Here is a 288,358-nt window from a genome sequence, read left to right as displayed (position 1 = left end):
AGGGGGGATATATGAAATTGTATGTCTTCTGAGAGATTTCCAATGTGCTGGAGGGGTTTAGAGGTAAGTCTAAATCTCAAATCTTCCAGTGGGCACCTGGAGCCTTCACTATTTTCAACACAATGAGAATTGGCCAATATATGAGAGTAGTGTAACTGGACCAATTGCAACAGAAACAGTATCAATTAATATTAGGAGCATCTCCTAATTCATATCTCATGGTAAATCTAAAATGTCTAGCAATAATTCCAATCATTTGGAAATGGTTTGAAGAGCAAACACACAAACACACACATACACACACACACGCACAGAACTAGACACTGGTGTCAAGCAGCTGACCCCAAAGCAGGCCTTCTTAAAGAAGACCCTGGGGCTGGGATGTGGCTCAAGATGTTGTGTCCGCCGAAAAACTAAAAATTAAATAAAATTCTCTCTCTCTCTCTCTCTCTCTCTCTCTCAAAAAAAAAAAGAAGAAGAAGAAGACCCTGAAGCCTGATGCTGTGGTGCATGCCTATAATCCCAGGGGAGGCTGAGGCAGGAGGATTATGAATAAAGCCAGCCTCAGCAATTTAGCAAGGCCCTAAGTAACTCAGCAAGACCCTGTCTCTAATAAAATACAAAAAAAAAAGGGGGGGGGGCTGGGGATGTGGCTCAGTGGTTAAGTGCCTCTGGGTTCAATCCCCAGTACCAAATAAAAAAAGAAAGACACTGAGATTCTAATAACCACACTTCCTTGAAATCAACATTAAAATTTGATTCTTATGAAAATTCAGACCCAGTACAGAGATGCACTCCTGTAATCCCAGGTAGTCTGGAGGCTGAGGCAGGAGGATCACAAGTTCAAGGTCAACCTGGGCAAGTAAACAAGACCTTGTTTCAAGATAAAAAAATACACAAAAAGCTGGGGATTTCGCTCAGAGGTAGAGCGCCCCTGGGTTCAATCCCTAGTACCAAAAGAAAAAGGAAATTCAGAATCAGTGTTACATAGAGAGGAATAACCCATTTCTGGACATGAGCGGGATCATATGTCTGAATTCCCCAGTGGTGGCTTTGTACTCTCAGTGTCTGGTGCCTTATGAAATTGAGCAGCACCCAGTTCACTGCTGTGCCCCAGACCGACTTGCAGGTGGCTTATCCCCCTTTTCACAGGGTGGGCTCCAATCGATCCTGCCCTTTCCTTCTGAACACCTCTCAGGCACGGCTCGGGAAAGCCTTTTCTCGTTCCAAGGGCCTGACTTGGGAATTGAATTCTCTCTCCCTCTTTCTCTCTTCATCTAGGCTGAAGGACAGACACAAGGGAGCCTCTGCAGGAGGATAGATTGGGCAAGGAAGGATGACTCAGCACCCCCCACCCCCACGTCCCCTCCCCCAGCTTCCTGCCCCCAGCTCCACCATCAGTTTAGGCTCCATCAGCAGATAGAGAAAGAAAAGGCCTGGGAAGAGACCCGAGAGTCACACTGGAAAGGGGAAGAATGACAGAGACCCTCAGATCGGAAATGAAAGATGTGTGATAAGGTTGGGCTCAAGAAGAAAATGCACTGAATGTTTTTATGGTTTATTCCTGAAGGTAAGGGGGCGGTGGGGGGGGGAAGTGAGCCTCTGTTCATAAACCACAATTAACCATGGAGCTACAGGGGGCCTGATTTTATAAATGGGGCACAGGAAGCACTAAGTGGCCCCTACAAGTCCCAGAGCACATTGGAGGAGTTCATTATCACACTCTGTTACAACCGAAAAGGAGGGTTTTTTTCCTCTCCCCAGAGTGGCTACCTCATCCTCAAATGCTGCTCTCTTAAAAGTCCAGCCTCAGCCCCACGGCCTCCATTTAGCCTCCCTGACTCCTCAAAGCCTGTGATTTTCCCAATTCTGAAACCTTGCAGTTAACTATTCCTCAGCTTTTATCATTTGCAATTTGTATTATCATTTGCTGCCTCCACAGTATGCCCAATAACTTCAACTTCAGGAACGTCAGAAAGGTACCCCTTGGGGACACATGCATACACTCTGGGCAGGATGAGGAGTGGTGAAGAGTGGGTGAAGACACGGCCTTTGGTTGGAAGAGCAAGCTTGGGAACATGCTATGTGCTGCTCTTCTAACTCACCTTTCACAGAGTGGCTGTGTAATACAAAAGGTCCATAAAATCCAGAAATGAATGATATTATCTGATTCCTTCTAAACACTGAAGATGCTCTTACTTCCATTATGCATATCTGCCTGGGCCCAGACTTTATGGACAAGCTGGCTACGCTGATTATTTGCAAAGAGGAAGAAGGCACTGATGCCAGTCTCTCAAATGAGTATGTAAAATAAGGCATTTCATCCCAGAATTTCTGGCCCTCTACTATAATTATGCTTTTCTAAATTTCTAAGTTGAATTTGTACCTTATTATTTTAATAAATACTATGATATATATAGATAGATTTAAATATAGAGAGATATATGCCATCTGTGGTTTTCTCTACCATAAAAAAATAGTTTGAGCTGAGGCAGGAGGATCACAAGTTCAAGGCCAGACTCAGCAACTTAGCAAGACCCTCAGCAACTTAGCTAAAGCCTGCCTCAAAGTAAAAAAAAAAAAAAAAAATTTAATTTAAAGGGCTGAAGATATAGCTCAGTGGTTAAAGCACCTCTGGACTCAGTCTCTAGTATCAAAAAAAAATAGTTTGAAACACATACAAATAAAGACTACAAATTATTTGGTAATTTTTGTCTGTTTTATTTAAAGAAAATTAAAAATTGATGGCTTTACCCAAACTCTTATCGAGAAACAGATATTATTTTATAGTCTCTTAAGGAAACTTGTGTTTTTGTCCATTCACAAATTAATAGTTAGTTTAAGTAAACGCAAGTCCATTCTCATCAAAAGAAGATGCTACATTAATTCTTCTAACTTTAACTACAAACCATTCCGATAGCCATTCAGCATCAACTGAATTTTCATGCTATAAGAAAAGGCTCATTGCAAAGCACTCATCTTTTAAATTCATAAAATGCATTCTCATGAGAAGACATATCCAAAAAGTGTCTCTTCACTCTTCAGCTAATGCTGCATAGATTAACAGAAGACTAAATACCATAGTTCACCCATCTAGTGAGTCTGTACAATTAATTGGTTTTAATAAATCTCATACCTTCAACCACATGTAACACACACCTCCTCCCTCCTTCCCTTCCTCCCTCCCTCTGAGGGTTCAAATGCACACAAACAACATGAAAATTTAGCTTCCTGTCAGGGTCAGGATGCAGCATTTTTGCCTTACACACAATAAACAGATTCCTTTCCTTTTTCACTTTCCAATGATGGTTGGTGTGTGCTAGGCAGATACAAACAATAGAACTCAGGACTTCCGAAATTTTAGCACTGGTGCATACATTAAATGGAACAAAGAGGTGTCCACGTGACATTTCTCTGAGGCAAAACACATCTCCCCAGGAAAATAAATAAATAAATAAAAGATGTGGCGGCATTATACGTTTCCCTAGTAACTCTAGTCTCTTCTTGACCTTCCTTCCTGCGGGTACCATATCCTTTGTTACCAAGATAACTTGTTTACAGAAGTCTCCTATCAGTTACTGAACACAAGTGACACATGCTTTACCTGGGGTGTGTTACAAAAGAAATACCAGAATGGAGCAAAAAGCTAGAGAAGACTCTCCTTTCAGAAGCTTGAGGTCTATTATGAAGGGAATCTGAACTGAGAAAATTTGCCCTTTGGATACAAGAATTTCCCCAGAGTTAATAATATTGCTGTGAAAATTACAGATATTTTAAATTTCTTTCCTCCTCCTCCTCCTCCTCCTCCTCCTCCTCCTTCTTCTTCTTTTTCTTCTCTCTCTCTCTTTTCTTTTATGTTCAGTGATCTCCCTTCATATTATAAATGACTGAGACTCGAAAAGGGAGAAAATTTTAGATGCAGTCACACATTACCCTATTAGGCACCATTGGCACACGGTATAGAGCCTCCTGTCCTGTTTGCTCTGGGCACACTGCACTTTGCAATCCCCAAACACCCCCATGCTCACTCCAATTCTGTCCCTTGCTCAGGTGACTCCCACACACCTGGACTAGTCCCTCTCTCCATCCTTTGCCTGGCCAATCACGATTTGTATTTCAAGTCTCAAATAGGCTTTGCTTATTCCAGGAAGCCTCCCCTAGTGGCCCAGTCCTTTTGGAGGGTGGATGCTTTTCCTCTGTGTTCCCACAGCCCACTGTACTTCCCTTTATCAGACCATTTATCACCTCACATTGTAACTGGCTGCTTCCTTCTCTAGCTTCCTCCCACCACTGGGGTTCCTTGGGGACAGGGACTGCATCCCTGTCTCTTATCACTATGCACAGTATCTAACAGTGCCCAGTAGACTTGCTCAGTGCATCTTTGTGGAACGAGAGCAACTTGCTGAGTGTCTGAACATTTTCAGAATCACAGAGAACAGTGAGGACTTACTCCTACACAAACTTACTTCTACACAAAAAGCTGGATGGCAGTAGCCCTGTTTCCTCACGGCCACCACGTTCCCATCCACTGTGCTGTCTCACTGTGCTCTGCTCTGTCCTGTCTCAAATTTCATCCCCCAGTCCTCATGGGGTTAAATGCTGCTTGTCATTCACATCTCAGCCTCAGGGTTGCCTGCCCAGAGAGGCTCCCCCTTCATTCATTCAGTCTACCTGAACTACCTAAGCACTTGATGTCGTATCACCTGTGACATGTCTCTGCAAGGCTTGCATTACTATCTGATCTTTTAAAAGTTGTTTTAAAATAAATTTTTAAGATGTATTTTGTTACCCTGCTATCATTAGAAGCTCATTGAGTGTGGAGACCTTGTTTGTTTTATTCACAGCTATGTTCCCACAGCTTAAAGCCTCACTGGCACGTAGTAGATGCTGAATGAATGGATACATGAATGATTAAAAGATCTAAATCAAGGGCTGGGGATATAGCTCAGTTGGTAGAGTGCTTGTGTAACATGCATAAGGCCCTGGGTTCAATCCCAAGCATCACACACATACACACACACACACACACACACACAAAGGAATCTAAGTCAAAAGTCATCAGGGCAGCAGAGTAGGCGGTGCATGCCTATAATCCCAGTGGCTCAGGAGCCTGAGGCAGGAGAATTGTGAACTCAAATTGCCAGCTTCAGCAATTTAGCGAGGTCCTAAGCAACTTAGTAAGACCGGTCTCAAACTAAAATATAAAAAGGACTGGGGATATGGCAAGTGCTCCTGAGTTCAATCCCTAGTCCAAAAACGTTATCAGGGTAGGCTGGGAGTGTATCTCAGTAGTAGAGTTCTTGCCTATCCTATGTGATTTGTAAAAAAAGAAATAAAATAAAGTCATCATGAAAATATTCAGAAAAATACTTCAGAATCAGCTAAGAAAATCACTGAAGTGACATAACACTTATTGATAGTAAGGTTACTCACTTTATGTTCTTTTCCACAGTCTTAGTCACTCTGGAGTATACCAGGCCATGACACTCTGAAGGGAGGGAATAAACTATAGGTGACCTTGGATACCAATGCACATAATGGTTAAGGAGCTGACCTGGAAAAAGGGGAGATCTCCTTGGGGAAAGAATATCTACCTGTCCCTAAGCACAGGAAGACCCAAAAGCCTGCCTAATTCAGCAGGAAGAAATCTTATCTCCTGAAAAGGATCAATGTCTAGGTTGTAAGAGCACCCAGAGGGTATTTTTTTTTAAGTTATAGTTGGACACAATACCTTTATTTTATTTATTTATATGTGGTGCTCGAACTCAGGGCCTTGCACCTGCTAGGTGAGCATTCTACCACTGAGCCCCAGCCCCAGGCCCACCCAGAGGGTTTTGAGTTCACCAGAATAGCTTAAATCAGTGAGTTCAGAAATTTGCGCCCCAAGGATTTTCCTGGATCTTATAAGACATAAACCCAGCCTCTAGATAAATATGCCTCCCCTTGGGGAGCGATTAGAGATCCTAGGGACATCTGCAGCTTCTAAAACCTGGAACAGCACACAGCAGACCCACTGGCACAAAGTATCTGCTAAGTCCCATCCCAATAATTAGCCAACCATACAAAACACATAACTTGTAGACCTTAAAGGGCATCCTGCCTCTATTCCAAAAGTATTCAGTACTCTTTTTTTAACTTTATTTTATTTATTTATTTATTTTATGTGGTGCTGAAGATTGAACCCAGTGCCTCACACTTGCTAGGCAAGCGCTCTACCGCTGAGCCACAACCCCAGCCCTACTCAGTACTCTTGAGAGCTACAAGACACAGAAAAAGTCACCATCAAACTGAGTTTCAGAACCAGTAGTGGCAGTTAATCATCCCAGACTACGATGAGTAATACTGCTTGGGCTGCTCTTGGTTTGAATCTAGCCTTCTAGATGATCTGGTACAACTACCTTAACCTTTTGGATCTACTATTTTTTTAAATAAAATAACGGTATAATACTGTCTTAAGATTATCAAGACTAATGAAATTTGCTAAGGTATCTAAGGCCTTTAGCAAAGATAAAGTGTTCTATAAATGGTGGCTATTATAATTACTGTCATCATTAATAAAAGTGGCTGTTATAAAGATATAAAGGTTGTGGACCACAGAATTGAGGCTCAGAATGTTTAGTTATATGAATCCTTCTGCAAAAGAGCTACTGAAGAGGGCAGGGACTGTAGCTCAGTGGCAGAGTCCTTGCCTAGCATGTGTGAAGCACGGGGTTCCATCCTTAGCACCAAATAAAAATAAATAACAAAATAATTTTTTTAAAAAAGCTAATAAGGAATAATTTAAAGTCCAAAGTTTAGATGCTAACTACATGCTAACTCTTTTCCAGATCCCTCTTTAACGAAATGGCTTTGAAATTTGGGGCATATAAACTAATATGGCATGTTATTAACAAGATGTTATTGCTTCTTTAAAAGGAATTATATTGTATATCCGCAGGATGAGACTCACCACTCTTGGGCTATAATTAGTTCATTCCATTAAATAGCAGTTGCACAATTTCCTAGTAATTTACTGGAATCCTAAATTATAAGGCTTTGCTTTTTGAAAATAGTTTTTGCCTGCATCAGTTTCTCCTCTCAGTCTTACCAAAATCTGCCTCTCATAAGCGGGAATGAAAACCTGTTGCTTTTTGTATATCAGAGAACAGATTCTGAAAGTGCCCACCTAAGTGCAGCCTAAATTTCACCCACAAGAGAAAGTTTACAAGGCAATCAAAACGGAATAAGGCAAATGAGCTCACAAGGAATCAACCCTACCAAGTCTACCATTTCATACTTCCCCCAAATGCAATCCTTAGAAATGCCCTTAGTTTTTGTGTGGTATGCCATGACGTTAAATGGATTCTAAACAAACTGATTAGGGATGGTGTACACTCTTGAGCAAGAAAATTTAAATCAATGATAGGCACCGCCCAACAGTCATTAAAGGGATAATTTTTTTTTTTAATACTGGAGATTGCCAAGGCCTTCCCACACTAGCAAATGTTCTACCACTGAGCAACAACCCCATTTGCTTCCTCGCTTCTTTTTTTAAGTTGTAGATGGACACAATACCTTTATTTCATTTAATTATTTTTATGTGGTGCTGAGGATCAAACCCAGTGCCTCACATGTGCTAGGCAAGTGCTCTACCACTGAGCCACAACCCCCCCACATCACTTTTTATTTTTATAGAATCTTTATATATATAAACAACATATATATAAATAACATACATGTGTATATATATATATATATATATATATATATATATATATATATATATTGTTGGGGGACACAGTACCTTTATTTTATTTTTATGTGGTGCCGAGGATCAAAGCCAGTGCCTCACACGCGCCAGGCAAGCACTCTACCACTGAGCCACAGCAACAGCCCTGCCACATCACTTTTTAATGAGAAGAAAAAAGGGAGACAAGGATTGTTTCACTCTTGAGGCAGTTGCAAGAAAACAGACTTTAAAATATCTTAAATGTAGATGCATTATGAAAATAAAATACAGCAGTCTTTGGTAAAGGGGAATTGAACCCAGGGGTGCTTTACACTGAGCTGTATCACCAGCCCTTTTTATTATTTTGACACAGGGTTTCACTAAGTTACCCAGGGTGGCCTTGAACTTGAAATCCTCCTATCTCAGCTTCCGAGTCTCTGGGATTACAGGTGTGTGCCACCATCCTGACACCAAGCAGTCATTTAAAAAAGAAACAGTATCTTAAGTGAAAATGAAATATATTTGCATTCACTTAGAAAATTTAAAGTAAATCAATACCACATAAAATACAGGTACTAGAAATTGAGCGGTTGCTGACTAAAAACTAGATAATTTACACTATTCTTTCATATGGTGTTAAACAAGCATGACCTGAAAATTAAGTGAGGTGAAGAGCACACTGTTTGTCCTAGTGAATCAGCACCCCAAAAATATACCTGATGAATGTTCATGATGTTCCAAAACAAGAAAGATAACAGAGGGTATTAACTCTTTGGCAATAAGGCCTCCTTGCACTGGAGGCTCCAGTACCTACCTGGAAGATACCACCAAGATGCTAAAGAGAGGTTTGTTCTCATTATTTCCCCATCAACTCTGCTACACGTGTACGAGTTTCATTTACATTTTCTTATATAATTACATCTTGCTTGGTTCCTCACTACAATTTATAGCAAACTTTACAAAGCTTTTGAGCTATATCATCTTATTAAACTTTTATGAAAAATCAATAGAGTTCCATCATCTCGCAGAGTTCTTCCTCACACAGTTGTCAGTGGGACTGGAGAAATCTATTTGTCCCCAAATCTGAAGGAGAGAGATTTGAACTGCAAGAAGTTTTCATTTTCCAAGCTAGGGTCCAATACATCAGACATTCTCTTTATTTTTTCTAAAACCTGGCATTTGGAGAATTACAATCTGGTGAAGTTAAGCTTGAAAGGAAAACAAAAAAGCAAGTTTTTCATTATTTGTCTTTCTTTGGTGTCTTCTCTGACTGTGCCCCAAAAGGACACGTCAGTCTAGACCATAGAGAACTTGAGAAACTGAAAAGACCAAAACGCTGAGCCATTACAGAAAGAGACAGGTCTGCAGAGCTGTAGCAGACAGAAGAAACTGTCCTGGTGTGCCAGGGACATGTGGCACTCAGACACACACCTCCCTAACCCTAACCCTCCACGCCCAACACAGGGCTTTGTTAATGGTTCATGTTTTCAAAGAAATAGCCGGCTCCCTTACCACTTTGCCAACCAACACAGAAGTCCCCTTTCCTCCTCTGCTTCCTCTCCAAAAGGCACCTGATTTAGGATCCAACAAATTTTTAAAAGAAAAATTCAAGCCAATTCAAGAACTAAGAAAGGAACTAGTATCAGAATCCAGGCTTTACATCCAGGTCCTTTTTAAACTCCATTAGTATCAGTTTCCTGCAGAGTAAGGCCCAGTTCCTCTATGATAGTACAAGTCCCCTAAGTTGAATGTGTCCCCTAATGTTTATAATCCCAAAATAAGTTAATGGTATTTGGAGGTGGGGCCTTGGAGAAGTGTGATAGGATGTGGTCATGAGAGTTAAGTCTCCATGATAGCATTAGTGACCTTGTAAGAGGAAAAGAGACCCGAACTTGCAAACTTGCTCTGTCTCCTTCCACCATGTTATGATGCAGCAAGAAGACCCTTGAGGGATGTTGGCTCCATGCTCTTAGACTTCCAAGACTCCATCTGTGACTACATAAATTTCTATAATTCATAAATTACCTGGTCTTGGGTATTCAATTACAGAACAGAAAACAAATTAAAACAAAGAAGCAAACACTCATCTCAGTCAGAGGCCTATGGCTGCCCTTTTCTTAGAGTTCTTGCTATTAACATAGGAATTTCAGGATTATTTTCAGGCCACACACCGATCATACAGGATAGGGAGTAACTGAAGTAATTGACACCAATGGAGTCCTAGAAGGACTTTAGTGGAGGGGAATGCTGTCAGAATGTCTTTAGGGTAGTTCATAATGGTGTCAGGGTTTAGTATGGGGGCACATGGCCATGGCCATGTCAGATCATGTTTTTCTATTTTACATGCCTGGCAAACTTTGGAAGTCACAATCTCCTTGTAAAAATGCCTCCCTCTTGATTTCTGGGATCTGGCAATCTGGTTTTTATTCTGACTGAACATGATAACATTGGGCCTTTTGTTTTTTGGGATTGGCTTATTTCACTTAACATGATAGTCTCCAGTTCCATCCATTTACCAGCAAATGCAATAATTTCATTTCTCTTTTTGGCTAAGTAATATTCTATTGTGTATATATACCACATTTTCTTTATCCATTCATCTGTTGAAACGCACCTAGGCTGGTTCCATAGTTTAACTGTTGTTAATTGAGCTGCTATAAACATTAATGTGGCAGCATCACTATAGTATGCTGATTTTAAAACCAAAGGCTAAATAGACTCTCTGATATGCAGATGCTAACTCACAGAGGAGGGGAGTGGGTAGGGAAGAATAGAAGTACTTTGGATTAGACAAAGGGGAATGAAGGGAAAGGAGGAGAAATGGGAACAGGAAAGATAGTAGAATGAGTGTATGAATACACGACCAATATAATTCCACATCATGTACAACCAGAAGAATGGGAAGTTGTACTCCATGTAATATAATATGTCAAAATACATTCTACTGGTATGTATAACAATAACAACAAAACGTTTAAAAAAGAAAGCATGATACAAAATGATGAGATCCTGAAACTCACCACCATTTTACTTTTGTCAATAGTCTTTCCCTTACCTTAGACCTTAAGAACTGCAGTGATTTTCCTAAGGAATAAGCAGAATGCCTAAAAAGTCCAGCAGAGAATCAACTCAAACACTCTATGGCTGGGTGAAGCAAAGCGTCTAAAGAGTTCAGAGCATTAAGACAGCATAGCATATCCTAAGTAATGGCCCAGTTTCTGCCCCCTCAAAATGTAGAGCTGGTGAACATACATTGGAGGCAGATAACCTGGGGTCCAAGTCCCCTGCCAATTACTAATGTGAGGACTTGAGTACGTGATCTGTAAAGGGTGACACTCCTGAGTGCAAAACTCAAAAGCATCCTAAGAAAACTGAACAAAAACTTAACATAGAACCCAGGATGGAGTAAGAGCTCAATTAAAACAAGCTTCTACTAAAATTATTAATACATGACCTAACAAGTTTCCCTTCTAGTTACCATGATCCTCTTACCCCATATACCCCTGTTTGTCCATGACTTATTTCCATTTTTTCTCCACACCACACTGTACCATGCAACAATTCTACTCAATTGTCCAGACAAACAGAAGTTAAGATGCATTTTCAAAACAATCTTAAATTCTTTCTCTAAATAATTCTGAAGTCTGCATAGTTCCCAAGACTCATCCTAGGAATTCTCATGTTTCACAGTTCCTTTGGGAAAGTTTATACACTTCTATGGTACCTTAATCCTTATTGGTCACCTACCATGTTCCGTTTCCTGATAGAATGCCAATTCGCATTCAACTATCAATCTCGCTCTCATGCACTTTACAATCAGATTAGTCAAACTTCTTTGAGTTGTTCAATAAATGGTGATCTCCTGACCCACAGACTGATTTGGCATGTGATCTAACGGTGGCCATTGTTCTGGAAAAGCCTTTTGTGCCAACCTCTTTTATGAGAGATATTTTGGGCTGGGGATTTAGCTCAGTGGTAGAGGATTTGCCTAGCATGTGCAAGATTTGGGGTTCAATCTCCAGTACCAAAAAGACAACAACAACAAAAAGTTTAAAAGAGACATTTCAAATATGTTCTCTCTCCTTTGAGGAGTTGTTGAACGTACCATAAACCTGGGGCTGACAGAACCATCAACCACCAGCCACAGGAAAAAGTACTGCAGGCAAAGCCCGGTGTATGTCAGAATAAGGATAGGTCCCTGACCACCTCTGGATCTTTTCATTTTTCTGAGCTAATACCTCTCTTCTGTGTTTTGAGTCATTCTAGTGAATTTCTACAATCACCTACCATTCAAAGCATTCTGACTTCAATTACCACCTATAACTGATGAGCTCAAATTTCCAGCAAGAACTTGCCAAGCTCCAGACCATATATCAGACACTGATTTACTACCAATATTTAAAGATTAATTGATCTCACTATGTTCCTCAAAAACCTGCTCCCCACCCTATACCCTCTATCTCTGCTGAATCAATACCAACCTCCACCTCAGCACCCTGGCCAGAATCCTGGGAGCTATCCTTGACCCCTTCCCTGCTTACAGTAGACCCTCTCTCTGCCCCTCTCTATGCTGAGTGAACCAACAGATCCTGTTGCTATACCTTCTAAATTCCCAGGATTTGCACCTTTGTCATCCCCATCGCTATTGCCTTGGCTCAAACCCTCATTTATCCCCTGGATTAGTGTAAAAAGGCAGTCCATTTCTCTGCCCCAGTTTCTCACTGTCCAACCCAGAGTGCTAACAATAACAAATACTGAGCATTTGTTGAGCATATGTGATGGGTACCATGAAAGCATCTCACATGTATTAATTCCCTGGATTCTCACAATAACCCTTTGAGTCACAGTTGTTCCCAGGATACAGAGGCATTTAGGTGACAAGCAGAAATAGAATTTGAACTCTCATAATAAAGTTCTTAACTATCAAATTGCCCCCCCCCCATCTAATCACATCATGTGATCACCTAAGACCCTTCAGGGAATCTACCATTTTGCCTAAAGAATTCACAATCCAAACCCTACCTAGCTGACTGACCCCACACCCGCCTCTCTCCCAGGCAGCCTGTGTGGTAATTCCTTAAATCACACTCCTTTATGACCGAGGACTCATGAACCATCAGAGGAGGAAAAATTTATCTGGAGGCTCAGGGTTTCAGAGGTCTCAGCCCATAATGGCCAACACCATTGCTCTGGGCCCAGGATGAGGCAGAACATCATGGCGGAAGAGTGTGATGGAGGAAAGCAGCTCAAGACGTAATGACCAGAAAGCAGAGAGACAGAGACAGAGAGAAAGAGAGAGAGAGAGAGAGAGAGAGAGACAGACTTCTTTCAGCAAGGACAAAATATATACCCCAAAGGCATGCCCCAGTGAGCCACCTACTCCAACCACATTCTGAGCAAGGTTACCACTCAGTTAATCCCTATCAAGAGATTAATGCAGCAATTAGGTTAAAATTTTCATACTCAGTCATTTCACTTCTAAGCCTTCCTGCATTGTCTCACACATGAGGTTTTTGGGGGACACTTCACATCTAAACCTTAACCCTTACACAGCTCTTCCTTGCCCCAGAAATTCGTATTCCATATTGTACACCTTCAGAAGACAAACTCTTATCCATGTTGTAAAATTCAGCCAAATTTCATCGCCTCCCCAACTCTTCCAGGGAGGAAAAGTCAGACCTTACTTGCTGTCTTCCTTTCACACTGTGTGAATGGTTACTGCCTTCCCTGTCATATGTTAAGTTCCCTAAATTAAGTCACTCCACTGTATCATTAGTGAATTGTACACAGTAGGTCTAAGTCAATACTATGGACAGAATGAACATGTTCTACCCTCTCTGTCCAGAGGACAATTACCTCATATTAGATGCAAGCTTCAAACTGAGAATTAATCTATAAATACTAAAAAATATTTTACAGCCTCTGACATTTAATATTTGAATTAAACGATTTTAAAAAAATTACTAAAAATCTGTTGAAACTGTAACCACTGAACCAAGTACATCTTATGATAATCTTTATGACAAGCCATTGAAAAAAAGATCAAATATAATAATAAAGGAAATAGTATCCTCCTGCCTCCCATGCAAAAGTTATTAGAAGTCAAGGTTTTCTCAAGAAGAAAATCAACAAATGCCTTGGCAGTGAGTCGGGAAAGTCAAATTCAGTTAGAATGATATTATCATAGAGAGGAATTGGTCCAGTGGGCCAGTTTTCTGAAACTGTTCTGCTCATCTTGATGTACCCTCTAAAGGGAATACGATTTTTCTCTGACTTTAACCTTGATTACCTCTGGGAAAAGCCTTAAATGGGATGCTTTTCTGATGATAGATAAAACATGTGTGCTGATGCGTCACACAACATGAGCGCGATTCCCCGAGGACTCGAGTGTTTAGTCATTCTGTGGCCAACAGAGTATCATGCCCTATTTTTATGAAGCTGTGTTTATAAATACGGCTGATTGTGGAGTACTTGCTGAGACTGAATTTTTACTGCCTTTTAATCAATTAGCCATATAACACAGAACCATGACAATTCATAAAGAATTTTTTAAGAAAAAAAAGGAAAAATACAGGAGAGAGGGAAAGGTTAGCAATATTGATCAGTCTGCTTAATGTAAATAGTTTCAAGCTATTGATACTGGGGAAAACTTGGTAGAAATGTCTGAAAAAGATTGCCTAAAAGATTTGAAGGGGAAGGGGGAGAAAGTAACCAAATCATACAATGCCACAACTGGAAGACCCCTTACAGATCTTCAGACTTCGATAACCAAATATATTCCCACAACCCAGAAATAAACAATGACAAGGTACAATGATATTCCAGCTATCAGAAGGGCTTCAGCCCTCATCAGATAAATAAGTGCTGTGATTTTAATTCTTTGCAGAACCACTGTCTTTGGTCCTTTTTTTTTTTCTGTTATATTGGGATATACTATACTCCCTTGACTTTTTATTACATGTTTATTGTGATCACACCATATATCAGGTATGTTACAGGGAGACCTAGTGTCAGATTAATACAATCTTCCCAACTTTAATCTTGTGCTCTTTTATAAATCAGAGTGCAATGTGCTGAAAGAGTTCTCCATCAATTACTACAAAGCAAGAATGTTTCTCTTAGTGTGATAATTAAAGCAGAAACTGAAAATAAATATTGAGAATCATAAAATTAAATCAAAAACAGAATTAAAGGTATTAATAAGTAGTGATGTTCCATCTTCATTTTTTTGTCTATTTTTTTTAAATTTGTGGCATGCATTTTTTTGTTGTTATAGATGGACACAATACCTCTATTTTATTTATTTTTATATGGTGCTGAGGATTGAACCCAGTGCCTCACACATGCAAGGCAAACATTCTACCACGGAGGTACAACCCCAGCCCTTGTCTGCTTTTTAATAACCATCTGCATTTATCTTTTATACTTTGTACTTTCACTCCCAAAATATTTGTGTGGCACTTGATTTCCAAGACATCCAGCTCACAGGACTCAATGCACAGAAGAAATCTGGAAAGCCCGGTGGCAATTCAGCTTCTTGTTTGTTTAAAATATGTACTTTATAAAAAGCCAATGGAATTTAAAAGAAAACATAGCACTCATCAAAATGATTTTATGTAATTTAGAAGTGTTTGAAAGGATGTCTACTTCTTAGGAAGCTTAGGAAAAAAAGGAAAACAAGATACAGTTCTGTTGAGATAGAAGAGGAGAAACTTCCGGTGCCTAACTTCTCACTGCGTAGAACTTGGACTATATCTAAACTTGAACCATGTCTAGAACTTGAACTATACCTAAACTTGAATTTTTAAAAAAGTAGACCCCCACCAGTTAATGAATGCAAGAGAAGACAATGTCAGGAAGTTTCTGCTTGCCCCTGAAACCTCTCCACCCAGCAATCTGAACCTATCATTCCATAAGTGGATTCTTTTAGCTCAGATTTTCATCTTCTAAATAAACCTTGGGAAGGCTGGCGATTAAGCAAAGTGTCTCTTACATTTGAGCACGAACTAGTTTATCACAATGTTTCAAGGTATTGATAAGAGTCAGAGAGAAATGAAAAATCTGGATATCTACAAAATAGAAAAAAATGTAAAATAAACAAGTAGGGTGCCAGCTCACCTTCAGCTAATTTTCTCTTTGGCTGAAGCCACAGTGGTTTCTAAATTTTGAGCAATTTAGCACAGAGAAAGTGCTAGAACTTCTTCCAATAACAAGCTAGGTTTGAAGTGCTGTGGATATACCCGTGTTTGTGTACCCCAAAGCCTGGAAAGCACTCTTGGCATCTATCCCCTCTACTTCAGAGACTCCCTGACCAAGTTTGTTTTGCAAAGGTCACTTAATTAGTACCCTGGGTAATGGTTATAAGTTAACATTATCTTCTCCTAGATAATGACAGCATTTTGCATGTGCTAAGTAAAACAGGAATTAACAAAATTCCAATGGCTTACTGAGATGATAAATATGAGCCATTTTAAGGAAGAGATCTCCTGGGGTGTGCGGAAAAACCTGCCGCTGAAGGCAAGTTGGCCCGGATGTGGAACTCTGTACAGGCATAAACAGGAAATGGAGCAGTTTGTGTTAGGGCTGACAGACAGGCTTGGAATGGCTCCTCTAAAGTGGGCATAGTGCTTGACCCTTGGCAAAAGCTGAAGCTCTTGTTTTGTGACATTTTATTTTCACATTTGTATGGTCCATATTTTCAAAATCCCATCCAATTGCTCTGAGACATCTATGAAAAATACCATGCATACGGACAGCCTACAAAACTACTCCCTGATCCAAATTATAGAGCTGCCTGGGATGTTTTCGCTGATTCTATGCTGCCTTCTTGACCCGGCATTTAGCAAAATAATTATCAGTAAAACGTTGTAAACTCTTAAAAGCTCCCTAAGGATGGCTGTCATATTTCTTGTATGTGAGTGTCATCATGAACACAAAATATATTGTCCTAGGCTAACTTTCTTTATTCTTTCTTTCTTTCTTTTTTTTTTTAAGCAGGGATTGAACCCAGGGGTACTTAACCACTGAGCCACATCCCCAACTCCTTTTTATATTTTATTTAGAAATAGAGTCTCACTGAATTGCTTAGGGCCTCATTAAGTTGCTGAGGCTGGCCTCAAAATTGTGATCCTCCTGCCTCAGCCTCCTGAGTCACTGGGATGACAGGAATATACCACCATGCCTCGCTTTGGCTGACTTTCTATATTTTTTTTTTTTAACTTAAACATAGGAGTTAAAATTTTGAATCTCATGTGATAATACAAGGAAGGTCTATAACCTCATAAAAATATAGGAAATCAGGACCTGCTTCTTCCCAAATGTATTGAAACAATTCCATTTACCAAAACACTTGTGGAGTTGAAAGTCTCCCCATGCAATGGAGATAAGCCCAATTTTACTGTGCTCACAAAGAGCCCCACACCAATCTTTCTTTGAGACCATTACTCTCACTAGTAAAATTCAGTTCTGTGTCATGGCATAAGACATTGTTCAGTATTCATCCTGAGCTTAACCTAAAACTAAGGTTCTTTCTGGAGGAAATAAGGTCAACAAATCATATTCCCTTAAGCATTTGACTTTAATCATTTATGAGACCACTTATTTAATAAAAAAAATAAATTAAAAAAAACTTCATTAAAAGTTTGAAGCAAGGTAATTTAAAAATAACAGAACAAATGATGTGCAATTATTTTTAAATTCCTCCATTTTCCCTAATATGATATACAATTGTGTTTAAATTATCTGTTTTATCTATTTATATAGAAAATTATTATTTAAATTAATTACTGAGCTTGCACTTGTGAGGGTCTTTTTCTATTCTTATACTTTGAATTTTAGGGCAAACTAATAAATGATATGTTTTAGTATTTACACATCTGTTTAGGTGTGTTCTGATAAGAGAAGTTGGTAATGATTAACATACTGAACACACAGATAGTTTTTCTAGATTTTTTTTTTCTTCAGCAAGAAATAAGCTGGACACCCTTCATATTAGCATGGTTATTAATGGCAACAACAAACCCTTAACAATGCAGGCAATGCATCTGGAATTTGTAAGGAGATGCCATAAAGAGGCCAAAGGAAGAAGACAGAAAAATGTAGGTTTATCAGTCGTGTATATTAATCCATAATAAGACAGGACCAGATATCACAACGTCTAGGAGGAAGAAAACAAAACCATTACCACGTAAACATCCCCAGTGAGGAGCCAACAAGACTCGGAGGCCCTGTCTGCAGAGGCAGATAGCAGTCGTCCATCTATCCATCCACGACACACCCCCACTGGAGAAGAGGCTCTGCTTTGTGTTTACTGGGTCTGGAGCCAAGGCTGCAATTGACGATCAATAAAACAGGATGGGGGGCAAGTCACTTAACATAGCTGAACCTCCATGACTGGCTGACATTCTTCAATTTCCTAACTTGCTATTCAACTTTGCTTTCCACTGGGTGCGGAGAACATGGACACCCATGCAACAGGAGTTTATAAAAGGCTGGACAGAGCTGCGGACAGAGCTAAGCACCTCAGTAGTGACACAATATAAACTTCACTCCATGAAATCCTGGAAGTTGATGTAAACAGCTTTTAATAGCAGCGAACATTTGTTCGCTTTGTTTAGACCATCTGGATGTTCCATTGTGTTCAGTTCAACACTGACTGCCGCCGGGTGACAGTTGATATATGTTAAGTACAAGCAAAGTGCCTCGGTCCGCTCTGGGGACCTTAAAGAGAACTTTTCAGTGTTTTGTGGAATATTCTGTCAGATCGCAGCCGAGTCGCCTGCATCCTTAATGGCTGCGTGCCAAAGTCCTCCGGCTTTTTTATCAAAGGAGAGTTTTGCTTTTACTGTTTGAAAGGTTAGGAAAACTATGCCAAAGTTCTTCTAGGCAGCCTGGAGAGCAACGGGCTCACAGGACTGATTTTCAATATGGAGGAAAGAATAAAGGGTTCTTGGGATCCTAAGAGGTTGCAGGCTTTGCTTGTTTAATATGCATCATGTCTGACAAACAAGACATTAAAGACCGCAGAAGAAAGCCTCACCATAAATGTTAAGGAGGCTGGTTTTCTGAAAAGGAGAGATTATTCCTTAAAAGTACCTTCCCCTCCACCTGCCCAGACCACCATGGGAAGGGCAACTGTGCAGACGCGTGTCTACTCTCTGATGCAAAGCAGCCGCCCCGTGCTTATCCCCAGGTCACACTGAGCAGAATTATTTGAGTGAGAAATGCCACTACAAAAAGACAGAACTAAGCAAATCGGCATTACTGTGTATAAAGGTTATGCGAGCACAGTCGGTACCCTGCAGGGCAAGACTGAGGGCTTAGAAATCTGCCCTGACTCCCTCAGCAGCCAGTTGGGCTTTATTGGAACATCTGTGAGCTAGCTGCTAACCGTGCACTCTGGAGCTCTTCACATCGGGGTGAGGTGGCCACGGAACTGGGGGGGTGCTGGAGATGAAAATATAGCTCAGGTGGTTTGCTTTTGATTTTTATTCTGTCAGTTTAAAACCGACTCAAGAAACGGAATTTCACGTTACTGCAGAAGAGAGAGCAACCAGATAATGTATGTCTATTGGAACGACTCAGTCTCATGTTTGTGTTAATGTTGGAGACATAACGATACCTCTGTTGTTTGGAGTCCTGCCAAATCTCAGTGAATCATAGAAATAAAGGCATACCTTTTATGCATAAGTGAAATCTGTGATTTATATAACCCCAGACACAGTTTACGTAACACCCAGATGTGACAAGTACCACAATTGTTGCACTATCCTTGTTTATCTTGGGTGGCATGAAACAGGTAAGAAAGAGCCTGCAGGAAACGAGGAAACCAGGGGGACCAGATAGACTTATCTGTGAAGGGGGGCTGTTAGGATACCATCAGAGGTTTCTTTAAGGGTTAAACAAGATAGTTCATCCAAAGGCGTCTAGTTCAACATAATATTTCAACAAGTGTTGAAATCTCTTAATTTGATTGTAGAAAGTTGTTACATCAGCAAATAAGAACTCACAACAATTCATTTTAAAATATATCTGCATTACTATGGCTGGAGTATTAGTTCAGTGATTGGTACTATGCTTGCCCAGCATGTGTGAGGCACCCAGTTAGAGTCCCAGTAGTGCAAAAAATAATAGTAAATTGCTAAATAGTGGGAGCAGTGGCCCAAGCCTGTAATCCCAGCTGCACCAGGGGCTGAGGCAGGAGTATTCCAAGTTTGAGGTTAGCCTGGGCAACTTAGCAAGATCCTAACTCAATATAAAAAAAGAAAAAGGGCTGGAGACATAGCTCAGTGGTGAAATGCCCTGGATTCAGTCCCCAGAATTGGGAAAATAAAATAGTTAATTCTTTTTTTGAGAGAGAGAGATCTCTATATTCTATTGAACAAATTATACCAAAAATTCTAAGTGCCATTTGTGGATTAATTAAGATAAATAAGCAATATAAACTTTCCAATAGTTTCTCAAAATTACCTTTATCTCATTTTTTTATAACAAATTCACCAAAGAAACCTTGTTCAACAGTTTAAAAACAAAGAGCACAAATAAGATTATTGGCAAAATATTCTTTATTACACCTGGTAAATAAAATTTGCATGTGTAATTTCATGCAATTGAAGGCACCACTCTGAGGATAATTTTTAAAGTCCCTAGAATGGTTCTTGGCACAATATAGAATCAGAATTAATATTCACTTAATGCATAAAAAGAACAATTAAAAGTTCCCAGATACATAATTCTACAATACAAAAATCTCAAGTTTTAGTAAACATCAAACACAAATACCACAGCAAATGACATTCTGAGTTTTTAATGTAACAATAAACAACAACAAAAACTAACTAAACTATTCTGACCATGTGGCTCTTTTTTTCCTCAGAACTTAATTGATTTTCAAAGGATGGTAAAGAAAATACGAACCAAACAGTCATTATGTTTTTTCAATCCCTCGTCTTAATTTCTTATTACATCTCACACAATAAATTACAGATCTCATGTATGATTTCTACTCATTATCTCATTTTAAATGGCCTATTTTTCTCTGAATTAAAAAGCATCTTAAAGCATATGGCTTTAAAGAATAACTATTGTTGGATTATTAGAATCAGATTTGTTTTTCCTATTTACGTCTCTCAAACTCAGCCATATACAAAATAATACACGTTGTATGAAGGGGTTGAACAACTGGCTTCCGTGGCAGGTTTTATCTTCCACAGAAAGTGACAACATGTCCCCTTCTACAAGGTCTTCTGACACTCTGACGGTGATGCTCCTCCCTTCAGATGGTTGGTCTATGTCCCCTTCCCTTGAACCCAGGTCTTTATGACTCCCTCAGGCAACACAGAAAAGGTGCTGTGTGACTTCTGAGGCTAGAGTTGTCAAATGCCATATACTTCTGCCTTACCTCCTTGGGACACTCCCTTGAGAACACTATCATCCAACTGGGAAGTGAACCAAGTCGCCTATGGGGAGACCCCCTGTGGACAGTTCCTGGCCCACAGCCCCAGCTGAGTTCCTAGATGACATTCTGCACCAACTGTCCAACCATCCAAATGTGCCACCTTGAAAGCAGGTCCTCCAGCCCCCTGTCCAGCTGCCCCATCTGATGCACCTAGGTGGAGCAGAGATGAGCCTGCTCAAACCAAAGGTTCCTGAGTGAAATTTTATGTTAGGCCACTGCTTGCAGAAGTGGATAGCAGATATATTTCTAAGATTAGAATGCTAAGATTTTACAAAGCAAGGGTATGTTTATAATTTGTAATATTCTATTTAAGTGGTTGGTAGAGCGCCAATTACTATGTGTGGGACTTAGAAATAGCGAATTGATTTTAGTATTAAAAATTACATTGAGCCAGGTGCAGTGGCACATGCCTGTAATCCCAGCGGCTCAGGAGGCTGAGAGAGGAGGGAGGATCCTGAGTTCAAAGCCAGCCTCGGCCAAAGCAAGGCACTAAGCAACTCAGTGAGACCCTGTCTCTACATAAAATACAAAATAAGCTGGCGATGTGGCTCAGTGGTCAAGTGCCCCTGAGTTCAATTCCCAGTATTGAAAAAAAAATACACTGAAGCTCTTATCTAAATTTTATATTTCACCTACAAAATACAAATAACAATTTAGGTCTCATACATTCTAATTTAGTCTAATACATTCTAGAAGGTATACATAATAGATGCCATGAAACAAAAATGTAACTTCAAATAATTAGAACATGTAATTATTACTAAGTCTGTTTAGTAAACTGAGCCAGAGGTTCGTTAAAAAAAAATCATTTACCTGAGAAATAATTTCAGTTATTGATCAAACAAGAAACCATAAGTGGAAAAATACTTTTTAAACCATAAATCATCCTAAGAGAAGTTGAGATCTTAAAACACACACACACATATACACAAACTTATCATTTCAAAGTCTGTTAGTTCCAGTTAGATATACATGATCAGAACATTGTAAATAATACATTTATAAATTCATTAATCCTTTTTAAAATTCCAGACTAATGAAAAATAGTGCATTTTTAAACAGCTACTTTGGCAGCAGGGGATTGGATTAGATGACCTCTTAAAGTTCTTTTCAGGGACTATGAATCTGAGAAATACAAGCTGCCCTGCTATCTACAGACACCAGATCACAGAGGATTTAAAAATCTAATTTCAATTATTCAAATTCTGTGTTTTATCCAAAAATGAAAAGTTCACTTGGATGCCTATATTATTAATGAAGGAATAATTCAATCACATTTCATAATAAATAGCATCAACATAAAGATCTTTCATTTTTCAGAAACTTGAATATTATTTTTCTCTGATTTCACAAATTACCATTATTTTTAATTTTTTAAATGCAACCATCTTCTAAGAGCTACAAGAAAAAGTGAGATTATAAATCAACAAAAGGTAGTCTCCATGTTTCTAAATAATTATATTTCATGCAGGTCCCCCAAATAAGTAGTTAAACACTTTTTAAAAATCATGTTGAGGGTATCTTACTGAGGGGATTTTTAAAGTGTTAAATGGAACAATATTAATATTCATGACCTCATCTGCATAAGCATGGGAAGACCCTTATTTGATTTCTCAATTTTCTGTATAAATATGTGTTTAAATATTTGCTACCTTGGAACAAAACCAGCACCTCATTAGGCACTCAAGAAACAAAAGCAAAATATGAAGAACGCATTTTGATCAAATAGAGTGGTAGGAGCAAGCCAATGATTCAAAAGCATCTGTACCATAAAACGTAATGTCACCTAGTTTTTTAAGAAGTGAAGATGCTAATTCTGCTGATGAAGATATTGTTTTCCCCTCTTGTGCCCTATTCATTATGCAAGGCTGCAGAATATGAAGTGTAGACGTGTGATCCGGGCGATCTAATGATCCCCCACACCTGCTCATCTGGTACAATTTTAATTAACACTCCAAGGAGGTTTGTCAAGAGTAATCAAAAACATTGTCGCTTATAAAGCTGTGGCAAGAAATCAATAGTTTTCATCAGAAAAGGTAAAGTCTAGCATAACTGAACCATTTAATTGCTTCATTCCAATAAACAAAAACTGCACATTTTAATGACTTGATTCAGGAGATCAATATCTAACCACATATTGCATTAAACAGCAACATGTGGTGGGATATTCGGAGTCATTTCCATTCCGAAAGCAGCAATCCTCTTTTTTATTTCATCCCCAGTGGCAATAGGTTGCTGCGCCTATGCGGTGCTATGATTTATATCAAATGAGTGACCTCTAGGGCCGTAAGACTAGAACGGGTGACTAGTTCTCAATGGTAAGCTACTGGCACTTGACAAAGAACCCGAAGCAGAATGAATTTACTTCTCTTTTCCTCAATCATCAACAGGCTCTGCCCTGACCCCCGTTCTGACTCCTATAACAAGATCTCCTGTCGCTGCCTGAAAAATTTACTGTCGTGCCTACTTCTCATTGAGCTCAAGTAAGTACTTCTGTCACCTTCAGTGAACTGAGTCTGGAGGAGATTTAACTAAACACCAGTCCCGGGTTAAAAACTAAATAAGCGTGTTTCCTATAAAGCAGGCGGCGTTCAAAGGCATCTGTTTCCAAATGGTATGATTTTCTGAAAAGTTAAATCTTTCTTTGTGCTACATTTAATTCAAAGCAACATTTGGGTCCCCAGACTCATTTATTCATGATGTGCCATGAACATGAAGCTCTGGTTAATACTGCAGACTTTAGGAACTGTTTATTATTGGAGGCCATTAGAAGACTGGTGTCCGTAGGGCACTTAAGTCATTTTGAAGGTTATCTGAAAATAGAAATTCTTACTAAACATTGAGAAATATCTTATGTGATATGCATAAACCAAATTCCCTCATGTTCGGCTGCAATAAATACACAGATATGCAGGAGGAAATAAAGACATCAGATTAAACAAGGTAAGCAGTCTCAGGTGTTCAGGGCCTCTCTCTTCAGAGGGATATTTAAAATATATTGTCATAAGGGCTTTTCAACAATTACTTTTAAAAAATCCAGATATTAAGTATCGATATATAGTATACCAGTCACTACAACATTCACATAAAGCACACGCCCACATTAATGCAAGATACATGACTTTGAACCATCAACTTAAAATTATTAAACAACCAAAACAAACATTTGCAACCCTCATGTCAACAGCCAGGCAATTAAAAAACTGACGTTTGACGGTTTATTCCATCTCACTAAAGCCTTTACGCAAAATTTCCACTCCCTCTTTAATTTTCAATTCTTCTACCCTCCCTGCTTCACAGCTCCTGGCTATTGGCTTTTACAATCTGTCCCTAGGGAGTGAGGAGTTATTACCCCTGTCGATGGAAGAGAAAGGGATGTTATTCCCTTGTCACCCTCTTCGGCTCCAGCAGATTCCAAGTGCTGATGTATAGCCTTCATTGGAGAAAGGCGGCCGAGGCGCTGTTAGTCCTCAGGCCTGTCAGATCCATCTACCTGTGCCACTGGCATTACTTACTGGAGTCAGAGTGACACTCGGTGTCCCCAGAGTCGACAGAAAAACTCCAGGAGCAAATGCTGCACAGGGCATTCTGGCACCGTGGAGTAAATACCACAACAAACGTCTGCTGAGACAGAAAGGACTCCTGGGCCGCCCTCCCTTTGCACAGGGGCCACAAAGCAAATGCAAATGTGCACCTTAGACATCTGCGGAAATGCACCGAGTTTGTTTTCTAAGGCACTGAAAATGACATAAACATGGTGGTGACTGCAGGAAACGCTGAGAAAAGTTCATTTACAACATTTGGGGGTGCTGTAACATGCGTTCACACTTTTTCAAATCTGTTGATCCCTCTTGATACAGTGATCTCATTACATGATGACAGTTAAGAAATTGGAAATCTCTACCTTATTCTTAATTTGTAGGCCTCTGCTTTTGCATTCTGTCTGTCTCATACACACACACGTTCAAAATATGAATAAATGCTTCCATTAATTATCCAAAAATCACAATATTTTACATGGCTAGAATATTAATATTAATTTCTAGAACTCAGCCATGAGTCTTCCCCCTGCCCCACTAAGAAATGTCTGGTCAGCTCCAGGCCATGGGACTTTTATGACAAAATACATAAAACCTTCTATTCATTTTGTCTTTGGTTTGCACTTTTTATCTGTCCTTCTCCCTGTCTTTACCCAAGATGGGTATAAATGGCCTGGCCCAACCTGCCTAGTGAGTGAAGAGGACCAAGTCCTAACGAGGTCACTATGAGTGTCACCAGGGTCTGGTACAGTGAGCTCCAAGAGTCTTGGATTTCATGCCTCTATCAAAAAAAAAAAAAAACATTCTGAGCCTGCAACTTTATTTATCTAAATTATATACAACTAGGGGTCCCAAAGATTTATCCAAATGCTCAGCATCAAATATGCCTCAGACTTTTACAATGTTAGCAAGATAATAGGGTTCATATTGTACAAGTTATGTAACACCCCCGAGGGCGGAGGGGGGAAATCTAGGATAGAAACACACAATGAAACACATTAAGACTTCGATAGAGAAATGCATGATTATTCTAATTATTTGCACTAATTTCTTTAAGTAAAGGCTATCAATAGTCACATCTCTGTTCAGGCTGGGTCATGGGAATTGTCAAATGAATTATGAAGTAGTTTCCAGTTTTCAGAGCTTTTTAGACATCAGGATTGTCAATAAGGGATTGTGGACCTTCACTTCTATGTTAGGGATGATATAAAACATGCTTTAAAAAATAGATAATAGGGGATGGGATAAAAACAGATGGAAATTCTAACGTTTTCCTTTTCTACGCCCGCAGTGCACACCCTCTCTGTTTTGGAAACCTCTAGACACTAGGGCTTGTAAAAGGCTCCAAAGGGCAGCCAGATATGTACGGAGTCGCTTCCTCTCCCTACATAAAATGCAAACTGCAAACTGTCTGCAATTAAGAGCCAACAACCAGGCGGGCCCTTCCGGTCCTCTAATTCCTGGGATGCACAACACCTTCACGGGAAGACTTTGCCTTTCTCAGGAAGAAAGCCTAAGATGATCCCTTATCAACCCGAGTCTCCAATGACTAGAGAGATCCACTCATAGAGGTTACATTTTGTATTTGCCAAAATTCTTCCAAGTGTCTCGGATCGGCACCAACATTCTTTCTCTAGACTCGACCTGCCTTTGCCGTTCCTGATGGTAATGTCCTAGTACAAGTCGGTAATCTATCTCCCAGAGTAGGCCCGGTGAAAAAAGGGGAGCAGAAGTCTAATACCAAAGGACAAAGGGGCTGTTTTTGCTTGAAGTCCTCAGTTGAAGCAAATTTTAAATTGTGGGTAAAGCACTTTCCCCAAAGAGCTACCATTCATCATATGTGGCTGTCCCCCCACCCCCTGGCCATACCCTCCTTCACGCTTCTTCACATTCTTTTAGATGAAAAGAATCACAAGGAGGCCACATGATGGATGATCGTGATGCCCGGGTACCTAGACTACTCCTAAGCGTTAGAATTTTCTTTTCTCTAAATTTTTCCTCTGGATTTTACTTTGCCTCCACTTAGGCCAAAAGGGCACCACTGTTCCTTCATTGATTGCTATTGCAGTGACCATCGTGGGCATCACAAGCAGAGGGTAGACCCCACCCCATCCCTCATCCTTCCTTATCGCCCTGTTCCCCCAACCCCTCCCAGCCATCAGGTAGGGCCCTATGTCTAGAGGGACAAAAAGTCTCTGTTGATTAATGCAGAAAGTCTTAGAAGTCACATCAGCTGTGTTCTTATGCACATTATCTCAGTTTGACTCTTCCATGGATGTTACCAAAGCTGTTGTAACTCTGGACTCCACACGGGCTGAGCAATCTGTTTGCATATCCATTGTGTTCCCCGAATGTTAGCATTTATAAAAATGTCCTGAGCCTCTTCTTATTGTCAACACAAAAGGGCTCAGAATCAAATATGCCTCCGGCTTTCTATTATTAATTCTATATACCTAGAAATTATATAATAAATTCTTTATACCTAGAATTTTGAGATTCTCCCGCGGAGGCCTGATCATTCCTAGCCCCATGGACGACAGCTGCCCTAAACGTGGACTGTCCAAAGCAGCAGTGAACACAGACATTTTAAATCCTCAACTTTTCTCTTTTAAAAAAGTAAATAAATAAGTGAGATGATATCCTCTTTTCCCTCCATTGTGATCTGTATCTCTCAGCTTTCTGCATTTTTGTTTCTCACCATGTCACAGATTTGGCAAATAATAACAATAATCCCCCATAGTGTACAGACCATGTCTGACCCAAACTGCCTGGCCCAGGAGAACCAAAGGCCCCGGAACTTTTCAAGGTGTCAGGCTAATTCCAGTCACATTTCCAGGAGGTCATCCAGTTCCTACTGATGACAGGAAGATGTGCAAGTGACACATCATCCCCAGGATGGTGCCTCTCGTTCTGGGGCAGCACAGTCTAGTAGAAATGTAATGCCAGCCACCAATGTTAAATTACATGTTTTTTTAAATTTATAATAAAAAGATTAAAGCAGATGAAATTTTATTAACATTTTATTTAATCTAAAATACTGACATGTGAAATTATCAATGAGATATTTTATTCATACAAAGTCTTCAAAATGGAGGATTTATTTATTTTCTACTCACACTGCATCTCAATGTGGAATATGTATTTTCTTTTAATTTTTTATTGTGGGTTGTTCAAAACATTACAAATTTCTTGACATATCATATTCCACACTTTGATTCAAGTGGGTTATGAACTCCCACCTTCACCCCATACACAGATTGCAGAATCACATCAGTTACACATCCATTGATTTACAAATTGCCATACTAGTGTCTGTTGTGCTCCGCTGCCTTTCCCATCCTCCCCCCTCCCCCCTCCCCACCTCTCCCCTCCCCTCCCCTCCCCTCCTCTCTCTCTACCTCCTCCACTGTATAACCCTGAGGGTCTCCTTCCATTTCCATGCAATTTCCCTTCGCTCTCCCTTTCCCTCCCACCTCTCATCCCTGTTAAATGTTAATCTTCTTCTCCTGCTCTTCGTCCCTACTCTGTTCTTAGTTACTCTCCTTATATCAAAGAAGACATTTGGCATTTGTTTTTTAGGGATTGGCTAGCTTCACTTAGCATAATCTGCTCTAATGCCATCCATTTCCCTGTAAATTCTATGATTTTGTCATTTTTTAATGCAGAGTAATACTCCATTGTGTATAAATGCCACATTTTTTTTATCCATTCGTCTATTGAAGGGCATCTAGGTTGGTTCCACAGTCTTGCTATTGTGAACTGTGCTGCTATGAACATCGATGTAGCAGTGTCCCTGTAGCATGCTCTTTTTAGGTCTTTAGGGAATAGACCAAGAAGGGGAATAGCTGGGTCAAATGGTGGCTCCATTCCCAGCTTTCCAAGAAATCTCCATACTGCTTTCCAAATTGGCTGCACCAATCTGCAGTCCCACCAGCAATGTACAAGTGTACCCTTTTCCCCACATCCTCGCCAGCACTTGTTGTTGTTTGACTTCCTAATGGCTGCCAATCTTACTGGAGTGAGATGGTATCTTAGGGTGGTTTTGATTTGCATTTCTCTGACAGCTAGAGATGTTGAGCATTTTTTCATGTACTTGTTGATTGACTGTATGTCCTCCTCTGAGAAGTGTCTGTTCAGGTCCTTGGCCCATTTGTTGATTGGGTTGTTTGTTCTCTTATTGTCTAATTTTTTGAGGTCTTTGTATACTCTGGATATTAGGGCTCTATCTGAAGTGTGAGGAGTAAAGCTTTGTTCCCAGGGTGTAGGCTCCCTATTTACCTCTCTTATTGTTTCTTTTGCTGAGAAAAAAACTTTTTAGTTTGAGTAAGTCCCATTTGTTGATTCTAGTTATTAACTTTTGTGCTATGGGTGTCCTATTGAGGAATTTGGAGCCCGACCCCACAATATGTAGATCGGAGACAACTTTTTCTTCTATCAGACGGCGCGTCTCTGATTTGATATCAAGCTCCTTGATCCATTTTGAATTCACTTTTGTGCATGGCGAGAGAAAGGGATTCAGTTTCATTTTGTTGCATATGGATTTCCAGTTTTCCCAGCACCATTTGTTGAAGATGCTATCCTTCCTCCATTGCATGCTTTTAGCCCCTTTATCAAATATAAGATAGTTGTAGTTTTGTGGATTGGTTTCTGTGTCCTCTATTCTGTACCATTGGTCCACCCGCCTGTTTTGGTACCAGTACCATGCTGTTTTTGTTACTATTGCTCTGTAGTATAGTTTGAAGTCTGGTATCCCTATACCGCCTGATTCACACTTCCTGCTTAGCATTGTTTTTGCTATTCTGGGTCTTTTGTTTTTCCATATGAATTTCATGATTGCTTTCTCTATTTCTACAAGAAATGCCGTTGGGATTTTGATTGCCATTGCATTAAACCTATAGAGAACTTTTGGTAATATCGCCATTTTGATGATGTTAGTTCTGCCTATCCAAGAACAGGGTATATTTTTCCATCTTCTGAGATCTTCTTCTATTTCTCTCTTTAGGGTTCTGTAGTTTTCATTGTATAAGACTTTCACCTCTTTTGTTAGGTTGATTCCCAAGTATTTTATTTTTTTTGAAGATATTTTGAATGGAGTGGTTGTCCTCATTTCCATTTCAGAGGATTTGTCGCTGATATACAGGAATGCCTTTGATTTATGCGTGTTGATTTTATATCCTGCCACTTTGCTGAATTCATTTATTAGCTCTAAGAGTTTCTTTGTAGAGCCTTTTGGGTCTGCTAGGTATAGAATCATATCATCTGCAAATAGTGATAATTTAAGTTCTTCTTTTCCTATTTTTATGCCTTTAATTTCTTTCGTCTGTCTAATTGCTCTGGCCAGTGTTTCGAGATCTATCTTGAACAGAAGTGGAGAGAGAGGGCATCCCTGTCTTGTTCCAGATTTTAGAGGGAATGCCTTCAGTTTTTCTCCATTCAGAATGATGCTAGCCTGAGGCTTAGCATAGATCGCTTTTACAATATTGAGGTATGTTCCTGTTATCCCTAGTTTTTCTAGAGTTTTGAACATAAAGGGATGCTGTACTTTGTCGAATGCTTTTTCCGCATCTATCAAGATGATCATATGGTTCTTATTTTTAAGTCTATTGATGTGGTGAATAACATTTATTGATTTCCGTATATTGAACCAGCCTTGCATCCCAGGGATGAATCCTACTTGATCATGGTGTACAATTTTTTTGATATGTTTTTGTATCCGATTCGCCAGAATTTTATTGAGGATTTTTGCATCTAGGTTCATTAGAGATATTGGTCTGTAGTTTTCTTTCTTTGAAGTGTCTTTGTCTGGTTTAGGTATCAGGGTGATGTTGGCCTCATAGAATGAATTTGGAAGTTCTCCCTCCTTTTCTATTTCCTGAAGTAGCTTGAAAAGTATTGGTATTAGTTCTTCTTTAAAGGTTTTGTAAAATTCTGCTGTATACCCATCCGGACCTGGGCTTTTCTTAGTTGGTAGTCTTTTTATGGTTTCTTCTATTTCCTCAATTGATATTGGTCTGTTTAGGTTTTCTATATCCTCCTGACTCAATCTGGGCAGATCATATGACTTAAGAAATTTATCTATGCCTTCACTATCTTCTAATTTATTGGAGTATAAGGATTCAAAATAGTTTTTGATTATCTTCTGTATTTCTGAAGTGTCTGTTGTGATATTGCCTTTTTCATCCCGTATGCTAGTAATTTGAGTTCTCTCTCTTCTTCTCTTCGCTAGCATCGCTAAGGGTCTGTCGATTTTGTTTATTTTTTCAAAGAACCAACTTTTAGTTTTGTCAATTTTTTCAATTGTTTCTTTTGTTTCGATTTCATTAATTTCAGCTCTGATTTTAATTATTTCTTGCCTTCTACTTCTTTTGCTGTTGTTTTGCTCTTCTTTTTCAAGGATTTTGAGATGAAGTATGAGATCATTTATTTGTTGGTTTTTTCTTTTTTTAAGGAATGAACTCCAAGCAATGAATTTTCCTCTTAGAACTGCTTTCAATGTGTCCCATAGATTCCGATATGTTGTGTCTGTGTTTTCATTTATCTCTAAGAATTTTTTAATTTCCTTCTTGATGTCTTCTATAACCCATTGATCATTCAGTAACCTATTGTTCATTCTCCAAGTGATGTATGCTTTTTCCTTCCTTCTTTTATCGTTGATTTTCAGTTTCATTCCATTATGATCAGATAAGATGCATGGTATTATCTCTACTCCTTTATATTGTCTAAGAGTTGCCCTGTGACACAATATATGATCTATTTTTGAGAAGGATCCATGTGCTGCTGAGAAAAAAGTGTAACTGCTTGATGTTGGGTGGTATACTCTATATATGTCAATTAGGTCTAGGTTATTAATAGTGTTATTGAGTTCTATAGTTTCCTTATTCAACTTTTGTTTGGAAGATCTGTCCAGTGGCGAGAGAGGTGTGTTGAAGTCTCCCATGATTATGGTGTGGTGGTCTATTAGACTCTTGAACTTGAGAAGAGTTTGTTTGATGAACATAGCTGCACCATTGTTTGGGGCATAAATATTTATGATTGTTATGTCTTGTTGGTGTATGGTTCCCTTAAGCAGTATGTACTGTCCCTCTTTATCTCTTTTGATTAACTTTGGCTTGAAATCTATTTTATTTGATATGAGTATGGACACGCCTGCTTGTTTCCGAAGTCCATATGAGTGATATGATTTTTCCCAACCTTTCACCTTCAGCCTACGTATATCTTTTCCTATCAAATGCGTCTCCTGTAGGCAGCATATTGTTGGGTCTTGTTTTGTGATCCATTCTACTAGCCTGTGTCTCTTAATTGGTGAGTTTAAGCCATTAACATTTAGGGTTATTATTGAGATATGGGTTGTTCTTCCAGCCATATTTGTTTATTTCTGTTACTAAACATGTTTTCCTCTTTGATTATTCCCCCCCCCTTTACTGTCCTACCTCCCACTGTTGGTTTTCATTGTTATTTTCCATTTCCTCTTCCTGTAATGCTTTGGCGAGGATGTTTTGAAGAGATGGTTTTCTAGCTGCGAATTCTTTAAACTTTTGTTTATCGTGGAAGGTTTTAATTTCATCTTCCATCCTGAAGCTTAATTTCGCTGGATACACAATTCTTGGTTCGAACCCATTTTCTTTCAGTGTTCGAAATATGTTATTCCAGGATCTTCTAGCTTTCAGAGTCTGTGTTGAAAGATCAGCTGTTATCCTGATTGGCTTACCCCTAAATGTAATCTGCTTCCTTTCTCTTGTAGCTTTTAAAATTCTCTCCTTATTCTGTATGTTGGGCATCTTCATTATAATGTGTCTAGGTGTGGATCTCTTATGATTTTGCACATTCGGCGTCCTGTAGGCTTCTAGGATTTGGGATTCTGTCTCATTCTTCAAGTCTGGGAAGTTTTCTCATATTATTTCATTGAATAGACTGCTCATTCCTTTGGTTTGGAGCTCTGTACCTTCCTGTATCCCAATGACTCTTAAGTTTGGTCTCTTAATGTTATCCCATATTTCTTGGATGTTCTGCTCATGGTTTCTTAACAGTCTTGCTGAGCTGTCTATGTTCTTTTCCAGTTGAAATACTTTGTCTTCATTGTCTGATGTTCTATCTTCTAAGTGTTCTACTCTGCTGGTAGTATTCTCCATTGAGTTTTTAAGTTGGTTTATTGCTTCCTGCATTTCTAGGATTTCTGATTGCTTGTTTTTTATAACCTCTGTCTCCCTGTATAGTTGATCCTTTGCTTCCTGGATTTGTTTGCGTAATTCATTGTCAAAGTGATCTTTCATTGTCTGATTTTGCTGTCTAATGTCTTCCTTGATACTCCAGATCATCTGAAGCATGTATATCCTGAATTCTTTATCTGACATTCCATCTGCTGCAGCTGTTACCTCTTCTAAAGTTGCGTTGACCTGCATTGCTTGTGGTCCTTTCTTTCCTTGTCTTTTCATACTGCTTGCGTATCTTTCCTGCAGGTGCGGGCGGCGGCTCTGCTCTCTCCTTATTCCAATTGGGGTGTCGTGGCTACCACGCCGGCAGGTCACTGGGCCTGTTCTGGGAGCTGGCGGCGGCTCTGTTCTGCCCCTACTCCAATTGGGGTGACGAGTGTACCACGCCGGCAGGCCACCGGGCCTGATCCGCCGGTCGGTTGCAGGTTTGCCTACCCTGCAGGCGCGGGCAGCAGCTCTACTCTGCCCCTACTCCAAATGGGGTGACGTGTCTGTCGTACCGGCAGGCCACTGGGCCTGTCCCGCTGGTCGGTCGCAGATCTGCCCACCTTTCGGGCACGGGTGGCGGCTCTGCTCTGCCCCTACTCCAATTGGGGTGTCGTGACTATCCCGCCTGCAGGACGCTGGGCCTGTTCCTGGCACGGGAGGCGACTCTGCTCTGTCACTACTCCAATTAGGGTGGTGTGTGTACCACGCCGGCAGGCTCCTGGGCCTGATCCGCCGGTCTGTTGTAGGTCTGCCTACCTTGGAGGCGCGGGCGGCGGATCTGCCCTGCCCCTCCTACCACACCTGCGGACCCCTGGGCCTGATCTGCAGGTTGATCACTGGTCTGCTCACCCTGCGGGCACAGGTGGCGGTTCCGCTCTGCCCCCACTCCAATTGGGGTCACGTGACCACCACACCGGCAGGGCCTGATCCGGGCGTGGGAGAAGGATCTGCTCTGCCCCTACTCCAGTTGGGGTGATGTGTGTACCACACTGGCAGGCCACTGGGCCTGACCCGCCAGGCTGTCACAGGTCTGTTTACCTTGCAAGCGCGAAGGGCGGCTCTGCCCTGCCCCTCCTACCACGCCCATGTACCACTGGGTCGCGGGTCTGCCCACCTTGCGGGTGCGGGTGGCGGCTCCGCTCCGCCCCCTCTCCAATTGGGGTCACGCGGTCACCACGCTGGCGAGCCGCTGGGCCTGCTCCGGGCGCTGGCGGCAGCCCGGCTCCTCCCCTCTGGCTCAAGGACAAATTGAGGAGACTCGGGTGACTGTGCCTCACCCCCCCCTACCAGGAGACCAACTGCTTATGTCACCGCTGGTATTGATGAAGTTCTCTCCTCCACCGCTTTCTGCTGACATCAGATCTCTGCCATGTTGGTATCCTATGCGAATGGCAGCATTTCGTTCCCCTTGCCGGGCAACCAAAGCAACGGGTGAGTCCTGACCGGCCCTCAGCAGGACCCGGACCGAGACGCAGTTTCCGCGGGCTCCTAGCCCCGGTCCAGGGAAGTTCCGGGAGCCGGAACTCGGCCGCTCTGTGCTCGGTGTAAGCTCCTATAAGTGTAAGCTCCAAGAAGCTGTCCCCGCGGGCTCAGTTCCGGGAGCCGGAATTCGGCTGCTTAGTGCTTGGTGTATGCTCTGATAGTAGCAGGGTCCAAGAAGCAGCCTCCGCAGGCTCCGCAGCCCTGGGCCAGGGCGGTTCCGGGACGGTTCCGGGAGCCGGAACTCGGCCGCCCCGCGCTCGGTGTTCGCTCCGATAAGATCAGATTCTAAGAAGCACCCAGGCGCTGAACCCTAGCAATCTGTCTGCAAGCCGCAGGCGAATTGCAGCCTGAAATTACCTGTTCTATGGCTGAATGAGCTGCGGTCAGTCGAAAACAGGGAAGGTGACGTCAGTTTACCAACATGGTGGCTGCTGGCCTCCTCTGTGGTCTGACCGGTGTGGAGAACCAAGATGGACCGCTTCCTTCCCCCGTCTCGAACCCAGAATTCAGCCCTGAGTACGGTGCTTGCGCGGCTGGCAGAAACTGCAGCGCTGTAACCCTGCGTCTCTATCCCAGCGCGCGCTGCAGACTCTAGCCGCGGGGCGATTTGCTGAATAAGCAGTGTTACCCTCCTTGCGACAAACCTCTCGCGTTTGAGTCCCCGTAGCCAATCCTCGTGCGATGGAAATCCTTCCTCCAGGTTCCGGAGCACCCCACTATTGCTGGAAATTCCTAACAAGATATCCTTTAGCCGTCCTGACTTGTCATACTCCCACACAGTGAAGCAGCACACGGGGGCAATGCATTCCCCTCGCCGCCATCTTCCTCTGTCCCCTCAGTCGCTCCCCGTACGGGCCACCAAATGCCGCAGTCTGGCTGGGCACAATCAGGAGCCACTTGTCAAAAGAAACTAACTTTATTTTTAGAACCACACACGCCAAACAAAACAGCCTCTCAGGAAAAACCCTCAGAGCCTCAACTGCCACCACCGGCTTTCCACAAGCCTCTCTCTCCTGGAATATGTATTTTCATGAGATATAGTGGATATGCACTTAGGGTTCATAAAACTTAATGAAGAAAATGTAGATTCAGACCCATCTCAGTGGCGCACTCTTCCAGTGGCTCAAGAGGCTGAGGTAGGAGGACTGAGAGCTGAAAGCCAGCCTCAGCTACGGCAAGGCGCTAAGCAACTCAGTGAGACCCTGTCTCTAAATAAAATACAAAATGGGGCTGGGGATGTGGCTCAGTGGTTAAGCACCCCTGAGTTCAATCCCCAGTACAGGAAGGAAGGAAGGAAGGAAGAAAGGAAGGAAGGAAGGAAATATAGATTCACCTGAGCATGATGGGTGCCGGCCTGTAATCCCAGAGACTCTGGAGGTTGAGGCAGGAGGATCGTGAGTTCATCACCAGCCTCAGCAACTTAGAAAAGCACTTAGCAACTCAGTGAGACCCTGTCTCTAAATAAAATATACAAAAGGGCTGGGAAGGTGGCTCAGTGCTTGAGCACCCCTGGTTCAATCCTCAGTACAAAAAAAGAAAATGTAGATTCACATACTCAAGTTGTTCCAAACCAGACTTAAAAGTTTCCCCCCAACAGACTCAAGTTTTATCATTAACTTTACAGTTAAATTAGTTAAAATTTAAAATTCCGTCCCCCAGTCACAACAGCGACATTTGCAATGCCAGATGGCCCCCTGGGACTTGTGAGTTCCAAACTGACAGGACAGACCGAGAGGAACACAGGTGCTGGGTCGGAGGCCAGTGGGCAGCTTCAGTCCCCTTTTGGTCCCCTTGGGGTGTCTTCAGCCTGGCAGCCAGTCCAGCCTTGCTCATGTCCTTGGCTAAGAGAAAATCTGAGCTATTAGAGCTACCAAGGGAGATGAGCTCCACTGCACCGTACCATGTTCCCCCCTGAGACACGCCTGGGTCAGGGGTGGACTGGGAAGCAGAACTGTAATGAGTGTCATGGACTAGGATTTATTATAGGCCTCGGACATTACACAGTGGAGGGAGGGAGGGAGGGGTTGAAAGATCAGAGACACCTCACTAGCCAGCATCCCGAAGCCCTGGGGTGGGGGCCAGTCAGGGCCCTGTAGACTGCCAGGCGCTTGCAGCTGCAGGCTCAAACACAGAGTCTATGGAAGGAAGTCTGTTGCACCTGCTGCACCTGGTGACAGGCATGGGTGGCTCTTGTCACCAGGGACAGTAGTTAGATGCGGAGGAGAGGAGAGCAAACACAAGCTGGAACCCGCTGCCATTTCTGTGTCTGTCCCTCAATGACATCTAACTCTGCCAACCTACAAGAGTAAAAGATGTGGATTCCCTTCTGCCCGCTAAAGCCTCCCCACCCGCACCCCAACACACACACCCTATTTTCTCTTTCAGCCAGTTCTACCCAGAGCCATCTAGGGGACAGCTGGGAGTCACCATTGCCCTTAGCCAAGTTAGTGCAGTAGAAAACCACCACACAGGAGCTTTGCCCATTCTCAGGACGGAGGAAAGTGTTTTGTCTAAGAAAATAGTTTGCTCCTATCTCAGGGACAACATGAAACACATAACTACTCTTATTTCTGTCTTTGCAAGCGACTGCTCAGAAACTCAAAACCCAACTTGCAGAACCCCGTCCAGAGCAGTACAGGTGCCAAGAGGTGCGTTTGCCTGCTTCTCCCAGCTTTATTTTATTTTTCTAGGCAGCCCCCTTCTCTCGCTTATTTGTTTTACCCTGTTTTTGTTTTAGAGGTTATATTTAGCAATTTCTTATGATTTTTGATCAAGAGATTATATAAATACAAATATGGATGGATATTATAGACAGGGCAGATGAATAGATGGGTCTGGCCACAGCCAACCTCTCCAACCTTGTCTTATTGAACTCTTCTTTCCCTGCCCCACACCACGTTCCTCCTACGCTTCTCCTCCCTGTGATGGTTTGGATAGTTCCACATGTTGGAAGCTTGGTCCCCAGGGTGGCAGTGCTGGGAGAATGGAATGAACTGCCGCAGTGGGGGGGAGGGGGTGACGAACAACTTGTGTACGTTGATACAGCAGGAGTGGGAGCCCTTTATTGTAGGACAGGAGCAGTATTTATCCATTCCACACAGCTTATCTAATTAACATAAAATAAATATAGCAGTCAACCAATAAGGAATCTCCACACTTAATGGCTCGCTGGCGTTACTTCACAAACCACTCCCTCTGGCAAAATGCCAGGCGCCATCCAGACTTGTTTACAGACTCTAACAATGAACCTTTAAGAAGTGGAGCCTCCTGGGAAGATGCTCAGGGATCAAGATGGTCTCATAGGACCCCTGGCTCTTTTGTCAAGGTGCATATAACAGAACAAGCCTGTTTGACTTCTTGTCTGGCAATGTTATCACTCCCTTTTGCACACACTCCCAACCACTGTCCTGCTATCCACAATGGGGTGCTCACAAGAGCAGATGCCATGCTCTTGAATCTCCAAAACTGTGAGCTAAATAAACCTCTTTTCTTTATATAAAGTCACCCAGCCTTGGGTATTTTGTTATAGTAAAAGAGAATTAACACACTCCTCATGACAGCATGCTGATTCCTGAAGATGTTTTAGGACTGCTCAATCTACAAGTAGACACCTCAACTCACAGTCACTATGATACCATGCTATTCCTTCACCACTTGTATCACAATCAGCCATAACCTGTTCTATCTATTTCTCTCTCTCTCCCCCCACCTCGAAAAGATGTAAGCTCCATGAGGGCAGTGACCTCACATGTCTCTTGTACAGCTGAATTTTCAGAGCTACAACAGTGCCTGGCCCTAAATCGACCCTCAATACATATTGAGGGTAATGAGTGAATTAATGAGTGGACATCTCATCAATCAATCAATAGAAAGATACCTACTTTTTATTTTAAATTAATCTACAATTTGAATTTCTATCTCAAATTACTTATTACTAATAATTTTTTTAAAGGAAATAATATCGGAAGGAAGGGTTTGATAGGAGAGGGGAACGTGTTCAGTCTACTGTTCAAAATAGTTTAGTCAAAAGTTAAGGACATTGTTTCCCTCCCCTCTCACCAAATAAACAGTAGTCAGGGGTCTGCATGAACACTTATCACTATTCCTTATTTCTCCCAAGTATGCAGAGCACTGTGGTAGTTTGTGTTTATTTTGGAGCTATTTTTTCTGTCCTTGTGCTATTGGCCAATCCCAGTTCCATCCAATTTTTTTTTTTTAACAGAGAAGACAGAAGAAGGTTCTAAGGAACTTGAAAATGTTCTCACAAATATTTTTTTGCCTTTGACATCAATCCTGGTGTTTTCTCTTTATTGGGATGAGAGAAGTCGGGGCCTCCTGCCAATATAGCAATCAACCCTGGAAATTCTAATGGCCCAGAGCCTTGGTGCCTATTTTCAGTTGCTCCTAACTTCCGCATTAGCTGCTGCCCTGAACCACATGGATAGCACGCTGTGAATGATGAGACTACTCATGGTAGACCTATTAATTGCCAAGTGCAGTGGCTCAGGCCTCTAATCCTAGTGACTCAGGGGGCTGAGACAGGAGAATGGGAAGTTCAAGGCCAGCCTGGACAATTTAGCAGGACTCTGTCTCAAAATAAAAAATAAAAAAGGCTAGGGATGGGGATGAGTAGCTCAGTGAGAGAGTACCCATGGGCTCAATTCCAGTACCACATACCAAAAAAAAAAAAAAAAAAATCTATAAGTTAAAAAATTCACTACAAAAATGTGTCTACTCTTCTGTGAAATGTTGGATTGTGTCAGCAGCTCATTTTTCTATGGTGCTACTTAACTTTTTCTTGATGTTTTATAGGAATTACTTATATTATGTAAAACTAAATGAATTGCCAATATTTAATCTTTTTTTTTTTTTTTGCTGGGGGGGGGCACCTATAAGAATGCTAGTTTGGACTGGGTACGGTGATACATGGTGATACACACCTGTAATGCCAGCAACTCTAAGGCAGGGTTATCACAAGTTCAAGGCCAATTTCAGCAACTTGGCAAGACCCTGCCTCAAAATAAAAAACAAAAAGGGCTGGGGATGTGGTTCGGTAGTAGAGGGCCCCTGGGTTCAATTTCCAGTACCAGGGGCTGGGGTCGTGACTCAGCAGTAGAGCACTTGCCTAGCACATGTGAGGCTCTGGGTTCGATACTCAGCACCACATAAAAATTTTTTTAAAAAATGTATAAAACCTAAATAAATAAAATTTCCTTCAAAAAAAATTCCAGAAGAAGAAGCCAGTTTTATACAATTCAACCTAATATATTCTGGAAATTTTTTAAAATAAATATTTTCTTCTTAGTGTATGGTTTTTAAAAAGTATCTACAAAATGATCAACACTGTGATTCCTCCTATATGAGGTACCCAGAGTAGACAAATTCATGGAGATGACAATGGAATGATGGTTGCTAGGGCTTGGAGGGAGAGAGAATTAGGAAACTACTGTTTCATGAGTTTAAGAAGATAAGAAAGCTCCAGAGATTGGTAGTGGTGATTGTTGCACAACCATGTAAATTTACTTAATGCAACTGAATTTATGCCCCAAAATGGATGGAATGGCAAATCTTACGTGTAAGTTACCACTGAGTGGGTACACAGAGTCATAACTAGCCAGCGGTATTGGACAGTATAATAAATTTACACCTTGTAGTGGGCTGAATAACAGCTTGTAAAAACATCCAGGCGAGGTGGCGCATGCCTGTAATCCCAGCAGCTCAAGAGGCTGAGGCAGGAGGATTGCAAGTTCAAAGTCAGCCTCACAACTTATCAAGGCCCTAAGCAACTCAGTGAGACCCTGTCTCTAAATAAAAAATATAAACAAGGGTCGGGGATGTGGCTCTGCAGTTGAGGGACCCTGGGTTCAACCCCCGTTCAAAAAAAAAAAAAAAAGCTTCAAACTCCTCAGTCAGGTTAATGCACTCACAAGGATTTTATCTTAATTTGCAATTATGCACTCATTAAGTGGTCACTTAAGCCTATCTCTCTCATTAGACTTTAAAGTCCAAGAGACTGGGGGTTGTTTTTCATCACTCTTGAATCCATGGTGCCTGACCCTTGTAAATATTTAATATGATAATTGTTGAATGAATGTGCAAAAACGGCTAGACTAATTTGTGACATACACAAAATTCACTCAGAGGAGCCCTGGAGAGGGCCATCAAATGCCGCAGTCTGGCTGGGCACAAATCACGAGCCACTGAAGCAGGAACAAGTATAATTCTGCAGAGCGACCTCCCCGAAGGCCATGTTCCTTGACACAACATCGACTGAGTTGAGGGGTGGAGGCTGAGCTCCCTAAGTCACCCCACCGAGTGCAGATCAGGGGGACTCAGATGTGGGTTGGGGAGAAGCCTGCGCCACAGGTCTCTCCCCCTGCCAGACCAATGGCTACCTGGGACAGTCAAAGCTCCATGCAGACCCTGGAGTCCAGGAGCCCAGTCCAGGGTGCAGTACACTCACGGCCCCTGCTCATGGAGCTGCTTTGATCAAAGCAAGTCATATGGTCAAGTTCAAAGTCAAAGACACAGAGCAGTAGACTATGCCTGCAGTGAGAGGGGAGGAAGAGGGAATGTTTGTAGCACGATAATTTCAGCTATCACAGATGGTCATGCTCCAGAGCAATTGCATCTAAAGGAAAATGAGAAGCCAGGGCCACCACCAGCTTGGGCAGACATACTGCAATTATGAAGTCACCGTGAATAGAGAAAACAAACAATGGTATCAAGTATAAGCCCCCAAATTCAAAGGCACAAATAAGAGCCACCACTGCAAATTGATTTACAATCGAGATACTTCTCACTTCGGCGGCTCTGTAGCGACTCTGTAGTGTGCTCCGGGGTGAGTAACAGCTGGGATTTATTTAGCCGTGCTAATGCGTGCCAAGGAAGCCTTCCACCAATGACTTCGATAGTGTAAGAAGTGAATGTGCAAGGAGGAAAAAATGGGAAAAAAAAGGAGAGATAGAAGAAATGAAATGCAGTTAGAGCAAGAGAATCATGGGTAATATTTTTATCATTATAGTTTGGAATTTTCTTTATTGTGGTTTTTATAGTCTCTCAATTCAAATAGAAAGGATTGTTTTAAAGTTTCACATGATCGCACAGTAAATATCCAATCAGTTCTCCTGCCCACAACCAACGTGGTTATTTGAAAATGTAAATGAGATCATGACACACCCTACTGAAAACTCTTCAAAGGCTCCCTGTTGCTCTCAAGTTAAAAATTCAGCCCCCTTTCAATGGTTTCTGTCTCGACTGGCCCCAGCTGAACTCTTCCACCTCATTTCTCATCCATTCCCCTTTCCATCCTCTGAGCTCCAGACATGTTAGGCATTTTTGTGTTTAATTCAATGTCAAGGTCTCATCTCTAGGATTTTGCACATGCTGTTCCCTATTCCTGAGACACTGTTCCCCACCTTTCTTTGTCTGGCTAATTTCTACTCCTTTCCATGGGAAAACCATCACTTCTCAGACAAGGCTTCGGTGACCTATGCTTCCACTATCCTAATAGTTGCCACATTTTAACCTGTTTTCCTACCCCAAAACAAGACCACAGGGCTGACCCACTCCCCACTATACCCTCAGTCTCCTGGTACATAGGAGGCACCCCCAAAATATTCCCTAACCAAATAAGTACATGAAATTCATGGCCAAATGGCATCTAAAATTACCAACTAACGACTACTTCCTGTTTGTCTCTATAAAAATAAGATTTGGATTCATTTTTATTAAATCAATTTTAAAATTCAGAATATTTTTAAAAATCACGGTTTCTGCCATTTTTGCCAAAATTCTCTCTTTCCCCTCTCAAAAGCTGCAAGCTCTGATACCAGAGAATTTTCACTGTGAGAGAAATACTGTTGAGTCTTTCTCTGAAAACAGTATGGACTCAGAGTACCCCGGGCACTGATAGGAGGTACCCTGCTTCCAATTTGTTCTCATTCTTCAAACTCCAGCTCAAATATCACCACTTCTAGAAGTCTTCTCAGATGCCACCAACACCTCAGCCCAACACCTCTCGTGTGCCCTCATTGATAGCTGCTCACCTTCATCCTAATACTGACCTAATCTTGCAAGTAAGCATTTGTCAAGCTTAGGGGAACTTGGCATAAGTGACAGGTGATGTATATGTGACCTTGGTCAGAATCCTTTTTATGACCAATTGATGACTAGCCTTTTTTTTTATTATTTCCAAGCAATATGCTACCTTCAAATCAATACAAGCATTAAATAATGTTCCCATACTATTACCTGCCTGACTGGGGTGCTGTAAACACACAATTCCACAGGCATTAAATATGAGATTTTTTTTTTTGTACCAGTGATTAAATCCAAGAGTGCTTAACCACTGAGCCATATCCCCAGCCCTTTTTATTTTTTATTCTGAGACAGAGTCTTACTAAGCTGCTTAGGGCCTCACCAAGTTGCTGAGGCTGGCTTTGAACTTGCAAACCTCCTGCCTCAGCCTCCTAAGCCACTGGGTTTATAGCAGTGTGCCTTGGCACCCAGCGAAAAGCTTTTTAAGATAAACATAATAATAATGTTCCAGGAGTTCTACACACACTCATTATCTCATTTCCTCTCCCCTACAACAATCATCATCTTCCTGTGAGGTGGAACCTTTGCTATCATTCCCATTTTGCACACAAGGAAACTGAGGCAGAGAGAAGTTAAGTAACATCTTTGAGGTCGCACAGCTACGACGTGGCAGAGTTGGGTTGACACCAGCACAGTCCAGCTTGGAAGTCTGGGCTCCAAACGGCCCTGCTGATGCTGTGACTGACACAGCGCTTCTGCTTCTCTCGGCTCTCAATTTTAATAATAAATTCACTTGTTTTTTCAAGAAGGTGAGGGAAAGGTACAGTACCATTTTATAATCAATGGAAAATAAAACAAAATTCTGTTTGGAAGGTGATATAGACTGAGTTGTATCCCCCTGAAATTCATCTTTTGAAACCATGAACTTGAATGTGACTACATTGAGAGATGGGGCTTTCAGGAGATAATTAAGTTTAAATGAAGTCATAAGGGTGGGATCCTAATCTGGTAGGATCCGTGTCCTTATAAGAAAAGGAAGAGGCTCTCTGCTCCTCCCCGTTCGATAGGCAGCCGCCCCTCCCCGTCTCGCGCAGTGATGGTGAAGGTCGGAATGAAAGGATTTGGCCATATTGGGCTCCCGGTCACCAGGGCTGCTTTCACCTCTGCCAAAGTGGACATTGTCGCTATCAATGAACCCTTCATTGACCTCAACTACACGGTCTATATGTTCCAGTATGATTCTACCCATGGTAAATTCCATGTCACAGTGAAGGCTGAGAACGGGAAGCTTGTCATCAATGGAAAGTCCATCTCCATCTTCCAGGAGCGAGATCCCGCCAACATCAGATGGGGTGATGCTGGTGCTGAGTATGTTGTGGAGCCCACTGGTGTCTTCACTGCCATGGAGAAATCCGGGGCTCATTTGAAGGGTGGTGCCAAAAGGGTCATCGTCTCTGCCCCTTCTGCCCATGCCCCCATGTTTGTGATGGGCATGCACCATGAGAAGTATGACAACTCCCTCAAGATTGTCAGCAACGCCTCCTGTCCCACCAACTGCTCAGCCCCCTGGCCAAGGTCATCCATGACAACTTTGGCATTCTGGAAGGACTCATGATCACAGTCCACGCCATCACTGCTACTCAGAAGACTGCGAGTGGCCCCTCTGGGAAACTGTGTCGTGATGGCCGTGGGGCTGCCCAGAATATCATCCCTGCATCCACCGGTGCTGCCAAGGCTGTGGGCAAGATCATCCCTGAACTGAATGGGAAGCTCACTGGTATGGCTTTCCGTGTGTCCACTCCCAACGTTTCAGTTGTGGATCTGACCTGTCACCTGGAGAGAGCTGCCAAATACGATGACGTCCAGAAGGTGGTGAAGCAGGCATCAGAGGGCCCCCTCAAGGGCATCCTGGGCTACACGGAGGACCAGGTGGTCTCCTGCGACTTTAATAGTGATACCCACTCTTCCACTTTTGATGCTGGGGCCGGCATTGCCCTCAACAACCACTTTGTTAAGCTCCTTTCCTGGTATGACAATGAATTTGGCTACAGCAACAGGGTGGTGGACCTTATGGTCCACATGGCCTCCAAGGACTAAGAGCCCCTGCACTACCTGCCCCAGCAAGAACACAGGAAGAGAGAGGTGCTCAGCTGCTGGGGAGTCCCTGCCCCTAACTCAGTCCCTCAACACACTGAGAATCTCCCCTCCTCCCCATTTCCATCCCAGATCCCCTGAAGAAGGGGAGGGGCTTAGGGAGCCCTACTGTCACATACCATCAATAAAGTTCACTGCACCCCCCCAAAAAAGGAAGAAACAACAGAGAACTCTCTCGGTCCATGTGTGCACAAAGAAAAGGGGACATGTGAGGACACAGTAAGAACCCAGGAAGAAAACCCTCCCCGGACATTAACCCTGAGAGTCCTGACTTCCAGCCTTCAGAACCATGAGAAAATAAATGACTGTCATTAAAGCCACTCAGTCTGCTCTATCTTGCATGTCAGCCCATGCAGACCAGTACAAAAGGCAGTCACAGCTGGGTGTGGTGGCACTTGCCTGTGATCCCAGAGGCTCAGGAGGCTGAGGCAGGAGGGACCCAAGTTCAAAACCAGCCTCAGCAACTTAGCAAGACTCTGTCTCAAAATAAAAAATAAAAGGGCTTGGCATGTGGCTCGAGAGTGAAGATCTCCTGGGTTCAATCCCCAGTACCAAATTTTAAAAAAGGCAATCAAAACAAATTTCATAGTTCCAAAGACAAGCTGAAGATTAGGAAATAAGTAGTAAAGGAAAAGATGTATCAGAAACTAATTTTGGGCCGGGATGTCACTCAGTGGCCCTAGCACACACACACAAGGCCCTGTGTTGGATCCCTAGTACCACCAAAAGAAAAAAGAAAAATTAAAAATACTAGTTTGATCGAATATTACAACTCATCAGGGGGTATTCCATTTTGGAATATATGAATTTCTTGTCATCAACAAGAAATGTTTGCTGCTATCTACCATCTCTTCCCCCAAGAAGTCTGTGGTCGACTTAGACATATACTGACCAGCATGTGAGTGTGGAAATGTGCCTAAGACTGCAAGACACTATGCGCCCAAAGAGGGGTGCAAGTGCTCATTTCAACAACAGTTGGGGTGGGGGGCAGGTAATTAGGAGTCTAGGTGGTTCAGAGAGGAAGAACAGTTTGCAAATAAGCAGTCACGTGGAACAGACCCTTAGAACAAGGCGAGGTGCCACGAAGCCTAAGAGGTGAAATACAACTGGCAAATTCAACAGCCAGTAAGTGAGAGGTCTGCAGAACAGGGGAGGACACGGAATGCATGCGTAGGGGGAAGTGCAAAGGCTGCTGAGTGATTCGGGAAAACTAAAAGCCCAGGTTCTTATATAGAATTCATCCTACACAGAGCCGGACTGATGGGGGAAATGCATGCAAAGATGTGCTTGGGAAGATTATTCTGTGCCGCAGTCTGGCTGGGCACAAAATCACGAGCCACCACACACCTTGTAGATTCAAACAGCAATTCTTTATTCCCGAACTCACACTGGCACTCTACAAACACGTTCTGGGGGAATCCACGTTCTCCGCCCAATTCACGTTCTGGGCGAAATCCCAAATACTCTCTGAATCCCGGGAGAACTCAACGGGAACTCAAGGAGCAGGCACGCCTGAGGCAGCAGGATACGCCCTATTCCCAGCAGGGTACACCTTAAACCTGGAACCGCCCTAAACCCGATTGTCCTAAACCGGAACGCCCTAAACCCTATCCGCCCTAAACCCGGATCCGCCCTGGTCCTTGAGCAAGGTCACCTTACATGCAATGTCACTGCAAATGACCTGGGTCATGCCATGCGTCATTCTTACTTAGCAATGGCCCTCAGCAATTCTGGAATGTGAGTGTAGACTAGCAAGGGGAGAATCTGGAGAGGGGATGACTCACCCAGAAGCAGGACAGTAATCCAACCTTGCAAGCTAAGAACTAGACTAGTCTGGTGGCCATGAAGACCACCACTGAGAAGGCGAAAGTGACACTCCAACAAATCCCTGCTTCTAAGTGGCACTCGAACAAATCCCCGCTTCTCTGAGGAACACTGGCATGTGGCTACCCCTTCCTCCCTGCCTCCACTGTAACCAAGGGACCACTCCTCATCTATCAGAGAGCTGCACCGTTGGCTCCCTGTCTGTCTCCAGAACTGAAACCCCACCAGTTACTACCATGAGTGGTATCCTGCAGCCAACTGGTACCGGCTCCCAAGAGGCAATAGGGAGAGTCTCAAGAATTTTGCAAGTTGGTTGTTAAAGCCAGCCATTATTAAAAATTAAATTAAATGTACTTACAATCAGATACATTATTACAGGTATTATTATAGGTAGAGTAATAATACACAAAACTTGCCAGTCTTTAATTATTCTTATCTACTTTTATCTATGATCTTGAGGTTGTTCAGGTTTGTTGTATCCATAAGGTGATGGCATCTTCTAGGAATTCAGCAACATCTGAATTGAGTTGGTAACTTGGAATCCAAGCAGCATTTACACCAGGGAAATTGGTGAACACCACAGACCAGGGCTGGATTTATTGCCTTCAATGTCTATGTTTAGGAAGTTGAAGGAGAAAAAGTTAATAAAGCAGGGCTAAAGCTGAAAGGTTGGAGTTTGATAAATACAATAAGAATGAGAATAAGAATGACAATGATTCACACAAAGAAGTAATAACAATAAATTTAGTAGAAAAAAAATTAGTGGATTGGGATACAAGTCCTGTCATCAAACCACAGGCTGGCTATGGACAGAGGAGTTTGGCAAAAACAATGAAAATATTCAGAATCAACTGGCTTTATGAAATTTATAATAAATAATATTGATATTTTATTATTATTTTAAATCATGCACTATATATCCTTCTCATTGGTAAAATTTATAATTAACTTATATACTCATATTTTTGAATATCCCTCCATCCCCCAAAACCTGTTGCTAAATATTTACCACCACATCCCTGCCTATTCTCCATGTGGATACACTGGCTTATTCTTTATTAATTGTGAAAATTTTGATACTCTTGAAGATGATTTTAGTGTCTCAAAACTACCATTTACTATGCTTTCTATTTTTTCCTAATACTTAATTCCAATTAAGTTTTCAAATTCAAAATCAACTTTTTCCCGTAAGTTTTAAGAACTGTTCGATATATCTTATTATTTTATATATGATTATAAATATTAACAAACACGTTTAAAATATGGATTACAGCAACTCAAGAGGTTGACGCAAGAGCATCCAGATCCAAAGTTCAAGGCCAGTCTACTTCAACCCCCATTACCCCCAAAAAATAAAATAAAATATGGATTAAAATTTGGTTTCAGCCAGGCTCAGTGGCACACACCTGTAATCCCAGTGGCTCGGGAGGCTGAGACAAGAGGATCTCAAGTTTAAAGCCAGCCTCAGCAACTTAGCAAGACCTCAGCAACTAAGCAATTTGGCAAGATCTTGTCTTTAAGTAAAATATAAAAAGGGCTGGGGATGTGGCTCGGTGGTACCAAAAAAAAAAAATTAGTTTCCATCACAAACTTTGGACATTCTTCCTTAAAATTTTTAAATTCCAGTCATAAAATTTAACATATCCTTTTTATTTATTTATTTATTTTAAAGAGAGAGAGAGAATCTTTTAATATTTATTTTTTAGTTTTCAGTGGATACAACATCTTTATTTTTTTATTTTTTATGTGGTGCTGAGGATCGAACCCAGCACCCCGCACATGCCAGGTGAGCGCGCTACCGCTTGAGCCACATCCCCAGCCCAACATGTCCTTTTTATATAAAGTATCTCAACTGCCTGGTATCAAACAAACCCCAGGTGCCTCAATAACACATAAATTTGATAAACATAACTTACACACATTGCAATAGGTTGAGAGAGCTCTATCTACACGCACAGCTCCCACATTGGCGGCTGCAGGGGGTCCAGACTTCCTGTGTCCTTATGGCACAATGTTAGGCTTTGCCTATGATTAACTAATTTTTTTTAAACATTTGAGTTAGTCTGGGTCGTCTAGAAAGTAGACACCAAGGTGGATTAGAGGTCCAGAGATTTAACTGGGAGAAATACCAGTAAGGGAAGATAGAGATGGAGCTGGAGAAGGTTGAGAAAAAAGTGGAGGGAAGGAAAGAAGGAAGGAAGAATGAATAGGAGGGGGAGAGAGGGGAGGGAAAGGAAACTGCAGCAAAAGTTTTGCAAGGTCGTCTGAGAGTCCTTAGGCCAAAGCTGATCCCCAGAGGCGTCCCTCCATGTCCAGAACAGGCCTGCTCAGTATCCTCCACCCACCTCTTGGGAACAGCTCATGAGAATGTGGCTTTGACCACAGGCACTGATGGACCTCAGGGTGTAGTCACTGGGATCATCAGCCGGTGATCATGTGCACTCTGCAGAAGGAGACCTAGGAGGCACATTCTCAAGGCCACCCCCACCCCTGAGCTTTGCCTTCCACTGTTATTTTTAATTATTGTTACACACAGTACCTAAGTACTCCTGATCCATTCCCACCTGAGCTGGAACTGTTCTTCTGCAGGGTAGTTGCTGTGAACAGTTTGGCACATACCCCTCCAGACCTTTTTCTATGCCCGTTGTATTTATTTTTAGATGTAGAGAGAGATAATTTATAAAAGAGGATTTTCATTTGCTTTTTATAAATAATACATATTGTTCTGTCACTTATGCTTTTTTTTTTTCCTTTTTCTTTCTTAAAATTGTTTTCAAACCCATTTCACAGCCTTAGACATCCCCTTTGGAACTTTTTAACCATATTTCTTTTGTAGTTACATGATTACGAGGCGTTTTTAAGTAAAAAATTTTTTAACTTTAATTAGGAATCATTAAAGATTATTTAAATATGTAAAGACATGTAATATATAATAAATTTGTATTTTTCCATTAGTAAGTGATATGCATAATTGACGTTAAAGTATTTTTTTTAATGGGCTGGGGGCGTAGCTCAGTGGTAGAGTGCTTGTCTAGCACATCCACAAGGCCGTGAGCTTGATCCCTAGCGTGGCAAAAACAGATGGAAACAAAAATGATTTGATGTCTAACATTTTATAGTTGATTTAGGAACAAAATGTACTAAATGTAATTAATACGTCTAATATAGATTAACGCTACCTTCAGAACTAGATGTTTGGAATTCTTTGCTTTTTGGTACTGGGGATTGAACCTAGGGGCACTTAACCATTGAGTCACATCCTCAGTCTTTTTGTATTTTTGATTTTGGGACAGGGTCTCGCTAAATTGCTGAGGCTGACTTTGAACTCTCAATCCTCCTGCCTCAGCCTCCCAAACTACTGGGATTACAGGTGTGTGTCACTGCACCCAGCTGTTTGGAATTCCTTTGCATGGAAATAGTTATCTTTATAAATTGTTTTATTTGTAAATAAGATGAAAGAGAAGGCTTCATGGGACAATTTGCAGGCTGTCTCGCATGCCCCTGTGGACAGTCTAATTCTCTGTAAATGAAGAGCTAAATTGGACATGATCACCATTCTAGTTCCCCTTCTCAAAGATCACCGGTTTTTGAGAAACTAGAGGCATCTTGATGTGGCTTTTAGAAATCAAATCAGATTAATGCAATTTACAGACGTGATGAAGAGCGTCTGGATGGAAACTGCAGTATCACCATGATTTTTGTGTTCTTCTTTACTTTCCCCTGCTCCAAACAGGGCTCCTTCAGCTTCCCTCCTTGAGTGCATTGTCCACTGTGGGCTGAACTAAGCAGTGTGTGACCGCAGGAATGATGGGGCGAATCCCTGCCGTGCGGCTCTGGGGCACCATGTCAGCAGTGAACTCCCCTGGTCGCCCCCAATCACTGGACACTCTTACAGAATTGACATCTGGAAGCTGCTGTTCTCTCTGTACCCTTTCCTTATCAACATTGTAAAAACGATATGTAAATCAGGAGTTCTTACCATCTCAAATGTTGTAACTACAAAGAACTTAGAACTTCCCAGAAAATGCACCCCCATGCCTGGGCAGCGCCTCGGCTTCCCACTGTCTGCTGCGAAGCACTCAACAGTGCAGGTGTGCCGTGATTGACACACTCAAGTCTGTGGGGTCCTTTCCAACACTAACATGGTGCTATGATGCTGAGTGGAGCCTGAAACACAAGTAGTTAAGTTGGAAGTCGGCAGACTCCAGTGCCACATCCCAATACTGATTGCATTTATCACACAATTTTCTTCTTTTAAGTAAAGACCTGGGATACTGTAAAAGGCTCTATTCCCTTAAACAAACTATTCAATGTCACCGTTGTGTCCTTCCAGATAACTATGACAGAAATAATAATCCCTTCAATAGAGGATTTGCAGACAACCTTGCAGGGGTCTGCAAGACAACAGGTTGGTGATGACTTATCTCAAAAATGGATGGACAACAAACACTTCAGGCAAATCCTCCATAAATATTGTTTCTCTCTGCAGAGCTTTCAAGAGGTATTAATGGCAGTGAGTTTCAGATTATATTTCCCGATAAGAACCTGGGAAGCCACTATTCCAGGGAGCCAGTTAAAAGCAAAACCTAATCAGACGAGATCAGGACCCCAAATGTCCATGTGTGCTAAACAGGTAAAACGGTATCAGCCACAGGGAGGGAAAACCTCTCATCATCTGTATTGTAAAAAGGGCCATTACACCTGGGCTTGGGCTACACCAACCTTCCTTCCATATCCCTTGGAAGAAAGATTTCTACTTAACATTTATGGGTTTTTCCTTTTCCATATGTGTTAGTTATTTCAAAAGAGAAAAACAAAAGAGCAATTTGTCTCTGAAGAAATGAAACACTCATTCAGGTAAGCCCACAACCAACCACTACACAAATGTCAGTGAACTGCATGATCAATTCTGTGATTAGCAGAGGAGAGCTCTGCACCCACATTGATTGTAAAATGCAAATCTGAATGCAGCTAATCTTCACATAAATATAATAGGCCTCACATTGATTTTTTTTACCCTCATGATCATATGAAAAATTAACCATCTAAAGTGATAGTAAAGAAGTAATACAACATTAGTTGATGGTATTCTGTGATAAGTAAAAGATTCATATTGTAGTGTCTAGAGCAACTCTCAGGACACACACACACACACACACACACAGGAGACAGAGCTAAAAACTCAAAAAAGATAAGATGGAAGATTTTAAAATATCTGAATTACTCGAAAGAAGACCAAAATTGAGGAAGAAAGTAACAAATAAGCTAGAATAAATACAAAATAAAGATGGTAGACTTGTGCCCAACCATATAAACACTCCAATTAAAGTGATGATAGAAATGTGGGAGAATGGTATTAGTCCACTATTTAACATCTTTTAAAAAATAGATTTTTTTGGTACCGGGAAAAATTATTGTTAATATATTTTAACACCCATTTGGTTCATGTGTGGTACTCAGTTTCACGTGTGCTACGTGGACACAGAAGGAAAAAATCACTAGGTAATTCTCAACCAAGATTCTGTCAGCAAAGATCCCTCAATAGAGAGCAACCTGGTGTATGTAATCATGCTGAGGCTGCTGCCATCAGTAGAAATGCTTGTTTATTTAACTGAAGCCTGCTACCTTCATCAGAGGACTAGGGTCACAGAATGGTGTGGACTGGACATATCAAAAAGTTTTCCGATCCCCAAAACTAACAGCTCTTGAAAGTTTGAAACAACACTGGGCGCCTCAAATAAATAAAATTTTAAAAAGAAAGATTGAGACATTAGTCACACACAGAGAGCTCAATGAATTTGACATTAGTAAGAAAGCTGATATGATGTATGGATATCTATAGCTAGAGATTTAAACAAACAAATAGTTTCTGGATCTCATGATCAGAACAATATATCAACATTTTTATAGCAAAGCAGGCTGAATTCCTATGAGTAAATCATTCCCACACGGCAGGAGTCTTACATCCTTAATAACAAAAGAGTTTAATTAGAAAGCCCATGAGTTACGATCAGCTCTCCCAGCCTCCACCACCAGGTACCCCAGCTGCATACACAAGTGATGCTCATGTCTCCCTCTCCTTTCCAAGGCACAGGAGTGTCAGGACTGACCGAAGGCTGAGTTCCTCATCGATGAGCACTCCTCAAAGACAGAGCCCTCTGTTACTGTTAACAGGTAACCTAACCCTGATGTGTAAGAGATCCTTTATTAATCAGGAATATTAAAACAGATCCTTCTGAAGGAAATAGATCGATTGTGACATTGGATCATGTGAGCCACTCTGCCATCAACTGGTACCACACTTGGTGAAGAAACAGGATCTGAGAATTCGATTCCAGCACCAGGACACCACCTGGTTTCACACCATCTCAACCAACTCTCAGAGCCAAACCAGCACTGTCTCTCTTGGATTCTTGCCATGACCTCCTGACAGGTTTCTCTGTTATCACCCAGAATCTTACACCACATTCTTAGCACAGTGCTGGAAGAGGCTTTGCAATTGTTGGGGCGCACCATGACACCTCTCTGCACTTTGCTCAGTCTCTCAGAAGCCTGTAGGTTCCCAGGTGGGATTTCCCCCTTCCCCACACCTGTGCTGACCTCACACACTGCGCTCCAGCCTCACCAACCTCCTTGTGCGTTTGTGAACACGAGACACAATGCAGATGGCTCTGCCCTTGTGACTTCAAGTTTCTATTTAAATGTCCCATTTAACAGACTATTTTACCTTTTTTTTTTTTTCCCATACTGGGGATCAAACCCAGAGCCCTCCTCATGCTAGGCAAGTGCTCTACCCTTGAGTGACATCACCAGCCCTTAACTACCTTTTCAAAATTGCAAAGCAGGCCTTCACCCAAGAACCCTCAGACACTCTTCCTTGGATCTACAGTTTACCCATGTGGCAGTTAGCTTTTATTCCAGTACTGGGGGTTGAACCCAGGGACTGCTCTACTACTGAGCTCCATTCTGCCCTTTTTATTTATTCATTTATTTTATTTTGAGCACTCTCTTGCTAAGATGCCCAGGCTAGCCTTGAACTTGTGATCCTGAGTTCCCAGGATTACAGGCATATACTATGGCACCCAGCTAGTTACCATCTTCTGATGGACAAGAATATCTACTATGTTACATAATTTTACTTAAACATCACTTATTTTATTTATTTATTTATTTGTTGGGTTCCTAGTGTCTTCTCACCAGATTGTTAAGACCCACAAGAACAAAGACTTTCATTTATTTTATTTCCAGTGTCTAAAATATGATCGTATTCAATAAGTATGTCGTGAATAAATGAAAAGTGGGTGTTTTCAAAAGGGGTCACGGAAAAACAACCCTAAGTGCTGTGATAACAAGTCTGGGGCCAGGCCCAGCGGTGCATGTTTGATGGACAGCAAGATGCTTAGATGGTAGGTGCTTTTCCACTACCAGTGATACTTTTGCTTGCTAGTGTTAGAGGTGAAAATCATATTCATTCTGTACATGGAGTTATTCTGTCAGGTCATTAAAAAATTCTACTTTTGAGCTGGTGTGGTGGTTGGTGCACACCTGTAATCCCAGCTACTCAGGAGGCTAAAGCAGGAGGTTGGCAAGTGTGAGGCTAGCCTCAGCAACTTAGTGAGACCCTGTCTTAAAACACAAAATAATAACTGGGGATGTGGCTCAGGGGCAAAGCACCCCTGGGTTCAATCCCCAGTATCAAAAATGAAAGAGTCTGGATTTGATCTGAAAGGTAAAGGTGAGTCATGAAAAGATCAGTTAAAAACCCTCCCAATGGTATCAAATGATCCCACCTCATGGCTCCCATGTCCTGTATGGTACCTCCCACTATGTACCAGGATTGGTCTATGAGACCAATAAAGTGGTGGTATATCACTTCCAAGATCAGGAAGATGTTCTGCAGTTTCTATCTTGGTCAATCTCTCTCCCTCCTCCCTCACCGCCTGCCACCTGCCTCACTCACTTTAGGGAAAGCCAGCTGTCATATCACCAGCCAGCCTCGTGGAAAGATCCAGTGGCAAGGAAATGAAACCTCTCGACATTGGCCATGTGAATGAGCTTCAGAACAGATCCTAGAGGCTGAGTCAAGAGAGTTCAGAGACTGTGACCCCACCAATGCCGACTCCCATCTCAGGAGGGGGCCACCCAGCTACATCACTCCACTCAACAGAGCCGAAGCCCAACTCCTGACCCCCAGAAACTCTGGATCTTAACTAGCACTTGTTCTAAGCTGCTGAATTTCAGGACAGTTTTTTACACGGAAATAAATAACTAAAGAAAGCAATCCGAGATAGGAGGTAGGATGACCAATTCACTGTGTTCCAGTTTAAAAAGCAAAGAGATCTTCACCAGGACAGAGTCGGTGGTGACGAGGAAGACGGAGACACTTCAAGGGCTCTCCAGGAGCAGGAGCACCAGGGCAGATACCTCATTGGATGGGGAGTGGAATGAGGCATAGGAATCTGGAAGCTGCTCAGATTTCAGAAACAGCTGTTGGAATAGTCAATGAAGCTGCTGATCAGGGGATGGGACCCCACACGGATTCCTGGTCTCCAACTCCAACCAAGCTCAAGTTGTTCTCTTGGCATTCCTCAGCTACTGCCACACAGCCACTGCTCCACCTAAGGGCCCACAGGCAGCTCGAGGGCCGCCCTCTGTGTCCAGCTCTAACAGAGGTCATCCCTCTCCTTTATGCCCCAAGCATAGTCACACTTCTATAGTACTTTCCTGTGTTCTTCAATTTCTTTCCTTCCTTCCTTCCTTCCTTCCTTCCTTCCTTCCTTCCTTCCTTCCTTTCTTTCTTTCTTTCGTACTAGGGATTTAACCCAGGGATACTTTACCACTGAGCCACATCCATAGCCCTTTTTATTTTATTTTTTTTAGACAGAGTCTCAGATAAGCTGAATAAGACCTCTCTAAGTTGCTGAGTCTGGCCTGGAATTTGTGATCCTGTCTCAGCCTTCCAAGTCACTGGAATTACATGCCTTCCAATCACTGGAATTACCTCCTCACCTGACAGTGTTTTGTGATTTATTGGGGGAAAAAAAAAATATATATATATATATATATATAAACACAAAATAGTAAGGACTGGCAAAGCACCCCTGGGTTCAATTCCCAGTACCAAAAAAAAAAAGAGTCTGGATTTGATCTGAAAGGCAAAGGCAAGTCATGAAAAGATTAGTACTAACAAAAAAAAAAAACTTTAATATGTAATCTTTGTTTTCCTATGTGCATGTGCGTATATACATGTCTATATGCACATGCATATATGATACACACACAGACAAGACATAAAATAAATACATTACAATACTAAGAGGTTATAAGTATTTGAAGTTTTCCATAATAAAATGTTAAGAACTATTTTAACAGGGGTGGTGACATTATAAATGCTTATAATTTTCTTTATAATTTCTGATCATCTAAAATATCTAGAATGACATGGTATAAAATGGCATTTTAAAAGATACTTAATATGAAAAGAAATATAGTAGGTACAGCTAAAGGGAGAGAAGTAGAAATAATTAGCTTGGTTGGTTGGTTCATGGTGGACTGGGGATTGCACACAGGGTCTCGTGCATACTAGATAAGTGCTCTATCACTGAGCTACATCCCAGTCCCAATAATTAGCTATTTGCTTCCTCCTTACCTATATTTTCCTAAATTTTCTACGGTGATCACGTATTATTTTAAAACTGGAAGATGGAAACTATTGAAAAGTGAAACTAATATATAGACATTCGAGGACATTGGTATGTTCTCTGCAGTGGACCCTAGGGCACCTTTTCTCTTGAAAGATGACTGTGGACATCTCTAGTGTATTGTTCTCTCTGTATTTGAATGCTTCTTCCTACATACTAAGCAGTTCAACACTCAGGTTTAAACTTTAAAATCTCTTAGTTAGGTTGGGGACGCTCCTGCTAAGAGTATCTTCTGGGTCACTGGAAGCTCCCATATATGGGGAATGGAACCGGTCTTCCCAGGGCCAGACAAGGTCTCCCACAAAAAGATGAAAGGACAATCCAACCTACTGATTCCTCCAAAACCTGGTTACTGGTATGGGATCCCTAGACATTCTGGGTTTCTTTCCAGCTCCAGCAGCAACACCCCAGCGAGTCAGCAGAAGATCTATAAGGAGTCGATAGGTCACCATGTCCTGACGCCAACTCCTTCCTATTTTTCAAAGGGTCTCAGGAGCTCCTACAATTGGTAACTTATATCTGCACCTTAGAACATGAAATTGCTGTTCCTCCTTCCTGCCTTCTCAGGTTCTGCTCCCCAGGATTAGCCCACGATCCGTCACCCCATCAAGGCCACTGATGCAGTCAGTGACTCTGAGCCACTCACCTGCCAGAGGACTCCATAGGAGGTCCTTCCTCACATCCTTCACTCTCTTGTTCAGGACAGATTCTAACACCATGTGGTCACCTCCTGAAACCACTTCTTCCACTCCAGTTAGGGACTCTTCAGATCCCCTAAGATGACAGGCTTTCCCTGATGATTCATATAGAAGAGAAGAAAAACAAAAACTGTCTTCCTCCCCTCACACACTCAGCACAGATCTCAAATCCTGTAGGGTTTTCCCCACATGTTAAGCAATTCTGCAGTGGACACCAACTGGGAGTTCTACAGTTCAGCTCTCTGACATGGTCAACCTACAGTTAGAGCCAGATCCCCCAAGACTGCCCCCACTTCAGATGCTATTGTGGCTTGGATCCTAAATGTCCCCCAAAGGCTATGCATTGAAGACTTGGTCACCAGCTGATGGCACTACTCGGAGGCAGAAGAACTTTTAGGATGTGTGTCCTAAGGGAAGGAAGTGAGGTCATTAGGGATATGTCCTTAAAGGGGCTATTGGGACCCTGACCCCCACCCTCTCTCTCTCTCTTTCCAGCCACAAGGATATAAGCAGCTTTGCTCCACCAAGCTCTCCCCACCAAGTTTGGCCTCTCTACAGGCCTAAAGCAACAGGGCCAAGCAACCATGGACTAAAACCTCTGAAATAAATATTTCCTCCTATACAGATGCCAATTACATGTAGTAGGTCATCACCTATACTTTGACCAATCAGCTATAAATAGGGGGTTTCATGAGCCTCTCCAAGGATTGGATTAATTTACGAAGCCAGATCCCATCACTCAGAAGGATGCTTAACTTATATTTACCCATGTGTTAAAAAGGATATTACAAAGAATATTACAGATGGACAGCCAGATGAAGTGATTCACAGGGCAAAGCACATGGGAAGGGGGCAGAGTTCCATGCCCTCTCCCTGGGGGCCACCTTCCAGGAACCTCTACATGTTCAGCATCCCAGAAGCTTCTTGTTCTGCCGCAGTCTGGCTGGGCACAAAATCACGAGCCACTCAAGCAGGAACAAACTTTATTTTTGAAACTGCCGCCAATGCCCCGTACGCTCCCGGGAAGATTGCCAACCGACCCATGCAGCGTTCTCCCGGACCCCCACAGGAAGTCCCTCCTCCGGAATTCCCTCCTACCGCACTTCCCCAACCAATGGGAATTCTCCAGGAGTCCCGTAGCAGGCCGAGGTGGACAGCAGGAATCTGATATCCATAAGAATGCAGATCTTAACATAATCATATCATCTCAATAGCTTGCTGGCGTCACCTTTCAACCAAAAATGCCATGCATCATATTACTTGGCTGTGGCTCTTAGCATTGTTCTTTGGGGATTTTTATTAGACATGATCGATTATATGATTGGCCATTGGTAATCACCTCAACCTTTAGTCCTTCTCCCCTCCTAGGAGGTCAGAGGTTAGTTCCCCTGGCACCAGCCTCTCACCCTAAGGCTACCCAGGCCACCCACGTTCCCCAGCCACCAATTACCATATTACCATCCAAAAGCACTTTGGAGATTCCAAGAGTTTTAAGAGCTCTGTGCCAGGAATCTGGGGCAGGGACCAGACATACCTTTATTTTCCTGCCATAATACCACAACTTCCAAGCATGAAGCCCAGCCAGCCTACCTCTGTAGATGTCTCAGGCTGGAAGCAAACAGATTCCCCATGACCATGACCCTTTGAGAATTTGGATGAACATGAATCCTGCATGGATTCCACGAGAAACTGTCTGTGGGGCTGCCTGTCCACCCAGGCTTCTAGGAGTTCTGTGGCTAAGGCCGAGGGTTCTCGCATCCTGGTTAACCAGGTTAGCATGCCACAGAGGGAATTTCTGCACTAGAACTTCCCTGCCAACTTTTCTGCATCTATTTCCTCAGAATCACCAACCACACAACACTCCTGGAGGACCCTCCATGGCAGATGTCCTGACCCATTCAGGGTTCTTGTCCCCTTGTCTTGTCTTGAGCCTGTCCCCTCTGCAAATGTTTTATAACAAACAGAGCTATTATCAACAACGATGTGAAAGAAAAAAAGGGAATTCTTCTAGTTCCTAAACATGTTTTCTTTGTATGGGACAAACGTGGGACAGAGCCAACCCTCCACCCCCCACCCAAGCAACACTAAGAGCAAAGACCATGGTGGGCTCTTCACACCTGCCTGAAGCAAATTATTGTTAATACCAAGTTATAAACCCTTAAAAAAAAAAGAAAGAAAGAAACCTTAATGGAAAAGCTAATAGCTCATTAACTATGCAGAGTGCCACCCCATAAGACACATTCCAGAAGAGGGAGGGCAACTGCATTCATGTGGCCTTTCAGCAACCCAAAGGCTCATGACAAGGATGGTCAATAGCAAACTGTTCGACCCTGGCAGGACAAGCCACTCGCAGTTGTGTGACTTGTCCTGCTCCCTGCATTAGTTCTGGCAAAACTCAGCTTATTTACAGGACATGACTTCCACCCTGAGAGAATGCAGCGCACCTATGGGACACAGGAGGGGAGTGGGCTGCGGCCATGCGCTGGCGATGAGGGACCGTTAGCCTCAGACAGTGGGCACAAAGGCCAGGCCTGTTATCACAAATAAGCTGTTTGCTCACAGTTTGGCCCTATTTCTGCAGACTGTGTACCTAAATGAAAGTACTTATCCACTGGGGCAGAGTTCAAAGCTCAAATGATAAGTGTAGTCCGCTGCTAAAAAGAGGCAAGCTTGGGAAAATACAGGGAAAGAGCAGTTAGATTAACCCCGGGGGCAGGGGGTGGGGAGTCTCAATCCTATAGAAATTATATGGCATTCTTTTATGCCTTCAAAAAAAGGGATTTGTTTTCCAGTACTAGAGACAGAACGCAGGGGCACTTTACCCCTGAGCTACATCCCTAGGCCTTTTATTCATTTATTTTATTTTGAGACAGGCAGGGTCTCCCTAAGTTGCTGAGGATGGCTTTGAACTTGCAATCTTCTTGTCTCAGCCTTCCGAGTGGATTGGATTATAAATGTAATCTCGGTGGCCATCAATTAATTTTAATTCCAAAAGTTCAAAGCCACTCTTTCAGGGAACTAATTAACGGCTAATATTGTCCCCAGAGTGTTCCCCCAGGTTTGTAAGGACAGAGGCGCTCACCAACTACTGCGTGTTCTCTCACTGGTCATTACAGGTGGTGCTGGACTAAGTCCCTTGGGGACAGGTCTGGGAATTCCTGGGTTTAGTATCTTAACAGCACTAGTGGCCCTTCCTCAGACCCTTCCAGAGTTTTAGATATTGCATCCCTGGGGATTTGGCCCACCGAAGTCCCCTTACATTGTGCTCTATAGAAAGGTTGATCCTAAGGTCAAGGGTGTGTTTTACTATAGGTAGGTTCTAGTATTATTCTCATAAGCAATTCTAGAAAAAAGTTCTTGGGGTTTTGGGGTTTTTTTTTTTTTGGAACCCTATATAGTGTGGAATTCCTCATATTCTACCTCATTTTTCTTTTTCTTTTCTTTTCTTTTTTTTTTTTTTTTGGTACTGGGGATTGAACTCAAGGGTACTTGACAACTGAGCCACATCCCCAGCCCGATTTTATATTTTATTTAGAGAAAGGGTCTCATGGAGTTGTTTAGCACCTTGCTTTTGCTGAGGCTGGCTTTGAACTCACGATCCTTCTGCCTCAACCTCCTAAACCTCTGGGATTACAGGCATATGCCACCGTGCCAGGTCCCACCTCATCTTATGGCACAGAATAAGATGAGGTGAGAATATGACGAACAGGTCCTCATTATCACTGGTCCATACACATGATTTTTCTTCAATTTTTTTTATTTAAATTCCCTTTGACCTTCCTACCCACCCTCCTCTCCACCCACCCACAAGCAGCGATCCTAAAGTTTCTGATGTTTGTATTGTTGGTTTGGATATTGCTGTTTTGTATCCATATATTTTTTGCTTTTGCTCAAAATGCTCCTACCAGCTATTTCTTTGGTGCATGTTACAATCCAGTCCTTGTCCATTCGCATTTTTATTGTTCATACATTTTAGCAATATCAGTGGTAGAATCTTTGTGTTCTCTCTTTTTTTTTCTTTTCTTTTTTTCCAGTACTGGGGATTGAACCCAGAACCTAGCAGTGATATACCATTATGCAACATCCCCAGCCCTTAAAAATTTTAAGCCTTTAAATTTTTTTATTTTGAAACAGGGTCTCACCGAGTTGGTAAGGCTAGCCTTGAACTTGCAATCCTCCTGCCTCAGTCTCCCAAAGTCCTGGAGTTACAGGGTTGCACAACTTCACCTGGCTGGTTTATTTGACATTTTTATCATGAGTTTTTTAAGGTTTTTTGTTTGTTTGTTTAGTCTTTGGTAGTCTTTTTGCTTATCTCCCTGCACCCCCAGCAGGTGACCACTGCTAACAGCATGGGGAGGGTCTATACCTTTGCAAGATCATTCGATCCATTGATCCATTAAATAGGTGGACACACATATCCATGAGTGTGAGAAAAAGAAAGATGTAGTTTAATGAATCAGGATTCCTAATCTGATTGTGACAATTTTCTTTTCTTATTTAAGAATATATCATGGCTGGGGATGTGGCTCCAGCGGTAGCGCGCTCGCCTGGCATGCATGCGGCCCGGGTTCGATCCTCAGCACCACATACAAACAAAGATGTTGTGTCCGCCGAGAAATAAAAATAAAATTAAAAAAAAAAGAACATATCATGATCATCTTTTCAAGGCAGTAGATCCAAATCTAATGCTTTTTTTTTTCTGAGGTAGGATCTCCCTGTGTTACCCAGGGTAACCCTGAATTTATGGGCTCATTTGATCTTTCTGCCTCAGTCTCCCAGTAATTGAGGCTACAGGTACACACCAGCACACCCAGCCTTAATGCTCATTCTTCATAGCTGTGTACTATTTAATGAAATAGCTGCTTAACAATTCATCCAATCATTCCCCCCTGATGGGCACTTAGGTTGTGCTTGGTTTTGTTCTGTTTTCCTCACAACAAAGCAGCAGTAAAAAGTTCTGTGCATGAATCCATAAACTCTGGTGCTTTCATTTCTGTAGGATAGATTCCCAGGACTGTTCTTAAATTTTTTTACTTTCATAAATGACATTAGGTTATATGCCACGTTGCATTTCTTTTTTTTTTCCATACACTGTGATTTGGCTATCTATCAATGTTGTCGTTTGCAGACCTCCTCTGTTGGTTCTGACAGCTATGCAGTATCCACAGTGAGCCCCAATTCACTTCACCCATCACAGCGCTAGCACAATGGCCAGGTGTCCTCAACATCTCAAAGTCGCTGCACTTAAAAATAAAGCACCATCAAGTAGAAAATAAATAATTCCAGCTTCTTAAAACTCTCAACAAATTTGATTTTGGAAAATTATTAAGATCAACTATGGAGCTGGGCATGGTGGCACATACCTGTAATCCCACGGACTTGGGAAGCTGAGGCAGGAAGATCATGCGTTCCAGGCCAGCCTTGGACATCTAACAAGACCCTGACTCAAAATAAAAGAAAAATGGTTGGGGATGTAGCAGTTGAATGCCTCTGCATTTAATCCCCAGTGCCACCCAAAAAAACCCCAAAAAGACCAACCTCAAGAAAAAGTGGAGATGGCAGGATTTGATTATGGGGAGCTTGCATCTGTTAGAAATCTACTGTGCCAAGCACTTTATGAAAATCTTATTGATTCTCAACACAAACCTCAGGGGTAATATTTACCCTCTGACCAGATGAGGAAACAGGGACAGACAGGTTTCATGCATTCTTCAAACTAGTGATAGAGACAGGATCAAAGTCAGTCTGCCTGGTTCCAAAGACAGCCCTTCCTGCCACTCCTTATGAACTTCAAACCACATTAATATCTTACTTTTTAGAAAAAGTATCATAAGTAGCATTGAAAACCGGTAGAGAAAGGCATATGAGTATCACAGGATTTTCAATCTACAGTTTCATTCAAGGATTTTGAGAACAGTAAAAATTGATATTCTACCCAACAAAAATTAAGAGTCTTAAATTAATGTTCCCAGAAGCTTTAAAAGACTAACAAACTCATAGAGCTTTTGTGGGAGATGGGAGGGCAAAAGAAGTGAGACTCAGAAGAATTCATGGTTCTGATTCCTCTAGATAGAGCTGGAGGTCAAGCCAGGCATGGTGACCCACACTCATGATTCCCATGAGCAGGGAGGCTGAGGCAGGAGTATTGAAAGTTCAAGGCCAGCCTTGAGACTCTCAGTAACTTCATAAGACCCTGTTTTGAATTAAAAAAATAAAATAAAATAAAAAGAAGGTCTTGGGACATAGCTCAGTGGTAGAGCACCCCGGGTTCAATCTCTGGTACTGAAGAAAAAAAAAATCCCAGTCTGCCTTCATTCTGTGTTCAGCACTCAAACTCTCTCATCAAAACAGAAGTAAAAAGAGAAGACTCCAAGAAGCCTTTGAAAAAAGCCTTAGCAGCAAGCAGGTGCCTGGACTTTTTATGAAGATTAACCACTAGGTGGGGGTGGAGAGGGGGTAAAAAGGGAGAGGACCGGGCTGCCATGTCGGGGAGCAGGGCCCAGTGAGCCTAGAAGGAGCCGGGAACCAGGCTTGCAGGGAACAGGGCACCAGACTAAGAAGCATCATCTTTTCTTTAAGAGCCATCATGAAGTTTTGTCATTTTTCAATTCAGGTTAAATGCACATAGCATTCAATCACTGTAGTGAACAACTCAGTGGCATTTAGTACCTTCACGATGCTGCGCAGATCCCATCTCTCTAGTTCTAAAATACTTCCATCATCCCAACATAAAACCCCACCCTGGTTAAGCAGCTCCTCCATTACCCTACTCCCCAACCCCTGGTCATCACCAATCTGCATTCTGTCTCCGTGGATTTGCTTCATCTGGGTATTTCACATAATGGAATCATACAATCTGTCCTTTTTGTGTCTGGCTTCTTTCACCTGCATGATGGTTTCCAAATTCACACAGCGTCAATCAGTGCTTTAGTCCTTTCTATGACTGAATACTATTCCATTGTATGACTGCACCATTTTTATACCCATTCGCCCACCTTTTCCATTACTACAAAGACTGCTGGTGTACCATTTATGTATATCATGAGTTTTCAAACTGAGTTGTGCTTGAGAAAGACCAGAATGGATTAGAAGAGTTAAAAAGGACAAATCAGTGGCCACTATTAAGCAATGAGGGTCAATGAAGAGGCAACTGTTTGAGGGAGACCTTAGAGGTAGACGGCAGCACGTGCTATGCGATAATTGTGACGGTGGTGCACAGGCAGCAGGTGGAGAAGAAGAGAGCAAGAGGACACTAGGATTTCTACCTTTGCTAGTCGGGTAAGGACAGAGTCGTGAAGGGAGGAGGGGTGAGCTGAGCCTAGATCCGTTAGATCAAGATGCCACTGGCCACCCAGTTGGATATGCAGTAGGCAGTCAGCAATGCCACTTGAGCTGGCACAGCCAAGAAGGAAAGGGGGGTGCAGAGTGGACGGCAGGGAGAATCCCTGGGGAAAACCTCAAAGGAGACCACAGGATCTGGGCCATTACCTGTGCTGCCTGTTCTTCCTGGGATGCTGTTCCCTTCCTCTGAGCTCAGAGGACACCGGAGGGGAGCAGAGAGGTTTTTTTTAAAAGATCCTTCTTACATTCCATAGGCCACAGTGTCAACATAACCGCACTGTCCTGAGAGCACAGGGAGGGAAGGGGCAGGTTTTAATATGAAATCAAAACTCACTACCAGGGCTGAGGGCACAGCTCAGTGGTAGACCGATTGCCTAGCATCGTGTAAGGCCCTGGGTTGGATTCCCAGCATTGCAAAAACTTTTTTTTTTTTTTTTTGTGGGGCTGGGGATAGAACCCAGGACCTTATGCACGGGAGGCAAGCACTCTACCAACTGAGCTATATCCCCAGCCCCACTGCAAAAAACATTTTTTAAATTTCAAAATCAATAACAAATTTCTTGTCCATAAGACAAACATAATTTTAAGTCTTTCAAAGTCCCTCATTTTCTAGCTCAGAAGACTTGAGGCAGGGGCTGGGGATGTGGCTCAAGCGGTAGTGCACTCGCCTGGCATGTATGCAGCCCAGGTTCGATCCTCAGCACCACATACAAACAAAGATGTTGTGTCCACCGAAAACTAAAAAATAAAAAAAATTAAAAGACTTGAGGCAGAGAATGGTTACTCAGTTACTAAATGGCTAATTTAAAATTAGAAATAATAGGCTTGAGCCAAACACAGTGGGGCCTGCCTATAATCCCAGCAGCTCCGGAGGCTGAGGCAGGAGGATAGAGAGTGCAAAAGCTAGCCTTGGCAATTTAGCAAGGACCTAAGCAACTCTGGGAGACCCTGTCTCTAAATAAAATACAAAAAATGGGCTGGGGATGTGGCTTAGTGGTGGAGCGCCTCTAGGTTCAATCCTCAATACCAATAAATAAATAAATATTTTTAAAAACCTAGACTTTTTCATTATATGTGCCACTTCTCAATCCCTTATTTACTTAACAAAGCAAATCATTTTATATATCTTGTATATTTAATAATACTTATTTTAATGCAATAAAGGACAAAGGAAACATACCATTTTTACCAAGAGAAAAGAAAACTAGATTTGTTCTAAGTTCAATTCCTAGACAAATAAATTTAATTAGTTCATTCAAATAGCATACATTATCTACATCCCCTAATTAAATATCTAAGCTCTGTAGGAGACAGATAAATTTCAAAAAATAATGGTTGTCCTCAACGAGCCTTGGAAAAGAAATAACATAAGTAATTACAAGACAGTACGCCATGCACACGATAGGAATTTAAGCAAAACAGGATCTGGATACAGAGAGAAATCATGTGGGCTGGGGGCTCTGGGGCTTTGTACAGCAAGAGTCATGCTGAGCCCAGCTGTTGAGAGTGGAAAGGACTCAACAGATGGGTGTGAAGCAGATGCAGGTTTCACTGTTTGGACATAAAGCATCGGGTTTAGAGAATCTCCAGCTGAACATTTTGTGAATTCACCCCGTGAAGAAGGAAAAGGCTAGGATGACAAACTGAGACCAAAGTAAAAAGGAACTAAAATGGCAAGTTAAGAAATGTGGATTTAGTGCACATGCATTAAACCTTGCTAGATGTTTATATGCCACTATCGTCAAGAAGGTGGTTTCTCGTACTTAGCAGACACTTAGAAAGCTTTCTCCTTTTTTTTTTTTTTGGTGGTAAGGGGATTGAACCCAGGTGGGCTCCTTCTCCCTCCCCACCTCTCTGTCTCTCTCTGAGTCACATCCCCAGCCCTTTTTATTTATTTTGATACAGCATCTTGCTAAATTGCCAAGTCTGGCCTTGAATTTGCCAACCTCCTGCCTCAGCCTCCCAAGTCTCTGAGATCACAGGTGTGTGCCATCTCACCCAGCAGCACTTAGAAATCCTAATCCCTGGATTACCACTTATTTAGAAAAGTAAGTTAGCTATTAAGGCTCTCTCATCCTCATTTAAGTAGTATAGTCCTCATCACGTCTGTGTAACTGGAAAAATGGCAGACTTACACGCACCCACTTTTAAGTATGCCCAAATCACTCACTGTGAGAATTGAGACCTGATTGTGGAAAAGTTCATCAACCTGAAATTGCCTGTGCGTAAAGCCGCAAAGTATAGCTGGGCACAAGAAAAGTGAGGGCTGAAATACCCCCAGGTTCTGTGCAGACTGCTGTGTGATCGGACGGGAGCTGGGTCAGAGCAAATGCTCATGTGTCCAACTCACCTGGGCCTGAGCGGTGGGACGTACTCAGGGGGAGCGCCTTTTCCTGCATCACTCAAAGGTGCCCTGTTTTCAGCAGAGCCCCTGCCTGCCCCTCTCCTGGTTTAAACTGGGACACCATCCTGTGTGCTGCAAGTTTCCGACATGTGCCTCTCTGCATTAGCAAAGGCCTTGTGTTAAACCGTTTTTGTGTCACCGAGACCAAAATACCTGACAACAACTTAGAGGAAGAAGTTGTTTGGGGCTCATGGTTTGAGAGGACTCAGTCTGCATTGCTCTGGGCCCAGGGTGAGGCTGAGCATCATAGCAGAAGGCAGAGCAGGGGGAACTGCTTACTTCCTGGCAGGCAGGAAGCAGAGAGAAGAAAGGGCATCAGGGAAGACCCACCCTTCCAGGGCGCATCCCCGTGACCCCCCTCCTCAGCCACACCCCACCTGCCTACAGTTACCATCCAGTTAGTCCATCCAAACTAGGATGGACTGATTAGATTACAGCTCTCCAATCACTTCGCTTCCCACAGTCATGCACTAACAGGAGCTTTGGGGACACCTCATATCCAAACCATTGCAGGCCTTTTTCACCCACTGAAGGTATTCAACCACATTTTTTAAAAATATTTTTTAGTTGCCAATGGATTTTTCACTTTATTTGATTATTCATATGTGGTGCTGAGAATCGAACCCAGGGCCTCACACATGCTAGGCAAGCGCTCTACCACTGAGCCACAACCCCAGTCCTCAACATTTTTTTAAAATATTCTTTTAGTTGCAGTTGGTACAATACCTTTATTTATCTATTTATTTGCTTATATGTGGTGCTGAGGATCAAACCCAGTACCTCACACGTGCAAGGCAAGTGCTCTACCACTGAGCCCCAGCCCCAGCAACCCCAACAATATTTTTGATTGATGGAACCAGAGGCTAGACCACAGTTAATGAGAGGGTCATTTTCATCATCTTGTACTTTTCGTTGAAGGTACCAAGAAACCCTCAACGAAAATAACACGGAACACCTGGAAGCCTCGCTTCATTTGTCCAGGGACGATTTCTCCCCCACCAGGACACCACACCAAGCCATGATTCTTTGCATAATGAAAACATCAACACCTTTTATATGTTCAGTTTAAACAATTTATTTGTTATTATAAACTGCTTTTAATTTTTTTATTACTTAGTGAATAATAAATTTGCATCACCAACAATGAGATAAGTATTCTCAAGAAACAGCCAAGAGGAAGACTCAGTATTCAAGCACTTACACATTTTTTTAATGAGCCAATAAAAATGTAAGATGTTTATTATGATTCATGTTTACAATCAGAAAGCTTGATAATGTACCACAGGCCACTGGCTCTCATTCTTCTAGATCCTAACAGCAAGCAGCAGAGTAGAAATCAGAGGAGGGCTTGTTCCTTAGCCGTTCTGCCGATCTCAGCGTATGAACATTGCCAGTGCAATGCCATTCTGTTTTAAGGCTAGAGGTAAAAAGAGGGGCACTGAGCCCCAGTACGGGCAGAAGAAGAAAAAAGGAGGCACAGGTTGCGATGTTGTATCAGAAGCACGTAGGAACTGACCAGCCTTCACTTTGTTTCACAAGATCAACCTTATTATCTGACTAGTAAAATGACTCTGCATTCTAAATAAATTAAATCTGTGACATATTCCACTATGGGTATAAACAATGACATGGTTTGCTAAATTATTATTGATCTCTGTGGGCAGAAGAGCCCTATCAGGAGGAGGCAGGCCCTGAGCCTTACCACTCAGAACCTCAGGCAGCAGTACTTCTGTTTTCTCCACTCTCAACTCCTAGACCTGGTTAGCTAAGTCGGACCCCACTCACGGTATTTCCAGTCAAGTGGGACAATGAAGCCTGTTCTTTTTTCTGAATCATTTCCTCTGAGTTTATCCCCCTTTGCTCCATTCCATGAACTCGATTCTGTGAAACTGCTTCACCTCCTGAGTTGGACAAGACCAGGAAACATGCCTCAGCAATACCAAAGTTCCAATTTCCAAAAGTAAGCGATAGTGTAAGGGAATCCTCCGCTGAGCTTCCAAAAATAGAAGTCACAGGTCATAAGAAAAATGCTTTCACAGGTGTCCATAGTAATCAATTTACTCCCCAACTCTGTTAAAGACGAACTTCATGGCCAAAGAAAACACTCACAAATTGTTTGAAAGGCCGCATGCATTTAAAAAGTCAACAAATACGATCATCTTCAAAATCACAACATTACAAATTTAACATCTGACTGCTACCTGAAAATTATTTGGTCAGAGGTAGAGTGTCATGAATCAAAAACATTGTCAGGTTTATTTGCAAAATGAGAGGAGACTGCATTAGATGGTGTCTTAGACTGCTCAGGTGGCTATAGGAAATGTCATAGACCAAGGGACCGAAACAGACAGATGTGTAAGATGGAAGTCATGACCCTCTTCCTAGTATGCAAATGGCAGCTTTCCTGCTGCATTCTCACATAGCAGGGAGAGACATTCTCTCTCACATAAAGGACTCTACTGTCATGAAGGCTCCACCTCATGACCTAATTACCTTCCAAAGGCCACCCCCAAATACCATAACCCTGAGATGAGGTCTTCCACATAAGAATTATGGGGACACACATTCCGTCTACAGCAGAGAGAAAAGCTTTACATTTTGCCACGGGCAAGTCTAGGATCAGAAGTTTGGGACTTCTAAGATCCTGATGGACTCAGATTACTAAAAACTACTACCTGTAGGCTTGTTCGTCTTGGACTAAAAATATCCTCCATGCCAAGTAACTGGAAAAGAAATAAATCTTCTCAATATTACCTATAATGATGCTTCCCTTATAAATACTATATCAAACTTAGTGGCTTTGCCAAGAAATAGGGAAAAATGGGACATTCCAGAACCTTTGAGCCATAAAAAACCTCAATACAACACATATTTGGTATGACCCCATGGTCAGTCACACACAAAGTAAAGTTATTTTGTTCTTAAAAGGTACAGAGTAAACCTGACAAAAAAAGAATGCTAAATGACACAGGAATGTAAATACACTTCTTCAAAAGGAAAGCAATAGAGATCAAGCTAGGAAATGGTCCATCTATACTTAAAACAGTACTTATTTGTTATTGTTCATTTCTTTTTTTCTTTTTTATTGGTCCATTGTAAGTATATATAATAGTGGAATTTGTGATGGCATATTTGAACAGGTACATAATATAACAATATAATTCAGTCAATTTCATTCCCCAGTAACTCCCCTTTAATAAACTACAGTATTCGATATATTAATAAAAACACAATGAAAAACTTAGATTTCCTGGCTAGGCACAGTAGCATATGCATGTAATTTCTAGCTATTCAGAAGGCTCAGGCAGGAGGAACCAGCCTGGGCAATTTAGCAAGATCCTGTCTCAAAATAAAATAAAAAAGGTCTGGAGCTTGGGGATGCACCTTAGTGATAGAGCACCCCTGGATTCAATCCCCAGTATCATCAAAAAAAAAAAAACACCTTAGATGTCCAGCTCCTGGTTATTAACTAATAAGTGCTCTAGTTTGGACTTCGTCATAGTAAAAAAGAAAAAGGGGAGGGGCTAGAGGTGTAGCTCCATGGTAAAGCACCTGTTTAGCATATGCAAGGTCCTGGGTTGGATCCCCAGCACCACAAAAAGAAAAGAAAGCTAAAGAATATAATTCTTTCCATAAGGACTTTTCTCTGCTGCAGCCTACAGTGCCACCATTTCTCAGGCTGCTTAAACCACCAGCCCCTTGAGCTTCATGACACCACTGAGTCCTACCACTTTTGTCTCCCAAATTCCATCTGACATAAGAGGGTATTGACTATTAGACACTCCATTTTCTTATACACTTCCAATAAAGGAAAAGGGTCATCAAATCTAAGCCTTATCCAAATCTCAGAGATGAAAATATAAAACATGCCAGTCGAGATGGCACATGCTTGTGTTGCCAGCTATTCAGGAAGCTGATGCTGGAAGACGGCAAGTTCAAGGCCAGCCTGGGCAACTCAGCAAGACCCTGTCTCAAAGTAAAAAGGACTAGGGATGTAGCTCAGAAGTACAGCACTTGCTTAGTATGTGTCAGGCCCTGGATTCAATCCCCAGTGCCACAAAAAACAAAGAGAAAAAAATGATACATACACAGATAGATAGATAGATATAGGTATAGATAGATAGATATGGATATGGATATATGCAATATACATATGGATATATACATATATGTGAAGCACATCTATATTTCAATGTAATACAGTATATCTTAATCTTAAATCCTTCCACTCCCAGTGTCACCACCCCGTCAGACTCTCTTCATATGTCACGTAAGGCTCAGGAATCACTGTCTAACTAGTGTCCTTTACACTTGACCTCTCTATCTATTCTCTTCTCCACTATCAAAATGACAATTTCACAACTGATGATTTTCACAACACATTTCTGATCATACAATACGAATTTGATCATTGTTGGCTTCAAAGTCTTCATTGGCTTCCTGAGGCCTTAGAATAAAGGTCTAATTGCTTAGGGGGGCGTGCCAGCCCCTAAATGCACTGACTGCTGTCATCTGCTCAGTCTCATCGCTCAGCACCTTCTCAGTCAATTGCTCAGCCACAGCTGACCCTTCTCAATTCTCCATTTAGAATGCTCTGGCCCACTGCTCAACCATTCTTGCCCTGCTTCCTCTAGGAGCTCACCTCGCTTTCCTTTACCTGGCTCTCTCCCCCCTATCCACCAGTCCAGCTTGTATGTAAAGCCAGCCCTGCCCACCCACTCTCCCCTAGGAACAGGCATAATCCCTACTATGTGCTCCCATAGCACTCTGCACTTTGTCTGCAGGAAGTAGAGAGCACTTTGCCTGCAGAGCACTTTGCAAACCTGAAATGCTTTACTTCATTATTAGCTTAACTGTTGCCTTTCCAACTGGAAGTTCTATACCAACAGGGATTAATTGTAATCAGAACTAGTTCCATTTTCTAACATAGTATTTGGCACATATACATGAAGGTACACCATAATCGTCACTGATTAAAAAGAAAGAAAGAAAGAAAAATCTTGGATGATAGCTAATGCAATTGTCCCAATGTCTGACAGAAATTAGTACTTTAAGGTGAGTGGTTCTCAAAGTGTGGTCCCTGGAATATAATTTGCTGATAGACCAAGGCCTAAATCATATGCTCCACACCCTGATTTGGGGGACTGGCATCAGAATTCACCTGAATCACATGAGTTAAGAATGGGGGGCTGGGGCTGGGGCTCAGTGTCAGAGCACTTACCTAGCATGTGTGAGGCACTTGGGTTTGAGTCTCAGCACCCTGTATAATTAAACAAAATAAAATCCATTGACAACTACTACATATATATATATATATATATATATATATATATATATATATATATATTTTTTTTTTTTCTTTTTTAATGGGAGAGGGTCAGGGTACAGTGGCATACACCTGTTATGCCACTAACTGGGGAAGCTGAGAGAGGCAGACCACAAGTTCAAGGCCAACTTAGTAAGTTAGCAAGACCCTCAGCAATTTAGGGAGACCCTGTCTCAAAATTAAAATTAAAAAATAAAAAATAAATAGGAAACTGGGGATGTGGTCCAGTGATAAAGCATAAAAGTGCCTCTGGGTTCAATTCCCAGTATCAAAAAAAAAAATAAAAAGGAAAGAGGGGAGTGCCCCAGAAAGAATTTGGAGTACAATTAGCAAATATACAGAAAAAACAAAGGATAATCACTTACTACGTAAGCACATTGTTTTCTTACCCAGACAGAAAATAAATTCTGGGTTTGGCACACCAGAGACAACACTACCTGGATGATACACAACTGAATGTGGCGTGCTTCTTTAATGAGATTGATGGACCAAGTGAAGTTTCCATACTGAACACAAATACCTTAGATCACAAATACACTGGCAAGCAGAACTTCATAACAGATGTTCATACATTTTGGAGCAAAAGCTAAAATCCCTACTAAACATGGAAGATGTCTAGCTACACAAGCATCAAAAGAACGGAGTAGCCAGGCACAGTGGTACGCACACCTATACCAGCACCACACCCCTATACCAGCGGCTCAGGAGGCTGAGAAGGAGAATGGAGAGTTCAAAGCCAGCCTCAGCAACTTGGTGAGGTCCTAAGCAACTTAGCAAGACCCTGTCTCTAAATAAAATATAAAAAGGGGCTGGGGATGTGGCTCAGCAGTTAAGCACCCCTGAGTTCCATTCCTGATACCAAAAAAAAAAAAAAAAAGAATTGAGTAACAAAGAAGGCAGGCTCTGAAGGCTGGCTATCTGGATTTAAATACCAGATCCAGTTCCACATACTGCTATGGAGGACTCTCAAATTATAGTGAGAAGTGAGAAAATCAAGCTGAGTATTGAATAAGAAGCACAATGTGCTACCTTGCTGTTAAAGAGGGAAAAGAAAGAATCTACATCTGCATTTATGCATTTATAAGTGTACAAAGAAACTCTGGAAACAGTAACAATGGTTATAGTACATATGTTTCAGGAGGCAGTGAATAGCTGCCAAGGTCACAGAGATTTTCTTTTTTCATTATTATTTTGATTTTGAACCTCATGAATGCATCACTTGTTCAAAACGAGAAATTACTTTTTAAAGGAATGAGAGGTAAATAGACACTTCCCAGATATTGCTGATTATTTCAAGAATCCGTGTTTCACCTATAAAATGAGAACAATTGTACCTCCCTCCAAGGGCTGAGATAAAAATTAAGTAAGCAGTCGCATGATGCTGGGCACCCAGGAAGCGCTTAATAAAGGTCAGGTTCTATGCTGCTGATTTTGATGAGTGAGAATAATATAAGAGACAGGCTGCTGCAAATTAAGAGAACTGACAAAGAGTGTCCTTGATGGAACTTCAGACACACTCCTCGAGCCCTCTATTCTGCAGGCCTCATCCTGGGCCCTGTCTCCAGCCAGCCTTGTTCAGTTTCAGCAAAAAACCTGCTAAGTCAGTCTATTGGGAATCCTCCCACCCTGGCTCTAGGTATCTGATCACATTGGCCAGCCTTTGACAAGAACCCTGTTAGGTCTGTTTAGCAAGAATTCCTGCTCCCCACCCCCTGTGCCTTGGTAACTTTCCACCCTCTGTCCTCCTCCCCCACCTCGGAGCCTGGCTATCAGTGCCCAGCTGTCTTTCTTATTCAGTGGAGCCTGATCTCCCTCCCCTCTTGTGACAGTCGTAACACCTATCACAACAGTCCTGAATACAGCTTGCCCATTTTGTAACACGTGTCAGAATAACATTTTTTGCTTTAGCAGGATGAGCATTTAAATAAACCCCATAATTAAGCTTTCTATGGTTTTTATGCACATAAGTGTTATCTGGCCATTTGTAACAGGTGTTCTCCAGGTAAACATCCCCCAGGGCGCCAGCATTTCATGGCAGAGTCCCCAGCTGGCCCGCCTGGCTCACAATTTGAAATTCGTAATGAATTTTCCCACAGACATTATCGCCTAAGACACAGTCTCAGGAGTTGCTACCAATTGCACTATGGTCTGTTAGGATACACTGTGGATTAATAGGCTTTATGTACTCGGATAAGCTGTGAAACACTGTGGATTAAACAGGCTTTATGAGTTCACTTTAGAACCTGGAGACTTTTTTTCTAATGTGGTTCCTATGAGAAAATCAGTTCCAAGGCACAGGAAGCCCAAAAGCTAGGAAAACACAAGCCTGCATCTCCCCCTCCTCATCCCCTCACCTCCACCCACCCTCCCCAAAGCAGCCAGCATTAGAAAGGAAGCCCAGGGCCACAGAGGAACCCTGTTCTCCATCACTGTACCATGCTCCTCAGTGTTGGGGGGAACCGCAACCCCCTACCACCAACTGGCCACCCACCAGAGAGCCCAGGCGGTCATTGTCCCTGCTATTCACTTCTCACACAGTACTGCAAATCCAGTACTGCTCCTCGCCCTCATCAGATACTGGAGACCTCAGCCCCTCCATATCCCTGTGCACAGGTTCCCCCCAGGCCTCACACAGTCCCACCCACTGTGATCCCCTCTGCAAAGGAAACGTGTTTCTCAACCCACCTTGCCCTGTCCCACCTCTAGTGCTTCCCACACGTTCTTATTCCCTTCTCCCAGGACTCTGTCCAATCTGGGCTTTCAGGAATCCCATTGATCCAAAGCCCAGCTCAGATCCTGCACTCGCCTCCTTCAGCCCTGGATCAGGAAACCAATTTCCTGTCTCACTTTCTTTCCTTCTGGAGTTCCTGGAGAGCCAGGGCAAGCACCCCAGCACACACACACCACACACACACACACACACACACACACCAGACATCTATCACACATACACCACAAACACAACGCAACACTTGCACATACATACACCCCCCCCCACACACACACACACACAGCTCATTATGAATGAAATAGGGATCCGTGGTCTTGTGTCTCCCTGAGTCAAAAAGGAAGCAGAGGGATGTTACAGGACAATGTCTGTAACCCATTAAAAAAAAAGGGGAAGGCTGGGGGTGTAGTTCAGTGGTAGAGCACCTGCCTCACATGCACTAGGCCCTGGGCTCCATCCCCAGCACTGAAGAAAAAAAAAGTGAAACAATGTCCATACCTAAGCAAAAGTTAAATACCATAGAAAAATAAATCAAGATGTAAACAGGACACTATTAAGTCAGAATCACAACACTTCTAGAACCATCAGCATTTAAATATAGAAAAGACAGCCGGGTGTGGTGGCACATACCTGTAATCCCAGTGGCTGCAGAGGCTGAAGCAGGAGGATCTCAAGTTCAAAGCCAGTCTCAGCAACTTAGTGAGACCATAAGCAACTCAGTGAGATCCTGTCTCTAAATAAAATGCAAAAAAGGGCTAGATGTATCTCAGTGGTTAAGCCTCCCCAGGGTTCAATGCCTAATACTAAAAACTGCTCCAACTTTTAACATAAATAAAGGACAACAACTTTCTTTTCTTTTCTGTGATCCTCCTATCTCAGGCTCCCAAGCCACTGGATTACAGAAGTGTGCCACCACGCCTGGTTTCTTCTGAGATGGGTCTTGCTATATTGCCCAGGCTGGCCTCCAATTCAAGGGCTCAAGTGATCCTCCTGCTTCAGCCTCCCAAAGTAGCTGGGCTACATTGCTTGCCACCATGCCCACCTCCAGACAACAATTATTTTGCACTAAGTGGCATGCCCATGAAAAGTGTTTCCAAAGAATCACTTCATTTCATTCCCATAACAGCCCAATCATTATCTCCATTTTGCACACGAGGAAACTGAGGCTCAAAGCAGTAGCTTGCACAGGGTCTTGGAACAAGCAGGGCAAGAGTTAGGATTTGAACTCCAGTAGCACCTTTTCCAGATTCAACCTCAATTACTAAGTATAATTTCTAATATATCTGTAGGTTGAGGAGGGCATAGGTGGCAGCTCACGGGAGATAACACTCCCACCAACGTGCATTTCTAAGACCCCCTGAGCACCACTCTTGCCTGACTCTGAGTTGCGTTACATAACACAGCAAACTCAGGAGCTAGGTATGAACAGAAACCCATACAAGTCAAATAACTTGGTCAAAGTGACTCAGCTCCAGGGAGGAAGGCTGTTTTCAAAGGTAGGCTGTTCATGCTCATGAATCCCTGCTGCAAGGCTCCCCCCTGCCCTCCAAGCTCCCGGGCAGTGTGGGATTAGAGACCTCACCCCTCTCCAGCTCTGAGACTGGTCTGAACACACTCCAAACAGCCAGCCAACTGTTAAAAAAAAAAAAAAAAAAGACACTGCCTTACCCAGGAAGTGGGGATAAGATCACCTACTCACTCACTGCCTGACCCAGGAGGTGGGATAAAAGTGGCAAAAAGCTAAATTAAATTAAATGAAAAAAATAGTTCCCGACATACAATAGCATTCACTGACAGCTATTAGAGACGACCTTTTCCCTTTTAATCTATTCCATTTTCTTATCAAACTGGATCACCCTTGTTCCTTTTTAAAATAACAGCGTTCTTCTGATACACGTGAGTCAGTAAAATGCAAAAAGAATAGAATGAGATGAAGTTGGGGGAATTTACTTTTTTCCCCACTGGGCATCCTCCTCCCCAAACACTTTTTTAAAGGAATTATTTAGTGCTCAAAATGCCACCACAATGCTTTATAAATAAAAAGCATACCAAACAAATAACGGAGCCCTGGCCCTGGGGAGTTCCCATCTAGGCTCCGTTCACATGTGCAAAGTGCTTCAGAGCCTAATTAACATCTCGGGTTTGTTTTCTCAAAATCCAGCCCATTGTTTCCCCAGTGAGCACGATCCGAAGCCTTAGCCCACAACGCGCTACTGCCTGCATCTTCCTGCCAATAAAACCGCTTAAACCACCAGAGGTTTAAGCAATTAATATTAGATGAAACCCCACCGCGGCGCGGATCCGCGGCCCCCGCAGCCCTGCGCGCCCCGGGCTGCGGAGTTGGAGGAGGAAGGAGCCGCAGCGCGGGCCCAGGCACCCCGGGTGGAGGCGGGTTGTCTCCCCCTGCGGGGCGAGCTCTGGCAAAAGGAAACCGAAAATGAGCCAGGTTTATCTGGCACTCTCTTGCCTGCAAGAATCGCGTCTATACTGTAAAAATCCATTAAGGATCCAGCTGGGTCTTTTGCACTGCCATTGTTAGTGCGACTTCACACACTCAAAGACTGTCCTGATAACGGGACCAGTTAGAAAAGTAACGCTCTCCCCAAGGGAAGTCAGGAAGTCAGGATATTCCCGGTTCTGGGTCCTAGAAACCCACTGACAGCCAATGAATGCCCCTTCTCTCGGTTTGGAGGTGCATCTCCAAGCTCGTTCCCAGCACCCGGAGTCTAGCCTCCAGCCCTGGGCAGATTTTAACACTACACGCCCATCTCTGGGGGAGGCCAGGCAGGGAAGACGGGTGGAGGAGTCAAAATTAGAACCCATGTCCTTTTTGCCTTTCGGGTAAGAATTCTTGCATTGCAGACGCACTTTGTGCCTGATTTTACTCGAAGATCTTTACAGAAGCCAGCTACAAACTCCACATCAGACCTCCCGGAGCCCCCTGTCTTACCCCAGCGGGAGCCAATGAGAAGTTGCTGCCCTTCCTTTGCTGGGCCTAGCACAGCTGAGGACTGGCCTTGCCCCGCACAGTCCTGAGGACTGGATTGCAAGACACACCCAGCACCACTCCCGGGAATTATCCTGTTCCGGATTTTCATCGCACCTTGCACTCTGGTGTGAAAGGAGAAGCGCTCTTTTCTAAGGCCACAAGAGCTATTTCTCACTGTGTGAGTACCTACTGGGATTCCCACTAAATAAAACTGCTTGATGATGACCTAATTTGTTCATTCAAGAAGATATATTTCCCCTACCCATATATTATTGTTGTTATGGTTTCCGTTGTTGAATTATACATAAAAGGGCCAAGCGGCACCAAGCCTATTTTAGAAAAGAAGCCATTTTCAGTACATGAATCTTAATGAGATCCTTATTTGAAAATTTGTGCCTGAGGAGATGCGTTATTTTACTTGCTTCTGTATGTCTTCAACTCTGTGTTATCCTAAAAGTATTGTTTTTGTTTTAATATTGTGTGGCACACACATATCATTCCAGTGACTCTGGCAGCTGAGGCAGGAAGATCCCAAGTTTGAGGCCAGTCTGGTGGACTTAGCAAGACCCTGTCTCAAAATAAAAATTTGTAAAGGGCTGGGCATGTAGCTCAATGGTAGAGCACTTGCCTAGCGTGTGAGGTCCTGATCAATCTTCAGTAGTAATATAAGACCCTGGGCAAGCTACTGCTTTGAGCCTCACTTTCCTCGCGTGCAAAATGGAGATAATGATTGGCTGTTATGGGAATGAAGATAGTATTTATTTTACAAATAAAATTTGTAAAATGTATTTTCTTGTTACATGTTCATGGTTATTCACCACTTGAGACCTGTTGGTTGTCTTTTTTGACCTTAGATTACTTTTTGGTGACCCCCACCCAAAAAAATAGTGTAATTAAAAGAAGTTCTCCAAAATGACATAGCATGTCGTGCCATTTACCCTTCAAAACACCATGGTTTTTATTCTCTTTTGTTCTTGACTTCCTAGTCCACTTTTCCTTTATAATAATAGTCTTTTCAAACATAAGTGAATTTACAAGCAAGTACTTCTCAAGGTGTGGTCCTTAGAACAACAGACTTGCAAGATCTAATGCATTTAGGAAACAGGAACATTCTCTCCTCCGGGGTTACAAACCTCACTGAAAGTTCCCATCAAGAAACCTGCTGAATTGACTTGGTCCAGAGTTTCCTACGTTTATGTGCACATGGATTCTTTTCCAAATAAGAGTTATTAATATGCTATGGAGCTTATATTTCTAAGATTACACTTTTGGAAATTGCTTTTTAAAATCATCTAATATGTGGAATAAAAATATTTTTAGGTCAAAGAAAACTATTAAGATGCAGCCTTGTAAGCCAATTTTTTTTAGAGAATTAAGAAGATCTTACTTGCTGTTTATGAATTTCACAAATCTATTTCTGTGGTTTTTGGGTTTTGGTTTTGGTGAGGATGTATGTGTGTTGGTGTGGTTTCTGTTTGTTTACTTTTGTTTTAATCTTTCAGGTTGTTGATTCCAAGAAACAAATCAGATGTGTGGGCACCATGTTAGAATCCTGAAATAAGAAATGGTGAAGAATAGCCCTTTTTCCCTTGTGGAAAAACTATAACCTAAAGTATGGTACATTCCACTTTTGTTGAGTCAGCCTCTCCATGAGCCCCCAACACACCTGGAGTTTTAAAAAATAGTCCCCTAGTTATAGACTCCGGCAGTGTTCTTGGAAGTGAATTCGGTGCTCAGGAGAGTGGGCCATCCAGTCTAAACCTATTCTATTGCGCTAGTCCCAGTCTTTCCCCCAAAAGACAACCCTGTAGCAGGCAGACTCCTAACTGGTCAAAGATCTGCATGGTTGACAAGTCTTCTGTGTACTTTTTTCCCCTTGTGACAGAGCTAACAGAAGGGGGGGGAGGCACAAACATCACCCTTGTGAAGGAAACAGACAAACTAGCAGACTAAGGGCTGTTCAAACTGTGACCCATCTGGACGCATTTTTATCCAATGAGACCTTTTATAAAAGGAGCTCCAGGTGTGTCAAGCACCTGGACTAATAGGAAGAGGGGAGTAGCCAAATGAAAGAGGTGGCACTTAGTCCTACCCAAGAGACCTTGCAGAGGGTGAGACAGGATTTACTTTAAAACACCTGACAGATTGCCTTCCAATGTCCCTGCCTACCCATAACACCCCGTAGCGCACTTTCCCCCCTACCCCACAGAGTCAGGCTCAGAAGGCCACATGGATACAACTAAAGGATGACATTTGTTTCATATTGCTCTCAACACTTAGTGGAGGGAAAAGAAAACAGATTTCTGTAAATCTGTAAATGCAAACTGATTGATTGACTGTCCAATGGTCCTTCTAAAGTTACTTATTATGAGAGAATCAGGACTCAAAATGCAAATACTTTGTTCCTGTTTTACCCCAGAAAATTAGTTTACATTTCAAGGGAGCCTCACATTTGGAACTGGACTGTGAAAAATGAACGAAAACAGGCTAGAACTAGTTCACAAATTCTATTCTACCCACAAAATTTGCTTCCCTTCTGTTGATCTTTGTCAAATGTCACCCGGCCCTTTTTATCCATCATCTTCTCCCACACAGAGCAGCCTGAAACTGTGAAGGGGTGTGTGTGTGTGTGTGTGTGTGTGTGTGTATTTTTCTCTCAATTATCTAACAATTGAGAATTTGCAGAAATTTTTAAAAGGAAAGGAAATGAAGACAAAATATATCTCATGAAAGTCCATAGAGTGATTGTTTTTTAGAGATCTGATGCTTGCTTGTTTAAGATTTAAGCAGAGGCTTAATTTCATCACTAAAAATTACTATATCACAACATATACCATTAAATGAGGGAGTCTATCCCAACAAATTTCATTGCCATCAGCCATATTAATACCCATAATCTGCTCCTTCAAAAGTTGATGATTAAACTGGTTATATATATTTTTAAAAAGGTATAATTATCCACTGTGCATTTAGTTAAGAATACATAGCATTCATCTACCTCCTAGGTCCTCACTCACAGAAAATGAAAGTGATACTTAACTGTCAAAATAAAACCCCTCAGAAGCCTTATGTGCAAAACAACTTCCTCTTTCTTTTGATATATTCAATCCCCTAAGGATCAGAAGAAATGAAAGAGATCTTTCAGGTTGTTGGTTCCAAGAAACGAAAATATTTTCCTGTTCAAAATAAGTAATTTCTTTATGGCAGTCTAGAAACAAGTCAAACAATGATACTGTGCAGTCAAATAAAGTACTAATCCCAGGACAGGACATACTATAAAATCTTCAATTTTATAGTATGTGAGAACCTTTGATTCAACAATAACACACTCTGTCCTTGGCTCTCAAGGTGCTCAACTCCCTAACAAATGCAATATCAAATGTCTCTCAATTTTTTTGACTTTAAAAGTCCAGGATTCTTCATTCAATCTCACTCTACTCCTACATGAAGACTTTGGACAGTTTGATGCGACAGTACATCCACAATCTATCCAAACTGAAGCCAGATTACTGAAGGGATCTCAGGTCTTCAATTTTACTGGTAAAAGTTCTCTGAGGTCAGGAAAATGGGGCTGCTGCAGGTTGGTGTTTATGCTGCCACCTGTTGGCCTTACAGGGAAATACATCACAGGTTGTAATCATATTTTATTTGTGTTAGCATCCCTAATACTTCTGATGTTGGGGGAGTGAAGCTCACAGACATTTTGGGGAGTATTACGAAAGCCTGGGCTCTCTCCCTAGAAAAAAATAAAAACACTTATACAGAAGATTTTTGCAGACAAATTTGAGCAACCTGAAGCTCATCCGCACGACTATTTTCTAAACTACAAAAATCAGATCATACTCATTTTTTATGTTGTGGCAAAAATTCTGTAAAATGGGAGAAAGTGAGCATTCCTGAAGGATGATTAGACTGTGAGGTTATTCAGAAGAAAATTTTAACCTCAAATGATTTTTTTTAGTTCAAAATTGGTAGTTAACTGCAAGAAAAAAAAAAAAAAAACTTTAAACTTTCTCTGTAGCCAGAAACGTTTGGATTTCATTTCAAAGTTAATCAATGGGAAAGGCTCTCTGGGAATTCTGGGTGGTATTTCCAACAGAAACATTATGCTTTTGACACCTCAGTTGTTGATATCTTAAATCCTCCCATCTTTGAGTTTTGGATCAGGTGACAGGGCCCGGTGCACATGGTCTGTTTATTTGTTTAGCTTCTAGAAATGTCTTCAGTGTTAATGTGAATATTTTTGAAGCACAGATTACACGGAGCTGTCAGCTGCCTTTAAGATGTTTTGAACATAAGCCAGTACTCTCTGAATCTGGAGGCCTCCCTACCCCACCCCCAAAATGAAGCCTTTTCTACCTATAGAAGAGAGACTGGCTGAGTCCTTGGAGCATCTGAAATACAGCTCACACTAATGTGCCCAGTCTGCCTCTCTAATGGAGTGATTGGCAGACACCTAAAGAAGTATCGATTGGTCCAGTTCATCCAATGCGCTGGTCCTTTCGCCTGTCAATGTGACCAAGGTATTAGCCCAACAGCACTTGCAGCCCTATTCGCTTCCCTTTCATAAAATTAGCCCTCCATCTGGAGCTCCCCCTGATAGGGGCTGCAGGCGTGGGGAGTCAGCAACATACAGTTTTAGAACCCAGCCCCTGAGTCTGCCTGGGGGAGCAGGGTCTCCCATCTTGCTTTCTATCCTCATTAAGTTTGAATTTTATCTTTGCCAGTACTCTCATAATTCTCAGACGGTGTGTTATTCCATCAACACACAATATTTTCTCTTGAAAAATAAATCATCGTCGTTTTATGGGAGAAAAAGATTCCCCAGCGCACTGCCAGCGTCACCACCAGCTCACAACAATTTGCCAGATTCCTGCCTGATGAAGCAGCGAGCCCTAATAGTGTGGCTGCCGCCTGGCTCTGGAAGGTTTCAGGAGGTTTGACATTTTATTAATGTAATAAAATGTAGCTTTTACAGTTATCTACACTACGTAATTACAAATGCATATTATTGATATTATCAGTGCGATGCTTCAGTTTACTTTTCCATTAAATAGAAACTCTGCATTTTATACATTCATTATACAAAGAATTAATGATGGTTTACACAAGTCTGTCCACAAGCAGACAGTGTAGAAGCAATTACACTCGTTGTAGTCCTGTCTTTAGTAACGCGCTTTGTTTCAAAAGATGATTTTAAATGCACTTGTTCATCAACATAAATGGGCGCTAAGCTATCCAAAGAATGAAATGAACACATTCATACAAAACCCAGCTTTCTAAGAGAACAATGGATGTTAAACATAGCATCAGTTCTGATCCCTCTTACTTCTCGATTCTTACAAAATTTCACATAAACAATATTTACATTTTGATTTTATTCTTTGCAGCACAGAAATTGTTTATGGCTCCAAACTCAACTTATCCAAAACAAAACCACCCCGGGTCTTCATCCCAGGCCTCCATCTCGGGGGAGGACACCATCAAGCCCCCAAAACAAAAAAACCCAGGATCATTGTTCAACTGCCCCTGTCTAATCCATTATGGAGCTTTGTTGATTTTTGCCTCTCAATTGTCTCTCGAATCTGTCCACCTATCCCCAAGTCCACTACCACACTCTGGTTTGAGCTACACCATTTCTTACCTGGGCCCCTGCAGTGGTCCCAAAACCCATTTCCCAGGTCCACCTCATATCTGTTTTCCATGTCATAGCAAGAGAAGTGACATGGAACTCAACTCGTGCCTCTCTCCCCCCACTGAAGACACATCCATTACTCTGTCGATCTTGAAGTCATCAGCAAACTCTTTCCCACAGCCCTCGAGTCCTCCTGCCTGGTTTGGCCTCCTCTAGCACTGAGCTTTCCCTAGGATCACATGATCTTCTTCAAGTCCCTCAGCACTGGCTCTCCCTCTGTCATAGGGGCTTGCAGGCATGCGTTGGGCTCCCATTTGCTAGTTACCTCACTCTTCTTTCAGATCCAACCAAATCTTGTTTTCTCTAGGAAGTTTTCCCTTACTAGTCCAATTCTCCTACTGTGAGCTTTCTTAGAACCCCGTACCTCCGGTTCACATTGCAATCTTATGGTCACTTCTGTTGGTATCTGACTCTCTCCCTGATTTATCTGTAAGCTGCATGGAGGCACTGTTTGCTTTCACTCCCTGAGGTCTGCTCCAGTGTCTTGCAGAGTAACTAGTGTGTAGCAAATGCTAAATTAATGAGCTGGTTGGTGGTTGGCTGGTTGGTTGGTGGAATGAATAAATGAGTAAATCACACAATAATGCTTCCAGCCAGGCTTTATGAGTCATGGACTCTGATGCCAGACTTCCTGGTTTTGAATTCCAGTTCTGCCACTTACTGACTGACCTTTGGCACGTTCTATGAGTTCTCTGTCTCAGAGAACTTATACATTTCTTCAACTGTAAAATAGAGTTAATAATTATATGTGCCTTATAGCATTGTAATGAGGTTTAAATGAGTTGACACATACAAGTCACAATGAACACTGCCTGGAACATATATATCACTATCATAATCATCATCATCTCATCATTGGTGATTAAAAGTATCCTCAATGAAATTAAAGGCCTCAAATAACTAATTAGAACAAATTGATTTCTTTTAGAAAATTATGTACAATTTTTTTAAAAAGAGGTTAAAGGCCTCTAAAATCATTATGATGTTAAAGCCCTTGAGTTCTGATCCTGAACCTCATGACACATTGAATTTATGCGCAACTGGAGACTCATCCCTTAATCATGCTATGGTCTATGTCCTTGCTCACCATTAAACAAACAAACGGTTTCCTTTTCATTGGAATCATTTGCCTTCCCTTAGTAGAATGTTCAACCATCTTGCTGTTTCTTTCTTTTTTTTTTTTTTTTTTTGGTACTGGGGATTGAACTCAGGGGCACTCAACCACTGAGCCACATCCCCAGCCCTATTTTGTATTTTATTTAGAGACAGAGTCTCGGGCTGGGGATGTGGCTCAAGCGGTAGTGCGCTCGCCTGGCATGCGTGCTGCCCGGGTTCAATCCTCAGCACCACATACAAACGAAGATGTTGTGTCCGCTGAAAACTAAAAAATAAACATTAAAAAATTCTCTCTTTTTAAAAAAAGAGAGAGAGAGACAGAGTCTCACTGAGTTGCCTAGCACCTCACCATTGCTGAGGCTGGCTTTGAACTTGTGATCCTCCTACCTCAGCCTCCTGAGCTGCTGGGATTACAGTCGTGCACCACCACACCTGGCTAACCATCTTGCTGTTTCTGTACTTCAAGATCCTGATGAGACTAACAATGTCCATGTGATACCTGGAAAGTTCATCCCAGCCCAGCAAACACGGCAGAGGCTGTGGCTGGGCGCATCCCCACACAGTCTCTCACCACCTGCTGATGGTGGGATGTACTGGCGCACTCTCCCTGGAGGCTAGTACCCAGGACAGGTGGTCCCCTATAAGCAGAACACCCTGCCCAGCTCTCCTGATCCCTATTCACACCCCAGGTTGCTCACCTCCATCCTGGGTTTCAAATCTGGCACATTCTCAAAGATCACTGCAATGCTTCCATGAAGCCCTCCCAAATAATAGTATCTTTCCTTCACCAAGCTTAGTCCATCTTTTCGCGGGACATGCTTTCCTTCTTAACTAGATAGTAAATTACTTAAGAGTGAGGATCTTACGGCAGTATATGGCTTTAGGAAATCTTCTTGTTCTACCCAATTAAATCTTTTCAAGAATGACCAAATGCATAAACAAATAAAGAAGAGCCCAAGGGAGAACTAATCTCCCTCTTTATTTTGTAGTAATTGTGATAGATGTCACAGTTAAGGTGTCTATGATTTTTAAAACAGTTATTTCCAGCTCAATTACCAACCGCAGTACAGATAACCTCTAAAATTCCTTGACCCTCAGGTTCTAGTCCAGATTTCTTGAAGCAAATAGTTGGAGTAACTAAAATTGGAACAAGAATTTTTGGTTAATGGAAGATGTAAAAAAAAAAAAAAAAGCAACTGCCGTTCACAAGAATGGAAAGACTTCATGAAATCTGAAGGAAAGAAGAGGTTGACATCCTTGTATAGGAAGAAAGAAGAGGGGAAGAGGAGCAGGCCACCAGTACACCTGTGGTGACTTTGCTGTGTCAGCTGCCATGCTAGGGCACCTTCTAGTGGGTTCTGATTTAATTCACACACAAGCAGACACCTTGGTTTCATGCCCACTTTACAGACTAAAACCCTGGCTCTAAGAAGATTCACATCTTTTTTTTTTTTTTTTGAATTTTAATATTTATTTATTTTAGTTCTCGGCGGACACAACATCTTTGTTTGTATGTGGTGCTGAGGATCGAACCCGGGCCGCACGCATGCCAGGCGAGCGCGCTACCGCTTGAGCCACATCCCCAGCCCCAGATTCACATCTTTTGATGAAAGTTCTACAGCTATTAGCTGTCAAGCTTGACACTGGAGCTCCAGGCTAACCTACAGAATGCCACCATGAGAATTCCACCCCTCACCTGTTTTATTAGGTAGGCTTTACAATGGCATGACCTGCAAATCCCTGCCCTGTGGCATAATTATTTTCACTTTTCTACAGATAATTCCCTCTTCCAGAATATCCTAAAATTCATCTCACCTCTAATGTTATTACCCTGCCCTACCCTTAAGACACAGTCACCTCTTTTCCTAGCCTTGTTTTCTTCCTGCCCAAGGGCACATTTCCCAGGGTGTGCTGTTCCCAGCCCTCCAGGGGGCTGCCGTATTGTCTCTGACCCCTCCCACAGTGTCCAGGGCCCTTCCTGGTGTCTGACATTTGACCAGGAAAACTGTGACCAAAACACACATGGCAACTTGGTCTGGACCGCTGATAACTGTACTGTCATTTAACAACCTTCTGTACTCAGGGGTATAAGCCTGCATCAATGATGACAAATGACACCAACCTAATGACCACAGTAATTCACTGTCCTGTTTAAAGAAATTATTTAGCAAAGTCAAGGTTAAAACCATGTAATGGAACAAATTAAGGGGTGCCATTACAGGACCTCCATCACACCTTCAGCATACACCAACTACTTAGAAACATAGCTGTATTTAATATTCATCTACATTTATTTTAAAATTTTCCCTGTTTTGTAACAGCTGTAGAATCTCAGGGGGAAATAAAAACACTCAGCAGAGACTGTTTGAGACCTTAAAGAAACTTTTTTTTTTAGAACCTTTAACCAACATGATTTTTGCTTTTTTAATGACCTTTTTACATTTTTGAATATGGACATTTTAAGATTAGGACAACAGGACTGCCCTTTTCATGACTGAGAACAGGACTCCATTAGGATCTGGCCAAAGTTTTAGCCCTATGCTGACATGCCACCCACATTAGCCAGTGGGGAAAGGCATGGGAGACTTTTTTCCGTAAGGAGCCATCTTAAAGGCTCCCAGGGACAGCTGGCCCCTGAATAAGACTGCTGGGGAAGGCAAGGGCAGCCCCCTGTGACCCGAGGGGAGAATTTGCATCCGGAGTTTTGAAGGGACAGTTGTTATGAGATGCCCAGGGAGCCCTATTTTTCCTGACCTCTTTGGAATCATTCTGCATATGAAATGAAGACACAGGGATTGAATTTTTTAAGAGCTCCACAGCCTCACAGGATAACACAGGATGTTTGCCATGCCACCTCCTGGGGGGGACTGGTTACCTACTCAGCCAGCGATCGCTGCTTTCACCTGATTAATCTGTAACCAAAGGAAGTGAAAGAAATAATTTCACAATCTGCACCATCTTGGCCATTTTCAGATTCCTTCAAGTGGAGAGCAATCCCCAGCCAGTCCCTCTCCACACTGACATATTTATTCTTCCTCTTCAGATTCAAACCATTGCAAAAGCAAAATGCTTGTCCTCAGTATTTACATGCTTTACATACCCTCAAAATATGTGGCTTATTAATGACCGATTCTCCAGCCTCTTCAATAAGCTTTTTTTTATTAGCATGACATCCTTTAACTTCTAAAGTGTCAAAGCATCTTGCACTGTGCACGTCTCCTTTATGATATTTAATATAAAGATAGAACAGTATTTATATCCCTCACAATAAGAGAATGGATTGTTTTAAGGTTATACAGCCTAGATGTGATAAAGAAAGAAGGAACCTTACAAAATGATAAATATTTTCATTAAAAACTTTAAAACTAAAAGTTCAAAGATATGTTCTCCTCTCTTATTTCTTGTCAAAACATGACTTAAGACCCAAAACTAATCTACTTTCAATTTTATTCCATATTTCAGTGCTGTCATAGTACTCAGCAGAGAGTATTGGAATACGATCATTTTTTATTTTGTTGATGTTACCGACAGCTTTATTTCACAAAGCAATCTTATACTATGTCTACCAGTGGCAGGGCATAGAGGTCAAATAGTCTATCCTTACAGGTAGAGAGCTTATTAAACGGCACGTCTATTAAACCCGATGGACAACATAAAGAAACATTTCAGCAAAATACTTTTAACATAGTTCAATGAAGATATGGCTCAAAAGGGTAGTAAATAATTTAAACGGAGACCAAGAGGGAATTTGTTACATCTTTTACTAGCATCTTCAAAATTATATTTCAAACAAAGTGGTTAGAATAGAGAGAAACACAAAAGCTACAGAGAACAGCCCAAGTTTTACAATCCTTATGTTGTGGATATTTTCTCTGGCAAATCTAAAGGGTCGTGGTACTTCAGCTCAAATCCAAACATGAATACATCACAGTTTTATCATCAATTCATTTAAAATCATCTAGCCATAAATACTGTGTAATTGTGATCAGAGATAACAGCTTTTTAAAAAATTATCTTCCTGGCTGCCCTTTATATGGTTGTTTTGGAAGAGAGTTAATTGTTAAATCTCATTTATGAATCAAGACAAAACTAAACTTATAAGAAAATAACACCAGAAAAATTAAATACACTGACATGGGAGATACTTGTTCACTTATTACATAATATATAGTGTGAAAATCTAAATGTGGGGTGGGGGTGTAATTCACTGGTAGTACACTTGCCTAGCGTGCTTGAGGCCCTGGGTTCAATCCCCAGTACTGGAGAAGAAAAAAAAATTCTAAACATGACTTACAAAAGATTAGGGAAAAAAATGTGATCACATATAGTTGAGATTTTCTTTTCATTTCAGGTATCCCTGGTAACTCTTTTGATTATCCAAAAAATCAAATCCTATCATCCTTTTAATCACAGTTTTTTTTCCTATATAGGTTTAACCATTTTGACAAAAACAAAATAATGCAATCCATGAAAGAAAACTGGGTTTCTCATCCTTATAGGATAACAGAATATGCAAGCTGTGGTTTTGGACCAAAATGGCAAACTAAATCTGTAACTTTTATTAAGTTCATCACAAATACTCTCTCTTAATCATGGAATTGGGGGTCTGGTCTCTTACCAAGAATATAAACTACCTGATGGAGGGTTTTCAGTAGATTCACCTGGTGGGATAATTAATAAGACACAGAAACATAAAACATGAGTTGTTAAAGTTTACAATTACCTTCCCTCGCGGCATCCCTCCAAAAGCACTGTCCTTGCTTCAGCACACAGTAAATCATCTACCTAAATATATTTGCACCCAATCATTTTTTAAAGTCACAATCTTTGTAGTGTCAACTTGTCAAGGGTCAAAGGGAAGAACAGGCAAGATTCCCAAATCAATCTGCTTGTAGAAACTGTCTCATTTCATTTCAAATTACCTGCTGTGGTTGGAGCGGGGTATGGACAAACTGCCTTCCTCCATAAACCATGACAGCACAGGTCGAACTTACGTGATCATTCATAAGGGGCAAGTCCTGCCGGCGCTGTCATTAACTACTTTTAAACGGCTGTGCAGGGTTAAGTGATCTTGCAGGGCAACCGCAGATATAAATACTGTTTGGACAGTTTAATGTCAAGAGACAACTCCTCTGGGATTAAAACTGTGTAACCCAATAGGATGGTTGTCGATACAAGGATTAAGGTACTTTGGTATTGTTACTTGAAGTCATGCTTTTACAGATGTTTTGAGCAAGTGACCCCATAGGAAGCTGAGTGTCATCCGTCTACATCATGCAACTCCCAGATGGTATTCTGAGGACATTAAAAATAACTGCGGTCATTCAAGTTCCACCCTTGTAGACAGTGTTCTTCTAGTGTTTACATTTGTCCTTGTGAGGCTGACCAGAAAATGAGCGCAGATGTGAGTCTTGGGCTTCCAGAACTTCATGAGAATATCAACGACCTAATGCTGTCCATAGATTCACAGCAGTTGGGTACAATAACTGTACACAGTAGAGTCACGATAGAAGAAATAAGACTGAAAAAATTATTACATCAACTTTCTAGTGCTCATTCCTGAAGGTAAACACTGTAGCAATAACAACTGATATTTATTGTTTAGTAACTGTTAGACACTGTATTAAGTGCATTGTATGGAACGTTATTTAACTCTCACAACCTAAAGAGGAATCTATCTTTAGTCCTTGTTTATAGGTGAGAAAATTATGGATCAGAGCAGTAATAACGTGTCTCAGATCACACAGCTGGTGGTAATGAAGAATAGGAACAAATCTTGTGACTCTAGAACAAGCACTTTCAACCATGATGCCATGTCACATCCATTACAATTATTCCTCCTATGAGAAATCCTACTTGCTTGACTTATAAAGTATTTGTGATGTAGACTGGCTTTGTTTTCTTTAACATAACATCAGCTGTGTGCAAAAGCCTTCTGAATCGTTAAAAGCAAAGAGTTGCTTAGTTACTTAGAGAGCTAAAGTGAATCATATCAAGCTGGTACACAAACACTGCTATGGGAACATGAAGATTTTCCAGAAGGTATGTGGGCACGGGGAGTTTTAAGGAAGTCCATCAAAATCCTCAGTGGCCATATGTTTTCTTTCCTAAAAGCAATCATCCTGAGAAAATAGAGTGATCATTCTTATTTTCTACCCCCTTTCACAATGAATGAACCTTATTTCTTTCTCTTTTTTTAATTTTTTTTTAAATTTTATTTATCTATCTTCACGTGGTACTGAGGATCAAACCCAGTACCTCACATGTGCGAGGCAAGCGCTCTGCCACTGAGCCGCAACCCGAGCTCCCAACCTTATTTCAAAAGGCACAGAGGCGCACACCTGTAATCCTGAAGCTGAGGCAGGAGGATCAAAAGTTCAAGGCCAGCATGGGCAATTTAGCAAGACTGTGTATCAAAACAAAAAGGACTGCAGATTTTTCTCAGTGAGAAAGCACCTCTGTGTTCATTCCCTAGTACCAAAAAGAAAAGGCACACTCCCTTCCACCCTGACCACCCCCTCCCAGCACCCTGCCCCAAGGGTGAGAACCTCCTCCTCTCCACACTACCTAACAGGCTACCAAATGCTCTGCCCAATGCATCCCACTGAAGAGATACATTTTGACCAAAAGCTTTCTCTGTGTTAAGAACTCATATGTCAAATGTAATATATTTATGATGGTTTTAATCAATTTCTAAAGGTACCTCAAAATGAAAGAAAATGTTAACCTTTAGGACCTTCTAGTGATGAGATATTTGAGAATATTGTTTTAATTTATATACGCAGTATTGTAGCAGAGAATTAAATGGTAATTGATAATACTTTTAAGCATAAAGATATATTTTGCTATGTTAAAATCTGTAAAGAAAAGAGAACAGAAATATAATTCCAAGGAGAAAAAGGAACAAGGCTGTCGAAGAGTTTGTGTATTTTGCTGAATACAAAAACCACCATCAAATTCATGTTCCTTTGGAAACATTCAAATTAAAATTTCTCAGCCTCACCACTGGACTGTTTGGGCTGAATAGTTCCCTGTAATTTGCCAGCTAATGCACTACAAGATTTTTTTGTGGGGGACAGGTACTGGGAATTGACCCTGGGGTGCTCTACCACTGAGCTGCAGCTTTAGCCCTTATTTTCACTTTTTTAAACAGGGACTTGCTATGTTGCCCAGGCTGGCCTTGAACTTGTGATCCTCCTGCCTCATCCTCCTGAGTCCTGGGATTATTGGCATGCACCACCAGGCCCAGTTGTATCATAGGGTACTGAGCAGCACCCCTGATCTCCACACAACTGTAACCACTAAAAATGTCTCCAGACATTGCACAACATGGAGAAGGAAGAAATTACCCTTATCTGAGGAACCTCAAACAAGGGATATAATAAATTTATTGCATATATGTATATATGCAATAAATTTATTATATATATATTTCCCCCCCCCCAGGGCTGAGCATCAAAACCCCACACAAGCTAGGCAAGCACATTTCCAAAATTTGATATTTAAATTTATTTAAAATATCATATGTCCACTAAAAAGTATGCAAAAGGCTCATAATTTTTAAAAATTATTTTTAGAAGTATATAGGGGTAAAAACATCCCAAGACCACAGATTGTAAGAGGAACAATTGGTAACCAGGTGGTACATGCAGAAGGAAGCTCTGCTGAGGCTGGATCACTCAATCTCCACTGCTAAAATGATTCAGGCCCCCGAACTTGAAGGAAGTAGCAGAAGCATCATACAGGCAGTGTTGCTGTGATATGTGAACATAGAGACTTGGAATAATTTCCAGCTTAACAGAAGCAGAGGCCAGAGGTGCAGCTCAGGGTTAGAGCATATGCTCAGCATTCACAAGGCCTAAGTTCCAACCCCAGCACCAAAGAAAGATGCAGATATAACTACTAATATGTGTTATTCCTCAATAATTTTAAAGCCATGTGCTTTGGGGAACGAGGATAATTTGAGGAGGCTGAATTAAGGAGAACCTAAGAATTCTCTGGAAGGGTTAAGCATGTTGGGTCACAGATCACATCTTATTTCTTTTGAATCTGTTGTAGTCACGGGGAGCATATTTATCCATGCTTAAAAGTGAGTTTGCAAGCTGGGCACAAGTCTGTAATCCCAGTGGCTCAGGAGGCTGAGGCAGGAGTATCACAAATTCAAGGCCAGCCTTAGCAACTTAGTGAGGCCCTAAGCAACTTGGTAAGGCCCTGTCTCAAGATAAAAAAATAAAATAAAATAAAGAACTAAGGATATTCTCAATCCTCCCCAACCATTAAAAAAAAAAAATTCAGGAGTATACAGAGAAGGAGAGCCCCAAGGACCTTCATAGACAAGCTATTCAGACCTGATGTCCTACCACCAGCCACATACCAGATGCCAGGTTTGAGGACAAACCAAATCTCCTTATCAGATTGTGGCAGGAAAACCACAGCCTCTAAAAATCGATGGCAATCACCCTGTTATAATTATTATGCTGTTACTGAGATGCATCAATTAAACAATGTTGAATATCTTCCAATAAAGACTCTCAAGTGTCAACTAAAATATCAAAGTGTTAAAGTCACTCTTCTTTTATTGGGTGTTTTTAATGACTCAACCAAGCAAAAAAAAAAAAAAGTTCATAATAGTAAAATTAGGAAGTGCAGATAGACAAGACTGACAAAACAAAATTACCTATGATCTCATCACCCAGGGATAACAAAAATAGGACCCTCCTGTACATCTTCTTTTGAAACTTGGCCTGTTAGAATTGAAAACTCAGATTGGGGGTATGACTTAGCAGGAGAATGTTTGCCTCGCATGCTCAAAGCTACAGGTTGCATCCCCAACACCACAAATTAAAAAAGAAAAAAAAAATTTAAGGAAAAAAAGTCAACTAATTAAACAACATTGGCAACTCATATGATGTTTTGTGTTCCTAGTGCTCTACAATAATAACACCTTTAAGATAGGTGGTGTCGTCCAAACTTACCAAGCTTTGAGTCACTAGGGCACGCACCATCATCTCAGTTTTATAAGGAAAGCAGCGGGGCCCAAGAAGTTAGTGACCGAATCTCTAGGTCCAGTGCTCTTTCCTCTGTATAGCCTCCAAAATAAAAGCAGACAGTCATTTACACATGCCAAATACACATTGTTGGCTATGCTGCCAATGTGAAGGCAGCTTCATATATTTGATCCTAATCAGGAAGGATCAGCTAGCCATGTGCACATGTGATATTTGAATCTTTAAAAGAAAGTCAAGATTCTCCAACTGTGGATGTTCCAAGCAATCTTTCTGAAAAGTGCTACTTGGGCTCCAACACATTGAAGCTTAGTTCCCTGCACTAATGAATAGGCCTTCTGAACATGCCCTATCTGGCTGGGGGATTGGAAACACACAAAGAAAGGCTTAAAGACAAGAAGCAGCATACTAATGAGTGAATGAGTAGAGTGGAATACAATGAGAGCCAAATACTCAAATGGCCAACAAACTGAACAAAGGGACCGTCACGGTGGAGACGTGAGGCATTCATGCAGCTAGCTAGCACATATTCTGTGGGCGCCTATGTGCTAGGCAGTGTCCTAGGCTCTGGGGACACAGCCATGGTTCAGATGAGGCAGCCTAATGTGCAGAAGCATCAAATGCTACCAGGTTCACAGGACCATAAATCCTATTGCACCACCATCACCACCACCCCCAACAGCCAACCAAGAAAACTATGTCATCCCTGAGCCTTGGTTTCCTCAGTTATAATAGGAGGGAAATATGTAGTCCATTGGATGAAACTGGGTAAGATATTTAAAGCACATGATAAATAAGGGGAGCCAATGAATGTTCCTGATGGAAGCCAATCTTAACTGAGGTTCTACTATGTTCCAAAGACTCTGCAGCCACATCGTATGCATTGTCTCATTTAATCCTCATCATTCAGCATTTTGCCACTGTTGTATGGAAGACAGATCTAACACATGGTAACTCATCCAAATGCATACCACCGTCAAGAGCAAGGGTCAATACTCAAATCCAGGTAGCCTGTCTGCAGAGCTGGTACTCACAAATTGGGCATCTCCCTTCCCTTCCCCATCATCCTCAACTGTACCCCCAACTTTCCATCCCAAAATTTTCTTTGAAACCAGTTTTTAGTCTATGTTCTAAAGGAAAGGAAGGACTAAGAAGAAGAGAGGATTCTGGAAGTCATCTGGGACCTCTACCAACCTCCTTCATGATTCCTCACTCTCTGCTTGCTATTCATAGCTTCCTCTTATCCTGTTGCTTCCTAACAGGGCCCCTAACTCTAATTCCTCTGAGCTCTTTCTTTTGTTGTTTGGTTTTGTTGTTGTTGTTGTTGTGTTCTGTTTGTTTTGCTTTTCCAGTGCTAGGAATTCCACTCCAGGCTTCCACCAGGTTTAGCAAGTGTTGGAGGGGGTGGGGGGTCGGTGCTCACACACTTTATGCATTTACTTCATTGGTATTGGGAATTGGACACAATGTCTCACACATGCCAGGCAAGTACTGAGCTAGATCTCTAGCTCTTTGTATTTTATTTTGGGACAATCTCACTAATTTGCCCAGGCTGGCCTTGTACCTTAGATGCTCCTGCCTCAGCCTCTAGAGTGCATTTTTGCAGTCACAGGGATTTTCACTCTGAATTTCAGTTTGGGGGATGAGAATGGCCTGCCATCTCCTGGAGGGGACCTCTCCAAGGCTCCCAACTCAGTCTGAAAGATACTTCAAAGCTGGGGTCACCATATAATTTACTATATTAAAAAAAAAACACTTTAGAGAGTGAAGGGGAACACTATTAATAAGTACGCTGGGGCAACGGGCAGAACCTGGAGCTTTCCCAGGAAAACCAGCATGCCAGGACATAATACTCAAAGCAGGTGCTTTAAGTCAAACCTTGCCAAATGCGTTCTCTAAAGTTGGTGAAAAGATGCCCAGACATTTTTGCTTAATACAGTTACAGATGGACAGGCAGAACCCACTTCATTTTTGGACTGATACAACCCACAGTATCAACTCTAGCTATATGCTTATACACATTCGTTTGTGGGTTTTATTTTATTTTATTTTTTTTTAAGTTGTAGATGGACACAATACCTTTGTTTTATTTATTTATTTTTATGTGGTGCTGAGGATTGAACCCAGAGCCTCACACGTGCTAGGCAATTGCTCTACCAATGAGCTACAGCCCCAGCCCCGACCCCACTCATTTTTTATTATTTTTGGCACCAGGGATTGAACTCAGGGGCACTCGCCCACTGAGCCACATCCCCAGCCCTATTTTGTATTTTATTTAGAGACAGGGTCTCACTGAGTTGCTTAGGGCCTCGCTTTGCTGAGGCTGACTCTGAACTCCCAATTCTCCTGTTTCAGCCTCCTGGGCCTCTGGGATGATTACAGACGTGCACCACCGGCCCTGGCCACCCCCCCCCCCCCACTCATTTTTCGACGTGACTTTTTCTTCTTTTAATGAGGCATGTTTGAAAGACATAGGAGGAAAAAAAAAACTAACCAATGTGCTTTTCCTGTTCTCTCACTCAACAATCATCATAGCATATGATTTCCCCCATCTCACCCCACCCCCACCAAACAACCAATCAATTCTGCGGTGAACACCAGTTCATGTCCTTCATTCAATTCAGTTTTGTTTTTTTTTTTTTTAATATTTATTTTTTGGTTGTAGATGGACACAATACCTTTATTTATTTTTATGTGGTGCTGAGGATTGGAACCCAGGGCCTCAGGTGTACTAGGCGAGCACTCCACTCCTGGAGCCATAACCCCAGCCCCTCAATTCAGTTTTGATAACAGGGTCAGATCCCACTGGTTGAGGGCTCAGGCCCCAAAGTCCTCTCCCTCTTCCGAAGCCCGGGCTGTGGGTCCTGCGCTTCTGACCCACCTGCTATTACCCTGGACTCCCGCATCCCCTCCTTGGGCATGCTAATTTGCTAGAGCAGCTCACAAAAGTAAGGGAAATACTTACATTTATGGGTTTATTGTAAAGGACATTTTAAAGGCTACAGCTGAAGAGACCCGTAGGGTGAAGGAGCCTCGGGGCCCTCTCTGCGCAGTACCCTCCGGGAAGCCCCACGGCTCAGCCATCCAGGGGCTCTGCACACCCAGTCCTTTGGCTTCAATTATGTAGGCAGGACTGATTCAACCACCGGACCTCGGAGATAACTTTCAACCTCTCCTCCTGGAAGACTAGGTCTTCCTGCAGATCAGCCCTGAAGCTGCAGAGAGGCGGCCAGCACCCTACCAACTCATTAGTATAGACACTTATCACTTTGGAGATTCCAAGGATAATAGTAGGATTCCTGGAAACAGACGCAAAGATCTTAGCTTTATACCTTAGTTCTCTTTTTTTTTTTTTTTGGCACTGTGAATTGAACCCAGGGGGCGCTTTACCTCTGAGCTACATCCCCAGTTCTTTTTATTTATTTTTTTATTTTGAAACAGGATCTAGGGGCTGAGGCTGTAGCTCAGTGGTAAAGCGCTTGCCTCACATGTATGAGGCGCTGGGTTCAATCCTCAGCAGCACATGAAAATAAATAAAGATACTTTGGGTTCATCTACAACTAAATAAATATTTTAAAAAAGAAAAAGAAAAACAGGATCTAGCTAAGTTGCTGAGGATTTCGCTAAATTGCTCTAACTTGATGCTAAATTGCTCTAACTTGCTGTCCTCCCATCTCAGCCTTCCACGTGGTTGGGATTGCAGGAATGGGCCACCCAGGAGGCTGCATTAATCTCTAAATATGAGGAAGGCACAGTAGGTGATGACAGGATGACAACCTGGAGATAACAATAGTCTAGAGGTGACTTCACATATATATTCAGTTAAATGGAGCAAGGATTTCCAAAGCGGTGTGTGTCCACAACTCAGCAGCCAGGAGGAGTCTACCTCAGCTGGACCTGATTCTGGCCCCATGTGTCTGGTTGGCTCCCTTCCCTGCCCTGAGGAAGGCTCAGGTGGCCTTAGTGAAGTTTCAAACTTCCATTTACCCAGCACTTGGGAACCAAAGTGATGAATGGCTTAACCAAAGTCACAGGGTAGAAGCTTCACCAGAACCCTGGCAGGAGACACAGACCCTTCCCCTCTGGGGCAGATAGACCCTTAGGTGGCCCCCTGTGTCTACCCTTGTATATATTTCACTTGAGAATGAACATACCCTGTGACGTGGTCCTAAACAACACACCACAACTAATGTGACTCTGCTTCACAGACTGCAGAGCCTGTCTTGCTGCTGGCTTTCTTTTGCTTGCCTGCTTGACAAAGTAAGCAGCCATGTGGAGTGCTTGTGTGGTAAGAACCTGGGAGTGGCCTCTAAGAACTGAAGCTCTCCTCCAGACAACAACCAGTGAGAAAATGTAACCAGCAAGGAACCGAATTCTGCCAACAACCTTGTGGGTTTGGAAGCAGGTATTTCCCCCACTCAGTCCTCCGGGGAGCCTCTGCAGACTTTCAACCCAGCAAGAAACACTGCATAACTCTAGCCCCTCAGAAACCGTAAGAGATACAAATTAAAGCCGTAAGAGATACAAATTAAAGCAGTAGAAAGTGATAACTAATGTACCCACAAAAGCAAAGATAGAGGGGGTACTGTTGTCCCAGAAATGGGGAATAGAGGCTGGTTGGCTGTGAGTGTAGCTCAGTGGGTGAGGCCTGAGTTCTAGCCCCAGCCCCAGGGAGGAAAAAAGCAAACACAACATCATTCATTCATCAGTCACCCGTCACCATTACACATTTAGCATTTCAATCCCAGTCTTTCCATAAATAAAGCACAAAGAGCAAATTGTTTGTGTTTTAGATTATCTGGAAATAAATTCCCTTAACTATCATATTTAACCACCAAAAACACGTTTGAAAATAAAACCAGGGCCAGGCACAAGCTGAGACAGAGGATTGCAAGTTCAAGGCCAACCTCAGCAACTTAGGGAGGCCCTGTCTCAAAATTTAAAAATACAAAAGGGATGTGGCTCAGTGGTAAAATGCCCCCTGGGTTAAATCTCCATCACCAAAAACAAAACAACAACAACAAAACAAAACAAAATTTAAAAAACTAAAATCGGCATTTTATGGTCAGTAAGGTGAGTTTTAACCAAAGAAAATTTTAAAAGGAAATAACAATTTTGAATTTAAAGGTAATTAAATAATGTGTACCATTAAAAAATAGTTGATAATACAGTATATAATGACTTAGAGCAAATCTCAGAATTAAGGAATAATGTTTTCAAGTTTTACATATAAAAATGATAAATTATAAATATACTTGATTTTTTTTTCTTTTTTTGGTGCTGCGGGGATGGAACCTGGGGTCTTGTGCATGCTAGGGAAGTGCTCCGCCACTGATCTACACCCCAAGCCCTACTTGATGAAATAGTGAGGTGCATTTGATGACTTTTAAAAGTACTCTGATAGCCACCACCCAAATAAGATGTAGAACACTATCAACTGTCCTACGTCCCTTGGATCTCCTCCCAGTCATTCCCCCAACCTTTTGTTTTCTCTGTTTGAAATTTACATATAGTTATAATACATAGCCTGCACTGCTTTGAGTCTGGCTTATCATTCAGCATCAGGTTTGCGGGACTCATCCAACTTTCCATGTGTAGCCATAGCTTATTTTCATCACAGAGAGCACCATGACAAGATTACTTGCTCCATCTTTGCCCAGGACATCAGAGAGGACTGTAGGTCACATTCAGAAGGCATGTGGGGGTGAGTTTGAGAGGCTAAGGCCAAGTGGGGGAGAAAATTGAGGCAGAAGCACAGGAAGATGTGCCAGGGACCCGACCACTCCTGGGAAGACTCTAGGAAAAGCTTCTCCCTCCCTCCAGGAGGGAAGGGATCCAGATAGCCATGGGTGGGGGCACATAGGGTGCTCCCAACATCGGGATGGTGCCAACCCAGGAGCAAAGCTGGGAAGGAAATATGATTAAAGAAATCACTACACAGCCATAAAGTGGAGTACTAGGTTTCCAACACATCTAACTCTTGGGAAAAAAAAATGAGTCACCCATGCCCACCCCCTGAATCTGATCTCTACACCCCATGCTGCTCAACAGCAGATTAGCAAAGTCCACTACAGAGAAATTGCTAATCCCCAAATATGCCCATTAGTCTTACCTGACTCAAGGAGGGGCAGGGATATGCCGGGCACAATGGCGAACAGCCAGCCTCAACAATAGCAAGGCGCTAAGCAACTCAGACCCTGTCTCTAAATAAAATACAAAATAGGGCTGGGGATGTGGCTCAGTGTTCGAATGCCCCTAAATTCAATCCCCAGTATTCCCCGTAAAAAAAGAGGGGGATGCCTCCTCTATATCACTAGACACTTCACCACTGTCTTTTCTTTGAAACTCTTTTCCTTAGCGTCCCAATCACTCTCTTTTTTCTTTCTTCCTCCCTTTCTCCCGTGTGTGTGTGTGTGTGTGTGTGTGTGTGTGTGTGGCTGGGGATTGAACCCAAGCCTGTGCATGGTAAGCAAGCACTCTATCACTGAGATACATCTTCAGCATCTCCTGGTCATTTTCAAGGCTCACACTTTTCTAGATTGCTTTTGGGGCTCCCTCTCGTCCTGGTCCACATACATCAGTCAGCTGCAGCCCTGGCTCTTGATACACACAGGCCCTTGGTGAACACATCCAAACTCAGAGCTTTTTTGAAGGGAAATATCAAGGATTGAATAGAGGGGTGCTCAACCCCTGAGCCACACCCCCAGATCTTTTTATTTTTTATTTTGAGACAGGGTCTTGCTAAGTTGCTTAGGTCCTCATTAAATTGTCCAGGCTGGCTTCGAACCTGCAATCCTCCTGCCTCAGCCTCTGGAGCCGCTGGAATTACAGGTATGCATCACCACACTCAGCTCAGGGCTTTAACAACCACTTACTGATTCTCCCATACAACGCTTTCTGAGGAACTTGAACCAGGACAGTGAGCAGGGTTACATGGCATCAATATTTGACATAAATGAATTCAAATACACTTTCTCAGCGATTTAGTTTAAATAAGAGAAATAAAGAAATATAGGGGCTGGGGATGTGGCTTAAGCGGTAGCGCACTCACCTGGCATGCGTGCAGCCTGGGTTCGATCCTTAGCACCACATACAAAACAAAGATGTTGTGTCCGCCGATAACTAAAAAATAAACTTTAAAAAAAAAAAGAAATAAAGAAATATAAATAGCCCAGGCCACTCTGCAAAACAAGCCCAATTGTCATGAATGTGACTCTGTGAGTTAGTTCCTCACACATCTCTCCTAAATGCCTCTGGAACAATGAGCACTAGCAAGAATCTAGTGTTTGAAGACTCTCCTGGCCCCAAGCATGTGCCAACTACTTCATCTCATGCTCAAAAGAAAAAGGGCCTTTCTCTTTCCAATGCTAGAGCAGAAGATACCATGCTTGCATCTGAACATCATTCTCCAATCTAATGCTATTTCATAAGAGATTTTCTAATATAATTTATGCAACTTTCTCTTTACATCTTAATAAAAGGGGTAGGAAGGGTAGAGTCTAAAGTCAATAATACTAAGGTATACTCAACATTACTATCTGGAGTAATGGGTGCAGTGGTACATGCCTACAACCCCAGTAACTCAGGGATACTGAGGCAGGAGGATCACAAGTTTAAGGCCAGCCTGGGAAATATAGCAATACCCTGTCTCAAAATTAAAAATAAAAAGGGTGAAACCAGGCACAGTGGTGCATGCCTGTAATCCCAGAAGCTTCGGAGATTGAGGCAGGAGGATCATAAGTTCAAACAGCTTCAGCAATTTAAGGAAGCCTTAAGCAACTTAGTGAGACCCTGTCTCAAAGTGAAAAAAAAAGAGGGGGGGAGCTGGGGATGTGGCTCAGTGGTTAAGCATCCCTAGGTTCAATCCCTGGTACCAAAAATAAATAAATAAATAATTTTAAAAATAAAAGGGGCTGGGCCGTGGGTACTTAGTGGTTGAAAGATCCTTGGTTCAATACCCAGTACTACCCCCCCCCCAAAAAAAAAATTACTTCCTGGAAAAATCCCTTGAATTGTTCATAATATATGCCGTTTAAGCATAAACATATATACATAATCTTACATAATAATAGTTAAGTATACAGTAATGTCTACTATACAATAATAAGCACAAAAAAACATGATTTTACAGTTGACTTCCAGATGACATAGCTCACACTTAGAACCTCTAGATAAAATGCAGACTTGAATTTGCATAAGTAAATGAAGTTACATTTCCACCTTAGGTGATTTTACTCAGTTTTATCAATGCTCAGTTTTCTCTGGAAGGTTTCGGGAAGGAGGGGCTGGAGTTGCAGTTGAGAAGAGGCCTTTGCCCAGTGAGCCAGTTTGGATAAGATTGCTGTCACTTCCTTTGCAACATCCGGCACCTTTTTCATGCTTGGCGAATGTTGCCCAATTAACTTTGAAGCACAGGCAGAAGGATTTAGAGATGAAACAGGACAACCTTTGGCAAAAAAGTACCAGGTAACTTCCCAATCGTGGAGGTAGAAAATGTGAGATAAGGATGAGAAGAATAAAAAGGGCAAGTAGAAATAACAATGGCCTGGGGGTTTGTCCCCAGGTGCTGAGCAGGGACAGACTATAGGCCCATTATGTGCTGAGCTGAGAACTTCCCGGAAGCCCTTACAGCATCTCAAAAACAGAAAGGAGATGACAAGATTTTCACTGTAAAGCCTCTGACTGACACAGGTAGAAAACAGTTGGATATAGAAAGACGATATGGACAAGGAGACCTTTAAGGCAGTCAGTGAGAGGTGACGTCCCCTTAGAGGAAAAATGCACAGCTGTTACATCCTGGCGGCAGTTGAAGAAAGTCTTCAGTTAAAACACCCAAACGGCACAACAGTGAATTCTTTGCTACTTTTTCCAAGATTAAAATCCATTAAATTCCTCTTCATGTTAAAAATGTCACCATAGTATAACTATAATGCACTAATAAAAGCATTTTAAAAAGTCACTGTATCTTGATACATTCCCTCTTTCCCCACTCATGTCTCAGAATAAATACCCTTTCCCAACTCCAGCCCACCTGCTGATCCTGAGCCTGAGTTCCTGCAGGGAACTCTCTTTCTTTAATACCATCTTCCTCCCCTTCCCTGACTTTCCTTTGTTGAAAAACATGAATGTTGTATTTACTCTGGGATGGATTTTCTTCTTCTACAGCCCTCTTCTTCTCCTCCTCTTTTTTCCTTGATACTGGGGATTGTGCATCTGAATTTACATCCGAGCCCTTTCTGTTTTGAGACAGGGTCTCACTAAGTCGCCCAGGCTACACTCAACCTTGTGATCCTCCAGCCTCAGCCTCCCTTGTAGCTTGGATTACAGGTGTGCACCACAGTGCCTGACTCTTCCTGAGCCTTCTGGAGCCTTCTTAGGTCAACCACAACAACCAATCCCACCCCCCCCCCAACACCTGCCGCTTTCCTACCACCCTTTCCTCTCTCTTCCTGACTAAACTCCAGCTCTGTCCTCATCACCCACTCACAGCCCAATTAACACCTTGTAATCTAGTCTGGACCCTCCAAGAGCCCATCCTCTGGAAGGCCGTTGCTTTCTAGAAGGATGAAGAATGTACACAAACAACAGGACTCAAGGCAGCATCGAAACAGTGCAAATGGAGAGCCAGGAGAGAAAGGAGAATGTGAAGAAATGGGCATACGACCTGGGCCTTGAGAGACATGCTGCCTCATTCTCAGTAGCAACAGAAACACAACTGAAATTAAGCAAAAGAGGGAATTTATTGGTCCCAGCAGAAGAAGAGCCCAAGGAGTGGCCCAGGGTTTAACTGATGCCTATCAGTACACGTTGTTGCTGGAATCCCTGGATGTCTGGCCCTGCTCTCTTGCTGTTCTTCTTCTCTAAAAGCTTTTGTCCATGTTGTTTGAATAAATGGCTGTGGCAGCTCCATGCCCACACAATCTTGGACATAATAATCACAGTCTCTCTCCACGTCCCCACATTAACCCTGAAAAAAAAAAAAAAGCCAGGCCACTCAGCTAAAGTCACGTGCTTCCTCTACTGCTGATACTGAAAAATAATAGAGCAAATGTGATAGAATCTCTACAAGAAAGGACTTAGAATCATGAGATGAAAGTGGTGATTGATAGCGTGCCTCTGGAGCACAGCCCACAATCCCCACTATGGGGAGGAGGGTATGGGAAGAAGCTGCAATAGGAAGAGACATTGGAGAGAGACTGAGGCCTCGAATGCTATCCAAAAGTTATCTCTGAGTTTTCTTCCGCTTGTGGTAAGGCAGGGGAGGGGGCAGAGGCTTGATATTTTTAGGTGTTAACAGAACACTGTTGGCTATTAACAGGACAATGACCAAGTGCAACTGGGGATATAGAAAAAAAAAGCCTATGGTGATCTCAAGTTCAACAGGCATTAGGGAATTCCTGGATGCTCCTGGACTTGCAAGTCATGATGCTAACCTCCCTCAGTGGACACAGGACTGTCCTCTCCTCACAGTTGGAAGCTGAGGTTAGCAGCACGATTAAAACCTTGCCTTGTAGGAAAAGTGGTAACTATTTTTCGTGGGAAGGATAGCAGAATCTATCCCCTCCCCACCCCCACTTATTTATTGAGCTGGGGTCTCCATAGGTTACCAAGCTGGTCTCGAATTCATGAACTCAAGTGATCCTCCTGCCTCAGCCTCTGGAGTAGCTTGAACTATATGTCACCGTGCCCAGCTGCCTAGCAAAACCTTGATCCTGAAGATTTCTGGTTGAGAATGGTGGGGAAGGGGAACCTTACCACAGTTTCTAGTAACAGAATCCTTCTACCGCATCAGTACAGCCATATTGGCTGCTAAAATCCTTTTTTAACATATTTCTTTTAGTTGTCATTGGAACTTTATTTTTATTTATTTATATGTGGTGCTGAGAATCGAACCCAGTGCCTCACACATGCTGGGCAAGCACTCTACCACTGAGCCACAACCCCAGCCTGGCTAAAATACTTTTTAAATATTCTATATCAATTGGTAAAGAGTCACCACCTGAATGTCTCCTCCCAAGGCCACAGCCTCCTTAACTCAAGGTTCCAGATCTCCCTTTGTTCCAGCAACTACAGCACTGAATCAGACCCACCCAGACCCACAGTAGAGGGGATAGGGGGTCCAGAACCCAAAGTTCTGTTCAGGATCCAGGTCCTCTGTGCTGACTTGTTGATGCCCATGCTGTATTGACTGTTAAATAGTTGGGGTATAAGCCTTCAGTAAGAGCAGTTCTCCCATGAAGAAAAATTCCTGAAGTATTTCCCAAAATCTGGGAATCTCTGGGGGAGGCTGGGCCTCTAGAGTCATTGAGGAATGGGAGGCTGCCTAGAGGAATGGACTAGCCCCTTGAGATGTTGTGATTTATAATAAGAATATACATTTGGTCCCCTTCCCAGTTGCCTAACACATAGCTCCTAAAACCCTTGGAATTTCCAAAGTTATAAGTATGCTAATGAGATGCCTGGTGAAGGGCTTCTTTGACAGCCTCCTAAAGGAGAGGAAACTTCCACCCTACCCACCCCCACCTCCTGGAGGACACAAGGGCTGGAGGCTGAGTTAATCACTAATGACCAGTGATATAATCTATCTGGCCTGTATAATGAAGCCTCCATAAAAAAGGGTAGGATTTGGAAAACTTCCAAACTTGCTAGACAGGTAGCTGTGCCTAGAGGGTCGCTCCACCCCACACAGTGTGGAGGCTCTGGGACCCTCCCCACCAGCTTGCCCTGTGCATCCCTGCTCTGCATCCGGCTCTTCCCCTGTATCCTTTATATATTCTTTGTTAATAAACAGGTAAATGTGTTTCCCTGAGTTTTGTGAGTCTCCTCAGAAAATGAACAGAGCCCCAGGAGGGGGTGGTAGAAAATTAGAGAGGCAACCTACTACTTGTAATTGGCATCTAGGTCATTTTGGGGGGTGGGAGGAGATACCAGGGATTGAACCCAGGGGTGCTTAACCACTGAGCCCCCTCCCAGCCCTTTTTATATTTTGAGACAGGCTCTCGCTAAGTTGCTTAGGACCTCACTAAACGGGTGAGGCTGGCTTTGAACTTGTGATCCTCCTGCCTCAGCCTCCCCAGTCACTGGGATTATAGGTGTGCACCACTGTGCCCCAGCTTGCAGTTGGCGTCTGAAGTAGGGGCAGACTTGTGCTTCTGAGGCCTTCACTAATGGGATCCCATGCTCTCTCCAAGAAGTCAGTATCAGAACTGAATTGTATCATGGGACACCCCACGGGCACCTACCAGAGAGGTGCTTGGTGGGGCAAGGGGATCCCCCATATTTTGGCAACCCAATCATTCTGTGTTGCAGTGGGTATGAGGGTAGGAAAAGCAGTTTGACTTCTACCATCTCTTGCACCCCTTCTGTGGAGCTCACTGTCTGTGGCCAACACCCCTCTGAGTGTGTTCCCACCGGGCTGGACAAGGGTAGTCACCAGGCAGTTTGATGTTGGGAAATTATCAGCGTTATCTGTAATCATTTTATTTCTCTTTTGCCCTGTGTTGGGAACCATGATATTTAAGCGAACGCAAACATAAAAAGGAAGATGAGTAGCTCCCTCGGATTTGCCCTTGGATTATTCTATATTCAACCAAATCACAAAAGATTAGAGAGCTTCCGTTTGACCCAGAAAAAGTACAAAACCCAAGTGGACAGGGACAGTGTAATCTATTTATAACCATCCTCCTAAGCGATACTGCATTTTGTCAAAAGCCAAATGTTTTAGGAAAAAGCCAACCATGGCAAGAAGTGAATACATACGCGTGGCCTGCGATTGCTTGCTCATTTAGCAAAGCGTTCCAATGGATTTTGACCTCAAGGGAACCTCTTAAACTTTTAATATTCAGTTGAGGAAGATATCCAGTCTTTAACATGTGTTCCATGATTGACATTGGAATCTCAATTTCTTAAATCTTTATGCTGAGGATGGAACCCAGAGCCTCAAGCATGCTGAGCAAGTGCTCTGCCACCCCAGCCCTGGAATATCAAATTTCTGGTGAATTTTTATTTCTGTTTGTTTGTTCATGTTAGTGCTGGGGATCGAATCCAGGGTTGCAAACATGCTAAGCATGTGTTCTACCACTGAACTACACCCGTAGCCCACATTTTTTCCTTTTAGAGAGGCTTTAAGAGACAAGAGAAAAATGTTTGATGGTTCCTCGATAAGTTAAATGTAAAATTACAACCTGAGCCAGCAGCAATTCCACTCCTAAGTATATACCCCAAATAATTGAAAGCAGGTATTCAAGGAAAAATTTGTAAATCAGGCACAGTGGTTCATGCCTGTTATCCCTCCAACTTAACCTTGCACTTAAAACCACAGGGAGGGATAGGGATAGGAATGATGGTAGCATGAATCAGACATTATTATCCTATATACATATATGTTTACAGGACCAGTGTGATTCTACAACATGTACAACCAGAAGAAGGAGAAGTTATACTCCATTTATGCATGATGTGTCAAAATGCATTCTACTGTCATGTATGACTAATTAGAACCAATGAAAAGATTGTTAAAAAAAAAAAAAACACATCGGCAGGGCTGGGGTTGTGGCTCAGTGGTAGAGAGCCTGCCTAGCACATGTGAGGCACTGGGTTAGATCCTCAACACCACATAAACAAACAAACAAACAAACAAATAAATAGGTTATGATGTCCATCTACAACCAAAAACTAAAATAAAATAAACAAACCATAAGGAAGCCATTTCTGGACAGACTGAGCCATGACTTCTTCTAAAAAGTAAAAAGGATTATTTTCCCCCTAGCAAAAAGTAATTTTTTACGAGTAAAAAATTGTTTGACTATAGTTCCTTTATGTAAAGAGTCAGGAAAATAGCTGGGCATGGTGGCACGTGTAATCCTAGCAACTTTACTCAGAAGGCTGAGGCAGGAGAACTGCAAGTTTGAGGGCAGCCTCAGCAACTTAACAAGGCCCTAGCAACTTAGCGAGGTCCTATCTCAAAATAAAGAGGACTGAGGATGCAGTCCAGTGGTAAAGCACCACTGGGTTCAATCCCTGTTACCAAAAATAAAAAATTAAAAGGGATTGGGATGCAGCTCAATGGTAGAGCCCACTGTGTTCAATTCCCAGGAGTGCCAAAAAAAAAAAAAAAAAACAACTTGAGCATGAGTGTTCATAGGAGCTTTATTTACAATAGACAAATGTGAAAACAACTAAAATGTCCATAAACTGATTAAGCAAGATATACTATACCTATATAATGGAATATTATTCACTTATAAAAAAGCAGTGAAGTGTTGATACATGCTACAACACTAATGAACTTTTGAAGCATTACTTATATTGTAAGTGGAAAAAGCAAGACACAAAAGACCAATCCCCAGTGCTGGGGATGGGATCCAGGGTCTCACACTTGCTAGGTAAATCCTCCACCACTGACCACTGAGCTACGTCTTCAGCCCAAGACCATATATTTTATTATTTTGTATTTTCCAGAATAGGTAAAATCATACAGAGAGAAAGCCAGGGGGAGGAGAAAACTTGGAATAACCTTTCAATGGGTGGGAGCTTATTTCGGGGTAGTGAAAATATTCTGGAACACATAGTGGTAGTGTTGCACTTTGTTGAGTACATACAAGACACCATAGAATTGTACGCTTCAGGTAGCTAAGCTGTGAATTTTATTTTACCTATATTGTACCACAATAAAAATGTTTTCAATTTTTACAAGGTAAGAGAAGACAGCGGACCCGGGCTGGAATCCTGAGGATGTGGTCTCATGACCTGATGGCTCATAGAGAGCTTGGCTTTTCTGATTTTTAAGTCTCTCCTGCTCTTCCAAAAGCAGCCAGCCTCTCACTACCTTCCTAATAAGCAGCAGCACTTCCTTTATAAACCTTTTTGATTAGGATTTTGTGGTGTTTGATCTTTCTTTTGCAGTGCTGGGAATTGAACCCAGGGCCTTGCACAAGCTAGGGAAGTGTCTACCACTGAGCTATGCCCACAGTCCTTTTTATTTAATTCTTATTTTTTCAGTACTGGGGATTGATCCTGAGAGTACTTTTTTTTATTTTTTATTTTGAGATAGAGTCTTGCTAAATTGCCAGTTGCCTTGAACTTGTGCTCTTCCTGCTTTGGCCTCATAAGTTGCTGGGGTAACAGGCCACTGGGCCGGACAGGTTTTGAATCTTTAATATTTATTTAATATTTAACTTCTTCAATCACACGAAAAGACTTTGTAAAGTATTTATTTTCCCCTTCCGTTTTTTTTTTTTTTTTTTGTATTGGGGATTGAAGCCAGAGGGTTTACTGCTGAGATTTTGCGAAGTTGTTTAGGGTCTTGCTAAGTTGCTGAGGCTGGCCTCAAACTCGCAATTCTCCTGCCTCAGCCTTCTGGGTCAAGTTGCTAGGATTACAGGCATGTGCCTGTAATGTGCCACCAAGCCCAGCTATTTTCTTGATTCTTTACATAAAGGAACTACAGTCAAACAATTTTTTACTTGTAAAAATTACTTTTTGCTAGGGGGGGCGGAAAATCCTTTTTACTTTTATAGAAAAAGTCATGGCTGGGTCTATCCAGAAATGGTTTGCCTGTGGTTTTGAGTGCAAGGTCATAACAAAGTACAAACCAAAGAAGTGTCAGATAAGAATGTCTGATGGCCACAGATTCTGATTTTAAGTCTGCCGGGGTACACCGTTCTTAGGACTAGATACGTAGAAATGGCTAAGAAGGATGGTTTTGTGTTATGTAACTTGTCACTGAAATCAACAGTTTTCCTACTTTTAATGTTGGGTCACCTTCACATGTGAATGGGGAAAATACACACATCATTAGATTGTGTGTACCAGGGACAGAAACATCTAATTCCTTATCTGTGGAAAATTCTTTCACCAGAAAGAAAAAACATACAATTTTGGATTTCCTATAGATTTCTGAGTCAAAAACAACTTCTAAGGTTGCTATTTTAAAACGAATCAGAGATTTTTTTTTTATGACAGGAAACTATTCTAACAATGACACCTTATTTCCTGCAAAAGACAAGTAAATTCCACACATTCCCATGTTTACTTTAGCAGAGCCCAGGGCCACCATTCCCACAGCTGAGTCACAGAATGTGTATTTCCTATATCATTACGAAATAGACATGTCTTATATTCTGAGGTCTTTCTCAACTTTTTGAACAACATGTTAAGTATTGGACAAATTAAAAAACATAAAACTTCAACACTTGAGAAAGGTTTACATGATCCAATTATCATTGTTCAGGAACTGAAAGGCTCTCACAAAACTCCAATCTGCTTTTGTATTGTTAATCTCAACTTTTCTTTCTTTCTCCCTTTCTCTCTCTCTCTCTCTCTCTCTCTCTCTCTCTCTCTCTCTCTCTTTCTTTTTTACAGTAATGGGGATGGAATCCAGCACTTTGTGCATGTTAAGCAAGTGCTCTACCACCGAGCTACATCCCCACCCTTTTTAAAAATTTTATTTTGATGGGCTGGGGTTGTGGCTCAGCGGTAGAGCGCTCACCTAGCTTGTGCAAGGCCCTGGTTTCGATCCTCAACACCATATAAAAATAAATAAATAAACAAAATAAAGGTATTGTGTCTAACCAAAAACTAAATATTTAAAAAAAAAATTTTGAGACAGATGCTTACTAATTTTCCCAGGCTGGCCTTGAATTTACAATCCTCCTACCTCAGCCTCCCAAGTAGCTGAGATTGCAGGTATTAGCTACTTTGGCTGGCTTAATCTCTAATTAATCTTTTCCTAATCTTAATCTTAATTACTCTTTTCCCTTCTTAATCTTTTCCTAACAAAGTTTTCCCATCGTCTGGAAATATGGCATTGATCTGTTTTTCTTCCTAACCCAGAAGCAGTAGTGAATTGACACAAGTCACAGACTGGTCACCAGAGTGTTTGGGACTTATTAACTAAAAGGAAAAGGGAAAAGGCAATGCCTGACGCAGCATCATCCTGAGTTCCCTGAACACGCGTCCTGAGAGATGGTCACTGATGCGGAGCTGGAGTCTGGTAATTGCTACATACAGTACAACATCTCCCTGGGGGAGGGGGGCAGTCACAGAGGTCCATACAGTCAAGGTCCTGCTTAGCTTCACTCCACATTCCCCAAGCTCACTTACCACTCCTTTCCTCTAGTGACATGATTATCATTCCAACTCAGCACCTGAGGCATTGCTGGTCTGGTCAGTTCTGCTAAATGTACAGCTCCTGGTATTCTGGACAACCACGGTTTGAGTAAAAAAAATATATATATATATCCCCGGGGAATCAGATGTCAAGATGTTGTTTGTTTGTTTGTTGTTTGTTTGTTTTGGTGCTGGGGATTGAAACAGGGGCCTCAAGCATGCCTAGGTGCTCACTCTACCACTGAGCAACAGCCCCAGCCCCAGTCCCAGCCCCAGTCCCAGCCCCAGGACGGTTTCATTTTGCGAAGCAATGACACCCACACACCACCAGAAAACACATGTGTCCATCTTTTTGTCCCCCCTCCAGTTTCTGACCCATTAGCACTTTGCATCCCTTTGATAGAAAATGCTTCGTCTGGGAGGCACGGCATCTGAGCTAACAGTGACCACCAGCTTCCCCTTTGCCTTGAACCTGAGGGCACAACTCAAAACGTCATTACCAAGAAGAAGAAGGAAAAATAGGCCACCCCTTGTCCACCCACACTGTGGATATGCTCGGCTTACCTATCACCATAGTTCTTAAGAGCTTGAGTCTGAACCCGGGTTCAAATTCCAGGCTCCTCACCTTACAGATATGTTACTTGGGCCAATTGTTTCCCCCTCTCTGAGCCTGGAATTATTCATCTATAAAACAGAACATGAAAATGACCTACCTTTTAAAGAGAACATTTTAAAGAAAAGATGAAAAGTGACAATGCGTGTAAAGCACTCAGAATGCTTGTGTAGGTAAATGTTGACTGTTACTATTTCTCACTCCTCTGGCCTTCTCCTGAGTTAATGTAGTTTTAACAGCTGGGACAGAGAATGGAGGAAATGGAAACCTCAGAGGAAGAGGAAGAAGGGTGCCTGAGGATGTATTCACAATTCGAGGAGAAGTCAGACACACAAAAGCAAAGATCAAAGCTTCCGAGCCTAGCAAAGTAACAGGTGAGCCCCAGACACAGAAAAGGATTAGAAAATACTAAGGTCTGAGGAGCAGGTTTCCACCTCTGAGGGCCTGCCAAATACTTAATGCTGATCATGCCAAAGCTGTGGGTTCAAGGCCCATGGAATGCATGTGGCTTTTTGTTGTTGTTGTTGGGGGAATTGAACCTAGGGGCACTTAACCACTGAGCCACATCCCAGCCCCCCCCCCCTTTTTTTTGTATTTTTTAATTTTAGAGACAGGATCTCGCTAAGTTGCTGAGACTGCCTTGGTTTTTTTTTGTTGTTGTTGTTTTTATTTATTTATTTATTTTTTTTTAGTTCTCGGCGGACACAACATCTTTGTCTGTATGTGGTGCTGAGGATCGAACCCGGGCCGCACGCATGCCAGGCGAGCGCGCTACCGCTTGAGCCACATCCCCAGCCCTGAGACTGGCTTTGAACTTGTGATCCTCCTGCCTCAGCCTCCTGGATTTGGGATCCATATGGTTTCTGTTGCAACTAACCAACACTGCAGTACAGTTTAAAAGCAGCCAGAGACGAGATGTAAATGAATGGCTGGGTCTGTGTTCCAATAAAGGTATGGACAGAGATACAGAAATTTGAAGTATGCATGGTTTTCATATGTCACAAATTACTTACATTTTTCCAATCACTTAAAAATGTTTTTAAAAAGCCATACTTAGAAATCTTCTAAAAAACAGGTGATTACTGAATTTGACCCTTGAGCTGCAGTCTACCAACCCTTGCTTCAGGAAATGATACGAGACAAATTGACAAGGAAGTGGAGAGACAAAAGAATGTTTATTCATTAAAAAAGAAACAATTCTCTTTGTAGTTAGAGGGTGCTTCTGCAGACTATGTTCCTCTTGTAAAAAAAAAATGTGTTCTTAAAAATTATGCATTTGAGGGCTGTGGATGTGGCTCAAGCAGTAGCGTGCTCGCCTGGCATGCATCGGGCGCTGGGTTCGATCCTCAGCACCACATAAAAAAAAAAATCAAGATGTTGTGTCCACCGAAAACTAAAAAATAAATATTAAAAAAAAATTCTCTCTAAAAAAAAATATGCATCTGAATTTTGAATTTTACTTTGAAAATTATGCTTTTATTTCTGTAGTGTTCTGTGTCGGTGTGTGAGATCTTGTTTAAGTATCTTCTTGGGTCATGGAATGGGACTGTGAAGATGATAGACAGGATGTGAGGCCTGGTCCTCACCTGACCTTGGCAGGGAAGTGAATGAGACTGGCACTCTGCTCTCCATCCAGCAGAGCACAACCTAGACTGGCCTGGGCTGCTGACGTCCTGTGTATCTTAATGCTTGCTGTTTACTCTGTGGTCTGACTCAAAACTCACTCCAGGCACTCTTCTCTTGATTCATCTTTCCATTCTCTTCAACTTGGAGAGGTCATATTTTACTGGGTTGGACAATGGGACATAAATAGAAATGTGCTTGGTGGGGAAAAAAAAGAACGTTTTTGAGTCTCTACTGTGTCGGGAACTGTGCTAAGTGCTGCTGAGGATACGGCAGAGAAGAAAACCAGGCAAAGTCCTGCCCTGAGGAAGCACACGTTTTAAACAGGACACTGATCACAAACAAGGTAACTGCAGGCTGGGTACTTGGTACAGACAGAAGGGAGAGGATAGTGGAATAGGCCAGGGGAGGCCTTTATGCTTTCTCATCCGCAACCAAATTTAACTTGCTGGACACCCTGTGGAGCGCCGTCCCCCCTTTGAAGATGGGAAAGCCTTGTCTGAAATCTCACAACTGGTGACTGCAGAAGACAGGCTGCAAGCCTAGGTGCTATCTCCAAGATCCAAGGAGTGGCTGGAAAGGAGACCTACGAGATAAGAGTCAGGAGCTCCAGGTCCAGTCTCCACTCTGGGCCTCAGTCCTCAAAGACTCAGTTTCAAAGATGGAAATGAGGACGATTATCAGGTTGGTGGTGAATGTTGTAAAGAACTCTGGATGCACCCATCCCAGAGCCTGGCACACGATTCAGTGGATGTCCTGAATTGACTCCATTTTCCCCCAACAGTTCTAGTCCTCTGCTTCACATGAAGCATACACCCTCAACCTCTCGCACATTCTGCCTCCCTGTGTGTCACTCTCTACATTTCATTGTTCCTACAGCTGATCATATGTAACTGCTGATCTCGAGTATTTCACCAACTGAGCATGGAATGCTGTCAAGGGGGATCACAGCTGCAGACTCAACATCACACACAAAACAGCCGGTTGGGTGCGGTGGTGCACGCCTGTGACCCCAGCAACTGGGGAGGCCGAGGCAGGAGGACCACAGTTCAAGGGTAGCCTTAGCAACTTAGCAAGACTGGATCTCAAAAAAAAAAAATGATAATAATAATTTAAAAATAAAGTGATAAAAAGAAAAAAAAATTCGATGCCAATGTCATTATATATTGTTGTTACACAATTATTGGCACTTATCTTGTATTTAGTAAAACCTAAGAGATGATATATCTGGGAAGACATTCAGCATCAAAGAGTAAAAGAAATTTAGCTTAAATTTTAAAAATCAGAACCCTATTCTGCATTAGTAATCAGAACTGTGGGCTCATAGTTACACAGAGAGAGAAAGATCAGGACAGGCCAGCTTTCCACAGGCACTCAAAGAATATAGTATTTAATTGCTAAAGAAGTGATGGAGCTGGGCTCAGTGGCATGTGTCTTAATCCCATCAACTCAGGAGGCTGAGGTAGGAGGATCGTGAGTTCAAAGCCAGCCTCAGTAATGAGGAGGCACTAAGCAACTCAGTGAGACCCCGTTTCTAAATAAAATACAAAAAAAGAGTTGGGGATGTGGCACATTGGTCGAATGCCCTTGAGTTCAAAACACCCAGTACAAAAAAAAAGTAAAGAAGTGATCATTTGAAGTAGGTAAATAGGTAAATTTCTAGGAGAAAAAAAATCATCTGATTATGGGTTGAATTTCTAAATCAATGCTATTCACTTTGTGGTTGAAACAGTGCTTTACTTGTGGATAGGAAGAAGAGGACAAGAGAAAATTTTTGTAGATGAAAGATGTAATATACATTTAGAAAACAGCATATGAAATTTATGATAATTAGATATGAAATTTATGCTGGTATATGCCTGTAATCCCAGTGGCTTGGGAGGCTGAGGCAGGAGGATTGTGAATTCAAAGCCAGCTTCAGCAACAGCAAGGCACTAAGCAACTCAGTGAGACCCTGTCTCTAAATAAAATACAAAATAGGTCTGGGGATGTGGCTCAGTGGTCGAGTTCAATACCCAGTACTCCTCCACCTCCCCCAAAAGATGAAATTATGGTGATTTAAGAAAAAAAAAGAAATTGAGTATTAAAAGTGGTCAGAAGAGCTTTTACTAGAAAAGAAATGAGCGTGAAAATGGTGCCACTGTCCAGAGTGTTAATCTACTACACCAGCGATGCTCAGTGTGAAACCCCATGGAAATTTCCAAGAAATGGAGGTTCTTGTATCAATGCAAAGCAGGCTCAGAGTCCCCACAGAAAAACAGATGGCATCCTTAACTCGGCTTCATACAGATTGGACTTAATAGAGACTACTTATAAACACAGAGTTCAGAAACTCCCAGAAAATATGCAGGCTCCTGGGGCTGTCCCCTCCCTGGCCTCAAGGGTTTCAGGAATGGAGTAGTCTCTCTGGAACCTAAGACACAGTAGATAGAGAGGACACAGTGAGGACACCAGTCAGTGACCTTCAACCTAGGGATACAGCTGAGCCGAGGGGGCACTGCATATTGAAGATAAGGTAATAAATAGTTTCCTTCCGTCTGCTGCGAAGACTCCCCACTGGCCAAAGCCAACCCAAGTCAGAGGGTCCTTCCCTGTGGTTCATGCAGGTTGGATGACCGTGCAAGAAGACAGAGTGGAGACATGAAGAGAGCAGAAAACAGAAGAGTAAACAAGATTGCCAACACAGGAGGCATTCTTTTGCTGTGCCTTTTTTCCCATTTATGTACCTTGGGTGACTCTAATAAAATATTAACCTTTAGGGACAATGGCCTCACTCCCTCTTTTAATCTAAGTCAAACCCTTAGGAGGGGGTGGTTAGAACCATCCTGGCTGAACCACAAGCAGAGCACACAAAGGACACTCCCTCTATTAAACTGACATCCATTTCTGAAGTTTTTGTCTAGAACATACTATTTATTTAGCACCATGAATCTAAATTCTGCCTTGCTCCCAATTTTGACATGTTGTTAAATTCCTTATTATTTTCCTTTATTCAGATAGGCTAGAGATCTCTTATTTCTCCTACACTGATAATTTTAATGTTTTCCTTCATTTTCCAGAAGTATCCATGTTCACTTATACTTAAATCCCTACATTTTTTGGAAACAAGATAGTACCCAGAATAAAAGCAATGAACTGTACCTACTTCAGAGTCAATATTCAAATAGCATTACCCAGCATTTCTTTGCAGGATAATTCTCTCTACATGGGATCTACATCTGCAAAGTTGTGTCTGGGTGTGACATCATTATCCCTGTACAAACCAAGAATAATCCACACCTCTCCTCTTTTTAAACATCCGACCTTTGTCCCCTGTCCTCCCAGTTAGCTAAATATCTCACTTTTTACTTCACTGAGTAAACTGAACTAATGGGAGGAAAGTGGGTTCAGTCTCCAGCACTGCAAAAAAAAAAAAAAAAAAGTTTAAAAACCACCAAAAATTCTCCCTCCCCCATTCCTACAGTGTGAAGGTACAGTTCCTCCCATCAGAAGGTGGAGTCTGTTTCCTACTCTTGCATCTTGGTGAGTCCTGTGACTTGTGAAGCTAATGTGATGCAAAGCAGTAGCTTGAATTCCCCTTTATAATGGGGTTACTTTCTTGCAGCATCTGGATCACTGAGACCCCTTATGCATGAGCCTGAGCTAGTTTGCAAGAGGAGTGGAAACAAGAAAAAGCACCCAGCCTCTCCAGCCAGGTGCCTCATGAGTAAGTGAAGCCTTCCTGGAGGATCCAGACATGGGTCAGACCCAGGGGAGGTCTGCTGACCTGCCTAGAACAGAACCATTTGACCATAGGATCACCAGATAAATATATGGTTGGGGTTTTTTTGTTTGCTTTTGGGAGTTTTGTTTTATTTTGGTTTTAGTTTGGGTACCAGGGATTGAACCCAGTGGCATTTAACCACTGAGCCACATCCCCAGCCCTTTTGTGTATTTTATTTAGAGACAGGGTCTTGCTGAGTAGCTAAGTGCCTTCCTATCTGCTGAGGCTGGCTTTGAACTCACTATCCTCCTGCTTCTGCCTCCTGAGTTGCTGGGATTATAGGCGTGGGTGGCCCATGAGCCCAGCTATGGTTGTTTTCAAATAGCAAATGTCAGGGAAGGGAAGTGGGGATTGCTATTAGGAAAAACTAACTGATTAAAGTGAGATGTAATGGTAAACACGCTGGAATCCCAGTGTCTCAGGAGGCCAAGGCAGGAAGATGGCAATTTTGAAGCTAACTTGGGCAACTTAACAAGACCCTGTCTCAAAACAAAAAATTTAAAGGGACGAGGATGTACTTCAGTGATAGAGCACCCCTGGATTTAATCCCTAGTACTGCAAAAAAAAAAGGATATAATTTTTATAATTCAATATACCACCTTGAAATTAATGCTTATTTGTGCATTTATATAGCACATCCTTACAATGTTGAATCTACAAAAGTCTTAGTCTCATTTGCCCTGTGTGAGAAGCACCAAGGGTTATTCAACAAATATTTATTGAGATGTGTTGTATGCCCCAGGCTGTCTTTGTCTATGGAGAAAACAAAACAACTCGGGCTCTACCCTAAAAATTCTTACCTTGGGGAAGTGGAAAAACACAAGGGTAATCAAATGATTAAAACAGGATCTGATAATTTTTATGAAGGACTTAAGTATGTTAGAGGTTGCCGGGAGGAAAGAGGAGGGAGGAAAGGCACTCAGATACTGACACCTTAACCGGATCTTGAAAGATAATAGAAGTTGGCCAAGAGAAGTGGGATGGGAGTCACCAGGGCAGAGGAGAAAGGGAGGACCTAGGCAGGATCCCATTCTGACTGCAAGTGGGGTTTGCAACTGGGAAAGAGGCAGCATGAATGGAGTCCAAGGGGCAGAGGGGAGGTGACAGCGATCACAATGCTCAATTACAATCACTGGTCATGCTAAGAAAAAGGAATTTTATTTTGAAGGTAAAGGGGAACCACAGAACATTTTTAAGGTGGTGAGACAAGTTTTAGAAAGCTCTGTTTGCTCAACTTTGCAGTAAAAAGAATACTGAGAGGAAATCATGTGGTGCAGTGTGCACCAGGAAAACCAAGCAAAAGTGGGTGAGTTTTTTTGCTCGTGCTGGGGATCAAGCTTGGGGCTTTGCACAGACTCTACCACTGAGCTACACCCCTCCTGTAAATCTTGACAGACTGATCTCCATGTGGCTGGGAAGGTACAGAGACCGTCCCCATCCAGCATAAAGCTGGGATTGGTATCTCAGGAGTAAATAGAAGAAAAGATGATGGTTAGGGGTGACTTACTGACTGAGGTAATGGTGCAGGTTTGGGGAAGAGTCACTGACTGAACTTTGAAATACTGAGTCTTGGGTGTTTGTGGAAGCCTCCAATGGAAATTTAGACTGCGTAATAAGATGTGCTGCTCCAGAGTTCCACGGGATGGAACCTGAAGATAACAGATTTGGGGAGATAAACATAAAAGACATTGCCTCCAAAGCCTTTGGGGCTAAGCCCATAGGAAAGTAATGCTCCTCTCTGAGTTTCCACGTGTGACAAATGAAGACATTCATCATTATGGAACAGGTTTGTGGCCACACACAAAATTACGTTTAGTAAGTGAAACACAGTATGTGGCAAATGACGGGCGTTCGACACATGCTATCATATTTTGAATGAGAAACGGCAAGAAAAATTTTCAAAATGAGAAAAGGCAAGCTCCAGTATCTAAGAAACAAGCTAAGGAGCCCCAAAAGGATACCAACAGGAAAATAGTAAAAAACATAAATAAATAAGATAGCATACATGCTGGGCACAGTGGAGCACCCCTGTAATCCCAGCAGCTAAGGAGTCTGAGGCAGGAGGATTGTGAGGTCAAAGCCACCCTCAGCAACTTAGCGAGTCCCTAAGCTAGACGCAGCAAGACTCTGTCTCTATTAAATATAAAAAAGGTCTAGGGATGTGGTTCAGTGGCTAAGCACCCCTAGGTTCTGTCTCCAGTACCAAAAAATTAAAAAAAATAAAAAAGATAGCATACATACACACCTGAAAACCTCCATCTGAAAAATAAATTAATAAAAGGAATTGCAGAATATTTTACTGGGGGAACTGTTTTTAAAATACTCAGCTTGCTTTCAATGCCACTCATAATATGACCCCTACCTACTTCCTTTTCTATAGTTGCCTCTGAAGATCCCTCTTTATATAATCTCTCCTCCAGCCAAAATGGACTTCAGGGATTGACTTGCATTTTCCTACTTCCCACTCTCCCTGCCTTTCACCTTCTGTCCCCTCTGCCTACAGTACTGCCCTCCAGAGATAAACACCTCACTGCTGACTTGAAGGCCTGTCTAGGGAAAACCCACCCACCAGATTCTCTGACCCACTTGGATCTAATCCCTAATCTCTCTCTCTGTTCAGTGACTGCAGCTTTGTGTTTCCTTCACGGCATTACTATTTCATTCTGTGCCCAAAATATTCAGCCTGGGGTCAATCCAACAGACAAGATCAGGAAGAGCTCCTAAACACCCCCAAATCACTGCCAAATCACGTGCATATACACACAGGAACGTTTGCGGGGAGGGGAGAGAGGACAAATAATTCTCTCCCCTGGTTCTCAAAATTCCCAAGGCCCCTTAAAAATTACTTTGTTTTCCATTTGGTCCTCTTGTCCTATGCACTCTACAGGGACCTCCAGGGTCTGCCCAGCTCAGCATCTCCTCGGGGCCTAGAAAAAAAAAAGCCTTTCATAAAGCAGGCCCTTGGACTGTGGGGCTCAGCTGAAGATCCAGCACCCGTGTTGACACTTACCAAGAAAAAAAGGGAAAGTTTGAAAAAGAAAGAGGAGAAAACCCTTAACTCCTCCAAACTAAAGGTATTACCACAACCCAAACAAGAACAGTGAAAGTGAAATTAATGCATTTTCTCCAAACCCCTGAGTGAGCGAGGCTGGGATGAGGGATCAGGAGAGGACCTTGCAGCTCTCTGCTGCCCAGACTCCCTGTGATCTTAGGTAATGATTCTCTCAAACTCCCTACACCTCATTTCCTACTTATGCAACATGGAAAAATAATCCTTGCGCCTTATCTACTAAGTAGGGAGGCTGTAAGGAAAACAGATGACACAGAAAATGCTTTTGGAACACTTCATTAGGCAGAGTCTTTACCAATCTTCTCATCAGAGAGTCTGTGGTTGTAAATGCCCGTTTGACTGCAGTGGTTGTTTTGATGTCCTGCCTTCTTTCAGGACTAAAATATTTCCAAATGTACTCAAATTTAGCATTGACGGTAAGAACATCTTGGGCTGGAATGCAAGCTGACCACACTGGAGAGCAGCATTTCTCAGCCACTTGATAAGCATTAAAAAAAAAAAAGTCTGACTCCTTTTTAGATTTTTGTATTATTAAAGCAAAGGTTAATTATTTCCCTTTTCAAAGTACGCGATTCTATAATAAACACTATTCAGAAAACAGAAGAAAAGAAACAAACTGCTGATCTGCACCAACGTGCATGAATCTCAAATGCCTTCTGCCAAGTAAAAGAGGCCAGACCAAAAAAAGTACATGGTGTATGACTGCATTCATATAAAATTTGAGAAAAGCAAACCAATCTCTATGGCTGATGTGAGTGAGCAGTTACAGGGGCAGGAGAGGCAAGACAGGCCCTAGGTAACTTTGGAGAGGGGGTGATGGATGTGCTATCAGAACTGTGATGTTTTCACAGATAACACCACTGTCAAAACTTCCAGGTGGGGCTGGGGTTGTGGCTCAGTGGTAGAGTGCTCACCTAGGATGCATGAGGCTCTGTATCAATCCTCAGAACCACATAAATGTAAAATAAAGATATTGTGTCCACCTAAACCGAAAAAATAAATATAAAAAAAAACCTTCCAGGTGTGTGCAATATATTTTTGTCATTTATACATCAACAAAGCAGTTTTCAACAACTCTATTATACAGTTGAATTTCCCTTTTCAAACCATACCCCTCTCCACCTTGTCCCCATAAACATAAACCTGCCTTCATCCTCAGACCCCTGGAGACTCAGCACAGGGAGCGCTGACTCCCAGTTGTCTTCCTTGCCACACAGGCCTGGCCGGTTCCTGTCCCAGGACTCCTCTGTTCTCTCTCAGGAATGTCATCCTGTTTCTTTCTCCTCCCCTTCATCTCAGATGCAGCCCAGGAATCCTCTCCACAAGCAGACCCTGAACGGACTCAAGCCTGGCCTTGTGCTCCCAAGCTCCCGGGCATGTCTCTAGCTGCCCCTCTGCACTGTACATAGTTTATCTCTTTAGGCTTCTGGTCTCCCTCGTGAGACTGTAGACCTCAAAGCCCTCTTCACTATTTCTGTGTGACTGGGAGTCTCCTGAAGTCTCAGAAAGTAAGTATGCAGTCTCAGTAAAACATACAAATGCATGCAGAAGACTGTGAAATACAGTTATCAAATTATTAAAGCCTATATTTGACATGGTAACATATATGCCTTTTTGTTGACATATTAAATAACAAGATCTAGTGTTAGGTCAAATTATTACCGAAGTAGTAATTGTGTATAAACAACATTCCAAGAGAAAGGCACCAGCTGAAATAAGATATGAAAATAGGTGTGATTTCTCCTGGTAACAAGTATAATTAATACTGTTGTGGTTTGTCATCTCAATTCATAACTGAAGGAAATGTGCACTGCAATTAGAGGTCAGTGAAAATGTAACCTTCCCCAACCATATTCTCTGGGCCTCTGAACTCCACCCAAGGACAAGGATCCACAGACTCCTCTATAAGGACAGCTCTTAGAGGGGCTGTGCCTATTTACATTTGTGTTCTCCATTCTCTGAGCACATGGTGGGGTGGGGGTACTTAGTATCCCAGCTACTAAATAATACAATTCAACTGTCTTTTGGTGTCTGTAGAGGATTGGTTCTGGGACACCTAAGACTAACAAAATAAGTGGACGCTCAAGTCCCTTATATTAAATGGTATAGTATTTGCATATAACTCATGCACATTCTCCTATATATTTGAGATCATCTCTAGATTACTAATAATATCTAATACAATATAAATGCTATGTAAATAGCTGTCACATTCAATAGTTCGGGGAATAATGACATGAAACGTACATGTTCAATTTGTTGGCCTAACTACATTTTCCATTCTTGGTGGGCTGAATCTATGGTGTGGAACCTGCAGATATGGAGGACCCATTATAATAACAATAGGGATATAGAATATAAATTCAAAAGTAGATATAAATCATTTCTTCTAGTAAGAACTATAACCATTGCTGCTGGTATGTTTACATAGAAGTATATCCTGAAAGATGGCTCACTGGCTGCCGAGGAACTTCGAATGCATCTACCTGGAACTTCATTCTTTGGCTACCTGATAACATATTTTTCAATCCTTCAAAGGATTAGCATTAAAACCACGAAAAGAAACATATAAAGATTGGGGGATTTAGAGGAGCAAGTCAGCCCCCTTACAGTGACATGTGCAACATGACCTTCAAATGAGTCATGCAAATCTCGAAGTACATAAGAAATATAAGAAATTCCCTTGGCTCATCTTTTTCTGCAGCAGTGAATAATGCAATGTTTCACCCCAACCATGGCCCTCTCTTAATATTACTAAATACTTCCTTTCTTCTCTTTTTGTTTCTGTGGTTATTGTTGAGAGCATTTCATAAGAGTAAAAATGAAACAAGTTCAAGCACTCTGAACTAACAATGAAGAACCTATGGAGAAAAGAAATTCCTGTTCACTGTGGATTTTCACATGAGCCTCTTCAGTCTTACACTGCACATTCTTCCATCCACACTTGGGCCTAGCAGCTGTGACAAGCCAGGGCCAGTCTCTATTATGCATGCAGCCCTGGAAGAAGGAAGCAACTCCTCTCCTCCCACTATCTGACCTCTGTCTTTAGCATCCAAGGCAGACTGGTTTGACTTCCAGCATAATCCTAAAGAACTAAAGTGAGTAAAAAGATGTGCTCGTTCAAAGCTCTTTTTTACTCCTACCCAGAAAATTTAGGAGCCACTTAAAAGTCAGCCAGTCAAATTGAAAAGAATGTTGAGCAAGTGTGTTGGTCCATCTCCATCCCAATCCTGTGGCACTAAATATCTGCAACGCTGGACGGAGCTATGAAGAAATAGGCTGTTTTGGAAAATGCAAATCAGAAGATAATGGCTCACTGCCTGAATGTAAAATCCCTACAGAACTCTGCAGTGAAACGCCTAGCTGGCCAGGAGTGAAGGGCCACAGTTCTGAAGGAAAGGAGCAGGTGTCCCTCTGGCTTCCCTGTGGCCACCGCCAAGGCTAACTGCTTTGCAGGACATTCTGTGCATTGCAGAGAAGTGAGCGTCTCTCCTCTGCACTCTCTCCCTCACCAGCTTTTTACCTTTTGTCTACAAATATGTTCACATCGATCTCATCTTTACAAGAGTAACAACCACCTTTACACCACTTCTCCCCAGAGTTACCAAACTACTGCCTATTATCTGTGTTCTAACTTCTTAAGAGAGCAGGCCCTAGCTGATGTCTACACTTCCTCCCTCTGTTTCTTTCTTCTAACCTCTCTAAATTTTTTCCAGCCACCAGTCTTGACTGTAATTAACTCACTAAAATGAATGGTACCAGGGGCTGGGGGTATAATAGAGCACTTGCCGAGTTATGTGTGAAGCCCTGGGTTTGGTACCCAGCCCTGGGGCTGGGGGTGGGGGAGGATGGCTCCTGCCAGCCACAGTGGCACACACCAATAATCCTGGCTACTTGGGAGGCTGAGGCAGAAGGATCCAAAGTTCCAGGACAGCCTGGGCAACTTAGCAAGACCCTGTCTCAAAATAAAATGAAAAGAGCTGGGTATACAGGTTAGTGATATAGGGCTTGCTTATCATGCACAAGACCCCAGGTGATCTCCTCCCCTCCACACACACACAAATGTGGTACCAAAGTCAAAAACCTCATAATTGCTGATCACAAATGGTTTTTCAGGCCTTGTTTTGCATGACCTTGAATATTGCCAATGCTCCCTTCCACCTGGAAACTGTTTTTCCCTGGAAACTTCTACCACTGTTTGTTTGCATTATCTTTATTTTTTTTTAATTTTAATATTTATTTTTTAGTTTTCGGTGGACACAACATCTTTGTTTGTATGTGGTGCTGAGGATCGAACCCGGGCCGCACGCATGCCAGGCGAGCGCGCTACCGCTTGAGCCACATCCCCAGCCCTGTCTGCATTATCTTTAAATTGTGGTGCACCTGATATTCTTTTTTCAGCCCATTTTGCTTATTTAATCTAGCCGGTCTCTTTAGGACAACTAATCAATTTGGCTTCAAGCTTTTTTTGTTCGTGAAAAACTACACACTTTTATGGAATTTCTAATTTGATATCCAATTTTCTTATCCCAAGTTCACATGCTTAACTCTCAACTCCACACTCCAGCTCATCCACCAAGGCTGGCCTGCCCTAGGCCCTCAGCAGGTCTCAAGTGCTGAGCTAATCTACCCCAAAAGTATCTCCCTCCCGAGCTCCGAGGCATCCTCCTCCACTCTATTCACTACCCTGCTGCCAAATCAACATCTCACAGGAGCATATCCCCTGAGTCTCTGCCCTACCTCAACTCCTTCACCACTACCCCCAAAGGACCTCAACCCTTTGCTGGTAAAACTCCCCCTCTGAGAGTCGGTGGAGCTGGGTGCTCTCTAGGGAAACCACTTGTGCGGTCAGCTTCTGGCTCTCAGAAGCCCAGTGGAGAAGCGCCAGCCCTCTGGAGACAGGATGGCCAGTAATTAAAAGGACAGACTCCAGAATAGGCTGCCTGGGTCAATGGGAGCTTCTCACTGAGGAACTGTGAGTGAAGTCTTTACCCTCTCTGAGCCCTAGTTTCTCTACCTTCTGAGGATACTACTCCTCTTCCTAAAGGGTGGGCGTGAAGATGGAGATAACATAGGTAATGCGCTTCACACAGTAGGTTTAAAACTTCTGTAAATCTTAACCACCATCCTCAATCTTATCATCAGGAAGTAAATTCTCTAAGTCCTCAATTGAGTGTGAGACCCTTACAGGTCAGGGAAACTCATTCTCCAGCCTCACCTCCAACCACTCCCCTGCACTGCCTTCCTAAGGGCCCCAGGCCATGTCACTTACTCTCCTCTCCCTCCTCCTCCCACCACAGGTCTGGGCACTCACCCTTTTCCTCACCTAGAATTCTTTCCCTGTCATTAGCTTGGTGAGCCCCACCTCTGAAAGGGCTGGTGGGCTGCCCTCTCTACTCCCCTCTGCCGATCCCTGCTCCACTTCTAGAACTCTTTCTACCGTGATGCCTAAAATCTTTTATTGATAATTCATTTTTTTCTTTTGCTCTAATTAGTTATACATGACAGCATTCATTGTACACAAATGGAGCATCATTTTTCATTTCTCTGGTTGTGCACGAAGTAGAGTTACAACATTAGTGCAATCATACATATACCTAGGGTAAGGAGGTCCATCTCATTCCACTCTTTCCTACCCCCTCATCCCTTCAAAATGCAGTCCCTCTGATCTCTCTTCTCTGTCAACACTCCTTTATGACCTCTTTGTCTCAAGTTTAAAATATTAATATGCTGGAAACTTCCAGACCCCTCTCTCTCCACTTGTTGAACTCCACTTAGCCAATGGGTGAACCTCTCCACTCAACATGGATCAAAATGAACTCCTGGTGCTGTGTCCAAACCCGTCCTAGCTGCATAGCTCCCCCCCACCCCAGGGGTCAGCAAGTTCCATGTTCCAGTTCCTCATGCCTAAACTCTGGATTCCACACTTGACTTCTCTCTTCCTCTTGATTCTATGTCCAACCCAGGGATAAGAACCCTGGTCTGAGCCTTCATCATCTTTTATCTCAGTTACAGCGATGGCTCTTTGCTGGCCATCCTTCCTCATCATACCAGTCTGTTCTCAACACATCAATCAGAGTGATCTTTATTATTTCTTTTCCTTTCTTTAATGGACAGTGTGTGGGGGGGTCAGGTGCGGTGGGGGTGGGGAGCACTGGAGCTGATTCCAGGGCCTGGCACATGCTAGGCAAGCACTGTACCACTGAGCCACGCCCTTGGCCCTGGAGTGATCCTGTTGAACTCTCAGTCTCATCATGCTCTCCTTTGCCATGGTTCCCTGTTCCGCTCATGATTAAAATGCAAAGTCCTTAAAATGGTGCTCAGCAGTCTGACTGCCTGACTTCCCTGTCCTCGCCTTCCAGTACCTTCCCCTTCACTCATTCTGCTCAGCCCCACTGACTTCCTTGCTCTTCCTTGAGGAGATTTCCTCAGCCATTTTCTCGGCTTGGAAACCTGCCCTGCCACATGGCTAACGCAGTTAGCAACTTCACATCTCTGTTCAAATCTCATCTTCTTGAGAAGTGCTCTGCCCAGAGCCAGGGCTCAGACATGGGCATGTGACCCCAGAGCATCCCTTCTCCTTCACATGGTCTCTGAGGATGCTTAGTCACTGAGCTAATTCTACCTGGGCATCTGAGGAAATAAGAATAAAGAATTCACTTTGCTGAGTAGTCTCCTCTGGCCCCATGCTATGACAGAGGAAAAGGAACCATCCTAATTTAATAGGACTCATATATTTGTCCCAGATCACAAAGCTTATAAACCACTGAGAATTAAAACCCTGTTGGGCCAGGAATAGTGACACAAAATTATAATCCCAGTCACTTGAGAGGCTGAGGCAGGAGGATCACAAGTTTGAGGCCAGCAATATAGCAAGATCCTATCTCAAAAAAATTTTTTTAAATTTAAAAATTAAATAAACTAGGGATGTAATTCTGTGGTAAGGCTCCCCTGGATTCAATCCCATCCCCCAAAACAAAAATAAAATTAAAAAAAAAATAAACATATATCTTTCCTCTCATCCTGATCTCTAATGCTGTACCACTCTGCTGCGTGCTGGGGAGTTCCATGTCCTTGTCCTCCCCTAGAAAAAGTCCTTATTCTACCCTTAGCGATGTCAGTTCAGTTCCAGGTGTAGTCAGGAAGTACAGTAATGAAAGGCTGTTAGTTTAGGGATTTTGTTTTTTTTTAATTGCCAAGTCATTGTATTATGTCTACTGATTGAAATTAGATTAAAAAAAAAAGACAACAGATTATTCAGACATTTCACTTTTCAGCTGTAGGTGTCGGTTACAGAACAGCCAAGAGCAGGGAAGTGTAATCAGTTAAGAGTCTTTCCTGAGTCCTCCTGAGCCCTGGGTGAAGTCGGCAGCCTTCCTACCCTTCTTCCCAACCTTTCCTTCATCCGCCCCCCCATCCCACCCCTGCTCCCTCTTAATCGTGCACTGAGGGAAAGCAGGAATCCAACCAACCGATGACGTTCTTCCCATACTTGGCATTATTTGCTGGTGAGTAGTCACTTTTATGAGCTAAGAGGCAGTCTCCGTGGTGCTTAGTCACCAGGATGTTAGAGTCCCCCTGCCTGGGTTTAAATTCCCACCCTGCCACCAACTAGGAGTGCTACAGAAAAGTTTAGCCTCTTTAAGGTCTTGAAAATAAAAAAAATTCTTCTTTTATGGGGAACTGTAAGGATGGGGTGAGAGAATGCAAATTAAATCACAGAGCCAACCGCTGGCATATGTGAGTGCCAGGCTCTTTCTGATAGTCCACGGGAGCCTGTGCAGGGTTGCTGGTCCCCACTCCTGACTCAAAGCACTCTGGAGGAAGATCACGTCTGCTGGTCCTCTAGTAAATCCCCACCTTGTGGAAAGACCTTGGGGGCATCAATACTAGTAAGCTTTCTATGTTTCCAGTTGGAGGAGCCCCAAAAGATCACTTGGGGCTTTTACAATATGAAACAAAAAACAGTCTAATATACAAATTATTTTGACTTTTGTCTATCAGCCACATCCCCAGCGAGAGTCCTACAAACTTTCTGATTCTAAGGAAACTGTAGCTTCCTTCCACTTCCCCTGTTAATGCAGCAGTAATATCTCCTGTCTATTCGTCTGCATGAACAAAATAGGAAAACAGACTTCCTAAAAATTAAAACTGACTCAGACATAAGCTTTCAATTCTTGTATTTTTTTTTATTAGGAATTCTTTAAAAGAAATCTAGTTCAAGAATCTTAATTACAGAAACTTTGGAATAATGACAGAGACAATTTTTTCTCCTTTTTCTAGACATTACAAGACAACTTTATCATTTATATTTATTCTCAAGTTCTAGAACAGGAAGAAATAGTTAAAGAAGTTCACCAATAAATCACCAAACACCGAGAGGACTTATCCAACCATTAGAAATTCCGAAAAACAAGCTTAAAAGTCTATATAAATTACTGTGCATCTTTGCGCTGTCCCCTTTCCGATCTTCTTATTCATCTTCAAATAACGTCACACCAGGTAGCTGCTCCCAGTGTGATTTTCTGCTGTACTTTTCCTAGGCACTTGACCCTGCAGAGAGTGGGTGACTCAGCACATTCAAATTGCAGAGCTCAGGTTCAGAGGGGGAATGTGTCCCTCCTCTTTTACAAGAACTTCGGAGAAGCTATCAGGATAGGACACGTATTTTATTTTTCTTTTTAAGGTTTGAAAGCCCAAAGAATTTAAACACTTGCCTCTCTAACCCAAAAGCAAAAGGACAAATACAGAAGGCACAAGAGAGAAATAAGATTGTCGTAAAAACACTTCTGATTGCTCAAAGATTATGCTCCTTAGCTACATTAGCATTTAAATTGCCGCAGCAGGACGTGGGTAAAGACCTCTCAGATGCTAACAAGGTGGGGAACTGGCCAAGTTTGCACCTTTTTTCCTTCTATTGTTTCAGTGGTGCCCATTTTTTTCCCCCTAGAGACCACAGTAAAGGTGAAATGGGCATTGAGAAAGCTAAGACTTTCTATGTGAAGATAAACTTTTTTTTTAATTAAAAAGACATAAAAAGCTCAGAAATTTCTCCATGTTGAGCACTAAGCAGTTTGCGTATGCTAGCCCTTCCCAAACCTTGCAGATTATCAAAACCACCACGGGAGGCTTCTCTAAGTGTAGATTTACAATTCCCTTCCTGTCCCTGATACTGATTCCAGGAGGTTTGGGGTGGAGCCCAGAGGTCCGTAAAACACTCACTCTAGTGATTCTGGCACACAGCGAGGTTTGGGATGAGATCAAGCCGATCAAAACCACAAAGGTGAGGGAAAACAAATGGAGGATCACACCTCCCCCAGCCCGGTTGTAAACTGCAAGGGTGAAAGTCAGAGAACTTTAAAGTTTAGGGAGACTGCATCTTCTTATGTTAAAGTGATCAAATATCAGTAATATTCTTAACTGACTTCACTTTTATAATTCCCAATGAAATCCTAATTTTATTTTAGAACATGCATGACCTTGCCTTCTAGTTCCTGTTTATAGTGATGAGCCACACGTTATCTTTGTGCCTATAACAAAGACTCCTTCGTCAGACCTGTGCTTGCTAATTTCCTTCAATTCACTCCTAGAATCTTCACAGCAACCCCTGCAAGTAGCCACTATTATCCCCATTTTAGAGATGAGGAAGAGGAAGTATAGGCTAGGACAGAAGTGTTCCAGTGAGGAAGCCAAGACTTAAATCCAGGCCTGGTGCTCATGCCGATGGTGGGGGGTCCATTACAGACAGCTGGTTGGTTGGTTAGATGGGTATTTGGAGAAATGTGCACAGGCTAGATACATTTCTGGTATCACTAAAACAATTGGAGGAGGAAAAAAAAAGGTGCAAACTTCGCCAGTTTTCCAATTTTTTCTTTTTAGCATCAATGAGGTATTTTCCCATGTCCTGCAAGTGCATTTCTCCAAAGGATTTTTGGATTCAAGTCTTAGATTTTCATTAGGCCGGTAACCTTCATACATTCAGCAAACAACTGATGGGCAGCATGTCCACCGCAGGGCGGATACAAAGAGCCCCAGCAGCTCCCAACCTTGGAAGAGGCTGCCCAGCCCTCAGCATGGTAGCCGAGGGCGAAGAGTATCCCCTCCTTGAGCATCTGTTGTGGGCTCTGCTCCAATAACTGGCCCGTCATCTCCAGGAGCACATTCTCAGCTTAGCTGTCTGAACTGTCACATCTCCATGTCTGATTCAGAAGTGTGTTCACCCACATTATAGGTGCAGAATGCTCTGAGGAACACAGGTGGGAGTGGCTGGCTGTGGCCTTCTTTGAAAGTCTTCACAGAGGATGTGGCTTATGCGCTGAAAGTTAAAGGATAAGAAAGATTTTACTAAGCAAAGAGGATAAGGGGTGTTGTGGGCCCAGGGCAACGTGTGCTGAGCCTGCCTGTGTCTAGCGGGGACATGAGGTTCAGGTGCAGCTGCGGGTGGGAGGGATGGAGGGAGGAAGAGGCTCTGAGAACAAACAGGGACTGTGTGCTACTGAGGAGTTCAGACTTCAAAAGATGCAAAAGGGAACCAAGAGCAGTCTTTATGCAGAGGAGTCATAGGACTAGATTTATATTTTAGGAAGGTAATGTTCAGGGCAGAGAAGGCGCATCATGGAAGGCACAGGGTTTGGCAGGTCAGACGAAAGAAAGACTGTTGTATCAATCAGGCCAGATCTAACCCAAATTAAAGCCTTGATCTTCCATTAGAGGATGGAGTTCACTGGGGGAATTCTTGAGGTTTAGGGCATGTGCTTTGGAGTCAGGTGGGCCAAATGCTGGCTCTCCTTGACTTTCGTGGGTCTTAGGCAAGCCTTGAACATTTTTTCATATATGTGATGCTGGGGGTTGAATTCAAGGCATTTTACCATTGAACCACATCCCCAGCCCTTTTCATCTTTTTTAAATATTTATTTTTTAGTTTTAGGTGGACACAATATCTTTATTTTATATTTATGTGGTGCTGAGGATCGAACCCAGTGCCTCATGCATGCTAGGCAAGCACTCTACCACTGAGCCACAACCCCAGCCCCCCTTTTTATCTTTTATTTTGAGACAGGATCTCACTAAAGTTCCTGAAGCTGGCCCCTAACTGGTGACCCTCCTGCCTCAGCCTCTTGAGTAGCTGGGATTACAGGAGTGTGCTACCTTGCCGGGCTGGTCTTGAACTTCTTGAAAACCTGACTCTGCTTATTTTATATGGGAGAAAAATCTGCCTTCTGGGTCATTTTGCCAATGAAATGATATTATGCTCACTTGCACAAGGTTCTCCTTCAATCAATGGTGACACAGCAACAATGATGAAGATGACAATGGCAAAGTGACCCTTGGGGGCTGACTGGCTGCAGGCTGAGGGGAGGGGAAGAAGAGTACAGGAGATCTCCCAGGTTTACAGGAGGGTGGATGAAAGCACACATCACCAACCAGCATGGGGGGCACAGAAAGAGGACCAGGCGTAGAAGGGGCAGTGAACCTGGTTCTGAACAGGTTGTGCTCGGGATGCCTGTCAGAATGTATTGGTAGTTAATTGGAAATACAGTCTGAAAGAGAGCTAGAAGTAGAGATCCGTGAGGCATTTGGGATCCTAGCTGAAGCCTTGGGAACAGAGTTTCAGGAACACGAACCTATGGGGCATACTGAGGGGAAAGCAGAGTCCTGATCATTTTGTTCAAGATGAAAGCTCTAGTTCAAGGTTGTCAGAAACAGACCGCTATGACATGGCCGTGTACTGAGAACCGACTGTATGCCAGGCATCCACCTGGAGCTTGAGAAGCAGGAACAAGAAGATCCACGGAGATTTCACATCTTTGCGGAGCAGACAGTCAGTTAATGAACCTAAGATCCCAAGAACGGGAAAACTTCTTTAAGGGAAGTAGGTAGATGCAGGCAGAGGGCATATGTGTTGAGTGCCTGGGGTGGGGCTGGGGTGTCCACACAAGCTCTAGGAGTCAGGCGAGGCCTCCCAGAAGGTAACATTTGAGCTGACACCTGAGAGAACATTAAGTGAGGGTTACCAAGTGCAAGCCTCCATACTGAACCTTGTAAGTGTATGTCCCATTTAATCCTTACAAAAGGGGCTGGGGATGGTGCTCAGTTGGAGTTCAGTTGGTAGAGCACTTAAGCCCGAAGTTCAATCCCCAGCACCATCAAAAAAAAAAAAAAATCCTACATCAACTCAAGGATGAGGTCGGTACTGTTATCATCTTTCCCTTAAAAATACAGAAATCAACCGGGCACAGTGGTGCACACCTGTAATCCCAGCAGCTGGTGAGGTTGAAGCAGGAGGATCGCGAGTTCAAAGCCAGCCTCAGCAAAAGTGAGGCGTTGAGCAACTCAGTGAGACCCTGTCTCTAAATAAAATGCAAAAGAGGGCTGGGGATGTGGCTCAGTGGTCGAGTACCCCTGAGTTTAATAGCCAGTACCCCCAAAAATAAAAAAATAAATTTAAAAATAAAAATACAGAAACCAAACTATAGAGATACTAAGCATCTTGTCATGAAGCTGGTGAGCTCCGGGAAGACCCTGACCCAGAGGTGCTGCTGCAGACACAGTGAGGGCTCTCCCCCACCGCACAGGGTGCTCTTGCTGTCTCTGCTGAACATACAAAGAACACCGGAGTTTCCGAAAGAAGACGTGATCCACACACATCTCAGTGGTTACAATCACACAGGATGTATCTAGAGGTATTGGTAAGTGCCTAGTGTTTGCTCTATTATTACTTCAAGCGTGGTAGCCTCCTGGAGAATTGGGCAGAAGCTCCAAATATAAAAGCCAGCCTCACTGTTAATTCTGCAACCCAGACCAAGTAACAACTTCTATGAACCTCAGTTGTTTTTTTGGCTTTGTTTTCATTTGTAAATCAGGTCTAAGGTCATTCTCAAAGATTATCCTGAAAATAAAGAGATATAAAATACACATATCAAGGCCTCAAGCATACAATGTTATCTTCACAAGCTGCTGAGGCTGGGGAAAAGGTCCCCATTGCACAAAACACTCCATGACTTCTTCATAAAAAAAAAGCTCAGGATATGTACAGAAAAGAAGATACTTTAGGTGACAGTCCATAAACTGTAATCCCGAGAAAGAAAGTAAAAAAGAAACACAACCTGGGAAGAAGGGTAAAAAAAAAAATCCCTTTTAAAAGTCCAATTAATCTTATCAATTATTAAGGAAAGTTCAGTTTATCTTATTTGTCATTGTGAAAATTAGCTCAGATACACTACAGGAAAGTTTATCTCCCTGAGATCCCAGTGATTCAATCAGAAAGGACAGGCTTTGACTGGATTGTACCATTTTTTCCTTCTACTTTCCTCCTTCTGGACCATGGGGTACTGTCCCTCGTGAGGTAGTGACAAAACAATATGAAAACAAACTGGCTTTTGGGAAGACACCAAGACCCCAAAGCACTCGGTTGAATACTGTGGATTCTGCTGTGTGATGGGAGCCCAGAAGGATGGCTCTCAGTCCACAGAATCAGAGATGGTTAGGAAAAGAGGATTAGGAAGAGAGGATGGGGGGCAACATTAAAGTCAAAAGCACCATCACCTGTGCTGGCCCTGGAAGTGAGCATCAGCAAGGCCCAGCGAAGCATGGCTGTGCCTATCGCCTAAAGCATCCACCTCTCTCCCAGCCCGGACCACCCAGCCACAAGGCAGCTCTGTTCTTTAGAACACTGAGGCCATTCCACAGGAGGGCATCTGCACTTGCTCTGGATCAGAAACACTTCTGGTGTGAATGAGTTTCATGTTGCTGATCTCGGGAGGAATATAACCTTTGCACAGCCTTCCCTGAGCACCTGCCCCTCTCATGTTCCCACCTGGACTTGCCCACATCCTCCGCCACCACCATCCCCCACACAAACTCACATTAACATGCTATTTTCCTTTCTGCATGGTACTTAAAACTATAGAAAATTTTCTTGTTCAATTTTTTTTCCCAGTTTCTTTTCTACTCATCTCCACCCTCTGCTAAAAATTGTAAGCTCCATGAAGTGCCTAGATATTGTCTTTCTTATTCACCCTTCTATTCCCAGCACCTGGCAGGAAGTAAAGAGCTTAATAAATATTTATTGAATCAATAAAAGAACTCAGAAGAGCATGATCAAGTTGCAGAGGCCGAAATGTAAAAGCTGAGTTTGAGAAAACTGTGAGCTGTTCATTCTGGCCCGGCTGCACCCAGATAGATGAGGCAAGACCGGACACTTGCAGATGACATGGCACAGTTTGCACTGTGGAGACAGTGGACAGCTCTGAACAGAGAGAACCTGATAGGGCTGCACTTAGGGAAGAGAATTAGCCCAAGAACTGTGAACAGGCAGATTGGAACCAAGCTAAAAAGCCCAAGAGAAAACCATTTGTTACCCCAGAATGGCAAAGACTGCAAAGTCTGAAAAGTGTTGGAGAGTGTTTGGGGAAATGGTTTTCTAACAGTGGAAATTCAATTAGATAGTATCTCTTAAAAGTTAAATTGTGCATATTTAAGATGTGGCAATTCTGTATCAAGGTGTCTAGATTAAGAAACTATTGCCTATGTCCAACATATGTAAAAATAATACAAACATCATTTATACTAGTGAAAAAATTTAAACAATCATATATCCACTAATGGACTGATTAATAAAATGTGGTCCTATTTAAACCTGAAATACAAATTAATAACAATGTATGTATGCATGTATGCACGTGTGCACATACACACACACATAATACAAAGGATAGACCTTAAAAACTGTAAAAAAAAAAAAGAAAGAAAGAAAAGAAGCAAATCATAGAGCAATTGGTATATAGGAAACCATTTATGAGTACTTAAACTTATTAAATGATACAACAGATTATGGGTGCATGTAGATATATACGAAATATTTTAAAAATCACATCAAACTAACATGGGTCTGGAAGGTGAGGACAGAGGGACTGGAACTAGAACTAGTATTTAAAGGGAACTTGAGTATCTCCAATGTTTTATTTTGTTAAATAAGTCGAAGTAGATATACCAAAAAAGATAAGCTGTTAATTTTGGATGATAGGAATACAGTACAAGGTTCCTGGGGCATCAGAAGAGAGATGCCAGACACTAGTATCTAAAACTAAACTAAAAGGATTTCAGGACTGACTAGATTAGTCGAGGGTGTAAAGGATCCAGAAAGAGAGTAAAGATATGAAGATTATATTCTTTTTTTTCTTATGGACGAGAAGCTTCTCCACATCATTAGGAGAAGGGAAAACAGGGCTGGGGTGCAGCTCAGTGGTAGAACACTTACTGAGCATGTGCAATACCCAGCATCGCGAAAACCAAAACTCAACGAGTTTTATTTTAGAGAGGTTTGCTGTACTAAGGAAACATCTAAGTAGTATCCAGCAAGTCAGAATTCAAACTAGTATTGAAAAGCAAACCAATCATTTTAATCAATATCTTTTTAAATTTTGTTAAAGACTTTTCCCCCAGTACAGGGGGATGATCCGAGGGTTGCTTTACCACTGAACTACAATCCCCAGCCCTTTTTATTTTTAATTTTGAGACAGGGTCTCGCCAGTCTCCCTCTTGGAAAATAATGTTATTAAGTTTTAATACACAATTCTAGAAAGCCTGATCTCTAATATAATCAACTAACCACTCTAGTAAAGCAATTGCTCAGGTGTTTCCTTTCAGTAAGCAACACAGACCAAACTTACACTGTTCAAATTAAAATTCTAAAAATAAACCTCTAGCCTGACATGGTGGGGCACACCTGTTATCCCACTGACTTGGGAGACTGAGGTAGGAGGATCACAAATTTGAGGCCAGCCTCAGCAATTAAGCAAGACTCTTGTCTTAAAAAAATAAAAAGGGCCGGGCACAGTAGTGCACACATGTAATCCCAGTGGCTGGGGAGGCTGAGGCAGGGGGATCAGGAATTCAAAGCCAGCCTCAGCAACAGCAAGGTGCTAAGCAACTCAGTGAGACCCTGTCTCTAAATAAACTACAAAATAGGCTGGGGATGTGGCTTAGTATTTGAGTGCCCCTGAGTTCAATCCCTGTTATCCCCCCGCTCCCCGCAAAAAATAAATAAAATAAAAAGGGGTGGAGATGTAACTCAGTTGTAAAGCACCCCTGGGTTTCATCTGCAGTACCTCAAAAGAAAAAAAAAACACCTCTATTTTGAAATCATACCTCCTATATTTCATGATATTCACATGTTTACATAGTACTTTCCTAGCCTTTTATAATGTTTTGCAACCACTGAAAAGTCAATAGTCTTAGCTCTTCTCTAAAGAGAGCAACACAAGAGCCTGGGTGACTGGTTCAGGGTGACTCACAGGCAGAGTCAATATTGGAACTCAGAACCCTGGAGCCTGGCATTCCACGTTCCTAAAGCCTCCAGGCTCTAGCTAACCCCAGCAGGATTTACTCCTTTATGGGGCACTATGCTTTTTTGGGGCCTTGGGACTGGGACTGATCATCAGTTTATAAAGCCTTCTCTTTCTAAAGTAGTCAGCAGTCAGAAATAAATGTTTGCCTGCAAGTTGTAGCTTGTAATAGTTGAAGAATATATGACTTTAAGGGGTTCCATTCTCTAAACTTTGCTTTTTAAAAAGCATAGCTAAACTGCATTGATACAACCTCACAATGTCTATATGTAATGCAATTCTGTTGGTGATTTTTTTTTTTTTTTAGAGTTCTCTGTCCAGACTAGGTTAAATTCAAATCAAAAGGTACTGTTTAAACTACTTGCTATTTTGTGTGTTTGTTCGAGTAAGCGCTATCTTGGACACGCTGAGCTCCTAAGAGCTACAGGACTGGTCTGGTGGTACTGACCTTATAAAGCCAACGGTTAGTGACTGTGTATATAAGGATTTAAGAGATTATTTTACCAGAATAAAGTTGCTGTGTAGCCATCCGGTGTAAATGGCGTTCCTTTCCATTAACAAATTGAAGAGCTTATAAGCACCTAAAATTAAATGGAAGCTTAAAAAATAAACTAACATGCTAAATAATTTAGGTTTACTGACAAGATCAGGTATTTTCAGTTAAAAAAAAAAAAAAACCCAACTGTGTGGTTTCAGATCATGTCTTTCACATGCACTTTAAAACATTTTACGATTTTTTTCACTAACATTTTTCTCATGCTAGTTTTATAAGTTGAAATTAAAAAGAACTCAACAACTTACCCAAAACCATGCAGTCAGTTCAAAACAAAAATCAAATAAGAGCTCATATTTAATTTATCAATTAAAACCCTGTTAGTGTTCTTTTCACTAGTATTTTCTCCTTATCTTCCTTAGCTAATTGTTTATCAATTAAAGTGGTCACATCAAAATACAAAAGAAAATCACTACTGAGCTGGGGATATAGCTCAGTTGGTAGAATGCTTGCTTTGCATGCACAAGGCCCTGGGTTCAATTCCCAGCACACACACAAAAATAAAAAATTAAAAAAACACCATTACTTATCAGGGCTTTTTTTTTTTTGAATTAGGAGTTGAACCCAGGACTTTGCGAATGCAAGGCAGATGCTTTGCCACTAAGCTATATCCTAGCTCTAAAACTTTTTTTGAAGCAACAACAACAAAAACAATTGAGTTTATGCTCAAAAACAAGCTATCAAAAGTGTTGTATCTGGGGCTGGGGCTCGGTGGCAGAGCGCTTGTCTAGCACATGCTAGGCACTGGGTTCGATACTCAGCTCTATATAAAAATAAATAAATAAAAACAAATGTCCAAATACAACTAAAAACACATTTTTTAAGTGTTGTATTTTATAAATTCATCTGCAAGTTCTAACCTTTATTGTGTTCATTAATTAAAATGCCCTAAATCTTCTTTTCCTATTGCAAAAATACTTGTAAGCAGGCATACAAAACACAAAAACGCACATCAGCCACAACCACTCAGATCCATCACTCAATCTGGGTCCATTACTCTTGCCAAGGTCAGTATTGAGTATTCCTGAAATTTTCACTTGTAGAATGAATAGATGTTTTGTAAGGATTATCTATTCAGGCAGAAAAAAGGAGGGGGAGGGGATGAGCCCGAGAAACAATTAGCTATTCAACGGGTGCTGAGTAAATTCCAAGTATGAGATCCTTTGTTTGTTTTTATTTTGTTCTTGTTTTCCTTACCTACCTTAGGACTCCAATCCAGGAAAAGAAATACAACTAGTGAGATTTTTCTAGAGCCTATCTAGAGAGGTCTGTGGAGACACCAGGGTCAGTTTTGGCTTCATTTTGATCTGGGGACTGGGACTTGGAGCTATCTATTTGCACTTCAACATTCCTCTTTTGTTTTCTGTCCTCAAGAGGCTCCACCAGTTCAAACAGCAGGTAAGGCAGCACAGATCATTCCAAAGACCCTAGAAGACTTGAAGGAGAAAACTCAGAATGTGGCTATTAAAATAGCTACAGCTAAAAACTACCACTCACCTTCCTCAGCCAAGGCTACAAAGCTTAGATCATCTTGTTAAAAATTTACCTCAGTTTGTTTTTCATTCTCTCTTGTGCCCTTTGAAGGGGAAGAGAAATGGGAAGAAATATGATTTTTAGATGGAGATCCAACCACCCCAGGACCTGAAAGACACCAGAGACATGTGGCACTGTGGTATATAATCCCTGTGTCACCCAACCCAATGACTACGTGGTCAGGTTTCCAGCACATGATCAGGAGGGTAGCTTTCTGGGTGTTTGATATTCTAAAGGACACCAACAGATAAAAATCTGCAGAGTTGCAAATTTCCCACAGACAAATCCTCTAGGTCCACGCTGAAGACCAGTGTCTGGAGAATAGACTATATCGTGGTAAGACTATTGAGTCACAAATTAGAGAGTCAGGAGACCACAAGGTCATTTCCTCAAGGTCCAAAGTGACACAGTTGGTTTGTGTCAAGCCTGGAACCATAGGCTGCTCTTGGGGCTCCCAGTTCTGCACCCTTGGGCTTTTGGTCACCAAACATGCTTAGATGGGATCTGCAGAATATATCACCTGGAGTTCTGAGACTTGACAAGTTGGCCCACAATGAAGACCCATCTTCAAAGAAGATTTCAAAGAAGGACCGTGTCATCACCAACTCTAGCTCTGCCTACAAAATGACTGATTCAAGCATTTAGCTCTTCGATCGCTCGTTCTAACCTGCACGACAAACAACTCCAGCCATTCTTAGAAATATTGGGGCCTCCAGTCTCGATCCCTCTGCTTTCCCTGCTGCATCGGCCCCCAGCTTTTTTTGATTTGCCTACTTACTCAGTTTAGATTCCATGGTCTGTTTTGGAATGTCCTTCTTGCCAACTCCTTAAACCCTTTCCACCCTGTATTTCCTTACAAATCCATTTAGAAAAAAAGCCAGTCCTGGAGGAACCCAGCCGACTCCTGACCCCTCGCTGCCAGATAAGCAGACTCGGCTGGAGAGGAACACCAGCAACTATTTATGCTTTTCAACTCACTTTTCAATGACTATTTGAAACTTGCTCCACCAGAATCAAACTTCCAACAGGAGTCCACCCTCTGGCTCCTCCGTCCCCTACTGCCTAGGGAGCTTCCTCTAGCTCCGACCCACAGCGCTCTGCCTCCCCTCCTGGTTCAAGCGAGTGGGCCTCAGTTCTCTTTGCCACCATCACCCCCAAACACACGGGTCTTTCTCTTACCTCTTCAATTCCACCAGGAAGGTCAGGGGTTCTGCCTTCAAAATATATTCAAGATCCAACAACTTACCCTCCTACTCCCTTCTGACCCTCATCCGAGACAGTCCTCTCTGGACCTTTAATGGGCTCTGGGCTTTCACCATGGCCCCCTTAGAGTCTCTCCTCAACGCAGCCATTTACTGAGGTCATGATGCAGAGCACGTTGCTCCTCTACTTAAAACCCAGTGCTTTCCACGGGAGGGTAAAAGTCACAGAGTTCCCACACAGGCCAAGACCGTACCATCATCACTGTCCAGTAGAATTTTCTGTGATGGCAGAGAACGGCCTCTACCTCGCCGTCTAACCCGTAGCCACCAGCTCTATGTGCTGCTAAGCACTGGAAAGATGCCTGGTGTGACTGAGGAAATCGATTTTTTACTTTTTAAATTTTAATTGATCTGCAACTAAGTAGCTCCCGGTGGTTACAGTTACCATGGGAGAAGACACAGCTCTCTGCGACTCCCTCCTGTCGTCTACCTACCCTCCACGCCTCTTGCCTGGGCCTGCATCACTCTGTGAAAATTCCTTCCCAGTCGGATGATGTCACTCTTCTCTGCTCTATGGCTTCCCATCTGACTCAAGGTAAAGGCTGGGGCTGGGGATGTGGCTCAGTGGCAGAGTGCTTGCCTAGCAAGCCTGAGGCTCTCCCTTCAACCCCAGCACTGCAATCGATTAATTAGATAAAACAAAAGCCAAAGAAAGTCTTCATCCTTATCCATAAGGATTTATAGGACTTGACCATTCCACCCATCTTTCTGACCGCAATCCCTCTCCCATTCTCTTCCTTGTTCACTTGACTCCAGTCACGACACCATCCTACTTAGTGGAACACAAAAAAACAAGGAATTGCCTCAGGGCCTTTGCTCACGCTGTTGACTCTGCTGAGCTGATCTCTGGCCCATTATTCATAGAACAAGCTGGGAGCTCCCTTACTTCCTTCAGGACTCTGCTCCAGTGTGCTCTGATGAGGGGCAACCTAACCCTCCCTGAACTAAAAGCTCTGTCACACACAGCCCTCCTACCCTGTCACTGTCCCCACGCTCTGCTGCCTCTCTATAGCCCGTATCTCCGTCTGATTGCCATCATACATTTCTTTGCTGTCTGTCTGTCTTCTCCAGCAGCAGGGGCAGGGGCTCTGTTCTGTTTGCATCAATGTCCTTAATACCTGAAACAGGCCTACTTGGCCCTCAAAACTAACTACATACAAAATGCTGGGTGTGACGGATAGAGGAGGATGGCTCCACGTCACTCATGACCACTTACAGGTCTGGACCCTTGGGCCTGGGATCCAAAACTCTCCTGCAGCTGTTCCCTGAGAGCTGGAACTGGGTTCACCCTGAATATTGTATCCTCACGTGCATGAGGGCCGCTGGGTGCTCTAACTGTATCAGCTCTGTTCTAATTGTCACCACACCCCATTTTACCAGTAAGGAAACAGAGAGGTTAGGTAACCTACAGCGACCTTCACGTTGCTTGCCAAAGTGGGGTTTTCAGTCAATACAAACCCCTCCGAGGACAGCTACAGAGTTATATATTAATGTGACCACAGAACTTCACTATTAAGTGTCTCTGCTGACTATGCCTTCACAGGAGAAAATGAGAATAATTATTTTTATAACAGACTAAATGAAAATAATTTAACACAGGTAACAGAAAGTGAATTCTACACCTGCTTTCATCTTTTACTCCTCCCCCAAAATGACCTAAATCCTTCTTACCAAGTAACCATTATTCAAAATGCTATGCTAAATAAAATAGCATTGAGCCAGACACGGTGATGCATACCTCTAATCCTAGCAACTCAGGAGGCTGAGGCAGGAGGATCATAAAATTGAGGCCAGCCTTAGCAACTTAGTGAGATCCTGTCTCAAAATTTAAAAACAAACAAACAAACAAAAAAAACAACTTTTTTTAAAGGATTGGGGATATACCTTAGTGGTAAATCACCTTTGGTCTTAATCCCCAATACCAAATAAAATAAAATGAATGTGTGTGTGTGTGTGTGTGTGTGTGTAATTTTGGACTTCATGTTTAAAATGATGTTGCTGAGAAAGCTATGATTCATGCTAAAATTTTTGTAGTCGGTAAATAAAATAATGGTCAGTAAATTTAAGATCAAATTACTCTTAATCTACTGGACAAGAGTGAAGAATGCTATTTTTTCCCCTTATGTTTAACATTCACAAGGAACATAGTAGCCTAAGTAAATTCAAGCCACAAGTAGGTAAAAAAATTTTTTTTCCATTAGTTCTAATTATATGTGCCATGAAATCTTCTGGTAGAATGTCAAACCATAGACATCCGATTGTGATTTCACATCCTGTTCTTTTCCATTGTTACCTGACAGAAGCACCAACGAACAGGGAGATTATACCTTTGACTACAAACGTGAAGAAGACACAGGGCTCGGTGTGAGGCTCAGAGGTACAGCACTTGCCCAACGTGTGAGGCCCTGGGCTCCATCCCAGCACTGCAGAAAAGTTATTCACGGGACAGATGACCTGAAGAATTGTAGTAGGGGTGTTGGGACTCTTGTTTCTAACACGCTTGCTTGTCTGAGTGAGAAACCTAGGACAAGCAACTTGCTATAAAACAGTCACTGTGACAGTCAGCAAGGACCACGGCCTCCTGATGTCCCTGTAATCAGTGCATTTTCTTTCTTTCTTTCTTTCTTTTTTTTTTTTTGAGACAGGGTCTTAGTAAGTTGCTAAAGGTCTCACTAGGTTGCCCAGGCTGGCCTTGAACTTGCCATCCTCCTGTCTCAGCCTCTAGAGTGGCTGGGATCCCAACAATATGCCCTACGGTGCCCAGTTCCAGTTAGTGTATTTTCTCAGAAACCCAATGATTATCCTTCAGCTGGTCTGGAAGGCAGGGGTGTGTGTATAAGAGAGAATGCATTTCCACAGAAGACCTGCATATGACTCTTCTGATGCTGTTCAGTTATGAATTGCAAATTACTTTTCAAAATTACTTCTCTCAAAATACCCAGACACCTGGCCACAGACTGCTAACCTAATGCTAAAATAGGCACCTTGATCAGCTCACCCCGTGACTTCAACCACTCAGCTGCATTTGACCACAGCGATAGATATCTTTGCCAAAAGAAATACGAACAACTCTGGGAACTGATTACAAAGTTGGAATTGGTCCAAACTCTGCAAAAGTGATGGCTCTGTTGTCTGGAACATCTCAGGGCCAGGACATTTTTCTTAACAAGTCAGCTTATATAATGAAAGCAATTAGAAGAAAATCAGATGTGCACAGACCCTCTCTCTCTGCCTAATATGGGAATAATAATTAACTGTCCAAAAATGTAAGCATTGGCTCATGGCTGGTGATTCACCTTTAAAATTGTACAAAGAAAAAGGTCAAACCTTTTGTAATGCGATTTATAACGTGTATCAAGAGTTGTAAAAATGTCTAGCCCCTTTGACACAGTAATCTTATTGCTGGAAGCTGATCCTAAAAAACAATTCACAAGAAAAGAAGTTTGCTACAAAATCTGAGTCAATCTAAATGCCAAATAATAGGAAAAATGTTAATTATGATACAATTTCTTAATCAAATAGTACACAGCCATTGCAAGTGAATTATGAACACTGTCACAACATAGTAAGAAAAATGATGACAATGTTATGTTAAAAAGTAGCCAGGTATGTTGGTGCATGCCTGTAATTCCAAGGACTCAGGAGGCTAAAGTAGGAGGATCACAGGTTTGAGGGCAGCTTCAGCAAAGTGAGACCCTGTCTCAAAATAAATAAAAAAGGACTGGGGTATAATTCAATGGTAGAGTGACCCTGGGTTCCATCTGTAGTATGATAAAAATTTAAAAAAAAATCAGAATACAAATTGTGTGTATATTACAGTTATACCCATGTTCAAATAGACTTGCACATAGGAAAACATGGAGTGATAGGAGCATGAGTATTTTAGGTTTTTCCAGCTTTTTCCTTTTTCTCTTTTTTGGTACCAGGAATTGAACCCAGGGACGTTTAATCACTGAGCCACATCTCCAGCCCTTTTTATATTTTATCTAGAGACAGGGCTGACTCTGCTGAGGCTGACTTTGAGCCCTTGATTCTCCTGCCTCAGCTTCCCAAGCCGCTGGGATTCCAGGCATGTGCCACAGTGCCTGTCCTTCCTTTTTATAATGTCAATTTATAATTTTTAAAAGGAACGAATTATATATAATGTTTAACATTCCATTCTATATAATAAATCAGTATGTAAATACATTTTAAAATATCAAGAGTTCTGGGCTGGGGTTGTGGCTCAGTGGTAGCATGTGTGAGGCTCTGGGTTCGATCCTCAGCACCACATAAAGATAAATAAATAAAGGTACTGTGTCCATCTACAACTAAAAAATATTTCTTAAAAAAATATCAATCAGGGGGGCTGGGGGTGTAGCTCAGTTGGTAGAGTACTTGTGTCGCATACACAAGGTCCTTGGTTTAATCCTCAGCACTGAAAAAAAAATCAGGAGTTCTTTTAAAGTGTTTGTCCTTTAAAAATTGGGGACAGGGTACTTACTTGCCCAGGGTTAACAATAAGCAGAAGATGCATGTCAATTTTGCTTCAACCCTTCTGACCTTCCAGGGTACAGTGAGATCTTAAAGGGCTCAGCTCTGCCTGGGCCTCTGCAGAGCTCCCGGCTCAGGCCCCCTCCTGAAGAAAAAGGCTTTAGGTTTCTGGGCCTAAGCCTCTACTATTTTCCAGAAAGACCTGGCTTTTGAAAACCTCTGGGTTCACCCCTGCTATCATCCCCTTCTCTGGAAGAAACATAAGCCTTTCCCAGACTGGACTTTGGATCCTAGACCAAAGGTAGGGAAATACACAGCGGTGATGGCTTTGTTTTGATGTTTATTTCTCAAAAATGGGTTTCTTCACCTGGAGAGCTGCTCTCTCCTGGACACACCTACGGCTCTCCACAGGAAGATGAAGAGGTGGGGGCTGCCCCTTGCGCTTCTCTGTGTGCTACCAAAAGGAGTTAACCATCCCCACAGAGTGCAGGCAAGAACCTTGGCCTTCACCACACAGGCTCTGCTCCATGCAGACAGCCGTCAGTCACGTGTACACATGAAAGGAGACAGGTTTTGTTATAAAGAAGCATTAAAAAGGAGAAAGAACTTCTACTGATTTCACTGTCTTGAGAACAAAATGTTGATAGGAACTAGAAATCTGTCTAGGGCAATGGAGCTATGGTCAAGCTAATGCTTCATAAACTCATACACTCACTCCTGTACATCAGTGAATAATAAAAAATGAAAATATTCCATTTTCATTATATATATAATATGTATATATATATATATGAATGAATTTTTATATACTGTTTCAAATTAATGCTTTTGTCAATAATTCTTCAAAGGGAAAAATTTTAATTTTACAGGATTAAAAGAAAATCCATCAAGGTCTTTCTAAACCATCATACCTATGTTGCTTAAAAATTGTTGAGACCTTGGGTCAAGGAGACACTCACGTTGGATTTCACAGAAAATGTGCTTCTCTACACTAAAATGGCCACTTAAGCAAGAATGTGGAAATGATTTATCTCACAATGCTTAAAGCTGGATCTTCACTCCAGCTGTGTCATGACTGCACAATCAGTCAGGGACTAGTAGTTATATGCTCCTAAACAAAGAAAAGCACTCTAATGGCCAAAAGAGCCCTGTACCTAACATTCTAAAATTACCTTAATAAAAGTTAAATTGCCCACATCCCAAAGAATAAAAAAATCTCCGACAATAATAATGCTTAAGTGTTAAGAACAGCAGAACATAAAAGAGATCTATTTACATCACATAAAGGTTGTCTTCCCCAAACTGGTGTTAGGTCAAGCAGTGGTTATTAGCTAGCAGTGTATTAATATAAAGTCAGAAAGAAAATCAAGTGGGAACACCAGAAGCTGTACCTGTGAGAGAGCAGAAACTGTTGCTTAGTTTGCTCACTGCAATATCCCCTGGACTCAAAAGGTACTCAACAAATATTTGTTGAATGAATGAATGAATGCACAAATAAGGGAACAGAGCTCAGCAAAGTAAGAGCACAATTTGTGTTGTTAAATTATAGAGCCAGGCGTACTTGCCTTAACAAGTCAGAAAAGTGAGTATGTTCGCTGCGTGTTGTATTTAAACACTGGGTGTTAAAATTTAATCCCACATTTAAAATGGAACTAAGATATGAAAAGAACCAGTCGGGGTATCATAAAAAAAAAGGTCTCTCAAGAATCAGTCATGGAGTTTGAGAGTTTCCTGGTCAAATTGGCTAATAGGTTTTGGGCACCATCACCTCCCACTCCACCCTATTTTGCCATTCTAATTATGTGTAGTAATTGGGAGACACCGTCCCAAATCTTAATTCTTCCTAGAGCAGCAATCCAAAGTGCACCCCACCCCCATTCTTCCCTAGCTCATTACCCAGTGTCCTTCCTTTGTAGCACTTATCACAATCCAGTTATCATGTTTGTTTGCTATTTTCTGTCTGCTGGCTCCCACCAGAATGTTGCTTCCAGGAGAACAAGAACCTGACTGTCTTAGTTTATCACTGCAGACCAGCACCTGACACAGGGCCTAGTAACCAGAGATATTTAAGTTAAAAAAAAAAAAAAAAAAGAACGAGTGACTAAATGAATACTAGATCCAAGGATGATATAAGTAGTTTATTGCTGGCAACAAGAAAGTATAAGTAAAATAGACTGCTACTCTAAGCAGTTATATGACAATACAGGTTTTGCTTTTAAATAAGATTACAAAAAGGCTTTCTAAGTAATTGTCATATTATTTATGGATGAATGATCCAAGTCCTCCTAATCCAGATAGATTCTAAGAAAAATCCCGACAGTTCAAAATTGAAACATCTTTCAAATTTAAGGAGAGGCATGTATATATGTATATGTGTGTGTGTGTGTGTGTGTGTGTGTGTGTGTGTGTGTGTGTATATATATATTTTTTTTTTTCCGGTATTAATTGGGTATGGATTGCAAGTTCGAGGTCAGCCTCAGCAATTTAGTGAGACCATGTCTCAAAATAAAAAAGCATTGGGGATGTGACTCAGTGGTAAAGCACCCTTGTGGGTTCAATCTCCAGTAGCACAAAAATAAATAAATAAATAAAAATAAAAACTAAGGTATTAAACAGTAAGATTCTCACTACAGCACCATCTGTAAGACATTCAATTTAACAAGTAACTAAGTTTCTGGTTATTTACGCTTTTTTGTGTATGCTGGGGATTGAACCCAGAGATCCTTTATCACTGAGCTACATCTCCAGTTCTATATTACTTACTTGGGGGGTCAGGGGGCGTACCGGGGACTGAACTCAGGAGCACTCAACCACTGAGCCACATCCCCAGATCTATTTTGTATTTTATTTAAAGACAGGTTCTCACTGAGTTGCTTAGTGCCTCATCATTGCTGAGGCTGGCTTTGAACTCTCGATCCTCTTGCCTCAGCCTCTGGAGCTGCTGGGATTACAGGCCTGCTGTTCTTTTTTTTTTTTTTTTTTTTTTTAATGTTTATTTTTTAGTTTTCAGCGGACACAACATCTTTGTTTGTATGTGGTGCTGAGGATCGAACCCCGGCCACACGCTTGCCAGGCGAGCGTGCTACCGCTTGAGCCACATCCCCAGCCCAGGCCTGCTGTTCTTGACATCACTTCCAACATCTGCCCCACACAGACTACCCTGATACACAGTCATTTTTTTTTCTAATGTTTCCTGTTTTCTGTTCCCTAAAGGGTCAAACTCTGTACCAATTATATTAAATAAATTTAACAGGAAAAAATAAAGTATGAAACAACCATGGCAAGAATCATAGGTAACTCTCACTCAAGGAAATTAAGAAGATGCAAAGACCAAATTACAAAGCCCCTAGGAAACAACAGCAGCCCTGCCACAAATCTCGCCACACGAGACTTGGGAGTCGATGGGCCTCTTCGAGCTGGCCATGCAGCCCTCCCAGCCATCATGGAGTCTGGACTAACCAGGGAAAGAGGAAAGGAAATGCCCCAGAGACTACACGGGAGGGGCGGGCGGGGGGGCTTTATTCAATTGCTTTACAATCTGAGGCTTCTACTTACTAAAATGCAGTCAGCAGTGGCTATGGAGTTCAGCAAAAACCATCTTTATGAAAATAATACACATTTTAGATTTTCTAGAAAGGTATCCAGAAAAAGAATGCTTGAGGATCTAAGCAAACTGCCCTTTTTCTCAATTCCATGGAGATCTCTATTCCAATTACATTTCACCAAGCACTGGATATATTCTCTTTGTCTGAGCACATTTTCTGTGTATGTAACATTTAAGTGCAATCTTTTGGTAACTAATGAATACTAAACACTGTATCAAAAATAAACAAATGTGATACTGTGGCTTCAGTACCTACAGACCAGAGTACAATGCCAGATGTGCTCATTACCCAAAGCTACAAGGATGCAGAGGACTCAATCACCCCTGAAGTCAACAGTAAAGACAACAGATTTAAAGAATGTAAAATGATTACATCGATTCAAGACACAGATCATATATGACTTTAAAATGAATTTCTAGTGTTCTCCTTAATATTCATGTAAACAACCCAATTCAACCTTTTAAATTTTTCCTTAATTAAAAAAAAAAATGGGATGCGTCACCAATGAAACTGGATTAATCTGTTCAGGAAGAGCAACATCTCAGTAACTAACAATGTGAACCAAGCAAGGGAAGCATATTTCATATTAGCACATTCACAAAAGACTTATCAACAAACATGGAAGTTAATTTAAATTTTATATTCATCTTAAATGGAGTGATAATATTCCAATTAAATGATGACAGTGAGTTTAAAAACACTTTGCTTATAGTAGCTTACTTTAAATCAGTAATATTCAAAGTAAAGCAACCATGTATTAATATACATCAATAGCTTTTGTTTTTGATAATACACGTTATGAATTAGGCCATCTTTTTTTAAAGGCTTTATATTTTATGCATTGTAGACAAATTAGAATATATTGATAAGCAAAAACTTAAAAAATACACTGGGCATGGTAGGGTGACATAGGCCTGTAATCCCAGCTACTCAGGAGGCTGAGGCAGGAGGATCACAAGTTTAAGGTAAGCCTGCACAATTTAGGGAGGCCCTGACTTAAAATAAAATTTAAAAAGGACTGTGGATATAGCTCAGTAGTAGAGGGCTTCTCAAGCATACAAGAGACCCTGGATTCTATCCTAAGTACAAAAAAAAAAAAAAATTCCCTTAACCTAGTATTATATTTTACTTAGAGACCTTATCATACCAAAATAGTCAGAGGCATGAAGAACAAAAGTAGTGAGAGTGTTATATACTTCACTATCACAACTATGAAGAAGCAACAACCAGAAATGGGAAACCAAAGAATTAAGAAGTAGGATTAAAAAAATACATAGAGAATTAATGAAAGGACAAAAATATGTATATCTAGGGGAAAGTGCCAGGAAATAAAATGAACTGTCCAATTGCTGTCTGGGTGCTAGATATCTTTCTCTCTCTTCATATCTTCCAACTTCTTAATGAACATGACACACACACACACACAAACATAAAATGCTACTAAATCCTCATTAAGTACAGGAGTTTTATCTTCAACATCTTAGCTCATATTGTTAAGCTATGGACTACAAAAGGACTAGAACTTAAGATACTTTTCCTTCTAAATGTCCCATAATTTCTGGATAGTTCATGATGATGATTAAAAGTTGCCTTTCTTTAGAATAATTTAAATTAGCTTTTAATTGCCCTGCATCTTTGCTATTGAAGTCCTACTTATGGCATCTGGTGACAAGAGATGTTTCCCTCAAATAAAGAAAATTATGAATGCAGAAAGGTAAACATAAAAATTCATCATTTATTCTCTATTTCATTGCCCTGTACAATTATCTGACATTGGAAACAGAGCATGCAAAAGGAAATGGGAAGAGGACTTTTGAATTTTTTTGTTTTTTCATTCAAAATTATTAAGCACCTGTCCTAATAAGTATTGATATAAAGACTAGGAGCTGCTAACAGGAGCTTCTTCCTTTCCATCTCTTTGCCTTTGGAAGGGACAAAGCCAAGAGAGACATGGAAGCCCTCCTCTGGTTCAGAGCAAATATCTTCTTCAACTCCTACAACAGTGTTTTTCCAGTTATCAATTGTGTTTTGTTTTTGGTACGGGGGATGGAACACAGGGGTGCTTAACCACTGGGCCATATCCCCAGACCATTTAATTTTTCATTTTGAGATAGGGTCTTACTAAGTTGCTTGGAGCCTTGCTAAATTGCTGAGGCTAACTTTGATCCTCCTGCCTTAGCCACCTGAGCCACTGGAATTACATGTGTGCACCACTGCATCCAGTTTATAAGTTGTTTTATAAAACAATTTCTATAAATTGTTTTATAAATTGTTTTTCAGCACTTTTCAAAATTAAAAGAGAATTAATCACATTGGAGGACAATAACAAAAATGACATTTTGCATAACAAATTTTCAATTTATGATTTGTATTATAGCTGGTGTAAATGTATTATTATTGTTGTTTTTACTGTGTGGTCGTGGGAAAAAAATTCAAAGTTTCAATAAAATCAACAATAAACCATTCTTTCCCATTCTCTAATGAAAAATCAAATTCCCAAATCAAGTGTTTCTGGAAAGTATGAAAACTAACTATAGAATTCTATAGTTATTTCCTAACCCAACCATAAATCTTCAGAAGTTTTGATTTGCCCCAAATCACACGAGTGTTGGTCGTATTGCCACATTAAATCCTGATCTATTAGGACCTAGTTTGAATTAAACAGCTGGTTACCACTTCAAACCTCAAATCCTCTGTGTCCACTCTCCTGGTCTCACTCCTCTTCCCCATTTAAAGCCTTCCTTTGGAGTCCTCTGGAACTCCTATTCCATAGTCAAACTCTCCTGCAACCTCAGCATCCTGGCATTACCTCCAACCTCCTCTTCCCACAGTCCTCTCAAGATGAGGCTGTTCTTCCCCACATTTGACACATGTGAACTGAGGACCATCCAAGTGCCAGGTGATGTGCAAAGCTCCAGGAAAATCACAATGAACAACAGAGACAGATGCAATGTTTTGAGGTGGCACTGGGCTTGCTTTCTTGTAGGAGCAGAGGAAGCCATGTGTCGGGAGAGTAGGGTGCAATCAGAGAGAGCTGGCAAGAGTGGCTATACAGGCCACACGGGAAATGGGGGTTTTATTCCAAGAGGGGGAGGAAGCCACTGAAGCAGGCTGGTGTTAAAACCAGGTAAGTGACAGTGTATGAACCATTCTAGAGGGAAATGGATGGTATAATGACAAAAATCAAAATCAAAAGAGGAGTTAAAACTGTCTGAACTTGAGATAATGTGGTTTGGACCTCACTGGTGACAGTGGAAATTAAGAGAACTGACTGGAAATAAATTCTGGAGGTCAACCAATAGAATTTGTCAACAAACTCAAATGGGGAGAATTCAGACAGACCAGGGTTTGGGGCAGGACGGGAACAGTGTCCTCCCCATCTCACAGACCTCCTTTTTTACTCTTATAAAATCGAGTTTCTATAAACCTCAGGGCATTAGCTGTACCCCTCCATCACTCCTCTTGGTTGACATCTACGTGCTGCCTAGCCATTTCCTAAGAGGAACATTTTAAAAATGGGCTCCTCTCCTCCCCACATCCCACCATCTTTCTGAATACCCTCCAATCCAAGTGACCAGCAATCCTCCATTGTGCCCCACATTTTCTTGGCCACCCTATCTCCAGCTTGATTCTGCTGCGCACCATTCAGCCCCTTCTCTCACAGTGGCAGCCTGGTCCTCCTCAGCTCCTGACCTGCTCGCCCTCTGGAAGGAGGCATTCCATGCTGAATGCGACCTCCTCTCCTTCCAGCTTCCACATCTCATTTCAAAACTGTTCTAAACACCCCTAAGAAATTTTCTTTGCCTCTGTCCCCTTCTACTCGAGCTCAGACACCACCTTAATATCCAATGCTCCATGTCTCAATGTTGTCCTGTCCCACTGCCTGGCATATCCATGGCTGCTCTTTCCACTTGGTACCGCTAACTCCACTGTCATGGTCACTCTCAGTCTTGGCCCTTGTTTTCTTTATGATCATTCTTTGCCTGCCTAACTCCTTTGTACCGCTCAAGTCTCCATGATTTCTAAAGTAGGGTAAATTCCTGACCATCCACACCCACAGCACCCTCATTTCTTTCTCCACTTGACACCCTGCTTAAGGTCCCTTCTTTGTCAGACTTTGGTTCAACTCTCTGAGAGGAAGAGCCATGTCTGAGGCTTCATTCACTCCATTACTAGCAGCTAGCAGCGCCCAACACTCAGAATTATGTGCTGTGTTTTAAAAAACAAAATGTTAAAGGTGGAATTAGTTTTGGGCTGGGATGTAGCTCAGTAGTAGAGTGCTTGCCTATAGAGCAGTACAGCTTGCAGGAAGCTCTGAGTCCGACCCCCAGCATTGGGCAGGGGTAGGGATGTGTGGTTACATTTGAATACTGAAGTCAAATCCCAAATCACATTAAGTCTTTCACTAACCTTTCCTACTCACTGTTCTTTACGTGTAAAGGAAATATTGGTCTACTGGCAAGGTGATTTAAAATTTTACTATCACCAGCAGGAATCAATCAACTCTTGATCAATGGTGTGTGTCTACAACATGTCTGGTTATTAAGATCTATTCAATAGTACCAAATATCTAAAACATGAACTATTTTAAATGCTTATGTGCTTATTCTTTTATGACAAATTGTTTAAAGAGGCAAATACAGAAAATCACCCTTAAAAAAAAAAAAGAAAGAAAATCACCCTTTTGCAATTTTGGGGACTGGGATATAGCTCAGTGGTAGAATGTTTGCATGAGGCCCATTCCTCATGCACTGCCATTATTGAAAAAAAAAAAAAGTTTATGCCATTAAATCTGCTGAAAAACACTAATAAGTAAATGTCAACAAGTTAAAATGTTAGTTCTCAACAATGAAACAAATCTGTTACATATAACTAAGATATTATTATTTTGGCAGTACTGGGAATTGAACCCAGAGCTTTACACATGCTAGGCAAATGATCTACCACTGAACTGCATCTTCAGCCCTTTTCAATTTTGAGACAAGGTCTATAAATTGCCCAAAGTGGCCTCTAACTTGCAATCTTCCTGCTTCAGCCTCCCAATAGCTGAGATTATAGACATGCACCACCTTGCACAGTTTATATTAATCTTAGATATCTTTTTTTTCTAAAAACGACCAAATCATTAAAAATTTTAAAAAGTAAGAATTCCACCTTAATGAGATAACTCTAACAAAATACTGACATGTGTTTCAAAGTATCTAACTCACTTAAATTACATGCTTTATGTTTGATATTCATTAGAGGCAGAATATTGAAGTCAAATCCCAAATACAAGCAGAACACTTTGTTTTCCTTTTAATGTATTTTTCAGAAGAAGTTAACTGGGCTAAATGGTTAAACAAAAAGGATTCCCAGACAGATTATAAATGAAGCAGTAGAGAATTTTTAAAAAATTATATTTGAGAAAATTATATTCCCTTTTATTTATCTATTAATATATATTAAGCAAGAATAATGCTGTAACAACATAAAAAGAAGTATTAAGTATTTCTATAAATTATCATGTTTTGGGGAAACAAAATGAGGAAGGTGATAATGTTAACGCTAACTTTCCTTACATTACTCTTTCCAATGGAAACTACAAAAATAATCTGAACATCATAGAGACAGAAAATAATCTATTTAAATAAAATTTTTATAGTTGTTGATAGACCTTTTTTTAAACATTTATTCAATCATGGTGCTGAGAATAAAACCCAGTGCCTCACACATGCCACACAAGTGTTTTACCGCTGAGCCTCAGCCCCAGAAAATAATCTACTTTTGATATTATAAAATTTGCTTTCTGCAAAAACAAAACTTTCTTAGCATTCATCACCCCCCCACACACCAAAAATAAAATAAAATAAACCCAGAATTGCAGAGTGCAACAGCATTAACACTGCCTAGCCAGAGAATCCCAAATAGGTCTTAGGAAGCATCTGTTTGTTTTTTTTAAAAAAAACAGTAGAAATAAACACATTCTATTCTATGCATGTTATCCCACACCAACTTTCTTCTTCTTCTTCTTCTTCTTCTTTTTTTTTTTTTTTTTTTTTGCAGGATAGCTTGGAATCAAGGCCTTTACCTATTACAGAGCATTTCCCTGTTCTCTGCTGATAGTCATGGCAGTCCTGAGAACCATGTAGGCAAGCATTTTTATGCCCACTTTGCATTTATGGAAGATAAAACCAAGAAAGGCTCAGCATATTTCTCAGAATCCACATAGCTCAAAAGTCTTGGAGTCAAGAGAAGGATTTAAAACTCTTGACCCCTAGGCTTGGGCTCCGCTATACCACTGTGGGGCAGCTTGGTATTGGCTGAACAGTGAGTACAGCAGAAAATAAAAGGGATCTAAAGCCAAGACTACATTTGCATTGCAGCTCAACCATTTCTGGTATTTCTCTGGAGAAAGTTTCCTAATCTAATTTGTTCATCTGTGAAATGATTCATATTATCCTGCCTCACAGTTTGTCAGGAGAATTAAATGAGGCAAAGCCAGAAAAAAAAAAAATGAAACAAAATAGATGTTCAACAAATGATAATACTGAACCCCTACAAGCAGCCTATGGAACTGTCATAAGCCACCCAGAGTTCTTCAGAAATTATACTTTGTGTATTAGTACCTCTATCCCAGTATTACAGGGCTTCCAATAATCAGGGGGCTCTTTTGACTTATGCAACTCCAAAATCAGACATTCTAAATTATGGACTAGAGTTTCTAGTCACATATAAACTACTTCTAAAGTCGTAATACACTAGAGCCCCTCCATCTACCTGAATCAGTAGCTGCTACTAACAAGAAGCGTAATTGCTCCTCAATTTGGCCACAATTGCAATGGCAAATAATATCTACAATATAAGACTTGTTCTTTTTGATGAGCCACATCCCCAGTCCTATTTTGTATTTTATTTAGAGACAGGGTCTGAGTTGCTTAGCACCTGGCTTTTACTGAGACTGTCTTTGAACTCATGATCCTACTGCCTCAGCCTCCCAAGCCACTGGGATTCCAGGCATGTGCCACTGTGCCCAGCTATATAAGACTTGTTCTTAAGGGAGAAGATTCTTTTTTTAAAGAAAGGAAGAATCTTGGAATAAAAGATTATGTACCTCTCTCTACCTTGCCTAATTTATTTATTTTGAGGCACTGGAAATTGAACGCAGGGCCTTGCCCACATTAGGCAAGTTTCTACCACTGAACTACGTTCCTAGCCCTTTTTGAGATGGGGACTCCCTAACTTGCCTGGATTGGCCTCCAATTTGTGATCCTCCTACCTTAACCTCCAAAGTAGCTAAGATTATAGGTGTATACCACCATACCTGGCCCTAATTAATATTTTTAAATGTTAACTGTAAACATGAAATAGAGAGTTTTAGTTAACTCAAATAGATTTGTTCCTATTACAAATAACAGGTTGATATCAAATTCTAAATACCACATAATAATCCTAAATCTATCAATGTAATTAGTGAGCCAGAAATCACCTAGAATACACCAGGTTAGGGGTTTGTATAAAACCTACAGATGCCTCTGTCCATCAGTGAATTTCATTTTACAGTCTAAGAAACAGTAAGTCATTAATAAATAAACTTAAAAATTAATAATTGAATTGGGTAGGCCCAAAGAGTTTTTCTAGGAAAGTTTTTCACTAAAAAATACCCCCACCTTTAATCACTTGTGAGCTTTCTATTCATTTCTTCAGTAATGACTGGTCAAATTATTTAAATATTTCAAAAGGTCTCTCCATCTGTTCCCTATTTCAATAGTGACACACCATTCAGAGCAGTTTCTCATTTCAACACTACTGACATTCTGGACTGGGTAATTCCTTGCTGGAAGGGGCTGATCTGGGTGCTGTAGGATGTTTAGCAAAATTCCTGCTCTCCCCCCATTAGATGCCAATAGCACACAATTAGTTCCAGGTTGCAATGAAAAATATCTCCAGATACTGTCCAGTGTCCCCTGGGGGGAAAATTGTCCCCAGATGAGAACCATGGTTTGGAGTCATTCTTTTGGTGTCTTTACTTCCACAAGACTCTTGTTAAAGTGCACATGCACTCCCTGGGATGGGTGGACTTTCTACCAACTGTAACATCTTTGAACACTGTTATGCTACTTAGCCCTAAACAGTGGGTGCTACAGGCATCACTTTTAAGCTGAGGAAATTCAAGTGCAGAAAGATGAAGTACTTTTATTTCTGTTCAATAACAGAACCAAGATTTTAAGTTAGGCCCAACTAAAGATTTCTGCATGGATCTTTGCCTAAAGCAAAGACCTATGAAGCAAGCACGCACAGTAGAGATCTGGAATCACCAAGGGGCCCCCCTTCTACCAGTAATACCCAAAAGCACTTCCCTCCCTGAGCCTGTTCTTCCCACCTATAGCACACAAGTGACATGCAACTGACATACAAAAGTATTTATAATCAGTGATTTTTTAAATATAATATTGTTAGCTAGCTCCCTAAAATCTCTTTCCCAGATTTGCTTTCCTACCTCCTTTGGGCCTTTGCTCCAACGTTACCCTTTCAAGACTTCCCTAACTGAAAAGAGCATGTATCTCACTATCACTTTCTGGTCCCTTTAGTTTTCTTCCTAGCACTTAGCCCTTCCCCCTCTTCCCAGCATAAGATGCATTTTTTTGCCCAGCTCTGCTACTGGCATTTAAGGGTACTTTGTTTTGTTCTATTTTCACCTTTATTGCCTAGAATGATATGTGGCACATAGTGGGCACACTGCTCAGTTTATCAAATTTATAAAACCAAATCAGTGAAATTCGAATCAAGAACCTATAGGATTTGGATGGATTTTGGTAAGGATATGAGAAAGAAAACCCAAGGGGAAAAATACTGAAACAGAGTTCTAAGACAGTGCTTCTCAAGAGCACTAGAATACAGTCTGATTTAGTGCCGAGGTGGGGCTGGGACTCTGCATGTCAGACATACAAGTGTGCCTTTCCTAGCCAAGCCCTGGGCCAGAGTGCACGTGGGTAAGACTAAACACCTTCATACCAAGAAGGGAATCAGGGCTGCAAAGTACAAAACTGATGAGTTGCTCTTTTATAAAGTACATGCCCTCTTTGTATTGTTCTCCTTTCACCTTCTAAGGCTGATGAGCAACACAGAAAACTTCATAGAATGAAGAACGTGAGCAGTGCAGTACTAAACAACCACAACTACCTGGCATATTTTTCATAATACAATGATCATCTATGTACATTTTGGTATTGTTTGGGAGTAATAATAATGAAATATTAAAATGTTTAGCTTAATTTCTGATTACCATGTGAGTAATAAAGCATACTAATGGCTAATATATCAGATTTCAATAGATCATCAAAAGCTTTTCCACAATACTATTCCAACATTACTTACTATGCCACCTGCCTACACAACCTCGAAATTTAGTAGCTGGTAGATTATGAACTGCTGAAAATTATGAGATTAAAATAGCTAAATGAAGGGAAGAATACATTCCAAGTTCAAAATTAGGCAGTTGTCTACCCACTTTCAATTTGGATAATATAACTGAGACCAAAGTCAAGAGAAGCACTGAACATCATTCACAATCAACTTATAAATTGTTTGTTTTCAAGAGTCTGCTAACAGTAAAATGCTCAATTTGTTTTTATTACAAAAGGCAATTTTATTTGTTGTTGTTTTTATTATTACTACTATTATTTTGGTACCAGGGATGGAACCCAAGGGTGCTTAACGACTGGCCCATATCCCCAGCCCATTTTTTATTTTATTTACTTGTTTGTTTACTTATTTATTTATTTATTTATTTATTTAAAAAGAGAGAGAGAGAGAGAGAAAGAAAGTTTTTTAATATTTATTTTTTAGTTTTCGGCGAACACAACATCTTTCTTTGTATGTGGTGCTGAGGATTGAACCCAGGCCGCAGGCATGCCAGGCGAGCGCACTACTGCTTGAGTCACACCCCCAGCCCCTACTTATTTATTTTTTGAGGCAAGGTCTCACTAAATTGTTTACGGCCTCATTAAGTGGCTGAGGCTGGCTTTGAACTTATGATCCTCCTGTCTCAGTCTCCTGAGCTGCTGGGATTACAGGTATGTGCCATCATGCCTGGCTACAAAAGGCAATTTTAAATCACATCGGCAAAGTGAAACTAAAGCAAAAATTTCCAAAATGTCTTCATCTATATCTAATTTAAAATAAAATGACACTGTATTTATAAAATATAATATGATTAAAACTTATTTACAGGCTGGGCATGGTGGAACATGCCTGTAATTCCAATGACTCAGGGGGCTGAGGCAGGAGAATCACAAGTTTAAGGCCAGCCTGGGCAACTTAGTAAAGACCTACCTCAAAATAAAAAATAAAAAAGACGAGGGATATAGCTCAGTGGTAGAGCTACCCAGTTTAATCCCTAGTACCGCAAACAAAGCAAAAGACCTTAGGTTCATTTGTAAACTCCAGCTATTAATAAGCTTCAGCTAATCTGATAGCTTCATAAAATGAATGGCAAAAAGGAATAATAATTTCTGAAATATAAACGAAGTTTACAACTTAATTGTCCACACTATTCAAATTACACTAAAATGACAATTTTTAACAGATAATTCAGTGTGCCCACAATGGAACCATTTACTTATTAATATCTTCAAAATATTTAATTTTCATCTTTAAACATTTCTAAAAATGCATTATTTTACCAAATGAAAAAACTGTTTTCTCCAAAATCAAGTTTTTTTGACTTACATTTCACTTTAAACCCAAACAAATGGTTGCTGCCCAATCTTTGAAAGCCTCCTATAAGATTTAAAGTGGCTTTTCTTGAAACACAGAGCAGGTATTATTTATTCCATATATGAACAAAGAATTAAAAATACATATCTATTCTTTGAAGTTCAATTTTCTAAGCACACTTATCAGAAATAAAAATACACATCTGTTCCACGAAGTTTTCTAAGCATATTTATCAGAAATAAGTGTTTTTCAAAACAAGTCAAGTCAGGTTCAGGCTGTGGTTTGCTTCCTATTGATAGGATAAACTTCTTCTTTTTCTCTTTAAAACCTTAATAGCTCTACATGCATTAATCTTATTTACTGCCTAGCAATGTCCCCACCATCTGCTCTTGGTAGTATTCCATCTGAAAATCTTTTTTTAAAAATATATATTCAGCTCCTAGTAATTTGTGTTCTGAAACTATTATTAAAAAGCAAGTACATGAGGAGAGGAAGTTATTAAGAATAAATTTGTTCATCTAAACACTATATCTATATGGCTTATAAGCAAAACTGCGAACTGATTTATGAAAGGCAGTTCTATATATATTTTGAATTTATGCTCTCACATTCAGCTGCCCAACTTCCAACTGATATTTCAGTACTGAACATTTTTAACAAACAGTACTTTCAGACTGTTCAAAATATTTTTGTATTTTAGTTCCATATGGAGTATTGATTCAGTTGGGTGAATAATTGAATGTAATCCAGGGTGATCATTTCTTATGACAAGATATATGTTTATTCTTTTTTGCTTTGGAAACCAGAAAAATAATTTCCACCATTAAATGTCATGTGAAGCTCTGAAATTATTTCATGATTATATAACAAATTCTATAAATTTTACTTGCATGGTTTATAAGACAATTCCATATGTAAATGAAATGAAGGATTTAAAAGCAAAAATATTTTCATTATAATTCTTTATTACTTAATACTTAGCTAAGAATAAAAACATTACCTTTTCCCTTGTATTATAAATCAGTTGTTTATGATAATTTTTTAAAATTATGATAATCAACCATACTGAATTACAGTTAATTCAAAATTTCAGGTTTCAGAAAGCAAATTTAAATGTTCTTGTTAGAAACAATCTATTAAGCAAGACATTCTTTTTTATCATCTCCTAAGCACTACCTTTTCTCCTTAATATGACAAATACACCAACATTGTTAAAATACTATTACCTTCATTAGCAATCCTTCCCTCTCCTTTTCAAATCTCAATCTTAGAGATTTAATAAAATCACAGTGAACAAAATGAAAAATCGTAATGTTCTACCAGGCCACCCTAGAAATCTTCCCACATCACACTGTAATTTTGCCTTTAAATACATTCCTATGATTCAGCAGCAGTAACTCACAGGAATTCATTATCAGTTTACCATTAGTACCAGTCTTGCAAATGTACCTAATTCAAACTTGAAGGTCTTTTTTTTTTTAAATATTTATCTTTTTAGGTGTAATTGGACACAATACCTTTATTCCATTCATTTATTTTTATGCGGTGCTGAGGATCGAACCCAGGGCCCAGCACATGCTAGGCGAGCGCTCTACCGCTGAGCCATAATCCCAGCCCTGAAGGTCTTTTAAGAAGTCCACAATAAATATATCTATTAATAAATTCATCTCCTTGGTCTTTTACTCTGTCCTTTCACAATAGTCCTTCCTTCCCTTTCAAAGACAAATCTGTCTCAACAGTTTTAATAGCTTGTTTTTTATGCCTTTTCCAATATCAGATTTTTATAGTTCTTCAGATAAATCCTGATCTATGTTAAGTGAAGCCATAACCTAATTTTTTGCTTACTAAAAATAAGAGGCAATTTAAATAGCTAGAGTGTAATGGTTTTGGATTACCTTTGTAAAACTTTTAAACCAAGTCTTTAAGAGATTAAATTACCAACATAAATTTGCTCACACACACACTCAAAAATAGTCAACTATTCCAAATATGACTGGGTATAGAATATTTTAGTGGACTTCATAAAATAATTAAACATTTGGGATTTCTGCAGCTGTCCTCCGTATCTAAATTAAAATTCCCAGATAATTTATCTTGCAAACAATATAATCTTTAACATAGTAAGATGATGCTAAGATGTTCTTTGAAAGGCTACTATGAACAAAAGTGGAAAGCAATACAAGACCAATTTTTTAAAATTTTAATGCATTTATGAGGTTCTATGAACCTTATTTTGCTTTCATTTTCTTTCTTAAGGACTATAAACAAGCACTTATTGCACTGTCTCATATAGAAGGTGTATACCCCACAAGGCTGAGTATCTAGGCAGCAAAGTTGATCACTCCATAGACAGAACAGCCCCTCGATCAATTGTCTCATGTAGACACTAGTATGGCAGTATGTATAAATGTGAGTATAACCAATGTGACCCTGCAATTTGTACACGTAGTAAAAATAAGAATTCATACCCCATTTGAATCAAATGTATTATATGTCAAGATGATTGTAAAGTTTTGAGCAACCAATAAAAAAAAAAGTTTAAAAAAAAAGAAAAAAGAGGAAAAATTTTCATATTTGGTACTAAATGCAAACATTTTTTAAAGTTTTTATTGCTGATTACTTGTAAGATGAAAACTTTAGGTCTCACCTCAGTTTTCTAATCTATACTAATCATTTTTGTTTGGGGCCACTAAGAAACTGCAAGTCTCAGAAAGACTTTGCAGCTCCACCACTAAACTGATTAAGGTCATGGGTTGTCTATTCATGGAGACCCACAATGATACTCATTTACAGTTCTCATTATCCAACCCAAAGAAGGAACTCTATCTCTCAAATGTTTGCATTTGGCTTCCTTGTAGGAAGAGCCTAGTTTTTTATGCACAACCAAACAAAATGGTTATACTGCTGATCTTGTCAATTTTGCAATTCACTCTTAAAAATCAAATCTGAAAATGTTACTTTCAGACTTAAAAAACTGCATTTATGCCAAACTCAAGACGAAAACTTAGTTCTCATTTAAAACTTTCTAATAGATAATGCTTCTAAAACAAGATTCTTACCTGCGGTGGAATACACAAATGAACTAGTCACCAGTTAAAACTGAGAAACACTTACTAAGGCAAAACTTAAAAATAATTAAGGCTTTCCAACTCTTGACAATTACTCACACTTTTCCTGTCATAACACAACGTGCCTTTATACACTGTACTTGTAAATTCATTTTGGTGAATGGGGGATGAAGATTCAGAGCTTTGGTCTTAATTCCTAAATTCTGCACATATTCATTTGATCACATATAACAATAATTTTGACTGTGTTGGTAAAGAAGAGTTAAAATTCTCACCAATCAATGAAAGCTGTGTAATCTCATGAGCTACTAAAGAAAAGATTTAATATATAAACATGAAGATTACTCATCTTTTTCCTAGATTGGTAATGTAAACAGAAGTTCACCACAGTTGTCTATTAAGAGTTATTTATTAATTGTTCCACAATAGTACTAAAGTTCATAACAAACTAAAGCACCAAAATAAGTCTGAACTAAAAGAATGACAAAATAAAACAAGTTTTCAACCAAAGATCTCCTTTACCCTTTTGGTCAAATTCTCCAAGACTACTAATAAGATTGGGGTAAATTTTACATTTCCTTCAAAACTCCTTTCTTTGAATACATTTAAGATATCCCTTACCTTCCTTAACACTCAACCCCTACCCAATATTCTTTCATTCTCTACAAACACAGGGAATAAATTTTCCCTTTTAGAGTGTAAGGCTTAAATCATTAAACATTTCCAGTTATTTAGCTATATTTTCCAAGAGTTACCTATTTCAACACATAACAGGGTTTGCAAGTCTTATCTTGTACAGTATACATCAACCTCAATAGTCACACTCCAGCTATATTAAGTATAGTCTTTATGATATAAAGAATTCAGTTATTACTACTCCTAGGTAAAATGGTATGGGTTGGGTGTGATGTTACTTTTGCCAGTACTTATCTGGGAATCTACTTCTGTGCACAGGAACTTCAGTAGTTAATTATTATAGATTTACCACATTTGTTAATGGAAAATACTGAATTACCTTAAGTCTAGAATCCATATGGTAGTTATCAGATGAGAAAGTATGCAAAGAATTATAAATTCTATTCAGTTCATTATTTGATCAGCTCATCATAAAACTATGTGGCTGCAAGTAATCTAAATGTAGTCTACAAATGCTAATTAGCTGAATGCAGAAAGGGTTAAAAGTCACCTGAATATTTGATGATTTTCAGTTTAGGCATTGATTCTCTAATTACCTGTATAATTAAAATATGTTTCAGTATTTAGGCAGTCTTCTAAGAAAGAGATTCTTAACCTGGGGTCCACAGATAAGAAATTTTTTTCAGAGTCTCATTAAGCATGTAGATTGACTTGTTAATTTTCATGTGCAGATATATTCCTGATAATGTATGGACCTAGGGAGACAATTCTATTAGCTATCCCCAGAGTCTGTAAGGACTAAAATGTCAAGAATTTCCTTGTATGGGCCAAAGATGCGTTAAGAATTTAGACAGAATCTACTTAAATTAGTCACACTCAGTTATAGCCAGTGTTGTTTTAAAAAAGCAAAACAAATACAAAGAAAGCACAGACAATTTTAAGTGTATGTCCTCTTTATAATCATAATAATCTCTTTAAAAATTAAGTACAGTCTTACAGATAAGTTTTTTTTTTTCTTTATAATTTTTTGATCATGGGCAAATCTACAGAATTCCAAGATGCTCTCTTCATGCTAATATTCATTTTATATAATAAATTATTAAGGACATAAAAGTATAATAAGAACACAATTTCCCTCAAAAATCTTTTATCAGGAACTCTTTTATCATCTCATAGATGGTACAAATAAATTAGTAAACCACTAGCGATCTCTCTTCTTAAATACCAGGAGAGATCCCATAACAAAAACATATGTGGAACATTACTGACACAACCTCAAGAAACATGATGCATGGATCATATCATAGCACTAACAAAGGAATTTTGTATCACATTTTAAAACTGAAATCTATCATTATGTATCACAGAAAATAAGAAAATCACTACATTCAGAAAATGAATCTTCAGGTGTTTTACTCTAAAAATAGGACTTGGAAGTTCAAACAGTAACTTTTTTTTAAAGAGGAACTTGTGTTTAACAATATATGCCTTCACAAGGCCATATCACTCAAATTGCCACCCAGTTCATATTTAAAGGATACTAAATGAAGGCAAATGATTACAAACTACCAGATACCTGAAAAAAAAAACTTTATCTCTCTTATATGATAACTGTTAACACAGAAAGCTAAATACAGAAATATTTATATCTTTGCAATTAAAAACTTGAAGCACAGATTTCTTTTCCACATTTTTGTTCTCATTATTAAATTACCTCACAAATTACTAACCATCAATTGCCAAATTATGTTAGTCATTCTGAATTTATAGTAGCAAAATAGAAATCCAAAGCACTGTTTCCAACATGTTAAAAGCAAAAATCTTTAATTTTAAAATGATCAAATTCAGACACAGATATTCCACAAAAGAAAAAAAGGTAGTGGGGTGGGTTAAAAAAAAAATTAACTTGTTAGGACTAATCTTCAGGAGGGGAATAAATCATCTGTACAGGGAAATTAAGAATTTGATTTCAATGCAGAATCAATGAAATTAAATTTTTATTCAAAGCAGTGAAGACTGCTTAACAATGAGTTCAAGAAAACAATTAAATCTGGAAATAATACCAACAGATAATTAATCTATATTATTTCCTAATCATATGGGCACATGCTTATGCTTAATATACATGATTAATCATTTCCCTAAAATACTATCATATATTTAAGAAGCAAAACATCCAAGACCTATTCTACTCTTCAATATTTTATTCCTAATACCTCAACATTTGTGGCCACAAAATATCAGAGCATAATTTCCTCATGACCTCAGATGTCTAAGCCAACTTCTCGTTCATCTTTAAGTTAACATATTTACCTTGGACACATTTTTTTCTTTCACTGCTATGGATAGAAACCCAGAGCTTCATGTGTGCTAGACAAGTACTCTACCACTGAGCCACATCATGAGTCCAGAAGCACCTTTTCTGCATCTTCCCTAATACCTATACCTTCAATTTCTAAGTTAATTTTGACTTAACACTACTTTTTTCTTACCAAAAATGCTGAAGACCATTTATACATGTTATCCTGTCATTTTAAAATAACCTGAGGCAAAAAAGGATGCACCCTGAACCAAAAGTATTGGATTTAAAATATTGATTTAAAAATAAAGCCTCTAACAGTAATCTCTCAAGAGTAATATTTAGGGTGGCTAATCAAATTCATTAAAACATGTTCTAATTCACATATTAGACTTTTATTCTTCCATATTTTTGTGCACCTCCAACAAAATATTTAACCCATTTTCAAATAAAATAAACCTAGAAACATAAAATACTCTTTAAATACAATAAAAATGCAAGTTCCTAAATTGCAGGTTATACCATAAATGTGACTATTTTATGAAATGTAGTCCATAGAAAACTCTGAAAAATGTGTCTGATTAAAGTGATATCTCCTTTCTTCAATTTTGTGATTAACAGGACTTTTATTGGTAGTAAACTAGAGCAAACAATCAGAATAATACATATGCAGTATTCAGTACACACAATAAAAGTTAAAGAAATTCAAAACCTGTATAAAACAGACAAAAAAAACTGGAGAAAAATCATACAGCTTAAGAGATACAGTGGTAAAGGTTCTCTCCATCCTTTAATTACAGCTTGTACTCTGTACCCAACAGAACTTACCGCACTTACTGAAATAAGAAATACAGACTTTTAGTACTGAATGTATTTAAGAGGATTAAACACATTTTCTAAAAATATTTCAATGACAAGTTGGTGACCCTGTAGCTGCTAAAAAGCTAAAGGGAGGAACATGGGGAAAGGAAATTAACTAGTATTTTGTAACCATTTTTAATAATTTCTTATTTTCCAAACACTGCTTTTATAACAGAAGTGTTTTACACTTGCACAATATTAATTACTTTATTATACATGGAAGCCTGTGGTAGGCTGATTACACAATAAGACTGCAAACAACCAGTGGTACTTTTCTGACGTCAGAAGAGTACATAAGACTGAAACATCACCAAAAGTACATAAAAAACTCATCAGCATAAACATCAAAGTACATTAAAAAATATAATCAGGAAAAAAATACAATTGCTAAAAAGTGGTTTAGAGCAGAGCCACTGCCTATCAGTAGCTTTAAATGGCAATTAGCGTTCATAGCAAGTTTTGATGACTTTACAAGACCCCCTGTACAATACTGACTAACACACCCTCCTTTAAAAATGTACATTAAAGGCTGCAATTTCACAAAGAGGTTCTGATGTCATTATTAAATACACACTCTTATCCCTCATGAGTTATGTCACCAGGTGGAATCACAACCCTATTAAAATCTATAGTTCTGAGTCCATGCAGTTTTATTATACATAGATATCCATATGGGGTTTGCTTTAAAAAAAAAAAAAGTGAGGTTGAGGATGTTTAACCTACTGTTTAGTATTTGGATACCATAAGGCATTTAAATGCATAATCAATTACTTATCATTCTAAAATGATAGGGAGAAGAGGGAACAAAGCAGGCCCAGAACTCTTAAGAGGATAGATTAACAAAAACCAAAACACATAAGTGAAGGTAATATAATAATAACACAATAAAAGAATGTTTTTCAGGCCATGTATAATAAATAATGCATACCCCAAATTTCAATGAATTATGTGATTCCAACTTGGGTTCTAAAACTGGAACCCACCAACCACTTGGGCTTCAACATTGTACTAGATGTCAATAGAATCACTTAATGGAACTACAGCCTTGTTATAGTTGGGATAACTAGAGGATGCTTTTTTTTTTTTTTCTTCTCCTTTTATTAAAGCTATCATTCCAGGCTTTGATCAAAGATCCAAGAAAATTTGTTCTACCAGGCTGGAATGAAATGTGGTTTGGAAGTTCAGAGTACATTAAAAAGCTGCAACAAAATATTAGGTAGCCAACAATCTCAGAATTTTGAATCAGCCCAGATGGAGATAGCAATTTGAAATGTTTTCGATCCCTTACTTAAATGATGAAATATATATTATACCAGCCCAGAAAGAGCAATTTGAAATGTTTTCGATCCCTTACTTAAATGATGAAATGTATATCATACTATTTGTAAATTGGATATTCCATTACGGTGATAACGTACAGAATTCCCATGCGTTATTACACTTTCCTGAGAGTAAAGCAATTAGAATAACCTTAATCCTAGCAACAAAGTTTTTTTTTTGTTTTGTTTTTTTGTAGTTTTTGTTTTTTGATTTTTGTTTTTTTAGGTTTTTTTGTTTTGTTTTTCTTTTTTTGGGATTTTTTTTTTTTTTTTTTTTGCATTTAAAAGTTTTGGGCTATTCCCTGACAATCTATACATGTAAATTTGATTGCTAAACATTGTCACTTTGAATGTCAAACTATTTTTAATCTATTGATTTTGATTAAAAATCATAATACAAACAGAGCTAAAATCACACTAACAAAATAAACTAAATATGAAAAGTTGCATTGAAAGGGCATTACATTATTCTTAATAGGATCGTGTAGAAACATTCCAATGGCAGTGTTCTCAAAATAAAACAAAATTACATTAGAAGACCCCCAGCCTGGTCACTTCTGGGACCTTACCTGTAACTTTGGCTGGTGGGTGTCTTTACTCTTGTACTACATGGCTCACTTACATCAGACATCATATTTGTATACCCTGAGAAATCTGACACTGAAGTCCTTACTCTATGGTCCACTTCTCCATTAGAGTTAGTGATAAAGGTCATTGGCACCCTGCTGCCCGACTTAAACTGAGAACCAAATGCTTGTGCAAAGTTCTCAATCTGGTACGTTGTTCTAGGCTCTATGTCTTTCTGAGGATCTATCTGGCTAGCTAACTCCTGAGATGGAATCTGAAAACTTGTTGAGGACTCTAAGTTTTTCTGTTGTTCCTTCTGGCTAGTCAATTTCTGAGATGAAGACTGGAAGGCTGATGAAGTCTCTAAATTCTTCTGAGAATCTATCAGATCATCCAGCTCCTGGGAAGGTGTCAGCTGCTGATGTGTAGCATCCAAAGCAGATAAATAAAGACCTGGTTGAGATCCAAACAACATCCCAAAAGGAGGCTTTGGCAATGAAGATGGCAACACTGAGGTAACAGATTGGCCGAAACCACACTCCAAAGGAGATGTAGTGTATATTTGTTTTTCTGGAAATAAAGTGTGGTTGTGGAGAGGTGAAGACAAACTGACAAATTGGAAACCATGTCCAAGAGTAAAACCTGCGTTAGTAGATTTTTCAAAAGCCTGTTGGAGGTATTTGGAGTATTCTTGCAACATGTGTGTTTTATCATTTGAAGGTGTTTGGGTGCCTGGGCTCAAATTTTCTTCTTGAACCAATTCTGAGTGTTCTCCTGAGGTGTGTAAATCCACTCGTGGTTCTGTTATATTGAAAGGATCCTCTTTCTGGCTTTCTGATTTGTTGGAGTATTGATCCAAAAGACTTTGTAAAACCTCATCAGGAATTCCAGACTTGTCATGACAAGACTTAATTTCAGCATTTAGTGCTGAAGAGTCAATAAGTGACAATGGCGCCTCACTGTCCAGAACACTGACACCTGCAGACTGAATGACGGACTGTTGGGAGACCATGTGTCCTACATTTATAGAAAAGGCACTGTTGCTGCTGGCAGTTGGTAAATATCTTCTTTTCTTTGAAAACTGCATGGCATCATCATAATTACTACTTATTTGACCTTGTTTACCACTTGTACTTTGGAGAAGACTAATGGTCTCCACACTATTATTTGATACTATACCAAGTGAGCCACTTGGTTTCCCAGACAAGGATTTCTGTCCAACTATGTCTGGTAATGGTGACACAAAATTAAGGTAGCTTTTATCTGTATTCTTTCTGCTTCCTTTCTTAAAGATCAATTTTGGCACCCTTTTCTGTAGTTCATCTATACCAGTGCCAATTATGCCTCCACTGGAAGACACAGTAGGCATTTCTACTGAATAACTCTGCATGTTTATATTATTTGAAATTTGTGATTCATTTGTTTTACCAGTTTTATGTTCCTTATTTTCAATAGCTATGCTTTTTGATTTTGATTTTCTCCTTGAAGAACTTGTATTTCCCTGAGACAACACAGCCAGATTACCCATATTGTTATGGTTTGATGACCCAGGTTCTGCACTAGCGGCTCCTTTCGCTATGGCTTCACCACATGTGCGCCTGTGCTTCAACAATCTATCAGTCCTTGAAAAATACTGTTGGCAAGTGTCACACTTATATGGCTTTTCTCCACTATGTGTCCTCTTGTGTCTCTCCATATGGTACTTCTGAATAAACTTCATGCTGCATTGATCACATCCAAAGGGCTTCTCTCTACTATGAATTTTCTCATGTCTCTGCAGTAGATATTTCTGAATGAAACCCATACTACACTGGCTGCACTGAAAAGGTCTTTCTCCTGTATGAATGAGGACATGTCTCCGCAGGTGATAGGAGCTTCGGAAAGCAGCACTACAGTGATCACAGATATGAGGTTTCTGACTTGGGGAGAGGATGGCACCTTCTCCATCACCAACCAAAGAAGGTTTGGAAGATGCACTTGGCTTCCTCTTGGCTTTGATTCCCTGAGATTCTGGCTTTGGCCTCTTTGCCTTTTTGACATTAGTGTCCTGCTTTGGCTCCTCGTTGCCATGGTCATCAGTCCTGCTACTGCTGCTCAGTAATACATCACGGTGGTGCTGGGCTGGTTGCTGCTGGACATGCTGGTGGAGAATACTGAGGTCCTGGATGACGCCGTGGCTCCCCCCTTCCCCTCCTCCTAGGCCTGGAGATCTCTCTTCAGCTCCAGCGAACAGCCCCCCATAGTGGTGGTGGTGATGGTGGTGGTGGGACTGCTGTTCCTCAGGATCCGCGGGTTTCTCCTGCTTGATGCTAACCAAAGACTGCAAGAATCCCCAGGAGGTCCTCTGCGAAGGGAAGGCCGCGGCTGACGCCGCCGGCTCCTTCTTGAAAGTCATGTCCGGGGCTGGCGGAGGGGGGGGCTCAGCGGCCGGGGCTGCGGAGGTAGAGGAGGATAACACGCACTGCGGGGGAGGGGCGGCCGACCCCGCCGGCCGTGTGAAGCTGGTGACCGGGGGAAGCCGGTGGTTGAACATAACCATACCCTGGGGAAAGGTGGGCTCCATCTCTGCTCTCCTGCTGTTGCTGCCGCTGTTGCCGCTGCTGCTGCCGCCGCCGCCGCCGCCGCCGCCGCCGCCGGAGCCGCTACCACCGCTACTGCCCGTACCACCGCCGCCACTCAGGAACCCGCTGCCGATTTTCATACCCCGGAGGTGGCCTGGCTGAGGAGAGGAGGGGGAAGAGGGAAGAGGGAGGAAAGGAGGTGGAACCGGGCCCCGGGCCGGGACCACCGCAGCGCTCAGGACCCCGCCGCGCCGCCGCCCAGACCGCAACGCGCCCAGCACTAATTCCCAGTCCCGTCGCCTCCGGCACCGGCACGCAAGGCCCTGTGACTCTTCCCCGAGCCTCGACCACTTCCTCCCGGACCCACCGGCAACACTTACGGGTCCCGCCGCCGCCGCAGCCGCCGTCGCCTCCAGTTAATAAAAATAACGCCGTCCTCTCCACAATGGAATTAAAAGCCTCCCCTGTACTGCGCAGCCGCGGCGCGGTGTCTGCTGGGAACTCCTCGACCCGACCAGAGGGGAGCTCTACGGACTCACGGCGCCTGCGCAGCAGTTTCCGCCCGGCCTGCCTGTCAATCACTGGGGCGGTTGGGCGGAGTTGAGGGACACCAGAGTAGGAGGGGCGGGGATTTGGAACCCTACTGAAAGGGGCTTCCGAGGAGAATAGACATGATTGGTGGACTACACTGAAGGAGACGAAAGTTGTTGAGGGCTTCTGGGGGAAAGACGCTCAGGAGGTGGAACCCAAGGGGCGGGAAGTTGGGGCGGGGGAGGGGGCATCCGTACTGCAGCGTGGCGTGGGAGCTGCAGAGAAAGGGGTTGGAGGAGAAGGTGAGGAAAACTGAGGACTGAACTTTGGGGATTTCTTCACTTTAGGGTTTGCAATCCAGGTATTGAACCAAAATACAAACCCCAAAGTGGATCACTTAAGGCACCTTTAATTCTATCTAAAAGCCTTAAACTTCAATGCCCAACATTTATTGTTGCTATCTCTATTATCCCTTTTAGTTTGGAAACACTAATAATCAGCATCCTTTGCATTTAGAGGAGGAATCTACTTTGAAACCGCAATAGAGGTACCGTTGCAAAAAAAAAAAAAAAAATTTTTTTGTCTTACTGCCAACCTACCTGAAGGCTACTGGAAAGGGAAACCGTGTGTAATCCAGGTGCAGCTGTCCTGTAAAACACACCCACACACTTACTTCATCAGCATCACATGTTATTTAAATGTTCACATACCTTTTCATTCTACCTAAGGAATCTATTTGCCACGTTATATTGCTGTCTGACCTTTATATTATTTGTGAAACATTGTCCAGCAGGCCCTTCTAAGTTCTCTGCTTGGATCCATTCTTTCCTCTTTAATATAGAATTCCTACAAATTAATGCAAAATCACAAAATTTTCTGTTAAGGGAAAAGTATAAAGTAAAATGTTGAAATCAAAGTTATATCAACAAAACAAACAAACAAAAATAAGCATTTAATCAGTCCCTAGAAAAGACACTGTCATTACAAGCATGCAGAAATCTAAACCAGCAACTTCCCTGAGGGTATTTATAGACCACAGAAAATTTTAATAAAAGAACTAGAGTTATGACAATAGTTTATTTACATAGTATATTTTCTTGATGAAATTATAAGTCCATTTTCTTATAATATTTCCTTAGCTAAATAACTTATCATAATTAGGGTTTGCAAATAACTTCTCTGAAGAAATTTCACAATTGAAACCATAAATATTATTTACTAATACTTATGGGACTCTCTGAGTTTTCCTGAAAAACTTAAAAGACAATATTTGATGAACATTTTGAGATAAGAAATAATTGTACTTCGCTAACTCCATGCAATGACATATAAGCATTCCACCATTTAAACTGAAGCTTTAATATTGTCAAGTATAGCTAAGTGTTAAAGGCTGAAAATTCAAGAACTCCAGGCAGTAGTAAAATATTAGTCAATGCCTGTGAGAAATGAGGCTGTCCCTTTATTCAGGGTGTCAGTGTTTAATAGTAAGCTCGGATGCATATAAGCTAGTCCAAGCATGAAGGGCAGTAGGACACTCATATGAAAAGCCAACTTTGTTCCTCAGTTATCAAGATAAGAAACCTGTCATTTCTCTCATTCACTCTGTCAGCCTTGAGATACTCCAAGCAGACTTACCTCTGTGTTGTACACCCCATATATCAGGAAGATGAAGAGTCCCTGTAAAATAAAATGGAGGGGAAAAGCTGTTAACGCTAATCATTTCAGCAGTAGAAATACCTGAAATAAACTTTCCTGGGAAGAGACAAAAGAAGGCACACTTCATCAAGGTCAATTTATTTTCCTATTTTTCAACATTAGAAGCTGTACCTTGAGCATTTATATGATAACATACCAGCACATCACTTACAATGGTTGTGCTATTCAATTTTTTAGAAGTAGAAAATGCCATCTCAAGTACATGGAATAGTAATTAGGAAAATCAAAATATCACGCTCTGAAAGATAGCTGGGTGATGAGAAAATTAAACTCAGAAAAAAATGCCATCAAAGTAATTAATATTAATAGCACTAAGCATTAGTATTACTAAGTGTTGTTTTAGACTGCAGCAAGTGGAATATATTTGTTACAATCTTTGGTAGGGTAAAAATACAAAAATTATTATGAAACTCTCCGGGGCTGGAGGCACAGCTCAGTGGTAGAGCACTTGACCTGTCATATAATAGGCCCTGGGCTTTATCCCCAGCACTGCACACACACACACACACACACACATACACTACCAAACCTAAAACACTAACAAGATAAACTTAAGGTAATAAGTATGAGTAATTTTTAAAATGATATTTAAAATACCAGTTCAAATTAAGATAAGAAATTGACATAAGATTTCATATCATTAGCTTTTGTGAAGTACATAGATTTTTTTTGTATCCTATATGTAGTAAAGTTTCCCAAGAATTGCTACTTATTAGTTTTCAGCTTTAGAGAATGCTTAATTGATTGTATGTACAATTAATTCTCACTTTTAAACCTAAAAATCTTAATGTCTATAAGTAAATAAATGATGTGCTTAAACTTATTAGAGATGATATGGAACAGGAAATTTTGCCATGTTTTTGTCTGGGGAGAAAATAAAAATGTATGTTGGTATTATTTTGTTAGGTACTAATAAACCAAACATAAAATAGGAGTTTGGTCTAAATCTGGAAATGGTCCAAATAGTTAAATAGCATATTTTCAAAAGAAAAAAAATATTTTTGAGAAAAAGGAAAAAGAAGATTTATTGCTTTGCTAGAAAAGGAGAAACCCAGGGAACTCCTGTCCCAGAGTCTGTGGTTCTGCCCATCAGCAGGAACAGGGGGCTTCGAAAGGAAAATATTATAAGAATATTTTAATATTTATTTTACCTCAGAATACTTACATCTTACAGATAAACAGTTCTAGAACAAGGTGGTCATGTAAAACAGAAACATTTTTGTTCTTGTTATTTCTTTTTTAATGGGCTTCATTTTTTTAAACAAGTTTTGACTTACAGAAAAATTAAGATAGAAGTGAGAGGAGAGTTCACTTATACCCCACCCAGTTTCCTCTATTGTTAACATTTTACATTAATATGATACGTTGGTTCAATGAAACTTGCCAGTTTTAATCATTATCTTTATAATTTCAGAAACCAACATTATTATAGTATATGCATTTGTATTAATAAGAAAGATCAATGAAAAGTTTTGCATAATCAAAAACATCTCATTTTGGCCATCAACTTAAAGAAATTAAAGTACAGTCATTTTTTTTTCACTGTGTATACAAATCGTCCCAAACCTCAATGCCAACACTCAATTCCATCCTCTTTCTAGTAGATTTTGTCAAGATGTCTAGAATTGCAGACTGAATTCAAGCTGCTTAGATGGCACCTATTTTACAAGCTACTTGTTTGCTCCATTCTAGATGATTCTAGAGAGTTCAAGGAAAATTTTTTTTCCTCCAATTTAAGTGAAAATCATCACATAATTAACAGTCCCTCTTTCTTCAAAAATTTTTAATTCTTTATTTCATATTTTGCTTTATAGATAAAAAATTGAAAGGTCGCTCAAACTTTAATTCTATTTATAAGATAGAAATATCTTGCTTTGTGCAATAGATGACTTTCTAAGTAAGTAAAATTTCCTGAAAACTGAACAACATGTATTATGAATTCTATATAAGAAGCTCCGTGGTGCACACCTGTAATCCAGCAAGTCGGGAGGCTGAGGCAAAAGGATGACGAATTCAAAGCCAGCCTCAGCAAAAGCCAGGAGCTAAGTAACTCAGTGAGACCCTGTCTCTAAATAAAATGCAAAATAGGGCTGGGGATGTGGCTCAGTGGTTGAGTGCCCCAGAGTTCAAGCCTGGTACCAATAAATAAATAAATAAATAAGTGTAAAGAAGCCCAGCTGTTTACATGTTATGATGTCTTAAAATTGAAAAGGTCCTTTTATAATAGGTGTAATCACTTCTATAATTTATGTATTTTTGTTAAGATAAGTTATCTCTAAAATAAAGGAGAGTAAACAGAATGACATTTTTCCCTCACATCTTAGTCAACTGAGGAGAACATGGAGTGTGTCTCATATTTACTGCACTTTCGTGTCACCTATATACCTTATACTGTAATATGCTTAACTCTCTCTAACACAAAATGATCAACAATGAAAATTTCTCTTTTGGAAACAGGATTTAAACTGAAAAAGGATTTTAGAAACAGGCAGTTTCAATCTTGAAAGTTTTTTCTCTTTTTCCTCAACATATGTACACCCAGCAGCATGATAAGCCAGCCCTAAAAGAAAGGCTTTGAAAGATCATGCAAAAGTCTGCAACTGGAAATCACTCCAAGGACTCTGCACCTCTCTCTTGAGGTGTCCATTTGATGCTGCCACAACTAGTCAGAAGGTAAAACAATAAAAATACTAATTAATTAACTTAATTATACACCCCACACATGGTGTTTTCCCCACCACTGTTACTAGCTAATGACAGTTATGATAATTTATTTAGGTCTAATTCTGCAGAACTTCATAAACCCTTCAGTACTAGAAAAACATCCTATTTTTTTCTAAGGGAAGAATAAAAAATAGAAACAGCTACACATCAACATCTTAAGCCATAATGATGAGCCACTTTTAAATCCCTGCAGAGAGAATACCTTTAAGAACAGCTGGAAGGAACCAACTGCCAATCTTCAACTGGCACTGAGATTTCTGGAACTCCTTATACCAATGCTCTATCCTACTAAAGAGTGGATACCAGAAGCATACCACATTTTTAAAATGAATGAACCCCCATATCTGATGGGTAGTTTCTTCTACTCCATCCACAGACATGTCCATCTGTAATATATTTGGAGTATTTATTTATAGAGGCACCAATTTCTTCAATGTTTTAGTCACAAAAAATAACAGTAATTGGGCAGGAAACATCTAAAGCGTGGTTGGATTCCTGTAAGCATGTGTGTACTTTATGGGCAGGGGCCAGGACTAGGAAAAGAACATCAGGATATTGCATCTGATACTGTACAGGAGTTAAAAATAGAAACTTAATGGAAAGAGGAAAAAAAAAGCCATACTCCATTATTTCATGTTCATTTATCTATGAAACATTAAAAGCTGAGGCAGCTTTGTAAATATTTTCATTGTTATGGAAGTTCGTTGAACAATAGCTGCAGATGGGCTCAATGGCTGACATCTAGTCTGCTATTTTTTTTTATTGATTGTTCCCTACTTTTATGGTGTAGTTCATGATTGTTACAAAATCAATCTTCTTTTAAGTGGTAGTATGTTCTTTCTTGGTGATACAAAGAACAGGAAAGGTGCTAGGTACACAGGACATTGCCTACTCAAGAATCAGAATAATATTAACAATGCTAATATATGTATAGCTTTCGAAAAGCTCTTTCATTTACATAATTCCATTTGTTACCCACTACAATACTGCAAAGTAAGCAGCATGGTATTATTATGCCACAATGCTGACAAGTTGGCAAAGCCAAAGATTAGTGTTGAACTCCTAATGTAATGCTCTTTCACACACACTGCCTAATCTAGACACCTTAGAATTCTTTAACTCACCAGCCATAAGATAATGCAATTGGTGAGACCTTTTAAAACTCAGGTTTGTTTTAAAAAATATATAGAGCAGTTTGATTAATTCATAGTGTTAGGGACTCAGTGTCCAGTAATCAGACTCTACCAGGCTAAGATGGCCTAGGAAGCACAACAGGAAATATGCTTTGTAACAATGATTCTCAGTTGCTTTGGGTCAGGTTCTGTCTTTTGTTCTCTGCTTACAAATTCTTATTCAATGATATACACTTTCCAGTTGCTTGGAAACATATCTTTTCCCATCAAAAGGCTGCTAGGTAACCACATAGTCAAATATTTCCATCATTATCACGATTTACTGAATTTCTCTGAATGTGTGGCATTATTCTGTGTACTTTATTTATAAATCGTGCTCCAGCCTACTTTTCATTTAAAAAAATACCTATTTTGGGGACCATATCCCCTAGAAACAATAGTACACAAGGTTGTTCTTTGCAGCACTGTGTACAAAGAACTAAAACAACCCGAATGCCTTTCTATGCACGAATGGTTGAATAAATTGTAGCATCTTCATCCTTCAGAAAATTAGGCAGCTAAAAAAATTAGTTAGAACTCTATTTATTGGTCTAGAGACATGTCCATGCATTGTTAAATGAAAAACAGGAGGAAAAAAACATTATATATTACATATTCTCAGTTTTGTAAAACAAAAACAAATCTCTCTCTTTCCTCATTCCAAAAATAACTGATTAAACAGGATAAAGATGTCCAAGGATGCACATCGAACTGTCATGGTTTCCTACAGGGAAGGATGAGAAGGAGAAGAGGTAAGTCCAGAATCAAGCAAGAAAGAGGCAAACTAGAAAAATGTGATGCTATCAACAGAAGAGGTGGAATATGGCATTCCATGTATTGTATGACGATAAATGCAGAAGACAGAATCTGCATTTGGGTAAGGATCTAAACACGCTTATTGCTCAATATCCATGGGAGATTGTTTCTAGAGCCTTCATTCCCCGAGGATACTGAAATTTGAGGATGCTTAAGTCTTTCCTATGAAATGGCATAGTATTTGCATGTAATACTATGTGTGCATCCTCCTATATACTTTAAATCATCTCTAGATTACTTATAATACCTAACAAAACATAAATGCATGTAAACGGTTGTTTAGCTAATGTATAGTGTTTTCATATACATTCATGTGCACACACACACATATATGGAATAATGAGAAGCATAAAGGGAATAATGAGAAGAATAAAGTCTGTATATGTTCAGCACAGATATACTGTTTTATATATATATATACATATATATATATATATATGTGTGTGTGTGTGTGTGTGTGTGTGTTATACATGGGCACAATATCTTTATTTTATTCGTTTTTATTTTTATTTAATGTGGTGCCAGGGATCAAAACCAGTGCCTCACGCATGCTAGGCAAGCACTCTACCACTGAGCCACAACCCCAGCCCCCAGATATAATGTTTTTAAAAATATTTTTGACCTGAAGTTGTTTGAATCTGCAGATGCAGAACCAATGGATATAGAACCCATAAATATGGAAAGCCAACTGTATAAGATACATAAATAAAATACTGATTAGATTTTGGGATAAGATTGTATTTTTTTTCTTGATTCCTATTACTTTAATAAAAGCCTAAAATAATTTTAAACAAAAGAGTTGGTTTATTTAAAGTAGGTTTATATTTTTTTAATTTATTTATGCTTGGGAATGAATCCAGAGTCTCATACATGCTAGACAATCACTCTTTCCATTGAGCTATGTCCCAGCCCTTAAAGTTGGTTTATCTTATTATTATTATTATCATTATTATTACTTTGGATACTAGGGATTGAATCCAGGGGGGATTTACCAGTGAGCTACATCCCTAGCCTTTAGATTTTTAAATTTTGAGACAGTGTTGCTAAATTGCTAAGAATTTCACTAGGTTGCCTAGACTGGCTTTGAATTTGCCATCCTCCTGCCTCAGTCTCCCAAGTCACTGGGATTACAAGTGTACACCATTATCACACCTCGTTATTGGGTTTATTTTGTATTTTAAAAATTTATTTATGTATTCATTCATTTTTTACAGCACAGTACACTTCTATCATTCATAATTCCAATTATATTATATTATTAGTATTTACAGATGTTAGTATACTGTTTGTTAGTATAACCACTTTATAGAGAAATATAGATAATAATAATGATGAAATTACATATAGAATTATTTAATTATTTTTGTCTTTTTTTTCTAAGCTTCTGATTTCTTTCTTTTAAATATAAACATACACAACACATATACACAGAGACATAACTCATATAGGAGTGCCCCCCTTGGCGCACGCCTGTAATCCCAGTGACTTGGGAGGCACAGACAGGAGGATTACAAATTCAAGGCCAGCCTCAGCAACTTATCGAGGCCCCAAGCAACTTAGTGAGATCCTGTCTTAAAATAAAAAATAAAAAGGGCTGGGATGTGACTCAGTGGTAAAGTACCCTTGGGATCAATCTCCCAGTAGGTTTCAATTTTTTTTTCCAGAACTGGGCATTGAACCCAGGGGAACATTTTCCCTGAGGTGTATCACCAAGCCTTTTACTTTTATTTTGACAGGGCTCCCTAAGTTGCCCAGGCTGGCCTTGAACTTGCAATACCTCCTGTCTCAGTCTCTTGAGTAATTGAGATTACAGGCGTGTGCACAAAGGAGAATATCTTAAGTGGAGGTTTTGCAGAAGAAACAAAGAGGATCCAAAGAGGTGGTAAAGTGCAGAGGTTAGAAACTAAAGATCTGGGCCAGGCGCAGTGGCTCACGCTTGTAATCCCAGTAGCTTCAGAGGCTCAGACAGGACATTCAAGAGTACAAAGCCGTCCCGGAACTGCCCTGGCCCAGGGCTAGGAGCCCACGGAAACTGCTTCTCGGTCCGGGTCCTGCTGAGGGCCGGTCAGGACTCACCCGTTGCTTTGGTTGCCCGGCAAGGGGAACGAAATGCTGCCATTCGCATAGGATACCAACATGGCAGAGATCTGATGTCAGCAGAAAGCGGCCGAGGAGAGAACTTCATCAATACCAGCAGCGACAAAAACAGTTGGTCTCCTGGTAGGGGGGGTGAGGCACAGACACCCAAGTCTCCTCAATTTGTCGTCGAGCCAGAGGGGAGGAGCCGGGCCACAGCCAGTGCCCGGAGCAGGCCCAGCGGCTCACCAGCGTGGTGACCGCGTGACCCCAATTGGAGAGGGGGCGGAGCGGAGCCGCCACCCGCACCCGCAAGGTGGGCAGACCCGCGACCCAGTGGTACATGGGCGTGGTAGGAGGGGCAGGGCAGAGCCGCCGCCCGCGCTTGCAAGGTAAACAGACCTGTGACAGCCTGGCGGGTCAGGCCCAGTGGCCTGCCAGTGTGGTACACACGTCACCCCAACTGGAGTAGGGGCAGAGCAGATCCTTCTCCCAAGCCCCGATCAGCCCCTGCCGGTGTGGTGGCCACGTGACCCCAATTGGAGTGGGAGCGGAGCGGAACCGCCAACCGTGCCCGCAGGGTGAGCAGACCTGTGACCAACCTGCAGATCAGGCCCAGGGGTCCGCAGGCGTGGTAGGAGGGGGAGGGCATATCCGCCGCCCGCGCCTCCAAGGTAGGCAGACCTGCGACAGACCAGCGGATCAGGCCCAGGAGCCTGCCGGCGTGGTACACACACCACCCTAATTGGAGTAGGGGCAGAGCAGAGTCGCCGCCCGTGCCAGGAACAGGCCCAGCGACCTGCAGGCGGGGTAGTCACGACACCCCAATTGGAGTAGGGGCAGAGCAGAGCCGCCACCCGTGCCCGAAAGGTGGGCAGATCTGTGACCGACCAGCGGGACAGGCCCAGTGGCCTGCCGGTACGACAGACACGTCACCCCATTTGGAGTAGGGGCAGAGTAGAGCTGCCGCCCACGCCTGCAGGGTAGGCAAACCTGCAACCGACCGGCGGATCAGGCCCGGTGGCCTGCCGGTGTGGTACACTCGTCACCCCAATTGGAATAAGGAGAGAGCAGAGCCGCCGCCCGCGCCTGCAGGAAAGATACGCAAGCAGTATGAAAAGACAAGGAAAGAAAGGACCACAAGCAATGCAGGTCAACGCAACTTTAGAAGAGGTAACAGCTGCAGCAGATGGAATGTCAGATAAAGAATTCAGGATATACATGCTTCAGATGATCTGGAGTATCAAGGAAGACATTAGACAGCAAAATCAGACAATGAAAGATCACTTCAACAATGAATTACGCAAACAAATCCAGGAAGCAAAGGATCAACTATACAGGGAGATAGAGGTTATAAAAAACAAACAAACAGAAATCCTAGAAATGCAGGAAGCAATAAACCAACTTAAAAACTCAATGGAGAGGGGCTGGGGATGTGGCTCAAGTGGTAGTGCGCTCGCCTGGCATGCGTGCGGCCCGGGTTCGATCCTCAGCACCACATACAAACAAAGATGTTGTGTCCACCGAAAAATAAATAAATAAATATTTAAAAAAAAAAAAACTCAATGAGTAGAACACTTAGAAGATAGAACATCAGACAATGAAGACAAAGTATTTCAACTGGAAAAGAACATAGACAGCTCAGCAAGACTGTTAAGAAATCATGAGCAGAACATCCAAGAAATATGGGATAACATTAAGAGACCAAACTTAAGAGTCATTGGGATACAGGAAGGTACAGAGCTCCAAACCAAAGGAATGAGCAGTCTATTCAATGAAATAATACGAGAAAACTTCCCAGACTTGAAGAATGAGACAGAATCCCAAATCCTAGAAGCCTACAGGACGCCGAATGTGCAAAATCATAAGAGATCCACACCTAGACACAGTATAATGAAGATGCCCAACATACAGAATAAGGAGAGAATTTTAAAAGCTACAAGAGAAAGGAAGCAGATTACATTTAAGGGTAAGCCAATCAGGATAACAGCTGATCTTTCAACACAGACTCTGAAAGCTAGAAGATCCTGGAATAACATATTTCAAACACTGAAAGAAAATGGGTTCCAACCAAGAATTGTGTATCCAGCGAAATTAAGCTTCAGGATGGAAGATGAAATTAAAACCTTCCACGATAAACAAAAGTTTAAAGAATTCGCAGCTAGAAAACCATCTCTTCAAAACATCCTCGGCAAAACATTACAGGAAGAGGAAATGGAAAATAACAATGAAAACCAACAGTGGGAGGTAGGACAGTAAAGGGGGGGAAAATAATCAAAGAGAAAAACAAACCATATTTAGTAACAGAAATAAACAAATATGGCTGGAAGAACAACCCATATCTCAATAATAACCCTAAATGTTAATGGCTTAAACTCACCAATTAAGAGACACAGGCTAGTAGAATGGATCACAAAACAAGACCCAACAATATGCTGCCTACAGGAGACGCATTTGATAGGAAAAGACATACATAGGCTGAAGGTGAAAGGTTGGGAAAAATCATATCACTCATATGGACTTCGGAAACAAGCAGGAGTGTCCATACTCATACCAAATAAAATAGATTTCAAGCCAAAGTTAATCAAAAGGGATAAAGAGGGACACTACATACTGCTTAAGGGAACCATACACCAACAAGACATAACAATCATAAATATTTATGCCCCAAACAATGGTGCAGCTATGTTCGTCAAACAAACTCTTCTCAAGTTCAAGAGTCTAATAGACCACCACACAATTAATAACCTAGACTTAATTGACATATATAGAGTATACCACCCAACATCAAGCAGTTATACTTTTTTCTCAGCAGCACATGGATCCTTCTCAAAAATAGATCATATATTATGTCACAGGGCAACTCTTAGACAATATAAAGGAGTAGAGATAATACCATGCATCTTATCTGATCATAATGGAATGAAACTGAAAATCAACGATAAAAGAAGGAAGGAAAAAGCATACATCACTTGGAGAATGAACAATAGGTTACTGAATGATCAATGGGTTATAGAAGACATCAAGGAGGAAATTAAAAAATTCTTAGAGATAAATGAAAACACAGACACAACATATCGGAATCTATGGGACACATTGAAAGCAGTTCTAAGAGGAAAATTCATTGCTTGGAGTTCATTCCTTAAAAAAAGAAAAAACCAACAAATAAATGATCTCATACTTCATCTCAAAATCCTTGAAAAAGAAGAGCAAAACAACAGCAAAAGAAGTAGAAGGCAAGAAATAATTAAAATCAGAGCTGAAATTAATGAAATCGAAACAAAAGAAACAATTGAAAAAATCGACAAAACTAAAAGTTGGTTCTTTGAAAAAATAAACAAAATCGACAGACCCTTAGCAATGCTAGCGAAGAGAAGAAGAGAGAGAACTCAAATTACTAGCATACGGGATGAAAAAGGCAATATCACAACAGACACTTCAGAAATACAGAAGATAATCAAAAACTATTTTGAATCCTTATACTCCAATAAATTAGAAGATAGTGAAGGCATAGATAAATTTCTTAAGTCATATGATCTGCCCAGATTGAGTCAGGAGGATATAGACAACCTAAACAGACCAATATCAATTGAGGAAATAGAAGAAACCATCAAAAGACTACCAACTAAGAAAAGCCCAGGACCGGATGGGTATACAGCAGAATTTTACAAAACCTTTAAAGAAGAACTAATACCAATACTTTTCAAGCTACTTCAGGAAATAGAAAAAGAGGGAGAACTTCCAAATTCATTCTATGAGGCCAACATCACCCTGATACCTAAACCAGACAAAGACACTTCAAAGAAAGAAAACTACAGACCAATATCTCTAATGAACCTAGATGCAAAAATCCTCAACAAAATTCTGGCGAATCGGATGCAAAAACATATCAAAAAAATTGTGCACCATGATCAAGTAGGATTCATCCCTGGGATGCAAGGCTGGTTCAATATACGGAAATCAATAAATGTTATTCACCACATCAATAGACTTAAAAATAAGAACCATATGATCATCTCGATAGATGCGGAAAAAGCATTCGACAAAGTACAGCATCCCTTTATGTTCAAAACTCTAGGAAAACTAGGGATAACAGGAACATACCTCAATATTGTAAAAGCAATCTATGCTAAGCCTCAGGCTAGCATCATTCTGAATGGAGAAAAACTGAAGGCATTCCCTCTAAAATCTGGAACAAGACAGGGATGCCCTCTCTCTCCACTTCTGTTCAACATAGTTCTCGAAACACTGGCCAGAGCAATTAGACAGACGAAAGAAATTAAAGGCATAAAAATAGGAAAAGAAGAACTTAAATTGTCACTATTTGCAGATGATATGATTCTATACCTAGCAGACCCAAAAGGCTCTACAAAGAAACTATTAGAGCTAATAAATGAATTCAGCAAAATGGCAGGATATAAAATCAACACGCATAAATCAAAGGCATTCCTGTATATCAGCGACAAATCCTCTGAAATGGAAATGAGGACAACCACTCCATTCACAATATCTTCAAAAAAAATAAAATACTTGGGAATCAACCTAACAAAAGAGGTAAAAGACTTATACAATGAAAACTACAGAACCCTAAAGAGAGAAATAGAAGAAGATCTTAGAAGATGGAAAAATATACCCTGTTCATGGATAGGCAGAACTAACATCATCAAAATGGCGATATTACCAAAAGTTCTCTATAGGTTTAATGCAATGCCAATCAAAATCCCAACGGCATTTCTTGTAGAAATAGAGAAAGCAATCATGAAATTCATATGGAAAAATAAAAGACCCAGAATAGCAAAAACAATGCTAAGCAAGAAGTGTGAATCAGGCGGTATAGCGATACCAGACTTCGAGCTATACTACAGAGCAATAGTAACAAAAACAGCATGGTACTGGTACCAAAACAGGCGGGTGGACCAATGGTACAGAATAGAGGACACAGAAACCAATCCACAAAACTACAACTATCTTATATTTGATAAAGGGGCTAAAAGCATGCAATGGAGGAAGGATAGCATCTTCAACAAATGGTGCTGGGAAAACTGGAAATCCATATGCAACAAAATGAAACTGAATCCCTTTCTCTCGCCATGCACAAAAGTGAATTCAAAATGGATCAAGGAGCTTGATATCAAATCAGAGACACGCCGTCTGATAGAAGAAAAAGTTGGCTACGATCTACATTCGGTGGGGTCGGGCTCCAAATTCCTCAATAGGACACCCATAGCACAAAAGTTAATAACTAGAATCAACAAATGGGACTTACTCAAACTAAAAAGTTTTTTCTCAGCAAAAGAAACAATAAGAGAGGTAAATAGGGAGCCTACACCCTGGGAACAAATCTTTACTCCTCACACTTCAGATAGAGCCCTAATATCCAGAGTATACAAAGAACTCTAAAAATTAGACAATAAGAGAACAAACAACCCAATCAACAAATGGGCCAAGGACCTGAACAGACAATTCTCAGAGGAGGACATACAATCAATCAACAAGTACATGAAAAAATGCTCACCATCTCTAGCTGTCAGAGAAATGCAAATCAAAACCACTCTAAGATACCATCTCACTCCAGTAAGATTGGCAGCCATTATGAAGTCAAACAACAACAAGTGCTGGCGAGGATGTGGGGAAAAGGGTACACTTGTACATTGCTGGTGGGACTGCAGATTGGTGCAGCCAATTTGGAAAGCAGTATGGAGATTTCTTGGAAAGCTGGGAATGGAGCCACCATTTGACCCAGCTATTCCCCTTCTTGGTCTATTCCCTAAAGACCTAAAAAGAGCATGCTACAGGGACACTGCTACATCGATGTTCATAGCAGCACAATTCACAATAGCAAGACTGTGGAACCAACCTAGATGCCCTTCAATAGACGAATGGATAAAAAAAATGTGACATTTATACACAATGGAGTATTACTCTGCATTAAAAAATGACAAAATCACAGAATTTGCAGGGAAATGGATGGCATTAGAGCAGATTATGCTAAGTGAAGCTAGCCAATCCCTAAAAAACAAATGCCAAATGTCTTCTTTGATATAAGGAGAGTAACTTCGTCCCAGAGTAGGGACGAAGAGCAGGAGAAGAAGATTAACATTTAACAGGGATGAGAGGTGGGAGGGAAAGGGAGAGAGAAGGGAAATTGCATGGAAATGGAAGGAGACCCTCAGGGTTATACAGTGGAGGGGGTAGAGAGAGAGGAGGGGAGGGGAGGGGAGAGGTGGGGAGGGGGGAGGGTGGAGGATGGGAAAGGCAGCGGAGCACAACAGACACTAGTATGGCAATACGTAAATCAATGGATGTGTAACTGATGTGATTCTGCAATCTGTGTATGGGGTAAGGTGGGAGTTCATAACCCACTTGAATCAAAGTGTGGAATATGATATGTCAAGAAATTTGTAATGTTTTGAACAACCAACAATAAAAAATTAAAAAAAAAAAAAGAGTACAAAGCCAGCGTCAGCAATGTCGAGGTGCTAAGCAACTCAGTGAGACCTTTCTCTAAATAAAACACAAAATAGGGCTGGGGATGTGGCTCGGTGGTTGAGTGCCTCTGAGTTCAATCGCCCCCCCCACAAAAAAAAAACTGAAGATCTAGAGTCCAACAAACTTGGATATACTCCCAGCTCTCCCACACTCCAGGCCTGTGACTTTGGACAGTGTTCTTAACCTCTCTGAGCCCTCTTTTCCCCATCCTGTAATAAAAGGGATTGGACATTATCATTGCAGTGAAGCCAGCTACACAGCCTGATGATCAGCACACGATGAAAATTCAGTAAGCACTGCCTCTTCCTTTGAAGTTCTTAAAAAAAAAAATCCCCTATCCACTCTCAGTAAAAACTAAACACATAAGATTAATTCATAATCAACTTACATTATTCATTTACCTTTACTGAATACTTATTTGGTATCAGTCACCCTGTGAGGACCTGGTCTTGCAGTCAGGAAGGCTAGCAAAAGAGTTTCATTTTTAAAATAATTGTATATTCATCATGATTAGTAGACTCAAAGAATCTTATACACTGAATAAGTCATACACTGGAACAAATAATCAATTTTGCTAGGAGGAGAGGGTGGGTTGTGGAAAGGGAACTAAAATACATTAAGTAGTTGCTTCTTTTGTGTTAAGCATTTGATTTGATACTTCTTCCAGAAGATCTGTTGAAGGAAGTAGGAGGAATGATCAGGGAGACAGCTGGGAAGGAGCGTTTCACAGAAATAATCTGCAAAGGCACAGTGTTGGGAGAGCACCAAGCAAGCCAGTTACCTGCAAGGAGCTCAGAACTGGCAAAGCAAATAGTTTTCAAATAAGAAAAGGGAAGGAGATAAAATTGGAAAGAGACTGTGATGTAATGAGAATTTTTTTTTTTTTTTTTTTTTTTGTACTGGGGATTGAACTCAGGGGCACTGAGCCACATCCCCAGCCCTATTTTGTATTTTATTTAGTGACAGGGTCTCAGTGAGTTGCCCAGCGCTTCACTGTTGCTGAGGCTGGCTTTGAAATTGTGATCTTCCAAAATATTCAAAACTGGGCTTGAGGGTGTTGCTCAATGCTAGAACCCTTGTCTGGCACTCAGGAACCCCTGGGTTTGATTCGCAGCACTGCAAAAAACAGCCACAACAATAAACAGCTGGTAGTGATGAGGGAGAAACCTGAACATGACACAGATTAGAAGCAGTGAGTTAGCAACCAGTTAGGTCTGTGTAGTCCAGTAAGAGAACCAGAACTAAAGAAATGGTTGTGAAAATTCAGAGGCATTTAGGAGATGCAATTCATTGGATATGGATACTGACTAGACATGGGGGGAGAAGCACAGAACTGAGACAGATTTCTGACTTCTGCGATGGGGTGGGTGGTGGTACCATTTCCTAAGAAGATTAAATAGAAACACATGCACGTTTGTTGGGGAAAGTGAGAAATGTATTTGATGTATGTTCAGTTTGAATGTGATCCCGTGGGCAATTGGACACGGAAGTTTGAGACTTACAGAGAATATCTGGGGCAGAGATCTGGGTGTGGGAATTGCCAAGGTCAATTAGCAAGTGTGAAAAGTAAATGAACACCAAAGCTTTGGACAGAGTTCTGCAAAATGTGAACACTTCAGAGATGAGCAGAAGGAACCAGGGAAGTCAGAGAAATAAAGAGAGGGTGTTTTCAGGGAAGCCACTGGAAGAGTTTCATGAAGGAGCTATAAAGAAATAGCAGGAAAGGGCTGGGATTGTGGCTCCTCAGTAGAGTGCTCTTCTAGCATGGGCGGGACCTGGGTTCGATTCTCAGCACTAAATGAAAATAAAGGCATTGTGTTGAGTCCATCTACAAAAAAGATTCTCTCTCTCTCTTTAAAAAAAAAAAAGACCGGAAAGATAGTTGAAAGAAGAATCTGAAACCAGACCCTCTAGGGTCCCATCCTAGCTCTGCCACTTACTGACTGTGTGAGTGTAGGAAAATTGCTAAACTTCTCTGTTCCTCAGTGTCATCATCTATAAAATGTACACGATAATTTTATCTGTTTTATGAAGTTGTATGGGAATCAAATGAGTTAATATTTGTAAAGAGCTTAAAATTCTTTTTTAACACCTGGCACAAGGTCATTGCTGTGGCAGGTGTTTGATCAATGTTCATAGTAAGAAAAGACCTGAAAATGCCACATGGTGATAGAGTTAGCAATATATTCAATTTATAATTGAATGCTCATTGTATGTCAAGCACTGAAGATACACTTGTGAACAATACATTGACCTTGCCCTTGATGGAATGTACATTCTGGTGAGCAGCATTTATTGAATGTATAATACATGTACTGCTCTAATTGCCTGACAGCTATTATCTCACTCATGCCTAGTGTGTAGCTGCCTCATTATTCCCATTTTACAGATAAGAACAATGAGTCGCACAGAAAGGTTAAGCAAAGTCCCAAGCCAGGAGGTGGCAGATGCAGGATTTAAGCTGAGCAGGTTCCAGAAAATACCCCTCACTCAACCCCTAAACCATATCATTTTCCCAGGTGGCTGCTGGTGACCTCAGGAATCCTGGTTTTAGAAGCATGCAGGGCAGTACTCAGACTGCAGTCAACTGAGCAATGAATGAGAGGTGCTTAGTCAAGATAGAGACAAAGCATTTCCACAGTGAAACAGACCAACAAAGTGCAAGCATGTGGATCTGTGGTAACATTAGTTCATTTGAGTGATAGAGCAAGAAACATTAAAGAATACATGGTAATTGGGTTCTTAGGTTAGATCTTTCTCAGAGATGTTTTCACTATTCCTTTGCAGTAAACTGGGTGGCAATTAGTTCAACATCAAACTCTTTATCTAGTAAGTGCCTGAAGGGTGCATATTTGGTATTAGTTACTGAAGTAAGGAAGGTATAAATTAAATATCAGAGGCGCATGTGGCAGACTCTCCTTCTGTTACAAAAATCAAAGAGTATGAATTGTATTCTCAACCAAATTTAAATCCTGCCTATGAGAGCTCACAATGTTTTGGTAAATGGAGAAAAAATATCTAAAGAATACTTTTAGCCTTTTCTTTTAAAAAAAATTTATACCTTTATTTTATTTATTTTTATGGGGTGCTGAGGATAGAACCCAGCGCCTAGCACATTCTTGGGCTGGTTCTGAATTAATAGGTCCCAGGAATCTGCATTAAAAAAAAGAAAACGAAAAACTGTAGTTGTTTTGATGCAAACTAAAGTTTAAGAATTAATTCCAGCTCCTCTTTGCATTAACTCTGTGACCTTGGACAAATTTCACAATTTCTCTGCGCTTCAGTTTCCTCATTGTAAATGGAGGTAATAATTGTGCCTTCCTCAGAGATTTGTTAGTATGATACAATGAGTTCGTTTGAGTACAGGGAACAAAATCTAGTAAAATGCTTAGCACAGTTCCTGACCCCAAAAAAGCATTTGGGAACTATTTGTTATGTAAAATACATAAATCCCCACTGCAAGGGATAGTCAACAAATAAAAGCATGTGTAACTTTAGGGAGGTTGCCTTTTCTTTGTTTGGGGGAGGGGGACCAGGGATTGAACCCAGGGGTGCTTAATCACTGAACTGCATCCCCATCCCAATTATATAAAATTATATAATTTAGACACAGAGTCTCTCTGAGCTGCTTAGGGTCTTGCTAAGTTGCTGAGGCTGGCTTTGAACTCACGATCCTCCTGCCTCAGCCTCCCTAGCCACTGGGATTACAGGCCTGAGCCCCCAGCCCGGCATCTGCTTTTTCTTGAAGATGAAATAAATAATATACTAAATGAATTTTCAGGTGTTGTACCTAAAAGGCTGTATATAGAGAGCAAATAAATTAAGAAAAAATCCAGGGCTGGGGTTGTAGCTCAGTGGGAGAGCACTTGCCTTGGACGAGTGAGGCCCTGGGTTCAATGCTCAGCACCATGTAGAAAAATAAATAAATAAATAAAAATATTGTATCCATCTACGACTAAAAAAAATAAAAATAAAAATAAATGAGACAACGTAATTTAAAAAAGAAGAAGATACTGGCATAGTAATAAAAAAATCCAGAATAGAATTTAAAGAGTTTTGGAAAGAAAAAAAAATTTAAAGGTAAGGGGATAGGTCAGATGTCATACAAGACATACCAGGTATAGGGTTTCCAATTTTTAGGTATATGCTACAGGATTTCAAAATACAGTTTAAATATTACACGAGTTGGAACCCTCTGATTTGCAAATGACTGAAACCAAATGAAACAGAGAGGAGGAGATTCCTTGCAAAGATTCTGAGATAGCTATCGGAATTGAATAAATAACTGCACAATTAATTTTCAGAATGGCAAGAAGAGATCGGGACAAAAGGGTTCTCTGTTTGCTTCTTTGCATTCTCTCAGATCTCCTTTCTCTGGTGGGAGATGCGATGCCCAAGAATCCCAGGCTCCCAATCTTCCAGGTCTGACACAAGGGAAGAAATGGTTTTTCTTATTCAACTGCTGAGCAGGTGTTTGCCGGATTCTGGTCACATGATCACCAGTGGCCCAATCACTGTAATCTAGGGAGTGGCGATTGTGATTGGCTCAGAGTGGTTTGCAAGTGCATCCATCAGCTAGTTCTGTGGTTAGGAAAGAAAGGTACGTGGGACTATGGCCACTTCCATTCAGACAGCTTAGAGTAGCCAGGGCAGGGAGAGGACAGGAATAGGCACTGGAGGGATCATCAGCCTGGGACCGCGTCCATGTTCACTGCAGTTTTAAGTCCATATCCTCAGGATTTAAAACCCAGTGGGAGAGCAGAACAAGTAAACTTGTGTATAAGAAATGAAGGAAGGCATATTAACGTGAGCTATGGTATTGGGAAAATAGGAAATTGAATATCAGAAGATCCCCCAGAGTCCTGGGATTTTGAGACAGAGTTGAAGAGAAAAATCTTGTGACCAATGAGAAAAGCTCTCATGCCTGAGAATCAATGATAACATGAAAAAAGAGAGTGTGTGAAATAAAACCTGTTTGGATGGAAAGTCCTGATGAGGGTCTTTGTAGTTTTGCATTAAGTCCAAATTAGTTCTTTACTCTGGAAAATGACAAGGCTAATAAAGGAATTCTAAGGATTAAATAAAGAAGCTAACAATGAAAAGATGCAGAGGAATAATTAGGAGGGGCAAAGGAAAGAAGAGCAGAAAAATCACACCAAGAAGATATTGGAGGATCCCAAATGAGAGTCAAGAAAGCAGAGGCAAGGGGTTCTCCAACAGGTGAATGAAAAATTGGAACCTCTTTGTTTTTTTTGAATGAACTGGATGCAAGGAATAAAAAAGAAATGTGAATATTTAAATTGGGGGGTGAAACAGTAATGAGGTATTTGCAATAACAAGGTGATGAAAGGGTCACTAGGGTAAAGGTTCTGGAAGGGCAGAACACAAGTGGATGAAGAGAGTTGGCTTTCAGACAGTACACAATTAAAAAGGAAAACTCTTTGATGGAACAGATTTTGTAAAACAATTCACATTTTAGTTATTAAAAATATGACAGGGACTGGGATTTTGGCTCAGTGGTGGAGCACTTGCCAGGCATGTGTGGGGCATTGGGTTTGATTCTCAGCACCGTATATAAACAAATAAATAAAGATTCACCAATAACTAATAAAAAATTTAAAAAATATATGACAGGTATTTCCATCCTGTGCCTATCCAGTTTTTGTGTAATAGTTACCATTCCCAATGATGGTTGCTTCTCTAATACTTTATTGAATTCAATCCTATTAACTTTTTAATATTTAATTCAGAATATTGCTTTTGACAAACATAATTAAAATTTACTGAGGGTGATATTCGACATCTGCATTAACCTGAAAGTCACACGATGTCTGATAGGACAACCTCCCTCCTGCCCCTCTTCATTCAGCCACATATGCAACAAGCAGCCTGTATGCTTGTCTGTCCCACCAGGACTTGTGCACCTTGAGGACCCAAAATTCTTTTTTCATGCTTTGAACATAGTAGGTACTTTAAAATGACCATTAAATGACAGAAATAAAGGCTGTAAGCATACTTAAGTGACTTACCCAGTTTGCACTGGTAGTTAGCAGCAAAGCTTAACCTGGAATTCAGACCTCTTGACATCTAAGCTCATGCATAAAAAACCACACCATGCCCCCATCTTACACCATTTTATAAGGATTTCACTAGGGTCTCAATTCTGGGTGAAACTGCTCCTCTAGAAGGAGTTTGGTTTTTATCTTAAAGAAACTGTGACTCTTATAATTAATTTGTTTTAGCAGCTGAAGGCTCAGAATCAAATTTGTGGCCTTCCATTAACACCTTGTTATCTTGACCTGATTTCTGAGTATTTCTATAAAGTATTTCAAGTCCTTTTTGGAAAAGGTGAGGAATAACATACAGAATATGATATTTGCAGCCTGGTATATTACCTGTGGTCACAAATGACTATTTCTTGACTTCATATTTGTAATGCCCCACTTTTCTGTCACAGTTTGTTGATGTGCATTTCTCAAGCTACTTTATTATGTATTGAAAATTAACATAAAATTCAAAGCTCCTGGATTATCCATGGAAAGAATTAAACTGCTAAGAAAAGTCCTGAGTAGGGGAAAGTCAAGCAAATTATAATATATCGATGTGATGTAATATTATGTGGACAACAAAAATAATTTTTATGAAAACTTTTAATTGTATAGGAGACTACTTAATGAATGAAGCACCACATGCATGAATGAAGAATACAGGATACAAACACATGTTTTCTCAGCTAGGTAACGGAAAATGCATTTAGAGAGAATGGAAGAGTATGTGCCAAAGTATTAATAATAATTACCTTTGAGATGTGGGATTATGGATAATTTGAATTTTTCTTATACATTATTTTTCAAATTTTCTACTTCTCTTATTATCAGAAAAATATTTTATAAAAATAGGTTTTAAAAATATTTTTAATAATATGGGCAATAAATATTCTAAGCTGTTAAGTGCCTCATACACACTTATCATAACTATATAAAGATACTCTTAGAAACACTGGACAAAAATACACCAAAATGTTTAAGTGTTGCTACTACATGATAAAATTTAAGGTAGCATCATTTTCCTGTATTTTTATTCTCTTTTTCTTTTCCAATGAGTTTGTGTTTTTTTTTCATAACCAGAACTTTATTATTATTATTTTTTTTTACTATCAGGGATTGAACCCAGGGGCACTGACCACTGAGCAACATCCCCAGCCCTATTTTGTATTTTATTTAGAGACAGGGTCTCACTGAGTTGCTTAGCGCCTCTCCATTGCTGATACTGGCTTTGAACTCAGGATCCTCCAGTCTCAGCCACTGAGATTACAGGTGTGTGCCCTCCCACCCAGCTCACTATTTTTTTTTTATACCAGTGATTGAACTCGAGGCGCTTAACCACTGAGCCACATCCCCAGCCCTTTTTTGTATTTCATTTATTTATTTATTTTATTTTTTAAATTTTTTTTATTAGTTGTTCAAAACATTACAAAGCTCTTGACATATTTCATACATTTGATTCAAGCGGATTATGAACTCCCATTTTTACCCCATATACATATTGCAGATTCACATTGGTTCCACATCCACTTTTTTACATACTGCCATACTAGTGTCTGTGGTATTCTGCTGCCCTTCCTATCCTCTACTATCCCCCCTCCCCTTCCCTCCCCTCCCCTCCCATCTTCTCTCTCTACCCCATCTACTGTAATTCATTTCTCTCTCTTGTTTTTTTCCCCTTTCTCCTCACTTCCTCTTATATGTAATTTTGTATAACAATGAGGGTCTCCTTCCTTTACCATGCAATTTCCCTTCTCTCTCTCTTTCCCTCCCCCCTCTAGACCCTGTTTAATGGTGATCTTCTTCTCATGCTCTTCCTCCCTATTCTGTTCTTAGTTGCTCTCCCTATATCAAAGATGACATTTGGCATTTGTTTTTTAGGGATTGGCTAGTTTCACTTAGCATAATCTGCTCTAATGCCATCCATTTCCCTGCAAATTCCATGATTTTGTCATTTTTTAGTGCAGAATAATACTCCATTGTGTATAAATGCCACATAATTGTATTTCATTTAGAGAGAGGGTTTTGCCGAGTTGCTTAGGGCCTTGCTAAGTTGCTGAGGCTGGCTTTGAACTCACCATCTTCCTGTCTTAGTCTCCTGAGTCGTTGGGATTACAGAGTGCACAAAGGGCTCCGTAAACATAAGAACCTAATAAATCTGAAATATCCAGCATAGCTGCTCTGCTAATTATTGGTGAACTATGACTTCATTTTCATTTATAAAAGTGTTACTACACATTTTCAAGAAAGAATTTTGAAAAAAAAATCTTAACCTTTTAGCAGAGGCTCACAACCTGTTACGTTCTCAAGAACTTTCCAGAAGATCAGAACTCACAACTTCTATACTTCCTATTATATCTAGAAGATAATTGCATAGAGTAGACAACCTAGGGGAAATAGGTATGTCATACTAGTTTGTCATCTGGTAACAGAACATGGAGAAGACAGGTTGTTGATACAAACCAAAAAGAGGCCACAGTAGCCTGAGTCCACTGTGGAATTTGAGTAAATTGTTCTAGGCAAACAGTCTGGGCAATTGCCACAGGCTGCTGAAATATTCAAAAAACAAAGAAAGCATAAAAACCTTGGCTTGTTGACCCGAATTCTGTCTTCTGCCATAGTCTATTATAACTCGTGGGACACTTTGGCATGATTGAGTCATCATGTTAAAGTGTTAAGCAGGCCTGTCATCCCCTTTCAAGTAGAGGTCATCAGGACCAACATTCCTCCAAGAAGTACAGCTGAGTGCTTGAATGGTCTGGATCATTTGGTGTTCAGAATTACAGTCTCCAGACTCTGCTTCAGCAAAACCAGAGTTTCTGCTTCATACATATACCAACTACTATAAAACCTGGTGTACTGCACTCATACACACAATCTTTTTGAAGTATAGAATATGTGTGAAAATTGGGGAAAAAAAAACAAAAAACGAGAAAATGGCATAAGGCCAAATGGTTTGGAAATCCCCGCTTAATTCCAGTCCTCCCCATAGTATTTATGCAAGAACCTCTAGGACTGGCCCCCTGTAAATTTCTGTTTCCGGTTTCTGACATTTTAATTTATTCATTTGTAAACATTTACATGGTACTTTATACTTTGTAAGTTGCTTTTATGGACAATCTCATTTTAGCCTCTCTACATCCCATTTTAAAAAGAAGAAAAATAAGTGACTTACCCAAGATTATAAAGTGAAATAGCAGAGAATAAAACCTATTTATTTATTTTAGTTGTAGGTGGACACAATAGGTTTATTTTGTTTCTTTATTTTTATGTGGTGCTGAGGATGGAACCCAGTGCCTCACACATGGGAGGTAAGCACTCCATTGCTAAGCCACAACCCCCGTTGTTTAACTTTTTGTTTGTTCTTTTTTGTTCATTTGTTTGGTACCTAGGATTGAACCCATGGGCTTCCTTCCACTGAGCCATATCCCCACCCTTTTTAATTTTTATTTTGAGACAGGATCTCACTAAGTTGTTTAGGTTCTTACTAAATGACTGAGGCTGGCTTTGAATTTGAACTTGCAGTCCTCCTGCCTCAGCCTCCTGGGTCGCTGGGATTATAGCTGGGTGCCACCCACCCCAGCACTTACCTGTTGTTTTACTTTAGCACACTTCTTTTTAACAAACAGAATGATTTATTCCTGTTTGCTTCTCTTTTATACTTCCAGTTCCCACCTTTGCCCACTTCATATGGAGACCAATAATTAATGGGTGAATTTCCTACAAAAGATAATATATGAACACAAATTCACTAGATGGATTTAAAGTCTTATCTAACCCATCTTTGAAAGGTGAAACGAACTACACTATTTCTGACAAATATCTTGTATATTTTACTCAACAATTTTTTTGATTTGACCTGAAATCTATGTGAATGTCAAGCACCTTTCGAAAGCAATGGGTCTACTCTGGCTCACATTCTCTTTTACTTCACTGTGAGCAGTTGAGGATGATGTATCTTTACAACCTAAGACTTTCAGCTCTTGATTCCATAAATAGCATCAAAATTATCTCTAAACCCCAGGCTATTAGTCATCCTTGTTCAAAATTTGTAGTATAATATTACTGCTTAAATTAGGGGAAAGAACTTGCAGTACTAAAGAATATAAAAGACTGTTGTATGCTCCTCCTTATTTTAATTTATGGTTAAATTAAATGACAGTTATCTATGAACGGAATAAGCCTCACCATTTGGCTGTTCATCTGTAGTCTCTGTGATCTGAGTACTGACTTCAGGAGCGGCTCATTCTATTGACTTCAAAGAGTTAAGAAGCATCAAACATATTGATAAGAGTGTTGAACTCAACTGAACTTTATCAATTAAGTAGACGAAACTGTTCAACTGGGTGATAGCCACTCGGGAACACCCTTTGTGACTAACAAACTGAGAGCTCTATTGGAACACACTCTTCAGGTCAGACTGCTTCAGGCTAAGATGATCTCTTCTGTGTTATTGCTATGAGATTCTGGAATTCTAGATAGCTCTAAAAATGCTCAAAAACAAAAGTATGTATCCCTTCTCCTGCAGCCACATACAAATGTGCTGACCCACGGTCTGCAAGAGTACAGGTTTTTGTATGGCATGAAATGAAAGCAATTTTGCCTTATGTATCAGGTTTCTAAGGCTCATTGGACGCCCTTTTATCAACAACACAGTATCTGCTCTTCACGCACTTGACACGGTTTCAAGGATCCACTGATGGCAACCTAGCACTTGCGAAAGCCCTGGGATATCTGAAACTGTCATATCTAAGATATACATCAACTATTCCTAGATTCTCTGAGTGTTCTTTCTTATAAGTCACACCATCAGAAGCCAATACACTGTTTGGATCACATTAGTGTTGTTCCATTATGAAAAAAAAAAACCTTTCGTTGAGTGATGACATTTTTTAAATGAACTTTTAAATTTATTTTTTATCCTTGTCAAATTTATAGATTGCATATGGTTCAGAGTTGGACAGTTCTGCAGGACCCAAAATAAAAAATATGGATCTCCCTCTCCCAGTTCCCATTTCCCAGAGTAACTGTTTCTCACTCTTTTAGCTGTGTTTTCAGTTTTTCTAAATAATAGAATTATATTGCTACTTACTGATTTTTGGGGAGGGGGGGCGTTCAATCTATGGATTTTCCACAATGATAAATATAAATTTGGCTTTCTTTAATCTCAGTCTATCTCACAACTGGCCCCTTGTTTTCCTTTCTTTGGGTTTACTCTTTCTTTTTGGTGGAACACATCCTGCAGTAGCCTCCTGACAGAGTGTGAATGGGAGGCAAAGTTGTTACACCATATATATCTGAAAATGTCTTCCCTACACAATTGATAGTACAGAATTCTAGTTTAGAAAGTATTTTCCTGCAGGATTTTCCTGCTACCTTCTGGGACTGCCATTGAACAGCTGGCTGCCTTCTTAGACTTGAACATTTTTGTGAAATTTACTTTCTTTGTGCATGGATTTGCTTCTCATTATTAGATGTGTTTGATGAAGTGGTTGGTGTGAGTCAGTTTTCATTCATTGTGCTGGACATTTATGTTAAGGTCTTAAACAAGTCTGGATGGCGCCTGGCATTTTGCCAGAGGGAGTGGTTAATGTTAAGGTCTGTAAACAAGTCTGGATGGCGCCTGGCAAAATGCCAGAGGGAGTGGTTTGTGAAGTAACGCCAGCGAGCCATTAAGTGTGGAGATTTCTTATTGGTTGACTGCTGTATCGAGTTTATGTTAATTAGATAAGCTGTGTGGAATGTATATATCCTGCCGCAGTCCGGCTGCAGCAAAATAACGGGGGGGGGGGGTGACGAACACCTGACGAACAGGTGATTGATCCTGCTGTATCAATCTACACAATCTCTTGTGTAGATTGATACAGCAGGAGTGGAAGCCGTTTATTGTAGGACAGGAGTGGTATTTAGTTTATGTTAATTATATAAGCTGTGTGGAATGTATATATACCACTCCTGTCCTACAATAAACGGCTTCCACTCCTGCATAACAAAAACTCGATACAGCAGTCAACCAATAAGAAATCTCCACACTTAATGGCTCCCCATACGCAGTTTCTGGCTGATTATCTGCGTCTGGCCGCCGTGACTCAGCCGTGACTCAGCGCTAGAGATGCTCCCGTGGAATAGAGAAACAACTCTTTGGTTCTTCCGTGAACCTTTTGAGGTGATACCAACCAAGCCTTCATAGGTAGTGGGCCCAGAATTGAGACGGGACCTGGGAGCGCCGGACTGGACCCACCCTTCGCATCAGACACCCGGGAACAAATGGCCGCCCTTCGCATTGGACACCACCGTGGCAGAGAACTGACATCACCAGAATTCGGTGGAGGGGATAGCTTCATTGAAACCGGGCTGCAGGTGTGTGAACCCTCGGGTCCCTCCTCTCCACACAGCGGGGAAATCTCAAGCCCCGTGAGCGCGATTGTCAGACCAAGGGAGTCAGGAGCAGCGCATGACCCCTGGCTACCGCTCCCACCAGCGCTGACAATGGAGGTCTTTTGCACCAGCTCCCGGGGTGTGGCTACCAGAGGGCAGGCAGAATAAGCTGACGGTTCCCAGCCCCGCGCTCCACAACCTTAGGGTCTGGGGGAATGGCAAACAGAGAGAGTGTGCCCAGTTGTTCAAGAAAATAGGGTACCTGGGAGAGTCAGACCCGGCGTGTAGACAGTTTTGTGGTGAACGTCACCGGTGAGCAAGCAGGGCCTGGCTGAAGGGAAAAGCGGGGAAGTGACTGGAGACCAGGAAAGGCCCTGGGCGTCCGGGACTGGAGAGCCACCCAGTTGGGGAGGAGGAGCCGCCTCACAGGGATTGGTTCCTGCATATCGAGAGGAGAAGCTTGGCCCGGTGGGCACAGCTCCACCTACTGGAAGAGAAGTTAATCGAACTCTAAGACTGCATTTAAAAAAAAATTTTTTTTTGTCTTTTCATTTCTTTTCAATTTCCTTATTCCCCTTTTCTTGAATTCCACCTGTTTACTCTCGTTGTCTCTAGCGACTTCTTCCCTCCCCTTCAAATAACTTTCCTCCCAAGCATTATAACGCTGTTTATGTGTAATTTACTAAATGTGTATAGGTAAATGTTCTGAGGCGTTATATAGTGCTACCAATTCCCTAGCTACCCCCAAATACTCCGGACCATTCTCCTGTTAATATCCCTCATCAGTAGAGCAATCTTCCAAGGTTGCCAAGATATACCAACCTCTATACCATCACATCACTCGACCTAAACATAAGTCCCAAGACCAAACCGCAGAGCGCTATATGATATCAGAATCTGTACGCATTTTATGAAACGAATGAATCTGCTTTAAAGTGCAATAAAATTCATCATCTCTAGTCATAGTCTCCCATCACAAAGGAGAGAATCCAGAGATACACAAAACCAAAATAAATTTATAGGAGTAAACAGTAACTCAGCAGTCAAACAGAACCGGAAGTAACATGAGCAGCATGAAAAAGCAAGGAAGAAAAGGAGTACAAACAATGCAGGACAGCCTTAATCTATAGGAGAACCTAGAGGCATCAGAAAAATGGTCAAATAAAGAACTGAAGGAATACCTTATACAGATGGAATGGAATCTTAGAGAGGACATAAGACAGCAAATTCAAACAATGAAAGAACACATTGAAAATGAATTACCTAAGCAGATTCAAGAAGCAAATAAGCAACGTTACCAGGAGATAGAGATTATAAAAAAAAATCAAACAATAATCCTAGAAATGAAGGAAACTATAAACCAAATTAAAAACTCAAACGAGAGTATCACTAGCAGAGTGGAGCAAGTAGAAGTCAGAATGTCAGACAATGAAGACAAAATATTTCATCTTGAAAAGAGTCTAGCCAACTCAGAAAGGCTGGTAAGAAACCACGAGAAAAACATCCAAGAGATATGGGATAACATTAAAAAAAAACAAACTTAAGAGTCATCGGGATAGAGGAAGGTATAGAGGTCCAAACCAACGGAATGAGCAATCTGTTGAATGAAATAATTTTAGAAAACTTCCCAGATATAAAAAAGGAAACAGAACTGCAAATTCTAGATGCATACAGGATACCGAGCACACAAAATTACAGTAGACCAACGCCAAGACACATTGTTATGAAGATATCCAATATACAGAACAAAGAGAAAATATTAAAAGCTACAAGAGAAAGGAGGCAGATTACATTCAGGGGTAAACCAATAATGTTAATGGCTGATTTTTTATCACAGATGCTGAAAGCGAGAAGATCCTGGAACAACGTATTTCAAACACTGAAAGACAATGGATGCCAACCAAGAATTTTGTATCCAGCACAATTAAGCTTCAGGTACGACAACGAAATAAAAATCTTTCATGATAAACAAAAGTTAAAAGAATTCGCAGCCAGAAAACCAGCATTGCAAAGCATCTTGAGCAAAACACTACACGAGGAAGAAATGAAAAACAACAACCAAAACCAACAGTGGGAAGTACCTCAGTAAAGCGAGAGTGGTGGGGGGAAGCTAATCATGGAGAAACAAACCATATTAAAAAAAAAAAGATAAATAATCAAACATGACTGGAAGAACAAACCATATATCAATTGTAACCCTAAACGTTAATGGCTTAAACTCACCAACAAAGCGACATAGGCTGGTAACCTGGATTAAAAAAGCAGATCCAACAATATGCTGCCTTCAGGAGACACATCTGATTGGAAAAGACATACACAGGCTGAAGGTGAAAGGTTGAGAAAAATCATACCACGCACACGATCCTCGGAAGCAAGCAGGGGTGGCCATCCTCATATCAAATAAAATCGACTTCAAGACTAAGTTAATCAAAAGGGATAAGGAAGGACATTATATACTGTTAAAAGGAACCATTCACCAACAAGACATAACAATTATCAATATTTATGCACCAAATAATGGTGCTGCAACGTTCATAAAACAAACTCTCCTCAAGTTCAAGAATCAAATAGACCACAACACAATAATTATGGGTGACTTCAACACACCTCTCTCACCATTGGACAGATCCTCCAAACAAAAGTTGAATAAAGAAACTATAGAACTCAATAACACAATCAATAACCTAGACTTAACCGACATATATAGAATATATCAATCATCATCAAGTGGATATACTTTTTTCTCAGCAGCACATGGATCCTTCTCAAAAATAGACCATATATTATGCCATAGGGCAACCCTTAGTAAATATAAAGGTGTGGAGCTAATACCATGCATCTTATCTGATCATAATGGAATGAAACTGGAAATCAATGATAAAAGAAGGAAAGAAAAATTCTACATCTTTGATATAGGGAGAGCAACTAAGAACAGAATAGGGAGGAAGAGCATGAGAAGAAGATCACCATTAAACAGGGTCAAGAGGGGGGAGGGAAAGAGAGAGAGAAGGGAAATTGCATGGTAAAGGAAGGAGACCCTCATTGTTATACAAAATTACATATAAGAGGAAGTGAGGGGAAAAAAACAAGAGAGAGAAATGAATTACAGTAGATGGGGTAGAGAGAGAAGATGGGAGGGGAGGGGAGGGGAGGGGGATAGTAGAGGATAGGAAAGGCAGCAGAATACAGTAGACACTAGTATGGCAGTATGTAAAAACATGGATGTGTAACCGATGTGATTCTACAATCTGTATATGGGGTAAAAATGGGAGTTCATAACCCACTTGAATCAAATGTATGAAATATGAAATTTCAAGAGCTTTGTAATGTTTTGAACAACTAATAATAAAAAAAATTTAAAAATTTTTTAAAAATTTTAAAAAAAGATATAAATGCCTAGAGGGAAGTTTCTATCGAAAGGCTTTGTTTTGATGCAAACCCCTGTGAAGCAATTTAACAATATTTTCAAGAGCATCAGCGTTCATGTTCTCTGACCCAACCAATAGATGATTCAGGGTCTGGAATTTAGAATCAAGAGAGTCAGATTTGGCTTAATATCTATCAATTTTTTTTCTTTTTTAAAAATGAAAAATCTTTATTTTTTACTATATTTTAAGTTTCAGTCTGCTTTAAGTTTTCTTTTTTTATTTCTTACATATATGACAATAGTGTAATGCATTACAATTATAATTATGCATTCACAGCACAATTTTTCGTAACTCTATATATAAAGTATGTTTTCACACCAAATTATGCCAATATCTATCATTTAACAAGTTTCTTAAGCTCCATGGCTTAATTTAATGCCTGATTAGAAGTCAGTACTCAATAGCAGCTCCTCAATCCTCTGCACTAGCACTGAACAATTTTTGAAAATTTGATAAACTGTTTTGTCTTTAATTTAAATTTCTTTGATTACGCATGAAGTCTGAGTCTACTATCCCATGCCTTAGGCCTGTAATAGATTTTATGGTTTTTTTCTCTGCTTTAAAAGAAAAAAAGGATTAAATCTAGCTTTTTTTTTTTTTGGAGGTGCTGAGGATTGAACCCAACTAGTCAAGCAGTCTACCTACTAAGCTATATTCCCATACCAGTGATTTGGTTTTATACAGTTATCATTTTGCTATCTCACAGAGTGTGGGAAAAACAGAAGAGGATCTAGAATATAAGGAGTGTCTATGGTGTTTACTAGATATGTTACATACTTCATTATATTTATTTCATATATTAGTCCATTGTCTGCTCCTATAATAAAGCACCCGAGGCTAGATACATCATAGAGAAAAGAAGTTTATTTAGTTCACAGTTTTGGAGGCTGAAAGTCTAAGATTAAATGGCCACATCTGTTTAGCCTTGGTGAGGATCTTCTTGGCTGGGTCACACATGGCAGAGAAATAGTCACACATGCAGAGAGGCCTTATTTTAAAACAACCTACTCTCGTGAGAATAATTCACTCCATGAGACCAGCATTAATTCCTTCTGAAGGCAGCACCCCCGGTGACCTAATTAACTTGCACCAGCCCCCCTCAACACCACCACACTGAGGACCATGCCTCTAGCCCATGAACCTTTGAAAGACAAACCACAGCCAAACCACAGCATTCCCAAAATAACCCTTTTGCAGATAAGAAAAGAGAGGTCACTAATTGGCCCAAGGTCACAAGTTACTAAGTAACAGGAATTCAAACCCAGGTCCAAGTTCATTTTCTTTTTCTAAGGCTACACAGCCTTCTCATGGAATCAGATGGAAGAATAATGAGATTATTGTGCATCTGTTGACACCTGTGGTACCATTTTTTTTAGACTAGCAAACATGCTTGACATTCAAGACGATCATACTTGGAGAGGAGAGGGCAAGACCCGCTCTGGGTGACAGTCTCAACTGCTTGCCTTGCCTTGCCAGTATTCCCCTGTGTGATGAGCAGAGCTCTGACACTTGGTTTATAAAGTCTTGTCCACTTCAGGATAGGTTATTGCAAGCAACAGACTTAACGGCTCCTTTTTATAGCTTAGGACATTAAATTAGGTTCAGAGGAGAGAATCCTTGTTTGAAAGCTTGAGGATTCCATTCTGTGTGGCTCTGGATGAAGGACAGGCGCGTCCAGAAATGACCAAGCTACAGTCAGCAGCTCCTACAAAGAGGAGCTCCTACTTAAGAGTTCTTCTAAGTGAGAGCAGAAGAAAAGGCAGAGACTTTCGAGCAGGAAAATAACAATTCCTCCGAGCGGAGATGTTCCCTTCAAAGCTCTCTCCTATTGCGACTTAGCAAGTCTGAGAACTTTGATATCTGGCTAGCTTTAGAAAAGATATCACTGGGAAAGAGAGAGAGCCTTGACCTCAGAAAGTAGATTGTGATGCCAGGAGCAGAACACTGAGCCCTCGATTCACATTGAGGGCTGTTTCAGCACCAGCCGTGAGCCAGGGGCTGGGGTACAGGGTGGCTAACATTCAGTCCCTTTGTTCAAGGAGTTACCCACCTGTTTATCTCCTTTGGGTGGTTAAACTATCAAGTACAGAGGTCATCCAGGGCATTGGCATCGTCCTGCAGGCCCGGTCAAGTCAGGGAAGGTTCACTATATGCCATCTCAGGTACTATTCTAAGTATTTTACAGAAATTTCAAAGGATGAGTAGGAATTTTCCAGAGAGCTATCACATTCTTAATAAAAACTCATTTTTAAAGATTGGCCTTGTGGGGAAAACATTAGCTGGTAGAGGTCACAGCTGGCCCCTTCACTGTTGGCCGAGTTTGAACTTTTCATTTCAGGAGCGTCAAGCAGGCTAACCTAGTTTGGAATGTGGGCTTTCGAGGGAGGCTCTGTCTTGTCTTCCTGTTGTTTTTAATTTTGGGTACTGGAAACTGAACCCAGGGGTGCTTAACCACTGAGCCACATTCCAGCCCTTTGAAATATTCTTTTTAGAGACAGGGTCTCGCTAAGTTGCTTAGGGCCTCACTATGTTGCTGAGGCTGGCTTTGGGTTCCTAATCTTCCTGCCCCAGCCTCCCAAGCTGCTGGGATGACAGGTGTGCGCCACCGGCCTGGCACATTCCTGCTATTGATTGCAATAGCCAATAAATGTTTGAGGGGTCAGTAAATGAATGATTGAACAAATTAAAAAATGAATGTGGATCATCAAGTGGAAATACAACCTCTAGACAAGACTAAATAAAGGCACTATCTCTATAGACCATAACAGAAAATAAGCAAACAGATTAATAAGAAATAATCAACAATTTTACTTAAAAATTATTTTCCCTTAGGAATTGTAGATTTAACCCCCCCCCACTAACTGGAGAGTTTTCACATTCTTTTTCACATTTGACATCCTTTTTTTTTTTTTTTGCATTTAAGGAAAGAGACCTAGAGAGCAATGGGAAATTATTCTTCACTAAGAAGAACCTAAAGGCCCTCTGAGTTCAACTTTCCAAGGAACTATGCCTCTTTTCTAAATTTTTTTTGGGGGGGTGCCAGGGATTGAACTCAGGGGCATTCAACCACTGAGCCACATCCCCAGCCCTGTTTTGTATTTTATTTAAAGACAGGGTCTCACTGAGTTGCTTAGCACCTGATTTTTGCTGAGGTTGGCTTTGAACTGGAAATCCTCCTACATCAGCCTCCAGAGCCACTGGATTACAGGTGTGTGCCACAGCGTCTGGCTATGCCTGTTTTCTAGATGGGCAAGAATGAGGGTGAGCTCAGGCTGTGTTGTGGAGTAGGAACAAAGGACTTAGTAAGATTTTGTGATGAGACAGGATTCAGAGATAAGGCAAAAGATTGGTAGGGATTATGATAAGGTTCAGGGATGGCACTGAGGGTAGACTATCTCCTGCACAGAATACTTGATCCAAGGGTGGGTGCTGTGGCACACGCCAATAATCCTAGCTGCTCGGGAGGCTGAGGTAGGAGGGTGTTTGAATGAGACAGCAATTCCCAGATATGCTGCATGTTACAATCACCTGGGGAACTTTGAAAATCCCAATGCCCAGGTAAGTCATGCTGAAAAGCACCCCAGGTGCACTAATGTTCTGCAAAGTCTGGAAATCAGTGAAATGCATGCAAGCACTCTACCAACTGAGCTATTTTCCCCAGTCCTCTTTTTTTTATTTTTCAAATTTTTTTAAAAAGACATTTCTTTAAAAAAAAAAAAGGTAACAGGAGGATTTGTGCTACCACCCACTAAAATATACCATGCTTCATTTCAAGCAAATGAAATGGCTTGTTGCTAAGAGACAGGAGTGAAATAGAGCCCAGAAATACATCAACATCCATAAAAAATGGAGGCTATAAATTCAAATGATCAAAGAAAGACAGGTTAATTTTTTGGCGGGGTAAGGGGTTACTGGGGATTGAATCCTGAATTGCTTAACCACTGAGCCACATCCCCTGTCCTTTTTTGTGTTTTATTTAGAGACAATCACCTTAGTTGCTTAGTGCCTCACTAAGTTGCCGAGGCTGGCTTTGAACTCGCGATCCTCCTGCCTCAGCCTCTTGAACAGCTGGGATTGCATATGGGCTCCACCGTGCCCAGCCAAGACAGGTAATTAATAGTAAGACATAATTGGCTAAACTTTGGAGAAAGAAAATGAATTTCTGTCTTATTTCTTTTGATTATTTCCAAGTTGCTATCTTTTTCCTACCTCTCCTCCTATCCCCTGTAATTCGCTTTTCACACAACAAAGTAACCTTAGAACCATAATCAGGTCCTGTTAACCCCTCCATGGCTTTCCACTCACTCAGAATGAAACTCCCGACTCCTGCCAGCGCCTTCCAGGCATGGGCCTCTCTTCAGCCCCTTCTGCTCTCCTTTCCACTTCCTGTGCACGGACTCACTGCTCCCTGAGTCCTGGAACACCCCAGACCAGCAGGGATTCTGCAAGAGCTTTCCCTCTTCCTGATCAGAGTAGGACTAGTTTCCTCTTGTCTTCAAGTGGTAGATTCAATGTCTCCTCACTGAGGGATCTTTCCTGACATAAGGACATTCTCCACCCCATTCCCATAATTCTCCATCATTGCCTTCATATGAATCCCCTACTTACTTATTAGCTCTTATTTATCTATCTATCTATCTATCTATCTATTTATTTATTGGTATTAGGGATTGAACCCAGGGATGCTTAACCACTGAGCCATACCCCCAGCCCTTTTTATTTTTATTTCGGGACACAGTCTTACTAAATTGCTTGAGTTCCACTAAATGGCTGAGGTAAGCTTTGAATTTGTGATCCTCCTGCCTCAGCCTTCAGAGACACTGGGATTACACTCATGTGCCACCACCCCTGGCTCTTTTAATTGATAATTATATAAGTATTCGTTGGTTTATTGTTGGTTTTTTTTCGTGCATTTCTCCTAAGCTCCATGAGGAAAGTCCTTGTCAATTTTTGTCACTGCTGTAGTCTTAGATGTAGCACATAATAGATGCCAGATAAATATTTGCTGCATGGGAGAGAGCCTTGATTGAGGAAAAGACTGGGCCTGAGGCCAAAGAGAGGAACCAGTTGTTCTAGTTCCACCAGTCAAACCCTGAGCAGCTTTACACAACCAGGGTGGTATGAACCCTGGGAGAGAACTCTTCTAGCTCTAACAGCCTAGGTGGGTGCTTTCTCCTATGTAGGAGCTGTCTCCCTGGGGCTGGAGTCTGGTTCTAAGCCGAACTTTTTGCTGAAGCCACATACCCAAACAACATTAAGTCCTTCTTAACCACTCTTTCCTGTAGAAAGGCCATTATCTTTGATGGAGGAGAAATGGAAACAAAAGGTTCACAGGACAATTTTCATTTCTCTCTACATCTGATGAATAGGATCCGTTAAGATGGTTATAAAATGTTAAAGCTAGAAAAATGCCTTAAATACCTTCTCCTAATGACTACAAAAAAATAGTTCAGCTCTTTCATTTGACAGATGAAGAAAGCCAGGCCCAGGGAGATTCAGGAGCTTGCCACCGTAAACAGTGGCAGTGGGGTCCACATGTCACCCATGTCTTGAGGTGCATTCAGAGCCCTCACTGTGACTACACACTTGGCATCACTTTTATGAAAAGTTGCTCTGGGGCTGAGGTTGTGGCTCAGTGGTAGAGCGCTTGCCTAGCACGTGTGAGGCACTGGGTTCGAGTCTCAACACCACATATAAATAAATGAATAAAATAAAAGCATTGTTTCCATCTACAACTAAAAATATTTTAAAAGAAAGAAGGAAAAATTGCTCATTTTGAAAACCACAGCTCATTTTGGAAACTTCGATTCATTGCTGTCTATTATTAACTTTATGCCTTCCCCAAGCAGTCTGCCTGACACTTATTTGCTTGATTGTAGAAGACTTAAAATTAAACCATTACTTTGGGAAGTGGGCCCAAATGGAGACTGTCTATAGTGAACAGAGGCAGAAACGTGGAGTCTCAAGGTGACAGAGTTGAGCCTGGGCATCTTCTCTGGTGGTGTTGTGACAGAACCAAGACTGATTTTAGAAAATACACAAATCCGGTCCACCCACGAGGATGTCTGCAAGTACCTGGGCCATTCGAGGGCCTGATACAGCACAGCCTGGCTTTTTGAATGGGGTGAAACCTCTAAACCTCTTGCTCCTCACTTTGGACATTTCTCTTCCCTTGCCTTCCTTCTCCCTAAAGGATGATTTGAGAAGAGTTATCTGAGCCAGGCACAGTGGCTGCACACCTGGAATCCCTGCAGCTCCGGAGCCTGAGGCAGGAGGATCGCAAGTTCAAGGCCAGCCTCAGCAACTTAGTAAGACCTTGTCTCAAAAAAAAAAAAAAAAAAAAAAAGGGCTGAGGATGCCGCTCAGCAGTTAAGCACCCCTGGGTTCAATCTGTGTCCCCCAGCCACCCAAAAGGCGTTATCTACTAATTGTAGTACCTAGAGCAAGATGGTCTTTGGCCTTTCCCCCTTTATGTTGTAGTTATTTTTGATAGAGGGATTATAACAAGCCTGTGTAAATCTACAGACATTGTACAACCAAATAATATGAATCACTGGTGACGCCAATGAGCACCTGCTTGCCAAGACCTTATATCAGAATTTTCTGATTAAGACTTTGTCTTAAAAATTTTTTTTGTTTAAGTTACTGAGGCTACTTAAATTTAAGGGCCTCAAGAAAACCAGAACAGATATTACTATTTTTTAAAAATGTTTTATTTAATTACACTTGTTCTAGTGACTACTACTTTAATACTAAAGTCTACGTTATGAGCAATCATTCTGTTTCCTAAAATCAGTGTGACAATTTTATCTCTACCTTCAACACTAAGCAGTGCTTCCATCAAAAGACCCCAACGCACTTCGGTCAGAAATATATTTAAACCTTCATTCAGGTTAAATAGAATCAGAATTCTATTTCTGACTGCCAAAGTATGTAAATTCAACCTTAATCACCTATAATTACATCACAGGATCTTGCCAGAAAAATGTAACCTTGAACTCTCTGCTACTCCACTTTTATCCAAGCCCAGTTATGAGACATGATATTGATGGATGATTTCTAGAAAGATATACAGCCTGTCATACTGACACGCTCTCAGTCTTGCCTGGGACCCACGCCAGACCATCAGAGGATCAGAGGCTCTACTGCAGTGTTTTTAAACTGTCTAGGATGGGTTTGGTAACACCTTTATTGAGAGATAAACACTTCTCTCAGTTAAACTGTATAACTCAACAGTGTTTAGAATTCAGAGTTGTGCAACCATCATCACAATCAATTTCAGAAAGAAATTTTTATCACCTCTGACCCTTTAGTAACCACCTGCCCCTCGTCTCCTTACCACTGCCAACAACGCCATTGTCCCAGCCTCCACTAATCTGCTGCCTGTCCCTATAGTTGCCTGTTCTGGACATGTCATATACATATACATATACATATACATATACATGAAGTGTGTGGTCTTTTGTGACTAGCTTCTTTCAGTAACCTAATATTTTCAAGGTTCCTCCATGTTGTAGCATGTGTCAGTTCTTTATTCCTTCTTATGGCCAAAGAATATTCCATCATGTGACTACTTTTTGGATATTATGAATAATTTGGCCACAAACATTCATGAAGAGGTTTTCTTTCTTTTTCTCTTTTTTGTTCTGGAGATTGAACCCATGGGTACTCAACCACTGAGCCAAACACATCCCCAGCCCTTCTTTTATATTTTATTTATTTAGACTTTTTTGCTGGGGCTGGGAATTGAACCCAGGGCCTTGTGCATGCCAGGCAAGCACTCTACCAACTGAGCTATATCCCCAGCTCTTATATTTTATTTAGAGACACGGTTGCTTAGGGCCTCACTAAGTTGCTGAAGCTGGCTTTGAACTCATGATTACAGTCATGTGCCACCACGCCTGGCTCATATTTAAAATTTTGAAGAACTGTCAGACTGTTTTCTACATTCTCATCAGTGGGATTTGAGGATGTGATTTTTTTTCACATCCTTTCCAACTTGTTATTCTCTGAATTTTTTTAAAAAAAATTATAGGCATCCTACTTGGAGTGATGTTACATTTTATCCTGGTTTTGATTGGCATTCCCCTAATGACTGAAGATGTCAAGAGGTTTTTTTTTCATGTACTTATTGACACATTTTTTTAAAATGTCTATTCTTGTTATTTTCCCATTATTTAAATCAAATTATTTGAATTTTTTTAAATCAAGTTGTGAGAGTTCTTTACATACTCTGGAGGAAGTCCCCTATCAGATCTATGATTTGTAAAGAAATTTTTCCCCATTTTGTGGGTTGACTTTTTACTTTCTTGATAGTGCCTTCGAAGCATGAAGCTTTTAATGTTGAAAGAGTCCTCGTTCTCTTTTGTTGTTGTTTGTGCCTTTGGTCTCATATCTGAGAATTCATTGTCAAATCCAAGGTCACAAAGATTGACTCTACGTTTTCTTCTTAAAGTTTTCTAATGTTATTGCTTACACCTGCTGATGACTCTCCATTTTGAGTTCATTTCTGTGTAGAGAGTGAGGTAAAGTTATAGCTTCATTCTTTTGCACGTAGCTACCCTAGAGTAGCTTTTACCAAGGACTACCTTAGGCATTAGGAGAAACATCTCCATGGAACACAACTTTGTATTTTTTGGAAAGGATGTGGTTGGTAATAGTGTCACTACATCACAAAACTATCTTTTATAAAGATCCACAGAAAAAGTGTTTCTCGGGCTTTGGTTCTAGGAGACTTTATCTTATAGATACGGTGCATTTGTCACAGTGTGGACACTCTTCGGCAGCAGAGAAGCTCAGACTCTCTTGTGCTTCCATCTCTAGGAATGCTTCTTGCTTAAGATGGATACTTTGTATATGGACTCTGATTTCATTTTATTTCTTGACCTCTATATTCACTCCTCTGGTTTCCTCATGTTTTATTTTCATTCTGTTGTATCACAGGCATCCCCAGAACCACTCCCAATAAGAACTTCTACAGCTCTTTGATATTCTTTGTTATTTCTTGAATTTTGTCTCATAATGTGGTTCTTTATTAATGAGCAATACTAGAATTATGGGCAAATAAGACTTACTTGCCTTTGGATGCCTCTGTGTGTGAATTCCCTAAAGAGTATTTAAAATGTACCTATGAAATGATGGAATGGATGTGCAAGGGAATGAATGAGGTAGTGAATGAATGAATAGTTGAGCAAAGACTTGTAGGAATAGATTTGGCCCAGTTGGAGGCAGCAAGAATCTCTTCCCTGATTCCATTTTAAGAGCAACAACAACAACAACAAAAAAGTCAGATAATTCAATACAGCAATTCAACTATGGGTAGTGTATAATTCCACCCATCCTAGCTTCTTCCCATTACAAGACAGAACATCCTATGTGCTCTCTGTCATCTGCATCAGAATCACCTGAGGTACAATAAGGTCGATTCCTGGGCCTCACTCAAAAGATGGGAACAGGACCTTTTCTTTTTGCAGTCTTGGAAATGAACCCAGGGCCTCACGCATGCACTCTACCACTGAGCTACATCCACATCCTAGGAACTGCATTTTTTTTTTTTTTTTTTTGGTACTGAGCATTGAACTCAGGGGCATTGGACCACTGAGCCATATCCCCTGCCCACTTTTATTTATTTATTTGAGGGGTATCGGGGATTGAACTCAGGGGCACTCAACCACTGAGCCACATCCCCAGCCCTATTTTGTATTTTATTTAGAGACAGGGTCTCACTGAGTTGCTTAGTACTTTGCTGTTGCTGAGGCTGGCTTTGAACTCATGATCTTCCAGCCTTAGCCTCCTGAGCCAGTGGGATTACAGGTGTGCTCCACCGCTCCCTGCAGGAACTGCATTTTAACAAGGACCTCAACACACTTTTTTGTACCCTAAAGTCTTGGGCAATATTGCCTTGAATGATAATATTTGGAATAAGTGGTTTACATCTGTAGAGAAAAGGAAAACATGTCAGGATCCCAAAAATATCAATGAAAAAATATCCAAAGACATGCTTTTTTTTCCCCAAAAAAAATATGCCTAGGGTTAGTTTTGTGGAAAAAATGAACACTTGAATCTAGTTAAAATTTTATAAGCTTGAAGATTCAGGTGAGATGGTTTATATTATAAACTCCATGAATTTTGTTGACTTATGATAAGGGATAGATACACTGTAAGAAATATGACACAAAAACAATAACTTTCCTGAGCAAAAGTTAATTTTAGCAACCTATATATAGATTCTAAATGGATAGTTTTCTTTGATAAATGGGGGAAGGGGTTATTTTAGCAGGTTTGTACTTTGGTACTGATCCTCAACAGTGTTTGACTAGAGGCCATTCCAAAATGTGAAACTGAAAAGAAATACCAGGCAGGTGGCCAAAGTTTTAGAGATTGGATAGAAAGTAGTCCCTTTTTTCCTTTTGACTTGGGACAGTGAAACCTAATGATCTCTTCTGTATTTGAAGACATATTTTTGGCACACATGTACGGTACTAGTAAATAACACTTTTCAACTGGAAACCCCCCAAAAACTCTCATACAGAAACCAAACCTTGCAATCTTTATTCTTTCCTTATGTAAGCATGGGTCATTCATGTTTTGAAAGCAGCTTCAGCAAAATCCCCTGGTTTCAATTTTATTAAGATAACTGTTTCATTCATTCTTTTTTGATAATATATTTCTAAGCCAAACTCATTAGCCCAAACCCTGCTGTATATCTGGAGAAATTCATTCCCTTGGGCACCAGCTGGAGAAATAGTACATCTCAGAATACAGAATGCTAAAAAAAAAAAAAAAAAAAAAAAAATCTGAGATATGTATCTTTCAGAACCTTGTAGTGAAAGTTGCTTGAACTTTCTAAGAGGCCTAAAAAAAAAGCATTCAATTTAGTAAGGTTGAATTTTAACTCATAAATGCTATATGATATACTAAACATAATAGGGACAAATGGAAACAACTTAAATATCAAATGATGGAAGCATGGTCAAATCTTGTTTTATCCAAATGATAAAATATTTCTCAAAGAATTTTTAGCAACTTGAAAAATTGCTTACGACAGGCACAGTTTTTGGAGAAACAAGTACAGAGAGTATAACCTCAATTATATAAATATATTGGAATTTGCATACTGAAAAAGACTGAAAGGAAATAGCCCAAATAGTAATGGGGATTTTTCTCTAGTTATATAATTTTCTGTGATTTTTTCATTGTCTTCTTTACATTTTCCTAATTTTCTTTTTACCAAAAATAATACTGCTAAATTATAAATGATTTTACTTGATTTTTTTTGTTCATCAATTATTTTTAGTATATGTACTGGCAAAATAAGCACTGTAAGTAAATTTTGAAGGCTGAGCTAGGAACATTAAATTATAGTTTCTTTCCATTATGATTTCCTGTGATAACCCATCCCTGATCTCTTTGCCCTTACCCTCACCACAGTCGGCACAACTGTCACCTGTCATGCCTCCCAATAGCTAGTATTCGATATAGATATACAGTATTAGATGATATAGTATTAGATATACAGTTCATTGAGATGCAAAAGAAATACACACTGAATTATCGCTCAATACTATTTTCTTGAGCCCATCTTAAAAAATACAGTCTGGGGGCTGGGGATGTGGCTTAAGCGGTAGCGCGCTCGCCTGGCATGTGTGCGGCCCGGGTTCGATCCTCAGCACCACATACAAACAAAGATGTTGTGACCGCCGATAACTAAAAAATAAATATTAAAAAAAAATAAAAAAAAAAAAATAAAAAAAAAAAATACAGTCTGAATGTGCAAATAAAAATTACTCTGAGTAATGGTCTGGTGGTACTCTGAGTACCATATTTTTAAAAAATCACAATTTTTACTTTGTTTTTCAAAAATAAATGGATTCTGTTGTACTAAATCAAAATGTGTTTAAGAAATAATGTTCATGGCAGTGGAATAAGAAGGAAACATAAGGAACTGCTTTTGTGGGTAATTAAACACCCAAGTGAAGCTGAAGCACCCTGGATAAACCCAAAAGTGAAGACGGTGAGTACCACTAATGTCAGAAGCATCATTATCCACACACGACAAGGAGCAGTCAACAAACCACCAAGGAGAAGGGGAAATTATTATTTTTTAAAAATCTCTATTACTATGGGGAGCAGGGCTGTGACTAGAAAACACACACACACACACACACACACACACGCACACAGAAGTTGCCTCAGATGACAGATGCTGAAGGATGTGTGCTAATTGCATATATTGACCATATCATTGTCACTGTGGTCTTTACAAGAGGAGAGGCTACCTTCCTTGATCTGTCCCATACAAGCAGCAGAACATGAAAAGACCAATACCAAAACCACAGGAAAAGGGAAGGGAAGAGAAAGTGACCAATTTAAGGGGAGGAAAAAAAAAAAGCAGAACGTGAAAGAATCAAAATTAAGGAAAGAGAACGGATGAAAGGAGATGCTACTCCTTCAATACAAGTTCAGCACTAATTGCAATCATAAAGTCATGCATTCATTAAAAAAAATGTCCATGGAGTATCTGCCACACGCCTGGCAGGGAAGAGACTGAATGATGAATAAATAGAACTGTGACGACTCTACTGATGTTACTAATAGTGACTCAGGGCTGAGGCTACAGTGGTACAGTGCTTGCCTGCTCTGCGTGTGGCTCTGGGCTGACCCCCAACACCACAAAAACAAAAAACAAATAAAAAGCCAATAGGCACTCAAGCAAATACTGGATCTCTAATGCAAATGCATAATATTAGATGCTTAACAGGTATGCGGTTGCTTTAGCTGGGGAGAAATGGATTTTATTAAAAAATAGAAATGGAAGGCTGAGGTTGTAGCTCAGTAGTAGAGGGCTTGCTTAGCATGTGTGACGCCCTGGGTTCGATCCTTGGCACCACATAAAGATAAATAAATAAAGGTATTGTGTCCATCTACAACAAAAATATATATTTTTTTCAATGGATTTTTTTCTTTTTGAGACAATGTTTCTCCATATTATTCAGGTTGGTCTCCAACTCCTGGGCTCAGGTAATTCTCCCACCTCAGCCTCCTGAATAGCTGGAACTAAGTTGCACTCACCACCACGTGATGGCAGGAAGCATCTATCCATCTCTTTATATATATAATTATATATATATTGGAAGGGGATGTACCTGGGATTGAACTCAGGGGTACTCAACCACTGAGCCACATTCCCAGCCCTATTTCGTATTTTATTTAGAGTTGCTTAGCACCTCACCTTTGCTGGGTCTGGCTTTGAACTCACGATCCTCCTGCCTCAGGCTCCCCAGCTGCTGGGATTACAGGCGTTCGCCACCATGCCCACCTGACTCCATTTTTTTTTTAATCTCAAAAAATCTGGTTTAATAAAGAAATTTGAAAATTCACTAAACTGATACTTGTATTTTTTTCTTCTTCTTTTTCAGGGCTAGGAATGAAGCCCAGGCATCCTGCATGCTAGGCAAGTGCTCTACCACTGAACTAAATCCCCCTTCCTGATACATGACTTTTTTTTTTTTTAATTTTGATACATGACTTTTTAATGCTGCTTCACTGTTAAGCCAATGATTTGCTTTTAAATGAAAAGTCGCAATCCAGTGTCCTGTCCTAATGCAAGGCCCTTTGCTCTTTATTGTCTCTGTGGTCACCAGCAGACCTGACTTGATTGCTCTAGGTTACCAGTGTGCTACTGTGTAATACTTCCCAATTTATGGATCCGCTTTGAATACCATGATATACCTTGAATACCTGGTAATAATTTGCCTGGCAGGACACATCTTCATAGGAGGACAGACAGTCTCAGGAGTTTATAAAATGCAAACATACCCATCTGGGGTTTTCTTAGAGCAGGGACATTTAGCATGAATTCAGGCAAACAGATCATTAAAATGTCACATTCAAGTAAGATGCATTTTCTTAGGTTCTACTGGGTTAAAATAAACATTTTTGAATGATGGTGTTGTTTATAAATATGGTGAGACTTTATGATGTCAACACCCATACAGTTGAAAATAGGGGCTGACAGTTCTGTGTGTTCTATCTGCTAGATCATAATCGATAGCCCATAGGATTTGCATATAGATTTTTAACACTCATTTACTAGAGATTTAAGAACAGAAGGGCTTTTATCAATTCAGCTTAACATACATTTATTTTTTATTTCCGTGCAAAAATAATTAAGATGGAGTGCTTAACCTCCAAGAGCCCACAATACAAGGGGGGAAATTTTTACCCACATTTTAAGACAATTTCAGTTCCCTTTTCTAGATTAAAGAACATAGTCCTTACTTTAAGAGCATCTATACCTATTCCCCATCTCCCTTCTCCTCCTGCTACTTAAGGCCAGCACCCCCCTTTCATAGGAATGGAACTCAGGACCTGGCTCAGGCCAGGCAAGCGCTATGCCACTGAGCCACTCCCCAGCTCTGGCCAGACTCTCAGTCATCCCTGTTCTCTAGGGTTACTCACCTCACCCTCTCTGCTGGATCCTTCCCAAACACACCTCAACATGCTCAAGATTCTCTCATCTCATAAACGAATTCCAGCCAGACATGGTGGCACACGCCTGTAATCTCAGCCAGATGGAGGCTGAGGCAGGAGGATCGCAGGTTCAAAGCTAGCCTCAGCCATGTAGCAAGGCCCTAAAGCAACTTATTGAGACCCTGCCTCAAAGTAAAAAAATGAAAATGGCTGGGGATGTGGCTCAGCAGTTAAACACCTCTGGGTTTAATCCCTAGTACCAAAAAAAAAAAAAAAAGATGTCCTTTGAGGCCTTAGATTCCTCTTCAGCCTTATCTCTCTCTTCCTCTTTATAGTCAGATTTCTAAAGAGCTCTTTACTTCCTATTTCCTCACCTCCCACTTGCTCACTGTAAGACAACTTCCACCCCTTCACCCCCAACAGCTCCTATCACTGAAAATGATCTTCCACACTTCACCGAGGCTGCATCTTTTTTGACTTTTCCTTGAAATTTCTCCCTTGGCCTCGGAGGTACTGCAGTCTCCTCATTTTCCTCCCTCCTAGTGGTTGTAATGCTGGGGCAAACCAGCAGCCTTTGGATGCCTGCTGCACCAGTAGGAAGGAGAGGTGGCCACTGACCCCTCCACTCTACCTTCTCCCATGTCCTTCTGTCCTGAAAGCCCTGAGTCCAGGCTGTCCTCATAGGGGAGGGGAGGGAGAGGGAGAGAGGTAGGAGCAGAGAAAAAAGAGATTCTGAGGCTAGAACAGAGCCTAGGAACTTCTTTCCCTCTTTCTTCCTCTCCACCCCTGTCTCTTCAAACTCAATGACAACCTATTTTATCAACCTATTCATAAAAAAAAAAAAAGGGAAAAGATGTTCAACCTTACTGTAGCTCAGGAAATGGGAATTAAAAGAGTAATAAGGTAAATTTGGGAAGGTTTTCAACAGGGCAGGCATGTGGTCTAAACAGTTTTTAAATTAAGGCATCATTTTTTAGTGACTAGGTTTGTTTGTTGTTGTTTCTGGCCTGCAGTACTGGGGATTGAACGAGGGGCAAGTTGTCATTCAGCTATACTCCAGTCTTTTTTTTTTTTTTTGAGGTAGGGTCTCCCTGAGTTACCCAGGCTGAGCTTGAACTTGCAAGCCTGCCTCAGCCTCTCAAGTCACTGAAATCACAGGAAGGCACCACCACAGCCAGCCAGTTAAAAGTATGTATAACCTTTTAGATTTGTTGCAAGATATAAGTGACTCAGATTTCAAAGTTTTGAGAATCTGAGGTCATGTTGGGTAGGCTTTCCCCCCACCCCCACGGTGAGAGAAAATGGCCGACTGTAGAGAAATGTTGGAATCCAGAAAGCTGAGGCTGCATCAGACCCGTCCTGTCTGGTTCCCCCACCGTCTCATTCCGCCCTTCACGAATTCCAAAGGCTAGAATTTCCCAAGACCAGCCACAGCCCCTTGGTGGGACCCTAGCCCAGGGTCACAGTTTTATCTCTCGCCCTCAGCACTTATTTGAGTTCCAGACACAAGCGTCCACCTTCCTGCCCCACAGTTTCACCTGTTGGTCTCAGAGCCACACCTGGCCTCCCTCAGGTTTCCCTCAGTCAGGGCTTGACGCCACCATCCACACAGCTCCACCAACCAGGGACCTTCTGCCAGCCCGACACCTTGACCTCCCCGACACACCCTGTCTCTCTGCTCTTCTCTATCTGCACCCCCACCTGGGGCCACATTCTCATCACTCTTCCCACTGGGTCATATCAATGGCACCCCAGTGGTGGTCCTGACTCCACAGGAGCCCTTCCCTTCTCCAGCAACAGTAATGACCTACACAAAACTCGTATTAGGGTACGTCACCCATTACTTAAGCTCTTTGACTGATTCCCATTGCTCTTAAGGCCTATCAAATCCTAAACATGGCCGTCGACCCACCTTCTAACCTGACCTCTCCATAACCCCCAGTACTCTACTCCCTTCTGGTTTTCAGCTCTTAGCCAGACTGAATCAGTCTTTTGGTTTCTCCAATACATGGCGCCCCTCTCAGCCACACGGCCTCTGAGCCACACGGCCTCTCCCTGGAAGGCTCAGCCCCATGAGTGAGCCATTGTACTCCTCGTCTTCCTGGATACCACCTCCTTGTGTCCTAGGGCTGTGCTAGGTGGGCTCCCTGCCACATTCTCTCAGACCAAGGTGCAAATCCTTCTCTCATAGCACTTCTCAGCAGAGCACATTTATCCAATTGTAATTCTGCCTTCCTTCTTCTGACTTGTTTTTATTTGGGAATTTACTAGACTGCAAACTCCATGAAAACAGGAACAAGGTCTGGTTTTGCACATCCTTATATTTCTAGCACCTGTCACATTCCCTAGCACATTTTCAGGCCCCCTGTTGAAGCGTCACCATAAAGAACGTAGTATATTAATGTCCCACAATAAACTTAAAGGTTAAGTCATGTTACTTCCCCCTTCTCCTTTAATTAGTTCCCAACTTTCCTTCAACCTCTTACATTTTCTCACTTTTAAAACTTACCTCTTGCCTCTGGCCCTTTGTTACCTGAGACCTTAATTGATAGCATTTAAAATAAGCTCTGATAGCACCTTTAACCTCTTCCCTGAGTATCCTGAGCCTATAGAGAAAGCACAAATCAAAATCATAGCCAAGGCACCATGGCACATGCCTGTTGTCCCAGCTGTTCCGTGGGCTGAGGCAGAAGGATCATAAATTCAAGGCCAAACTGAATGACTTAGCAAGATCCCATCTCAAAATAAAAACTAAAAAGGGCTAGGGATCTAGCCCCGGGGTATAGTACCCCTAGGTTCAATCCCCAGTACAAAAGAAAACAAGATCAAAGGTGTGACTTCCTTCCTGTGTGTTTTCCTCTAGCCCCTCCCACGGTGCCAATGGCAAGTGGATCTCCCATCACAGCAGCCAGGGATGACTACGGGTGGACAGGGCTGTCATGGTGGGCCAGGTCCTTCTCCCAGGTGTTGTTATCTGCTTTAGGAGAGATTGGGTCTGGGCAATGGTGGTGTCTCAGTTGTGATCTTATATATTCAAAATACCCCATCAGCCACCCCATTAGGCTGACCTCAAACTTGCAGATCCCTCTGCCTCAGCCTCCCAAGTCCCTGAAATCACAGGAAGGCACCACCACCCCAGCCAGTTAAAAGTAGGCATAACCATTTAGATTTGTTTCAAGATATATGTGACTCAGATTTCAAAGTTTTGAGAATATGAGGTCATGTTGGGGCACCTTCCTAGCCTCCTGTACCTCTCACTTAAAAACACTTCCAAAATTGTAATTAACTACTTAGTTCGTAGTTACCCGTTTAATGTCTGTCTTTCCCAGAAGCTAGCTCTACAGATTTTTGTTGGCTGCACCGACAGTGCTTGGCACAAATAGAAGCTTAATAAATAATATTGAATAAATAAATACAATTAACCCAGGTAATGATTTGGCTATGTTTTTCTCTGGGCAGCCAAATACTCCCATGAAATGCTATCATCATATACATTAGATGCTATCATTAAATATCAGTCATACTAATAACTTGTAATTACACTGAAATAGAAACTAAATAATTTCGAGCAAACTCACAGAAATGCAAAAATGCAAATACAATTACTTTTCCCATGCATCCTTTCCCCTTTCAATATCTCCTCTTTGTCTTGGTTTTCCTCTCCTCGGGCTTAAGTGGGAAACACCATATTGAGGGTCTTCTCCATGTTCAGAACCCCAAACGGTGTCAAGAGTTGTCATCAATGTCTCCCCTGAGACTCAGACAAGGTTTTGAATATTCTCTACATGTTGGACCAAATGTTAACTATTTCCCCTGTGCCTTATCTCTGTAGGAAACCTCTCCAGTGTGGGGATTATCTTTCAAAACTCAACTCCCTTTTCTCCAGCATGATTTTTGTAGTAGCTTACATTATTTTCCTACAACATCTCCTTTAGCATTTCAAGTTCTCCTATTGTGTATGCATACAGAAAATCAAGGTTGAAAATCTTCCTTAGATGGATGCCATGGTACATGCCTAATAGTCTCAGCCCCTCAGGAGGCTGAGGCTGAAGGACCATGAGCAAGATGAAATGTTCTGTATTCTAGAATGTGAACAATGTGCAGCAGCCCCACAGTAAGGCTTAGAAGGTGGGACTACACAGGATCTCCTTCTGCTCTGAAGCCTGTTCCTCAAGCAAATTATTCTGTGCATGCTAATCACATCCTTTGGTGTCCCTCTTTGATATTCCAATAGATAGAAGTCATCTGAGCCAGGTACAGTGGCTGTAATCCTAGCTACTCAGGAGGCTAAGGCATGAGGATAGCAAGTTCAAGGTCAGCCTGGACAATCCAAGGAGGCCCTGTCTCCAAATAAAAACTTTAGAAAGGGCTATAGCTGTAGCTCAGTGGTACATCACTTGCCTAACATATATATGTGTGCATATAGATATTCATAGAAAAGTTCAAAAAATACAATTATGAATATATCCCTGTAGGTAGAGCAAAAATTCCAAAGAAGAAAGCAGAGAAGATGGAAGTCACATGGTACCCACACCCAGCCAGGATCCCCACAACATTTTGTTCACCAGAGGGCTAATCACCCAACCCTGTGCTAATTCTAAGACAACCAAGGTCTGGGATAATATTTCACCTTCTACTTCCCTTCAGTCTTTTTCTGTACCCAGCTCAGTACTGCAAACACAGGAGGACCATGCAGTCCAGAACTATTGTTGCTTCTTACTTAAGTGGATATGGCAAGATGTACAGAATGAAGAATATATACAACACTTTAACTACACAAGAGAAAAGCAGAATGAGGCTAGACTGCATTCAAAGCATAAAATGTGGTAGTTTAAAAAATTAATTTATAAAAGAAAAATAAAACTAATACACCATTATTTTATAGGTCAAAATGAGCTTTAGCTCTTGCTTTTATTTGATTGATTGATTGTACTTCTAGGAACTGAACTGAGGGCCTCTGGCATAGCTAGGCAAGGGCTCTACCTACAGCCCCAGACCCTAGCTCTTTTTTTTAAGTAACCACTACAAACACTAGCAATTATATACATACCTATATCAGATAATATTTTAAAACACGGTGGTAATTAAATTCAACACCATTCAGGTGGCTTCTTGTGTAAGACATAATACCAGAAGCAAAATGAAACTTAAAGGCAGAGACAACTTGTTGTTTCTTTACAAACTCAAAGGGTAACTAATAACAATGTGGAAATAACTATAATACAGAGCAAAATGATGGAACATTTTTTCATATGGGTTTATACACAAGAAATAGTGTAATGAAAAAAAGGGGGGAAAGGGCAGAGGTTTCCTGGAGGAGGCTACCTTTCAACTGGACCTTGAAGAATTAGTACGACTTTGACAGCGAAAGGGGAGGATACTCCAAGCATCAGGAACAAAATAACATCCATGAAAAAAATCAATACAGCCCACTCCCATGTTGACATTTCTGTTCTCAACTGAATGGTCACTTCAGTTGCCTGAAAACTGTTTCTCTTTCTCTGAGTTGTTAATCTAAGGCTGTACTTTTGAGGAAGGCTATTTTTATTTCCAGAAGTATCACCTCTCAAACTAGAGATCGGTCACTGTCACTGAGTTATAGCCCAACTACTCCACTTGGGACTAGCCTTAGGTGAGATGAAGGTCTAGGGAGAATTTAAAGGTATATAAATTCCCAGGAATTAAAAAAAAAATTAGGAAATCTAATCAATCATGCTGAAAGGCAGAGTGACATACAGCGGCAAGTGCAAACGTTCTAGATGAGATGGCTTTATGCTAAGACTGAACACGGTTTAAATTCACCATCCATTTGGAAACTCTCATCAATTATTTTTAATGCAACAAGCTCTGTCAGTGCCTGACACATAGTAGTAGCTCAATAAATACTGGATAAATGATGGAACATTTTTTCACATGGTGTTAGTACCCTCTCTGTAATAAAAACTATTCAAATATTATATAAAAATTTACCCACTCTGAGCACTCAGTTCTACATTTGTTTAATACCATTTAAGTCCAAAAGATTGATACTTGGTATCCCTCTTTGGTTTGTAGAATGTTTTTCATACAATGTCTTCTTTGATTCTTACAATCTAGGGGGATTAGTAGGACAAATATTAATAGTCCTATTTTACAGATGGAGCTACTGAGATTCATGGAGGTTGCGATAGACTTGTCAAAGGTCATAAAACTAGACCTAGACTTGGACTTGACATCCGTCACAGAACTTCTAGGCAGCAGTACTATGCTTTTACTAGTCTTAATATTCCTTGCATCAACCATATTAACATGGCTGGATTTGTCTAACAACTAATTATTATTATCTGACTTGCTATTTATCTATCATCTATTTTTTCCATCTGTGGAGATAGGAATATATACATAAACAGAAAGTGCAAAAGCAGCTGCATTTTATCTTTGAATGTAAAAGCAAACACTTTTTACAGAAAATTCTAATGAGAAAGCATTACATAATATTACCCTTCAGTGTAATATTATGGTAATGTTTCCGAGTACATTACCAAAAGGAATCTGCAGCTAAAAACCTTCACATTTTTTCCAGAAGTCACTTCTAGACATTGCTGGAATTGGATGCATGGCTTATTTCTGTGCCCAAATGCCATGCGGTGCTAATTGTATTCATGAAATCAAATGTTCTCAAGTTTTCTTTGGCCAATGGACTGAGAACAAGGAGCCTGATTTACATTTCACAGATCTAAATAGTAATTTGATGGTGAGCTCATTACAGGGAATGTGGCAGGGTAAAACCGCCTCAGTGCATCTATCTGGAATTTTCAGGTTCCTATAGAATCCCTCCATGATTTGTTTATGATGTAGAGATGATCGACTCTGTCAGTTCCTAATAAATGGTAAATAAAAAAGTAACCTGTGATATTAAAGTACTACATTAGCTACATTGTGATTAAATTACAGTAACACCACCAGCTATAAACCTTTATAGAATCTTCTCAACCATGCAGTAATTCTCCTAACTATACTATTATGTAGAGCACAAATATTTCTTTGTAAGTCCAAAGCAATACATCAGGGAAGCGTTTACTGCTAAAGCTAGATTGAGAGTAAATGCATCTTGGGATGCTATGAATAAAAGCTCTAGCTTCTCATTACTTTATGACAAGACACAGAAATTCACTTTACTTTTCATTTAAGCTTTTCGGCTTCCGTTTATAGATGTATGCCTTCACGCTTTTATTCCCTCTTGCTTCAGCTGTACGTAATAAATGATTATAAATTTTCACATTTGACCACCTCTCTGCTAGTCTCATGCTTAATGCACAAAGTTAGGAAGCTGCAGGTAGAATTTCACAAACACTTTTATTTATGATGTTGTCCTTGGTAACGGAAATTTCAATGTACTGAAATGAAAAGTATGATTAAAGGGATACGACGTCCTGACAAGGATAGTGGAGGGCAGCCTTCTATTTCCTACTGAAAATATATAATACTTTTTTGACATCAATTTCATAGAGAATAGACATGGGTTAGTCGTGGAAAAAAAAAGACACAAACATGTTTCTAACTTCCGTATTCTTGAATCTTTGCTCTAATAACTGATGCTAGAAATATCTTGTCTAAATTGATGAGCTTCTGAATTGGAAAATATTTTATCACAATTAAAATGGGATATCAAGGACTGAACAGAAATCGAGGACGAGGACAATTTGGAATGAAAGAGATTGTTTTTCTGAATCACAATGAGAGTGAAAAAGCACTGTTTTTCTTTTTTTTCCTAACCGTATCAGTTCTTTTGATAACTGGTTTTATTATATAAATCTCTATATGGTAAGAAAGAAATAAGAACAATTAAAAAAGTTAGAAACATTCTTAGAGAAACCTGGGGTCATTTAGCTTCCTGTGAATCTCCCCCAAACTGCCATTAAGCAACAAAATGCTATCCAAGGACGTCTGCTGTTGATGAAGGTCAAGGTCTTTGGTGCTTGAGGTTAGGTACCTTCCCCTTTGCCTGTGATGTAAGAGAAAAATGAAATTAAATGGTCAGAAGAACTTTCCCTGGTAAAGCCACGCCCCAAACAAAATTCTGCTACTACAAAGGTTTTCTAGGTTCCATGCCTGGAGATTAGAATTGCTTGAGACATTCTAGCTTCACCCACCAGTCTGATTCTGGTCTCCAACCTGTTAATAAAATGTGTTAGCAGGAGATTCGAGTTCAAGGATCATTATAACTCCTTCAGCCTTGTGCTGCAGCAATCGGCATGAGGGCCATTTCCTACTCGGTGGAAGACGATATAACATCTTGATTTCAAACCTCTGGAAAGAAGCTACTGTGGAAATTTAGAAATCTATATCCTCTTGATTTCCTATCTATGAAAATAAGAAACGGGGGACTTACTTTGAATAGCTGCGGAGGTAGGCAGCGCTATGGCCCATCTCCTGGCAATAATAACTGAATTGTCTTTAGGATATTCTGTGTCTCCTGCTAAATTTCCTCACTGTGCAGAGAACCATGCTTCCTTCCAGGAAGGAAGAAAGGAAGGGAGGGAGGAAGGAGGGAGGGAGAGAGGGAGGGAGGGAGGAATGAATGGGGGACATGAAGGGACAAAAGGCACCAAGCACAGCCTGGCAAAGGAGATAAGGCTTGAACACAAATAACCAAAATTACAAGTCAGCAAATAATCAGAGCCAGATGAGGAGAGAGGTAAATTCCACAAAATTAGCCGCATGGGAAGTGCCGGGTGCAACTGCCATCTGGTATCCCGGGGAGTTTGGGTGGTCTATTTGCTGGCCCCAGTTCATGGCTCGGGCAGAGGTCAGTACATTCAGTAGACTTGAGTCCTGCCAGTTAAGGACCAAGAGCTAAAGCCCCTGCAGTGTTCTTGGTGCCATAGAGAAATCCCAAGCATAGATAGAAGAAAAGAGAGAATGAGGGGAGGGAGAGGCCATGTCTCGAGATCGAGAGGCTCAGATGTCCTGTGCCCACGGCCTCAGATGCTCAGCAATGTCTACAGGATGGTACATGGTGTGTTGAAAAAGTCCTTAAAGACCTCTCACCAGTTTTGCCTTAATGAAAATAAGAAGGTTTTAAAAGCCTAGGCAAACAGATTGCTCTATGCCACATGTCCATAGTTATGACATTTTTAAGAAAGCATTCGACTGACTATGTATGGGAAGGAAAAATGTTAGTCGGTCCAGCATTTCAACAACCTCACAGCTTTCTTCAATAACGATTGCTACAAATACTTCCTGACAGATACCATTTGTTGCTCAGCTATTGCAGAACCCCCCCAAATATATTATGTCTCATGTCAGTTATAAAAATAACACCACAAATTATAACCAAAACAAAATTACCCAGTAATTATCATTTAGATGTCCATTTTAATCCTTTTCAGAGTTACTGTTACTTTAGTCTGCTTTTATGAGCCAGACAATTTAATACAAGGCTCACTGGAGGGGTTTATTTTAATCTTTCTCTTTTTACCATGTGCTATAGTAATATCTGAAATCTACCTTTCTGAACATTCTGTGAGGATCTTAATCTCAAGAGCACTTCTAAATGCATTGAATTCTAACAGCCTTCAATTTGACCAAAAATAGGCAGAGTAAACATGTGGTGTCAATTATGGGAAAAAGTGAACAAAGGTTAGAGGAATAAGAGCAGAGCTCACGCTTTCTTTTAACTTGTTAATGTCTCTGACCCTTTTGTACAAAAATCACTTTAATCAACATTATATACATTTCATTGTGGCCTTACCATTAAACAGCCTGTAAAAAATGTTTGGCTATCAATTATACACATCAAGTTGATATGCTGCAGGACTGGGGGTCATTTATGCTCGCAATTAAATCTGAGAGGGCTTGAGGAGGCCCACATGGTTAGTAAGCTTTCCCCTCTCCACCCTACTCAGTCTTTTTGAAACTTTGAGAAATGTGGAAACTTAATTAAACTTCTCAGAGATCTCTCTTTTCATCCTAGGAACCCAAGACCCAGGATCACAGGTATAGTGAGATTCAAATCTAAGATTTTTCTCCCCACTTCAGATATTTACACTGTCCCTTCTCTCATGTCTGGGGATATCCATTGTTGCGCGCGCGCGCGCACACACACACACACACACACACACACACATACACACAGAGATTTTAGTTAAACAGATTTATTAAAAATAGATTCTTCCAATGAGTACATTGTTACAGTTAGGAGAAATAAGTTCTGGTGCTCTGTGGCACCCCAGGGTGAATATAGTTAACATTAATGCACTGTGTATGTATGTAAAAAAAATGAGATTCGAATGCAATTTCACCATCAAGAAAGGAGAAGAGTTTAAGGTGACAGATCTACTAATTCCCTTGGTTCGATCATTACACAACGTGTAATACATGACTTGAAACATTGCATCGTACCCCACAAATACATACAACTATTATGTGCCAATCAAAAAAGTTGAATTTGGAAAATAGAACAAAAATGGGTTCCTTTCATGTTTGGGGGGCTCATCAGAAACAAAAAGAGTCATCCAAGTGGAAGTCTGACTACTGATGTGTACAGTGCTGATGTGGATGGGGTCAGTGCGATAGGTGTTCCCTCTAGTCACACACCAGAGGGTGATTCTCCAGAGGCCACGTCATGGCTTACAAACTTTTAACCTTATATGAAAGTTGGTAGGATGTGCGATCTAAAATGGTAAGAAGGGATTCTCAATTAAGTGATCTCAATCTGCCGTGTCTTCAGATCCAACCAGACAATTCAAAGTCTATTTTAAAAATGCACAGAGCCCAGCGTGGTGGCAAACACCTGTAATTTGCAGGGACTCTGGAGGTTGAGGCAGGAGGATTGCAGGTTCAATACCAGCCTCAGCAACTTAGCGAGGCCCTGTCTCAAAATTAAAAAAATAAAAAGGGGTAGGGATGTAGCTCAGTGGCTAGGCAACCCAGGTACCAAAAGAATAAATAAATAAAAATTTTAAATAATCTACCCAGAGAAGAGCTTATACCCACAGTAAGCTAAGTATTTTAAATGATATCCTGTGTACATCTGAAGACTGGGAGGCTAAGGCTACAAAGTAAGAAAGTATTTGGCTTCTTTTGCTTCATGGATTTCCCCCGCTCCCTTGCTCTCCTCCAGCCTCATGTCCTCAAGTAAGAGAATCCAGTCAATAGATTTCAAAGCAGATTTTTAAAGGCCGCTTCTTCAACATTAATTTATTTAACAAGTATTTTATGCTTCTACCATGTCTAAAACATAATTCTTGGTACTGGCTTCAACACATTACTAATATTTTCTGAATACATAGAGGAGATTAGAAATCCATCATTTTATTTTTGGCATTGGGGATTGAACCAGAGGTGCCACATCCCCAGCCCTTTTAACTTTTTTTTTTTTTTGAGGCAGAGTCTTACTAAGTTGCTCAGGTCTCACTAAAGTGCTGAGGCCGGCCTTGAACTTGTGATCATCTCAGCCTCCCAAGTCCCTGAATTACAGGCATGCATCACTGCACCCAGCTCAAATTCCTCTTTACCTGATATCATGCCAAATCCCAAAAGAAATGTCTCCCTTAGATTGGATAGTCCTAGGAATTAGGGACCCCAAGGCAAGCGAGGGGCAGCCATGCAATCTGCAGCTTTATAGGAACTGGGGAGGGTGGGACTTGGATGTTCTTCACAAGAGCATAAAGATACAATTTTCAAATACTAAGTGTTGGCTGATGCAAGAGAACATAATAAATATTTTGAGAGTTTGCCATGTGCAAGGAGCATGCGTTCTAATTGGCACATTGTGATGGTGACATGGCTGTGCTGTATGGTCTCCTTGGGTGTGTTCATTATAATAGATGGTGGTGTGTACTATTAATATTAGACTATGTTGTGATTTTAGTACAGGCTTTATTCCTAAAAGCATATTTTCTTCTTGTGCTTCTTCTTGGTCATTTTCAAAATATTAAACTAAAGAATAATCTGTTTTTATTGGAAGACATTGTATAGATGAATTTCAAAATTACTTTCCATTTATGTCTTATTTCATATCCTGGGAAGGTAAATACCCATTTCATTCAAAATGGGAGTTTTGTTCCCTAGTACTGCAAAAAAAAAAAAAAAAAGAAGAAGAAGAAAAAATAAAAAGAAAAAAGAAAAGATATTTTGTTTGTTGTAAGGAATTTTTTTAAAACCATCTTTGTTGTTGTTACAGACTCAATTGTTCAAAACAATTTTTAAAAAATATCAACATAAAGGAATCTAATAGTTCCACACAATTATGAGTTCCTAGTCATATCCTCATGGGCTTAAAATAGCATTCCTGAAAGTATTGAAGCAAATGAGAGATGCTACTGGCAAATAAATCAGCACGTCTCTTCTCCATTTGAATTCTGTGTTTGTTTGTTGGTTTGATGTTTTGCCGTAGTTGGGATCAAACCCAAGGCCTTACGTGTGCTCTACCACTGAGCTATATCCCCAGCCCTAAGCTTGATTATTTTTTAAATTATTTATTTATTTATTTTAATTTGATTGTTTTTTGATGTTCAATAAAGTTGAAATTCCATAAGAGTTTAACTTCCAAACAAAATGCAGCAATTATATATTCATTGATTTTATTACAAACACAACATGGTGTTGTGCAAAAAGCATTACAAACTGCCTACAAATGAACTTGGAATATTTGAATGGATTTTAAAAGATCTAAAAGGAGAAAGATCTAGATTAGCTTTAAAGATTCAAAAAAATGTGGCCTTAGAAACAAGGAGGCAGAGGAGGGTTTTGGGGGGTTCTTTTCTGCACTCCAGGAGAGATAAAGCATATGCCTGAGTTATTACAATGCATTGATCTGACTCCGACCCGAAGTTACCAAGGTTTTATAAGGCTGCAATAAAGCTTTCTTTGCATTAACCAGCCAAGCACATAAACATTTTAATGAACTGTTTTTACATGGTTCATTGGGCAGCTACCAGGCTACTATAATACAAATCACCACTCGGCCACATCCAGCTTTTTCATGACGGCTGTACTTTTTCAGTTTACCAAATGCAAATTGAATATCTCAGCTATGGAGCTTAATCAAATACTTGACTATTGGAGCATGTGAAATTCTTAGCCTGGAATTTACTATATTCTGGGATAGTCTACGCAAAGGATGGAATCGCAGAGAATTTTGACTCTTAAGCTTCCACATCCAAAGTGAAGTTTAGCATGGTGCTCACGGAGACCACTAAAAAAAAAAAAAAGCCCCTTAAAGTGGCCACTCTGTGTTGGAATGGTCTTAGACCATGGGTAACAGTTGCCACCTGCAGCAAGTAGCTACTTGCTCTGTCACCGTTAATCATGGAAGAGATGGTTTCCCCAAACTGATATTTCTCTTAGTGACCTGAAGGCTTGAATGAATTATTGAACTCAATACCAAGGCAAATCAAATCTCCTTGGAATAATTAAGTATCATTACTGACAAACATTTGTGTGCATTCTAGTCAACACTTAAAGTAGCACTAAATTATGAAATATTTATTATGCATTCTGAGAGCTTTATGACACTGTATGTGTTTTTAAGATTAAAGATTAGCCCAACACATAATTTAATCATGAATGCAAATTATAAATGAATATCTAACAAACCATGCCACGTTTTATGTCTTAACATCTCTTCTGCCATTGGTGTGACGGAATGTGAGATGGCCACATGATATATCTTCTGGCTGCTTGATGCCCAAGCGAAAACAAGGTGTTCTCACCTTGATGCGGCCTTTAAAATAAATTAATTTGTTAACATTTAAAAATGCAGTGTAACAGATGACATAAAACATTTATATGACAGTTTATGACCCAACCAACCATGTTCTAATCCAATAATATTTATTAAAACATTTTATTTGGCTAATCATTTCATGGCTAAGGTTTAGAAATGTTTGTTTTTCATATTGAGTCAAGGATTTAAATGGTACTAATGGTACCATAAAGATGTTATATGGTGTTAATATAACTTGCATATTAAAAATATAATGAATTGGCTATTTATGAACCATTAAGTTTTACCTCACCCCCAGAATAAATTTTATGTCATTACAGACCTATTAATACACCCTCTCTATTTTTCCATCCTCCTAATTCCCACCTACCTTGCTAGCATATACTCACAAACCAAATTTAGAGATATATGAAGATAAGAAAAAATTTTATTTTATTATGGAAAATTTGTATTGAACACAAGACATGAAGCCATGCTCTTTATATTTTAAGTTTTCTTTCTGCTTTTCACCTTAGCATTGCTGATTAAGGTCGGAACCACTCCATATTTGAATAGGATGTGGTTATATAAGTAAATTTACCTCCACTAGAACTTTTAGCTCCTCTGCTAAACTAACAACCTTAAAAGAAAGCATTCTTACTGTCATTCAAAAGTGAGGTCTTAATTTTCTCCTATTGTTTATTCCATTTAGACTCAGTGATTCTGAGGCCATAAAAATAGAGAAAGTCCTAGAATTAAGACATTTTTACATAAAACAAATTTGCCAGTAAAATATTAAAAACAATCTTAAAATTTAGCCACAGGGGTAATTCTGGACCATGCACTGGATGGAATATTACACACACATCAAAAATCTTGTCTTGGGCTAGGGATGTGGTTCAGTGGTAGAGCACTTGCCTAGCATATGGGAAGCCCTGGGTTTGATCCCCAGCTACAAAAACAAACAAACAAAATCTTGTCCTTTAATCTTAAAGTATGGGTAGTTACTATTGTCAGTGAGACAATATATGTAGTAGGTGAAATCACTGAAGGAGTAAAACACCTTTTTAAAAATGAAATAAGGAGTTTGAATGAATCCTGCTAGCTTAGCATACGCCCTTTCTCTTCCCTGTTGCTGATCTTAGAGGAACTCTTTTGTTCTTATTACATATCTTTGCATCCGTCCCAAAGGAGGAAGAGGGAAGGTGGTGTGATACAGACAATGGTAGATTGGTTAGAGGATACTCTTGACAGTCTAGAAACTTCAAGACCACACTTATTGCCCGTTTGGCTTTTCCTTTTCTGTTGTGGCTCTCTTCTGCCTCCCCTCCTCCACACTGCCCCCAGCCTTCCATTTCTTCTACAGAGTTGAGCTGAGACGACAGTTTTAGGTGACTTTCAACTTATGTCATCTTTCTTCGAGGCTTTTCTCAGGTTCGTCCTGTACTTACACAGGACAAGTTTCCCTTGGTGAAGAGGATGGGGGTCGGTCCTGGAGGGAGGGAAAGATCCAGGCTTTTCTCAGACTTCTCTCCAACCACAGAAGTGGAAGTGTGCTAAGCTGATGACTGCACCCAGCAGTTTCTCGTGGGGTGGGCAGGTATCAGGCAACACAGCCCTCGAGGGGTTCTTGGAGAATTCAGGGAAAGCACGCAGCCCCAGGCTGGCACCTCAGTGAGCACTAGCTGGCATCTTCTGCATAATCACCAATATCAGCCGTTTCTTTGCCCCTCTTGCCTGCGAGGCCAGAAGGGAAATCACAATCTCACCTCAAAATGCTGGAATTTTTCATGGATTCTTTCTGTCATCAATTTATTTTCTTTTAAAGCTCAATCCATTTTAACAGTGAATTTCTATGCTTTAAAAACCAAATGGCAGATTTTAACAACTACCGTTCTTAAAAGTTGGATTCCTGTTAAAAAAAAATTTTTTTTCTTGTTCAAGAAAAAATTCATGCTTATAAAACTGGTAAGCAAAGGAGATAAAATCAGAACAGAGATCTGTTCTGATCATATTTAGTAAGACCCAGTACTGGCTTTACTCATGACCTGAGTACTCAGAATCTGAATAAGACCTACTTCCATTCCACCACTGCCATCTTAGGAGGGGTCCCCACATGCATGCGCTTACCCCTGCATCCTGATCTTATTTCCTGTGCTTCAACAACCACACCTGACCACTCTGGTGTTATTACTTCTTCTGGTTAACCCATTCAAGCATCTATTTGTCACCTTGCAATAGATCTATTCGAGGGACCAGGGCAAGGTTTAGCAAAAAAGACTATTCCCCATAAATGTTTGCCCTTGGGAAAGGAACATTTTTCAAGTTTCAATTTAGGTCAGGGTTTGGCAGAGAAGCCCACGTCTATCAAAGCTTAATAGCTATGGAAAGCAAAAGAGGATAGTGTCCACCCCATAATACGAGGGCCTGGTCTGAGCCCAACTTTCCTTGCTGTCTCAGAAGCCACCTAGAAAGCAGAGATGGGAAACAAACTGACCATGTGCCCCTCACCAGTTAGCAAACTTTCTAAGTGCTGTTTTTTCTACTCTTGAATGTGAACATCCCCTTTAATATCAATCTCCTGGAAGCCATTGAATTGTATCAAAGTCTTTGTGAGCATCTTACAATCACCTGGCTCCTTGCAACCCCAGCCCCTTGACTGTGGACTATGCCATAAACAGCCAACATTTTCCTCCTGGCATTTAAGTCGAATCATAACCACGATTCAGAACATTAAATCACTGTTTCATTTTAAAAGCCAGGCTTCGGGTGCACTCTATGCAATGAGAGCTGCTTTGGGTTTGCTTTTTATGGTGGTTGTTGTTTTTTGTTTGTTTTTCAGAGGGGAGGAAGGAGAAGAAAAGAGAATCATCACATTCGTGTTCAGAGTTCCTGTAGACAGGACAGAAAGGGCACAGTGGGTTTTGCCTTTGAGATGGGATTCTTTTGCCTCCCTGTCAGCGGAGACAAGGGCAAAGCAAAGTGTCCCACAGCCACCCCGCAGAAGCGTCAGTGAGCTCTGTCTTTTCACGTGTAACTCCGGGAAACAAAACCAATTCCACCCAGAGGTACAGACAAAGAGGAGCACCCTCCCAAAGGAGCCCGCGTGACAAGTGGCCCCCGAGAGCATCCCTGTGATCAGTCAGAAAGGCAGGCGAGTTATTAGCTTAGCCCTGAACCTCCCACTTAATGTAGGACCAGTCCTGATGGTTAACAGACCCTGGCTGCGGTGACAAGCTTGGGACCTGCTCGAGGAAATCCAATTGAAAAGCAGCCAAGAGGAACAACAAGCCAGAAACAGATGTTCCAGCCACCAGGATGTGCACACATTTAACCTGAATATGTAGTTGGACTGCGACCTGAGCATTCGTTTCTAAATATAGTGACTTCTCCTCTTTCCCCACATAGATATTGTCAGGTTCAATTATAGCCATCCACATTAGTTTTGTCCAATTTTCAGCAATTTCTTTAAAATTAGAAGATGTCAAAATGATAACAAACTATTAAGGGAATTTCGGGATGTTTGATTTATCTACCAAGTTTTACTAAAACATTTCCGTTAAATCACCCAGGCTGAAACTCAAGTCTCACAATAATTGAAAATCGTGTTTAAAAAAATCATCCAGATGAAACTTAAATGGTTCATGGAATTATTTGATGCAATAATGCACCACTTTGGCAAAATGTCTTTAAGACAGTCCTATTTCCATTAAGTCACTTCTGGGTACCACGCGTGAGACTTTATGTTGACAGAGGTGGGATCCCATGCAGACAGGGACTGGAACTCAAGCTTGACAAAACCACTCAATGAGATTTGAATGAGAGCAGTCTTGTGAGCCACAGCAATATGTCACATACATTAGGAAACATTGTCCTTTACCTTAACACCATTCTGGTTTTCTGTAATGGGCTTTATGAGAGGAGAGAGACCATCTCCCTGGGTTGATCTTTCTCAAGGAAAAAAAAAAAAATCAATACTCTCAATGGTTTTTAAGTAGATCTAATGCAGAACAGCAATATGCCCATGAGAAAATAAACACATGGGAAGGATTTAGAAGTGCAAATTAATGTATGCCACCTTGAAACCAGGTCAGATCCCACGCTGACATGTTGTCACGTGCCCCTAAAAGTAAAGAAGGGCCACATGGCATTTCCTCTGGTAACTCTTCAATTTTTTATTTTTTTATTTTTATTTTTTTTTAATATTTATTTTTTAGTTCTTGGCGGACACAACATCTTTGTTTGTATGTGGTGCTGAGGATCAAACCCAGGCTGCATACATGCCAGGCGAGCGCGCTACAGCTTGAGCCACATCCCGAGCCCCCAATTTTTTAAATAATATATTTTTAGTTGTTGATAGACCTTTATTTTATTGATTGATTTCTATGTGGTGCTGAGAATTGAACCCAGTGCCTCACACACACAAGACAAGTGCTCTGCCACTGAGCCATATCTCCTAGCTCTAACTCTTTGATCTTTATTGGCAGGTTTTAATCCACTACTTTTCTGGGGTCTCTGCATTCCGATTTGCTTCAGGACGTCTGATTATGTCATTCTGCAAATGGGGAAAGAGTTGGAGCCTGGGTTCCTCCGTGCTGGAGTTCACTGGAGGTATTTATGAAGAGGGCCATCTGAAGGAGTATGAACTTTTAAAATCCAACAACAGCAGCAAAAATAAATTAATCAGGAATCCATCACTAATTTATACATGAGTCACTTACCAGGAAGATAAAATGGTTCACTTAATTATAGATTTACAAATAAATTTGATTCTAGGGCCTTGGAAAGAACTTTGATTAGAATATAGATCCATTTTTTTTCCCTCAAAACAGTTTTCACTCCAATTTCAGAGAGAAGGGACATAAACCAAAACCCCCTCTGTGAGAATCCAAGGGGCCCCTTCCCTGGCAATGAAAGGAGTTGGTGGCGGGGGTTCCCAGGATTCACCTGCTCTCCACAAACTCGGGATAGGACCGTCCATTCTTCTCCTAACTCATTCTCATGAATTCCAGATTGTCAACACCTAAGGTTAATGATACCTGCCTTTCTGCTGTCACAAACAGTTAGGGCGGTTCCGCCAGAGATGGATCATCCTCAGCAGAGGGTCGTGCTATTGTTCTCAGCAAACAAAGGACACAGCTTATTTCTATATAAATTTTAAACACTGTAATAAAAAAATGGGCTTATTTTTCTTTTCTATGCAATGAAATTAGTAGTCTACAGCACATTTCTTTCTTGATTTTCAAACATCTATTCTTCAAAAGTTTGTGGAGAAATAATGGAGAGTTTCTACACGTGATGGACCCCTCTAATCTCAAATTAGGTACTATTTTTAAGGAATGTGCAGTCGGAAAAATCAGGCATCCTTTTGTTTATTAGGTAAGTTAATTCTTCTAAGAGGTGACTTAAGAAAAAGATAACTAGTGTTTTGATCTGAAACATACTTCATTCAACTAAGGAGGATGCTCAACAGACGCACGGTGACGAAATAGAGAGGAAGGTACAGAGTAAGAACCTTATCAAGAACAGCCAACATGCTCATTTTACAGTAACTGCATATAAATAAACATTTCTTGTGAACAAATATTCTATTAAAGAAAATAAAACTACTTTCTCCACCCATCCAAATCTTAAATAATTTGTTTCTTTTCTGAAAATATGCCTTACACAATTTAGCAAGCATGCTACTCATTTGAGAACAGGTCATTAATGCTGTAAGATAAACATGGAATCTTTCTTTCTTTCTTTCTATCTTTTTTGGGTACTTGGAATTGAACCCAGGGGCACTAGGCTACATTCCCAACCCTTTTTATTTTATTTGGAGACAGAGTCTTGCTAAATTGCTTAGAGCTTCACTAAATTGCTGAGTCTGGGTTTGAACTTGGGATCCTCCTGACTCAAGTCTCCTGAGTTGCTGGGATTATAGGTGTGCGCTACCTCATCCAGCAAGATGGAATATTTGTTCTTGTATGCTTTAATATATTAACACTAGGTACACATTAAATACAATATCTGTATAGTAAAGAGATTAAGTATTTCATTAGATTCATGTAAACTGATCCAAGACTAAGAGCTTAGCCACAACATGACATATGTACTTAACATTTTTAGTTTAATGTATTCTTTCTTGCCAGACACTGTGACAATTTTTTTTTTTTTTTTTTTTTTTTTGCTGTCCGCTAAGTCATCTGCTGGGGTGGCTGCCTGAGACTGTTTTGCTGGCTTCATGAGTTTTCATGTTTTAGGTAAATATGAATCAAAGGCTATTTGAGACAACCCCACTGACTCTTTTGCAGACAGGCGAGTAGAGCCCCTGAGTAGTGACCTAGGCCTAGTGGCGCAGCCAGTTGGTGGCAGAGCTGGACTGGAATCTAGGGCTTTGCGCCGGTTACCCCTGGTCTCGAGGAGTTTTTCTGCAAGAGAAAGTGGCAGATACAAAGTTATAATAGATTTTCTCCCTACAACCAGTGTATACTTAGTGGTGCAGTTTTACAAAGGAAGTTGGCAAATCCAGGGTGGGAGCATGTCTCAAGCAGCTGGAATCTTCTGAGTTTTATTTTTTCTGCTCTCTCTAAGTTCTGGTTTTGCTATATAAAAAGAAAAACCAGTGACTATCGCATTATTTTCCACAATGACTCTGTAGCAACATTCACTCATTCAGCCATCAGCAGAACCAGGGACTGTGCTGCTGGAATAAGATACAGAAACAAGTCCTGGACACCAGCTTAGCCAGAGAAGTAAACTGACCACCAATCAATCCATCTCCTATGGATGGAGCTCATAGCAGGGACACATAACCCAGGTTGGGGGTGCAGGGAGGCTCCTGGAAGGAGTACTACAACTAACAGAGGTCTGAAGGGTGCATAGAACCAGCCACAGGATAGAAGTAATAGTATCATTCTTTCCTGTTTACCACCTCGTTGGGTTTCCATGATAATTCTTCTAAGAGGTGGGCAGAGCAGGCATTGATTTTACATTTCCCTTCTTTTTAAACTTTGTTTTCTTTAAAATGGGATACACAAACAGTCATGCATCTCTCAGCAACTGGGACAAGTTCTGAGAACTGCTTCATTCTGAGAATTGCTTCTGTAGATGATTTCATCATTGTGCAAATATCAAAGAGTTTGCTCATGCAAACTAAGACGACTACAATGTCACTAGGCAATATAATCTGAGCAGACCATTTTTGTATATGTGATCTATTGGTGATAAAAAGTGCCATTATGTGGTACGTGTCTGTACTGGGCTTCTGGCCAGACAGTCTTCGAGCTGGACTGGAGCCTTGATATCCTATGGGATCCCAGTAGTCTTTTCCAAGACCACACTCTCCTAAAGCACCTGGAAAGCAGAGGCCACTTCTCACTCAATGTCATGGCCATGACTAGCTCATCCAAACCCCCAGCTTCCGGGAGTCCACTATCCCTTTGTCTTGTTCAATTTGGGTAGATAGGGTGCTAGCTGGTGCAAAGAGACCAAGGTAGTCTTGTCATCTCACAGAGAAGGCCACTGTGCACTGGAGGGTTCCCAAAACAGATCCAGGAGCCTCGTGAAGCAGCCAAGAGAGCTGCCTGCAACCTGCAGTGTCCCATGCTGTCCCTGCCCTTTTCCCCTTGGCCTCTGCACTCTGGATGCCTGTGCAAGTGTGTCCACACTCTTTCCTGTCCCCTCTGCTAATACGGACACCCAGCCCCAGCTCCCGGCCTGCACTTCTTCCCACTTCTTGTGGTGGATTCTGATTTGCACCATGGGTCCCCCAGTCCAGAGTTATCCCAGCATTTCTAGAAACAAGTAAATCTAGCCAATGCCACAAGGCTGCAAATGATGCTCATTTCAGGCTCCAGGGAAGAGGTTTTTGTTTTTTAATATTCTTTAGTTGTCAATGGATTTTTATTTCATTTATAGGAGGTGCTGAGTATCGAACCCAGTTCCTCACACATGGTAGGCAAGTGCTCTCCCACTGTACAACCCCAGCCCATCCAGGGAATTTTATTTTTTTATTTTTTTGGTACTGGGGATTGAACCTGGGTACTTGAGCCACATCCCCAGCCCTATTTTGTATTTTATTTAGAGACAGGGTCTTGCTAAGTTGCTTAGCACCTCACAGTTGCTGAGGCTGGATCTGAACTCATGATCCTCCTGTCTCAGCCTCTGAGGCCTCTGGGATTACAGGCATGCACTGCACCACCGCACCCAGCCCAGGGAACATGTTTATATTGTTGTTTTTTTTTTTTAACTTGGGAGTTGTCAAGCAGTAAGCCTGAGGCTTTTGATTTTTATGTGTGTCATAGTGAAACAATGATTATCAAAAAGTCATTCTACATTATGAGCTATTTATCTTTCTGTTTCTTGACACTTTTCTACATTTTCTAAAACTTCTACAATGAAGAGGTATCACTTTTATAATCATGGAAAAAAAAGTGTTAAAGTATTTCCACCTAGAGCAATAGAAATTATCATCACGACTTTTCTCTAGTGGTAGAACCATAGCTAACTATTTCTTCCTTAGTCTATGTTTCCAAATTATCTAGAATGAACATACATTGCTTTTAGAGTTTCCTTATTTTTAAAGGAAAAACACACTGAGGCAATCATCAACAATTACTCCGGTGTTGACGAACACCGAACTCTAAGGTTGCAGGGTGATAGCTTTTCAAAAAATAAAACAAAGACAGAGGAAATAGAGTGAACTGGTGGCTACTCTCCCACTGGTCTCCACTTTCTGTACACCCACACAATCACCTGCACTATTTTACAAATGCAAAGCCTCCTATTATGTAAATGGAGAAGAAATATACAAAACAAAGGCTGCATTATGTCAAAATCTATCTGTCTTTACTCCTGTGGCTTTACTTCATGCCCTGTGGACCTGCCACTAAGCATTTTCCATAGCTGAGGGAGCCAGAGACCAAGAGAGAAAGAAATGATGGCCAAATCATGCCACCATACCACTAATGCACAGGAGATGGGGGCTGCCAGCGTATGATGACTGCTTTTCATATGATTTTCACTTTTCATCTTCTTGTAAAAAATACAGTGAATTTACTGCTGAGCCTGTGTACTGCTCCTCTCCTAAAGAGAAAATTACTTCTTTTAGAGGATCTGCTTGCACAAGCGTAAAATCTTTGCAGCTCTCTGAGCAGCCAGAGAACCACATCAGACTTGATATGCTGATCTGGCTCTTTTGAGTTACCTGTTCCAGGGAACTTTGGGCAGGGATTTTTCCAGCATGTCATGTTCTTTATATTTTTGTCCATTTGAACCATCAAGCATCGCACTGAGTGGCTCCTAAATGCAATTGTCCTTGCTAGTTGTTTCAAGGGACACAGAGATTACTGGTGTGTGGTATCTGCTTTAGAGAAGTTCATAATCTCAAAGGGGATAGGGCAGAGAAAAGCACCACCTGATTATCTAGGGGAAGCAAAAGCATTCTTTGGGGAAGAATCAGTGCAAAGGCCCTGAGGAAGAAATGAGCAAGAAGATAGATAAGGCTGGAAAGAATAGAGTAGTTGAGCAGAGAATGGCCGGGCAGTAGGGACAAGGTCTTACAAGGCTTTAGGATCTCGAATTGTATTCTGAGTCATCTTTGAGCAAAGGAATGGTGGCATTGGGGTTTTTTTCTTCTTCTTCTTCTTCATGGTTTTTGTTCTCAGATCTCTCTATCTTTGAGAATAGGCTGAGAACAGAAGCAAGGAGAACAGTTAGGAGGCAGCTGCAGACATCGAGGCTGAAGAAGGTGGTGATTTGGACGGGGCAGAGGCATGAAGAAGACAGAGGTACATGGAGACCGGAAGTCACAAGGCCCAGAGACCTTGTCTCCCAGCCCCACCATAGTCCTCCACCTAGACGGTGCCTGATCAATAGATACTGTAAGGTGGATTCAGAGTACTTATCCCTGGGATCACTCCCATGTTGGAGACCAGGAACTTGTCCTAGGCTCAAGGGTCTCTGAGAGGCCATATTTGTTTTAGATTTACCTGGTTTATTCAGCTGCACCAGATATGCTTCCCCTTCATCTAGAGCTTTCCATGGGTCCCAACAGATGACCTCCATGATCCAAGACACAGCGAGCTCTGACTAGGAAGGCACACCAAGGGGCAAAGTAAGACCCCAGTCAATCCCTCATCACTGGCACTCTATAGAAGCAGCCACTATCTTGACTCAAGTGCTTCTGAAAAAATTCTGTGATGTACCCAAAGATCATCACAATAGTTGTCTTTAAGTGCTGGGTGTGGCAGCACATACCTGTAATCCCAGAGGTTTGGGAGGCTGAGGCAGGAGGATCACAAGTCCCACCCAGCCTCAGCAACCTAGTAAGACATTAAGCAACTCAGCAAGACCCTGTATCTAAATAAAATATTAAAAAGGGGCTGGGAATGTACCCAAAAATAAATAAATAAAAAGAATGTTTGTTAGAATATAAAAACCACCTGTCTATATAAGTGGTTTTTAACCCTGGCTATGTATTGAAAGTTTCCCTAAAGACACTTTAAAATTTAGCAGCCCTTATGCCCTACAGCAGAACAATTTGATCAGACTCTCCGGCCAGAGGCCTGACATAGATAGTTTTGAAAAGCTCCCAGGTGGTTAGGGATGTAGCTCAGTGATGGAGGGCTTGCCTGGCATGCAGAAGGCCCTGGGTTCCATCTGCAGAACAACACACACACACACACACACACACACACACACACATACACACACAGTAAAACTCCCAGGTGATGCTCATGTGCATCAGAGTGGAGAAGCTCTGCTGCATGTGTGTGAAATGAGCTGTAAAAACACTCTGCAGGGGTGGGAGGTGGGGAGAAGGCAGGGAGTGAGCAATGATGGTGGAATGTGAGGGACATCATTATCCGAAGCACATGTACGAAGACATGAATTGGTGAATATACTTTATATATAACCAGAGATATGAAAAATGTGTTCTATATGTGTAATAAGAATTGTGATGCATTCCACTGTCATGTATTTAAAAAATAAAAGCAATTAAAAAACAAAACAGACTGCAGATGATGACATATGTTCCACCCTGAATCCCTCTACATGGGGATTAGACATCACACCCCTTGCTTTTTTTTTTTTTTTTTTTGGTACCAAAGATTAAACCCAAGGGTGCTTAACCACTGAGCCACATCCTCAGCCCTTTTTATGTTTAATTTTTTAAACTATATTTTATTTATTTATTTCTGTGTGGTGCTGAGGATGAACCCAGGGCCTCACACATGCTAGGCAAGTGCTCTGCTACTGAGCCCCAGCCCCAGCCCCTCATGTTTAATTTTGAGACTGGGTCTTGCTAAGTTGCCTAGGGCCTTGCTATGTTGCTAAGACTGGCCTTGAACTTGTGTTCCTCCTGCCTCAGCCTTCTGAGCCACTGATATTACAGGCATGTACCACTGTGCCTGCCCACCCCCTTGCCTTTTAAGCATTTGATAGAAGTACTCAGAAAACTTGTATAACAAACATATTAATAAAAGTTAGGCCTAGACATGCCAAAAGGCAGCTGAGCCCTCTAGTTCCCCCTAGTGTAGTGGTCCATTTCCACTTCCTCTCTCTCTCTCTCTCTCTTCTGTTCCTTCTCTTCTCCCTACCCAGGTTGTCCCCTCCACTCCCTTCCCTCAGGCCTTGTGACACCTGCCGTAGGTGCATAGGCAGGCTGTCCACCCTGGAGGCTCTGAGCTGCAGAGATCCTCTCTTGGGAGAAGTCTGGATTAATAGTAGAACTTGTCAAAAGGCTACAGCATTTTTGCTTTTAAATTTCTGTAAAAACCTGTGTTTCATTGCTGTGGTCAACAGAGGGCAGTTCCCAAAAGGTGAAACTCCGGGCTGTCAGTAGCTGCTCGGATACGTTTCACCCAAGAGAAATTACACACACACACACACACACACATACACATCTGCCACACAAAAGAACACTAAAATGCACAGTAGCATTATTTATAATACCAAAAAAGTAGAAATGATCCAAATGTCCATCAATTGATGAATGGATAAACAAAATGTGGTATATCTATACAATGGAGTATTACTCATCCATGAAAAGAAATGAAGTGCTGCTACATGCTACAACTTGGAGGAATCTTATCAACATAATGCCCCATGAAAGGAGTCAGTCATGAAAGCTGACATATTGTATGATTCCATTTATAAAAAATGTGCAGAATAGGGCTGGGGATATGGCTCAAGCGGTAGCGCGCTCGCCTGGCATGCGTGGGCCCGGGTTCGATCCTCAGCACCACATACAAACAAAAGATGTTGTGTCTGCTGAGAACTAAAAAATAAATATTAAAAATAAATTCTCTCTCTCTCTCCCCTTAAAAAAAAAAATTTAAAAAAAAAAACTTAAAAAAAATGTGCAGAATAGGCAAATCTATAGAAACAGAAATAAAATTTGCCAGGGACTGGGGTGAGGAAGGACAAATGAAGAGTGACTGCAAAGGGGTATAGTTCTTTTGGGGCAATAAAAAAATCTTTTTTAAATTTTGATATTGGGTACACAATTGAAATACATTAGAAACTACTGAATTGCCCTTTGGTGAATTTTATGGTATGTGCACTGCGTCTCAATAAAGCTGTTAAAAATAAAATGTGTATTTCAATAGCAGAAGACTACGGCTGCTGAAATGATGGTATTAAAAAGAGTCATGCAGACCTTAATACCATGTACTGGCTGGAATGTGACAGTGACAGCAGTCAGCAGGTAACACGAACAGCAATGACCTATCATCTCCAAAAGTGTTTTCCTTCATTAGGAAGTGTGCAATGACCCCTGTGTGCACTGTTTGGGAATCTTCTAAATTCTTTACCATCTTTCTCTTTCTCCCATTTAATAATGACTCTTCTCAATAACTCATCGTTGTCCATACTTGTCTCACTAATAGTTACAGCCCACCCTTCCCAGCATCTGTGGAACTTTTAGTCCCTCTTATGGAGATCAGGGTTTTGTAGTTTAAAGACCCTGCTCTGAGGTAAAGGTCAATACCAGTCCCAAATGACTTTTTTTTTTTTTTTTTTTGGTACCAGGGATTGAACCCAGGGGCACTTGATCACTGAGCCACATCTTCAGTGCTTTTTTGTATTTAGAGACAGGGTTTTGCTGAATTGCTTAGCCTCACTAGGTTGCTGAGGTTGGCCTTGAACTCACGATCCCCCTGCTTCAGCCTCCTGAGCTGCTGGGATTACAGGCATGTGCCACTGTGCCCATCCCTAAATGACATCCTAACTCAAAGATCCAGCCCTATGTACCTGTCCCCACACCAGGGCTGCAGGAGACTCTGTGGAACCTCCCCAGAAACCCCCACCCCCACTTCCCTGCTTTCAAATCAATTTCCAAAGCTTTTCAGGATCTCTCCTTCTAAAAACCCCACTGTCGTCCTACCCTCTGGGGACCTCTCTTCCAGGTCAGCTCCCCAGAGTCAAGTTTTCTCAACTGTTCCAGAAGCTCCATGATCAGTTACTGCTCCTAGACTACTCCTGGAACTGAGAGTTTGGGAGGGAAGCCCTCAGTTTCTTCACAAGTTTCTCCTTTGTCAGACTCTGCCGGCCTCCCCCAACCCCTCTGAGAGGTTTGGTGGGACCAGCATCTCTTCTAAGTGCCTTATATATGATGACGTCAGAGAAGCTTCACCATAGCCCTTCCAGGCCCCCTGTTACCATGCCTTCACTTTATGGAGTGAGAACACCTGGAGATTAGGTAATTTCCCAAGGTCACTCACCTGGGAAAGACGGAGCAGGGACTCAAGTGGGCTGAGCGGGCACATGCTAACCCGCACCTCCTGCGCGGTCTTGCCAGAGGACCTGGCTCTGGGCACCATTCTTAGTCCTTTGCAGGTATTTACTCACAATGCTCACTCAGATGTTTCCAGCAGAGATAGCAAGCTTCAAATGATGGACTTTTTCATACCAAAAAACCCCAACCTTATTGTACTTGGTCACAGAGACTCACAAGTCTTTTGAAGAAATACTCATATATTCAAAATATATGTCATATAGGAACTGGGGTTACATCAGTCAATAAAACAAATAAAAACCCTTGACCTCATCGAACTTACCTCCTTGTGAGGGGAGAAAGACAGTAAATAAGCTGAAGAGAACGCTAGAAAGTCCAAAGCACTGTTTAAAAACTGGGGAGGTGGCTGAGGCCAGGGCTTGCAGGGGGTGGGATCTCTTAGAGCAGGTGACATTTGACAAAGACTCAAAGGAGGAGACCTGGGAGGCTCCAGATACAAGGAATGGCCACTGTAAAGGTCGGGGGTCCTGAGAGATGGGCTGAGGGGCAGGAACTAAGGAAGCAAGAGGGCAAATCAGGCAACTGGGTCTCCTCTTGCACTTTGGGTGCCAGGAAACTGCCGGAAGGTTTTGGGGTGGCGGAATGATAGTCCACAAAGATCCTTCTGGCTCCTGTGCCGAGGGTAAGCTGCAAAGCTGAAGCCAACAGATAGCATCATTGGAGAACCTTGTTTTCACCAGCCGTCCCAGCCCAGGGAGGGAGGCAGTTGCTGAGGAAGGAGTCGCCTTCATCTTTTCTTTCTGTCCCCTAACACCCCCTGGTGGAGGTACGGGACCTCAAGCAGGAAGCAGGAAAGGGATTTGCATAATGCCCAGCCTGGAAAGGCCAGGCCAGGACACTGCAATGTGGCGAATTCTGCAGCTTTTCTCCTCTGTCCTTTCCTAGATCCTCTTTGACCATTGTATAGGTTTCTTCAAATTCCCCCGCAGAGCTGGGCACACTGCAGTTTCTCCATAAATGTCTGTTGGATGAATGAATGAATGAATGAATGAATGAAAAACGTAGGGTGGCATCCGAGACACCAGGGGAGAGAAGGGTACTGTCTGTGATGGTCACCCAAAGGCACCATGCTTCTTAAGTCTTTTTTATAGTTCAGGACACTTTTGTGGAGTGATTTTTATTTTGGCTGCAGTTTCCTGATCCAGGTGAGTCTGGTGCAATCTAGAAAGTTCTGATACCACAGTGAGTGTACAATATGTGTAGAGCAACACAGCAAATGTGGTCTCAAATTTATATCTCTAATAAGCAGTGGCAGTTAAAATTCATGTGAATAGATACTTGGCAGAAATTCAGGGAAGAGTGTTCTTTATTTTAAAAATAGATATTCACACTGGTGCATAAATATGCTATTTATTAAACTTACTCTGTCAATACCATTCTCTGGAATTGTATACTTTATTTATATTGAATGGTATCAAATGCAGGCTAGGGATGTAGCTCAGTGAATGAGCACTTGCCTAGCATGTGAGAGGTCTTGGGTTCCATCCCCAGCACTGTTTTTTGGTTTTTTATTTATTTGGTACCAGGGATTGAACCCAGGGGTGTTTAACCACTGAGCTAAATCCCCAGCCCTTTTTGTTTTTTATTTTGAGACAGGGTCTCACGAGTTGCTTAGGGCCTTGCTCATTCGCTGAGGCTAGTTGTGAATTTTCAATTCTCCTGCCTCAGCCTCCCGAGTTGCTGGGATTATAGGAGCATGTAATGTCTGGCTCCCAGCACTGCTTTTTTTTAAAAAAAAGATCAAATGCAGCCAGGTTCAGAGGCACGCACCTGTAATTCCAGCAACTTGGGAGGATGAGGCAAGATTTGAGGCCAGCCTCAGCAACTTAGCCAGGCCCTCAGAAACTCATGAGAACCTGTCTCAAAGTAAAATACAAAAAGAACTAGAAATATAGCTCAGGGTAAAATGTCCTGGTGTTCAATCCCCAACCCCTGCACCCCCCCCCAAAAAAAAATAAAAGAAAGATCAAATGCAAACCAGGGGGAAATTACATATTCAGAAAATTACAGAAACACCTTTCAAATATAGTGTGTATACCTACATATACACCCATCTTCAAGCACACATGTGCCTGTAGGAAATAGAAGTGCATTTTTCTCACAAATTACTGGTACATTTAAAGTTCAGAGCTGATTGACACATGCTTTCACTTAATGAAGGTAATTACAAAGAATAACAACTCCAAACAGACCTGTTCAGTGTAACAATCTCGTCCTGCCACGTAGATTACATCGAGAGCTGTCAGATCCACAGTTTTGCCACCAATCATGTGTAAGCACCTTTTGTAAGACAAGAAACAGATTAATAAGCATCAACACTTTCCTCCCCACACTTGTTGAAAAGAATAAAATCTACTGGCACTGAAGGAAATGAAGCTTTCCCTATCTAGACTCCAAAAAAAAATAACCCTGCAAGACTCTCAGAAAGGACAAAAGTGCATATCAGAGCTCTTAGGATGGCCACCCTCTGCCAAGAAGACAAAGTTAGGTGGGTCTCTTCTAGTGCTACTTTGCCTGATATATTAGGCATGTGTCACTTCTCTGACTAAAAACCGTTAAGAACCCTTTAGATAACAAACCAAAGAGAAGGTTGGTTTCTCCTCCAGGGAGTTAGTGCTTGTCGATAACCTGTATCTGATAAAGACTAGTCCAGCTCAAAAAAATCATGTGGTATTGGGGTGACTAACCATGTGTTTAGATTTAGGTTGTTTCCCGGACCACATTTGGGAAACATGAATACATATGGAAAAGATCTGTGATTACAATTACATTGCAGGTGGGTTTAGTCCTAACTTCAAACACCAGGATTATAAGGAGGTTTCCTCCATATTGAGTTTTATCCTGCTGAACATGTTGGGTAAATGGAGATTATGACTCAAGTACCCAGGAGTGGATTTTCCGTTTGGCTTTTTACTATCACGTATAAACAGCAGGTAAGATGGAAATGGATGGGCAAAGAGCATTGAAACAATCAAATTGTATATAACATGAACTTTGTTACCATATCATAATTGTGGGGCCTTTTATTCCAAAGCTGGTTAGGATTTAGGGTCATGTTTTTTATAGCAAGGGGGCATTGAATTATAGCCAGTCAGATATATGATCTCAGCTCAGTCATTAATGTAACATGACTGTGTTTGCTTTTGTGTGACACAAGGCATTACGAGACACTGCTGACATGTCAGATAATGGCAAAATAAATAAATAGTAGGGGTTTAAGACAAAAGCTCTTCTGTCACGTGGCTTTCGGTGCTAGGCAGTTCATGTTTTAAAAAATGAAGAAAAAAATTTATGGCTTGTTCAGAAGTAGGGAAAAAATGTTAATTTAAAAATTAACGTTCTCCCACGGAACATACTCTTCTGTAATCTTGTTTTCGTGAAGGAGTTGGTTTATGGGTCCCCCAGTGTCACTCAGAAAAATTACCTGTTGGTTTCCTATGGAGGAGCCTCAGGAGTGAGAGGAAGCTTGTCCCATTTACTAACATGCAACTGAACTTAACAAGAGTTTCTTTTAAAATGTTCGGATTTTAAACTTTGTTCATCTCTCTGAAACTATTATAGTCTCTCTGAAACATACTTTAAAGTTACTCAAATGTCTTTTGCATTATTCCCATTATTAACTTGGGTAATACTTATTAAGACCTATTTAGATGTAGTAAAAATAATGCTGACTAGTCAGATGTGGTAGTGCTCACCTGTAATCCCAGCCATCTGGGAGACCACAGCAAGAAGATCACAAGTTTCAGGCCAGCTTCGGCAATCTAGAGATACCCTGTTTCAAAGTAAAATAAAAAGGACTGAGGACACAAATAATCCAATCAATAAATGGGCTAAGGAACTGAACAGGCACTTCACAGAAGAAAAATACAGTCAATCAACAAATTTATGACAAAATGTTCAACATCTCTAGCAATTAGAAAAGCAAATCAAAACTACACTAAGATTTCATCTCACTCCAGTCAAAATGGCAATTATCAAGAACACAAGCAACGATAAATGTTGGCGAGGCTGTGGGTGAAAGACACACTTACACATTGCTGGTAGTGCAACGACTATGGAAAGCAGTATAGAGATTCCCCAGAAAACTTGGACTGGAACCACCATTTGACCCAGCTACCCACTCCTTGGTTTATACCCAAAGGACTTAAAATCAGCTTACTACAGTACTGCAGCCACATCCATGTTTATAGCAGCTCAATTCACAATAGCTATACTATGAAAACAACCTAGGTGCCCTTCAACAGATGAATGAATAAAGAATATGTGATGATATATATATATATATATATATATATATATATATATATATATATATATACACACACACACACACACACACATACACAAATGCAATATTACTCAGCCATAAAGAAGAATGAAATTATGGCATTTGCAGGTAAATGGATAGAACTGGAGAATATCATGCTAAGCAAAATAAGCCAATCCCAAAGAACAAAGGCCAGATGTTTTCTCTGATATGTGGATGCTAATCACAATAAGATGGGGGCAAATTGGGTAGAGGTACTTTGGGATTAGACAGAGAGGAATGAAAGAAAGGGAGGGGGTAGTAGGGAAGGAAGGATAGTAGAATGAATGAGACTGTATTACCCTATATGTATATGTGATTACATGACTGGTGTGATTCTACATCATGTACAAGCAGAAGAATGAAAAATTATACTCCATTTATGTCTGATATGTCAAAATGCATTCTACTGTCATGTATAACTAATTTGAACAAAAAATAAATAAAAGAACTAGGGATGTAGCTCAGTGGTAGAGCATCCCTGGGATCAATCCCCAGTACCAAAGTAACAAACAACAACAACAACAACAATGATAATAAATCCCATTCTGCTTCTGACTTCAAACGTATGACTCACTTCTCAGAATAAAACTTTTCAGGATACAGCCTTTGAAATTATGCTAACTGAAATGTCAGCGGATCTGAAAGGCCAATGTTTATATTTCAGGATTATAGATTCACAGAGCACAAGAGCTAGAGGAGACCTTACAGGTTATGAGCTGTCCCCTGTCCCCTCCAAAAAAAAAAAAAAGAACAGTGTGTTGATCTGATGCCAGAGGAAGATCTCAGCATGAGGACTCAAAAGGGTTGGGCCCAAGTTTTGTTTCTTGCTTGTCATTTATCAACGTCTGTGAGCGTCAGTTTGGTCACATAGAAAATGGTAACAGCCCTATTTGCTCAGGCAACATGATAAACATACCAGGAATTGCTGGTGTCTTTAGTGACATTGAAACCCCACCCTCTCCTCCGGGACTTGCCTCAGACGTCTCCCTCTGTCAGCCAAAGTCATCATTCACAAGGGAATGGAAGATCCTTCTGAAACTATTGGAAAAGGTCATGTGCCACTGAAGGCCTGTGCTTGCCTGTGCTGAAGGTGATCTGGGTGCATACTGCGGTGTAATAGGACACCTTGTTTCGTGTGGCAATGATGCAACATTGCTGCAATGGATGAGTCAATTCAAAGTCACACTTGTTCCCACGCTCTACGTGGGAGCCTCCAAAATGCAAGTATGGCTCATCTGTCAATCGCCTTATAAAGCATTTTATAAAAAGAAACAAGGAGCCGGGCAGTGTGGCACACACCTGTAATCCCAGCATCTCAGGAGGCTGAAGCAGGAGGATCACAAGTTCAAAGCCAGCCTCAGCAACTTAGTGAGGCCCTAAGCAACTTAGGGAGATCCTGTCTCAAAACGTAAAAGGGCTGGGGATGTGGCTCAGTGGTTAACTGCCTTTGGGTTCAATCCCTGGTACCATAAAAAAAAAAGAGAAAAGAAAGAAATGAAACAAGGAATGAGATTCCCTACTGAGGATGCACTTGGCTTTGCAACATGGCTAGCTTGCTCACTCTCCATAGTCAGAGCACAAGTGCCCCTCCCTCTTCACTCCCAGCGAAGGCAGGCAGGAGGATTGCTGAAGTAACCCTTAGAACCACAACACATATGTGCATCTGACCGGATTCTCTGAGCCAGTTGCTTCTATGGCATCTCAGCATCTGAGCAAATACTTCATAGAAATTCCACAAGAAAGGAGGTGCTTCAAAGGCTGCCTGGGAGCATGATGGGGCTCCCGGAGTGAAAAGGCACAGCTGTGACAGCTGGGAGCAGGAGCTGCCACTGATCTGCTTCCCTGCTTATCACAACACCATTAATCAGTCCCAATCCCAGAAGGGCCCAACCAACCTCACTCCACTTCTCAGAACCTGCCTGTCAGCCTGGACGCTCCTTAAAACCCCGTCCCAAGAAGGACATCTCCTCGGTGTATTAAAGAATTTGTTTTATTAAAGATATTAAAAAATATTTTATTAATATAAAGATAATAATTACATTTACTATTGATTTGAGGAAAGAAGAATACCAGATGAGCAGACCGTCCCTAAATCTCCTTCACAATAAAATTTGAATGAGGACTTGGCACTTGAAACTTACTGTTACTCAGTGAGACTTACTACTAGTTGCCCCTTATTTTTGGCAAGTTGACCTTGACCACAGTGAGGAAATATGTATATTTTCCAGGTGAAAAATGTACTCAGCCAGGCACAGCAGTGCATGCCTGGAACTCCAGCAACTCAGGAGGCCGAGGCAGGAGGATTGCAATTTCCAGGCCAGCCTGGGCAACTTAGCAAGACCCCATCGCAAAATAAAATTTAAAAAGGGATGGGAAGGTAGTTCAGTGGTAGAGTGCTTGCCTAGCATGTATGAGGTCCTGGGTTTAATCCCTAGTACTAAAATAATAATAATAATAATTATTATAAAATCTGTAGCTATTGAAGTTCATTGCCTACAACATCACACCGCAGTTATGCAGCTGGGGAGGGAAATGTGCTGATAGAAGATCCACTAAGCAATAGCCCATGCAGCATTAGTGATAACAGTTACCATTTATGGAGTGTAAACTGTGTGCCAGACACTAAAATTAAAAAAAAAAGAAAGAAAGAAAGAAAGAAATCAGCTTATTTGATCCTTGCAATCACCCAAAGAAGTATTATTATTATGACTATTATTATTTCTATAAATAGATGACATTTTGTAGCATATTTGTTATAAAATGTAAATTCAATTTCCTGAAATTATACTTTTTTGGGGGGATACCAGGGATTGAACTCAGGGGCACTTGACCACCGAGCCACATCCCCAGCCCTATTTTGTATTTTATTTAGAGACAGGGTCTCACTGAGTTGCTTAGCACCTCGCTGTTCCTGAGGCTGCCTTTGAATTCACGATCCTCCTGTCTCAGCCTCCTGAGCCACTGGGATTACACGCATGCACCACTGTGCCCATCTTGAAATTATACAATTTGACTCAAGGCTGGAGCTCACAAATGCATAAGTTTCTGAGGGTAGAAACAAAAGTAATTTTATCTGACTTTTATTTATGTGTAAATGAATTAATCCGTCCTTTTTTCCCAGCAGGGAAACAGGAAAGGGAGACAGTGCTGACTAGAAGGAAAGGAAGAAATGTGCTACAAGGGCAGCGTTTCATCCCACAGCCCCTAGAGCTCCTATCCACAAGCCTGGGCTGAGGCAAGGTGACAGTGACTCACACATGGATTCATCTCCCAGAGGAAGGGCACCTTCCAAAATTTTAGAATGTTGCAAACCATTTAATGTTTTGCTCAGATATCTCCAAAGCTAATGTTAACCATGAAATAATTGCCACAAATAAGTGAGCACATTGTCTAAAGAAAAAAATCAATAGCTATTTTGACAAAATCCACATCTTCTCTAAAGGTCATGGAAGGTGTGACTCGATTTATTTACATTTTGTATGTCAGGGAGCTTCTTCTGGGCCATAGGTTAAAAAACAAGTATTACACAAACTTGCACTATTTTGAGCAGTTACAGGAGGAAAAAGAAATTTCTAGAAAAAAAAATCTTTAGTCTATGCTGCCTCTGCTGGGGCTGAGGCTCAGCGATAGAGTGCTTGCCTAGCATGCGTGAGGCACTGGGCTTGATTCTCAGCACCACATTAAAAATAATAATAATAATAAAAGTTATTGTTTTTAGCTTTGCTGCCTCTATATTTCACAGAGACAGTGAGAACTATCTTTTTTTTTTTTTAAACACAGGATCAAAAATCACCATAATGAACTAAAAAAGCCCCTAACCTCATCTTGCACCTTGGGGTAGCTTTTAGTGCCTTCCTGATGGTCCTAAAAAGAGAGATCACTAGCTAGTAATTTGTAAGTAAAACCTCACAAAATAACATAATTCAACAAACCTAAAATGCTAGGGTGAGACATCTCATAATTTTGTTTATCACTTAGAGCAAAACCTGACCCTTCCACTGGATTGTAGCCTCATTCAATTGATCCAGTCTGACTCCTAGGTATGTAAAAATGTAAAAACACACACATCTGAGAACCAATAAAATATAGTCTCTGAACTTGTAACTCAAAGAATGATCAGTCTTCTGTCTTAATTTGAAATTTGAAATTTTGAAATGCGCAAGCCTCACTTGCCTGACCATTTTTTATCAGACCCGGCCATCCTTGATTCAGGAATGGGTCTGTCTTCTGCCTTTCTAGTCCTTGGATGACAGACACATGTGACTTCTTACTTGTCAACAGCTTTCTAGTTGTCTCCAAGTCCCCTCTCTACCCACCAACCCCTGGACTCGGGGTTTACTTCCTTTGCATATAACCCAGCCATGGGAGCACAGTATGCTGACCTTTTAAAAGAATCTCTGCTGCAGCCCAGCCTCTCTTGGTCTACAGCTATCCTTCTCCAACCATGGGAAGAGGCCTCCAGGAGTGTGTGGGGAGGTCCGAGAAACCACAGGATGAATACGGCACATTTTCCTGAGGCATTAGTTTTGTGCAACGGTAAGCAATTTGTAACATCTGTTGCTTTTACTAAAACAAACATTACAAAACAGAATGATAAATTGCATAATTTTTATGATAAAACCATTCAAAGAAATAGCATAGTTCTAGTTTTCACTCCATCTCCTATGCAACAGTTCCAGAATGTGCTAGCCTTCAGGATGTTTTACCTAGCTAAAAGGCCCCACAGCGTTTTCAATTTTGCTTCTTTCTCTATTCCTGAATGCAAATTCTTTTCCTGCTAAGATGTCTTCTCGACATTTTCCCCAACTACCCAGCTTTGCTCTGTTGCTTATGATTCAGGTCATCTGACTTCAACATCTGCTTTTCCTTCTTTCTGCTTTCCAAACCTGATCACACCCTCAAGGCCAGTTCAAGTCCTACCTAAGTGCTCTACCTGACCACAGGAGCCCAGCTTTTTTTGAGTTCTCTGAATGGACTTGGTGAAATGCCACTGGCAGAGAATGGAACAGGATGCTGCCTTCTGCCTGCTGGTGGCTCCCCAGGTGGAATAGCTACCTCCAAGACCAAGTGGCCTGCAAAGCCTAACTTATAGTATCTGGCTCTTTACAGAAAAAGCTTGCCAATACCAAGTCTAGCACTAATTTCTAGCACTAAGATTCTATTATCCTTTTTTATGTTGCCTTGTTAATTATATATATATATATATATATATGTGTGTGTGTGTGTGTGTGTGTGTGTGTGTGTGTGTGTTTGTGTATATATATATAATTTCTCAAATGAGAACACAAGCTCTTTTTAGGCAGGGACTGTCCTATTCATTCAGTCTCCTTCAGAACAACTAGGACAATTCTATCCTTGACCATGTGCTCCATGGCTTCATCTGGTACATTACAAAATGACACATCACCCAGGTACAACTTTAATAAAATATTAAATACACTGTTTTCTAATGATGATGTGACTGATTGGCACATGGGTGAATGGGCCAATCCATGTAAGATGCTTACTTCCTGTCTATACTGCACTGGATCCCAGACAATGAGAGAAAAAGCATGTAAGAGAAAACCTGAGGTCTCTTGCCGCAGTCTGGCTGGGCACAAATAACTGAGCCGCCACAAAGCCTTGTAGATTCAAACAGCAACTCTATTCCCCAACTCTCACCGGCACTGCACACACCACACGGGAACACACTCCCTCCACCTGGCTCCGTCCAATCTTCCCGAACCCCCGCGAGAACTCACGGGAACTCCAAAGTAGCGGGCCAGAGGCAGCAAGAGCCGCCCTATTGCCCGACAGTGAAGGTCAAATATACAATACAATCAATCCAGCATCACAGCAATTATATACAGCTTAACTCAAATCATCTCAATGGTTCGCTGGCGTCACCTGACAACCATTCCCTCTGGCAAATGCCAGGCATCATTCTGACTGGGCTGTGGCTCTCAACAGTCTCTCTGCTCTCCTGGACTTGGCCATCTCCTTGAGATGAGATCCATACATGTGAAAGAGAAGCCAACAGAAAATATACAGGGGTGAGCCTGTTGTGAGGCCTAATGCTCCAGAGAAAGGAGAAGCTGGTGCAGACTAAGGGCTGAGAGGGAGCATTTAGCCCCTGTCCAATGAGCCTACGCTACAAATTCATGAAAGGAAGACTAAAGCGATACGATCTGATGAGTGGCCTCTAAGAATTCTATGACGCGGTTTCTCCGCTGCCAGAGCCCTGTGATTGCCATGATTGGAGCACTGAGCTAAATTCTTGGGTGTGTGGGCTGGGGTGGTGGCTCAGTGGGAGAGTGCTTGCCTAGTACGTGTGAGGCCCTGGACTCGATTCTCAGTACCACATATAGAATAATTAAAATAAAGGTATTATGTCCAACTACAACTAAAAATAAATAAATAAATATTAAGAAAAAATTCGTGGGTGTGTATTCCACAGGTGAATGGTGGGAAATGCTCCCTAGTTCACAATTACATTTTATATTTATATTAATTCAAATATCTATAACTTATTTCGCTATAGAAGCAGAAAAGAATTTGAAGAAGCCTAAAACAAATGTATGCATTAACCACCAAACAAATATTTATGCTGTAGTGAACTTCTAGGTTCATGTGCTGAAATCCTAACTGCCCCCCACCCCACCACCAGGTGATGGCACCAAGAAGTGGGAACTTCAGGTGGTGAGTAGGTCCTGGGGGTGCAGCTCTCACAAATGGGATTCATACCCTTATGAAAGAGAAGCCGGACAGCTAGCTCACCCCTTCACCACGTAAAAACACATCAGGAGGGTACCATCTTTGAAAGAGGAAACAGATCCTCACCAGACACCAAATCTGCCAGCTCCTTAATCTTGCATTCCCCACACTGTAGAGCTATGAGAAATAGATGCTTGTTGTTCAAGCCACTTAGTCTATGCTATTCTGTTATAACAGCCCGAATAGACTGAGACCTCCTACCTCATGCCTTGTCCAGGCCCCTGGTAACGTAAGAGGTAGGACTGACCAAGTCCTGGACTCTTGCAATGAGGAGAAACAATCAGGAAGTAAACATGTTCAATACAGGCAGCAAACAAGTGCTCTGAAGGAAGAGTTGGGGATATAGCTCAGTTGGTAGAGTGTTTGCCTTGCATGCACAAGGCCCTGGGTTCAATCCCCAGCACCGCAAAAATTTAAAAAGGAAATAAACCCTGGTGAGGGTAGTGCTGGGTGGGAAGAGGTCAGAGAAAGCTCTCGAATTTCTGCCTAGGCTGAGGGGTGCAGGGAAGCCAAGCAAAACCTGAAAGGAAAGTCCAGGAGCAGGTGTAGCTGCTGCAGAGGCCTGAAGCAGTCCTCGACTGGGGAGGGTTTGTCACTGAATGGAGTGAATAATGAGACATACAGCTAGTGGTCACAGGCCAGACCATGGAAATCCCTGCAGGACATTGTGAGCTTCAACTGTGATTCTATGCACAAAAGACATGGCAGTGAAACTGAAGCAAATTTAGACAATCTGGGGAGAGAATATCCAGAGTTGACAGATCTGCTACCTCTAAGGGCCAACGGATATAATAGAGTTTTGGGTTTGCTCTGGGGCTTCCTAACCAACGGAGTCACAAAGGGTTATTTAGGTTATGAGGGTCTGGATATTTGAAAGGACAGTGCAGCAGTTACCTGGGGAAACCAACTTTGTCCTGGTGCTTGATTCCACAAGAAATGTTACCTGTGGGACCTTGAGAAGTATGACGATCCATCTTCTAGAAGGAAGTTTTTCATAAATCAGAATTGATTGTACATGAGAACAAGCACAGGAACGTTTTCCCATTTCAGTGGCTCAGTGGCTGAATGTAACTGGGTAAATGCTGGGCTCTTTTATTAGCATGTGTACCTGGGCCTCTAGTGTTCAAATATGAGTCAGAGATTTCTACAGCCTTATCTTCATTTTTAATTGCACATAAATTGGTTGTTGGAAAATTGTAAAAAAGATAACATTTTCCCCTATGTCTCTGCCTCCAACAGTGTTCCTGAGTGATTGAGAGTGCCCCAATAGAAATTTCAGGTCCTCATTTCTGCCTGATGGTCAAAGTGCTAAGGACTTGACCTCCTCTGTGGCCACTGGTCAGCAACCAGAGGGCTCAAATAGTCTTTGAAACCAGACAGGTTTGTGACATGCAGCTGTGTGACTTGTTCTAGAAACTTCCATTTCCCCATCTAGCAAGACATATGTCATGTGCCTGGCACTGCGAAGACACTTTTCCTTTCTTCTAGTTAGGAAGTGACTGCTAAGGTGGAAGGCAGTGCTCCACCCAGTTAAAATGCTGTATTTCAAAAAGGCCTCTTAAGAAATGCAGTCAATCCTTTTAATTTTTAAAACTTTCCTAAGTAGTATGTCACAGTTGAAAACATTTCTATCAGTATTGAAACATGAAATGAAAAGCAAGATGGGTTTGGTGGAGCACACCTGTAATCCCAACAGCTTGGGAGGCTGAGGCAGGAGGATTGCAAGTTCAAAGCCAGCCTCAGCAAAAGTGAGGTGCTAAGCAACTCAGTGAGACCCTGTCTCTAAATAAAATACAAAATAGGGCTGGGAGTGTGGCTCAGTGGTCAAGTATCCCTGACTTCAATCACTGATACCCCCTGAAGCCCCAATAAAATAAAATGAAAAGCAAAACTCTTCCCTCACTTTCTTCTTGGTCTTCCATTCTGCAATGTATGAAAAAAAAAAAACTATAATAAAATCTCTTTGCTGTTAAAACAGTAAGACTCATGTAGGCTGATTAGCAGCTTTCCAAACCTTTCCTAAAATACTTGTGAGTATACTTTATGCTGTCTATATTACTAGTGTTCTCTCATGCTCTTTCTGATTGGCCAGCAGTCATGGTTTCCTCCTTGTGCATATAGACCTACCTCATTTATAATTGCCTGCGTGTATTCATTTACCCATGCATTCTTTTGACAAATGTTTTTCAAGTACGTGTGCACTTGATTCTCTATTCCCCCTTTTAATTATTTTAATAATAAGTAACTAATACATGCATGTTCCTTCATACTTGGGTGTGATTATTCCTAGAGAAGGGATTCCTAAAAATGGAATTTGTGGGTTTAAATTTTCTTGCGGTTTATATTTTGGTGGGTACTGACAAATTGCCCTCCAAAAAGCAGAGATCAGTTCATGTACCAGTTCATGACAGTGCCAGGTGCCTCAGTACCAGTTCATGACAGTGCCAGGTGCCCAGTCCAGAAGGTAGAAAATGTTATATATTCTAATTTGTCTTTCTCTGGTCACTAGTAGAGGCGAGCTTTTTCTATATGCTCATTAGCCAATTCTGTGAATTCTTTGGTCCTTGAACTATTCTCTGTAGGGGAGTTTTAAGGGGTCCCTAATCAAGTTTATTGCACATTGGTTCAGAGGTATTTAGCATCTCTACAGGACATAGGTAGGAAACTGCCTATGTTTAAGGCACCTGGCCTAAGGTACACCACTGAGTGTCCAAAAAGCAGGGAGTCATTTCTCGTGATTCTCTTGGGTCATGGGTCATCTGAAGATATTTCAAAGTTCCACCCAGTTCAAATTAGTGGCTTTATAATTTTGGAGTGAAAAGAGGGAAACAGATGGATTCAGTCATTGCCTGTTCTAGCATCTTCCTGGGAATCCTATCATGCACCATCTATATTCTAAAGATGACTCCTACTTCTGGGTCTTCTCAGTCTTCTCTGACCACCGTATTTGAAACAATGCCCCCAGCCCCACTCTCCCAGGCACTCTGGATCCTGCACTGCTTTCTTTTTCTTTATGACACTTTCCACCATGAGCAGCCATTCATTTTACTTCTTTCCTTGTTTATTCGTGTCTTCCACTAACCCCAATGAAAATGTGTCATATCAGAGAATAGAACTCTACAGTCATAAGACAGCGTCAACTCATTCAGTCTTTCCAAAAACCTTGTGATGTCAATATTATTTCTACACAAGTGACAAATGAGTCTAAAATGGCCTTCTCAGGGTAGTTAGCTGTGGAGGGGCTGAGGCTCTATGCTGGGATAGTGATACTTCTGAAGGTAACACCGAAGGCTCCTTCTGACCCAGCTGTACGTTAATAGAAATGTAGCCATTTCCAGAATAGCCATGAGATGGATCTAAAGCTAGTGCTGTGTTTATTAACGTTTTGGGGCTCCACGTACCTACATACCTAATTGTGCACATTTAACTAGTTCCCTGAAATGAGGACTTAGATTCTAGTCTGTACAGGAAAAGTTGGGGACATTCAATCCATTTGTTTTGTTGATCTGCCTTACTAAATTAGAGGCTAGAAAGCTGTTTCTTTTTGAGATTTGGTTTCCACAGCAATTCATATTTTGTAGGCATTCAACAAATGTGTGTACAAATAATTGAATTTCCAGTGGAACGGACGGCTGAAATTAAAATTCTTAATTTCTAAACAGCAGAGGAGCCCCTGCGAAAGCTGAAATTTCACAGCAGTAGTCAACCTTGACCACACACTGGAATCACCTGAGAAACTTGAGAGACTATTGATTCCTAGACCACACCCCCAGAAATTTTGACTTACTGGGTCTGGGGTGAGGCCTGGACTTGGGGAGCTTTAAAATCTCCCCTGGATAAAGTACAACTTGGAGTGAGAAACACTGGCTTAGTTTCCTCAAATGAAGAGTTGAAATAACAGGTACCAAAAAAAGGCTTCCTGAATAGCATCCTTCAAAGGGGCAAGCACCTAGCTGAATAATCCCTTGGAATAAAATGAGATAGGACCTCACCAGAGGGAACCATTAGGAATGGCAGTCCCCAAAAATGAAAGAATTACATATCTGGGGACTTGAATTCCGAGTAGTCATTTCTGAACAAAGAGACACCATTTTGGGTTTTTTGGAATAAGATCTACAAGCTTTCTCCACGAAGCTCCAGGTGGTAAGAATTTCAGGTTGGCAAGCTCTGTGTTCCCCATGGCCACCACTCAGCTCTGCAATTGTGGCATAAAAGCAGTCATAGACACTACGTAAGTGAATAAGGGTAGCTGTGTTCCAATAAAACTTTATTTATGGACATTAACATTTGAATGTCACATCATGACATATTGTTCTGACAATGTTTTTCAGCCATTTAAAAATGTAAAAAAAGGGCTGGGGTTGTAGCTGAGTGGTAGAGTGCTCACCTAGCATGCACAAGGCACTGGTTCGATCCTCAGCACCACATAAATGTAAAATAAAGATATTGTGTCCACCTAAAACTAAAAAAATAAATATTAAAAAAAATGTAAAAAAAAAAAAACATTCTTAGCTTTTGATCCATGCAAAATAAACAGTGGGCCAGATTTGTTCTGCAGGCCATTGTTTAGTACCGCCTGATACAGAAGAATATATTAAGAAACAATTATAGGAACCAAGAACTATTAATAAATACACTGATAGAGCAAAAGGCAAATTTGAGTAGAAGTGATTTAATTCATCCCACTCTGGATACTTCCCATTTTTGCTCTCACAGGAAGCTCAAAACGAAATAACTTCCCAAACCACCACTATACTTATGATTCCAGGCTGTTCCCAGGTGAAGCTGGTTTGTCTTTTAGCTCCTTTCCTACTAGAGAAATTACAAGCTACAGGAGATGGGCAGTAGGTCAGGCCTGGGATGGACCTAACAAGAACTTAATAACTCAATCACAAAACTTGTGGCTTCCCTATGTGGAGGTTGCTTTTACTGTCCCCTGAGTCATAAAAAATACCAGCTCCCTGTTCTCAAGTGAGCGGTTTATAGGCATTGATTTACACAAACACAGGTCTATTAAATATGAGTCCAAAAGATTTGGGGAATTCAGAGACATGAAAACTGGAGGTGGGAGGTAAAGTGGATGTCCCTCTGAGAGGCAGGAGGGCCTCTTGTCTGGGCAAATGAAGCTGCCCAGGTCTTTGGCAATCAAGGGGCTCTTTTTCCTAAAAAGCAGGAATGTGAACGAGGGGCAAGATGCTGATATAAATTGAAATGCTTCCCTGCTTCCTAAGCACATCTTCCCTAGTTATCAAGTGTATCGGTGCATGTCGCCATGCTTATATATCATGCACAATATTCCCCAATAAGAAAAACATTGAAATGCAAAATAAAATTCAGCTCAGTTCTCCCCCAAATTACTGACGGTCATGGACAAGAGAGATTTGGTTTAGGTGGGCAAAAAAGAGAAAGAGCGAGTACATTCAACTATGGTTATTTCTCATCTTTGGAGAAGAGAAGATAAATGAGAGCGGGATGGATAAATGAGAAAGAGATGCAGAAGGAGAAAGGCTTGCAAATTGGCCTTTGGACAGAAGGAGATCTCTTTAACAACACCAATAGCCCTTTGGGAACCTGCAGCGGTAGCCCGCAGATATAGCACAAAACTACTTCTGTTCCCAGATCCCTCAAGCAGCAGCAAGGTCTGCCACCGTAGGTGTCGTAAATGTGTTTTATGGGTCATGCTACTTGCTGCAGCCTCATCGTGCCCAGGCCGTTACCCTCTCCTAATAGTACAGAACAAAGACCAATGTCCGACCAGAGCGACCGGCGAAATTACCCACCTGACCCTCACCTCTCTGATGGGCTTCGCTTTCAAAAGCTTGCCCGATCCTATAGGTTGGACTGAGAGCCCATCTCCGTAGCGACATTAATGCTTTTCCCCAGTCTCACAGGGGAATTTTCCAATTCCACACACAAAAATAAAACCCACAAACCTGACAACCATCCGGGGAGGCTCCAGAACTATTGCTGAAACACCGAAAGCTGCTTCTCATTAAAGCTGAGATTTAGTGGCAAAAGTTGAAAGTGGGAAACTTGCAAGAGACGGTAGGTGTTGAAAACTCTCTAGAGCTTATTTGCACCTGAGACAAAGCAGAAGATCGGCCCTCTGGGGGCGGGAGGGCCAGGAGAGGCCAGGCGCCCTCCTTGCTGACTTAGCAAACAGCACCCATTCGTCACCACCCACATGCACCTGTCCTCCTGCCTCCGACCCAAGTCCATCTTGACATTTGCCCCCAAGGCCCACTCTCCTCTGGGAGCTCTTAGAGCAGGTTTTTGGTGTCATGTTACTTGCTGTGGCTTCAGAGTGCCCAGGTCATTAACCTCTCCTGATAGCACAGAACACAGACCAATGTCCTTGTGTCACTGTGTACTGACTGTCCAGGGGACAGCGGCTTTGTCAGGGTAGCAGCCCTGTCTTGCCTATAGTCCTACTTCAATCATTTAAATGTTCTTAATAGTGTTGATTTCTTTCGTTTTCTTTTTCTTTCCTTTTCTTGTGGTATGGGGGACGGAACACAGGGCTTTACCACACATGCTAGGTAAGGGTTCTACCGCTGAGCCACATCCCCTGCTCTTCTTATTTTATTTATTTATTTATTTATTTATTTATTTATTTTGAGACAGGGCCTTGCAAAGTTTCTTAGGGCCTCAGTAAGTTGTTGAGGCTGGCCTCGAACTTGGAATCCTTCTGTCTCCGCCTGCTCACTTGCTGGGATTACAGACCTGTGCCACCAAGCCCCAATGATTAAGCTACTTTCTCAAGTAGGCATTTTACTTTTACATGATTTTATATAAATAAGTGAATAAATCAGGGAAACATCCCTGTCTAGATCATGTGATCTGGATCATTCTTCATCTGACATCATTCTCTAGTGCCCACTGAGTATCAGACACTTCTGGAAGTGGTGAATAAAAAAGACACCACCATCACTGCCCTAATGAAGGTTACAGTCTGGGCAGGGAGACAGCAACCAGCAACACAAATACATCACTACAAACCCTGCCACTTTTCACATAGGTCAGAAGGGCACAGGGTATTTGAGAATCTGAGAGGGTAATGTCCCTGAAGTAGGGGGAAAGGAGGACAGTGGCTGGCCCAGAGGAGGACAGAGAAGAGAAGGGGACACCACATCACTGAAGCAACCGGTCCCTGCCCTTGTTAAGTCTCGGTTTCTGAGGAGCAATGAGAGGCCATGGGAAGACGCTAAGCTTGAGCACTGTCATTGGGAGAGTTTAATCACAGGCCCCGAGAGCTGTCTGCCACACAATCCCTGGAAAAAGCAAGTACCCTGCCACCCAACAGTGGAATGTCTTCAATTCCATCATTCTTTTCTGCCTTTAGTCTGTGGGTCAAGGTTTTTAAAGATTCTTTGGTGAATATGGAAATTAATTGTACTTGGGGGAGGACTGGGATAGTATTAAATAAGAACTTAATGAAGATTGTCCCCTAAAAGTAAGTACCTGTTAAGGAAAGCATGATTATATGGACAAATCTTACAATGTAAAAGAAAAATATCATATGACATATTTTTTTAAAGATATTTTTAAAAATTGGATTTGGGGTTGGATAAAATTAACTTCAAATCCTAAATGTATTATTTACTAGCTGTATGACCTGGGATAGTTACTTAGCCTCTCTGCCTCTGTGTCCTTGCCTGTAAATTTACAATGATAACAATATCTTTTATACCTGGCCGGAGGGAGGATTAGATGAAATGATACATGGAAAGCCCTTAGGACAGCACCCAACACATAGTGACAGCTTCTGCAATCATCATTATTATTATTAATGAAGTTGTTTTTAAGGCATTGTCATAATCTTTGTCAATTGAATTGATACTCAATATTTGGTTCTCTGAAAAAAAAAAACATATAGCTACAAGTTCAATCTAAACAACCAGTCAGGTATGGTGGTGCACCCCTGTTTTCCCAATGACTCTGGAGGCTGAGGCAAGAGGATTGTGAGTTCAAACCAGCCTCGGCAACTTTGTGAAACCCTGCCTCAAAATACAAAGTAAGAAGGGTTCAGGATGTGCCTCAGTGGTTAAGCCCCACAGAGTTCAATCCCTGTACAATAAAAAAAAAAAAGAACAAAACAACCAACTTAACATTGCCTGGCTTGGGTTCTAGAATGGACAGTCTCGTGATCAGGTCAGGATAAAAACTGCCTGAAACGTGCCATTAGTTTTCAGTGTCTCTGAATGACTATCTCATTGCCTCATTTCTTTTTCAACCAGGAAAAAATGAGAATTCATATCAGCAGCCTCCATCAAGTCCAGCCCCCAAATGTGATGGAAAACCGGGAAATAGAAACCAAGCTCAAAGGGCACTTGGAAAATGACTCAGAAAACTTTACTAATGTGTACAGTGTTCATAAAATATAATAACTGCATTATTTCTTTTGGCCTCTAGTTATAAGAAATGGATATAAAATGTCACAGGAGAACATTTTGAGAGTGTTTAGAGCTATTTCTTTTCGCAGTATTAAGACCAACAAAAAAAATGATATTTTTATACTGCTCCATCTCTCTTTAGTTCTGCAGCTAGGACTTGAATTTGAAGAACAAATAGACCCATTAAGGGCGAGAGTGGGTCACCATATCCCTGTGAGGCACTGCCATCTAGTGGCCAACATGAGCATTACCATGATGACTATATTTCCCTTTGTCCTTCAAATTTTGGGTTTCATTTAGCAAACCTATGAGCTTCCTTTCACCAACACTGACAATAGTTTGTAGGCCCACAAATGAGTGTTTTTATTTTTACAGTATGAAAAATACAAATAGGCCAAAATGGAAACCATAAACCTGTTGGAGTAAGTATTTTTAATATTTGGATAAATGATATTTAGGTAGAAAATCTAGTCATTTATTTTGTAAACAATGGTGGTAGAAGCACAAATTCATTATTTTGATATTTGAGAGGGAAACACATATTGTGTGAATTCTATGTCTCAACAGTAACGGCAGTCGACACTGAAGATGTGAGAGGGAACCCACCCATAATTGGCCACCTACTACATGTATATAAAGCACCATGGGGCTTCACACATTGTCCAACACAGTCGTCACATGGCACTGAAAGCTCTACTCATCTCAGCTAATGCAGCTGAGACTCACACACGCATCAGTGAAGATTCTAAACCAAGACTACATTCTCCTGCAGGAAGACATCCCTGCTATTTTCTTAGCTATGGCTAGTGTCCGGTGCTTAATAGCTCTCCAATAAGTGTTCACGAATGAATAAACACATGGATAGATGAATGAATAGATGATGAGATGAATAAGCAAAGCTGCTAACACTAACCGGTATCTGTGTTCCTCTCTTCTTAGGCACACTCCTTGCTAGGATGCATTTTGCAGTTTCCTTTGTAGTTAGGTGTGGCCATGGGACTGAATTCTAACCTTTGGAAGCATTGTGTCCACATCTGGCCTAGTATAAGTCCTATATGTGATCCTCCTTTCTTTTTCCTATTTTCCAGCTGGAAGGAGAAGACTCCAACAACCCTCTAAAGGAGGGTAGAGCCATAGGTTGAAGGACTTTGGATCCCTGAATGACTGCATGGAGTAGAGTTGTCCTGTCCCACTGTCCTGTGTTAGACTGTGATACAAGTGAGAGATAAATTTTAATTGTGTTAAGCCTTTCATTGCATGGATTATTTATTATAGCAGCCAGTCCACTCATACTAATAAAACTCTATGACATTCCTTTTGACATTATAAATATTGCCTTTTGGTACAGGAAAAACATCTTGTGTTGCTACCACCTTAACTTAAAGCCCTGAAGAAGTGAATCAAGAGCTTTAGATTTACAATAAGTTCGCACCATCATTGCACAGTTTTTTTATTTTAATAAAATAGAAACTTAAAGGGAGTTTATTCTCTCCTTCCCCTCCTTCACTGAAACTGAGTTAGCATGAAGAAGAAAGAAGTTTCACCCAGGTGGCCTAACATGCCAAAGTTTCCATCAGTGTATAGTTTTGCCTTAAGATATCACGTTTCATGAAATCAAGTTTAATCTACTCTCCAACACATCTATTTTTAAGATCCCCAGCATTTGATCCTGACTCAGCTAAGTGAATCAGGTTTGACTTCACTGGCAACAGTGACACACCGACCCACAGACTGGAGGGGTGGGCATAGAGCACAATGGTGGCCAAGTCTTTACTGATATGAGCTCTCCACTGCCCGACACAGAGAACACACCAGGTACTAAGCAAACACAGCTTGGCAATCTTCTTAGGTATATGCAATATATTTATAATTAAAGCCACTTTGACTCCTTTTAACATACATGTGCACGTAGCTTCTACTTCTGAAATTGCCCACTTAACTCACCAGTAGGTTTTAAGGCATCTACTGCTTTTCCCCCTTTTCCAATTGTTCTGACAAGGAAATACGTAATACTCAGTGCTGGTCACCCAAGAGAGCTATTGTCTGTTTCTATCTTTTTTCTCTGTCATCTGGCAAGAACTTTCAGGGACCTTTTCATGTTGGATCAGAATTAGCAATATACCTGAGAAAAGGGGCAGGACAATTCATGGAAGACTACTTCACCTCCATTCACACACATATAGGCTTATGAAATTCCAATGTCATACCATTTTAACAAATTCAGCATTATTTTAACACTTATCTGAAATAATAGAGTGGAGAATAGTTTTAAAATGTTGACAAAGAAGAATAAAGGAGGATTTGCTATACTAGATTATTAAAACCAATCTACAGACACATCAATTAAAATAATGTGGTAATGATATGAGAATAAATAAGTAGATCAGTGAAATATAAAAGATGTTTCTAAAACAGATACTAAAATATTTTTTTAAATTAAGAAATCATATTTGCTTTTAAAATCACAAGTCAATGAAAGAAGAGATGGAATGTAAGACAAATATTATTATTTTTTATGTTTTGAAACTGGCTCTTGCTATGTTACCTAGGTTGACCTCAAATTCATGATCTTTCTGCCTCAGCCTCCTGAGTAGCTGGGATTACAGGCATCTGCCCTGATGTCTAGCTCATAGACAAATACTATTTTTAAAGATGGTTAACTATTTGGGGAAAACTCCTCCTTCCTTCAATTATACATCAAAATAAGTCCCAAATGCATAAAAGAATTTAAGGAAAAAGCATAAAAAATGTAGAAGATGCTCTGGGACGTAGCTCAGTGGAAGAACATTTTGTCTAGCTGGTTCAAGGCCCTAAGTTTGATCCCCAGCATCACACACACACACACACACACACACACACACACACACAGATTAATTTTAATCCCATAAATCTTTTAAGTAATGAATTTAAAAAGTGAATAAACAATTCTAGACCATAGGGGCTCATGCCTGTAATCCCAGTGACTTGGGAGGCTGAGGCAGGAGGAACACAAGTTCAAAGTCCAACTTCAGCAACTTACTAAGACCTCTTCTCAAAATAAAAATAAAAAAGGGCTGGGGATGTACCTCAGTGGTAAAGCACCTCTGGGTTCAATCCTTAGTACCAAAAATAAAAAAAATAAAAATAAATGACATTAAAAGGCAAGTTAGAAAATGAAAAAAAACATTTGTGTCACAAATGATAATGTTACAAGTTTAATATCCTTATGAATACATAAAAACAAACTAAAAGCAAGCAAAAGCACAATAACACCTTAAAAGAAAAATGTGCAAGAAACATAAACAATTTCTTTACAAAATAAAAATATAAATGGTAAACTAACACATGGAAAATATATGATTTCATTTATAACTGAAATACTAAGTTAAGATAAAAGTTAGGTGTCAATTTTCATCTATTGAATGGCCTAAATTATTTTAAAATAACAGTCAATGTTAGTAAAGCTGTGTTGAGATGAATGTTTTGATATTCTGCTGGTGCAGTATAAATTAGTCAATACATATCAGACTTCTTTACAAACCCCATATCCTTGGATATTGTAATCCCGCTTCTGAGTATATCTTAAAAGAATAATCAGAGATGCAAATATTTATGTACTTTTTATGCACTGAGTTTTCTATTTGAGATGATTCTTTTTCAAAAAATATCTAAATGGTATTTTCAGAAAATTCCTTTCCATTGTTGATGGAATGGTATCCACAACACACAAGGGGTAGTTTTGAAAGAGATTTTTTTTAGGGCTGCGGTTGTAGCTCAGTGGTAGAGCACTTGCCTAACACGTGTGAGGCACTGGATTGGATCCTCAGCACCACATTAAATAAATAAACAAACAAATAAATAAATAAAATTAAGGTGTTGTGTCCATCTACAACAAAAAATTTAAAGAGAGAGAGAGAGATTTCTTTTAGTGGACAAACTCTATTAAGCCAAATGTTTTGAACACTGGAGGTAGGTAGCAATTTCAAAAATAAATTTCATCATTTTGGAAGAATTAGGCACAACAATTAAGAATCTGCCAACTTAATGGGACTTGATAGGGTAACTAGAAAGAAAGCCCGAGGGAAGTCTTGCCTCTTCTCCCTCCATCTCTAAGGAGCCTCTCAACACCAGCTCCTCTGCGCTTGTGAGGATAAAACAGTAGGCAGAAATGAATGGCTTTTTCAGGGAGAAAATAAATGTTAAATAATCATGATTTTATAAATGCAAAAAGTGCTAACAGTTTAAGAAAACAAATCGTTACCTTTCTTGAGTGGGTGCTTTATAGCACATGACCCTCTCTGCCGCCCAAGAGGAAGCGGCTGGATCCACAAGAGATTTGGAAACGGGCCTCTATAGGGCCAAAAAAAAAGGGGGGTTTTATATTTAGTGGTTGATGTTTCAACACTTTAGCTTTGTAAATTAATCAGATGTCTGTAAAAACCACGATCTTAGACAAGTGTAGTAAACAGAACTAGCCATCTCTTTCTTGTTGAAGAAAAATCCTTCTACAGTATACCATGATGGTCCCATTGTGATATATTCAACAACTCCTCTTTAAAAAGCCATGGGCTACATTTTTGTATTGTATCAACATATGCCCTAGCTGTTCTTGGTCTTACTGGGGTACCTCCTTCTTCTAACAATTTCTCTTCCTCGGGGGCGAACAACTTCAAACCTTGAGCCAACCATTTTCCCCAGTTTGAGAAAGTTCTAGGGACAGGCAACTTGAAATAAAAACAAAATAAATCAAAACAAGAACACATTGTTTTTTGAAATGGTCACCCATTCTTTCGCTCTCCTTCAGGGGCGAGCAATTTCACTTACCTCCAAGCTTCAGGCGTTCCCCGCACGGGCCACCAAATGCCGCAGTCTGGCTGGGCACAAAATAACCGAGCCACCACACAGCCTTGTAGGTTCAAACAGCAACCTTTATTCCCGAACTCTCACCGGCCCTCTACACACACTTCCCGGGAACACACTGCCTCCACCGGGCTCCGCGTGCCAATTCTCTCAGAACCCCACGAGAACTCAAAGGGAACTCCAAAGTAGCGGGCGCCCGAGGCAGCAGGATCCACCCTAATCCCGGAGCCACCCTATTCCCAGCAGGATCCGCCCTATTCCACCACCCCCCCACCCCCCACCCCGCCCCAGGATCAGCCCTAATCCCAGAGCCAGGTCACCTTTCAACCATTCCCTCTGGCAAAATGCCAGACGTCATTCCGACTAAACCTTGGCTCTCAACAATGGGCAGTCACAAGACAGGGCCAGGGTGATGCTGGGCCTTGCCACCCAGAACCCTCAGCTCTGCTCTGCCTCTCCCTCTGAGTTCTTGGGTGTTCATGTGTTATGAATTAATTCAGTTTTATTTGCTTTCCCTTCTAACTTGACCTATGCTAACTTGTACTTCTGAAAGGAATGTAGAGTATAGATTTGTAAGCATGAACCTTGCAAGTCTCAGCAGGAATGAGGATAGAAGTAGCAAAGGGAACACTTAACTCAGAGTAGATCCCTTGCCTGATGTGACCATAGTGCAGAGACCTGTGGTCAAGGCACCAAAGCTGGAAGGTTTTCTTGAAGATATAATGGCCACCCAACAGAGCATTCTTGTGGGCTTGATGTCATTGCTTGCTTCTTGCATAGACACTTGTACTATCACAGACATTTGTACTATCTTCCAGCCTCAAGAAAAATCAGAATTAACCAATATATATTTTTTTATTCTCTTCCAGTGACAGGGGATGAAGAATCCCATTAGTATGAAAAATGGTTCATTAAATGGTATATTAAAATACACTTAATTTTTAGTTTAAGTTCTGCTGACACTTCATTTTTAGTCAGGTCACCTACCCCTTTTATATGAACAGCGAAAATTAATATTCTGCAGGCTGACTCTAAAACATGGTGCAGCCCAAAGTACCAAAGAAAGACCTGTTTGCGTACTTCCACACTCAGTCATGCAAATAATAAAAAAATACTTAATGACACAGGAAAGTGTTCATGAAATATATAAAATGATAAAAGCAAGATGTAGCCTGATACCAAACAACTGTGTGTATTGGGTGGGTGGGGGAGTACGAAAAAGATTGGAAAGTAATTAGCTTAGTAAAACAGTGATCATTTATGTTTAGTAAGGAATACTGGTGATATTTATCTTTTTCTTTAAAAATCCTATGTATTTTTTACATTTTTACCAATGAGTTTTTTAATATTTTCATAATCACACCCAATATCTGATTTTTAGAAAGATTTATTTGCATCCAATAAGGCATGAAGTTGAAGCAATAAATTTCAGCAACATTTGCAGCAAAAATCCCAGAGGGTGGAAACAAAAAGAATCAATTTGCTAGACCGCTGTGCTCCCCTACTCACCTGTGAATTAAGGGTCCCTGTGCTTTGAATATTTGGGTGATGAACAGAATTCCACTGTGGATTTGACCAGCCCCTCAGGTCAGCAGCTTGCTGGAACACAACCTGCCATGTGGAAGGGCAGGGGTGGTGCCAAGGTTCTCACCAGGAAAGGGGGTCCAGTGGCATTTGTGCAACCTGCTCCCTCTTGATTGATTCAGAACCATTGACCGTTAAAAGAATAAAGTTGATGAATAATAAATAGCATATTTACACAACTCCTGCTGTCCCCAAGGACCTTAAAGTGCTTTATAAACTAACAGGTAAATTACATACTGGGGACACATCCTCCACCACTGTAGTGCAGCCTCTTGGGGACAGGGGATAAGTGACAGTTGTTATATAGTGCATAGTCCAAATGCACAGGGAGATCAGGGCTTCCTCTTAAGTTAATCTTAGCTGAGGGATCCAGATGAAAAATAACTCATTGCAGGACAAGTAAGGGGAAGGCACAGGCATCCAGCCCTGAGCAAACAGGAGTGGAAAACACAGTGCTGTGCTCTTCCAGAAAGACCCAGAATCCAACCCACCTGCTCTGCCATCTCTGCAGAGACTGTGGTCAAGGAAGGTGTCTTCAGGGATGGTGGTGTGACTCAGTGGCAGAGCACTTGCCTAGTATATTCTAGGCCCTGGGATCATCAGAAGGTGATTTATTTATTTATTTATTTGTTGGTTGGTTGGTTGGTTGGTTGGTTGGTTTATTGGAGGGGCAGGTAGGTAGGTACTGGAGATTGAACTTTACTACTGAGCTTCCTCATTCCTTTTTATTTTGAAACAGGTTCTCACTAAGTTGCTAAGAGTCTTGTTAAGTTACTGAGGCTGCTTTGAACTTCAGATCCTCCTGCCTCAACCTTCCAAGTTGCTGGGATTACACGTGTGTGCCACTGCACCTGGCCAAAGGTGTCTTTCTGGTCAGCTGACAGGGACTAACCCTTGTTGGGAAAACCACCCAATTTCCCTCAGTTTTCTCATCTTTAAAATGCGGATGATAATAAAACAGGCTGTGAGGATTAATTAGAATAAAATTGGAACAGTGCATGTCTGAGGAGGCTGGCCAAGGTACATGAGCTCCTTTTCATTGTGCCTGTGAATGTATCATAGTTTTGGTATAAATATGTAACTTCCTTTTTTAAAAAAAAATCATTAAAAGTGAATAAGGAAAGCTGGGTACCATGATGTACACTTGTAATCCCAGCAACTCGGGGGGGCTGAGGCAGGAGGATGACGAGTTCAAAGCCAGCCTCAGCAACTTATCAGAGGTACTTGAAAACTCAGTGAGACCCTGTCTCTAAATAAAACATAAAAAAGGAGGACTGGGCATGTGGCTTAGTGGTCAAGCACCCCTGGGTTCAATCCCTGATACCTACCCCAGCCCCCGCCAAAAAAAAAGGGAATACTTAGAGACTGCTTTCAGTCCCTTGAGGATACTGGACTCTGCACATATTCACTATTCTATGTCAGACAGAAAAAAGACACACCTTACAGAGCAATGTGGGCTGGATTATGGAAATTGGGAGAGAATGCTATAGAAAATTATAAATTATAAAATTATATTTTTAAATCTGCATAACAGGTTTCTAAATATTATACATATACATATATACATATACATATATACATATATCTATGTATAAATATATAAAATTACTGGTAAAATGCATTGAACTCTTCAGTCTCCTCTGGATGTGGTCCAGGCTTTGTTTCAAACTCTCAGATCTTATAGAAAACTAGATACCATACATCTTGACCTATTCAAGGAGCAGAAGTAATGGAAAGGGATAAAGGAAAAATCTTCTAGGAATATAACTTTGAAAGTCCTCATTCTCCAGAAAGAGTTCTCCAGGAAAAAGAGCTCGAGCCATAAATTTCCCTCAGGGCTACAAAATATACTATCAACCAGTGGTGGAGGTGGGAGGGTAATTGGAAACCAATTCCCTCATCTAAAGTAGGAGTGAAGCTATTCTGAATATTGCTGCCAATAACAGCTACACCTCCTGAGCTCTTGCTATATGCCTGCCTTACACCTTTGGTGTAACCTTGGCTTCTCACGTGTGACCACAGACCAGCAACATTGTCATCACCCCAGAGCTTGTTAGAAAAGCAGACTCGGGCCTGCCCAGAACCACAAATGCAAATCTGAATTTAATTTCTCTCCAGGTGACCCATGTGCACACTACAGTGTGAGAAGCGCCTACGTGTGGATCTTATAAAGTAGTCCCCTGGCACTTTTATAGCTTCATCTTGGGTGAGCCTTTTAAAGAATCTGGAATGTGGAGTCTCCAGTAGCCCAGAAGGTACTGTTTTAGTCCCACAGAAAGATACAGAGCTGGAAGCAGACTCAGATCACTGACTCTCTTTCTTCTACCAATTTTAGATTCAAGTCGTCCTAACTTGCTTTCCCCTTTGTCCCAGCCATAGGCAGATACAGCATGGAGGGCAGAATGGGGCGGGGTGGAGACTTCAGCATCCCCAGCACGGGGTTTCACTATCTGCCAAGCCGGTCTTGAAAGAGGGAACCACTGACTCCCTTTCTTCTCCCCTCCAGAAGTGGAAGCTCCTTACTCAGCTCAGAGTCCCTCTGCCTCCCCAGATCAGGGCATCAGAGCCTAGGAAACATCTGCCAATCCATTCTGCAGAACTTTCCAGGGTCTCCTCTACTAACTGATCCATGATGTTATCAACAAGTGAGCTCCAGATTGTACAAAGGACAACAAACAGAGAGCTCCAAGGAACTTCTGAAAGCCACAGACTTTACTGGATGCTGGGCTTTGGGCTTTTTTTGGAGGGAAGAGCATGGGGGGTTCCCTAAGAAGCAACAGAGGCTGGGGAAGGGGAGGGTGGGGAAGGAATAGGACAACTCTAAAAAAGCTTTGACTTTTTTCCAGACCTTGGCATCTGCTTAATTTTTCACAAAACTCTACAACTTAGAAAGATCTTTGGCCTCAAAAAATTAAACTAAAACCCCAGCCTGGATGCATGAGTCTTTTTTCACTTCTTACCCACCTGGCCGCAACTTCTACAAGGGACCTAAATTTGACCCAAAGTCATGACCAGTGATGAAAATCCTAGCCTGAGGGGAGGCCACTTAGGGAGATATTTGGGGAGCTGGGGGACCTTCCAATGGCCCGGTGGTCACACCACATGGGAAACAGCCTCTCTTCCTGAGCCAGCGTCCATCTGCTAGGGGACACACGAGCCAAGAAGCTATCATTTTTGAACTTGGGAAGCCGGAGGTGAGGATTGTTGAGAACACCTTCAGGAGCATTGAAGTAACTCCAGAGAGAGAAGAGGACATTTGACAGGAAAAAAACCAGCATTCTGGGCCTCACCACGAACAGCGAGCAGCACCTCTCAACTGGGCCACATTAGCCAGAGCCCTGCCTTTCCTCTTCACAAATCTATCCTGAAGTTCATTTTTTTTTACAGACAAAAAAGGAAAGGAAAACCCTTGGAGCGCTCCGGTCCCTTTTAAGGAAAGGCTTCTCTCCACCTTGCCAAAAATCCCTGCAAAGATGACTTCCCCAGATTTCTTCCCTGAATGCCTTTTTAATACTCTGTGATTAGTGCTCAAGGGATGTCCAGGAGCCAAGTCTCTTTGCATAAATCACTAGGATCTTTAAAGGAGACCCATTCCTGCTCTGAGGATTTAGAAAATAACCTCCTGAGTAAAAAATCTATTACGTCACAATGTGTGTATTTTCCAACCATTATTACCAGGATTATGTTTGGGGGCTGCTAGATTAAAAAGTGTCTCCCTCAATAACTTCGGTTTCTTCTAAAGCATAAAGCAAAGGAACCAGTCACTGAGAAACCAGCATCCTAACTGCTGAGTCAACTGCCTCGATGTTATTGTGCTTGTTCTAAGTCCTTCTGTGACCCCAGGCAAAACAGGCACACAGAAACATGAACTCTAACTATTCTACAAGCCAGTGAACTTTCTGATAATTGCATGTCTACTTCAGAGGCAATGAGGATAAACTGGAAAATTCTAAGCACATGTAAAATAGGGCATGAACCTCTGCGAAGGTTCATGTTCTCATAACTATCTCAGTCACGTGACTAACCAGGTTCACATTTCTCTAGGCGTTACTAGAAATGTGGTAACTTCACTTATGGTGTTTCTTGGAAATATCAACATGAACTTTAATTAAATTTGACATTTTGTATGTATTTCGCAGCAGTGTTTTCTGAGTATTGGGCCATGGGTATAAAGCCTAAAGTTCCAACAACTTTTCAATACCAAAGTAGCAATGCACTTGCAAGAGTCATCTGGCCAAGTTTGCAGACCTGCATGAAATTAATTCCTATAAATATCAGAACATCCTTACAATAACTTAAAGCAAATAAATGAAACAAATTCCTTTTGACAATATGTTATACTAATGCCCAGCCCTGGTAGAGGACAATGACAGAGGGCAAGGAATATACTCATACCTGTAGCAGGTGCCAAGGGATAAGAGTTGAAGTTGTATTTTGCAATAGCAAGGGCGGTAGAAACAGTCCTCTGGTTCACCCAAGATCTTGACAAGTTGGGTAGTGCTTGTTCCAGTACCTGGCTGACTACTTGTCAGTGGCTGCCTTCCAGTAGTTTGTGGAACTGGTGCACGTATGAGTCAGTCTAGCAGCTTCAAGGGACATTGTACTCCACTGCTCTGACCCCACATTTCCACTCCAATCTGAAAGCAAAACCTAGAGAAACCAAGACCTATAAGTTTCCCTAGGTTCCCCAAGGGACTGCAGAGCCACTAAAAGCCATAATGTCTTTACCTTTCCCCAACAGAGTACTCCCTAACCTAATGACTTCCTTAGTCAAGATGCTAGTTGTGTCCCTTTCTGTCCCCACACTGTGCACCACGCTGTATCCAAGACCAGCTGAAGACACTTGCTCCAGCCCATGGCTCTCTCCTTCCTGAAGTGAGTGACAGGTAATAGGTGACAGAATTCAGAGAAGAGCTTCCCAGCCCACCAGGGCCCCATGTGGGGGTTTCTGGTCTAGCTGTGGGCAGTGGTCTAACCACACAGGTACAGGGCTGGGCAGACTCTGTTCTGTTACAGAACTGTTTGCCTCTTTGCCCAGTTTGATGACCACTCATGTCAGTTAGGTTGAACGCTTTCAGCAACCTACCCCAGCCCAGCCCCAATGTTTGTTAGAGCTCGTTTGGTTATTATTAATGGAAACTTAATTGCTTCATGTAACTGGAAAGTCCAGAAGAGCAAATCCTGTCTTCAGATATAACTGGATCCAGGAACACAACTGAAATCCTCCGGTCTCTGGTTTTTTTCCCTCTCTTCTTGGTCAGGCCCAGGTTGCATGACCATTCTTGTGGCCAGGGATGGAACACTGTATGGGCCATTCTAGCAGGACTGTGTGATTTAGAACAAGGAAGAAGCAATTCACCAACATATCAGGGATGCTGGACAGATAGAGAAAGAGAAGGAAGGAAGGAAAGATGAAAAGGAAGGAAAGAAGGAAGGAAGGCGGGCTTACTATAAACACTGCTTTTTTAAAAAAAGGTTTAAAAAAATGTCTGAGGTCATGCACAGTGGTCCACACCTGTGATCCCAGTGGCTTAGGATGCTGAAGCAGGAGGATTGTGAGTTCAAAGCCAGCCTCTGAAACTTAGTGAGGCCCTAAGCAACTTAGTGAGACCCAGTCTCAAAATAAAAAAATTAAAAGGGCTGGGGATGTGGCTCAGTGGTTAAGCACCCCTGGGTTCAATTCCTGATACAAAAAAAAAAAAAGGTCTGAGACTGAGGATTCTACTCTCAGCCACCCAACAACCTATTATCCACCTGTAAGAGAACATGCAATGCACAGAATTGTACTCATTGTGGAGAAACTCTCACACCCTCCTTGGGCACTCCAAAGATGTGGCAGGCTGCTATCCACGTTTGAAGAGCCCACTCTCTTAAGAATCAATTGTTGGGGCTGGGGATATAGCTCAGTTGGTAGAGTACTTTCCTCACATGCAAAAGACCCTGGGTTTAATCCCTAGCACAGCAAAAAAAAAAAAAAAATGGATTGTTTTATACAATTTTTTTTGTTGCTTCTCCGGAAGGAACTTCAGTGATTTGTCATGCTACTTCTTGGAGATACATCTGTACCAATCACACAAAAATGTGAGCAAGTCAGGCTGGACCTCCATCCAGCTGTGTGACTTTGGGGACACTAAAATAAAGAGGCAGAGCACATGGCGTCTCTGTGGTTCTGATTCATCAGTCCTACAGGTCATACGATCTTTGCCAACTAGCAGGTGCTGTCATGTAACTGCACTTAGTAACTGTTCAGATGGCATTTGGGCTTTACGGAGGGGAAGTTAACTCCACTAACTCCACGGGTACTTCCATGGTGTGGAATGTTAACTTGGCTTTTTGGACCGCCTCTGCCACAGCTGGGGTTAAAAGAGGCCTCCCACTGCCTCAACCTAAACTGGATCTACTCAAATGAAAATTGCAGCCCAAATTGGCACCCGAATCACAAAGCTATGATTGGTTGTCCCAACCCAGAACTGTCCCCAACTTTGTCCTTGCCTATGAGAACTGAGAAGCACCATTCAAAGAAGAAAGACCAAGCCCAGCACTGAGAACTGTCCTCATTTCCAGTTCAAAAGTGGGGAAAGTGCAAAGCTGCTTTAAAAAAACAGTAAGAGTCAGCAGAAAAATCAGACTGGGCAAAAAAAACAAAGCTTCATAAATTGAAACACCAAAAGTGACTCAGTGTGAAACTGCACCATTGGCATAAAGCCTCCCAGAGGCAGAACCACTTGACTCTAATTACGGCAATGAAGGGAAAGCAAGTCAAGTTTATGGTAGATTTTATGGTTTATTCTGAAAGATCAGAAAGGGGAGGTGGCCTGATTTCTTGTGTACTTATACAACTGAGAGGAAACTTACAGGTTATAAAACCTGCTCAAAGCTTCCTGTATGACTTTATGTTAAGGGGCTGGATATGTAGCTCAGTGGTAGAGGACTGGCTTAGCATAAGTGAGGTCCTGGGTTCCATTCCCAGTACTGCAAGAAAAAAAAAGAGAGAGAGAAAGAAAGAAAAAAAAAAGAAAGGAATGTTAAGCACAAATATATTTCTAATTTTATTTGCATTAGATCACTTTCTAAGGTTACTAAAGTTCTGATTAGTAGATAGGATTCATTTTGAGTAGAGAGTAGTTACCACTTTAACCAGTGATAAAAGCAGGCAGAAACTAAGAAATGACTAATAAGAATTGAAAGTAATTGGGAAGCACTTGTGTTTTACGGAAATGTAGTATTTCTTGCAAAACTTGCTGAGTGGCTATCTCTAATACCTAAGCAGTTAGCACAGTGGTTGAGGGTGATCCCTCAGCAGAGAGCTCTGAGTTCAAATTTCTTTTCTTTTTTAAAGAGAGAGGGGAGAGAGAATTTTAATATTTATTTTTTAGTTTTCGGCAGACACAACATCTTTGTTTGTATGTGGTGCTGAGGATCGAACCCAGGCCGCACGCATGCCAGACGAGCGCGCTACCGCTTGAGCCACATGCCCAGCCCTGAGTTCAAATTTCAACCATGGCTTGTTAGTTGTGTGACCTCGGGCAAGTCACTTAACTTCTTGGTTTATATAAAATGGTGATATTAATGGGGCTCTTATAATGATTAATGAAGTAACAGGCAGTATGTAATTTTTTTAATGTAACCCAGGCTTCCCATAGGCTAGGTAACAGCTCTCTCTACCACTGAGCTGAATCCCCAGCCCAGACTGATCATCTCTAAACATGCTTATTCTGTGGGACATGCTTAAGCATATACAGGATTATTTCTTGGTCTGCCTTGGCTGGCTCTGTGCTCTATGTCACCTTTCTCTCCTTCCTAGACCCCAGGGACCTTTGGGGTTTGCAACAGGAATTTCAGGGTTTTTTTGCTGTTAGGATGGGGGCAGAAAATCGAGGGCTGAAGGGACATCTGGTAAATCCAACTCCATTAGATGACTGCAAAACTTTCAAAAGCAAATTAACACGTCAGTGCTGGTCTTTATATGAAGTGAGATGTGTTCACTAGCCTGTCAGCAAGCCATGTTTTATTTGGATAAAGACTTGAAACTGTGCAATTCTGCAGGCTGTGGCAGCCACCCGTACTCAGCCGCTGAGCAGCGGGCCCTCTCCCCACACTGGAGTCCTTCCTCTGGGCCCTCAGTTCACTGTTTTCGGTTGGCTCACAGCATCTGGGCCACAGCTCCACCACATCCTCTGTGCTGCTCAGAGGTGAGGTGGAACCTAACCCACGCAAAGCCACAGGCTCAAAAGGAGCCAAATGTGCGCTTTGCAAGGCCTGCTGGGGCGGCTTCCTTACTGCTTCACGTGCCCTGCCCAGGAAATGCCCAGAGAGGGAACCAAAGTCCCACCTGCCTTACCCACATCAAGTCCCTGGAGTACAAGGAGTCTGTGCCCACAGGGCAGAAAAGTAGGACCTGTAAATACCGTAGCACAGAAGCCCAGGGGACTGAGTGTGGGACACCAGGGCCCCCATTCTACCCCTGCCTGGGGCCTGAACTGCACCATCTTGGGTTTTGGGTGCCAGAGTATGGGGGCAGAAAGAAGACTCAGTGGGAGTGCACCCTACCTGTATCCCTTCCCTAAGATGGACAGAAGGAAGTCAAGGGGAAGAGGGTTTCTCAGGGCCTTGTTCCCCTCCCCCCAGATAAGGTAAGACAGAAGCTCACCCAAATAACCCTGGAACCTTGTTCTACCAGGACCCCTGACCCAAGGTCTCTCGCAACTGCCTTTAATCAGAGGCCTGAAGATGGAATTCACAAATCAACAGGTAAAAACCCTTCACAGGTCTTGTGACTACTTTGTTAATTCCACTCCTCCATGTGCCGAGGAGTGACAAGGAATAATTCCAGAATTACACCTCTTGCAAAGATAAGGAAGAGAAGTTTGGAAGCTGGAATCCCCCACCCCAACCCTACTTGACCCCCACAAACTTTTTTTTAGATATACATGATAGTAGGGTGTATTTTGATATATTATACATATGTGGGGTGCAACCAATTACAATTTTGATCCCCAAACCAAAGGTTGAATGTTCTCTCTGATATGTGGATGCCAACCTCATAAGCTTTAGTAAGACATGGTGTCATGTCTAGCTAGGGTGCACCTGGAAGACTGCAGGGCCTTCCCAAAAAAGATTCATCTAGGACATGTGGTGAGAGAAGAGTCCTGCAGCTAAAGTCAGGAAATTTGAAGTAGGATTTGCTGGTGTGGACGTGTGTGCATGTGCATGTGTGTGTGCGCATGGTGTGTGTAGGACGGTAGACAGCAAGCCTAAGCTACAAAAATCAACCCTTATTTGGTGCTAGCTTTGTGGCTGGGCACAGCGCTAAGTCACATCCATATCTCCTACAACCAGATTAAGGGTCCCATCTCCTTCCTTCTCTGAAGACTTTCCTTCCAGAAATTAATAGAGGGCTTTCGATATCTCACAGCCTCCCTCACTCTGCCTGGGAGGAAGTGGAGCAGCTTCCAGTCTCAAGAAGAAGGAGAAAGATGGGAGGGAAGAATGCTGGGAGGATCTCTCTTTTTGTTGCGTTAGTTTTCTTTGATTATCCCTCAGGAACTGCAAAAGTTAATCCTGTTAATGATTCCCTTCAAGTCTAGATTCAAGATCATGTCCGTCTAGTAACATGACTTCGACTTTATCAAAGCCCCTTCTCCACCTTGGGTTCCTTATAAAGCTTCATTCCATTAATTTGACCTGGGAGGGCACCATGTCTAATCCCTCTCTCCTAATTCTTGAGCTCCCCTTCTGCTGGGGAATGGAGACCCAAGAGAGAAGAGGAGGGAAACCCCATGATGATATTTGCCTTGCTGGGTCTCCCACCCTGCTCAAGGTTGGAACTGCCCAACCACATACAATATAGAGGGGCTTCCTTGCCGCTGGTTACTTGTCAAGCTTAGCCAATGGGGAGCCCCAGAAAGATTTGGAGAGAGACACGAGAGTGAGGGCACGGCACTTATTTCTCCAACTCCCTCACTTTGGGATCCCCTCAGGTCAACTAGGTCCCTAACTACAGGGTCTCCTACCAGGTAGTTTTCTACGCATGGTTTTATTGTCTTAAAAACAAAACCAAAAAAAACATGTAAAAAGTATAATCAATTCTTCCTATATGGAGTTGTTGGACTTAAGGCTTTTTTTTCATAATAAGAAATTTATAATAATCTAGTCTTCAGAATCTGTCCAGTTCCTCCTGCTGTGAATATTATGGTCATGTTGACACAAATGTGGATCACTTTTCCCTGTTTTATGGGACAAGGCCAATTGTCCCACTTTCTGTGGATCCTAATATTCCAAGGTTGTTTGACAAACTGGGACTGAACAGAGCTTCAAGGGACAATTTCCTGACCCCTCAGAGATGCATGTGAACCACTTCAAGTGCTGAAATTGCATCTGCACCACAGTTTTCAATTTTATGAAGTCCATGGTTTGATCCAATCTTATACTGTCCATTCAATATTGCAAAAGGACAACACTTAATGACCACCATCATCTCTCCCTGAATAATTCCATTGGCCTTATAACTAGTCTTTTTATTTTTTTAACCTTTAATACTGTGTGTGGGTGTGTGGGTGTACTGCAAATTAAACCCAGCAATGCTATGCCACTGAGCTACATCCCTAGCTCTTTTTTTTCTTGGGTACCAGGGATTGAACTTAGGAGCACTTGGCCTTTGAGCCATATCCCCAGTCCTATTTTGTATTTTATTTAAAGTCAGGGTCTCACTGAATTGCTTAGTGCCTCGCTTTTGCTGAGGCTGGCTTTGAATTTGTGATCCTCCTGCTTCAGCCTCCACTGGGATTACAGGCGTGCACCACCACGCCTGGTCTAGAGTGTTAAGAACAATTTCACATTTTTGCAAAATTACAACACTTATACTCAATAAATTTAATATCTGGCTGGAGTTGTAGCTCAGTGATAGAGTACTTGTCTATTGTGTGTGAGGCACTGGGTTCAATCCTTAGCAGCACATTAAAAAATATATATATAAAAAACAACTAATATCAATGCAAAACTATTATCTAATATATAATCCATATTCGTATTTCCTTGATTGTCCTAATAATGGCCTTAATTTTTAGTTTTTTTGGGGTGAAGGATCCTATCAAGGATCATGTATTATGCTTGTTTATCATTTCTTTTTATGTATATTTATTTAAAATTTTGATTTTCAATATACATAATAACTGTACATATTTAGGGGCAAATATGATAGCTCAATACATGTATATAATGTGCAATGATCGAATCAGGGTATCTAGCATTTCTATCTCCTCACACATTTATCGTTTCTTTGTTTTGGGAAACCTCATACTCCTCCCTTAGTTATTTTGAAATGTGTTACAAGTTGTTGTAAACTGTAGTCACCAGTTAGCCCATAGAACACTAGAACTTCTTCCTCTGAGCAACTGTATTATGGCGCCCTTATCTCTCTATCCACATTACCCCTCCCTGCTTTCCAGCCTCTAGTGACCACTGCTCTATTCTCTATTTCTATAAAATCAGCTGTGTGCCACAAATGACAGAATTTCCTTCTTTTCTGAGGCTGAGTGGTGTCCATTGTGTAGTATCCATTGTGCACACCCAGTTTTCTTTATCCATTCACCCACTGATGAACAGCTGGTTGATTCCATGATGCAGCAATGAACATGGGGGTGCAGATGTCTCTTTGACATATTGATTTCATTTCCTTTGGATGTAGACCCATTGGTGGATCCTAAGTGATCTTCTCACTTTTAACCTTGTGTCCCAATAGTCCTTGCTCCATAGGAAGAGTAGACTTTTGCAAACTTAAACAGATCATATAAAACCCTCCAGAGTTCAATCCAAAGTCTTTACAAATGACCATGAGCTCTACACACCCTGTCCTTTCCTCTTACTAATTGAACTTTGATCTACTACCAATCCACTCTCAGCAAACTCAAGTACCACAGACTCCTTACTGCTTTGGGGTCTTGTTTTTGCTGTCTTCTCTTTCTCAAATGCTCTCCCTTGAGGTCTTCATGACCAACTTCACCATTTCTTATAGGTCTCTGCTCATATTTTACCATATCAATGAGGTCTTCCTTGTCCTACTTCTTAATATGATGGTATGAGGAGATGGGGTCTTTGGAGGTAATTAGGAATAATGAGGTCATGAGGATAGAGCCCTCATGAATGGGATGAGTATCCTTATAAGAATCCTAAGAGAAGGAATTTTTTTTTAAAGGGAGATCTCATGAAAATAGAAGGGAAAATAATGGAGTAGAGGAAGAAGATCGAGGGGGAGGGTGGAGGATGTGTACTATGAGCATATATGAATATGTTGCAGTGAACTCTAATTATGTATAACTATAATGCATCAATTTTAAAGACAATAAATAGAAGTAAAAGTCCCAAAAGAACTGCTTCCTCTGCCACTTGAGGGTATGGTGAAAATCCTGCCATCTGTGAGCCAGCAAGTAGGCTTCACCAGGCACTGAATCTGCTGAAAGATTTCAGACTTCCTAGCTTCCAGAACTGTGAGAAATAAATGGGTGCTCAAGCAACCCAGTTACTGTATTTTATTATAGCAGCCTGAGCCAATTAAGACACCTACCATACAATATAGCAACTTCCACTTACTACCTTACCACTTCCTATCCCCTTTAATCTACTTGATTTTCCCCATAACACTATCATTATTAATATAACATACACCTGCTACTTACAATATGTAACAAAGAGGTGTTATGAAATTAAAATTTCCATACACACACACACTGAAAAAAAAAGATTTCATGGACACTTCAGATTTATTCAATTATATTTTTAAAAGTTTATCAGTTTCACTTTTCAAAATTATACATATGTATCTTATAGTCCTGTTCAACGGTTAGATGTTAATAGAGTCAAAAGCTTTGGGCTAAAATCAAGTGGTGCTCAGAAAGACCTATCCTCCATATTATCATTGAAATATATGGTTGGTTTTAGGCTATTTCATATGCTCATACTACATTAGAAACATTAAAACTGTATGTTGTTCAAAAAAATTACAATATTAGGATGTTAATTTTTATCTGTGTTCTTGGAAGAACGACTGAGTTTCTTGACTTTTTTTTCATAAATGCCAAAGAGATGTGTGAATGAGTTGGTTCTGTGCCATTTTCCATTTGGTCTGGTATAGATTTGAGCTCTCTGCCAGCAAACACTAGAACAAAGGCAGCATTAAGATTCCTGCTCAGCAACGGGTGGGTGCACCAGAGGGAGGGAAGCCTTCACACAAATGGCACACAGTTCCATTCAGCTGCCCAGAAGGACAGAGCACAAGCTCTGTTTGTCATGACTGGAATGACCTATAAAAAGCATCTCAGTTGAAATAAAATACTTGTTGCCTTTGAGATAAGGAGAAATTTTCTTAAATCTTTCTAAAACTGACTGTTAGGTTTTAAAGTTCACACTTTCTACGTACAAAGGGCTCATGGGTTATCTTGGGCCCGTGTGGCAGCTGGCACACAGAGGCCTTAATGTGGGCAATGCATAGTAATGCCAAGCACTTCCACAAGAGCTTTTGCAGTTGTCTTGTTCACCTGAAGGTGTCGCCATTGAGCCAATGAGTGACCCACTGCTTAGGTGGCAACACCAGGACCCCAAATGTCCTGTTACTCTATTTCTAACTTAAAAGTGACTTCTGCCCTTTTTTGGTGCATTTGCACTAAAATGTTAAGTAAAAATAAGTACCATAATCAACATCTGTTAAGGCTTGCACAAAATATATCTGAGAAAGCTTTAAAGATACATTTATGGATTATCCCCAACCCAGACAGATCTCTGAGAGTCAGGGTTCAGGTAACGATATTTTAAAAGCCACACAAGTGATACTGATGTGCAGCCAGTTTGGGAACTCTACTCTTAACTAAGAATAGAATGTCTGGATCCAGATCACCTGGGTTCATCATTTACCAGCTGTGTGACATTGGGCACATCAACCTTTCTGTGCTTCACTTTTCTTTTAAGACAATAATAGTACCCACCTCAAGACTGCTGTGACGATTAAGTGAATTAATGGATATGTATTTAATAACTGATAGCTATCATGACTTTTATACTGTAGTCCATTTTATCCACATAGGATACAGTCTAAGAACCCTAGTTGATGCCCAAAACTGTGAATAGTTTTGAATCCTATACAGACTATATTTTTTTCCTATATATGCCTGCCTATGCTAAAATCCAACTTATAAATTAAGCATAGTAAGAGACTAACAACACAACTAATAGAATAATGGTCACAATATACTGTAATAGAAGTTATTTGCATGTGGTATTTCTTAAAAGAGTCAAAACAAATATTAATATATCAGAACACAGTTGGCTGCAGGTAACTGAAGCTATGGAAGGGAGGACTATAGTACTTAATGAAATTATGCACCGCTGTTGAGATTCACTGGAAAATGAGTTCCATGCCTAGTCAGAAGCTGTTGGGCATGTCTGCAGTTCCAAACAGGGACTCTTCTCTCCTGGGTAAAGGTAATTCCTGTGTACCCTGACTTTGGCCCCTGTTGAACCAACTACTGGGGTCTGGTCATCACACTCTATATTCCTTTTTCCATTGCCCAAATACTATAGTTCTTCACTCTCCAAAGTCTTGCAGAAACCATGAACAATTTATGCACTGCAGCTGCTGCTTTGTTACATAAACATTAGGTCAAGAGCAAGACCCTGAGAATGTAGCTCCAACCAACTGAAACAGATGGCAATAGAGCCTTCTAGAGGCCATGTTCCCTTCATATTTATTTACCTGGCAGGCAGCAGAATGAGCCTGTTTTGCTTTATGTGCAAAACTTTCCTCCCAGGCCAATTTTCTGGTGCCCCCAATGACATATCACAAAATGAAATAAAAGTATCAAGAACAGTAATTTATTCCTGAAATACATCTTTCAAGTGCTACAGATATCTGCCACATTGACCTCTCAGTCTGAACCTGAGCTGTCATCCACATTAAATTACTTTCTAAATCACAGGTAAACTTTACATCATAAAATACCATTCATAGCCACATCAATCCAACCTGAAATCTGCATTACTCTCTTGACCCGAATTCCTAGATACCAACAATTCACAGATCGACCAGCTTGGCTCTATCAATATGCCTTACTCCAGTGGTGTATTACTCTAATAGATTACTGGAGTCGCAGCTCACTTTGTTGATGTATAAGAGCAATACGTTAGGAAAGCCCTGGCTCACTTGGATGATGTATGGTTGAAATGGTCGTCCAGGAGAAGCATGCTGGTGATGTATGGCCCTAACAAGGGCACCAACTGGGAAAGGACAAGTTCAAAGTGGGTTCTGCTTAGCTTGTAGAGGCAAAGAGAAATACAATGTAGGTCCCACCAGGCCACATTGCCCCTCACCTCTCAAGTCCCATGTTTGCAGGAGAGAAAGCAGCTGTACATGCCAGGAGTCAGCAAACACATTTGTCTTAGGAATGTTCATTTGCACTTACAGAGATCTCTCCTGAGGCTTGAATGGGATCAAAGGCACACAGATGCTGCTTTTACATTGTGAATATATGATGCACTTGCATAAGGACATCATCCATTCTGGTAATTATAGTAATTTTTCTCTCGTCCCGCCTTTTCGTGTGTCCTCTCTGTTGAGACATTCAGCTTCTCACCTTCTCATAGACCTACTTTTCCAGTTCTGACCTTACATATCAAACTGGGGGTTTAGGTTCTTCCTCTGTCAAAGCATTGATTAAGTCATATTGTCACAGTCTCTGACTTGCCTGTCTTTCCCCTAGAATACCAGCTCTGGGGAGGAAGTCCAGCTACACCCACAGGTATTCAATTGATATTGACTGAAAGGTTTCCATAAAGGAGGTAGAATTGCAAGAATGGGTAGGACTAAATGAGGTAGAGAAGAGATGATATTTCTTACGTCAATCAGAACTTGAAAGCCAGCATTTACAAGGTCCATGAGAGAGAAAAGTTATGGTTTGGAACGGGATAGTCGTAGGAGTCAAATGTCAAGCTCTGTACTGGAGTGTGATTCTACAGTATGATTCTATAAACTGAAGCAAAAACTAAAGGTTCTTAAGCAGGAAATGAGGAAATATATTCAAAGATCTCAGAAGATTCTCATGAAATGCCAGGCAGAGATCAGGAAAATCTAGGAGTGAGGTCATTCACCAGCAGCCTCTGGCCACAAAGCAACAAAGACCTAGAGTTCCTACAATAAGAAAGAAAGGGTCCCCGCCCCATGAAATACAAGTTTTAGAAAATCCTTTAAGAGGGGTGGGTGCGTGTCTTAATGCTGGGAAGCAGCAACTTTGGGGTTGGATTTAATTGAATGGATTAAAAATTGCATTGTTACAGAGCTAGAAAAATTTATGTATGAATAATGATACTAGCCTTACACTGAGTACAAATAATACAAGCATGTGAAGATGTGATCATTTGTGATGTTACTTGTAAAAAAAAAAAAGTATATATACATATCTTTTGAAGTGTTGAAAGGAAAATAGTACTTTATATTCTTTATCATATCACTTTTTGTAAGAGTTGAATATATTTCTGTTTATTTTTCTATGTTCTGTTTTGTAGACTTAAGAAGTGTTTCAAACATATCTGAATGTACAAAATGAGTAAATGCCCTACGTGGTGTGATACTGCATTATATATAAAACTGTGTGCATATATTACATTTTGTCTCTTGGAAAAAAATAAAGAAAGGAAGGGGTATGTGCTAGTCGGCTTTCTGTTACTTGTAAGACAAAGGTTACTTGTAAAGTAAAGAGAGGTTTATTTAATTTATTTAATTCAAAGTGTTGGAGTTCAAAATCCAAAAGCAGGTGGCCGTATTGGTTTGGCTTCTGGATGTTGGCATATCGTGTGGGAGCAAGGAGTCATATCTTGAACTGGAATGGAAAGAAAAAGACCAGGTTCCACAAGTCCTGTCAAGAGCACACCCTCAATGACCTAAAGACCTTCTACTGGGCCCCACTTCCCACTAGGACCACCCTGGGGACCAAGCCTTTCAGACATGGACCTTTAGGGAACACTCAACACCTCAGCTATAATAGGGGAGAAGAAAGAAACTTCACGGAGGGAGGGTCAACAGAGCCACACAGCCGGATAGTGGGAACCATAAAGGAGAAGGAGCAGTGACGAGGACTGTGCAAGAGAGTGTGATACACGCAGCAGTCGGGAGGGAAAGAAAAATGTGACTGACGAGGCAGATGAAGGGGAGAACTGGAGAAGGAGCCAGTGGGGCTGAGGCTTGTGTACTTCCCAGACAGGAAAGTGCTGGGGATCCCAAGATAATGTGTGGGTAAAGAACAGCGAGAGTCCAAGCCACAGAAACAGGACCAGTTGGGTAGGAAGGGAGTAGAGAACAGCATTTAAGAAACAGGAGAGAGGGACAAACTGTGGAGAGGAAGAGGCAGGACAATTAAGCATTTAGCGCTGCAGGAAGACCAACAGGAATCAGAAGACCCAGAGATTATTCACTCCAGCTGAGAAGACCCTCTTGAAGCATCACTCTGCCAATGACTCCCACCTTGGGCTGCTCTTCTATAAATTTTCCTTAATGTCTAACACACTTTATTTTACTTCAGCTGGTTCTAAACTGTATACATGTTACCCGAGTGATTAAGCTTTTGATGTGTTTCTGGTCACATAATCTGGGCTGATGTGGACTCGCAATGGGGACATAGCCTTCCCATTTCTTTACCCCTTAACCTCAGGATAAATCAGGGATGTGTTGTCCAAAGAGGTTAGGAAGGATATGAAAACTATAGGTAAGTGAGAAAGGGAAAGTCTCTACATGGGCAAAATTTTTCATACTAGAATCTTATGTTGTTCTGACAATTTTGCAAAATGATACTCTTCCTTCTAAAAGTAATTCAGCCAGGCACAGTGGCACATGTCTGCAGTTGCTGCTAGTCCAGAGGCTGAGGCAGGAAGATCACTTGGGCCCAGGAGTTTGAGGCCAGCCTAGACTACATAACAAGACTCTGTCAATCAATCAACCTATCAATCAAATGAAAGTAATTGAGATGCCATTGAGGACCAGGAGCCAGAACTGAACATAAACACAAATGGTGACAGCAAGAAGGTTACAGGTTTTGGTATTTAACAAACCAGAATCCCTGTGCCTCCTCTAGCTGTGTGATCTTGTGCTAGTTACTTAATGTCTCTCACCCTTAATTTTGTTAATCTGTCAAAGGGTGGAAATAATGGTACCTTATATGAACAAGGGTACCAAATGTGAACATATTGTGAAAATCAAATGAGATATTTACAAAACACTAAATCCAGTGTCCTCAACAAAGTTACAGAATAAGCCCATAGGAAATATTAGCTATGATTATTTTTGTTAGGGAGGATACATGGCCAGAAGGTAAATGCTGTTCATATGACTGATATGTCCCAGGGCTCCTAAGAAGAGGAAACAATGCCTCATGGACATTTCAGGATGATCCAGGAGAATGTCACTTGCAGAAGTCATGAGTTGCCTAAAAGGTTTTTCCATCTTAGAAAGTCTGAAACATGGTAGATTCAGAATTAGAATCTGTGATCCTCTGGGCTCAGGACCATTCTGCAAAAGGAAATGTGCATAGTCTCCAGGAGCCATCTGCTTAATCAAAACAGTGTGCCCCTGAATTGACTTGAGTAAATCAGCCCAGCTCTGGTGTTTCCCCTGTGCTCAGTGAGTGTTTCTAGAGGTCTTCTGAATTAGAAAGTATAATATTGTAAACAACTGGGGATCCAACGAATTGGGTATCTCAGATGTCCAAGACATACGGCAATCTAATCTTTTTCAAGTTTCTGTGACTTAATACCAAAAATGTACCAAGCCTTAAATAAATAATTGTTGAAATGAGTGAATAAACCCAGCTACCAAACAATATTAAAATTAACCGAAGAGGTACATTCTACATCTAAGAATTCCATACATATTGGTCAAAGGAAGATGAAAAAACTCAGCATTGATTATATCATGCAATGACCATAATTTGCAAGACCCAGAGCACAGACTTACCTGATGAATCATGCACAGAAAGATGGGCAAATCCGCTTTCTTTGAACTGAATTATTGATACCCACACCTTTTCCCCGTCTCTGTGAAAAGTGAACTCTTATTTTCCATATGTAGGCAACAACTTGAAATGCTAATTGGAATATAGTCAGGTTTGGCAATTTCAAGTATTCCAGTCAGCTAACAGGACAAAACAATTTTTTTGCTGGGGCTGGGATTGTGGCTCAGCTGTAGAGCGCTCAGCTGTAGAGCACTCGCCTAGCATGTGCGAGGCTCTGGGTTCGATGCTCAGCACCACATAAAAATAAATACAGATATTATGGCCAACTACAACTAAGAAAAATGAATATTTAAAAAAAACAGTTTTTTTGCTAAAAAATTCAGACACATATCACACTATATCTTAAGAGCAGCAAAATATCATTCATTTATCTTTACAACAGTTTATTATCATGGTACAAAATGTTGGTACATATATTTTCAAATACACCATGTTTAAAAGATTGCAATAAAACTTTATACATTGGTACAAGTGTGGTCTCCTACACTTAATAAGGATTCTGAAGTTAGTAATGGAAGAAAGGATGGATAGCCATACTTACCAGCAGTCAATTACCCTCCAGGAGTTATTCCTACGTTTTTCTCATTTAATGCTCACAAATAGTCCATGAGGTGGAACTTTTCTTCTTGCAGATGAGAAAAGGAGCATGAAGACAATAATTGTCTAAGGTTATGTAAATTACTTAGCAGCCTGAGATTCACACTCCAAATGTGTGAAAAATATGTCCAACTCCAACACTTTATGCTCTTTCT

At 41.1% G+C, this 288,358-nt stretch overlaps 2 protein-coding genes, 1 long non-coding RNA gene and 2 other non-coding genes across 14 annotated transcripts; 2 read left to right on the top strand and 3 right to left on the bottom strand.

Annotated features, from left to right (window-relative positions):
- Nucleotides 1-43,519: 43,519 nt before the first annotated feature.
- On the top strand, nucleotides 43,520-44,713 carry LOC124106830 (glyceraldehyde-3-phosphate dehydrogenase-like). The gene is given in 2 exon segments (XM_046464626.2): nucleotides 43,520-43,979; nucleotides 43,982-44,713. Coding segments are annotated over 2 exon segments (999 nt in total). The 3' UTR covers nucleotides 44,521-44,713.
- A 1,212-nt stretch (nucleotides 44,714-45,925) lies between these two features.
- Nucleotides 45,926-77,651, bottom strand: LOC124106836 (uncharacterized). Of its 3 annotated transcripts, XR_009228781.1 has the most exons (7): nucleotides 77,550-77,651; nucleotides 75,230-75,332; nucleotides 64,289-64,423; nucleotides 62,164-62,240; nucleotides 56,749-56,895; nucleotides 50,381-50,568; nucleotides 45,926-47,013 (listed from the first exon to the last, which is right to left on the bottom strand). It is a non-coding gene; the product is annotated as an uncharacterized LOC124106836 (long non-coding RNA). The 3 variants fall into 3 exon arrangements; XR_009228783.1 differs by lacking the exon at nucleotides 50,381-50,568; XR_009228782.1 differs by lacking the exon at nucleotides 75,230-75,332 and having other exon boundaries at nucleotides 77,550-77,621.
- A 41,119-nt stretch (nucleotides 77,652-118,770) lies between these two features.
- Znf281 (zinc finger protein 281) lies at nucleotides 118,771-259,947 on the bottom strand. 8 transcript variants are annotated; one of them, XR_009228779.1, is made up of 8 exons: nucleotides 259,678-259,947; nucleotides 246,378-246,454; nucleotides 244,875-244,962; nucleotides 194,522-194,651; nucleotides 171,530-171,571; nucleotides 169,744-170,542; nucleotides 128,022-129,897; nucleotides 118,786-119,439 (listed from the first exon to the last, which is right to left on the bottom strand). XR_009228779.1 is itself a non-coding variant. In XM_058586013.1 (3 exons), the coding sequence occupies exons 2-3, from the start codon at nucleotides 169,501-169,503 to the stop codon at nucleotides 166,801-166,803; spliced, it is 2,595 nt and encodes an 864-aa protein (XP_058441996.1). In that variant the 5' UTR covers nucleotides 169,504-169,521; nucleotides 169,744-169,872; the 3' UTR covers nucleotides 163,737-166,800. The 8 variants fall into 8 exon arrangements, 3 of the variants coding, with proteins under 3 accessions (XP_058441996.1, XP_046320571.1, XP_046320564.1); XR_009228780.1 differs by lacking the exon at nucleotides 128,022-129,897 and having other exon boundaries at nucleotides 118,771-119,439; XR_009228777.1 differs by lacking the exon at nucleotides 118,786-119,439 and having other exon boundaries at nucleotides 127,746-129,897.
- On the bottom strand, nucleotides 208,469-208,544 carry Trnaa-ggc (transfer RNA alanine (anticodon GGC)). Its single transcript has one exon. It is a non-coding gene; the product is annotated as a tRNA-Ala (tRNA).
- Trnaa-ugc (transfer RNA alanine (anticodon UGC)) lies at nucleotides 254,080-254,153 on the top strand. Its single transcript has one exon. It is a non-coding gene; the product is annotated as a tRNA-Ala (tRNA).
- Nucleotides 259,948-288,358: the final 28,411 nt, after the last annotated feature.

Source organism: Marmota monax, unplaced genomic scaffold (genome assembly GCF_021218885.2).
Source record: "Marmota monax isolate L192 unplaced genomic scaffold, Marmota_monax_Labrador192_F-V1.1 WCK01_AAM20220418_F8-fsc00099, whole genome shotgun sequence".
Lineage (NCBI taxonomy): Eukaryota > Metazoa > Chordata > Mammalia > Rodentia > Sciuridae > Marmota > Marmota monax.
The sequence above is the reverse complement of the archived record's forward strand: the minus strand, read 5'-3'. Positions and strand labels throughout refer to the sequence as shown.

What these genes read in the sequence shown, in the direction of transcription:
- Znf281 (XM_046464615.2), bottom strand. Translation starts at nt 169,503, where the DNA reads ATGAAAATCGGCAGCGGGTTCCTGAGTGGCGGCGGTGGTACGGGCAGT.